The 288,358-nt window shown below is 42.7% G+C and overlaps 2 protein-coding genes and 1 non-coding gene across 6 annotated transcripts; 1 reads left to right on the forward strand and 2 right to left on the reverse strand.

The window, feature by feature from the left end:
* The first annotated feature begins 14,446 nt into the window (after positions 1-14,446).
* On the forward strand, positions 14,447-54,357 carry LOC126281166 (uncharacterized). 4 transcript variants are annotated; one of them, XM_049979840.1, is made up of 3 exons: positions 14,447-14,469; positions 15,341-15,447; positions 48,649-54,357. In XM_049979840.1, exon 3 carries the CDS (start codon positions 48,669-48,671, stop codon positions 49,392-49,394), a length of 726 nt encoding a protein of 241 aa, XP_049835797.1. In that variant the 5' UTR covers positions 14,447-14,469; positions 15,341-15,447; positions 48,649-48,668; the 3' UTR covers positions 49,395-54,357. The 4 variants fall into 4 exon arrangements, with proteins under 4 accessions (XP_049835797.1, XP_049835796.1, XP_049835799.1 ...); XM_049979839.1 differs by lacking the exon at positions 14,447-14,469 and adding an exon at positions 14,903-14,994; XM_049979841.1 differs by lacking the exon at positions 14,447-14,469 and adding an exon at positions 15,191-15,214.
* LOC126281165 (vascular endothelial growth factor A-like) lies at positions 43,641-144,153 on the reverse strand. Its single transcript, XM_049979838.1, has 7 exons — positions 143,898-144,153; positions 57,757-57,862; positions 48,577-48,603; positions 48,159-48,343; positions 47,192-47,302; positions 44,907-45,091; positions 43,641-44,100 (listed from the first exon to the last, which is right to left on the reverse strand). Exons 1-7 carry the CDS (start codon positions 144,078-144,080, stop codon positions 44,034-44,036), a joined length of 864 nt encoding a protein of 287 aa, XP_049835795.1. The 5' UTR covers positions 144,081-144,153; the 3' UTR covers positions 43,641-44,033.
* A 79,183-nt stretch (positions 144,154-223,336) lies between these two features.
* Trnaa-cgc (transfer RNA alanine (anticodon CGC)) lies at positions 223,337-223,421 on the reverse strand. Its single transcript has one exon. It is a non-coding gene; the product is annotated as a tRNA-Ala (tRNA).
* Between the last annotated feature and the right edge of the window lie 64,937 nt (positions 223,422-288,358).

A 288,358-nucleotide genomic window follows, 5' to 3' on the forward strand; every position in this document is an offset into this window, starting at 1 on the left:
TACGTGACTGGAACAGAAAAGGGAGGTAATGAAAGTGGCACGTAAAGTGCCTTCTGCCACACACTGTTGGGTGGCTTACGGAGTATAAATGTAGAGGTAGATGAAAATGTAGACATAATTGATTCCAGAACTGGAAATGGTTAACTTTGAAAACTTACAGCACTCACCCAAAGTGGGTGACTTTGTTTTAGTAGAGTTTGAGGCAAAAAAGAAAATATATTATGTAGGAAAAATTCTTTCAATTGTAGGAAAGTCATCCGAATGTGAAGTCACATTTCTTAGGAAAAGTTTGAAACTAGAGAACAAATTTATGATGCTTGTAGTTCCAAATATTTCGTTCATTGGCACAAAATACGTAAAAATGTTATTGCCTACTATAACACATAGCAAGACAAAAAGACAGCAATCTGCTGTTTCATTTGAATTCAACTTCGCTTCTTACAAACTTCGCTAGAATTCGATGCACTGTCTCAATGTACCCACAATTAAAAATTCATAGCTATATTGAGACACTTTAATGATTAATTTTTTTTAAAGGAAGGACAATACAATAAGATATTATTGTTCCACTTTGAACATACTTAAGCACAGTATACATGGTTACCATATGACATTAAACCAAAAAAGATTTTTTAAAAGTGTAATTTGGATTTCAGCTTTTGAATCTCACTGTTCCCACTCTTTCCCTAAATTGAAATTCTGTTGTGCAGCAGTGGGAGGTGACATTCTTGAGAAAGTTGGGGGTGTATAATGGGCATGTTTACTGCTGCCACACTTATGTTGTACTGGAAACCATGTTTCAGAGTATTGGATTGGTTCCTTCCTTCTCCTTGGTAAGGGTTATACGAGGAAGAGGCAAAGAAGCATTGAGAACACTACCTCAGAACTGTTCCTGTAAATGTTCGTATCCATCTTGACCAGTGATCATCAAACTTTTTTTTTTTTTTTACACAAGAGACAATCCCGAGATTGCGGGGCACCAACTTCAGCGACATATGTACCGATCTTATTATCGATTGATAACATACATACACATGTTTACAGCTCCTAAAGAACTAGCTGTACTAAGAGCGCAGGCCCCCAAGCACTGGGTGTCAAAAGTCTTCACCATATGGCTAAGCTGTTTTCAGGTCCCTGCCACTCTCAGCATCCTCAAGGTTGTGATACTGTACCTACCTGACAAAGTGTTATTTTGTCTGTATTAGCAGATGATTGATTTATTAATAAGAGAAACTGAACTTACATTTGAATTTAGACTTGAGGACAATATTATGGAAATGGAAGAAGAGATAGATGAAGATGAAATGGGAGATGTGATACTCCGTGAACTGTTTGACAGAGCACTGAAAGACCTAAGTCGAAACAAGGCCCTGGGACTAGAGAACATTCCATTAGAACTACTGACAGCCTTGGCAGAGCCAGTCCTGACAAAACTCTATCATCTGGTCATTCCAATCCCAAAGAAAGCAGGTGTTGACAGATGTGAAAATTACCGAACTATCAGTTTAATAAGTCACAGCTGCAAAATTCTAACGCGAACTCTTTACAGACGAATGGAAAAACTGGTAGAAGCTGACCTCGGGGAAGATCAGTTTGGATTCAGTAGAAGTGACGGAAGACGTGAGGCAATACTGACCCTGCAACTTAGCTTAGAAGAAAGATTAAGGAAAGGCAAACCTAAGTTTCTAGCATTTGTAGACTTAGAGAAAGCTTTTGACAATGTTGACTGGAATACTCTCTTCTGAAGGTCGCAGGGGTAAAATACAGGGAGCGAAAGGCTATTTACAATTTGTACAGAAATCAGATGGCAGTTATAAGAGTCAAGGGGCAGTGGTTGGGAAGGGAGTGAGACAGGGTTGTAGCATATCCCTGATGCTATTCAATCTGTATATTGAGCAAGCAGTAAAGGAAACTAAAGAAAAGTTCAGAATAGGTATTAAAATCCATGGAGAAGAAATAAAAATTTTGAGGTTCGCCGATGACATTGTAATTCTGTCAAAGACTTGGAAGAGCAGTTGAACGGAATGGACAGTGTCTTGAAAGGAGGGTATAAGATGAACATCAACAAAAACAAAACGAGGATAATGGAATGTAGTCGAATTAAGTTGGGTGATGCTGAGGGAATTAGATTAGGAAATGAGACACTTAAAGTAGTAAAGGAGTTTTGCTATTTGGGGAGCAAAATAACTGATGATGGTCGAAGTAGAGAGGATGTAAAATGTAGACTGGCAATGGCAAGGAAAGAGTTTCTGAAGAAGAAAATTTGTTAACATCGAGTATTGATTTAAGTGTCAGGAAGTCGTTTCTGAAAGTATTTGTATGGAAGTGAAACATGGACGATAAATAGTTTAGACAAGAAGAGAATGCTTTCGAAATTTGGTGCTACAAAGGAATGCTGAAGATTAGATGGGTAGATCACATAACTAATGATGAGGTATTGAATAGAATTGGGGATAAGAGGAATTTGTAGCACAAGTTGACTAGAAGAAGGGATCGGTTGGTAGGACATGCTCTGAGGCATCAAGGGATCACCAATTTAGTAATGGAAGGCAGTGTGGAGGGTAAAAATCGTAGACAGAGACCAAGAGATGAATACACTAAGCAGACTCAGAAGGATGTAGGCTGCAGTAGGTACTGGGAGATGAAGAAGCTTGAACAGGATAGAGTAGCATGGAGAGCTGCATCAAACCAGTCTCAGGACTGAAGACCACAAGAACAACAACATGCAATTTGGGACACACTCAAGATGTTTACTAAATATTTTGAAAGTCATCTTTCTTCTGTTCATTGTTTTACATTACAACAGCCTTAATTAGTTTAATTTTCCTTGCTACAGATAAATATATCAGTGGAAGGTGACTGTCTCTGTAATGTGCATTCCCAAATTCATGTTATTCCTGCATCAAAATTAATATCACAACTGCTGATCAGGATGAACCAAGAACACCCATGAGTTGTCAGTTAAATTTAAGAACAGCTTAAAATACTTCTGTCTCTGCAGAAACGTTTATTTGTTAGTGAGCAGAAATGTATACTCATAAGCCGTTATTTGGAGTTTCTGGATACAGCTGTTAGTTGCTAGACACACACTATTGGTCCAGGCATGACAGTGCATGCTAACAATATGTTCCATATAGCCACACGTGAAAATGTGATTTTTCATGGAGGCATATGTCAGGTTCTATTGATCACAGATATCAGGAGTTAAGTGTTTTGTGTAGCGATTGACCTAGTGACAAATTGTATACCTGTCAGAAGAAAGGACATACTGGATCTATCCTACAGTTCAGATTCTAAATTTAACCATTACACTCTTCCTCCAGCGCAGGTAAACTGAGCAAATCGTTGGTGGTTTTGCATAAGGTGTGGTCTAGGATGGGCCCTAGGTGGCAAATAATGGCGCTATTTGTTCATAGGCCGTCCCTGAGAAAATCTCGAAAAACTATGATTTTTGGCAATGAAGAGTACCAGTTGTGGATATAGCCACATTCTGTTCATGGCAATTTGTCGCCATTTTTATCATATGATCCTAAGATGATCTTGGGAGACCTTCAACACTCTCTTCTATATCTCTATCTGTTAACGAGCTACAGAGATTCAAACTTACTCAAGCTATGAAGAAAACCACAACAACCGGTTTTTAACTGTTTTTGCACATTGGGTCGCAATTATCTAAATAACTAACCATAGCAAATGGCACAAATTTTAACTACACATTCTTTAGATATTTGTGTAGAACCGACATTTTCCCATTTCGAAAATCTGTATCCGTTATCAAGTGATTTTTGGGTACAAAATGGATTGATTGTGGGGATGGCCACCTCTGTAATTTCTATGTGTGCGAGATCCTCAAAATTAGATTATGTTCCCAGGGAATTATGATCCAGAGGTTTAAAGTTATTGTCCTTATGCACATAATATCCGGTCTGAGGCGTAAATGTAGTTTTAACTGATATAGTGAACATATGGCAAGGGGTTTACGGTCACTGCAAGGGTTATGAGGTCACCAAACTATGTTTTTAGTAGGCATTTTTCACTAATAAAACTTTTTGACGCACTGTCTCGGTACAATGGGCACTTCACACCTTTACAGATTGTCTTGACCTGGAAATTACTCGATGGTGCCACCTGGCGATGTGAGTACCTTAACAACAAGTTATTTGGCCCATGAAATTCCTCATACTTGCAATTCAAACTCCACATAATTATTAATCATATTACAATTACATATCTCTGTAGAAATACAAATACAACAATATCTACGTAATTTACACATTAACAGGCATATTGTTTATATAATATACCACTTTTGCTGTAGTATTAAGATGTCTGAGGGATTTCCAGGCACGAATTCTTATGGCACTCTTCCACAATGCGTCTGAGAGTAAAGTAGGTCACGTCTCCCAAGGTTGGTACAGATCCTGTTAAGTATGTAGTCATGTATAGTATAGGTGACAATATAATAAAGACATGACACAGTGTACTGAAATAACAACACTGTATTTCCACACATAGTTCATGATTACGGGGCACATCCATATTGCAAGGAAACCTAGACTGTGCTGTCTTTCCATGCATCAGAATCAATGATTGTACTGTGTGAAGAGAAACAACTTGTCAGTGGCATACTTTGCATGTAGTTCCCACAGAGTTCCTCCCCAACCTGTCCCTTCCCACCCTTCCCCTTGTCCCCCCCCCCCCCCCCCTGCGCCCCCATAGTGAGGAGTATTGTGAGGAAGGATGTGAGGGATTCATTACACTGCATGTCCATGGAGTTTAAAATCATGTAGGTACATGGAGTTTAAATACATGTAGGTACAGGGCTGGGGCAGCAGCATGTGGGCAAAGAGAGATTGTCCCACACTGATTGGTGGCACCGGCATTTTGTGGAGATCAGGTTGTGATAAATCAACCCCATTTGTTGTTGTTACTGTTGTGATGGATAATGCAGTTCAAGGGATGATAATCATGAGGAAGCCATTGGCGAATGGATGTGATGAGATAGCTGCTGTATTAACATTGGCAGGACAGTATGTAATAATGAGTGAAGTGGCGTCTAATGGACTTGTTCCAAGTGTGGCATTCAGGGTGGTTGCCTTCGACAATGAGGTTGTCTATTAATCTGACACTCATGTTGTTGGGCTGGAAACAGCTAGTATCCAACATGACTATGAAATCGGTGGTGGGAACAGTAAGTGTGATTGCATTTTCATGTATATTGGCCACTTCAATGTGTCAATGGTGGACAGATCATATGGAAGCATCCATTCTCGTTTTAAGTAGCTTAATAATACTATGGTGGGTTTGCTGTTGAGGAGGATGTCAAAGGCTTGTGCACTACATTTTAACATCGTCTGCAGGCTTGTTTAAGGGGGCTGCAGAGGAAGTCGAATTCTATCATCACAGATTATGATGTTGTTGCAATGTGGACAGATTGCTGTGTGGCCTAAAATCTCGAGGGTACTTTGAGGTTGTGGAGGTGGGATTTTGCCATAAGTAATGTGTTCTTTAACTATTCTAATGAGAGCAGGAATTTCAGTAGAATCCATTGGAGGTGGTTGAAGCATGAAGTCGACGGGGCAAGCGAGAGGTTAGTCAAATAATTCGACAAGGAATGCATATAGTTCTTTCTTGTGTGTAGTATGTATGCCTAGAAGCAGCCACAGCAATGCTTCCATCCAGTAACTTACAGTGGCACATTGAAGCAGTCTTTAGTATGTGGTGCTACCATTTGACTACGCTGTTGCTTTGCTTGTGGTACACTGTAGTTCAGGAATGGTGGGTACCACAGAGGGCACATAGTGCAGAAAACAAAGTGAACTCGAAATGTCGATACTGTTCTGTGGTAATGGATACAGGGCATCTGAAGCGAGAAACTCAGGTGTCAAAATAGACTTAGCTGTAGTGTAATGTAGAGGAACAGCTTCAACCAAACATGTGATTTGGTCAGTGATAGGCAGTATTATCAGTAACCTTTGGATTTAGGAAGGAGTCCTATGTGGACATGTTGAAACCGTTCTTTTGGTATGGTAAATTGTCCAAGAGGTGCTTGTGCATATCATCCTACTTTGCTTCTCTGATATTTGTCCACATAAAACGATCGGTAACTAGTTCTGTCATTGGTCATATGCCAGGTTGTGCTAAGTTGTGCATTTAGTCGAAAATAAGTTTCTGAAATTGTTGTGGTACTTGAGGATGAGCTTGGTTCTGTGAGAGGTCAAATAATCCCTGCCGTGATGTACATCCATCAAGAATTGAGAAATGTAAGTGAAGTATCGGAAACAGCTTGAGGATAAGTCTTTTGATGGGTTATAGATGGAACCCACTAGTGGCGTGTAGTCTGTTTAGGAGATAAATGATCAGCCTCTCGCATTATTTTTAAACTGGCAGTTTCCTCATAGGCTGCAAGGCATTCATGATCGTATGCCAAGCATTTGCTCTGTGAGGCAGTGGGTTTCCAGGAAAATAATCTAAGGGGTGGTTGTGTGCCTACTGCCTCATGTTGAAGGACTGCACCAATTCAGTTATTCGTGTCCATGATAACAACTCTCTGAGAGGGAGTGCATGCGCCAGGTTGTCGCGTGAGTAAAGCACTCTAGTTTTTTGAAGGCTGTCTGCATGATGGCAGTCCACTGCAACTTCCATTTGCCATTGGGGTTTTTGTGTTTTAGTGCTTATGTTAATTGTGCTTTAACAGTAGCTACTTTCGTAACGTGGTGTCAGTAAAAATTTCTCGTCCCTTTGAAAATGGTGTAATTCTTGATATTCTCGGGGAGGAGATAGCAGATGGATTTATTCTGTTCATTGTGGCATTGGGTGCATACCAACAGCTGAAACCACATGACCCAGAAAAGTAACTTCGGTTTGTTCTAGTTAGCTTTTCTCGTCATTGATTATCACACCATTCATATTGAGGACATCGATAATTTGTTTGAGATGAGCCTTGTGTGTGTCATTATCTTGTGAGAAAACGAGGATGCCATCCAAGTATGCATAGTAGAAGGGTAGCTCCGGGAGGATGTTATCTGAGATCATTTCCACATGTTAGATGCGTTTTTAGGCCATACTGCATAAAAAAGATATTCAGACAAACTAGACAGTGGAATGACTGCCTTCTTCTGAACGTCATCTGCGTGCATTGTTATTTTGTGATAAGCCAGTTTACAGTCCAATATCCTAAATACAGACATGCCTGCAAGATAGTGAGTAAAGTTCTGTGTGTTAGATATTGGGTAACTGTGGACGACAGTGAATGCATTAAGAACTGTGTAATAGCCACAAAGGCGCAGACAAGCGTTTTTTTTAGACACTCACTTGATGGGTGAAGCACACGAGCTGTCTGAGGGTCGAACTATTCAAGCTTTTAAAAGATCATCACCACTGTTTCCACTTTGCAAAGTTTATCAGGTGGGAGCCAGCGTTGTCTGTGCTGAAACGGGTGCCCTGGCATCGTAATGAATCCTTGTACTGTACTGTTTGTGTCTGCACATTTGGAGAAAGTCGCTTGTGGAAGGTCTGTGAATGGCTGCCGATGCAGAATGGATAGGGTTGGATTGAGGTGCTCACATGTGGGAAGTGCATTACTGACCTTATTGCTGTGCAAAGGTAGTGTAGGCTGTGGCACTTGCTGCAAGATGGGCATGCCAAGGCTATGTGGCATCAGGGTGGTGGAGCCATTATCAATGGCTGCAGGTCGAGGAGACGAAGATATGCTACAGCAATCTCATCAGATCTTATTTGTATCACCTTTTGAAGTGTGTCATTGTCCATTTAAAGGTGGAGAGTATAATGTTTTGTTTCATATTCCTTTGGTTTTAAGAGTATGTACTTCTGGTAAACTTACCTGTCATGGAAACACTACAGTTAATATGATGTTACTCCTGGCGCAATAGCTCTCTCCTTACAAATTTTCTGCGAACTGTTCATATGCGTCACGAATTGGAGCAAAGCAATCAAAGTATTGCATTTGTGCTCTGGCAGTTCAATCGTCAAAATTACGTCAACATATCAGGGTATTAAGCCATTTGAGATTCGTCACGAGGCTGAAGCTTTCAACTCCGTCTCATTCAGTCTCCCAAATCTCCTCCAAACTTTGATAACTCTCTCTATACGCTTCTGCCAGGTACAGCTAGCCAATGAAAGAGCTTAAGTTCAATGGCACCTACCGAACTGTAGAATCTCTGACTCGAGTAAAGATCCTTGGTAACACCTGTTTATTGGTTCGTGTATCTGATGATTGCATCAAGGATGACACCAGTAAGTAAATTATCCCAACTTTCAACATCCGCATGAGCACGGTGGTTAACAGGTACGGGTGGCGCCACCAAACTTCACATGATACCAGCACTAGTGGAGATACCCAGCAGAACATGGTTGCCAGTTGTCGTCTCGGCAGGATGGGGAGGTCGCTGTTCTGGGCAGGGACTATCAAGTTGCGGTCAGTTGTCTCAGCAGGTGTTGTAAGCAGGGTACATTGAGACTGATGGTACTGGCTGTATGCGGTGGCATTGTTATCATCACATTTGATACATTGTGTTGCATAACAGCGAAACTTCTGATCGCCAATTTAAGTTCATGATCAAATGTCTCCCACTCTTTGATGATCTTTGCAATTTGAACTTGAGTTGGGAGTTTGGCTACCTACAATGTCCATGTACATGATTAGGCATTAACTGCATAGTTGACACCATAGTTGAGAGAGGATGTTGTTCATTAAATGTTCATTGTGTATTACATGTTTTAATTGGAGGTCCATTGTCCTGGAGAGACAATATAGTAGTTTTGATCTTCCTGTCGAATATTTTTCCGCCTTTGGCGCCAGGACGATGTCACTATAAACACCTCTGCATGTCACTTGTGACGTTGTGGGCAGAAAGGATGCTATCCACTATGGCAAACCATACAAAGAGCTGAGCCAAATGTAATCGTGGAAGCTTTAGTTGAATGCCAATGGCTAAGGGTTGAAATCAGTGGTTCATTAAATCTGTTGCCATGGAAGCATGTATGGTGATAATGCAGTTGAATGTCACATTGCCTTATGCAGCGAGATTGATAGCATGAGTGAATTGCGATTGCATGGGCAGCTGAAGTGGCACCAATTTGAGACTTGGTTCACACAGCTTGGTAGAACTATCACTCATGGTAGGTAATCCAGTGTATGAGAGAACACGCGGTAAATGTTCAGTATGCCCCACATGCGAAGTGGTTGTGGTGTCAAAATTGCACAATAAGTCCTCAGTAGGACGCCATTGTCGGCACCGACGTCGTTTGCTGATTTCCTTCACTGATAAGTGTCACTATTACTTTTTACTAAAACACTTTGTTGTAAATTTCGTTATAGAGCACCATATGATATAGTGTTGTACTAGTGGGCGAACATTGCAAATAGCGACACACATAGCTGGCCATTGGCTGCATTGTTGTTGTTCGGTATCCAGTTGAAGGCATATTTGCCATAATTTGCGATCATCATAGGTCACCGTTGTACTCCTGTATGGTACAGAGGACATGCAACAGATATATGACGTGGCATAGCGAAATAATGACACTTTATTTTCACAAATATTACAGGATAACAGGACACATCTGCATTACAAGACAGCATAGACCACAATGCCTTCTCACACAACAGAGTCCAAGATTGTGCTCTGTGAAGAGAAATCACTTGTCAGGGGTGTTATTTTACATGTAGTTAAAACAAGTGTACTCTGTGTCCTGTGAGGCAGAGCATATTCCCACAGTTTCTTGTTGGCATGGAGAAAGCACTGAAGCTCTGGTACCTCCACGCTTTGTGGAGACTGAACCAGGTTTGTAGCTGTCCTGAGTGGGGGAGTCTGGAGTAGAATCTGTTGATCTAGACATGTCATAATCGCAGCTGCTAGTTGTTTCAGATTTTCTTACATTTTATTAGAAGATTATTCTTTCTTCTCAGGTTAGATTGTGGAATGCAGCTCAGGGTAGGTAGGCAGAACACTGGGGTGGACTTCATTGTGCAAGTAACTTCCGCTCCCGGGATTGGAATGACTCCTTACCCTCTCCCTTAAAACCCACATCCTTTCGTCTTTCCCTCTCCTTCCTGAAGAAGCAACCATCGGTTGCGAAAGCTAATAATTCTGTGTGTGTGTTTTGTGTGTTTTGTTCTTGTGCCTGTCTGCCGGCGTTTTCCCGCTTGGTAAGTCTTGGAATCTTTGTTTTTAATATAACAACCATTATTGTTTGATTTAGTTGTGTATCTACCACCTTCATGTGACTGCTGTTTATCCAGACTGCAATACACTGCCGCTAAATAGACAAGGCTGAAGGTGAATGATTATACAATAAACTTTTCCAGAATATTGTTTCTTGACCTCAATTTACCTGCAGTCTCCTTTAAATGTTGTTTACATGAGTGTTCTGTAAAATGTAACTCCATAGCACTGTAGATATTTGTAATGGACCAGGTGGCTATCATCGAAAAATATTTCCAGTTCTCAGTTGGCTAGTATATTACTCAGACGAAAGCAAATTAATTCAGTCTCCATTTATGATTCGTCTCATTTTACACACTTAAGTCTTTTGTTAATATATCTCTGATGAACTTGGTTTGTTTGTGCTCTGTTCTATTTGTGCTGTGTAGCGTTACCCAGTTGTCAGCATAACCAAACTTCAATGACTGAGTGGCTGCGATATCTGTGACGTACAAGCTAAATAACAGTAAAGGTAGGACTGAGTCTTGATGTAGGCCACTGTTGAAGATCCTTTAGTCACTAATGGTGCTGCTTATAATTACCTGAAATTGCGTGTCAGCCGGCATAAACTGCAGACAGCTCAATAAATACAGCAGAAATCTTTGGGTGCTTCTGGAAGCCAGCTTCTGTGTAAGTTGTCAATAAAAGTTCTTGCTCCACAGAGCTTTGGTTTGAATGGAATGGTATTTTTCACAGAAATCTTTCCAAGTAACTCAGTGTGTGTTCTGTTATGCTCTCAGAATGGTATAACTCTGAGATTTGTTGTGGGTATTACCTGGTTTTAAGATACCAATGATCTTCATCTGTTTCATTAATCGTGGAAAGGATCCTTTTTTCAGAATCTTGGGGAAAATTTGGGCTAGCCATGTTTTAGCATATTTACCACAGTGCTGGAGCTTCACTTGATGTAATGTATTGCAAAGCCATTGAAATATGTTCAGGAGTGAAGAGGAGAGAATATGGGCTATGATTGGACATTCTGCCATTATAATTCTCATTTAAACTTGTGTGGTGTGAGGTCGGAAAATAAATGGTTTAGATGTTTGCAGCAGCTGTATTCGGTGTTATGAGGTTGTTGCTGCTTGTTATTTGATTTGCTCCCCAACAAGTTGCGTAACAGGGAAAGGAATTTTCTGCTTGATTGTTTGAAGTGTAGTTTTTTAACAGTGTCCAGCCATTACTGGCTGTGCATGGTGTCTAGACTATGCAGCAGTTTGTCTGCTGTTTATTGCTCGCCAGTGGAGAGGAAGTCCTCATACAGTTTATCACTGCCTATATATGAATGCATTCCTTCCAATAATTTCTGAAAGTAAACTTTCTTGATGTGCACCCACAAATATTCCATAGTTGTTGCTGAAGGCAGGAATCCATAAGAACATATTATCAAGGTTTCTAGAGAAGTCAGATGACTTTGCTTTTTGAAATTCCCAGCGGTGGCAGGGAATGTAATTTACTGATGGATCTGCAAGCCTGCTTCCAGTATTACAAGGTGGTACTGACTGTGTGGGAAGTCAGACAGGACTCACTGCATTTATTGCTATACTGTAGGTTTAGGTGAAAAAGTTGTACGTTTTATATCAAGTTGTGTAAAGTGTGAACTCGGGTTGGTGGAAAGCGATTTTGTATTAACCTTATATCATGTATACTTAAGTGTTGTTCATATATGTCAAAGTATCTAAATGTGTCAAAGTGTATAAACCAACTGTCAAAACTTTAGTGGCCTTCAGAGTCCGTTTTATATAAGTAGCGAAACCTGCTGTAACAGGGGAAAAGAGGGAAGTAGCTGAAAAATCAACCTGAAAAGCTCGAAAAGGCGAATATGGTCTCTTTAAAAGACTGACGTGAAAGAGGGTAACCAGCTGCCTCAATCCTTATTCCGCCTTCCTTACCAAAGTTTTGGTATACCAAGATATTCCCAGTTTTTTGTACTGAAAGAAAATAGCAGAGAGACAGTGATGGTGGAACTTCCTTATTTCCCACTATTCTTAGCTGGTGCTGTGTTCTTAAATTCTACTTCCCCAAAACTCGCTGTATCAGAAACCATATCTTTTGTACATCTATAAACGATTTTTTACCTACCACTACCATTCTTGTTATTGTGGTCAAAATAATAATAATAATAATAGTTACTGTTAATACTCCTATTAGCACTGTTAGTGGCAACAGCGGCAGTGGGGTACAAATATAACCAGTACTAACTCTATTAGTTCATAGTCAACACTATTTACTCACACTGCCACTACAGGCACTTAAATCATTGTAAAACATCAGTCTAACATAACAGTGGCGACACTCCATCTTGTTTTTGTTACCCCAGCGAGAGCAGTGTCCGAAGCAGCCAGCAAGCGACAATTCTGACTATGACATCAAATAGTGCGAAAAGTAACGTTTATACTGATTTATAACATACTTCTTACAATAGGGAATGTATGCAGTCCCATAAAAATCGACAATAATTACAAGATTACACCATATTTGTAATTATTTAGTGTCCTGAGAACCCTCGGAGATACAAAATGGTACATTACAGTACAGTTTATTTACGATTATCTTCTAACTTACATAAATTTACTGAGTACTGCCTTTTTCCTTTAAAAACAAAAAATTGCTAAAACTTCAGAAGACGCCATTTATGTATGCAACAATGTGGAGTTTTATTTACTACACTGTCAACCAAATCAGTGAATGTGGAATGTAGGAAACCTATATGGAATTTAATATCTATATTGTTTAACGTAACAAATAAGCCACCATGCCTGTAGCTTAAGGGTAACCACATAGTTTTGATAAGAAGTCGTCAGAAGCAACAAAACTTTTTCCCAACACAGAAGAAACAAATCCCACACTTGTTACTAAATCTGAGCCACAAACAGCAAGAACCTTCAACACATTTGCTTTTGAAGCAAGAGTAATTATATTTACGAAAATAATCGTGTATTAGGAAGTCGATTGAAATATAAATAATGGTCGAATCATAATGACTCCATAAACAAATTTAAATGCCAAGGAAAATACCTATGATAAGAACAGCAGGAATAAACGCTTCTCGTGCATGAAATGTGTGTGTTTACATTTTCTTGATTTCAGCGCAGTAAGTTGCAATGCACACATATCTGAAAATATTTCATCATGAATAAGTTGTAGCTTTTGTCATTGAATCTGTGTGTTTGGCTATTTTTACATGTACTTTGAGAGTATTCTTGTTTCTTGATAATATTTCAACACACGGAACGTGAAGATATATTAACTATTTTGTTAATCAAGTACAAAATAATTAAGAACAAACATTATGCCTGCAACTCATATTACTTTCTGCGCTAGTGTCATTCCAGCTGTCAAATAGTAACAACATTCGTACGAGAGAATGTTGTGACTATACGCATTAGACTGTGGTAATACTATTTGTCTTATTAAAACTGCTATTTCATAGGCACCTTTCATGTATGTGAGAAACTCTGGTCCAATGAAAAAGAGAAGAGAACACGAACCTCCTTAAGTTTTTGGCCACAACGCACACCTGCTCTCCATAAGGGTTGTATAGAATTTTATATGGAAGGGGTCATTAATAGCACCCGAAAATCGGATAGTACCGAAAGAGGAAGAGAGACGTACCCTGAGGGTTTGCGCCATAAGGAGGCTCAACAGTTTTGCTAATTACGTACTTTTCATGAACGACAGTCACAGTATTCTTTTAGTTTCCCTCTATTAACCTAAAATTTAACCTTTTGTTGTCAAATTGCGCTATTTGTTTATTCTCTTTGCCACAAATTGTAGTGCACAGATTCCATTTTTTACTATTTCTCATCTTTGTATTGCAGAACATTTCCCAATTAGATTGCATGGTGTCCAGTTACCAGGTGCATCTCAGGAATCAACAAGCAATAATTCGTTGTATCATTGTTATTTCAAGGCGTTCTACGCAGCCATGTGTATTGTGTTGATATAACTTACAGTATGTTATTCTGGTAGGTTTCATTACCCCCCATAGGGGGGGAAAATCTTTACGAATATTAATTTTTTATAATATGCTCTTGTTCAAATACAAATCATTTTACTTCGACCTATGTAGAGAAATATTGTCACCAGTATTTTCGTGGTATAACGCTCGTTAACATCGATTTTTATCTACGGCCTTTCGCATCGCCGAATATAAAGTTATGTTGTCGGCATATAATGCTTCGCTCAAGGCAAGGCCATAGGGGAAATGATTCAATATATTATACACAGTACAGGAGCCTATAAGGTATAAAACAACTTCTATTTTAAGAATAACTAAACATCTTTTACCAACATATTAATCCGGCCAACATCTCTTTCCCTTAAATTTGAGTGATCTGGTTTGAGATTGAGGCGTTGGTATTGCTCGTAAGAAATTATAAATGTTTCTTTATGTTAAGTTCACACATTCAGCTATACAGAATCGGCCATAACACTGGACTATTTTCAAATTTATTTAACAACTTCTCAGAATGAAAATGCTTAGTGTGTAATTGAGTAGCTGGTTCGTTCGAAGTGTTGCGGGGGTTGTCATCCCAAGTATGTTACGTGATATAACGTGTTTTATTTCGAAAAGTGCAAAGTTTCATCTAATTATAGTGATCTAGTTCCTCATCAAACTGATTTCTTCCACATTGTCTTCGGTAACTATATCGACTACTGACAGTGTACGCAAAAAAAAAAAAAAATGAATCTCTGTAGCGCGGTAAATAAATCTCTGGTTGGCGGTAAAGTAAGTTATAGTGGGCGGGAAGAAGTTCCTGTTGTGAAGGTAAAGTTGTGTGCGTTTTGCAATTATTTATACATTGTTTTAGTTGATTGTACACTCTAGATGTGAGACTTGAACCTAGTTTTATAATCTTTTTAAATACAGACATGCATGTATACGGACAAATGTTAATTTTGTGGAAAGAGTTATGACAGACTTCACGTGTCATTCTCGTTCAGGTCAAATTGTGTAAGACCTTGTAGCAAGAGTAAACACATATGAGGTGTTTTCATATTAAACGTACAAGCTAGGAGTAGTGGAACAACTAATGTAAACGGTCGTAAGAAATAGTATTAAAGAATTGGTTGTGGTAAGCAGATTGCTTCATGTTGCACTATCTTTATTGCAGGCCGTTACCAGAAGACACCAGTGCCATCAAACACTGTAGACTACGATGATCGTTAGTAACAAGAAGCTGAGTAGTGTGATGTATTAGGAGTATTTTCGAATCTAGAGGTAAATTTAATTGCTCATGTATTGTTGTTTTGTGTTACTATCCAAACACATCGAAGACAGTTGTAGAGAACAGTAAGAGAGTCAGGTTTACTTTTTGGAACCATCAGTTGCTACGAAAGTTACGACGTCTGTTAGTTTCACAGACACGACAATATTTGCAACATTCTGGCATTGTTGCACGTATTTTAATGACCAGGGAAGTGAGAATAATGTCGACAACATTTTGGGAGGAAGGAAAATAGTCCGCCTTAAGTTGTTAGGTATAATTTTGTTATTCTACATTGTCTGATATACAAGGTGTTAGTTTTATTTACAAACTAGTGTGGTGAAATGTTTATGTAAGGCAGCGCACTGTGTTTTTGTGAATATATAGAAAAAACACGCAGCTCATGAATCTACAAAATATCTCCTCCCCCCTCCCCAATGCATGTCTTGGCAACCTTGTTTCGGATATGTAGTTACAGGCGTTACCGTCAGCATAAGCTGATTTGCATATTATGTTATCAACTAATTTTTCAAACATTTTTTTCTGTCGTGTGAATGTACGTCAGTATCTCATATTTTATTTCTTCTTTTTACATATAATTCCTCTCTCACTGTTATGTTTTTATATTAGTGTCTGTTCGTGAATATCGAAATTCTTTGCTGTTTTTCATCCTGTTGGCAAGATTCACGGTACAGCTTTTGTCAGTAATGATGCTATTAATTATCTGTGTCCTGTACTTGAATAAGATTAGGGCCTAACATGATAGCTACAGATATTTGTTTACAGGACAGCTCCTATAGCAACAGTCATTCTGAGAACTTGTTGCTCTGCTATCTCTGATGCTACTAGTGGGGGATGTAAATACCACCGTTGGATGAGAATGACAATTGCTGTGTTAATGTAGGATTTATTTGCTTTGTGTAATTTGTGTATCTACGATATCTGTTCTCAGCAGTATGTAACAAGTTAGGAATGAAAATGTGCAGCGAAGTCTCAACATTGCTATGATCTTGCGAATTATATGAATATATTTACTATGGTTCAAGTAGCAGTTGGCTGCAGCAACAGACACTGCTTGTTTACTAGTGAGCCGGTGACTACATTGCCTCGTTGCAAGCCTTACTGTTAATAGCTTTGTTATTCTCAATCATTTCTAAAGAACTCTTATATTTTATATGATAATGGTTATTTTGGATGGGTCAATGGAAGCGCCTGCTCCCACCTGTTGGCTTTGACCCGTGACGTAATCCAATTGTGATGTGTGACGTCTCAACGGCGTGGCGTTTAGTTTGTGAGTGTGGCGGGTCTATAGGTATTGTTTTGATGCGGTAGGTGGTGCTCTCTTGGGTTGCGTGTTATGGGGGTTTAGTTGACGCGTTCAGTATTTGTGTTGACTATGCGTTTGCAGGAATAGTTTCCAGTGAGTTAACGATTTAGTTTTTGTTGTGTCCAAGTTATTGTAGTGTTGTTTGCTGTTTGTCTTGTGTGATTTGTTTATGCATTTGTTAGGTGTGGATATGACTGACAAGTGTTTGTGTGCGTAGATGGGGGGACTGTGCTTTGTCCCTCATAAAGTTTCTCCAGCTTTTTGGGCTGTTGGCCAAAGGGGTGAAGTGCTCTGTCTGTCCAGAGGAAATATGATTGACGAAATTTCTGGCATCTCAGACCAGGAACGGCTACATGTAGAGGTGCTGTAGGAATAACCTATGGCAATCTAGAAGGCGAGCTTCCTGGTTCGAGAAGTCTTAAGTTGAGCATTCGAGAAATTGTGATAATGACTTGTCATTTTTGCTATTCTCCCACAGTTTCTGTGTGTATGGGATTGGTTTGAGTGAGAGGGCTGTGCTTGTCATTTTGTCGTGAAGTGTGTTCGGAGTATATTAAGTACAGGGGTAAATTGGGTGGGTCTGGGGTGGTGGTGGAGGTTGACAAGTCACAGTTTGGGAGGAAGTAGTATGGGAGGGGTAAGTTTGTGGTTGGTGTATGGGGTGGGGGGGGGGGGTTCAGAATGTTATTTAGGGTTTCGGAGGGCCAGACAAAAAGGGAATTAGTGGGATTAATTGAGGATTTCATAGAAGTGGGGAATACCATAATTGGAGGTACATTTTCGTCTTATAGGGGGTTGTGTGACTGGGGGTGCAATCATTTAGCAGTTGATCACAATGTTGAGTTTAAAAATTGTGAGACCTGGGCCTGTATGAATTCAATAGAGGGTCTTTTTGAGGCCGTTAAGTCAGTTATTGGGAGGAGAAGAGGCACTCTTCTAAACTTCAGTCTCATTTAGACGAGTTCTGTTTGCAGAAGAGTGTTTCTGAGGGCTGTTGTATTTTTAGTTTTTTTTTTTTAAGGGCAGTTAGTAGTATTTATAGGCCGAAGGTGTCGGGGGGGGGGGGGTGTGGCTGTAGCTCGGAGGGGGTGGGGGGGGTGGGTTAGTTGTTGGCGAGGTAGGTGGGTGGGGGGGGTGTTGGTTGTTTTGAGATTTTGTTGTGGTGGATCTCTTTTATTGCAGTTGTTGTTGAGTTGTAGTGAGTGATTGATATTTTTTTGGTTTTTATTTGTTTATGGGTCTTTGATTTTGGGGAACGGGTTGTGGGTGGGCCGAGATTTTTTGACATACATAGGTCAAGGGAAGTGTTTGATTCCAATGTGTGGTTGTAGCAATGGGTAGTGTCATGAACCGCTGTTGAGCTTCATAGGTCAGAAAGTGTGTTTGATTCCTGTGTGTGGGTCGTAGGTATTGGTGTTTTGGTATTGTGAGTTGCTGTTGACATATATAGGTCAAGGGAAATTTTTGACTCCAATTTGGTCTTTCTAGGTTGTTTTTTTAAGCAATAATTGTGGCGTTGCTGATCGTTTCAGAGTTTCATAATGTGGTATCAATAATTGCTGTTGGGCTATATAGGTCAACAAGGGAAGTGACTGATTCCAGAGGATATGGTGTGTAGTGGAATTTGGGAAGGTTGTGTGGTCATTTTATTTTGTCGTTTTGTGTCTTTTGGTACAGTGGCATGTGTTTTTATTAAGTTTGTCCCCACCCAAAAAACCCCGTTAGTTTCATTATATTTTTGGAGGAAGATGTGTGTGATGGTTTTTTGATCTATTTTCGTGTATGTTGTCATGTTTACGTAATGACGTCATAAGCGCAATATGGGAGTTGTTGTGAATGGTGGTTTCCGCCATATTGGTGACATCATGGGTCAAAGCAGACAGGTGGAATCGGCCGCTTGCAGTGGACACTTGCAGTGCCTTGATTATTGAATATTCTATTGAGATAGTGTAAATTGATGTGAGGCCAGTTTTTTTTTTTTTAACAGTTGCGTGAAAGAAATTCTATTTCTTTACCAGTTTCAGGCACCTAGTGCCCTTCAGAAAATCAGAATCAACACATTATTATCAAGTGTCATATGGACGACAGTACATGTACAGATATGGTATTATCTTTTACACTAATCTTCTGAAGGACACTAGGTGCATGAAATTGTTAAAGAAATAAAATTTATTTGTTGCAAGTGATTACAAATTTTTGACAAATATTTTTACAATTCTTGAAGGAAGGTAGGTAAAGTGCTGCTTTTTGATGGTAATTTTGTGTTTACTGCTTTTGTGTTGTGTAACTTGAATGTAAGACTAATGATTTCTTCACCCATCACATTGACGTACATCCTATCAAGGAGAAACTTCAGGCATGTGGAAAGCATCAGTACACATTAACAAAATACAAGTAAATCACAATAAATATAAGCTCTTCCTGTGTGTTGCTTCTTGATATTTATTCTTATCGCAGGCAAATGTATCAGTTACAATTAAAGAAAGTTGCTTCTTTTAAAAAGCCTCAGCCATCTCAAGTCGTCAAATGTCCTTTGGTAGCTAAAATTTACTTGATGGCAGGTATTTTTCAGAGGAAATAATTAGTTACATCTGTAAAAACACAGCCCAGTTTGCAGTATGTTGTTATTAATTTATTCATTGGAACCACGAAATCATTTTAGTAGTTTTTACGTGTGATAAATAAACAGTATTTGATAAATCAGGATTAAGTTCCTACTTATGAGTTCCAGAAGTTCAGAGACAACACCAAGCAAGAACAGTTTCAACTTTACCTTAAATATTTAATTTCTACATGAATTTGAAGTCAGAAGATATACAGTAAAAAGATGATTCAAAAAAAGTTTACTAAATGGCATTGCACATCAGGCATACAACAAGGATCAGTAATCACATACAAACTGGGTATTGCAAACGCCATGGGATGCTGCTACAGTTAAGAGAGTGTTGCTAAGCAAACACACATGGAGATCGTCGCCATTCATGGCTTGGAAATGTTGGAAGTAGCATGGCTAACTACACATGCTGCAAAATGGCGGAGAAGCTTTCTATGTATGGCGCGACCCACTGCAGTGGATGGAAGCCATGTGATTGTATCATGCAAAATTGTCAATAGAAATATTTCATGCCATTAATTATTTGGCACCCTGCATTACCAAGTGTACAAAACTGGCTCTTCCACATGCAAAACCCAAATTCTGGTCACCAGTGAACAACACACAGTTGTGCGGAAGAAAGCATTCTTCCAAGGGTGCTGCATATGCCGTCAACAAGTACATGAGGTGTATCGCATGCCACTTCTGTCCCCCAACCCTTTGTCTGGCGCATTGTACACAACAAAGGACTGCATCCATTTCATTTCCAGTGCATCCAGGCATTATAACTGGAAGACTAAAAGTGCTGTAGGGTTTGTGTGGTGGTTTCTGCAGGAATTTCTTCCAGACAGAAGTTTCACAGGGGGTATACTTCACACTAATGAGGCTGCATTCTCACTCAAGGGTGTGATGACCAATCACAACCTGCTACATGTTCTCATTTCTCAAAATGCTAATTTACCCTTAAATTTTGGGCTGGCGTCTTCGGAGACTGTGTAATTGGGTCATATGTTCTCCTGAACTGACTCTATGGTCCCACATATCTTGTATTCCTGTGCTAGGTTCTGTCGAACGTACTGAATGTTGTTCCCATGCCTATTTGTTACTGCATTCGATTTCAGCACCCCCTGCCCCCCTCCCCCTCATGCATTGCAGCAGGCAAATGTGGGCACATCTGCAGGCAACCTATCCTGGCCACTTGCTTGATCAGTGGATCAGTCACATGGCCACCTTGATGGTTTTGTCCTTGGGGGGGGGGGGAGGGGAGGAATCTGAAGGGCCTTATGTATGAAACACTTGTTACATCACCAGAGGACCTAGTGGGCAGGATTGTTGCAGCAGTGGTATGTCTTAGAGATGCACCAGGTATCTTTCAGAGGGTGTGCTGTCCCTTGGAGTGTCAATGTCTGGTGTGTTTCGATGCATTTAGACAAAACTTCAAGCATTGCCTGTAGTGGACATCCATTTGTAACATGTAACTAAATAACTGCAATGCCATTTAGTAGTGCCAGGTGGCCTCTGCAACGTCCCATTTTCTATGTGCTTACTGATTCTTGTTATATATCTGATGTGCCATGTCAGTTTGCAAACATTTTTTTGAATCACTCTGTATAACAGCTCCAGTATGGTGTCTTCTTTTCCATGAGTTTGTATGTACGTACACATATGTTAAGTTACCTCATTTCATATGCATGTAGTTCATAGTTATGTTCAAACATATGATCTTTTTTTAAGACGCCCTTTTTTAAAAATAAGTATTTCATATATGATACAAACAAGACAGGCAGTATTTGTAGACTTTGGGTATACAGGAATCTCTTCATGCACCTTTCTTTATCACTCTTATGGTAGCTTTATCCTGACTTGTTTCAGTTACACTTGTGCTTATGTTGAGTGACTGGAGTAAATATTGTCTTTGAATTTATTAGATTTTAAGAAATCAGTATTCAAGTCACCACATATAATTACATTTTCCTTTTGAGTGTTTATCTCTTCCAAAAGTTGCTCTGTTTGATAATACAAAATGGTCTTTTCTCCATCTGGTGACCTGTACAAGCAAATAATAATTTTATTTTGCTTTCATAATTGAGCTATAATGTGTTCTATATCACATATGTACGACGTGCTTGATTAAGCGAAGCTATCAAATACTGGATTTTCATACCCTGATTCCTCCTGCCTTCCCTGCTTTATGGACTTCTTGGTGTTTGATTCTTGGCTGGTTGGTTCACTGGATGTGGGATTCTGCTATGCTACTGTGAGATGTTTCTAATTTTCACTTTCTTACTGTCCTTTATCACCCATCTATCAGTTAATTACTACTTTATTCCTTTAATTATTGCCATATAACTAAGAAAAGCTTTCAACCCTTGTATGTAAATAATGAGATAATTTGTGGAGAGAGTTTCTAATGAGGTATCGTTTTCAATTTTCATTTGATCTGTTTGGGATTACCAATTTCTTGCTGTGTTACAGTGATGTGTGTTTGAATGACTGTGCTCAAGAATATGTAACTCCACTGTGGACTGTAAACAAATAAGCAGTCAACATGAAAATTATTCTTTCCATGTACTGTGGTAATGAGGATCACAATTCAGCTGAAATGTTTCTCTGCGATTAGCAACAAAACCCATTAAGTAGTAAATGTGCTGGGACAAGAATTTGAAAATCATTAAAAATGTTACTGCGAGATGGGTCTCTCTACTTACACAGTACACTTACTGCTTGCTTCTGTTGAATACACATTTCATTTCTTTTAGGTGCACTGCCCCAGAAGATAATTCCACAAAGCAACTGGGAATGAAAATATACAAAATAAGGAGAAACTGGCACCTTTAGGTTAAGACAATGAGAAATGCCTCTAAGGGCAAAACATGGTGAACTGAGTTCTGTGATTAGATTGTGTGTTGACTTCATTTTAACTTACTGTCTCAGTTAATCTCTCTGTCTGGTGCTGGGAAATCTTTTTTGCTTGTTTGAAGTTCCATAGTATGTACCTTTGTGAGATGAAGAATTAAACTGTCAGCTGTGAATCAGTTGCTGCCTTGTCCAGCTATTGAGGTGTCTCTCGAAGTTAATATAGAACCCTTGATTATTATGCTTATGTCGTCAACGGACAGTCACAATTTTGAACTGTCATTTGAAGTAATGGGAATATAATTTAAGTAAGTTAAGAAAAAGATGAAACTCAGTTTGGGCTTGTTCCCCCATTCTGGGGTTAGTCATTTTTGTGACTCAATCTAGGACACTCTGCTTTGTGTCGTAAGGTGAGACTCTGAACACACAGGTGGGTTCTCTACAATGCTATTAACATTTCATTTTGCCATCAGTGCAATGAAAGGCTGTGGAAAGATTGCAAAATATAAATCAGTTGGATAACTTATTTTATCTGGAAACTCTTTGTGTATTTAAAAAAAAATAGTGTCATTACAAACGTTATAAAATATCATTAATGTATGTACTGTGTGGTTCCAAATATTGTATTCTATGAATAGTTCATGATATCTTACTTTGTCACTCTGAGGCTTTTAGGTTTGTTGCTGTTATTTTCCAGCATTTATTTTGTTTTGGTTGTTGTTTGTTCAGAATACATTATGTTACCTGCAACTGTATGAGTGGTTGTTATTATCAAACACGAAAAGTGAACTTTTTTATGTTAGCGATACACTAATGGGAATTGCAGTAGTGTTAAGGATACAGTTTTGGTGTGCAGTAAGTTGTTACATAATTTATCATGTACTCATATTTGTTGGTTGGCTTGCAGTTGCTTTTAAATATTGAAAATGCTTGTTTTAGAGTAAAGATACTAAGAAACTGACTGATAACAGCAATATTGTCACTGAAACTAGTTTGCGAAATACAATGAAATAAATAAAAACAAAAGTGTTTTGTATCAAAACGGATCCAAATCTCATATAGTTTGGATAATTTAGCTTTGCTAACACTTTATTCATTGGGTCTTTCATTGCTTTCTTTGTTGAGGACTCTGTATGAAAGCTATGCCGAGAGGCAGTTGACTAGTTCTGTTCAGTTAAATGATTCAGTATTCCTTCATAGACCACTTTCTCAACCATTTTTGAAAACAGGAGTGCATAGGTCTGCAGTAAGAGGTTCTTTGCTTATCTTTAGTTATGTAAATGAATGTTACTTCACGTTATTTATATCTATCAAAAATATGCAGTGAATCGTTGATTCATTACAAATTTGGCTAAAAGGTAATACTTCTCATGTTGGCACAATTTTAATGTTTTGTTGAGACACCATCATAAGTAAAGTTGCGACTTTTTACCAACCAGGTAAATGTATTAATCCCCTTAGGAGTTGCATTGAAAAAACTGATGTCTATTCATGTTACTATATTCCTAGGTTTTTCTAGAACTTGGACTATCTTCTCAGAGGTAATCCAACCTGCTGACTTTTACAGTTTATTCATAAAATTTATGGAAATTGCAGCATTGTATGGGTGGACAGTGTCATTTTATAACTTCAAAGATAAAAATTTGATATGTCAACATTGGATGACCATCCCACTTCTGTACAATAGATTGTTTGTGTTGATCGAAAGAAGTCTGTGGTAGTCGATAACTCATTCTTTGATGTGATTGTGTTATCATTGGAATTGAATTTAAAACTGGTGTAACAGTTCTTCCATAAGAATGTAACATGTTGACGGCCTCTGCTGCACAAATTCTTTGTTCTGCTCCATTCCCTTGTTGTGGTTTAACCAACAGTGTGTGTGTGTGTGTGTGTGTGTGTGTGTGTGTGTGTGTGTGTGTGTGTGTGTGTGTGTGTGTGTGTGTGTGTGTGTGTTTCCTATTTGATGGCAAGCTACATGTGCTAGGAATCTGGCATTGTTGTCGCTATTTGTTTCTTACTTTTACAGCATGAGAGGTCTCTCGGATATTTCCTCCAGAAGGCTTATTTCTGTGGGACTATCAGTCCTTTCCAAAGGAATCACCTTTTGCCTCACTCCCAAATTCAGCCATACAGGACTATTTAAAGACCTTCTCTCCTTCTCCCGGTCCCTACAGTGGAAACACTTTTACGCCACCAACCTGACCAATTAGACTCAACCAAAGGCCAATATTGAACCTTGCCTAACTCGGTTCACTCCTCCATCCCCTGTTAACTTTCCCAGAATTTCGTAACCTTGAGCCTTGGCTCACCATCATTCCCCAAAGCCCCAACATGCAAACTAACCTTACAACCGCAGAAAGAGCCACAGTCCATCATCTAAAAACTTGTCCCGACCTTATAATCCTACCTACAGACGAAGTCTACCACCTTTGTTGTGAACTGCAAGGATTACGTGGCAGAAGGACTCCAGGTGTCAGATACTTCCACCTACAAACCATGCCACAGCGATCCCATTCCAGTAATACGGCAGGATCTCCAGTCACTACTCAAATCCTTAGACCCATCCCAGAACCTCTCCCCATAGTATGTCTCTCTACTTACCCCTACCACTCCCCGCACTCCCACCTTCTACATGCTTCCTATAGTCTATAAATCCAACCACCCAGGACGCCCCAATGTGGCCGGTTACTGTGCCCGCACTGAGAGAATCTCCGCGCTCTTAGACCAACTACTTCAACCTATTATCCTGAACCTATCCTCCTATATAAAAGATACCAACCATTTCTTCGACTGACTCTCCACATTTCCTGTCCCTGTACACTAACATACCTAATGCCCAGGGCCTTATTGCTATCGAACACTACCTTTCTAGACACCCTATGGTTTCCAAACCAACATCCTTCTTCCTAGTCTCCATGACCAACTGTATCCTCACCCACAGTTACTTCTCCTTTGAAGGCATTACCTACAACAAATTCGCAGTATGGCTATGAGCACTTGCTTGGCACCATCCTATGCTAACCTATTCATGGGCCATCTAGATGAATGCTTCCTAAAATCCCAGACCTCACATGAGTCAGATTCATTGATGACATCTTTGCTATCTGGATTGAAGGTGAGGACACCTTATTCATATTCCTGCAGAACCTCGACAACTTCTCCCCCATTTGCTTCACCTGGTCCTACTCAACCCAACAAACCACCTTCCTAGATGTTGACCTCCAACTCAAAGATGGCTACATCAGTACCTCCATCCATATCAGACCTACTAATCACCAGCAATTCCTCCACTTCAACAGCTGCCGCCCATTCCATGCCGAGAAGTCCCTTCCATACAGCCTAGTGAGCTGTGGTCATTGCATCTGCAGTAATGAGCAGTCCCTCTCAAAATATACCGAGGGTCTCACTGAAGCCTTCACTGACTGTAATTATCCTCCCATCCTTGTACAAAAACAAATCTCCCGTGTCTTATCTTTCCAGTCTCCCACCACATCCCAAAGTTTCACAGTCCGGCCACAGAGGAACATTCCCCTCGTAAATCCGTACCATCTGGGACTGGAGCAACCGAATTACATTCTCTGCCAGGGTTTTGATTACCTCTCATTGTGCCCTGAAATGAGAAATGTCCTGCCCACTATCCTTCCCACCCCTCCTACTGTGGTATTCCGCCGTCCACCAAACCTACACAATATACTCGTCCATCCTTACACAACTCCTGCTCCCAATCCCTCACTTCATGGCTCATACCCCTGTAATAGACCTAGATGCAAGACCTGTCCCATACATCCTCCTACCATCACCTACTCCAGTCCAGTCACTAACATCGCCTATCCCATCAAAGGCAGAGCTACCTGTGAAACCAGTCATGTGATTTACAAGCTAAGCTGCAACCACTGTACTGCATTCTATGTAGGCATGACAACCAACAAGCTGTCTGATTGTATGAACGGCCACCGACAAAACAAGTGGACCGCCCTGTTGCTGAACACACTGCCAAACATGATATCCCTCATCTCAATGATTGCTCCACAGCCTGTGCCATATGGATCCTTCCCACCAACACCAGCTTTTCTGAATTATGCAGGTGGGAACTTTCCCTGCAATACCTCCTACATTCCCGTAACCGTCCTGGCCTGGCCTCAACCTTCGTTAGTCACTGTCCTCACCCATCCAGCCCCCTCCCTGTTCCCATTCCAGCACTACACAGCCATCATTTCACTGTCACACCCAGTCTTTTTATTTCTCTCATTTCCGCTACTTACCCCCTCCCACCTTTACATATGTATGTCTGCTTGTGTCTGTATATATGTGTGTGTGTGCGCGTGCGCGCCTGTCCCTTTTTCCCCCTGAGATAAGTCTTTCCGCTCCCGGGATTGGAATGACTCCTTACCATCTCCCTTAAAACACACATCCTTTCGTCTTTCCCTCTCCTTTCCTCTTTCCTGATGAAGCAACTGTGGGTTGCGAAAGCTTGAAATTTGTGTTTGTTATTGTTTCTATCAACGTACCAACACTTTTGTTTGGTAAGTTACAGAACCTTTGTTTTTAGATACATATTTCCCATGTGGAATGTTTCCATATATATAATAGAAAGAAACTTCCACATGGGAAAAATATATTAAAAACAAAGATTCGAAGACTTACCAAGCGATGATAGACAGGCACAATAAAATACACACACACACACACACACACAAAATTTCGAGCTTTCGCAACCGGCGGCTGCTTCGTCAGGAAAGAGGGAAGGAAAAGGAAAGATGAAAGGATGTGGGTTTTAAGGGAGAGGGTAAGGAGTCATTCCAATCCCGGGAGCGGAAAGACTTGGGGGGGAAAAAGGATAGATATATATACGCGCGCGCGCGCGATTTTATCCAGGTCCCATCTCCTTGATTGCCAACATTTTTCCAATTACTGCAGATCACAGCCAACAAATTATGGCCAGTCAACACCTGTTTCTGGAAATGTTTTATAGTTTAAAATATGGCTTTAAAATCTGCCCTACCATTCTTTAAACAATCTGAAAACCTCTGACATCTCGAGGCCTCATTTACTTATACAGCTTTCATTCATGATACTTTAACAAATTGTTGTTGTACCACACTGCTTCCCTTTTGCATCCCTTTCCCTATTCCATTTTCTATTACCATTTTTGCTTCTCTTCCTTCTCCTGCTGCAGTGGAGCTTCACACTCTCAGGAAAAATAGTGGTTATGGTCTTTCCATTGCTTTCAGCTACAACACTGCAAGCCCATGTTGGCTAATTTTACACTGGCAGGTCAGTTAATCATATAAGCTGTTTTCCCTGCAACTACTGAGAAGGCTGCTGCCACTCTTCAAGAACCACAGGTTAGCCTGGCTTCTGGATAGATTCTTCTCTATTGTTTTTGCAAGTGGGCAGCTCGAGCTTTGTAAGAGCCATGGTTTGTGGGGGTGCACAAGCACATTGTGTTTCAAAAGAAAGTTTATATTTGAAGAGCTCTCTGTGCATGTACCAGGAAATCAGAGGGGGGGGGGGGGGGGGGTTGGCTGTGTTCATCGCTTGCTTGGCCAATGGGAATTCAGTCGACATAGAGCAGACAACTGTGCGTTCCGCGTGTGAAAATTTTACAAAAATGTTGATGCAGCAACTGTGGCACAGAGGAAATATTGCAGTGATTGTGGATTGCACAATATAAATCGTGCTCCATGGTTCCCCTTATCTGGAAATGGATCAGAACATTCAAGGAGAGTGTGAATTGTTCTGTTCTTGGTGATCCTGACTCTACATTCTAAGAGTTCATGTTCTTTAAATATGCATAGGTCATCACTGCATTGACTTCTGCAAAAAGACCTCAAAACTGGACCCTTACAAAATCCAATTTCTGCAAGAATTAAAGCATCAGAATGCCAGACATAGGGCACAGTTTGTTAATTAAGTGATTGAGTGCCCTTCATCTGTTTTCTGATGCGGCTAATTTTCGTATGAACAGTCATTTTCGTAAGCAAAATGGCCACTACTGCAGTGAGTGAATCCTAAACAGAAGCTGAGAAACCCCTTTATTTGCCAAAAGCTACTGTATGCGTTGCGACATTGGCTCAAGGAATTATTGGCCCATTTGTTTTCAAGACAAGATCAGTCGTGCATTTACAGTGAATTAGGAATGTTATGTTGCGATGTTGGGCAAATTTTTGCTGCCTGAATTGCAAAATTTTCCTTATTACAACCAAAGAACATGGTTTCAGTAAGATAGAGCCACAGCACACACATCCACAGATCTAAAGTGTATGTCAATAATCAGACTTCATAGAGCAATTGAAAGAAATTATCCGTAGTGAAGTGGCAAGCATCCAGTGTTTACACGTCGATTTGTCATGCAAAATTTTGTTCATTGTTTAAATGAATCTTTAATTGTAAGAAGTAAATTCTTTAACTGTATATTTTCTGACACATCAAGGAGAAACTTCCTTTTGAGACACCTTTTATAAATATGAAAGCCATTGACTACAGCACTTCACTACATGAAAATCAACATGGTGCGTGCTTGGTTTAATTATAGCATTCAGTCACAGCATTGCACAGGGCACATGACATTACACAAATGTGTTTCTGGTAGTACTACAGGGCACTCTGTATATTTCTTTCAATAAGGAAAATACTTATAGAATAAAAACATTTAGGAATAAAGGAGACTGTTCACCAAATAACAAAAGTCATCGACAGGTGCACACACGAAATAGAATGAAGACTTGTCTCCTTTGTTTGTGTAGCCCTAAAACTAACTTAAGTTGAAAAGATACTGGAGAAAGAAACCAGTGTTTCTGCAGGTAGCAGTCATAGTTTTAAGTATTCCATCTATCATGTGACAACAGTGGAGCTCACATGCCATCATATATCCTGTTGGAAGCAAACCTAGCTAGCACCATTTTCATGATTGCAAAATATATTGCCATATTTGATCGTTTTCACTTTTATGCTTCTGTACCGTGAAAATACTCACATTAATTGATGCTGTATGTGGAACATCTCTTCAGACTGACTTATCTTCATACAGTTTGTCGTGTAAAAGTATTGGGGAATGTAATATTACGTAACAAAACTGTAACGAGAATAGAATGCATATGTAGGTTTTCTTGTCTGATGATGTATCTAGGTCATCGGTTCTTTTAGAATTAAATGGTCAGTTGAGTGTCAAATGTGAACTTAACCCCAGAGAGAAAAAAATTAGAGATCTAGTTTCAATATTAAATAATTATTGGTGGAAAATATTAGAAACTAGCCCTAGCCCTCACATTTATAGCATTTTTGCACGAGAAAAAGGCAAATGTGAAAGTTCACTTCTCTTCATAGAAACTTGAATTGAGTCATATCTTAACTGTGGGTTGTATGTGTTCTGAGGCTTACTTGGTGCTTCCAAGGTTCTTGGGTGTACTGCCAGATCCAGTTGCCAAAAGTCCACAATATTTTAGACAACTATTTAATCATCTTCAGGTTGTGCTGATGAAATGAAGTGTCTCCTGCAGGCTCGTGGCTTTTATACCTGCCAGTTCAGACTTCAGGCCACATCATCCCAGCACCCTGCTTTATTGTTGGGTGCATGCGGTTGTGACACAGTAGTGGGGAGAGTCTCAGTTACTTTTGCCCACCATCCCTGTTGCAACTCAAGTGTTTCTTTGATGGAGCTTAGTGTTGGCTCCCATACCTTTCTCAGTTGGAAGCCAGTGTCCATGTTGATGAAATATCGTCAGTCACACAAATTTCAATTGCTTCCTTGAAGATGCTGTCAAAAAATTTATCAGCAGTAGCCAGGACTGCGTGCAGATAATTCATTTTATGTCCATTTTCAGTGCTGTGTTCTGCTATTGCAGACTAGTTGGACTGCAGTAAGCAGGTGTGCTGCTCATGTTTTACATGTTGATATTCGGTTGTGTGGATTGTTTGTCCAGTACAAGATTTTCTGCGTTCACACAGAACTTCTTACACCCCTGCTCATACGCAATGGTGGAGTCTTTGTTGCTGCTTCACTATGGTATTATCGTAGGTTGGCAAGTGGATGCTGAAGCAATCAGTAAGCATGTAACAGTATGCTTACTGTTATATTCCAAAATGCTATGAGATTTTTCTGGGGATCATACCTTGCGTTCTGTTGGTGACAGAATATTGGGGCCAAGTGTTTTGGATAGCACTTTGGCCAAGGACCATTAGTATTCCTAACTGACAATGTCTTAGTGCCAATATCCTACAGTACAGGTTCAAACTTCGAATATTACACAGTGCCTCCAGCTTAAGCAAATGGGATGGTTCGTTTTGCATTTCATGTGGTCTATGGTGAGTCTAATGGAGGCACCATTAGTTCATTGGCCACACCTTAGAAAACCCAAAAAAGCGTTTTTTCCATCTTTTTTATTTTTTTTGCCAAAACTGAGCTAGCAATTCCAAGATGTCTCTGTACAGTAAATGGCTGAAACTTTGTGATACATTCCTAATATTGAACATCCTTGAAAATTTTCTTGATATCTTTATCTGTTTCAGAGGTACAGAGATTCAACTTTATCCTACATGTACACGTAAAATACGCATGTAAAAAACTCTGTGCGGGCCTGGGGGTTAGAATAGGCCTGAGGTATTCCTGCCTTTTGTAAGAGGTGACTAAAAGGAGTCTCACACCTTTCGGCCTTTGTATGATGGTCCTCTGTAGGGTTTGACCTCCATTTTTCAAAATATTCCTGAATCAATCATCATGACTGAATGTCAATCTTTCAGTGAGATCTTTGGCCCACTTCCAGTCGCGCTCATCCTCAATCTCCTGGGCGAGGACACCTTCCTGGGTGCGTTTTCCACCACGCACTATGCAGTGTCACTTTCTGTGCCGGCGATGACCATGGACTTCTTTATATCCAGCATGGTAATCACTCTGTTGTGGTGGGGCACCATGTACCCTTTTGGCTATAACCCTCTGACAACACAGGGATTGCTCTGTTGATGCCTGCGGTGCTAACTCTCCACATATGCCAAGGAGTGCATGCTCGTCACCCTGGGGCATCGGGACTCCCAACAATACCATCCTGCCAGGTGGCCTTTGCTGTGGCTGGGTGGCTCCTGTGGGGAGGGTCCCTGGTTGGAGTGGGTGGCATCAGGGTGGATGACATGCCATGAAGCATAGTAAGTCATCTCTTGCTGGTGGTCTGCCGCCAGCAGTTTCTAAGTGGGCAAAGTCTAAATTTAATGCTAAGGACAGCAGTGAAGTTTATTCGCTCCGGTACCTCATATGTAAGAGAGTTGATGAGAATTTTTCATGTCCATGAAGCCTCAGTTTTTTCTGTGTAGCATTTGGAGGACGGCTGGGGAGGTGGAGGGCTTGTCCAAAGTGCACTCTGGGTCACTTTTGATGAAAACAGCATCCTCTGCGTAGTCACAGCATTACTTGCTTGCGGCAAGTTGGGGATTTTTTTTTTTGAAGTTAGTAGCGCTATTAGACTTTTTTTATTTACAGTGTTACATTTACACGTACACAATCATGATTTCGGCTTCAAAGTGTCATTATCAAGTGTTTTAAGTGTTAAACAGTGCCTGGGATGGCATACTGTCATATTTAAAATACACTATTAGACACATTGTCTAAGGGTCGATATTTCTCAGTGATGAAACAAAGCAGTAGTCTTTACCAGAAATATTGACCCTTAGACAGTGTGTCTAATAGTGTATTTTAAATACGACAGTATACCATCTTAGGCACTGTTTAATGCTTAAAACACTTGATAATGGTGCTTTGAAGCTGAAATCATAATTCTGTAAGTATAAATGTAGCACTGAAAATAAACAACAGTTTAATGGTGGCACTGTCTTTAAAGAAATATATTACAACTGTGGCCCTGCATTATGAAAAATTGACTAAAGTTGGGGGATGTTTCTGTTAACCATGACGCCTCATAAGAGCTTAAATAGTCTTCCCGCTGTACTTCCAGCCCCACCTGTCGAGACTGTGGACATCTATAGCATGGCAACTGTGGAGAGCATTATTCACCTACCTCGCCAGACTACAAGAAGAGAGGAAAATTATGGAATATAAGAGCCTGGCCCAACTGACTTACACTGAGGCTAAGAGGAAATTTGAGCACCTACATCCTGGGGCTATGACCACCTCATATTCCTATGCTACGAGATCAGTTTTCGCTCCATCAGTTCCTCGAATTTCTGTCACCTCTCAGAACTGGGAGACTACACCTGCCCCCTTGATGGTGGGGGCCACTTCCCTCCCTGTTGCTTCCGTACCACCTACTTCAGGAGCAACACACTCCCAAGCATCAGGGATTTCAGTCCACACTTCCAAGCCAGAGAAGCATAAGGCTCCTTTGGCTCCTCTCAGTAGGAAGGGGTCCCTTGGGACATTCCCTTCCCAGGTTTCTGCTAGTAGGAAAGATGACACCCGCCAGCGGCTGAAGAGCTCAAAAGCAGCTGGTCGTAAGGGCTTCACGCTCATTCTCTGTCCCGAAGACTGATCCAGTGAAGTCCTCCCAGCCAGGGAAACACAAGGAACAGCATGAGAAATCAAAAAAGAAGACCCCCTAAGAACAAGGAACTTGCAGTGGCACCCACACCACCGCGACCTACAAGCTCTGCATCTGAGGATGGGGTGGAGATTCTGGCGTCCGCTGAGGACCTAGATCTCGCTGACCCTCAGACACAATGTATATAGACTGCTCAGGCAAAAAGTCAGTGGCGGTTGGTAACCCTGAGGTGTAAATTGCCTCATTCAATGTTCCATGCCTTCCCAGTCTCATGATGTCATTCTCCAGTGGAATTATGTCGGTTTTTTCCACCACTTGGCTGAGCTGCGGCAACTGTTAAGCTTTACACCTGCTATCTGCATTGCCCTCCAGGAAACGTGGTTCCCGGCAATGCAGACCCCTACCCTCTGTGGCTATAAGGGATATTACAAGAACCATAGTGACTATAATCGAGTGTCAGATGGAGTTTGCGTTTATTTCCTAAACTCAGTCTGTAGTGAACCTATGCCCTTCAGACCCCTCTTGAAGCTGTGGCTGTCAGAATACAGACGATGCAGGAAGTAACTGTCCGCAACATATATCTTCCTCTAGATGGTGCAGTACTCCTGAATGTATTACCTGCACTGGTTGATCAACTCCCTCAATCTTTCCTACTTTTGGGAGAATTTAATGTCCGTAACCCCTTGTGGGTTGACACCATGTTTACTGGCCGAGGCAAAGATGTCGAAACTTTACTGTCTCAGATTGACCTCTGCCTCTTAAATACTGGGGTTGCCACATACTTCAGTGTGGCTTGAGGTATTTACTTGGCCATTGATTTATCAATTTGCAGCCCAGGACTTCTCCCATCTATCCACTGGAGAGCACATGACGACCTGTGCGGTAGTGACCACTGCCCCAGCATTAGGCCCTCGGCCACTTCCTATATGGGCTTTAAACAAGGCAAACTGGGAAACTTTCACCTCTGATATCGCCGTTGACATTGATGTGATGGTTGAGCAGCTAACAACCACAACCATTTCTGTGGCAGGAAACATGATCCCTTGCTCTTTTGGGTGTCCCCGGTGAACGACAGTCCCTTGGTGGTCACTGGAAGTCACTGAGGCAATTACAGTGTATCGGCGAGCTCTACTGTGGCATAAGCAACACCCTTCCTTAGAGCATCTGATAGCCTTAAAGCAGCTTTGTGTCCGCATACGCCAGCTTATGAAACGACAGAAACAGGAGTGTTGGGAGAGGTACGTGTCAACCATTGGGTGCCATATGTCACCTTTCTAAGCTTGAACGAAGATCAGACGTCTTTTTGGGTACCAGGCCCCAACAGGTGTCCCTGGCGTTACCATCAATGGTGTGCTATGTACCGAATCAAACACGATTGCCTAGCACTTCACTGATCACTATGCTCTAGCCTTTGCGTCGGAGAACTACCCCCTAGCCTTTCGCACCCACAAATGGTGCTTGGAAAGGAACGTCCTCTCATATGCTACACTGAACCCTATAAAGCCACATTTACAAAGTAGGAGCTCCTCAGCGCACTTTCACGTTACCCTGACACAGCTCCTGGGCCGGATCGGATCCACAGTCAAATGATCAAACATCTCTCGTCTGACTCAAGTGCCATCTCCCTGTCATCTTCAACCATATCTAATGCGATGGCATCTTTCCATCGTTCTGGTGCTCAAACTCGGCAAAAATCTGCTTGATGTGGATAGCTGTCGGCTCATCAGCTTCAGCAAGGTTGGTTGTAAGCTGCTGGAACGTATGGTGTGTTGGCGACTGGGTTGGGTCCTGGAGTCACGTGGGCTACTGGCTCCATGTCAGGGCAGCTTCCGCCAGGGTCGCTCTACCAATGATAATATTGTGTCCCTCAAGTCTGCCATCTGAACAGACTTTTCCAGACACAAAGTGTATGACATGACATGACCTGGCCACATCATATCCTTACTACATTATATGGGTGGGGTCTCCGAGGCATGCTGCCGATTTTTATCCAGAATTTCCTGTCACTCCGTACCTTACGTGTCGAAGTTTGTGCTTCCCATAGAACCCCCCATATCCAGGAGAATGGGGTCCTGCGGGGCTCTGTATTTTGTGTATCACTATTTTTAGTGGCTATTAATGGTCTAGCACCAGCTGTAGGGCCGGCCGTCTCACCCTCTTGTATGCAGACGACTTCTGCATTCTGTATTGCTCCACCAGCACTGGTGTTGCTGAGTGGCACCTACAGGGAGCCCTCAACAAGGCGCAGTCATGGGCTCTTGCCCACGGCTTTCAGTTTTCGGCTACTAAGTCGTGTGTCAAACACTTCTGTCAGCGTGTACCGTTCATCTGGAACCAGAACTTTACCCTCATGACGATCCACTCACTGTAGTGGAGACATATTGATTCTTGGGACTGGTTTTCAATGCCCAGTTGACTTGGCTACCTAACCTTTGTCAGCTTAAGTGGAAGTGCTGGCAGCACCTCGATGTTCTCCGCTGCCCGAGCAACACCAACAGGGGTGCAGATCTTTCTACTCTGCAGCAACTCTACAAAGTCCATGTTCAATCTCACCTTGACTATGCATGTACTTGACCTAGTGCACCACTGTGGCGTTTGCCTAGCGACGGGATCTTTTAGAACGAGCCCGGTGACCAGTGTCCTGATGGAGGCCGGAGTCCCTCCATTGCAGATCAGACGTGCACAACTGTTTGCCAGTTACATTACATACATTTGTAGTTTTCCTAAGCATCCAAATTACCATTTCCTTTTTTTCACCTGTGGCAATTCATCTCCTGGATCTGTGGCCCAGGTCAGGGCTAATGAGTGTGGTTCGCATGTGGTCCCTTGTGTCAGAACTGGAGACCTTCCACCTCCCATCGAGGTCCGTCTGTGTGCATCTCCGTGCTTAACACGTATGCCGCAGATTCATTTGGACCTTTCACATGACCCTAAGGACTCAGTTACTCCTGCTGCTCTCTGCTATCGATTCTTGACATGTTCTGGGACTCTGAAGCTGTTTACACCAACGGCTCGATGGCTGATGGTCATGTTGGCTTTGCCTATGACTGCAGAGGCCATTTTGAACAGCATTTTTTGCCCAGTGGCTGCAGTGTATTCCCTGCAGAGTTTGTACCCTTCAGTAAATAAATTCATACCCCAGGCAATCGTCTCTTTTGTGTACTGGCTCCTTGAGCAGCCTACAAGCTATCGACCATTGCTACCTTCACCGTCCTTCGGCAGCATCCATCCAGGAGTCCATGTATGCCTTGGACTGGTCCTCTCATTCAGGGGTGTTTTTTGTGGACCCCAGGACATGTCAGCATCCCAGGCAACGAATTTGCCGACAGGCTGGCCAAACAGGCTACCTGGAAACCACTTCTGGAGATGGGCATCTTTGAACATGACCTGTGTATCGTTAAGGAGACTACAAATGTGTGGAAGTCTTCCATGCAGGTCTCTCGCAGGGAATCAGTTGTCCTCTGCCGACTCTGCATTCGCCACGCTTGGGCAATCCACAGTTACCTCCTGCGCCATTAAGACCCACCTGAGTGTCAGTGTGGCACCCGATTGACAGTGGACCATATTCTGGTGCACTGTCCCACTTTGACTGCCAAGCGACGAGATTACTGGACTTGTTGCCACTAATTTTATCTGGTAACACCTCATTGTCTGATTTACAGTAGTTTTATGATTTATCATTTGATCTAAGTTTTAGCGCATGTCCTTTGTCCCTCTGTTTCCTCCACCCTAGTGCTTTTAGGGAGGAAGTATTAATGTGTTGCAGAGTAGCCAGCTTCATTTTTATTCTCATAGTCAGCCAGCCATGGTAATCTGCTTTGTTGTTTTAATCTCTCCATCCTGTTTCTTGTGTTTCTGTCGTTTTCTTGTCCCTTTTTGTCCATTTACATGTTTGTTGCCCTTCATCGTTATTTTTCCTTTCATTCTGTTTTAGAGTTGTCAGTTTTGTTTTTATTCGGAACAAGGGACTGATGACCTCTTAGTTTGGTCCCCCCCCCCTTTTAATCCAATCTCTCTCTTTCTCTCTCTCTCTCTCTCTCTCTCTCTCTCTCTCTCTCTCTCTCTCTCTGTGTGTGTGTGTGTGTGTGTGTGTGTGTGTGTGTGTGTGTGTGTGTGTGTGTGTGTGTGTGTTGTTGTTATTTAGTGTTTGATATACCATTAGTTATTTTGCATTTTGCTGCCCAAGTAAAAATTTATTTACTTCTTTCAACATCCCATTTCCGAATCCTTTTTCTCCAGCATCACTTGATTTAATAAGACTGCAGTTGATCCCCATTCTGTTAAACTGATTGTCCAAGTATGTGGCATACAGATTCACCAGGGATGTAGTCAACGCCCTCCTTAAGGACGCAATGTTTCTTAAAGTATCTGCTGGCATTTCTGAGATTCAAACCTGTGACCATTTGTAGTGACATTCTTTGTATCTGTTGATAACCCATGTTAAGTGTTATTGATGTCTGGAAATGGCGGCACGTCTCTATATGCAAATGGTAAGCTCAGTGCCAAGAAAATTGTTGTAAGAAACTTTGTGGCCTTGGATCAGAATTGGCTGCTTTGGGGCTGCCAGACTAACTAAATTGTTGTTTCTGTACCGTTCCCCAAATGTAAATTTTGAAAACTTCATCAACAAATTGGGAAGTTGTTTGTGTCATCTAGTTTACCTAGAAGCAAAAACTACCTTATGTGTAGACTTCAACATCCATATAGGGGAAGATAGTGACAAAGAGAAAGCTTTTATGAACTTAGGAAGCAGCTATGGACTATTTACCTACAAATAGCAGATGTCTGTCTTGATACAGTTGTTACAAACCTAAACAGTTGGTACTACAAAATAAGGCTGGTTGATCCTCTGCTTGCAGATCACAGTGCAGAAATCAGGAACCTAAGGAAAAACTCAGTAAGTACTTGACAAATTCCCAGCTGGCATTCAAATTATGTCTTCAGAAGTAGGGTTATTACAAAGAAAAATTTAGATGATTTCAGAACCATGGTGTCAACAGACTGACATCAAATATGTGAAGAATTGGCACCAAATGACACATTTAGTCTTATGTTCCAGACTCAAAGCCAAATTTGGTGAAATATTCCCCCTAAAACCTAAGAGATATCTAAATGCCAAATCAAAATACACACAGACAACTGTCTAAGTAAAGAGCTGGTATATGTGTAGATTTGCTGAAATAAAATTCATTGTAAAACTACTAAATGACAAACTTCCTGGCAGATTAAAACTGGGTGCCGGACCGAGACCATCTGAACTACCCAATCACGACTCTTGCCCCATCCTCACAGCTGTACTTCTACCAGTACCTCGTCTCCTACTAAATGATTGTTAAAGCCACTGAAGATATTGGCATCAGTGACAGGCTATACTGTTATCTATATAGCCCAAAAGAATGTACAAGAAAGTATAGAAGGGAAGCAAATCCAGTTTTATAGAAGAAGCCCACAGTCCTTGCAAGACAACATGGCATCTTATTAGTAAAAATAGGCGAAAGCCCACCTCTTTCTCAAATTCTTGTAGGTCAGCTGAATTTAATGAATATTTTATCAACAGTAGGTGAAATTCGTGACTTTAGAACAGAGCCTGCAGTTGCTGTGAAATTTGGAAATGGATGCAGCACAGTAATGTGGAAGACTGTATCCAGAAGACTACAAACACAGGGAGCCGTGATATTTATGCGTGTCCTATAGTGTTTTGGAAGCTATAGTCTGAGAAATTGATCAACTGCTGTCAGTAGTAATAAATAAAAGGCTGCATGCTGGGAATTTTCACATTTCCTGTAAGTACACTGCACAGTACCAATTTACAAAAAAGTAATCCACATGAAGTGCCAAGCCACAGGCCTATTCCATAAGACCAGTGCTAGTTGGGTGATGGAGTCATAATGCTAGATCAGCTATTGAGTTACTTTGAAGGAAATAACCTATTTTATGATATGCAGCACAGCTTTCAGAATGGAATTCAGCTACAATGGCAGTGCTTGACTTAGTTACAAACATAAGTCAGAGTTTTGGAGACAACTTATCTATAGCAGTGGTACTCTGTGTCCCTAGTAAGGCATTTGATTGTATCCCACAATGCCCTGCTCAGCAAGCTAAAATCATATAGGGTGTATACGACTCAGGACAACTGGGAGAGCCAGGAAAAACCAGGGATATTTTTAGAATTCCGGGAATTTTTCATTGTTTGAGTTTTCAGTTAAATTTTTGTAATTTGGAGTGGTAAGAACCGAACTCTTACAAAGGATATTACTGTATCCCACCTCTGCAGAATAATGCTTCAACAATAAGACATAAACCAGAGAAAAAAACGAAAATAACTTAAATTGCAAAGGAAATGCGCCAATTGAAAATGTGTCAAAGGCTTTAGGAAGTTTATGCAGTGCTTCATAACAACAAATTGCCTTCAGTGAGCGTGAAGTCGCAACTGTTTACATTTGATTTGTTTTAGCAGTTGCGCGTGCGCAGTTGAATCATGTTTGAGTAGTAGATTCTACCGCTTCTGGCTACAGGAATGTGGCTGTTGGACGTGCAAGCAGTCACAGCAAGCAGCTAGATGTTACCGGGAAAAGGGGTGGGGGGCACCAAATTCATATTCTTGAGGGGGGGAAAAAAAACTTTTTTCATAAAGGGCCTAGCATCCAGCACACGTTTGTCTATCGATTATTCATACGATTGGGAAACGCTTCCCTGTTGGTTTTTGAACACTTTTGAAAAATTTTAAGTTGCTTTCTGAATGAATCATAAGTTGATTTTAGAATGCATGCATGCATGCATGCATGCATGCATGCATAGTGTATGTGATGTGTGTCAGAAGAATCCTCGTGCATCGGGGGGGGGGACTTTCCGCAGATGAAAGAGGGCGGGGCAATATGAGCTGAGGGAGTAAAGCCGAACAGATGAATGCCAATTGCTGTCTGATTATGAGGTTGATTGGATTTGCGAATGATCAGCATTGTTATAATTACTAGCGAAATCGATAGATTCAGACTACTAGAATGGAAATAAACGACTGACAAGAATAACAGGTGAGACAGATTATGTATTATCTTCTCGGTGAATCCAAGAAAATGAAATTTTGACAAATTTTTGGCGAGATCGCTACACTAGTAAGGACCAGTTGTACAGTCCCCAGCTAGCAGACATGCAAGTTCTATTCTGGAAGTAACGGAAAACATGTTGTTCGAACACATAATAATGCATAACCGGAAAATAATCGCTGGATAACTACACCTGTGATTCCGACAGGGTTAGTGAAGTTAATTGGCGAACAAATTTTGACAGTGGCAGCAATAGCTACAGAATTGGTGATGACAAGATTGATAGAATGGGCACATCACACAAATTATGAAAGAATAAGACTATTCCAAAATTATATAAAAATTTCGTAATACTAATTTTTGATGTCATGCTTGAGAAGCTGGTGCGTATAAAGCTTTTTGTTTGTAGTAGGCCTAATAGGCATTTGATATTGGTACTTCGTGGATTATATTCTGTCATGTTATAAAAATGGCCATTTGTGCCAAAACAGTCTCGTTTATTTGGTGTGTTACAAATTTGCTGCCATATTAGAAAGGCCCATTTTGTTTTATCTAGCAGACAGTGACAAAATAGATGTAATCAGATCAAGAAACCACACCACTCTTGGGTACTATTTGTATTAACAGCTTTTGCAGTATTAGATAGCAACAGTTCAATTTTTCATGTAGCAAAACGTTTGGCGAACTTTGATGAGGTAATAGATTCTTTTGCAGAAAGGAAAGCATGCCATGTAAAGTTGTAGCAAGATTAGAGAGAAAAAATGCTAGGAGCTAAGGTTTCTAGGAATGTGTAATTTCTTGCTTATCTCTTGCCAGTATTGGTTTTGTATATCCTATATTTATGTCGCAAAACAGCAAGTTAGTAACTAATAGGCAATAAGGAGTTCAGATTTTCTGAAGAGTTGTTGTTCTCTCGATTACAAATAATCCCATCTGCTATTAATTGCGAGATTTTTTTAAAGAGGGGCAGGCTATCAAACCGGCCGACTTAAAGCAGGAGAGGCATCACAGGATATTTCATTTTCCACTCGCATGAATATGGTTTGGACGTGTCGTAGAGAAATGGCTTTATGAAGAGGTGTGGCACTGCACTTTGGCATACTTAAGACCAAATAATATGTCTTACATTTCCTCGAATACATAATGTTTTATGTTTCAGAAAAAATGTGCGCTACAAGATGAACATATTTTGAATATTCGAATTTTTTAATTATTGACTCTGTTCACAAATGTGCAGAGCAGTATGAGTTGTTGTGGGTAGTCTCCACATGACCTGTGTTTACATTCAGTGATTTTGCTGTTTCCCCCTTCGTTTATTGTCACATCAAATGAAAACAAAATGGATATCTGTGGCCGGGAGCTATCAAGTGTATTAAAACACATTCACATAATTACGGAAGGCTAAAATATGTCATTAGTTTCAGATTTGATTTTATTTCCACCTTTGACAAACAAGCGTTAATTGCCTTGCGGAACAATGAAGTTATTTTTGTCTGTTTGCTAAAGAAATTTGACTTTTGTTAATCTTTTCCGCAGAGGCAGTCAATGTATTTGAAACGAAATGTTTAATTCCACAGTACTGGTGCTCCAAGAAAATTTACATCCTGAAAACCACACTGAAAAGCTTAGTATCAGGTCGAGGTCTACTTCATTGGGAATCTGGACATAAGAATGTGCACTTTAAGTATGCACTTTTATTGTGCACATTTTAATATTGTTCATAAAGTGCTCTTGCAGTATCCTCTGATGTCTTGTTCCTTTTACGACAATGTATGATCTTTCGATGTTTTACACGTACTTACATGCTGGCTTCCTACGTCATGATAGCTACCCAAGTGCGGTGTTGCCTGTTATCTGCACTTTGTGGCAACTGCTGAAATGAACCTATTTGTAGCAGGTCACGGGAAAATATTGCGAATAGTGGTTTGAAAAGCTTTACTTTCAAAGTAATGTGCCATGAATTTATTAAATCACAGAGTGTTTGACTCTGATGACGCAACATTTTGAAGAATTTCTAAACCTTGAAGATCAGACATTGTCATTATTAAAAATTTTACTGGCACATGTGTGTGATATATCTTAAACTGTAACACGCGTAAAAAAGATAAAAAGTATATGTGAAAGCTTTCCTTCTCTTGCAGCTTGAGAACAATATTATGTGTGAAAACTTCTAAAGTGCCGGGAAATTGTACGCCCGTGTATAAAACCATAACCATTCAAAGGATTGATTAGGGAAAATATACTGTCACCTGGGAGAAAGTGTATTTTTAACCAGGAAATCCAGAAAAATTTTTCCTTGCCCATGTATACACCCTGATATGCTATTGACAGAGCTGTTCTACGAACTCTCTAATCCTACGTAAAAAACAGATGACTGTCAGTGCAAGGAGCAGAATCAGATGACATGAAGCTAAAACATGGTGTGCAACAGTGATCTGTAATAGGATCTATGTTCTTAATTTTCATTAATGGCATGGGCAGTTTACATATGACAACTTTGGTTTCCAAAGGGGAGAATGACTTCAAGCTGTTCAACAAGCAGAAGTCTTATCCAGTGAGGCCAAGGCCCGGTCCATCATGAACAATATGAAAATTAATGAGGATGATACGCACTGGGTATGACAGCAGCTTCTGGGCTTTTTCCATTGATACAATGTTAACCTGGCAACAGCACACCAAACTTGTATGTTCCAAACAAACAGGTCATAGACCGTTTGAGGAAACTGAAAGAAATGCTGTTCCACACCAGTACCTAGCAACAGTCGACTATGCAATATTTCACAGTCTAATCAGCTATGGGCTGTTATGTGGGCTGCAAGAATGTTTTTTATTACAAAAAAGCCATTCGAATCATTACCTCAAGCAAATATACAAACCAATTTTTTGCCAGATGTGGAGTTGCAACTTTTTAGCCAATATATTTTCAACTGCATTGTTCACACAGAGACAAATGAGACATACAGAAAGAAGTGCAATTAATTAGTACAGCAATTGCTATAAAGACGGTATATACAGACCAAGATGTCAATTAACTGACACATAACAGCTTCCCAATGGTGGCCCTAAAATTATTTAATGCACTCCCTAAAGATACAGTCACTACCAGTCGAACTATTTAGGAGCAACCTTTGTACAGCAGGGAAGAATACTTCTCTGGCGAAGAATGTATTTTTCTTATGCCCTCCCTCTCACTCCTTGCATTGAGAGAGAACTGTCCTTTCACTGTAGCAGTAGCACCCAGAAATTTATGTTGACGCCCTCCCCAGTTGAGACCCAGCAATTAATTTTTCTCCTTCAGCATATGCTTCTTTGGCATTGGGCCATTGACTTCTGTTTACAATTTATGTTGCTGCCTACGCAAGAAACCGAACATGTCACAGGGCATTTGCTTACACTACAGAAACTAGCCACAACAAAACTGAAACAAATTGCCGTATACTTTGTCAATTCATATTCAGTTACAGATAAGCATCAGTTTCCACTTTCAGAGAAACTTACCTCTTAATCATTCCGTTGCAGTTAACATCTTTACTAAATGCAGTGCTATGCAAAAAGGAACATTGCTATTAAAAATATTTGCACAAGGAAAAAAAAATTAAGAACACTAGTAAAGTTTCCTCTTTCAGTTAACTATAACTTTGCATGTAGCAGCTTGCCCAGGTTTCCGTTGTTTTTTTCCCATTCAATCCCAGAAATTTGGAGTTCTTAAAAATTGGTGTTGTTCTCCATTGACAAGAAGCTAACATGCTTGCAGAAATGCAATTATCAACAAATAAGTTTTGATTTGTCACTGCAGGTTCTATGAAGAACACGCAAAGTTACAGTGGAATGAATGTTATGTTTAGTAGTTCTGTATAGGAACAAGGTGTATTAGAACTTTATTCTACAGTGATCACCTACAGTATTTTATTTCAACATTATTATAACCTCTAGTTTAATACATTAACAAGTATTTACAAAATAAATACATATGAAATTACATTACATATTTTTGTGAGTTAACTCACATTACACGCACTTAAGTTATGTACAGCTGAAATTTAACCTTGCAGTGTATAGAGTAGCATTTGCTAATGTCACAGTTCAACATTTCTCTCCTCTGTAACTGTATTCTATGTTTCTCACAGTTCTTATTCATTAGAACAAGAAGGAATAATTTGTACAGTCAGTCTAAGCTGCAAATGAGGATTTGTCTCTTTGGTCTGGTTTGTAAAATTTTATGATATTGTTAATTCATGCTTACTGCAACAGTCTCCCCTGGTCTTTTAATTACACTGGAATGTTTTCCTATTGATTATCACCAAATGACACTTGAACCAGGGAACTCAACTCCAGGTGTTCGCCATCGGTTTGATGGTTGGCAGCTGCAAAAAAATTAAGAAAATTGGATTGAAAATTCAGAATAGTTGCTGCAGTACATTGATACAGGATTAACTATCAGTTTCTCTGGAACATTGATATTTCTGACCAGTCTGTTTATTAGCTGGCTTATCTTGAGATTGCTGGAATTGTTTTGTTTAGAGGATGCTGTTAACCAGTTTTCACTGTTTTGTGCTCTGACAACTAAGGTAATTTTACGAAATACAGTAGATTGTTACCATAGAGGAAGCATTGAACAGCCCACACATTTAAAGGACATTTCAAAGTGGAAAAAGCAGTTCAGTTCTAGGGCCCAACTCAATTGAGCCAAGAGATGACAGTTTATGTGGTCATGTAAGAGCTTATCCAAGAGCTTGGTCTACTTTTAAATACTTTAAATTCACTTGTCTGCCACACACTACCTTTGTGGTAATTAACAATTCTACATGATGCAGAGGAATTTTTGTAAAAAGCTTTGGGACAGCAGAGTAAATACTTGACAGAACACATTGAGCTTCCCTTTTGTACCGTGTACATATCATATATCATTTCCCTTCTCCAGAATTGTGTATTGATTAATTATTGCCTTTGTAGAACATATGGTCATAGTCAATCAGAATATAAAAGAACATTTTATACCAGCTAATCTTACTCCAGAGATGAAATGATGGACATATTAAATTTTCTGAAGAGGAAGGTAGAGATTATGAAACAAACCTACCAAGATTAAAGTTTCTCTGCCCACCCTTATCACAGTTCCTGTGAAAACTGATCTAGGTGTAATCATTTTAATAAAGAAGTGGTGCTTTACCTGCAGGAGTCAGGATCAAAAAAGAATCCTGTGGTACATTCCCTAGTGTTTCTACATTTGCACGAGCATTCATGTGGATCCCACAGTTTGATATTCTGCTGATTTGTACATTTTTCTTCCTCATCTGTATTTTGGCATGTACAGGCACATTCATTGGGTACATATTTCTGTAATTTGTTGCAGTCCTAGAAGCACAGGAAGATACAGTAAATAGTTTTTCACATCAACTTTAGTTAATAACAGGCAGGTCATTACATACATGCAAGAAGTGTAAGTGGATGTAATATAGTCTGTCTGTAAACTAAAAAGCCAGCAATTGTTTCTGTGTCTCTCTACCTTATTGCACTGAGGTGATGGAAGTCTAGGGATAGCGGTACACACATTTACAGATGGCAGTAGTATCACATACGTAAGGTCGAAAAGGGCAGTGCATTGGTTGAGCTATCATTTGTACTTAGGTGATTCATGTGAAAAGATGTTCAGATGTGAATCTGGGTGCATTAGGGAAATTACCAGAATGTGGAGTAGTAATTGGAACTAGACACATGGGACATTTCATTTTGGAAATCGTTAGAGAATTGAGTATTCTGAGAGCTACATTGTCTAGTGTGTGCTGAGAATACCAAATCTCAGGCATTACCTCTCACCATGGACTTCACTTAGCAACAGAGAACAGCATTTGCGTAGAGTTGTCAGTGCTAAAAGACAAGCAACAATGTGGGACATATCCAGTATGACAGTGCAGGAAATTCAGTGTTAGTGGGCTATGGCAGCAGATGACCAATGCGAGTGCCTTTGCTGACAGCACGACATAGCTTGCAGCACCTCATCTGGGCTCATGACCGTATCAGTTGGATGCTGGAAAACAGTCACCTAGTTGGATAAGTCCCAATTTCACTTAAAAAGAGCTGGTGGCACACATTCAAAAAAGCCATGGACCAAGCTTGTTAACAAGGCAATGTGCAAGCTAGCTGTGTTTACATGAAATGGACTGGTCTTCTGTTCCAGCTGGCCAAATCAGTGACTGGAAATGGTTATGTTTGGTTACTTGGAGACCATTTGCAGCCATTCAATGAAATTTTTGTGGTTACAGTGTGCTATGTCACCAGGTGTCAATTGAACATTCTGGACAGTTTGCGTGAATGAATCTCGTTGAAGATTTATGGTACATAATCTAGAGGCCAGTTTGAGCACAAAATTCTGTACCAGCAATACTTTCACAGTTACACAGCTATAGAGGCAGCCTGGCTAAATATTTCTGCAGGAGACTTGTTCAGTCCATGCCACATAGATTGCTGTGTGTTGCCTAGCAAAAAGAGGTGTGACATATTAGGAGGTATCCCATGACTTTTGTCCAGGCAGTGTCACAAAAGTTTTAGTATGATGCACATGCAAACATGCTCATGTAATTAATAATGCTGTATAGTGTTAATGCATTTAGTAGAAAATAATCATTACTTAACAGACAGAACAGAACAGAATTTACTTAAACTACCACACATTGCTTTGCTTTGCTGTGCTGCCGAAACTTATGCTTAGGCATCCTGTAAGGCATTGTTTTATTTGCCAGGAAACATGGTGACGTGCTCTTCCGTTCACAAACAAAATATGATGAAGGTTGAATGTGGAATTTGGAATTTATTTTATATGAAATTGTCCATACCTAACCCTACGGTTGAAGTAACCACATCCATTCATTAAATCTCAGCACATTGTGGGATGTCACTTGTAAAAAACAAAAAAACAAAAAAAACTCCTCCTCCCCCCCCCCCATCCCATCACTCGCGCGCGCGCTCACACACACACACACACACACACACACACAGAGAGACAGAACATATTTGATCTTGCTTCAGCAGCTGTAGTAGTTTTTTACATATTCTTGCTTCATGTCTGTTAGTATTTCACATGGTTTAAGAATTCTGTCACTGAATAGAAGCGGTGATCATTAATGGGAGAGAGGAGGTGGAGGAAATCTTTTCCAGCCATTTTCCTTCTGTGACAGTAAAAAGATTATGATAGAAGTGGAAGAGTAGCTTTAAATACTTTTGTTCCTAGGTATGTAATTTTAAGCGTAACTGAAGCAGATCTTAGAGTTGTTCTACCAGTAGAAGGGTAATACTCCCCATCACTACAGCTCTCCCTCTCTCCATAAGTGTCTACCATTATTTCTTTTTATCTCATTCTGGAGCTCTATTTATACCAAGACAGATTAGAATCCTTTAAAGTCACTTATTTTACAGATTTTAAACAACAGAATGAACTGGATTTTATTTTATTCGTACCTCCTCTTTAATTATACAGCTGCACTTGCATTTAAGGTGCCGTTCCACAGAAACAACTTCCTTACGTTGCTGCTGTAGAAGGTCTCCACCTCTGTATTCTGTAATGTAGACCTGCAATGATAGGATATTTATATAGATTTTTGTTTGTCACTAATTACATGTTTGCTGTAAAAACACACAGTTTGTGGGGCAACAGCTGTACATCAGAATCAGCGTATAACAGTTTATTTAAGAAAACAACTAAAAATTACGGTATTCTGTCTGCTGCTGTGGAGTTCAAACGATACTGTCTTTCAGGATTGGTGTTTACTTACTTGCTGACTTCAGGTATGACCTTTCTTGTTTTGCTTAAGCTAGGCAACAAGTAAGGCACAGTCCAAGTGACCATTGCTGTAGATTGCATCCCATCTATTTTTATAAATGTATTTATTCCACATGTGTTGTACTATTACTACTACTGTTGTGTACAGATAAGTTAGAATCTGAAGAAACCTTGACCCTTTTTTTTTTTTTTTATATGCTTTGGGGAAGTTTGACCCACGTCAATTTCTTTTGGTATTATTCAAAATGAGGTGGGTGGGCATTACAGACCTGTGATCATCTGATTTGTAATCGTTAACAAATACTCTAGGTAGGTGGTATATTAAGCAAGTTCCATTTCATTGCCCTCCAGCAGCCTATAGTTATTTTTGAAGTTTTCATTAAAAGTCCTCATTTACACTAATTTTATCTGTTAAAAAGGCAGGCCATTTCACTGGACAACTAAATGTACAAAATTTTACAGCCTGGGCTATGTATTTTCCTTTTCTGCAGCAACATTTAATGGAGGAGTGTAAATTTTACTTGTTTATGTATGTAATATCTAACACCTTTGTTAGATATTTTTGGTTTTATTTATTCACCATTATCTCACTACGGAAATTATTCAGTTACCGTAACCAGATGTAACTTTTTTTTGTATATATACCTGAAAATTTACTATTTCACTGTCCGTTGGTTGACAGCTGAGTAAGCTGTGTCCGCAACACCCTCCACATCTTTCGATCCGTGTGCATGATGGGTAAGCCACCTCAAGTGGATTGTCATTCGGATATAGTCGCACTGTCTGGAGCTCGGGTTTGCAGACTGCTAGTTTAGCATGCTGGATTGCCTCTGTAAAAGGAAAATCAGTTTCTTAGCCTGAATTAAATAAAAAAAACATGACTTGTATGATCTCTAATACTATAGTGATAAAACATTATTAATCACTTATGATATTCTGACTACCCACATTCGTGTGATTTTTGTTAAGCAGTCAATATTAATACTTGTATAGATAACTGTTGCTTCATTGTTTATTATTAATACATAATTCTAGTAAAATTTGAAAAATGAAAATAACTTACTTCGTTCATCAGTTTCACCAAATCGACCTGAAACCAAAGAAACATATTTATTTACATGACTCTTTGTTACAGATTTCTTCAAAAAAAATAAAATGGAGCTAACTAAGACGTTTCCTGATCAAGACAAGTTGACTGCAGAACAGTGTGCAAATATTTATTGTGATCTTGTCGATCATCACCGTGAGCATCTGGTGCGCCATCTATCAGATGATGTGGTATTGGACTGGTTTGGAAGAACCATTGCAGGAAAGGAAATGCTGCTGAATTTCTTTCAACAAGAGACTCATATGGAACACAAACTGGTATCAGTTGAACCAGCAGGTTATGTTAAAATTCAGAGAAGGCCAGCAATTCGAAAGCTGAGAAAACAATGTGTACCCGATCTTAAAGAAACAATATTCACAGATGAATGCTCTAAAGTAGAAGATAAGTTTCCAGAAAGTGAGCCTAAGCTTCCGTTTTACCATACAGGTAAGAAATTCCCCAGGATACCTGTACAGGTATGCAAAGAAACATACAGATCTGCTTTGCCTCTTAGTAGGTATGAAAGAGGACAAGGAGATGAAGAGAACTATTTTCTTGAAGCTAGTGGTACAATAGAATTTGCTATTACAAAACAGTCACCTACATCACCAAAAAATCTTAAGCTAATTGCTGACTCGTCCAAGTGGGAGCGGAACTTTAAATTGCATCTTTCTTGCATACTCCCAAAAAACGAAGGTCTTGATCCTGTCAGAAACTTGGAAATTTTTCAAATAATTTATAGCAGCACAAGTCGTTGCAGGAAGAATCTCTTTCAGGCATTTAGCCAAGCATAAAAATGCATGGGACAGAAAGATTTCAGTACTGTGATAACTTTGTAAAATAGACTCCATAATTTGCTGGTTGTCCATTATGTAGCTGTTTGAACCATGATGCTGTATATTATTTGTTCTGTTTTCAATGTGGGGAAATACTGAGAGAATCCTTTTTAGTTATTGGAGGAAGAAAGATACTCCGTATTGGTACTGATATGTTCTACACTAATTTCACACCCTTTTGTATTTATGTACAGTTGAAGGTGCAGTTTAATGGCTCTTTCATATGTGTGGTTACCATTTACTTGGTATGAGAATTTAATTGCTACAGTACATGTAGTAGTAAATGTAACTTCAAAAAAATGTGGTGCTACTGTAAGGAAAAAAAATTGCTCATCACCAGAGATTGAAGATGTTTCAGTTCACATAATGTACTTTTGACAGTTTGTTCAGTGGAAAAGCAAGTATTAATTCAAAAGGTGGAATGAACTAGTGTTTTTCAGTTCATCTCTTGCAATCATGTGTCACTTCTGTTTTCCATGATTACATGATAGACATTTGACATTACTTCTGTGATTATGTATTATATATATATTTTTTTTACTCTGTTAGCAGAATATATATTCTTTTTTATGTGAGCAGTGGTATTGCATTAGTATTTGTTAGACGTGTAAGTACTGAAGGTTTAAAGTACAAATAATTTTTAGATAATTTATACATATATGTATTATTTCTTTTCAAGTGACAGAAGCATTGTAGTTTGGCTTATGAAGTCACATGTCTTATTTTTTGACATAACGGCAGTATAAGTACTTTTAAGTTAATTTTTGTTCCTGTAAATTTAAGCCATGTTACTTTCTGTTCTTTTATATGTAAGCCATTTAAAAATTTTATGCAAATGGAATCTCATGTTAATTAAAAGCAATATTTACAAAACAAGAAGTTCAATCCACCCAGTGCCTGTATTGTGTAAGTGGATGCTCAGGGAGGGAGAAAAAAGGTTCTTCACCCAATGCTTGAGATATAACACCTGACTGTCTCTTTAATATTCTCAAGTAATTGAGAGGGGTATAAGGCAAGGACAACAAATTAAATGTGATATCACTGATAATACGAAAAACCTACTTGAAGGTTACACAGGAGTAACTATTCAAGTCCAGTTTACAAGATCCTGAGAAAATTTAAACTTTATAATAAGAAATTTATAATCCCGAAAGTTGTTTACTTTGTGTGTTGTCATGGTGTAATAGCCGCTTACAATAAACAGTACACAGTAATACATAGAATTTGTAAAATAAAAATGAGCTAGCTCCAGTCATAAACAAATTTAAAAGCCTAGAAATCACTTTTTCTGAACATTACCACCACTATATCACTTTTATACTGGATACGCAGGATATATTCAATAAAGCAATCTTATCTTGACATGATGGTAGGTCTACTTCCAATAATACTGTATGACAGTGAAAAAGAACTAGAACAATAATGCAATACACAGATTTAATTTTGCATTGTAAAGTCCTTAAATCTCTGAAATTAATTTGAAGGCCTAGAAACCATAGTTAGGGTTTTGTTATAATGAGCCGGTTTTTTTTCTGAATTATTCAATTTTGTATGGCACATAAGTTGCTGTTTAATGGTGTACAACAGTAGTATTAATTAATACTGTAAATAGGCCAAAAAGTCTAGTTGAGTGTTACAGTGTCTGTAAACTTATGAAACATCAGTCATCATCATTGTGCTTTCACTGACATAAAACGAAATATTGTTAAGCTTCTCAAACATAAAATGCTTCAAAATTTGCAAGTCATCGTATTTGCTTTAGGAATGCCCAAGAAGCTGTAGGTCATATTTTGCAGCTAGGAACGTACTTCGATTCTTGCAGTTCAGGACCATCAGTGATCTTTTAGGTTTCACATGGACCAAAGTATGACTCTCCATTACGAGAAACTTTGGGGTAGTTCTCTCACTAACAGGACATTTCTATTTTTAATTTTCACTCACAAACTGTCCCCATTGCAGAAAAATTCTTTCTTGCATGGTTCTGGAAGTCTCCTTGCATTTCACATATTGTCTTTGTATTTACTAGGCTCATCCTTTTGACACATTCAAGATAAGAATGACTCTTCACTGGAAAAAGTTTACAAGAATATGGTCAAATCTTTCTTTAGCCTCCAACAAAGACATGAAACAAACTGAAGTTCTAGTTCTGTCTTTAGCAATAATTGCAGAATATACTGATATCTCATACATTGCTGGATATGACTTTAGTAGGTTAATGCCATAGCATAGAATAAACTTGATCTGGACCTTTCTTTGAAATGGTTTGATTATAGGTATCCTCTGTAGCAAGGCAATGTATATTAAATGAGTAAAATAACAGCTGCCATTGATATTAAACCTTATTTGTTGAGATATTGGGGAATTTTCTGATAATTGCTCATAATTGCAACTGTGTTTTTAATTTCTCTACACTTCAGTGTGCTTGATTTATATGCCACAGGACAATGGGAATTTTTTTTTGTTAACTTTGGGTGTTTTCATACTTCAGTTTTCAATTAATGTTTTGTAATTTTTACTGGTATGAACTGATATTTGAACCAAAAAAATTTATTGTAGCTGGCTGCTACAGAAATGAAACACAAATGAGAGAATAACACCAAAATAAAACAAGTTGCAAAGAAAATGTGCAATTTACAACAACAGTGTGCACGCAAGTGTCTGCCAACAGCAAGATGACACTTTCAGGATCACTCCGCTTAGAAATATTTCACATGCAAAAGACCACCAATGCCTTATTCAAAATTTAACTGGCATGTGTGTGTTAGATATATCTTAAAGGGTAGCACAGACTAAAAGATATTCCAATGTTTTACACGAAAGCTTGCCGTCTTTTGTAGCAATACTGTGTGTATATTACTTTAAACCATGAACATTCCTTATTTGTGTGTTCACACTTCATGTGTCCCATGCTCTGTGGTGAAATCATGTAACGTGAGCTATGACTGACTGATGAAAGTGGGTTGCAATCTTTATTTCAGTGTTTCGGAAGCTACTGTGCTGTATGTGGTAGAATTCTTATTTATACCTTTGTAATATGAAAATATGCACTGTACATGTTACCACCGAAGAAAGAAAAAAAAAACAACTTTTTTGCTGGATATTGTTTCCTAAAGTGGCAGGAAGCTTTCCTATTTTGAGGGAAAGTATATTGTCACTTAACATGGTAAGAATGTGCTGTCACCCAGGATAAAGTGTATTATTTTACATGGGAAAAATCTGAGAATTTTTCCCTACCCCTTGTAAACACCCTACAAAATTTGTTAGCCTCTCTCTTGCACTGTTCATTTTAAACAGATAGGCATTTCCTCCTAGTAATCAGATCCTTCAGAGAAATCTCAATGTGACTGCTAGCTATGTGTGAATCAACTTCAGCAACAGTGGCTTAGGTTTTATTGCAAATGCTGCAGGTGTCAGTTCTTTAGTAGGTGAAAGCTATGTTACATTTTGTCATAGAAATTAAATACTATGTCCACAGGATTTGGATTGTCCAGGAATTTAAGTACATCTGCTGTAACTTGTTGGCCTTTGAGTGATTTTACATGCTTCTGAGCTTTGGCTGTTTTTTCATCTAAAGGTTTGTGTGGTCTGTTACCGTGTTTACCCCTGGTCTCAAAGTGTGCTTTCTCTGTAGTGGCTGGGTAATGTTTCAAAGTGATGAGAGGTTGATTCGTAATGCTATGGATGGACAGAAGTGGTGCATGACAAACTGGTATTTGAATTGTCTTTCCATCTGTTATTAACGAAACTTTATAATTGTAGAAGTCCCAATTTTGTGTTTCATCACAGTTCTTTCTTCATCTCCTGTGCAGTATCAGTGTGTATATGCCCTTGGACAACTGGTAAACACCCAGGAATTTCAGAATTCTGAGAAGCTTTTATTGTTTTAGTTTTCAGTTAAAATTTAAGTTAGTAACACCAAAATTAAACTTTAGTTGCCAAGAAAAATGTGCCGTTTACAATAATAAAAAAAAAGCGCACACACAACTGTCTGCTTACAGCAAATATATCAAAGACTGTGCAATACTTTGTAACAATAAACTACGTACAATGCATCTTTCTTGTCATTTCTATGAGTGTGGTGTTACAACTGTTTACATTCTTAACAGGCTGCAGACAAACTGTTGCGAATGGTAATTTGAGAAGGGTTACTTTCAAAAGTAAATTTCCTTTTGTGCAAGATGAATTATATCATGTGTGATGAATTTCTTAAATCACAGCGCATTAAAAACTTACTGCTGAGGACCGGGCACATGAAAAATTTGGGGCCCAGGAGACCAGCCTTTTATGCCATTCTTTAAAATTTTACAGGTACATGTGTGTTTGATATACCTGAAAGGATAACACTCACTAGAGAGACAGTTTTTCAAATTTATTTTAGTTCTTTCATAGACTACAAATCATGCAATTTCACATGTAATTGGCTTTTCTGTGAAAGTCGAAGTGCTCCATAGAACATGTATTCAGCCAGTAACTCACGAAATGTTCGTTGCATAACAGTGAAATTATAAACCTGTGCTTCTCAAAAAAAAAATCTGTTGCTGCAATTCATGCTGTGCACTTATTATCACATACTCAGAAAAAAACAGCAAAATAAATTAAAAAATTTGGCAAACAATAGTAGATATGAAAGATTAGATTTTCTTGTAGCTATACTGTATGTATGTATGTATGTTAATTTAAACCATTAAATTTTTATGTTTGTGCTATTTAACAATGTATTGCTACTGGCTGACTACATCACACATCCTATGTCCTGAATATTTGCTGTTGAGTTTTACAGTTCCAAGGAAAAGTGCATTATCATTTAACACAAAACTGGGGGGGGGGGGGGAGATAATGCTCTTCAACTGGGGTATAGAGTACTTTTATCAATGTATTTACACCCAAGAAACAGTATTTTTAACCAGGATTTTTCCCCCCTTTTGTCCACATGTACACCCTGGATATAAGTGGTTAGACCAGATGTATATTTTGTCATAAGATGTTATTTCATTAAATTCTTTCTGTGCTAGTGCTCTTTGCAAAACATTTCAAGCATGGATACTTACAGCCCTAAGCAGTATTATGACTCACTTCAAATGCATTTTGAAACATCTGAAAGTCGTCAGTGAAACTTTCTGGTTTTGTGAATTGTTCAAAGTTATGCAGTAGAACTTTCATCGCGACTGCTGCTTGACATTATCCAACTATCTTAACATGCACCTACAGCACAAACAATAATTAGCAGCTGAATTTGTGGACTATCACCCTTCCAAAGAAGTAATGTGACATTGGAAGAATGAGCTAAGTACACAACAACTTTGCGACTGAAATACGTGGACATCAGTCATTCCTCTGAAGTTAAAATTCCGTCGTCTGGGAGTAGTTCATTTCTACTACAAGATGGCAGTGAAAGGTAAAATTTGATCAGGATGTACTTCGATCATGTTGAGAGTCTGGTACCAACAGAGGAAGTTGGACAGTCTACAGAGATAGTTATTTTCTGTGCTGTTGCTCAGTCTGATTACAGAAGTTATTCAGACTGCTTATACAGCCACTGCTGAATTCCTTGTCTGTACAGGCAGGTGTCTAAAATTTATTGTTTTTGCTTCCTTACAGCTGCAATAGCCTAAAAGTTGTGGAGTGTGCAAGTAAAATAATCTTAATTGACTTCCTTACACAGGCTGAGACTTCTGATTTTATGATTGTAAGCACATAACTCCTATAACTCCTTTGTCTCATTCTTCACCCCCACAACTTTACCATTTCCTAAAACAAATTGAAAACATAAATAAGCAAGCCACTGCACATACTGTCCATTATTTTCTCACCCTTATCTCTTGGCCACTTGAATGGAATGCCTCTCCCAGCATAATATGCATCACAAATATGATCCCTGGAACAAGTAATGGTTTCATTAAATCGTTTTAATAGAATGTTGGGTAGTTCTTTAGACAAGGCTTTGGCTGAGTTAGCTAAATGTTCTGTCCCTGACATCAAGTCAAAAAGATGTTAAGTCTGTAATCATAGTTTTTTTTCCCTCTCCTTTCTCTTAGGCACTCTCACACCATTCTTATTGCTTACTAGGTTGTGGCAAGGGAGCAAGTTTCAAAGTGAGCACAGAATTTTCATTTTAACTATACATGCTTGTTTTTTTCTTAAAAATCATGTCAAAACTACAGTTTTGTAAACTCACTGATGTGTTCAGAATGTTTCCCTGCTACCTCTATCTTCTATATCAGCTGCTTCTGCCTCGATAGTTTTAACAGTAATATACATTATCTCTCATTGCGTGAGAATCTTTATTCTTTTGCCGAGTTTCAGCTACTTCACTATTTTTTAATAATTTATTAAATCATTTGTACAGTTTTCCATCTCTGTGTTTCCCTTTTGGGGAGATGTCTAGTCAGACAAAAATCATTGTTGCTCAGTGGTATGAAGACACCTCAACAGAATAGACACATACGGAGAGCTGCGCCAACCAGTCTTTGGAAAGAGAAGATAAAGGCAGCATTGCTCTAAGAATAGTTTTATGCCAGAAGCTTTGTGTTCAGGAAATAGTTTGTCACTGGAAATGTACATCAGTAGTGATGGTGGTGTAGATTCCTGATTGTCATGTAGCTACTGTCCACACATCAAACATTATTTACCTGTTGCTGGTTTTGTGGTTTTAGGTTGGGTAGTCCATTGTCATTACCAGTTGCATTGCACCGACGTTGACCTGCAAGTCATAGCTCATGGAATCAGCAGCAGGACCCTCAACTAATACAAATACCTAGCTATAACAATCTGAGAGTATATAAACTTGAATAATGATTTAGGCTCATGACAAGTAAAGCAGGTAGCAGACTTCCGTTCATTGGTAGACTACTAAAAAACATGCAGCCACGCTACAAAGGAGGCTGTTTTGAATACACTTCTAACCATTCCTAGAATATTGCTGAAGTGTGTGGGACCCATATCAAATGAAAGGAACAGGAGATTCTCAGTGTAAACAAAGAAGAGCAGTACAAGTGGCCACACACTTGTTTGAGCTGTGGGTGGATGCTGATTTACCTCAAACGGCAAATTGTTGAAGATGCCAACTATCTCATAACAGATTACCTATAAAATTTCAAGAACCTGTTCATGGGAGGAGTCTAGGAATATGCTACCACCTCCCATTTAATAATGTTGGGGGGATGACACACAGACAAGATTAGTCTAAAAAATTGCTTCAAATGGCTCTGAGCACTATGGTACTCGACCTCAGATGTTATCAGTCCCCCATCACTTAGAACTACTTAAACCCAACTAACCTAAGTACATCACGCACATCCATGTCTGAGGCAGGGTTTGAACCTGTAACCGCAGCAGTCGCGTGGTTCCGGACTGAAGCACCTAGAACCGCTCTGTCACTGTGGCCGGCAAGATTGGTCTAATTGTCAAAGTGACATTAATACTTCTCTTTATGGTCCACACATTCACCTTGAAATTGCAGAATGAGATTATGAAGTAGTAAATGAGGAGGAGTGACCTATTTTAGTCACTCAAAGTTGAAAAGTGGAACAGTAAGAGGACGTACTGGAGGAAGAGACTTTCAGACACCTCTTGTCAGTTAAGTAACATGTGACCTATATACATGTATCTGTTCAGAAATTGCCCTTTTAGTATGTGTACAATCGTCTTTAGCGTTTTCAGGCATAGGAAATAGTCCTGGCAGTAAACAAGCTTCAGTTAAGGTTAGTATCTAGAAAAAATTGTGCATTGAAAGTGTTATGTACAAATGTTTTAAACATTGTGATTGAAATAATACTTGAAGCATACAGTAGTTCCTATACAAACTGATGCAAAAATTTGAAAGGAAATATAGTTTATAATGTTTACCGTCAATGCAATATGCTGGAATGGCGTACATACTGGTGGCCTGTTTTTTTTTTTTTTTTTTTTTTTTTTTTTTTTGTCAGGGGCAGTATCAAGTAAGTTCTCTTGTCTACTTATTTATGTAACACTGTGGAACAACTTTGAATGGAGGGAAATGTTACTACCTGATTCTAATTATTATTTAGACTATTGATTCTAAAGACATTTAGATGCAAATATCCATGAAGACTGCGTACTAGGACCTGATATTTGCTGTAAATGCAGGTGGGTAAGTTAATACGATTGGATCAAGTATGTGAGCCTGTTAAATGCACACCAACAAGGCTATAGGTACGAAATAAGGACAACAGAAGTTAGAAGAGGAAACAATATTATATATAATATAGCAGTGTTCAGCTGTAGTAAAATAAAAAAAAAATCATATAAAATTTGCCACTGAAAAGCGTTAATCACTTTAAATATTTTGTGTTTTACTCACTTGCAAGAAAGTCATCTTGTGAAACAGAGTTCCTGTCGACGAAATGCTCGAGGAAGTCTGTGATGTTTTCAATTTCGCTCAGTCTCATGATGATGTCTAATGGTATCTGTAATAAAAGAAGCCCAAAATTGGTGTGATATCCTTTTAATTTCAGACAGTATGAAGTAGGACCTGGGGGGGAGGGGGAGGGGGGGGGGGGAGACACAGAAATGATGCTATAAACAGGTAGCCTTCTATTACAGTGAAGTAGCAAGTTCATCATGTTTACTTATATCAGTCATGCAGGAGCAGATTTCTGTGTCAAACAATGGGATGAAGTGGTAAACTAAGTGTAACATGTCTTGATTCAATCATTTTTTATTTCGCAATGCTGTTTCAAGAGCACATGCAGAGTGTGTCAGTTCTCCACTTTAATGCAGTCTCTCAAGATGCCATTGCCTACAGGTGCAAAAATGCTTAAGGATTCTTTTCTCTAGTACAAGATCATACCTTCCTAGAACCATCTCCTCCATTAGTTGCCACCTGTTATTTGACCTGTGTTTTCTGCAGTTGGACACATGCAAGAGTTATACAACTTTATCGGTAAAACAATGCTCAGAGTTTGGGCTATTGATGTTATGTTAGGAATCACTTATGTGTCTGAAAGTGACCACTATAATATTTTATCCCTGCTACAAATGATTGCATGGGTTGGATGTGAGTTTTTGTACCAGGAATCCCCGCATTTCCTTTTTCTGTCACTGATCTTCAAGCCAAAACCAATCCATGTATCTAAATTATGACAAGATTAGTTGAATATCTTTAAGAATATATACTTTTTGAAAGAGCTAATTGAAGCATCAGCTTTCCACACATGTACCCTGCTGCAAGGATTCTAAACATGCACTGCTGAAGAGCTATTGACAGTAATATTTCAAAACAGGTACGATGCATCATAAACAACTCGTTAAGTTTCAAGACACTACAGAAATATTACATTACTAAATTTAGCAGGGCACCCATTGTATTGTTTTATTGGACATCAGTGTTTGATGGTTCAGTAACTTTAATGTGATACACACTTGCTCTTTCACAAAGCCAGTATTATATAGAGTGAGCTGCCTTCTGGAAATGAGGATTAATTTGATCTGAGCACTAGTTTTAAGGCTGAGATGTGCAGAAATATTGAAGCTTGGTCTTTGTTTCTCTGTAAAGCTGGTGCTGGTGCATTAAGGCTCTTTCACGAAGTTTGTAATTTAACATTTGTGTATTATCTTGAAACCGATAGGGTTTTTGAGAAGCAATGTAACTGTTTAGAAATTAAGTTCCTAAGGATTTTGGTGTACCCTAATATGCAAAGTTTAATTCTGGCAATAGCTGTCTTAACCTCACTGTCCTCAGGTTTTACGAATGCATGTTTAGAAGTCTGAGAGACAGTGCACATGTGGAAAGTTGATCTTTAATCAATTCTTGGGAATAATTGCATGTGGTGTAAAATATTTTTGAATGTTCCTGTCATAGTTGTTGTAACTGGTATTTAAAATGAGTGTTGGTGGTTAAGAGATTAATCACAGAGTTCACGAGTCCCTTTGTCAATGGGGTTCATATGGAGCAAGTGAGTGATGTCCGCCGCAAATCTGATCAGATTATGAAAGCATGTAAGAGTTAAAACTGCATTAAATTCACTATTGTTGACACAGCTGAGAAGTAATTTAAATAAAAGTCACAATACACAAGGGGTGTCAGGCTCATCTGTGACAAGAAAGACACCACCCATATATGACCTCATGCCAACCGGGTTAAGTGTGTAGATAGTGACAGAATGAAGAAAGCTTTCTAACTAGGAGAGACATAATAGTACAAGTGAGAAAGCTGAAAACTTAATGGACACTTTGTGGTCTCAACAATAAAACACAAGGTGAGAGATAATGTTTAGCAGAAGCCAGGGAGTGACCATTGAGCTTCTGCAAGTGATGGGACTGTCCCTCTCACAACTGTCTTGCCCCCGCTCTGTTAGTGGCACAGGGAATGTTCGGAGTAGTAAGTGGTTGGGGGGTCTAAATAATTCTGGGCCTTGTAATAATCTATTAATGATACAACCATTGATCAGGGCACCTCACAAGTGACACAGAAAACGTGTTGCACTCAAAATCGTAAAGATTATTTGACAAAATTATAAACAAAATATTGCTTTATGAGAGGACACAGGATATTTTGTAGCAAATGCGTTCTTGGTAAGAATTTTCTGCACACTGTAAATGTTGCCTCACATTAAAGTGATAAAACAGAATCAGTCAACAGACCTGTAACTGTAATAATAACTATACAATTGTGAATAACAGTGATACAAAAAAAGCTCTGGAATACTATTTCCAAAATAAAGCAGTGTGAACACTGATATCTCCAAAAGCATAATTTTGTGGTCCAAAGTAAATGTAGTAGCAGTAAATTTCAAGTAGTTCAGAGGAGAACTTTACTTGCTGGGATATGGGGGCAACAAAAAGGGTGTAATAGCTACAGTAATACTAGACCATAGACTAAATGTAAGGAATGCAACCACCTGGGGTTGTTTAACATTGTACACACTATGACCGAAGTGTATTTTAAGACAGCCAAACTTGAACTTGCAGCAGCTCTGCCCTTAAGCCAATCATACACAGAACAGCACTGGATGACACACTGAAGCAACATCACAGCCCATGTGCACAATTGATGTTCCTGTCAGACACCACTGGGATACCTTAGTGTGCTACCATGCAGGGATCCACACCATGGGTTGATTTCGTGTGTGCATAACCAGTCCAGCCTTGAAAGGAACCATGACGCTGGACACGGTCTGCCCATTCAGGGCATAAACCAGTCTCGGCATGTTGATAAGACATTGCCACTAGCTTAGGCCTGGCCACTGCACCACGTTGTCCCAATGCCAGACACTCAACTTGCAGCTCCATCTGTGCTGTCCAACCACCCTACCTGCTTCCTTCCTCACTTGCTCTCCACAACGACTGCCTTCCTCCAGCTGCTCTACAGGCAAACACCAGACTTCATGGACAGCCCCTGCTGTTTGCAAGAGGACTCCATGCTGCCATGTGATGTGGTATTGTGAAAGATGTGCACAATGTGCTGATGCTAACTGCCCAAGACCCAGCTGCTCTGTCTGGCTCATCTGCTGGTCAATCCAAGATTCATCCAGATTGTGTGCTGGTCAACTCCCACCAGCCCAGGCTGCCTTAGCTCGACCTGCAGTGAGCCGCAACACCACCTCCTGCATACTCTAGGCGACTGCAGTACCGCAAATCATTTGACACTCCTAGCAAGCAGGTGGTATGTCACACAGTAAGCATTAAAGAGAGGAGCAACAGCCACTATTCACTGAAGTGCTACCCATGACATGGAAAATAGGATGTAGCAGGAGAAGGGAATAACCACATGTAAAAGCAATTACAATAGGAAAGGAAGGATCATTGAGGCAGCTGGTAAATGTGGTAGGATTGAGGTCCCAGAGACCTAACATACTATTGGGAACATCCCAACCTAGCCATCCTGCTATGAAAGAAGTTTGTATCTTAGAATAGCAACCACATTTGAGAGAAACAGCTTGTTCAACTGCCCGAGTCATCAACTAATATTAGAGACAGTGACTCGAGAAGCCCATGTTTAGCATGTAGCGCCAGGAGGAGGGGCATTCCACCAGGGAACAACCTGCTGTTTAAGTCTTTGCATCCGCAATATGGCAGTGGCTTATTCCAGAAAATAAAATGGGTTAATCTGGATGGGTAGTGTGCTTGCATAGCCAAAGAGGGTAAGGTGATGAACACTTGCAGTACTCTGAATTAGAGTCCTCCTCCAGCTCAAATTTGACTTGCCATTGGATTTATATTAATCCCAGTTACAGCTAGTGTCAGAATTTCTCTTTTCTCATGTATATAGGGCTGCAGCATTATGAATGGTGTCAGTTCTTTCAGTCATGTTCAAAATAATACACCTCACACATTAAAAAACACTGACTGTTTCTTCTAAATGGCTAGAGATGCATATATTGCCCTACCCTTTGTTTTGGAGCTGTTAGTGTAAATGGCTAACACCTCTGAAGAACGGAGAGGAATACACACTTAGGGCCACTGAAATTAGATCCTTCAAACGATAGGTTGTAATTTGCAGTCTTTGTACTGGCAGAGGAAGGGGAGGTAAACATGAGGGGGCACATTGCAAGAGATTAGGCAGTGGTCCCAGCAGAATACCCCGGGGCCCATTCCAAATGTTAATCCCACCCAAGGGCAAGTGTCAGGGGTTCACTCCTCCATGTATGCAAAGTAAATTTGATAGATTGGATGATTATGGCGTTCTCAGAGCACGAGTTGCTACTATCTGAACTTGAGGTGTAAGATCCTCAATTTGAAAATGAAGCTGTCTATGATCTAGTCCAGAAGACATGAGTGGCTAATCAGACTCCAAAATGAACTGGGTGCAACAACTTTTAAGGTGGAAATGCCAGTAAGCTGTACACTTTGCTACCATAGGCTCTTTGGGATAAGGGTGTGGAGGAAAGTAGCAGGACTCACATCCAAGGAAGTGATCAGAAATTCATGTCTCTTGGCTGAAACCCATGGAAATGGGTGCAAGTGGAGACCTTTCAGATGGCATTCAACTGCAGCTATAGACTGGGAACTATAGCAAATGCAAATATCGCTGACAGTGGGGAGTTGACCAATGGTCTCATTGATGGCAATGAGGAAGAGTGTAACTCTCAGCACAGAGCTCTGGGATCAGAGTGATGCACCAACTCTAACCTGACTATGGAGCCATGAAAGCCCCTAAAGGACAGTAAGTAAAATGTAATGGCATCAAGCTGTGTGGTATTCCTTATAAAGATTAAAAAATGCAGTGAGGTGTTGACATTCAGAAAAATCCTGTTGGATTGTTGTTTCCAACGTAATTAGATGGCCTGTGAACCCTTCCCTTAGGCAGACCTATAAGGGGACAGAAGGCCCCATGATTTGAAAACCCAGCACTAAATTTGCAGATCAAGTTGATGAGGCAGTTTCGTTGGTAGTAGTTGATAGATATAGGGTTTTTGCCTGGCACAAGGATTGGGATGATAGTACTGTCTAGCCATTGTGAAGGAAAAACACATTCTAGCCAAATACAGTTGTAGCCCCTTAGTAGAGTCATTCCTTGCTTAACATTCTAATGTTGGATAATTTGATTATGAATTGAAAAAGGGTGATCTTAAAGGTTGTCAGGTAAGGAGGGGATGGAGACAGTCACAAATTGGATCATAGGAATCTATGTAAATACCACCTTCAAGGAAGAGAACTGACACAGTTGCCTTTGGTTTCCCAGAAGCCTGCAGAACTTGGCTCACACCTGGAATGAGGACGCAAATGTTCCCAAGAAGACGACAATGCTCCTAGCATTGGTTGTTAATGTAGGTGATAGTGAGCCTTAGCACAAAACCATTTAAGAAAGAAGAGCATGCTCTTGAACAGTGTTAGATTGTCAGTGTCTTTGGTCCATAATGATTCCGGTCTGTGGTGGATGATGTCTAGAAAGGGCAGTAGCTTGCATGGGTGATCTCATCGGAAACATCTCTCACAACCTCGATAATGCAATCTGACAGATAAGGAGTGAAGGTGACAGCAGAGCATACAACTGCCAATTGGTTCTTCAGAGAGTCCAACATACCAATTAGTTTTAGAGTGACAAGGAAGTAACGGGATCACTAGAAAGTGATCATCTTGAAGATCACTGTGTAGAGATTGTTGTAATTAAGCCATTACATTAGGGGAAGAGATGGTTGATAGCTGAAGAAGTGTCATGGGTAGCACTGATGTAGGAAGGAGTACAGTCATTGATAGATAGATAGATAGATAGATAGAGAGAGAGAGAGAGAGAGAGAGAGAGAGAGAGGGGGGGGGGGGGGGGGGGGAGAGGTAAGCTGGTCACTCAGAAGGCTCCTGTAGCCACCTGAAAGTAAGAGTGTGCCGAACCTGAAAGTAATATAATGAATGCTGGAGTCATTTGCATTCTCTTGGCTATTTGCTTCCAGTGTGATATGAAGGGGAATTCACTCGCTGATCACACTCACAGGTAATCTGTTTATAGATCCCTCCAAAATCTCTCTTTGGGCCAACACACTGAGAGGTAGAGCCTTTCACCTCCATGTTAAAGTTTATTTGCACAACTACCTTGAGGGAGTAAATTGGCCAGGTACTGCCAATGACCTGGGTGCAGTAATAGCAAAGGTTGATACCACATAAACTGGATACAAGCGTTTGTATTTTTTTCCGAGATTGAAAATATGAGGACATGTAACCTTCATTTCTCGATTTTGTATTCCTCTGTTAGGGTACTATACTACAGCTCGGGTATTGGAGGACAGTCATTCCCATGCTTGAGACCCACAGGTTGTAAAACATATCCTGAATTTTCATGAAATGGCCGGCCACAGTCTCCACAAATCTGGCCATATGTACACCATATCCCCTAAATTGTGGCATTTAAAATACTGTGTAGGAGGGTGGGGGAAATGCGGCTTAACATCAAGGTGGTAACACAAGATTGTGCCTTTTTCTGGAACTGAATCCCTTCAAAATGGAATATGAAGGTGTTGGTGTCTATACTGTTGTCTGACTGGCCTCTTAAATACGATATACAAAGTAGATTTCTCGCCCCTCTAAGTGTTTGCATAGTTCATCTGCCTGCAGCATTAAGCCCTGGTGCAAAATTAATTCATGTTGAGGTTGTTAACAATGGGGTGTGATGGCAATAGGAACATCAAGCTATTTACAAACGAATAATGTCCAGGACTGAGCTTGCCATCTTCATTAAGATGGAGCCACTTTACAATTTTATGGGGGAAGAGTGTTTACTAAATATGTTTTCAATATACTCCACAGAGACCATTTGTTCAGTAGAGTAAGGATCCCAGAACTGAGGGGAGTATCTGTCCACAAGTTACTTGGTTTTGTTTTCCAGCCATGACATAAGTTGTCTGCCAGGGTCTTGCGTCCACCAGCTGATAACCGTGGTAGTTTGATAGCATCAGAGATCTCCCATGACGCTGATTACTCTGAATAAGGGCTTTCTCCTTGGGCGCCACCCAGCCAAATCGAAGACCAGCTGCTGTTATGGCCTATTTTCAGGGTCAGCCCCAAAATGGACAGGTATCTACTCCTTGACATGCATGTGCAAGTGAAAGGGGAAACTTGTTGGGCAGCAACAGTGTGATCTCCTCATAGCCAACATGGCTACCACCAAATTTGTACTGGTGATATCCCCTCCCCCCACATGGGCTTGTTACTGTATTTGAAAATGGATAACATTCCCACGTGGCCTACTCAGTCCTTATAAAAATTTTGAAAAGATGCGAGGGTCAAACTCAATTGTGAGGACTAAACATAAATTAACAGAAATATGTGTTGGAAATTTAGGAAACAAAAGTGGGACACACCAGAATCTACATCCTACAAGCATGCTAGACAGGGAAGGAATAGCTGCAGTGGGTTGGGGTCACAGATTTACTTGTAAAAGAGTTGTGAATATTTTACACCAAAGACCCAACAAGGATATAAGTAGGTGCCAAGAACTTGGCTGACAGTGCTGCACAACTAATGGTTGGTAACTCTCAGAAAATTATTTAGTACAAGTACTATTGAAAATAATTTACTTGTGGTGCAGCACAGTTAGCAGTAGGTTACAAGGAAAGTGGAGTTCTATAAATTTGGCAAAGTGATGGGTTCAGTTTTAGGATGGTCAAACAGGGGAAGATGGTCAGTGTAATGCAAGGCAGATAGAAACTACTTCGAGAAAGAAACTGACAGTTTACCTTGGAAATCTTAAAACTGCCAAAGAAGAATGTACTGATATGTTCTGTATCCTTAGCGGTTTTTTGTATGGACGTTCTTATCAAGGATAGGAATAATGCATGTGACCAATTTTTTAAAATGAATCCTGTTAAGAGATGTGTAGCATTTCCCAGTAAAACACACACACACACACACACACACACACACACACACACACACACACACCGTAAGTAGCTTAGTGTATGTTACCATTTGTACACATGATTGAAATTTATTTTTTAAATGAAATAAACAGCAGAGCTTCAGTGCGCTGATGAATAGCGTTTCATGATTGATCGGAAGTTTGGAATCATTTAAATGTTCATCTCATTTGAGATGTGGTGCTACAGACGAATGTTGAAAATAGGTGTAATGATAAGGCAAGGAATGTGGAGGTTCTGTGAAGAATCTAGAAAGAAAGGAATGTAAGAAAAACACTGACAAGGAGAAGGGACAGGATGAGAGGACATATGTTAAGACAGCGGGGAATGACTTCCATAGCACTAGAGGGAGCTGTGGAGGTAGAGAGAAATTGGAATATATCCAGTAAATAAGTGAGTTTGAAGATTAAATTTCCTTCTCCATATTCCTACAACGACCAAAAAGTAAAACATGAACAGTCATAAAATTGGCATTGAGTCAGAAAATAAAGCAATGTCAATGGTTGGCTCCAGTAAGCACAGAGCTCCACTTAACAAATGACGGTGAGTGAAATGAGTTAAACTAAAAGGCTCATAGTTGCACAGTCATCTCTTAAGTTCAGAAAGCTTGTCAGCTCATTAGTGCTGATAAATTCTTTCCGAAGTAGAGCAGTCATAGAAATAGAAGCCCCTGGTTTGAACGCAATGTCATCACTGACGATGTTAGAACGCTTACATACTCAGTGTGAGCACTAGATTTTCGAAGCAAAGGCGAAAGAGATCTTTGTGGTAGATAGCAGGCTCTGGGTATATCTGCTTCAGTGCAGAAACACATTTCAGTGGTGATGTGAAGGAAAATGTAGCAGATAGTCACACAGGAGCTTGGTATTATGGCAACTTAAAAAAAGTAAGTAACGGCACTGCTACTAGTATGTTGTTAACAGTGGCGATGCTGAGACGATGAATTTCGCCACTAGAATAAGAAGTCTCGCAACTTTTCTATTTTAGCGATGTAATTAATTAGTGCGCAGGAACTGCTATTTATTCAACAGCTGTTTAGTTCCTTGAGATAATGCAGCTATTTTTGCCAATGTGTGACATGCATAGGTGGGATGACCTGTTCGCTGCACTCGGTTGTTGCAGTGATGTCACGCCGAGCTGATGTAACACGCTCTGCTTTGTTATAGCACTCCTATCTGCTTCAAGGACTCAGACTCCCTACTGCGGGATGGTTTAAAGCCGCCTGACTTCCTGAACGTGACACACGACGAAAACAACTGATTCCTAACTGTTTACTGTCTTAACTAGGGTGCTTGATATAAGGAACCAGCGCTACGAAAACAGCAAGATGTGCTCTAGAATGTGCAGTTGTAATATGTCTAATGACTGCTTATAGCTATTTGTGTATATAGGACACTTTGAAATTGTTTTAAGAGTTCTGTTTGTAATAACCAATGTCTGGATACACTCAGTGCTATTATTTGGTCTCATCGAAATTTGTCTCTCTGAAATTGTAATTGTAAGGTTATATAGTAGTAATGTTTCTGGAAACACACTAACTATTGTTTCGCGATATTTCAGCAGTGGCCAAAAACACCCATTAGTTCTGCCTGTAATTAAACTCAGGGCTACGCGTTTTCACTGCATACTGCCTCGGAGTACATTTCACTTTACCTCCATTTTCTTGTACGTCTAGCAATGGTCCAAACTTCACGCCTTGGAAAACCTGCTTAAAGTAACAACACCTTTTAAATGCGGACTTCAGGTGTTCGGTAGCTTCTGGAAAGCTGTCAGCATCGGAAGTATTCTTGGGCCCAGCGTCCTAACGAATGTACTGCATTGATGGCAGTTGATGAACGCATGTTCTGTGGGCTTTCTGCGGCATGCACTGAGGCGACGGCTCCGCATTTGAAGACTGCGAGCACGGTAAGAATTACTGCTTACATATCTCTGTGTGCACCGTAATTACATTAATTTTTCTTTGTGGTCCCTGCAAGAGAGGCGGGCAGCTCTCGTATATACCTAGATTCGTCATTTAACACTGGATTTTCATACTTAGTAAGTAGGCATTTGCGGGATAGTTGGTGTCCAGTTTCAACTATTCGGCAGTTTAGGTTTATCAGCATTTCGGTGACTCCTATGGATCATGCGGACCTTTCACCTCTTGTGTTGCCCTTCAAAACCCCGTGTTTTCTCAGTGGGATTTTGTAATCCCAAACGCTTAAGCAATATTCTAGGGATGTCACACAAGTCTGCTCTAAACAGCCTCCTGTGTAGAATGGTTATGTTTTCCTAGTAGTCTACCAATGAACCAAAGTCTGTCCCTGATCTATGACGAGCCTGCGTGACTATTCCATTTCGTATCCCCCCCCATAAGTCTTTTTTCCCCAGGTATTTGTACGAGTTGAATGCCCTATTGTTGAAAGCTCAGTTGTGCGGAACGTTGGAGAATTATGTCAGACTGATTTGAGAATCCAGCGTCTAACCCAACAATCTTACCACGAATTATCACAGTGCATTTTTCGGGACTATTTGTATAGAATGATTAGGATTACATATCCCAACGATAAAGTAAGAGGCTAAGCACAATTTCAGATAAAGCAAAGAAGGGAAGAAACAAATCAACTGCACGCGTTTCAAAGGAACTATCTGGGCAGTCACCTTGACATTATCCCCGGATGGGAGTTAGAACTCCTCTGCTATGCACCTCGAGATTCTAAGGTGCACTCCACCTAGCTCTGTGGGGACTAATTCGTTCAGCGTTTAATAACTGAGGATTTATATCTGCTGAAGCACACAATATCACTGTTGACAATGGTCGTTAGAGCTGCTCGATTTACTACGAATAAAATTAAATTCAAATCGAATGAAGTACTAAAGCCAAATTACGCAAATAAACTGTATTTACCTGTACGTGTACACATGCAAAAAAACTTTTTATGTACGACGACAGTAGTAATACAGCAGTTTACCGTGAAGGAAACAATAGTGGTCAAATAGGTCAAATATTACACGCCATGTCATATTTATTAATTTAGGCACCTTTGTGACTAAGCATCTGAGAGATTTTTTATTTTTTAATGATAAATAATCTATCACAGTTACTGTCACGTCTTTAAATTCATTTATTACGTGACAGATTTCCAGACGTAACTTTAAATAGTCGACTTTTATCTAACCACCATCCATTATTCTACATTGACAGTCGTCAGTAGTGAAGCATAAAGTGCATTTGATACGTACTATTGAGACGTGTATTGCTTTTTACAAGGTGTATAAACGGGGACAAGGTATATAGTAATCTAATTATCCGCAATGTTGTACAATTTCGTCACTTCCCGATCTCTGCCGTTTACAAAAAATTTATTTCTTGCGTTAAAGTCTGCCGCATACGTATCTGAATTTACCCTATTTCGAATGTCTGTGAGACTATAAGTGTACATGTTAAAAAAACATACAAACATAACTTCAACACCAAGGAGGACTACCGGAACTAAAATGAGCATTATGCCACAAATGATTAGTTAAGACGTACGCGGCATCAATGACTGCTAATTCAGTTTGCGGCGATCAGAACCTTACAATTTCGTAACATGATATCGGATGACACGGTTGTGGTATTAAGGGCACCTCCATACATTTTCCGATATGAGTTGCACAAGAAAGAATTACACGTTTTACACCACAGAAACTCTTCTCGTCACATGGCAAATAGAACTGCTTACAGGATGGGCGATACTCTGGGCCGTAGAGCTCCCCTAGAGAGCGTTTGCTGTTTAATATTTCTGTATATAGAAAGGAGTGGGGTATGTTGTACCTGACACCCGCCATACAAATCACACATTTTGCGTCTGTCCGGCGTGATGCTCACCAGTGCCGGCCGCCGGATTGCTATCATCCCAGTAGCGAACTCGTTTGCGGTTGTCACTGTCAAGCAAAAAAATGGGGACTCGCCTGGAACACATTTTGTCCACTTGCCGCTTACAGCCTGAGGCGTTCGCTCTTTCTGTGCCTATGTACCATTAGTCCAGTTTTCAGGGACGGCGTTGTGCGGCTGACACGGATAGCGGTGCACGAGTTGCAGTCCTCAAGACAACACTACGAACATTATTGAACGGACCGTTATTACCACATGAACAATATGGTCATCCCCAATACTGTAGTATGTAATGTGGTCCAATAACCATTCGGCGCCGACTACACTCTTATTTATTCGTTACGCTCACTCATCGCTGTCTTAGTATAGCCTGTATGAATCGAAAGCTAAAGTATACAAGAAACCTCATTTACCACAGTACGATCATTCTACCGCTTTCGACTTCACGGACATGCTAGAACCATTATTTCTAGGTTTTTCACGAACGTTAGCTTGTTGAACTGAGTCTCTTATCCTTTGCTAACGGCGCAGGTTTTGGCGATGCCTGTATGTTCACCCTAGGAGGATGCCACAGGACAGTTGCTGTCGAGAAAGGTGTGCTTTCTATGTAAGTGATAACACCTAATTGAAAGTATTTACATCTTCTCTGCACGTACAAAAATGCTCGCTAACTCTCTTGTACGGCCCAGGACTATGCAGCACCATACATCATTTCGAGCTGATTTTGAAGTCCTGCTAAACATGTGCACATTCATTTTTGTTTCCATGGTCAGTAAGACATCCAGGACAGCAATTTGGAGGTGATGGATTAGGCCATGTGAGACACATTAAGAAGATTCTTGCTAATAGCGAAAAGAACAGGTACTGAGAACGCAGAGTAATTGGCTATTTGGATGCTAACTAGCGGCAGCTCTAAAGAGGGAATTTGTATTTGTTGTGATTCATTATTCTTCGGCTTTGAGTGACGTCGAGCGACAAGAATCGGGGAGCTATGGATTCGAAGAAAACAGCAGCCTTTAGCTTTGTTATGGTGCGTGAGTTTATGAATATCACAGAAACATTGTAGATGCTGACAGCTTAATGGGCCATTTGTTGTTTGTTAGTGAAACTTCTCTACTATTTAAAGATATTGCACAAATTAATAGACACACACAGGAAAACTTGTGCGGAACCACCCTTAGCACAGCAAACAGCCTGAACGGTCCTACGCATGAATGCGTCCAGGATATAGAATTTTAGTACTCAATAAAAGATACTAAAGCAATGTGACGGTTCCTCTGCTTTACCCATACAGATCACACTTGTTAGGTACTTCTCAGATCCGGCGAAAATGGAGGAGTGGGAGGGGGGACGATGATGAGGTTGCTTCATTCACACACTAAACTAAACAGTAACACACAAATCCATACGCAAGTATGGAGCTGTCACTTGGAATTTTCGCTCCTCAGCTGGGAGCAATATCTGTGTCAATGAGTAAAAATGGTCGCTTAAAGCGATTTTATAAAATTTTCAGTAAACTTTTGTTCTAGTGAACCACAGAAGCTACTGTAAACCAGTCTTTGACAATTCATATTATTACCAAAGCACCAAGTTTTCGTTCAGCTTTTGTTCCCATAGTTTTGTTTCTACGCTGCTAGTCTTCGTAGGTAACTACGTCACATGGTTGAGAGCTGTGTACGAGTAGACCAGTGGTTCCCAATACTTCTGACACCATTACAGCAGAGTCCAAGTTCAGACAAGCGTTACCTAATATCTCAATGGTGTAAACCGAGAGCTCACTGAAGTTCACTTTCTGATGAAAGCTGGTTCTGCTTTGGCGCAGCAGGTGATGGCCGTGTGTTGGTTAGGAGGAGGCCACGTGAGGTGGGTACGTCTATCTATTGATTCGGCCTGTTGTGTTCACATTCGTTAGCACTATTCCAGGGGGTGTTTTACAACAAGATTACTCTCGCCCACATACTGCTGTGGTAAACCAACATGCTTTACAGAATGCCGACATATTGCCTTGGCCTGCTGGATCACCAGATTTGTCTCCAGTCGAGCACATATGGATCATCATTGGACGCCACAACTCCCACAAAGAGCATTAACCGTCCATGTATTGACCGACTAAGTGCAGCACTCATTGAACTCCATCGCACAAACTGGCTTCCAGCACTTGTACAACACAATGCATGTACGTCTTCATTCTTGCATTCAACATCCTGGCTGTTAGACCCGTTATTAATGTACCAGTACTTCACATTTGCCATGGCTTATCTTGCACTTGCATTAACCAATGATCTTGGTAGTGGCTAGCACTCTGGACTCGCATTCGGGAGAACGACTGTTCAATCCCGCGTCCGGCCGTCCTGATTTAGATTTTCCGTGATTTCCCCAAATCACTCCAAGCAAATGCCGGGATGGTTCCTTTGAAAGGGCACGGCCGTCTTCCTTCCCTAATCCTATGAGACCGATGACCTCGCTGTCTGGTCTCCTCCTAAAACAACCAACCCCCTAGTGATCCTTTAATGTTAATCACTTAAATATGTTACCTAGACAAATGTAGTCCCGAAATATCAGTACTCAAACATGATGTATATATCTCAATTTTACTGTCATATGCATAGTAGAAACAATGAAATTTCTATGTTGTGGGTGGGCTATGGAGAAATAGATCGTTCAAACTTTCATTTCACAAGTTGTGCCATTGTATCGCACTTGAGTGGTAGTGTCTTGGGGAAAAGAAAGTAACTGTAACTTAAGCAAATCGTTACAATTTTACGAAATAGTGACATTACTAAAGATTTTTTTAGAAGTAGTTTCGTGACAAACACAACTGAACCGTATTTTTTTTATGCCTCTCAATATTTAATTTTACTCCTCAGGGACTACTTACCCCGATGGGAACCACTGCTGTAGACACTTTCGCCCACCTTAGGTAATCCAAGGTATTTGAGTTTCTTCCACGTCTGCAGTCATTCCTTCACATTCTCCTGATTTGCACGATGGAAGATGATAGTAGTTGTACCGTAAATAGCTCACGTCTGCAGTTCTTGTTTCACTATTGCCGTTGACATGTATTCGCTATACGCAGATCAAGCTGAGGTGCCACTTTAATGGCAGCAGTCGGCCTATAGTATGCTATGTGTTTTCACCACCATTAAGGCCATCATACGAAGTTGTCCAGTGAATTCTAGGATTTTCGAGACATAGGTATTATAGCTCTAGATTACCCGTAGTAGTCATTGATGGAACAACTAATGAGCCACCGATAGTTCTCAGTAATTCGAAATGCGCAAGAGCCAATATGACTCTTAATCATATGCACTGGCGGCTCGTAACACACCTTGAGAATTTACAACAGGGAGGCATGGTGAACTGTTATGAGGGTAAGTAAAGCGAACAGATAACGAAAATAACACGTTGACATTAACGTGTTCATAAACCAAAGAGTACCCTTTTATCATTCAGACGAATCTATAAATTCGACATTTTTTAAATTTAGTATTATCGAAATTAACCCACTAGCTCCACATTAGTAGGTAGTATATGGGAACAGCGAAATTTGTGTGTTCTCTCTTTTTCCACTTCATGCGTTGTCCGTTAAGAAACATTAGCATTAGAGAAATTCGGATTGTCATGTTCAGTAGCTCTTTCCAAATGCGACATCGGAGAGAATGGTTGTTTAGGGTCGGAAGCTGTTCCACCATTACGGTGGATGGCACGAGTCTCTGGAGGGGGGGGGGGGGGCTATTTAATATCCTCCTCCCTGTCCACTATTCCTCTCAGAACCACCGGTCCTGGCAAATTCCTTGCCACAGCCACGAGTTTTAAACGGTAATTTTCTGCGCTTGCAAGATGAGCAACTTCCCTTGGAAATCTTATGTAACACGGACAGTCGAGAGAAAAAGCATAACTAAAGCGAGGGGATCAGGTACAGGGAACATGACAGAAGCAATTTTTCACGATGGTTCGCTGACGCAGTCCTCTTGCAACACATCGTCTCCTTTGGCACCTGCAGCTACAACCAAGGCCACATAGACTCGTACAAGTGAGTTCCAATAAGACATTTCCAACAGTATAATGTGGCGACGGAAAGGCAATAACCGCTTTAAACAGACTGTAAAAACTAGCGTATTTTCGTGGATTATGTTTTCTGTAGTAACCCGGAGCAAAATGTCCTTAGACAAGAAAAAAAGAGACTCAAATCTACAGGAGCTTCAAAGACAATACTTTCTGAAACCTAGGTTTAATAAGGAGATTTAACTTACAAACATGGAGACACAAACCTGTGGCTTCCAGTTTTGTCCATTTTTTCAATCTGTATATCCTTAGAAAAATCCATACAGCTCATCCGGCTATGAGTTTTGTGGCACCTGCTCACTGATATGGGAAAGTTGTTTCTTTTTCAAATGAATGAAAAATTGGAAATACCTAAGGATATTAAAATGGGCAATTCTCTTCGAAATCTTTGATACAACATGCTACATTCGCCGATGGCCTTAAGACGACAAAATTTTTCTGAAGAAAAAGTTTACTGCATACATAAAATAATAACATGACCCTTATTAGGGAAGAACGTGAGTCAAATCAACATCTGTCTGTCCTGACAGTTTTTTATGATTTCCCTAAAGCACTTTTAGCGAACGGCAGAATGATTCCTTTAAGAAGTGAACAGCCGATTGTTTCCCCCTCCTATCACTGCTCATCTGTGACAGTCCTCAACGTGTAACGATATCGACATATACCGGAGATGGAGTGAACGGCATTTAAGCTAGTTTCTACACGCAACAGTTATCACTTTCTGCATTGGCCATCAGCTAAACCCAGCACATAATATTCTGGTAGGAACCCAGGTCTGGAAACCTATCGTTTCCGTTCTACTACAGTTTCAATTTAGATGTGTAACGCTTACGCGTCTGCTGAGGGAGGAAGGCAAGTCTGGTAGACAGTGGGGTGCCACTTCCATGTACGTCAGGAAATATGGCTTCAGCTTGATGGTGCATCACTTCTCACATGCGGTCGGAGACATCTATACAGAGAAAGATAGATTGGACGAGGTGGTCCAACCTAGGGATGGGCTATGATCGCACTCGAGAAACGCGCGACGCGAAGGCAATTTCTCGAGAATTTCTCGGGTACGCTCGATAAATTGACAGTACTGCGCTCTCTGAGAAATTGCGCTAACCTTCAGTACACGAAGCACTGAGCCGCAGCGGTCGTACTCGTCGTACGTACGTGCTCGGAAAACTTTGAAATTCTATGATTGATATCAACTGTACTACCGTTATTAATTTTTACTGAAGTATTAGTATATGTCTCATAAGACAAAAATCATAGAATTGTTGTTTAATACAAAGCACAGAATTCGCATAAAACAGAAGCTTTATTCTTACAAAATAAATTACCTTGTACATTCTGCATATATGGTTACACGTAAAAGAGAGGTACTATAGCCTTTTATATACAGAAACTGCGTACATGAGTTTACTTACAGAAGAAACAAAGTAAACAAAAGTTGTTCAGCAGAAGGCATTTTTACATCGCATTGCTACACTGCCGTCGATTTTTGTTTAGAAATATGATTTTATTAACCAACTGGCCTTTTAGTCTGCTTCTTTGTTTGTTTATAAGTAGTCCAGTTTTCGAAAATATTCTTTCACTGGGAACAGAAGTTGCAGGTATTGCAAGATATTTTTTTGCCACGACAGATAGACCTGGGTAACTGTTTTCATTTTTTTCCCCAGTAGTGTAAAGGATTATCCGTGCGTTGTAGGTACGGTTCTTCCAAATATCGTTGTACCTCCAGGTCCATGCTATCACAACCGCTTTTCATTAGATTTTTATTGGAAACCTCTTCATCGAAAGAAGCCCATAAGGAACTACTGGCGTTTTGTACGACATGGTACTCGTGGCTAGTGTCGTTAGCAGCCGAATGAGTAGATCGTACGGTCTCTACCACGTTTGTGCACTGTGCAATGAGGCTTGCAACGGTGTGTTTTGAATGAATGGGATTCGTAAATGGTAACGTTTTGAATCTTGGGTCGAGAACTGTGGCAACGGCATTTACTTTGTTTGCTTCTATTAAGCCTAGCCGGGCTATTAGTGAGTTGCGCAGACGTTGCTATATTTGCGCTGTCGTGGTAGCCAACTTCCCATTACATACGGTTATGATTAGCTGTCTGGTTATTGGAATAGCTTTCGAAAGAGAGGTGTAGTCTTCAGTTGAGATTTCACTTGTTACCACTTCAAATGGCTCTAGTACACATAAACATTCTTTCAAAATTCGCCACTCGTCAGCTGTGAGGTTTCTCTACACCTGAATACAAAGTTGATAAACAGGCTGCAATGCATTCCTTTTGCTGCACTAGACGTTGTAGCATATAAAACGTACTGTTCCATCGGGTTTCGGTTTCCTGAATCAATTTATGAACAGGTTTTTTCATTAGATCCTGAATCTCATGGAGTTTTTCATTAGCATTGCAACTTGTTTTAAAATAACTAACAAGTTTTCTGGCCTTTTTCCGCATAATGCAGAGCTCACTGTTGCTGTTCAAAGAACTTTTCACAACTAAATTGATAGTATGCTAAAGGAGGCACATGCTGCAAGTAGAATCTTCCACGGCCAAGTTTACAGCCTCTTTCTGTTCATGGTAATCGTCCTCAAACATGAGGCGCAACTTTTTTCGATTTGGTATCGAGTATTGTGGGTCCAACAGTGAAACAAAACATCGAAAACCAGTGTCCTCGACGATTGAAAGCGGTTGAAAATCGTCTGTTATCATGGCCACTAGTGCTTCATCTAGCTGTTGTTGCCGTTTACTTCCCTCTATGAAGAGAAACGTAAGATTTAGATCAGTGCTCCTGCGAGAGGCTACGTTATGCTCGACAACTACTCCAATAAAATTACATGTCGTATCGTGCAAAAGCTAGGATAGTATAGGTTTGTTTTTGGGGTATGTTGTAGTTTTTAAGCGTGGCGGACCGCTTCGGACACTATCCGAACTTTTGCACGGAATTCACGTTTTGTACCACACGTACCTGGATATTTTGTCTGTCTCGCACTATTAGAATAATGAGCATCTGTATCCACGGACGTCGCTGTTTTATTGATCGATAAATTGTGCAGTTTAAGATGTCTAATCATGCCCGTTGTATTTTTTTTATACATTACGGAGATTTTTACGACAAATGTTGCAAGTAACGTTATCTCCATCCTCCGTAAAGTACTGCCAGCACCATGACGTTCGTTTTCGAGTGTCCATATTGATTTGAATAACAACTTTACTCGAATGAAACCTGAGACATACTATACGAGCACAGTGAGCAGCGAGCGTGTTTGTGTAGCGGCGGCATTCAATTCATAAAGCAGCGGCGCGGCGTATGTTGTGGCAGCCAACTGGCGCGCAGCGGCACACGCCGCCGAACCATTTCTCGTGAGCTTCTCGAGAATTGCTTGAGAACTATAGGCTCGAGAAATTCTCGGTGTGCTCGAGTCGCCGCGCCTCGCCATCCCATCACTGGTCTAACCGCGTGGGCGCCGCGATCGTCGGATTCAACTTGTAGCGACTACTTCTTGTGGGCTCATATGCCAAGTTTAATTTGCGAGATTTCTGAAGAGACAGAGGAAATCTGCTGGCACAAGTTGTAACCGCTGCACTAGAAACTGGAGAGAGACGAGGTGGGATAGAGAGTGTGTGCCAGAACATGATTCGTAGCTATAATGTTTGTAACAAAGTTGGTGGTCGCAGCATCGAGCCGCTGTTGTAATGAAGCAGTACAGTACGCTGTGTTTTTTTTTTGTTTTGGTATAATGTAAACACGTAATGTTTCAGTGTTAATACAGACAAATATAAACTGATGTTCCGTTATATTTCCTTTCAGATTGTTACCTAGCAATTTTACTGTCACGCTTAATTCAATTCCTCAAGCTGAAGCGGACGGGTTAAACATCTGAATTGAAACAGTCGTAGAACGGAAACAGTACGCTTTCGGATAGGGATTCTTATTCAAACTGTTACGTAGTCACTCGCCTCTACAAGTCGTAAAAGTTTGCGTCGGAGATTTCCGAGCAGCCCATGTACAAGTAAACGATACACTTTCTGTTAAGCACCATCATGCTAATTAGAAGTTTCCAGGACGTTTATGGAAAAAGTGATTACAATTAATGAAAATAAAATTTAGGGGTGCGGGATGTGTAACCAGGCGAATGGAAGGTAGATGATTGAAGGAAGCTCTTTGCAGGATTCTAAGAAATAAGAGTGAGACAACGATCTAGTGGGAGGAGAATAGATGACCTTAGTAAATTTGCAGGAGCAACATGGAGCCGTAATGCATGTAAAAGTCTAGGGAAGCATTTATCCAACCGTTGATATAAAAATTATTATGATGATCACGACGACTGTCTCCTACTATCTGATGTGGTATCAGATTCTGAGGTGCGTTTCCAGTTACAGTCCTGGAAATGGAAAAAAGAACACATTGACACCGGTGTGTCAGACCCACCATACTTGCTCCGGACACTGCGAGAGGGCTGTACAAGCAATGATCAAACGCACGGCACAGCGGACATACCGCGGTGTTGGCCGTCGAATGGCGCTAGCTGCGCAGCATTTGTGCACCGCCGCCGTCAGTGTCAGCCTGTTTGCCGTGGCATACGGAGCTCCATCGCAGTCTTTGACACTGGTAGCATGCCGCGACAGCGTGGACGTGAACCGTATGTGCAGTTGACGGACTTCGAGCGAGGGCGTATAGTGGGCATGCGGGAGGCCGGGTGGACGTACCGCCGAATTTCTCAACACGTGGGGCGTGAGGTCTCCACAGTACATCGATGTTGTCGCCAGTGGTCGGCGGAAGGTGCACGTGCCGTCGACCTGGGACCGGACCGCAGCGACGCACGGATGCACGCCAAGACCGTAGGATCCTACGCAGTGCCGTAGGGGACCGCACCGCCACTTCCCTGCAAATTAGGGACACTGTTGCTCCTGGGGTATCGGCGAGGACCATTCGCAACCGTCTCCATGAAGCTGGGCTACGGTCCCGCACACCGTTAGGCCGTCTTCCGCTCACGCCCCAACATCGTGTAGCCCGCCTCCAGTGGTGTCGCGACAGGCGTGAATGGAGGGACGAATGGAGACGTGTCGTCTTCAGCGATGAGAGTCGCTTCTGCCTTGGTGCCAATGATGGTCGTATGCGTGTTTGGCGCAGTGCAGGTGAGCGCCACAATCAGGACTGCATACGACCGTGGCACACAGGGCCAACACCCGGCATCATGGTGTGGGGAGCGATCTCCTACACTGACCGTATACCTCTGGTGATCGTCCAGGGGACACTGAATAGTGCACAGTACATCCAAACCGTCATCGAACCCATCGTTCTACCATTCCTAGACCGGCAAGGGAACTTGCTGTTCCAACAGGACAATGCACGTCCGCATGTATCCCGTGCCACCCAACGTGCTCTAGAAGATGTAAGTCAACTACCCTGGCCAGCAAGATCTCCGGATCTGTCCCCCATTGAGCATGTTTGGGACTGGATGAAGCGTCGTCTCACGCGGTCTGCACGTCCAGCACGAACGCTGGTCCAACTGAGGCGCCAGGTGGAAATGGCATGGCAAGCCGTTCCACAGGACTACATCCAGCATCTCTACGATCGTCTCCATGGGAGAATAGCAGCCTGCACTGCTGCGAAAGATGGATATACACTGTACTAGTGCCGACATTGTGCATGCTCTGTTGCCTGTGTCTATGTGCCTGTGGTTGTCAATGTGATCATGTGATGTATCTGACCCCAGGAATGTGTCAATAAAGTTTCCCCTTCCTGGGACAATAAATTCACGTTGTTCTTATTTCAATTTCCAGGAGTGTATATGGTCAAATAATCAATCCGTTACCCGGCAGTAACGCGCTTCCCGTTGGCTGTCAAAGTATATTTACGAATAATTATGGCGGTGTCAGTGGTACGATGCCTATCGTAATGCATATATGGCATCGTGGCGACAGCGGAAGGAAGTAATTCCATTTGAAGCTCAGAGTAGTTGCAGCAGGTGTGTCAGCCGTTGGTGAAGACGTATGTATACGGCAACGAGGTTGTGTGACGTAAGAATCAACTGATTAACTGAAATATTCCGCTGAAATCCATCCACCTAAAATACTGATTTATATGCTTTCCTAGTAGTTAGTCGACGACGAGACATTGTTATCTGATGCTGTGTCCAGCGTAGTCTACCTCACAGAAGGTAGTATAACAAGGTCTTTTAAGTTCTTTATTACAATCAGAGCATAGCGTTTAGGAAATTACGTCTGTAAGTGCAAAGGGAGAAAAGTAAGTTGAATGAGCTGATGCGGGAAATGATCAACCATAAAAAAGATGGCCATGACTTTCGGACGAATGAGATACTATGGAAAGGTAGTTTAAATGCTTCAAACAGAACTGGAACATGTTCTGTAAGTGCCATGTTCGCTATTTGTATGTTAAAACACTGTTCCCGGTGGAACATTTACCTGCGTCTTTTCTTAGGAAAACTTCGAGAGTGTTCAAAATGTCAGGTTATATTTTGGTTAGAATACCACCTTGAAGCTGTTTCTGCTTTTAGAATTCGTTTATTACTTCAATTCATGTTAAAAATTTTCCCAATGAGTAAATTCCATCGCTGGCGTGCGATTCTGGAAGATATTCTAAATGCCAATCAACGACTACCACAGTTTCTTTATTCTGTGAATACATCAAGCAGCTGGAAATCCTTTCAATGTATGAACAGATGACAGACAGCGAGTGGAAAATGTGGTGTATAGGTTGAAGTCCACAATAATTAATATTTCTGATCCATCAATTGCATGTGATTTGTTTTGCAAGGACATCGATAAAAATTAACTTAAATATTTATTGTTGTTGTTCTCACTCCGAAGACTAGATTGACACAGCTTTCCAAGCTAGTCTATACTGTGCACCCCTCTTCATGCACTGAATGACTACTGCTCCCCACATCAGTTTGAACCTCTTTGATGGCTGAGAATGAATCCTATCAAGAGATCCCTTCTTTAAGTTTAATTGTGCCATAAATTTGTTTTCTTGAGTTCGGTTCAGTACCATCTTATTATTAACTCGATCCACCCGTCAAATCTTCAGCATTCTTCTGGATCATCAAATTTTAAAAGGTTCTTTTCCGTTGTGTGGATTGCTTATCCTCCACGTTCCATTTCCGTACTAGGCCACATAAAATCCATACAAATACCTTGAGAAAATACTTCTTAACACAAACTTGTATTAGACTTTATTAAATTCTGCTTTTTCAGAAATGATCTTACAGCCAATCTGCATTTTATGTTACCTCAGCTTCGGCAGTCAGATCGGAAAACTCATCTGCTACTTTTAGTGTTTCATTTCCTAATGTAAATCTCTCGGCATCACCTCATTTAATTCGATTACATTCTGTTATCCTTGTATCGCTTTTGTTAATGTTCATCTTATATCCTCATTTCCATTCCATTCAACTGCTCTCCCCAATTCTTTGCTGTCTCTGACAACATTACAATGCCAGCGGCAAATCTCAAAGTTTTTATTTATTCTGCTGAACTTTAATTCCTAATCCAAATTTTTCTTTGGTTTCCTTCACTGTAAAGATTGAATAACGTCGGGGATAGGCTACAACCCTGCCTCACTATTCTCAACCACTGCTACCCCTTCACTCCCATCAACTCATAGCTGTCATCTTGTTTTTGTAGAACTTTAATGCAACTTTGCACTCCCTGCATTAGCGTGTACATTAGTCAAAATTATTAAAAACTTTCTCTAAATATACTAATGCTATAAATTTAGGTTCATCATTCTTCATTCTATCTTCTAATGCTAGTCGTAGGATCGGTATTGTCTTGCTACATTTATCTAGAATCCAAATCTATTTTACGCCAAACTGATCTTCGCCGATACGAACTTCTACCAGTACTTCCATTCTTCTGGAAAAAAATTGGATGAAGTAATTGCAGTCCTAACTTATTGAACTGATGGTTATGCACACCTATGAGCACCTACCTTCTTTAGAAAAGGGACTATTATTTTTGAAGTCTGAAGTTACTGTGCCTGTCTCTTATCTAGCATAGCAGATGGTATAGTTTTGTCATGCGGGCCCTTCAAAAGATCTCAATAATTCTTAGCGAATGTAGCGAATGTCGTCTAACTTCAATTTTCAGCACTTTGTCAACTTCTCTCAACATCATATCTCTTATTTTTCAAATACTTCCTCTTTCCATTGTATAATATGGTCTTCAAGTTACTTTCCCTTGCATAGCCCTTCTAAATATTTTTTCCGTCTTTCAGCTTTCCCTTCCTTGCTTAATACTGGGTTTCCGTCTGAGCACTTATTATTCATACAGCTGCTTCTCTCTTCTCCAAAAAGTCTCGCTAAGTCTCCTATAGGTGGAATCAATCTTTCCCGCAGTCCTGCATGCTATTGCAGCTTTTCATCTCTCCACTACCCATTCCTGCTTAGCCATTATGCACTTTGTTTGTCTCATTTTTAGGCGTGTGAATACCCTTTCGCATGCTTCGTTTACTGCATTTATATGTTTTCTCCATTCGTCAGCTAAATTATATTCTGTGTTATCCAACGATTACTACTGGTCAATGCCTCTTGATCCTCTGCTGCCTTCACTATAGCTTTCAGTGCTATCCATTTGTTTTCTGTTTTATTGATATCCCCTGTTCCAGTAAATCGTTGCCTAATGCTTCCTCCGATACTCTCGGCAGTTTCTGGCCCTTTCAGTTTATCCACGTCCCATCTCCTTAACTTCCTACCTACATCTACTTCACTACTCTGCAATTCTCACTTAGTGCCTCACAGAGGATCCTCGAACGACTTTCAGACTATTTCCCTAACGTTCTACTTGGTAACAGCACGTGGGAAAAATGAGCACTTTAATCTCTCTGTAGGAGCTCTGGTTTATTTTATTACGATGCTTATTTCTCCCAATGTAAGCTGGCGGCAGTAAAATATCACGTTCACGGGAAAGCTGGTGGCTAAAATTTTGCGAAAAGATCTCGCTGCAAAGAGAGAATAATTTGTTTTAATGATTGCCACTCCAACTTGCGTCTTATATCCGTGACACTCACTCCCCTGTATCGCAATAACACAAAACGAGCTGCCCTTCTTTGGATTTTTCTTTGCCCTCCGTTAGTACTCTCTGGTAAGGAGCCATACCGCACAGCTTTTCCTTTTTTCAGTTTTAATCCTCGGTTTATAATTAATAAACTGTGGTTAGAGTTTTCATCTCCCCAAGGAAATGTTTCACAGTTTAAAATCTGGTTTCGAAATCTGTGTCTTATGTAACCAATCTGAACCCTTCAGTGCCTCATGGTCTCTATCACGTATACAACTTTCTTACTTGATCCTTTAACAAGTGGTAGCGATGATTAACTTATGCTCTGTGCAAAATTTTACCAGGCGGCTTCATGCCTTTACCCTAGTCCATGTTCCACTGTTTGTTTCTCTTCCTTTTCTGTATAGTCAAATTCAATCGCCCACAACAAATTTTTGTCTCCCTTAACTATACCAATAATTTCATTTATCTGATCATAAAACTCTTCCAATCTCTTCATCGACTGCGAAGCTCGTTGATATATAAGCATGTACTGTTTGATGGGTGCTGGCTTCATCTCTCTCCAGACCATGATAATGCGCTGACTATGTTGTTCAAAGTATATTACCCAAATTCCTATTATTCATCATTAGATCTACTTCTGCATTACCTCTGCCCGAGTTTGTATTTATAAGCCTATACTCACCCGACTGAAAGTCTCGTCACTGCACTTACTAATTCATGCTGTTTGTGATTTCAACATTTCCCTTTTCCTTCTTCAGACATTTTTACCCTTTCATTAGACTGCCTTTGAGTTTCTGGCTAGAATTTATGCTCCTTTTTAAAAAAGTCTGTCCCAGTTCCTGAGTGGGCTGCGCGGCTACCTGCCATGTGGAGGATCCGGGTTCGATTCTAAGTACTGCCAGGGGTTTTTCCTTGATTGAAGGACTGTAACGGGGAGCACTCAGCATCGCTGCGCCAGTTGAGCAACTACTTGAGTGAGTAGTAGCGGCACCAGGTCCGCTAAACCGATAGCGGTCGGAAGAGGGTGAGCCGACTCCACCCCTCCACAACGCATTTAAATGACGCCATTGGCAGGCGATGAGACAGCGGCCGGGAGTCCCGATTAGCCCGTCTGTGGCCAGAATGGCGATCTTATGTCTTAAGAATGGCTCTGATCTTAATTTTTCTATCTGCTTCTAGTGAGCATTCATGAAATGCAGTACTCACCTTTAACAAAGCCGTCTCGTATTTATTCTTTCAAAGCTCTTTCTTGTGATAAGTATATGGCGTCGCCTTCTAAAGAAGTCTGTCGGGCAGTACCATTTCTGCATTTTCTAATTGCATTTTCAGTTGTGAGACTGCTTTCAAGGGATCATCTTCAAATGGGACGACGGCCACGTTTCAGTTCGGCTATCGACTTCGTAACTTTTGAAAAGGAAGGATGATTCTAAGCTTGCCATAAAGCGTCAAAACAGAATTTTTATAACGACACAGATTTATTCTTAATTCGTTTGATCGAAAAAAATTACAAAACATGGTTACTTTACAAGATGACTATTCCAATGACAAAGATGATAGTGGTCATATCATAACCTAATGAAAACAAAATTTCGTTCATAAAAACGCCGTCTCTCTGCCGCCTAAGCAGAGGGACCCCTCCTCACAATTTCAAGTTAGTAACTCACAAGGGAACCTCCCCATCGCACCCTCCTCAGATTTAGTTATAAGTTGGCACAGTAGATAGGCCTTGAAAATCTGAACACAGATCAATCGACAAAACAGGAAGAAGTTGTGTGGAACTATGAAAAAAATAAGCAAAACATACAAACTGAGTAGTCCATGCGCAAGATGGGCAACATCAAGGATAGTGTGAACTAAGGAGCGCCGTGGTTAGCGTGAGCAGCTGCGGGACGCGAGGTCCTTGGTTCAAGTCTTCCCTCGAGTAAAAAGTTTACTTTCTTTATTTTCGCAAAGTTATGATCTGTCCGTTCGTTCATTGACGTCTCTGTTCGCTGTATATAAGTTTAGTGTCTGTGTTTTGCGACCGCACCGCAAAATCGTGCGATTGTTATTGAAGTCGCGAGCTATATTTGCTGGATTCATATTGCTCGTGGAATACGTCTCACGTATTTAATGAACTCTCGTCCAAAGTGGCGAACAGTCAACTGCCAGCCAGGGAGCCTCGTTAGCAGAAATACTCTCTCTTCCGTGCGCTGTAATCGACTAACGTCGTGTGTTTCGATGTTTTTTTTAGGTGTAGCGTCCCCATATTACGGCGCAGTTACCTCGCATCGGACGGACAGATAATTGTCCGCAAATAAAAAATTAAGCTTTTCACTTGAGGGAAGATTTGAACCAAGGACCTCTCGTTCCGCAGCTGCTCACGCTAACCACGGCGCTCCTCTGTTCACACTATCCTTGATGTTGCCTATCTTGCGCATGGACTACTCAGTTTGTATATTTTGCTTATTTTTTTCAAAATTCCACACAAATTCTTCCTGTTTTCTCGATTGATCTGCGTTCAGTTTTTCAAGGCCTATCCACTGTGCCAACTTATAACTAAATCTGAGGGGGGGTGCGATGGGGAGGTTCCCTTGTCAGGTATTTCTCTCTTCCTATCTTCCAAATGTTGCTTTTTAAAAATGAGAAATTATTATAGCGCTAGCAGCATGTGAGAAAACACACACACACACAGCTGGTAGCACGGAAACCTAGGAAGGCGATAGGGTGGGCCATAATCGAGGAACAGCCTTGACTCAGCTGTTTGGATCGGTGCTCATTAGCATGCAGCGCGCGCGCCCTTGACGGCGCAGGTGAGTCGGTAGTGGACGCGAGCCGCGTTCCTCTGGCGGCCTTTGAAATGCGTCAGTGCCTTAGCACGGCCTATAGGTATCTTTAACTTTTCGCACGTTCTAGCATTAATATTCCTTTGGCAAGCAGCTGCCACTTACGCCCAGAGTAATTAATTTCGACGCAAGAGCTAGTAGTCGTTTGTAAATTCTCCGTCCCAACGACCTACACATCGTACACTATGGAATTACAAACGTTCATAGAAAACGTCACTAATCAGTCAATACACACCACATAAAAATGTCTTTGAATAACACACGACTGTAAATTAACCTAGCGCAAACTAATTTATTATTCGTTCGAAAGAAAGGCAACTTTATAGAAATCTAACAGGTCGAATATGTGGACAAAGGCCGATGAATGAACTTAACCTCTTAAATTCATCATTTACTTACTTTCAATATTTTCACTTACGTCTTTTCGTTCGGGAAAATTCTGGAGAGCTCCACTTTCCTCCTCAGTTCCAGATCAGTTTCTTCTCCTCAAACGAGACTCTTCTACCACTTCACCAAATTTCTTTCCTCTCCAAAATCTTCCGCAGGTGTTACTTCTCTCGACGGCTAGACCAACATTATCCTATTCTCACCGACTGCTGCTGTATCACTACAAACATATTCGTTTCTTTCGTCTGAATGGGAGGTTGACGTTAACGGTAAATTTAAATCGTAGACACAATAGCAACTAGTTAATCGCCGGCCGGGGTGGCCGAGCGGTTCTAGGCGCTTCAGTCTGGAACCGCGCGACCGCTACGGTCGCAGGTTCGAATTCTGCCTCGGGCATGGATGTGTGTGATGTCCTTAGGTTAGTTAGGTTTAAGTAGTTCTAAGTTCTAGGGGACTGATGACCTCAGATGTTGAGTCCCATTGTGCTCAGAGCCATCTGAAACTTTTTTTTTTAATTCCGTCAGTAACTACGCAAAGTAACAAAATCAATCTCTCTACCCCCCCCCCCCCCCCCTCCCCTCGAGTCCATCGAAGAAGTTAACCTCACTGCCTTGTGTTTTTGGCCCCTACTACAGCATCATTCCTTTTTAAAAAAATTAAAAGGTCTTAGTGTCCGAGACATGGTGAAGCCTATGATTCTCTGACGAGATGTAGCAAAAAATCCTATACACACCTTAAATTACTGCAGGTATTCTCGTTTGATCAAAATCCATGCTGCAGTTGATTGACGGTAATTGTCTGAGACGAAACACTGTGAATTTATTATTTTTGACTGTCAGTTATTGCCGTTTTCCTATTTCCGACTCCTATTACCTCGCGAGCCCCCTTCTTGGTGTTTTCTTGCAGTCATCTCATAAGTGACTGCTTCAGCACGCAATCTTCTAGCTGGATGCTCTCAGCTCCTATTCCCTGCAGAAGCCGTTCCTGTTTGTCTTTTGGTATAGAATTAAAATTCCAGTACCAGTAATCTTCCGCAACCAATACAACAATGTTTCTGTCCCAAAAATAGTAGCTGTTTTACAAAGAAAGTTTTTCTAATTGCTCTAAGACGTTCCTAAAGTTTTCAAACCTGTTCCGTGCACGGTAAAAATGTGCCCTTTTCCGCTGATAGCAGTAAATTTCATTATGTTGTAAGATGCTAAGAACGAAAGAATATCGAAAATATCGTTATGTAGTCTTGTATATCAAAGGATCAGAAATTTCGTACCCGGAACTGTTACTTAGGAAGTGTCAAAGCAGGTGTCCGGCTGAAAAATGGCCTCCACGTGTCCGACAAGAGGAGAATTGGCTATGCGTAGCACGTGCCTGCACCCAGGGACTAATGCTTTTATGTCACGGCTTCGGCAACGTTCAGATGCCGGGTAACCTTCCGTCTTGACCGGAGAACTTGACACCTGCGAACGGTAACAGCGCTGGGCGGCGGCCTGTTTGGTTGCTCACACGCTTTATTGGTAAGCCTTGTGATACACTCTAGTAAAGAAGTTCTTAATCGCTTGCATTAGTTGTCAGAGGATATAGTTTTAAGCTGGGAGCACAGTGGGGACTATTCGCAAGGGGTAGCCGCGCGGTCTAGGGCGCCTTGCTACGCGGCTGCCCCATTGGAGGTTCGGAGTGTGTGTGTTTGTCTGTGTGTTTTGCCCTTAGCGTAGTGTGTAAGCCTAGGAACCGATGACGTCAACACTAGGAACTTACTAGAAAGTTTCAATTTACAATGGGAACTAATATTAGTGAATTAGTAACAAATACTAATACAGTAGTCCAAGGAAAAAGTGGAAGACCAGCGTCATGTATAGGAGAGAAACTTTTTTTTCGTTTTAGGGTTTTTACTTTATAGAAGCAAGCTGCCTTTCTATGCATTTTTGAAATACTCCACATATCAATCCATTTGTTACGGAATTTTAAGACACTGGAATTGCTTCTGGAATAGAACAGGCGAATTTCTTCGAATGGATAAAAATGGCTCTGTGCACTATGGGACTCGACATCTGTGGTCATCAGTCCCCTAGAACTTAGGACTACTTAAACCTAACTAATCTAAAGTCATAACCCACACCCATGACCGAGGCAGGATTCGAACCTGCGACCGTAGCGGTCGCGCGGTTCCAGATTGAAGCGCCTAGAAACGCTCGGCCACACCGGCCGGCTCGAATGGATATTGCGAGAGCAGAAGAAAGAACGTCGCCCGTTAAGTTTTTTATTAGACCTTTATCAATGGAGGTAAGTTAACTGGTTATATTGTGAAAAGAGCCTGCATTCCACCGCAGTGACAAAGGGAAGTCTGAAGCTTGAAAATGGGACACTGTTTGTTAACTGAAATGCAGCTATTTCTTTTAGACTGATTCAATACAGTGAGTTAAAAGACTGATGCTCTCGAGAGGGAAGTGCTTACAAGCAATTATGAACATTGTGACGTTATGATCTGATGGTTACCGTCCGCTGGACGTATATAGTAAATGAATGCTGAAAAATATCATGCAGTAAAACATTATAAAATATTAACGTCTTACTAGTTTGTCAACTGATTAGTTTCCGATTTAAGTCCTAAGACTGTTCAATGTGCGCGTGTGTGTTTAACGTGGCTGGAATGTGCTACTTCGTCCTCAGCATTTTATTTTTATATCCAGTGGGCAATTACACTTAATTTGATGAAAATAGGAGGAAATTCTATACAGAAGCTTCCCTACTCTGAATGACGAAAGAAGATGGAACACAAAAAGTGGATTGTATTCAGGAGCAGAAAACTGTTGTACTCGTTGTACAACAAATAATGAAGCTTTGTGTTTAATAGCTACTGAATGTGGGATATAATGAGATATAAAATAAGGGAGAGGGGGCAGTCAATTCAAGCGTCTGTGTTCCATGCACGATGCAGATAGCTTCCCATGGACAGCCTACCCCCCCCCCCCCCCCCCCTGCAGAACCAGAAACAACCCTTTCATTGTGCCTGCCTGGTCTAACAAGGACCTCAGTAGTCTTGTGTGTATGGCGATGCTGCAAAGCCAGCCTCTCCCTATAACTGCAGAGGATTGTGGGGAGGAGGCGGGAGGGCAGAAGAGGGGAGGCGATCGTCCAGGAGAACGGTAGAAAATGTGACATGAGGATTTCATTATTCCAGCTTACAATGTGCGGCTGGAGATTTCTGCTGATAGGGTTAGGTCGGTTTGCCGTACCGTACCAGTGCTGTGTGATGGACGAAAGCTCTCGCTGTATGCTACCGCGCAAGCAGTGCCCCCAACCTCATGTCTTTTCGTTATCAGAATGGAATTTATTGGCGGATGTATAGTAGCAGCTGTGATGCGGGTCCTTAACGCCCTCGGCAGCAAGCTCTTAGAAAAGTGACAACATTACGCTAGCTAATCCGGCAGGCGTGTCATTCTTGCAAGAACAAGGTGGCAGGATCTCTATCAAGCTCAGGGATGGTATCGATACCATTGAAATTTTTAAGTTATACAGGTTGCGCAAGCCGGCCGCTGAGGCCGAGCGGTTCTAGGCGTTTCAGTTCTGAACCGCGCTGCTGCTACGGTCGCAGGTTCGAATCCTGCCTCGGGCATGGATGTGTGTGATGTCCTTAGGTTACTTAGGTTCAGTAGTTCTAAGGTCAAGGGGACTAAGGACCTCAGAAGTTAAGTCCCATAGTGCTTAGGGCTATTTGAACAGGTTGCGCAAAAACAACTGTGTAGTTACCTGAATGAATTATTCAGTCTTCAGTCGAGTGTGCGTTGTTTTGAAGCTTCCTTGCAGATTAGAGCTGCGCACCGGATCTGGATACGAACCCTGAACCTACCCTTAAAGGCTGAGCTTACGTGGCATGATGCGTATTACACCTTCAGTATTCCATCTCCTAGGCTGGTACTAAGCCATTCCTTCGGAATGCTCTTTCTTCCAGAAAGTTCTTCTCCCGCGAGAAATCCAGCAAAGCCTCCCTGAAGTTAGTCGTGTGTTTTTTGTTCGAATGGATGAACTGGAACATTGTGGTGCCGTAAGAAAATTGTTTACTGTGGGCTTTATTTGGTTTCAAAACCATATCCAGCTGAAGGTACTCCTTGATCCCGTAGAGCTATCGAACTCCAGGGATGTTGATTGTTACTTTCCATTCGCTGTTGTAAATAGTACCGAACATTTTTGTGTGATTAAGATGGGACGATTCAGTCTGCCAGTCGACGTACGATAGGATGACCGAGAATTCGTCACTCCATACATGTATGCGTGCAGACCTGTGAACATGGCTGTAATCGTGCAACGTGGAGCGTGCATAGAGTACTCATCACAAAATGACAACTGGTGCGCGAAACTGCTGAATCGAACACCCTGGAGCATGTTTACGATAACCTGAATGACCCAACCCACGTTACGATCATAAAACTAAACCCTCCACACACTGCAGGTTTATACGTCTCATTGGGCCATCGGTGCATTCAAGACTTATAAGTTCGACTCGTCGAACTATGCTGTACGTCCATAGCCAGCTATTGTCCAGTTTTTTTTTTTTTTTTTTTTTTTTTTTTACCCCTTACAAATGGGCCGCTTTCTGTTTGTATTGTGAATGACAATTTGCGACGTACTCAGATATAAACTGCGTCTAATTCCCTTCGCAATGTTCGCTTTCAAACTGGTTCAGGTGGACATGCATTCAGTGATTGCGGCAATTCCTGTCAGGTTTGAAGTCTATTGTCAATCACCACCGTCTCCGGTCGTTGCTATTTAGGATCTTCCTACTATCACTGTTTATACATCGTGTTACACGGGTAGGTGTGGGAAATTATTTCTTGTAGGGGCGCTCGACATTGCGCGTTAATATAACAACATATCGGTCAAATTCAATCACGATGTGTTCCTGGGAACGTCCGAAGCAACACCTTCTTTCTGCCATCCTGTCACGTCTATACAACCCACCGCACTGGCACATACACACCAGTTCACTGCAGCGACTTAAACGTCAGCAGTGGTGGAGCACGTGAAAGCCTGGTTATACACCGTCTACATTGTTCCAAAGCCACCAGCGTTCTCTTAATTCGAAACACCACTGAATAATTTAAAAAAAAACAGTCTTTTTATTGGCTTAAAAGTTGCTTTGAACCTTCTAAAATATGAGGCAAGAAGTCTAATCCCTTTAAAAAAAATTCGCCCTTCGAATTTTGTGCTGCTGCTCTGGCGTCTCGAATGACGCGAAACGGCCTTCCTGCGCCAACTTGATACACTCCGTAGCGTGTAAGCGTAGTTAGTAGCTTTTCACAAGAATAATACGTCAACTTGTCGTCAGGAAGTGTCAGTGTACGAAATAAAAATAATTGTCTATGTGCTTTATTGATTTCTTTAGTTTGTGATCTTATAATATACAGTTTTGTCTTTCAAGTAAGAATGAGTGGTAAGAAAGTACATTCGTCGACCGCAGTGGCCGAGCGGTTCTAGGTGCTGCAGTCTGGAGCCGCGCGACCGCTACTGTCGCAGGTTCGAATCCTCCTCGGACATGGATGTGTGTGATGTACTTAGGTTAGTTAGGTTTAAATAGTTCTAAGTTATAGGGGACTGATGACCTCAAAAGTTAAGTCCCATAGTGCTCAGAGCCATTAGAACTATTAGAAAGTACATTCAGGCAGAAAATTAAGAAAACATCGTATCCAACGCGGTGTGGAAGCAATATGTCGTCTCAGCGTCCAAAGACTAGATATGAGGCTGAGAGCAGTTCGGAAGTGCCTCTGCTACGAAACAAAGGCAGTGACCAGGATTTTGTCTGAATTACGGATGGAGCCAAAGAAGTATAAATTTTCTTGCTGTTTTCTCTGTTATTTCTCAACACACTCAATGTAAAATGTGCAATGCAGACATCACGATGCAAGAACAAGGTACGGTACTCTCCGCTTAGGATTCACAATAATTAATGCTTGTACAAACTGCTCAAAAGTTTATATAACCATAAGTTTATACCAAACGCATACGAAATGAACAATCTAATGGTCCTAGCAATACGCCTGCTTCGAGTGAGGCTGAATGAAACTAAAATTTTAAGCGTTTATGGAATTGCCACGACCGATATTTCAATCGTTCTGTGATAAACTAGGGAATATGATATCAATCGCAACGGCAACAGTACGATGGGCCAGTTCTGGGGCAGCAGATTAATGGTTAGTTTTTGTAAAACAATTTTTTCGCTTGTTCTTGTCTAACACATTTGAAAACTTCAAACGCGATTTTTCTCGGAATTTGATCTTTTAAAACGGCACGCAGCATGAACAATTTTCGACCATTTTACTTTAAAATTTAAACCACAACTTTGAAATAACTATTCAAAGTGGACCAACGTGGGGTATTCTAGATTAGTTAATTTAAACAATAGTTACTAACAGATGACTGCCCTATTTTTGGTGAAAATTGAGCGGTTTTATTCAGACGCTCGCCAGCTACACAAATATCAATATTTCTAAATCCTCTACGTGGTTCACTAGCTATCCTCATGTACATTACATAGATTTTTTTGTTCTTGCGAATTTAATTTGGCATCAGTTGGGATTGCGCGTGCCGTAGACTGCCTCAGATTCAATATGCCTCGGGAGCACTGCTGCAGTGTCGCCGTTTTGTAATATTTTCCGACCTTTTTTATAAGATACTTAAATACAGGCTCAATAATTACCACAAGTATTATTTCTCTATCACTTTTCCTTGCTAAAAGAATCAAGAAAACGCTTTTTAAGACCTTTACAGTGGTGAGATCCCGTAACTGCTTCGCCGCAACAAGACCACGTAACCAAACGAGCAAGAGAAATACACTACTGGTGCTACAGACGCGAAATTTAACAGACAGGAAGAAGATGCTGTGATATGCAAATGATTAGCTTTTCAGAGCATTCACACAAGGTTGGCGCCGGTGGCGACAGCTACATCGTGCTGACATGAGGAAAGTTTCAAACCGATTTGTCATACACAAACAGCAGTTGATCGGAGTTGCCTGGTGAAACGTTGTTGCGATGCCTCGTGTAAGGTGGAGAAATGCGTACCATCACGTTTCCGACTTTGATAAAAGTCGAATTGTAGCCTATCGCGATTGCGGTTTATCATATTGCGACATTGCTGCTCGCGTTGGTCGAGATCCAGTGACTGTTAGCAGAATACGGAATCGGCGGGTCCAGGAAGGTAATACAGAACGCCGTGCTGGATCCCAACGGCCTCTTATCACTACCGGTCGAGATGACAGGCATCTTATCCGCGTGGCTGTAACGGATCGTGCAGCCACGTCTCGATCCCTGAGTCAACAGATGGGGACGTTTGCAAGACAACCACCATCTGCACAAACAGTTCGACGACGTTTACAACAGCATGGACTATCCGCTCTGAGACCATGGCTGCGGTTACCCTTGATGCTGCATCACAGACAGGAGCGCCTGCGATGGTGTACTCAACGACGAACCTGGGTGCACGAATGGCAAAATGTCATTTTTCGGATGAATCCAGGTTCTGTTTACAGTATCATTATGGTCGCATCCGTGTTTGGCGACATCGTGGTGAACGCACATTGGAAGCGTGTATTCGTCATCGCCATACTGGCGTATCACCCGGCGTGATGGTATGGGGTGCCCTTGGTTACACGTTTCGGTCACCTCTTGTTCGCATTGACGGCACTTTGTACAGTGGACGTTACATTTCAGATGTGTCACGACCCGTGGCTCTACACTTCATTCGATCACTGTGAATCCCTACTTTCCAGCAGAATAATGCACGACCACATGTTGCAGGTCCTGTACGGGCCTTTCTGGATACAGAAAATGTTCGACTGCTGCCCTGGCCAGCACATTCTCCAGATCTCTCACCAACTGAAAACTTTTGGTCAATGGTGGCCGAGCAACTGGCTAGTCACAATACGCCAGTCACTACTGTTGATGAACTGTGGTAACGTGTTGAAGCTGCATGGGCAGCTGTACCTGTACACACCATCCAAGCTCTGTTTGACTCAATGCCCAGGCGTATCAAGGCCGTTATTACGGCCAGAGGTGGTTGTTCTGGGTACAGATTTCTCAGGATCTATGCACCCAAATCGCGTGAAAATGTAATCACATGTCAGTTCTAGTATATTATATTTGTCCAATGAATGCCCGTTTATCATCTGCATTTCTTCTTGGTGTAGCAATTTTAATGGCCAGTACTGTATCTCCAGCCCAAAATTCTAAGCGGGAATGATGGAACACTCTTGTTTCCTGTAAGCGAAGCTGTGTGGTCAACGCCCAGCGCGGTGCGCCGGAAGGCTTCGACCGCAGGAAGCACGCAAGCACGCCCCGCCGCGCCGCGCCGCCAGCGCGGGCCCGCTCGTGACTCAGCGCTGCGACGGAGAGTGCTGCCGCCGCGTCGCCTGCGACCTTCCGGGCCGGCCCAGACCGGTGACCCCGTTAACGTCCGGTTGCCAACCGGCAGCGCAAACCAGGCTTCGCGGAACATCTGACGCGACGGCGAGTGTCCGCCTTCCAGCAGCTCGCACCGTGCTCCGGCTTCAGGTGACTTTCATTACTGACAATTTTCGCGTCGTTCAAAGCCGGAACAAGCAACGGGAGAGGGCATACTAAGAGACGAAGACTCACCAGTGGGCGTTTTCATTAACACTTTGGCGCCAACACTGTTGTGAGAGTTGTCAGCTGTACCTCGTTCGCGAAAGTCAGGGTACGAGGGGGTATTTTTTTTTACGTGAAAGCCTTGTTACAGTAACTACACTCCTGGACATTGAAATAAGAACAACGTGAATTTATTGTCCCAGGAAGGGGAAACTTTATTGACACATTCCTGGGGTTAGATACATCACATGATCACACTGACAGAACCACAGGCACATAGACACAGGCAACAGAGCATGCACAATGTCGGCACTAGTACAGTGTATATCCACCTTTCGCAGCAATGCAGGCTGCTATTCTCCCATGGAGACGATCGTAGAGATGCTGGATGTAGTCCTGTGGAACAGCTTGCCATGCCATTTCCACCTGGCGCCTCAGTTGGACCAGCGTTCGTGCTGGACGTGCAGACCGCGTGAGACGACGCTTCATCCAGTCCCAAACATGCTCAATGGGGGACAGATCCGGAGATCTTGCTGGCCAGGGTAGTTGACTTACACCTTCTAGAGCACGTTGGGTGGCATGGGATACACGCGGACGTGCATTGTCCTGTTGGAACAGCAAGTTCCCTTGCCGGTCTAGGAATGGTAGAACGATAGGTTCGATGACGGTTTGGATGTACCGTGCACTATTCAGTGTCCCCTCGACGATCACCAGAGGTGTACGGCCAGTGTAGGAGATCGCTCCCCACACCATGATGCCGGGTGTTGGCCCTGTGTGCCTCGGTCGTATGCAGTCCTGATTGTGGCGCTCACCTGCACGGCGCCAAACACGCATACGACCATCATTGGCACCAAGGCAGAAGCGACTCTCATCGCTGAAGACGACACGTCTCCATTCGTCCCTCCATTCACGCCTGTCGCGACACCACTGGAGGCGGGCTGCATGATGTTGGGGCGTGAGCGGAAGACGGCCTAACGGTGTGCGGGACCGTAGCCCAGCTTCATGGAGACGGTTGCGAATGGTCCTCGCCGATACCCCAGGAGCAACAGTGTCCCTAATTTGCTGGGAAGTGGTGGTGCGGTCCCCTACGGCACTGCGTAGGATCCTACGGTCTTGGCGTGCATCCGTGCGTCGCTGCGGTCCGGTCCCAGGTCGACGGGCACGTGCACCTTCCGCCGACCACTGGCGACAACATCGATGTACTGTGGAGACCTCATGCCCCACGTGTTGAGCAATTCGGCGGTACGTCCACCCTGCCTCCCGCATGCCCACAACACGCCCTCGCTCAAAGTCCGTCAACTGCACATACGGTTCACGTCGACGCTGTCGCGGCATGCTTCAAGTGTTAAAGACTGCGATGGAGCTCCGTATGCCACGGCAAACTGGCTGACACCGACGGTGGCGGCGCCCAAATGCTGCGCAGCTAGCGCCATTCGACGGCCAACACCGCGGTTCCTCGTGTGTCCGCTGTGCCGTGCGTGTGATCATTGCTTGTACAGCCCTCTCACAGTGTCCGGAGCAAGTATGGTGGGTCTGTTCTTTTTTCCATTTCCAGGAGTGTATTTGAAACGGCAATACAAACTAAATGAGCAGCGATAGAAATACACCGTTTGTTGCAATATGCTTGGGACAACAGTACATTTTCAGGTAGACAAACTTTCGAAATTACAGTAGTTACAATTGTCAACAACAGATGGCGCTGCGGTCTGGGAAACTCTATAGTACAATATTTTCCACATATCCACCATGCGTAGCAATAATATGGCGTAGTCTCTGAATGAAATTACCCGAAACCTTTGACAACGTGTCTGGCGGAATGGCTTCACATGTAGATGAAATGTCCTGCTTCAGCTGTTCAATTGTTCCTGGATTCTGGCGGTACACCTGGTCTTCCAAGTGTCCCTACAGAAAGAAGTCACAGGGGTTCATGTCTGGCGAATACGGAGGCCAATCTACCCCGCCTCCTGTATGTTTCGGATAGCCCAAAGCAATCACACGATCATCGAAATATTCATTCAGGAAATTTAAGACGTCGGCCGTGCGATGTGGCCGGGCACCATCTTGCATAAACCACGAGGTGTTCGCAGTGTCGTCTAAGGCAGTTTGTACCGCCACAAATTCACGAATAATGTCCATATAGCGTGATGCAGTAATCGTTTCGGATCTGAAAAATGGGCCAATGATTCCTTTGGAAGAATGCAGGGACGATGGGACTGCAACATGGGGCTTTTCTGTTCCCCATATGCGCCAGTTCTGTTTATTGACGAAGCTGTCCAGGTAAAAATAAGCTTCGTTAGTAAACCAAATGCTGCCCACTTGCATATCGCCGTCATCAATCCTGTGCACTATATCGTTAGCGAATGTCTCTCATGCAGCAATGGTAGTGGCGCTGAGGGGTTGCCGCGTTTGAATTTTGTATGGATAGAGGTGTAAACTCTGGCGCATGAGACGATACGTGGACGTTGGCGTCATTTGGTCCGCAGCTGCAACACGGCGAACGGAAACCCGAGGCCGCTGTTGGATCACCTGCTGCACTAGCTCCGTGTTGCCCTCTGTGGTTGCCGTACGCGGTCGCCCTACCTTTCCAGCACGTTCATCCGTCACGTTCCCAGTCCGTTGAAATTTTTCAAACAGATCCTTTATTGTATCGCTTTTCGTTCCTTTGGTTACATTAAACCTCCGTTGAAAACTTTGTCTTGTTGCAACAACACTGTGTTCTAGGCGGTGGAGTTCCAACACCAGAAAAATCCTCTGTTCTAAGGAATAAACGATGTTGTCCACAGCACACGCTTACAGCAGAAAGACGACGTACAGAATGGCGCACCCACAGACAGCGTTGTCTTCTATATCTTTCACATCACTTGCAGCGCCATCTGTTGTTGAAAATTGTAACTACTGTAATTTCGAAAGTTTGGCCGCCTGAAAATGTACTGTTGTCCCAAGCATATTGCAACAAACGGTATATTTCTATCGCTGCTCGTTTAGTTTTTATTGCCGTTTCAAATATACCGGTCATTTTTTAAACACCCTGTACATGCGCCTTATGACTCCCTATGTTGCCAGGTGTCGTGAGGTCAGAACTTCTTGGTGGCCGTTTCAAGGGAGTTTTGCTGCTGATTAACCACGATCGTATACACCGTCATGGAAACTGTTCATTTAGGAACTCGCGCACTCCAAGAGCGTGGTGAGGTGGCGCTCCGTCACATGCGTTCCGTGATGTCCCTTTCCTCAAGCTGAGGTACGAACCATGTTTGTAACATTAGTTTGCACCATTCACAATCCCTTCAGACGAGTATGGTCCAAACAGATGGTGTCATCGCTGCCCATATCATTATGTGGGGGCAGGTTCCTTTGTAACTAGACATTGTAATAAGGATTCTTTGGCCCAGACGACAGTATTTCTAGCACGTGAGCTGCGATAAATGGCACATTCATCTGAAAACATAACGATGGTACGGTTCACTGTATTTGTGAACTTGTGTTAAAGCACGCATGCTAAAATGCGCTCTTCGCAGTCTGTATCCGATAACTCGCTTACGAACGTCGATCGAAAAGATATGACCTACGGTCTTTTTCCATGTGATCTCGCATTATTGTCCTGGGCATACTGAGTTCCAAAGCACATTTACGTTTCGACTTCACAGGAGATTGTTCGATCGAAGCAGATAACTGCAGCACATGTTTCTTCTCGAGTCGTCTTTTACTCCGTGGTCTGTATTTAACACTGCCAGAACTAAAAGCGCGTCTTTCCCAATCCAGATGCGTTGTGTTTTGCCGTGTAACCTTATTACATCTTTCCTGGAATGGTTTATTAATCTGTCTCATTGTCAGCCCCATGTGTTTGAAAAAAAGTTATTTACATTTTACAGTACACTGAACAAGGAAAAAGCCTTCGTTATGAGTAAATAACAACTTAAATAGACACGCACACGCACTTTTCACTAAGCACTCGTGAATAGTCTATGGCCGATCACTTCAATCATAGCTACAAATTGAAACTAGACTGCGAAAACATGTATTCCAACAACTGATAAGAAGTAACATAGCTCCCAACCTGCATAATCGTTAGACTGCGAAAACATGTATTCCAACAACTGATAAGAAGTAACATAGCTCCCAACCTGCATAATCGTAACTGATACTAAATAGGGTTACAGGGTTACAGCCCACCCAGTACATTTATCTGCTCGAGAAAACAGGGTGTCAAAGTCTTTGCATCAAATGCGTATGTGTGATACAAAGCGGGGAACAACTTCGTTTTAGGAACAAAATGTTTGCTGACTCTTCCTGGCGACGCTGGGTGTCTCTTTGGTGAATTCGTTGGTCCTCGGACGACGAGACCTCCCGAATTAGCAGGATTCACTAAGAAGGTGTGCTGCGTATTACTTATTCCAGGAAACTGCTAGTGTTTTTTTCTCCAACAAGAGAACAATAAGAACGAGCGTGTCTAAGCGGATCAAGATGTCTTAGAAGCGAATCAGGAACTTCAATTTTGCTACCTACCGCCTTTCACATGGTGCAGACAACCGGATGTAGGCAACACATATTGCTTACGAATGCCACAGAGAGCATATTCTCTGTCGCCTTTCAGGGGCATGACCGGCGGTAAACTAAGTATTAGCAAACTTCTGTCTCTAACAAAAGCTGTCCCCTATGACGCGATCTATTACCCCTACACGTTCGACGCAAAGATTTGAAACAGCCTATAAATAAGAACACAAACATAATTTCTAAAGCAGTAAATATCGCCTGTTTGCTTCACCCTTTGCATGTCATTTGCTTTCTAAGAATGAGAGATCCTCGAATACCATTTTTCTCGTTTGAGTTCTTCACAGTTAAAACAATGCTCAATATTTTTTTATCTATTTAAGTTGCTATTTACTCATAACGAAGGCTTTTTCTTTGTCTAGGGTACTGTAAAATGTAAATAACTTTTTCTTTCAGATACTTCGGCTGTCCTGTGTAAGTACATTAGTACGAGAATTACCTGTCTGCTGTGCAGTCAGTCACGAAAACACAGTAAACAACGAAATCACAAAATCCTTTACTATAATAGGAGACAGTCCGGTTCAAATGGCTCTGAGCACTATGGGACTTAACATCTGTGGTCATCAGTCCCCTAGAACTTAGAACTACTTAAACCTAACTAACCTAAGGAGATCACACACAACCATGCCCGAGGCAGGATCCGAACCTGCGACCGTAGCGGTCACGCGGTTCCAGACTGAAGCGCCCAAAATCGCACGGCTACACCGGCCGGCGGAGACAGTCCGGCTAGAAATAGTTAATTTTCGATGTTACCAGACGATGCCACAGTTCCTCCTCCTATACATCCTCAGGCTGAAGCATAATTAATATTTAGAAGCTCCACACTCGGCACAGTCGGTTGGTCATTGACATCACTGCCCCACTCGCAACCATGACACGCAGTTGGTCGGCTGAGGACTACATTCTGAGAAATCTTCACAGATAACACAGCGCACGTGTATTGTGCAACTACGTTAGGCACAAATTGTGCCTCATGGTGGATGACGCAAGTAGACTGCCAGCCACTATGACTGCACAAAAAAAACCCTTAACTTCCAACCCAAAATAGCTACGACAAGGGGTCGATCTCCAGACAGAACTGCAACATTACAGTACCACCATTGAAACAGGGTGTGTGTATAATTAGGAATTTTGTTTTTAAATAAAAAAGCGAACATCGGAAATATTAAAAATAGAGAAGGAATAATTGCAAGAAAATTTCTGGAAGTGAAATTCATAGTCGATCAGTTCCGGCTAAGAAGCAACCAGGAGATCAAACTCCACACAAACATTTACTGTGACATTAGAACAGGACGGTTAAAATTTAATCATATAGCCGGCAGCGGTGGTCTCGCGGTTCTAGGCGCTCAGTCCAGAACCGCGCGACTGCTACGGTCGCAGGTTCGAATCCTGCCTCGGGCATGGATGTGTGTGATGTCCTTAGGCTTTAGTAGTTCTAAGTTCTAGGGGACTTATGACCAAAGATGTTAAGTCCCATAGTGTTCAGAGTAATTTGAACCATTTTTTTATCATATAAAAAATGTCAAACCAGTTATACATCGTGGATAAATACTGTAGCTGAATTTTTTGACAGTAGGAATAATCAAAAGATAAACACCATGAACTGGAATGGAGTGTTAAAAACGAGCTAAAACTGTTGGATGTTGCACTAGAAGATACTCATCACAAAGAAATTTTCAGTCTGTAATTCAACAGCAGTAAGTTGATCGGAAGTACAAACCCATAAAAATGTAAGAAACTTTGAGCGAAAAAGTGATCATAGCAAAATAATGTTGGACGATTATCACAGAGAAGATCAACCGACGTTTGTCAGAGGTTGGTACTGGCATGGAACAATGTTCCTCTCATTGGTCAACCTCTTCACGCCAAGTGTGGATGGAGGCCACTTATTTGGTTGGATACAGCAAAATTTTTTAAGTGGAAGTAGCAGACTTTCTCACGCTGTTCGGGTGGTATCATTATATGTCCGTACATAAAAGGCAATAACGTCTATTCCCTGTCGATGGCAGGGACGACACGGCGGCACGCCGGCTCTAGCCAACAAAAGCACGGAGTGAGCCAGGGCTCTACTTCTGCGATACTGCTCGACTCCCCGGGGACATTCGGCCCTCCTATTGAGACTCCCTGACCGCCTTCTGCCGACCAACAGGAACTAGAGACCACACCAGGAGTGCATTTTCCCAGTGAGAAACACACAAATCTTTTCTCCCGATAAAACTTGCCCACTATCATCAGTACAATAACCACGAAGAAGCAGAACTACATGTGACACTCATGTCATAAATCTTTCAGTGTGATTAGTGCTAACTGTTAGAAAGGAAGGAAGATGAGAATTTAAGATCACGTAGACAACAGGTGTTTTAAAAGTAGCGCACAAAATTGGATTGGACAATCGTGGGAATAGAAATCGGCAGTTTCCTTTTCAAATTAATTATACTGCGTTTTGCCTTAAGCTATTTTGCGTGACAATGAATATCCTATTCCAGATGGGGTATTTGAACTTCGACTCCCAACTGCGAATCCAGTGCATTAGCTATTGCAGCACTTCACTCTGTAAACAACGAATAAGCAAGGAGGAAAAAAATCTAGTGGAGTATTAACGATCCCTTTGCAAAAAAAATGGCTCTGAGCACTATGGGACTCAACTGCTGTGGTCATTAGTCCCCTAGAACTTAGAACTACTTAAACCTAACTAACCTAAGGACGTCACACACATCCATGCCCGAGGCAGGATTCGAACCTGCGACCGTAGCAGTCGCACGGTTCCGGACTGCGCGCCTAGAACCGCGAGACCACCGCGGCCGGCAATCCCTTTGCAGTTTGTTTGAAGGTGGAATGTCTGTTGTACACTATTTGATCGAAAGTATCTGCACACCTTTTAGTGGACATGTGCACCCATTTGCCTTTTGATGCCTTGACCTCGTCTGTCTATACTTTCAGTGAGGCACCGGAATATCTGTGGAGGAATGGAAATTCCTTTTTCTTCAAGAGCTGAAATCGGAGAAAGTAGTGATGTTGGAAGCTGGCGCCTGGAGCGAAGTCGATGTTAGAACTTGTTTCAAAGGTGTTTGGTGCAGGTGAGGACTGTAGGCAGTCCAGTCCACGTCGGGAACGTTCCTCCACAAACCATTGCCTCGCATTCTTTATGCTAGTGTGCAGTGTCACGCTGACAAGAAAAATCATCGCCTCGGAACTGTTACTCTACTGTACAGAGGAAACAGTGTGTAAAATGGATTGCCACACTTAGTGTGCTCTTAAGTGCAATACGGGGACTGCACTCTAACGACGAGAATCACCACCGTACCACAACACTACTTCCTCTTTCGTACTTCATGTTGGTATTACACACTATGGCAGATAACGCTCTCGAGTCCGCCTCCGAATCTAAACTGTTCCATCAGATTGAATCACCCATTTCCAGTCATCCACTGTCCAATGGCGTCACGCTTCACGCCATCTCAAACATCGCTTAGCATTGATTATGGAAACGTGTAGCCTGTAAGTATCTGCTCGATCATTGTACCTCATTCTTTAACTCTGTAACTACAGTCATTATGCTACTTGGATCGCTGGTAGCACTTTGGAACTGACGAATGATCCCTTCCACGCGTTTCATGCGATTCTTTTTCCAATGACGTTCAGCCATGATCGATGGTTTCGTCCGTCAGTCTGCCAGCTATAGGTTTGGCTGCTGCTGTTCCTTCGCGTTTCCACTTGACAATCACATCTCCGACAGTAGACCTAGGCAGCTTTAGACGGGTTCAAAAGGTCCTTGATGGGTTTGTTACTCAGGTGACATCCAACGGCTAGTCCAATTCTATGTCACTGAGCTGTCCTGACCGAATCACTCTCCCCTCTACTGACAGTGCAGCACTTCCTGTCTCCTTTTATACTGGAGGGTCCGGTTCCTTTCCGGGTGACACCTGGTGGTCAGTTCCGCATTACATACGGGTGTGCGGATGCTTTTGATCAGATGAGGTATAAAGGACGACGAGTAACTTTTCAAGGTGAATTTCTCGTACGCTTTAATTTTAATGTATGCGACGGTGTTTCCGTAGTTTGGCGAAAATGGTTGCTAACAATTCCGTGAGAATCGATCAATGTGAATGAAAGTTAGGAGGCAGTTGAGCTTGCACAGTGAAACCGGCAGCTACCTTGACGGCACCAGTGATTCAGAGTGCGTGTAGTATGTAATTTGCATCCGTAGAGAAACGTGAAACCTGGGCTTTCTAGAGTTCTCAGAAACGTTCTCGCGAAACGGAAATCTATAACTGCAAGTGTGCGCTGCGAGTGGTTCGTTGCGCAATGAGAGACGCCGGGAGGTCGGCAGTGCTCGTCGGCGCCGGGGCCGCGAACCGGCTGCGCCGCCTTGGTCGAGTGCCAGCTTGTTGCACCTTACTCCAAAGCCAGTGGGCGCCGCTCCGTTACTGACGGCGAGGTCGCGGCAGTACGCCCGCGCCAAAACGAGAAAGCGGCCCTCCGAGTCGTGCGTCGCAGTTCTTCTTCGAACATTCTGCGACGGTGTTACGAAACACTGCGGGCGAAGGAACCTGTTACCTAGACAGTGACAGGTGCGAACCACGACACCTTACGGCTGATGAAACTGCTCGCCGTGCATTAACATCGTCCCTGTGTCTCGTTCCCTTCATTTGTTTCCTGCAAACTAGTGGAGAAAAGAAAGGAACATGCACTCTTATTTCAATATTTTGCGTGGATTCTAAGCCTTCTAAATAGACAGGAAAAGAATCTGGAATCCAAGGAATGTGATCCCACGAACGCAATATGTTACCATTTTTTTTTCGAGAGGAGAGCAGGTCGTGGTTGTTTAAGAGTGACAGACAACGGAGCTTTCACATTGCCTAAGCGATTGCAGGTGATAAGATGTAGTAATCATATGGTAAAGTGTTAAAGTGACTTTGTATGGGGTGGTTGGTTGGTTGATTGATTGTGGGAGAGGACCAAATAGCGACATCATCAGTCCCTTGATGTAAGGTGGAAAGCAAGAGGGGAACAACACAAATAGTACAGTCGAGTCAAGGGGATGGGAAACAGGCAGACAGAGTGGTAAAAAGAACGTCGGGGCAGCATAACGAAGAAAGAATGGAGGGAGGGGGAGGGGACAGCTACAGCAGGAGCGCCCCAGAAATGCTACTACGCTCGTTGGGACACCAGCACCGCCACCGAACCTTCCCGATTCCCACATCATACCATGATCACGACACAGCAGTGACAACACCAGGGGAAGAAGAAAAGAAAAAGAAAAAAAGAAACAAAACGGCAAAAAAGGCCAGATAGGCGGTACGGAGAAGTTTGCTGTTGTGGAAGCAAGGCTAAGGCCTCTATAACCAACAACAAGACTAACCTAGGGACTCCAGTTCCAGAGGGAAATTCAAGCACTTAAGCGTGGGAGGACAAAGCACTTTCGCGAAGACAAATGTAAGCATGCGAGGTCATCCACTAACACCCAGGACAAGGAAGGTGAGAGGGCATATTTCGTGCGAAGGGCCAAAAGGTGGAGGCATTCTAGCAAACTACTGATCACTGTGAGGGGGGTGGGGGGGGGGGGGCAGAACTACAAACGGGAGTGGGCAGCTCATTGTGGAGTAAAAAACCATGAGTCAATCGAATACGGGCGATACGAAGACGTCAGAGGATGGTAAGATTCCCAGCGGGAGAGTCGAAAGAATGCAACGTGGTGCGAGTCTCCTCGATTGCACAAAGTTTATTAAACAGAGCGGTAGCTCCACAAGATTCGGAGCAAAAAGGAATTTGACGTTAAGTCGTAAATCAGCTCTAGGACGGGTCACGGAGAACGGAGGGGTAGCTGCCCCCCTCCCACACTAAGCCACACGACCACAAAGTTCATTACTCAGGATACCCAAGTGTCCGGGAACCTAAAGGAAATCAACCGAACAAGCAGCATCGCCAAGATCGGCGAGAAGTTCTTGGATAGACCAAGGGATGTTTTTACAGTAAAAATTCAGTTCTCAGTACCAGAATTAACTGTAAACTTCCGTTTCAGGTACATCAAAAGCTTATTGCGTAAACCTTATTTGGCGGACCAAACATTTGCTTTTTTAACCGTTTCTTTCTGTCTGCCAAGTCATTATCTTCAACTACTGTAAAAAGGATGCTTTCACTGTTTGTCTGGCTTTACTGATAATTTTCAATGTTTTCGTTTTGCAATACTTGCTTTACATTATTTTCTCTTTATTGTAACTTTTTTCAGGAAGGAAGGTTAGTGTTAATTTTAGCGTCGACAGAACAGTCATTAAAGACAACTGATTTTAAGGACTGATGTCGACATTGGTCTATTAAGTTGTTCTACGTACTGTAGAGGTTCATCTGCAATACAGGCAAACTGTGCAACTTCACCAGCAAACACAAGGTGGTTGTGCTGTGTTCCATTAACTTTTATTCATTTTTCATTTTTTCAAGTGATGAAACCGGAAATTGTCTCTAGGCTTCTGAGAATACTCTACACAATGTGGAACATCCTGATCTGAATCGTCTACTATCCTGATCACGTGTGATGGAAGCTGGAGCATTGACGTGTATGATATCAAATATATTAGTATGTACTGAATGTGTGCCTTGTTTCGAAAGGGGGTTAGTTCAGATGTTGAAAACCAGCCCACAGCATTCTCAAAACCAATTAATTCTAGGCAAAGAGGTAATTTATTCTCATCGCTAACAATTTGCAAATGTTCAACCGTGTCGTGTTCACTTCCAAGGCAGGCTGGTTCTAATGCTTAACTAAAAGCGAATGTTTTTCGTATGCAGTTGATAATTTTAGTCTTTTACCTAGCAAAGTGGAGGATGTTAGGCCTGTAGCTTTTTTTATACCTTGTCTGTCTTTATTCCGAAACGCGTTATTCCAATTTGGAATATCTTTGCAGTTTGATATTTCTGACTTATTCGAAGAATCCAGTGCTTGTCTCTTTCCTGACAAAACCCACATTTTACTACAGCGAAGTTAATTCCTTATTCCAACTCCAGACAGTGCTGTATAGAGTTAAGTAGTAACAGTAAAACCTTCTCAGCAAGTTATCTCAGATGTTGTAACCACCTTATTCAGCTTTCTTGCTTCCTATGGAAATGTAAACCTTGCAATAACTTCGAAACAATACAGTCTGCCATTCACAAAGTGTTGTGTAGAGTAACTGCGTAGTTTCTTTCATTGTTTCACAGCCAGCGGCCATCAAGTACCAGCGGGACATCAATCAAATGAGCAGTCACCCGTTGTGGATAAATGGCGCCGTACAACTGAGTTTCAACTCATAAACTGTTTATACCTTAGTTTTCTATTGCCCTTCCTCACCAGAACGAAATAATGTTCTGCTTACACCCGACGGAAACAGTAAGCATTATGCCACCTGAACACACTTCTTCGTACAGGAGTGACAAATTTATACGGGGTTGACTGCGGTGCTGGAAAAATAAACTTAATTCCCTGTTGAACTTTTTCACTAATTATTATCTTACTCGGTCCAAGTTCTGGAACCGAAGAAGTGGTCTTGCCTGGACAGGAGTAACGGTAGTAAACTTGTTCCCATTAACGTCGTTAAAAATTACATCGACGTGGAGCAGCAATACATAGAAAAAATGTATTTCTATTAAGCAAAAGAATAAGCTGCGTTTAGAAATGTATGTAACACAATCGGCCCTTACACGTCTGAGAAATTTTAGAACGGATCAATGGATACTACGAGGCACGTTTTTAAGGTAAGTATCGTTATAAAACAAAAATATTACGAAAGCTATTTTTACTTGAAAGCCTGGACCTTAATCAACTTTTCAGTATAATTACCACCTATATGAAACCCCTTATCACTTCGTACGTATGATTAGCTTCTAATACCAATCCATACTAGAAATCTGCCGGTTGATATTTTAACGAGTACTGCACTGACGTTTTGACATCATCTTCCTCGTACCACTTTTTAGCAGGGTACCTCTTTAAGTGTAAGAACAAAATGATTACCACTAGAAGCTACGTGAGGGCCCTACGGATGAGTTCGAATGGCCACGTGGTGTATGCCGTCGTCATGCAGCAAAACTAACCCTCTACTCAGCATTTTATTCTGGATTGCACGGCGCAATGTTTAAGATCCCAAAACTGTCTATATTTAGTGTGCTACTCTGAGGCGAAAAACAGAGACTAAATACCCTACCCATCCCAAAGCACAATGCACATGATTGTACTGGCTGAAATTGTTTGCTGGAACTTCAGTTTCTTGGGGTATGTTAAATTCCTCTTTTCCAAGGACTGCAGTTTTGATTTCGGTGTAACGTGAACAACCCAAGTTTCATCAGTCACAATTTAGTTTATAAACTTGCACCATTCGAGACAGTACTTCCGCAGGAAATTCATTGTACTGGTTAACAACTGATTTTTTGAAAATCAATCAACATTTTTAGAACCCAGCTTACGCACAATTTCCGATCATGTAAGCGTCTGTCGCAATTCCGCACCACGGAAGAAACAGTATGCGATTTTTTATAGAATTTTTGCAGCAAATCATCAGTAATGAACGGTCGCCCGCTTTGTTTCTCATCGTGCACATTTGTGCCTTTACCTTTAAATCATAGGCACCATTTTTTAACCATACCAGCGCTCGTAGCGTTTTGTCCGTGTTCTTTACTAATCTGCCAATTAATTTCGGCAGCTTTTACGTCTCTTGCAGGGAAAAATCTAATTATACTGCGTATTCATAGTCGGCGGCATTTTCAGACGTCAGGGACATTCTAAACGCCTATAAATATATGTTTATCCAAGCGAAGCTATCGCAGTGGCAGTTTTGGAAACACTTCAACGTACTTTACGAACATGTGCAGTACTGCGACCAACAGCCATATTACAAAACGGTACTTCTATTGAAAATATGACTCGTAATTAACATTTTGTTGGAAATTCATAGACTGAAAAAAAACCTATCAAGATTTCCAGCAAAATCTTGCCTCGACAGTTTTTGAGAAACAAGGTAAGGGTTCAACATACCTCGTACGTTAGCATGGTGTTCAAATATTTTGCATCTTATTAATGAAGTAGAGAAAAATAAGTATGCTATTTTTAATGCTTATTCTCACAGGATGGCAACATAGTGAAAGAACTGGAAGCGAGGTGTAGCAAAGCTAATGCAGTGAGCGCTCAGCTACGATCTACTCTCTTCTGAAAGAAGGAAGTCAGTACCAAGACTAAGTTATCTGTGCACCGTTCAATCTTCCGACCAACTTTGTTGTGTGGGAGCGAAAGCTGGGTGGATTCAGGTTACCTTATCAACAAGGTTGAGGTTACGGATATGAAAGTAGCTAGGATGATTGCAGGTACTAGTAGATGGGAACAATGGCAGGAGGGTGTCCACAATGAGGAAATCAAAGAAAAACTGGGAATGAACTCTATAGGTGTAGCAGTCAGGATGAACAGGCTTAGATGGTGGGGTCATGTTACACGTATGGTAGAAGCAAGGTTACCAAAGAGACTCATGGGTTCAGCAGTAGAGGGTAGGAGGAGTCGGTGCAGACCAAGGAGAAGGTACTTGGATTCGGTTAAGAATGATTTTGAAGTAATAGGTTTAATATCAGAAAAGGCACCAATGTTAGCATTTAATAGGGGATCATGGAGGAATTTTAGAAGGGGGCTATGCTCCAGACTGAACGCTGAATGGCATAATCAGTCTTAAATGATGATGATAATGATTTTTATTGCTTCAGGTTTTCTGCATTTTATTCCCCGACTCTATTACAACGCACAGAACATTCGTACAACTGTGTTAATCTGTCCGGAAAGTCTTTCTTTGGGACGTTATTCAACTGGCGCGTCACATCGGCTTGAATGTCGCTTATGTAGTCAAAGCGTTGACCTTTCATGTGAATTTCTGCACTTTGTGGTTTTCATGACACCAAGTGTCGTGGCGCGAGAACATTTTCCAGAAAACCACTGTGTGTTTTTCATTTCAGTAAGTTCGCGGCAGGCGTTTTCGCATCGTCTTTTTTGTTTGGGTGTTAAGATGTGCGAGAAAAACTTTACACAAACTTTTCTCTTCTTCACGGCGTTCTCCAGAATGTCTAATCACAATTTAGAGATGGTGCTGCATTGCTATTTGTAACAATACTGACACACTACAGTCACATGTCTACTACTAAATACTGCTTGTTCACAGCTGACTCGTAGAACGCACATCTATTGTTTACAGTTGTTAGTCCAAGCTTCCACCGTAGTCACTGTGCTGACGTCGCTTAGACGCCGGAAATAAAATAAGTCTCGGAACTTTCTGGACGCACTGTATATACGTGCTCCAGCTTTCGTTACACTTCGTAAGAACAGTGGGAAATGAGAAATGAAAGAAGCGTCATTGGAGGAGCTTGCATTTTCAGCACTCTTAGAGGAAGTTTTCAGATCTTTAAAAAGGAAACGGTGCTACGGAACCTGTCTTAACCACATGTATTCAGCGGATGGCTTCGTGCTGTTTATCTTTAGTGCGGATGAACTTCAGCGACGTATGGAGGAGCAAGTTAGAAACTAGGTCTTAAAGATTCATCGCCAATGATCATCGTATTAACCGACATCCACTCCCTCCTCTAGACTTCCGCATGCATCATGGTCTTCGGGTGAACTCGTTCAAATAAATCTTATGTTAGCTAATGTTATCTACCAATTTTGCATTGTATCGTTATCTCAGACGTACGGTCAGTATATATCCCTCCTCCGATTGGTGTGTTACTTAAATCCATGACTCATCTTTTGTAGTTGTATATAGCTAGGCAAATCCCTCGGTTCACTGTTGTATCTGTCCGTTCGATTCGCAAGAAAGAGGTCCCATGTATGAGACAGGTTAAGTTCTATTTTCTCTACAGCCAAGTGCCAGGAGGCCGAGTAGTAGTCCGTGGCTTCATGCTTGAGAGGAGCGTGTTCTAATTCTAGTTGCGTCGTTCTCATTTAATTTTTGCGTATTTTTCCAAAATCCCATCAGGCGTATTCGGCGCCTTCAACAACGCCGTACCGTAACAACATTTAGCCGAAATCCTTGTCTAAATGAGCAGGTATTTCTACTCGTGAAGAAAAACTCTAAGGCGAATGAATCGGTGACAAATCGCTTGCATTCCACAAAATTGTGTGTACCATTTCAATACCATATTAATGTCCTGGATAGCACTAATATAGTTTTTATCAGAAACACACAAAAGCGGAAAAATAGGGGAGACTGGAGAATTTTGTGTACCAGATTTGAAACAATACTTTAGTACTGACCAGGAAAAGTAAGAAAATGCCTTCTTCTGACACTGACACGTAAAATTATTATTGTAACTGATATGCGGATTCTTGCTAAACTAATGGTACTCAAAGAGCCGTACTGTTCTCACTATGAGTAAAATATGTTATACTAAGTTTCGACAGCACTATTTCATTGAATCTGTGACATTGTGGGCCGTAGGTAGGTAGGTTTAAGGGATAAACAAAGAGGTCTTCAGTCTTTCAATCTAGTTGTAGCCGATCTGGAGTTAGTGATGTCAGCCACAAATTTGATCGTGTGTACGATTGGTAAAATCGAGGCACTGAAAGCAATATTGAAGCCAGCGACAAAGAACAATTTAAAGACAAACAGAGGACCAGTCTGCAGATCAGAGATAAGACGATCGTCTATGGCCAAAGATAACTCCGCTATGTATGAAACTAAATTCGTCACCGCTCACCCCTCCCCTCCCCCAGCCTCAACCAGTCCGAGTCGGGCAAGACAGTAAACTGATAAATAATTCCTGATAGCCGGGAGACGCGTAATAGTAAAAGTGAAAATGCTGAACACGCATTTTTTTGTTTTCCTTTAGGGCGCAAAAACAATCAAGATAATACGCACGCATGTCAGAACCGTAGAACACGTACACGAAAAAAGGGTTAAAAGCGACTACATGTTAAGCCCAACCGACGGAAGGAAAGACAGCTAAAAACAGGGACTTTCTCTCGGAGAAATGGCCATAAAATACACCATAAGGACAAAATTAAATGTCCTTCGCCATATTGCTACGACGGATAAAAAGACGGCGCGTCGTTAGATAAAACGGCCGATAACTCAGACGTTAGCCGTAAATTAGAACGTAAGTATTAAAAAAAAAACCGACATTCCGTAAGGGAATAGCGAACCGTCAAAGGTTGAGGAAATGGTGGTGTCAACCACTTAACAGATGGCGATGGCTAAACAGACAGCGCCACATAAGCAACCTAGCTAAAATGATCTCTTCGCGGCGGGAGATCTGTCAAGTTGCTGGGAGAGGTTTAATTGGCTCTGAGCACTATGGGAATTAACTCCTGAGGTCATCAGTACCCGAGGTTTAATTCCCCAGAGCTTGTTCCCACGAAGTGAACACCATTGATGATGCCACAGCAACACTACCTGCTGGCAGACGGCAACACAAAGATCATCGGAGGGAATGGAAGACCTAGCGGCCGAGGTACGAAGACTGCAGCCTTGGCAGCAGTGTCAGCGGCCAAGTTTCCCGTCAGACCGACGTGACCATGGACCCACATAAACATCACAATGGCTCCATCAAGAATGAGCAAGCGAGAACTTTCCTGGGCCCGTTGCACTAAGGGATGGACGGTGTACAGCACACAGAGGCTCCGGAGGGCACCGAGAGCCGGAGCAGATGACTGTAAAACCTGTGTTGCGGGATGTACCGTGTGGCCTGATACAGGGCGAAGAACTCCGCTGCAAGTACCGAGCAGTGTTCCGGAAGCCGATACCGAAAATCTTCGGTGCTAATGACGATGGCACACCCGACATCATGGCAGTTCGAGAGTCAGTGTACACAAAGGTACTATCGCGAAGTTCCGTGCGAAGGTCGAGAAACTTACGGCGATAGAGCGAGTCTGGAGTAGTGTCCTTAGGAAGCGAATGAAGGCCAAGGTGGACACGGGCCGTCGCACGAAGCCAAGATGGTGACGGGTTCACACCCAACAGGAAAGTTGCAGATAGTGTGAAGTTAAGCTGCCGGAGCAATAGTCGAAAGCGAACTCCAGGAGGTAACAGAAGAGGGACATGCTCCATATCGGCGATCAAACGAGTCATCGAAGGAGGCGGCATAGGATGGGTCGTCAGGCATGGCAAACAAACGGCATGCTTGTCTGCTCAGGAGAAAATCAGGAGGATATGACAGCGGTAGTTTTGCAGCTTCTGCATACAGACTCCACCGCGCTAGTGTAAAAGGCGCCAGTGGCCAAACGTATGCCACGATGTGATGTTGCTAACGCCACTGGAGTGACCCTAACATAAAATTTAACTACTGTGTACTTATCTTACAAACACTAGAAACAAACTGAGCAAATTCAGATCAATGTCGAACTCGAGCAATGAAACCAAAGCCGACTGCCGCTTCTTGTTTACAAAACGCCCGATCAGGCAGTCTCTTAGCTGCGGGGAGCCTTGAAAATAGCAATTGGACGCAAAATAGCGACCTTAAGTGACCTGAGCGTGAGTGTGTCTTTCGTTCCATCAGTAGGACACTGTAGTGTTCTGCGAAATATTTAACAGCTGGAACGTATACGGCCGAAATTGTGCCTTTGTTCCTAGAGAAAAGGACGCATGGCCCATTCTTTCCGTATCAATACAGACGGCGCTGAAATGTTTTCAAATATTTCGCCCTCCTTCTATACAAAACGGAGGAATTCTTCAATAGAGAAATAAGGGGCACTCAAAAACGAGACAGAAGGGAAAAATATGTTTATTATTTCAGAAGTATTGGCAATAAGTTGACACATTTATACCCCTGAAAGATAAGATGGCCAATTTGCCTACGGAAACATGATGCTACCCAGGCGTGCACCTCTTCGTCCGAAGAAAATCTAAAATCACGAATGTCTTTCTTCAGAGCCCCAAAAATACAGAAATCACATGTCCACGCGGAGATTTTGCAAAAGTGAAACACACCAAGTCCAAACAACCAGGAATGTTGACGGACAGTATAATTCCGTTGCAGGATAACGCCCGCCGACATGATGCCAATATTGTTTCGACTACACTGCAGAAGTTTCGCTGGGAAGCCCTTACACATCGTCCAGACAGATCAGGTTTCTCTCCATACGACTTCCATAATTTTGAAGTCCTGAAGAAAGACCCTTGTGGCCTTCGATTTGATTCGGACGAAGAGGTGCACTCCTGGGTATAGTCATCGTTCCCTAGCAACAGCAAGCATTTTTTCACGTAAGCACTGAGAGTCTCGCCGTACAGTGAGGTAAATGTCTTATCAGCTATAGTGATCACTTTTTAAATAATGAACAGCTTATGCACATTTTCATATTGGTCCTTATTTGACAGCCCTTTACAATTAGTTATTTATAAAGCAAAAAGCTCTTAAATGGCCGTTATGTAGTTAAATATTTTTTCTTTAAAAATTTGTGTTCTGTGTTTGCTGAATTGGCACCTTTCATATTATAGCGTTTATCTTGCTAACGCCTCACAGCACTTGGACGGACAGAACTCTACCAGATGGAGGTATTAGCCCATTCACCTACGTTCTCTTTTTCCCATTGCAGTGTGCAAGCACAGGCTGGCTCTTTCTTGCTTCATGTCTCCACTATAAAGTTAACCTGCTCGGTCGATAACAGGATACGAAAACAATGGCCCCCATTGAAGTCGGCGAGCGTGCCGACAGTTTTTTTACGAGGTCTCCGGGAAAGGTGATTACCCTGCTTTACGTGGAAAGGAAGCTCAGCCTGTAAAGCCATCGTCTCTGCGGTGCTGTTTTGCTCCTCTACATATGTGATGTTTGCTGCTACATACGTCCTGATGAAGTACGACAGAGTTTGGAACGCTACTCAGTGTGTTGAACCGACGAGGTGAAAGACGCGAGTCAGATACTAGATTAGTGATAAGTACCTTTCACTGCTACGTGAGGGGTCTCAGAGCGTGTTATCTTAACTATTGCTAGAACAACGTACGATTGTACAATGTTCTTTTCCAAGCTGTTAGCAGCAGCAATATATAACAATGACACCACAGTTTCACTGACAGCTGATCTTCAGTGCATCACTCCGCTACGCGTTACAAGTGACTTCTTTTTTTCCTCTGTCTCTTCTCTTTCCAGTCTGGTTACCTGCTGACATCTTGATAGAAGACATTAAGTGCATGTGTAGGACTCCGCGGCCATTGTAATCTTCAGTAGAGAGTAAGAATTCAGATAATAGACCGCGTCGTCATGTAGGTTTACAGACTAATATTTCAGCAATTGGTGGAAGTGGTATACATCAGTGCGGCGTACGCTTGCAAAAGGCGCCGAAATTTTGGTCCAGAAAAAAGCGTGGCCATGCAGTCACATACCCTAAATCGATTTGTTGAGTAGTACAAGATACGCGGCATGAAAATTATTTTACACGATTTTAGGGAGCTTGTGGTACCTATTTAATTGGCGTAAAACTGAAACGAAGGGACAAGGCAACATAACTTTCATTTCCGCTCTTTTCACCTTGACTATACGGCTTTCTGCGCAATTTCCATAGCCCGTATGTTGTCTGAATATTGCTTAGCTATTGCAGCGCGTCGTAACTGAATACCAGAAAAATAGCAGTCTTTGGCTTACGTAGGTGGAAGCGTTTCTGATATAGTACTGTGCTTCGGGTACCAATGACTGCAAGGTGATGAGAAAACAGTACTTTAAAACTATAATTTTATGAGTGTTGAAGATAGTCCAAAGATTGGGATGCAAATGTATTATTTCTATATGACAGTATGACGCGGACATAGCATACTACCAAGAATGTCCGTAAATTCTTTTTATTTATTACAAGGCAGGTGGGTCATTATTCTCACACCGGACAGCCATAATAATGTGACAGCTACCGAGAGAACTGGTGCGTGGGCTTAGACGCTGAGGTCTCATTCGGGTGGAGGTGAGAACCAAATCCAAATCTGGCCACCCACATATGAGTTCTGCATGGTTTTCGTAAATCGCTTAAGGCGAATGCAGGTATGGTTCCCCTGAGAAGGACACCCTCGATTCCTTTTCCTATACTTGTTTAATCGGAACTATCTGGCCTCTACGTCGACCGTTGATTAGAACCGGTATGTATATTTAAATCTTCATGGTCTCGCGGCATAGTAGTCCATCCATAACACTGCGGTGATACAGCCTTAATCAGACTGCCTTCAGCTAATATTTCGGCTGTAAGCAATTCAGACAACTCGGAATGAGGCGTTAAGTCTGACGGCAACGTCTCTGTGCGTGGATCTGTCTCATGGAAGCACCGCGGGGCTGTACCCGGCTGGCTTCCGGCATGGCTTAATGATTAATAAAGATAAGGTTTTTATGTATCTGAAAGATTATTTGCACATATCATGGTTATCTGTAATCTATTATAGTTTAAATTTTATGTTGAGCGTGAAGGTGTTATTTGAAGCGTCGGGGTGATGTGTACCTAACTAGTAAGTGAAATAATGGGGCAAAGTGGAAGCCTCCTCAAAGACGTTTTCAGGATGACGGTAAATCGCTACAGGCCACCTTATACATCGATATGGAGGTCCGTTTGCGCATGAGTACACGGAATGCGGCGAAGATGTGTTGCAGCGAAGCCCTCTGTAAAGGGTGTGTGTCAAATTCGGCTTGACAGGGGAACAGTACGATTGTCTACGAGATCTAACTATTGCCAGTGCCGGAGTCCATTTTTTTTAATGGAAGACCGACGAGAATGCGTTATCGTCCGCAATTTTTAATCTGTCCTCCCTTTGAGGCATGGGGTGATACTTTTGTACTATGGCTCCATGGCGATGAATTCTTGTACCATCAGAATTCCGTTCACGGGAACATCCAATTTCCATGGATCTGGAAAAGAACTTTTGCCTCTCTTTCTTGCTTTTCTTGGTTCACCGTAAAACCAACGGCACCCTGGGACATGGTGTCTTTCGCAAGCCGACACTTGCCAACCTATACCTGTGAGTGACAAACATCTGTCATCCTGAGCAGACAAATAGTGTCCTTAATAATTATCTTGTGATGTTGCAGTTCTTATGTCCGTGCTTGCTATGAAAATAGGAATTCCTCGGCCTGGTGTCCTTAATATTGGCACTTAGGGCACACTTATAAAAGGTTTTCAGAAATATTGGCTATGTATCACTGATAATCCGCAAGCGTCTGCAGTTCAAACAGAAGTTAAGTGTCCCATCTCGTGAAGTTGAAAAGGAGAAGTTCTAGCCCACAGCCTTCCTACAGTCCGTAGGGAGCCTGTCCTACAGCAAGTCTTACTGTTGTTACTAAATGACCAAAATGGGCACGTGGTGCTAGATGCAGATTGCATTTCTAATGGCTTTCAAGGAATAAGAATTAGATTTTCAGTGTTTAATTATTGACACGGTTTTGTTGGTGAGGACTGGAGCGAGGTGTACTCAGCCTCGGGAGGTCAGTTCAAGAGTGACCTGACCGTATAGTAGCGACTTCAGGTCACGAAAACTGACAACGGCAGGGAGAGTGGTGTGCTGACCGCAGGGTCCCGCCCCCCTCCCCCATGCCGCATCCACTGAAGCCGTTGGCAGAGGATGACACGGTTGTCGGTCGGTGCCGATGGGCCCGCTAGAGCTTGTGGACGGAGTTTACTTTTTTCTCATCGAATTAAACAATTTATAGTAATTAATTTATAATATACTCATTAACAGTTATAATCTTTCGCTAAAGGTTTAGCAATCGTTAAGTTATTAACACTGTATACGTCGCGAGGCAGCACAACTCATGGCGCACAAATTACCCAGTATCAGAAAATGAGAACACCTATCTCTTTTCAGCAAATTTTAGACAATTTTATCCTTTTCCGACCTTTTTCTCACTGACACTCCACTTGCACGCACACGCGCACAGAATAATGAAAGAAAAGAAGTTTACAGCTGACTATATTTTCGCTTTTCATGCAGTAGAACTTCAGCCTCAGGCATGCGTTTTAATTTATTACTTCTTTACCGCTAACTATTCGCAACTCATTTTGCAGACAGTATCCACATATACCACTGAATGTATGCGCAAAATTATACCGTTTTACGGCTCATAATCAAGGGATATGACGTCAAATGTATTTACAAATTTTAGTTCGATTTTTTACAGAATCGGTGTGGGGGTTACTGTACCTCTTAAATGTCAATGTTATTTTCGTGCCAGCACCGGCTCTGCTTAGGATTACTTGATTTTATGGAACGCAGGCACATAAAATTTCCTGACAGAGCGGTTTGAGTTTTTTCGGATGCACTCTTCGTAGCCTGCAGTTCAAGAACGTTGCACGGAACATCGGCACTACTGCCTCCTGGTCGATCACTGCATTCAGGAAGGCCACGCTGTGATTTTCAAAATCTGATGTTAGCCTTCTGGGATTCGGTTTTCAGGTATGCCACTGAAACATGTTCGAGGCGTGATTTAATTAATCGTGATAAAATGTGGAATCTGGCATTGGAAATAGTTAGCTCTCATGGACAGAGACACTGTTCCCCTGTGGACCAGAATTTGTTGCAACATCCTTTACAGAGGGCGTCACGGTAACATATCTATGATGCTCTATGGTGTTTCTTCGACAATGGCCCTGTGTGTACGACTGCACAATTTGCTCGCCCTTACGGTATGTATGAAGAACGGGATACTGTCAGCTCCGAAGATGGCTCAACGTTTCACAGACGAAATATCAGCTATCTTTTTTTATTGCGACATCCTAGGGAATATTCCGAAAGGGGTCTTGTGGCGCGGTATAATATGTTCAGGGTGGGAAGAGAAGTAACGGATAAACCATTGAAAGAAATACACTTTAATTTGCACATGACATGGTAATATTTGTTAACTGCGTACCACGTTTACGTTCCAGGCTACAAACTTTGCTCAGTGCTATGACCACCTGCATCCAGGATAGCCTGGAAAGGTATCATTTCACAATTTTCGTAACATTTTTGGATGGTGGACCATGGAATGTTCAGCTGTCGACCGCTGCTCGAATACCCCACATTGCGTCCAGCAATCTGACCCATGGCAACAGTAACTTCTTCAACAATTCGGCACAACTGTACATCGGCCTCTCGCAGGAGCAGATCCCAAATCACCAAATTTGGACTTGCAACTGATGTTCTTCAATCTCTGTGTGGAAAGAGGATCTCCATAATCCTTTAATGCGTCGATACTCGCGAAAAGCAGTAGCGCTATGCAGCTGGTTTTATAAAACAGCTTTGCGAGTGAAGCCCTCTCATCTTGTAGAACCCCACGTTGACTGTCTGCATCTGTTATGCACACTGACGCTTGTGTTTCAACCTTACGTCGCCGTACCAGTACTGGTGACTAACGGCCAGGCATGACATGACCCTAACACTACTAACAACCCAAATCCCGCAGTGCATTGTCTGAACACCATTCCCATGAAGTTGGGTACCCGTACGGTAAATAGTTTTCCATCTACGCTGGCTCAAGTAGCGAAAGTTTAATTATAACTTTTTATGAGCCACTGAAGGGCGTCGGAAGGTAGCTTGCTATTGCCTGACGATTGGGGACGAGTTTCACGGAAAAAGAAAGTATCGTCCTATGTTTACGTGTTGCCGTCTCAGGTGTCTGTTGAAAGTGTACAGTGAAATCAAGAGTGGACGAGAAGGCACTGAATTGTACCCAATAACGCGGACATCGTAGGCTTTCCCGATGCATAAAGCAAGATATCAGGCAATAAGTGAGGCATAGCTGTTGTGGTACGGAGCATTCATCGCATTAAGTTGCGAATTTGTCCACGAAAGACGAACGTAATATTTGTGTTGTTGACCACGCAACACAATGTCTTGTGATTTTAGCGCGATTAAAAGATAAATCACGTTCCCCGTTGTTTAACTATGGTGGTTACGGGGCATTCACCTGGTCTTTCCACTGGCTACCTGCGATTATCACGGAAATTACCACTAAAGCTATGGACTGCGTCGCAGGCTTTGACTCAATGTCTCACCTCTCTTTCACCGGATATGGTATTTCCTATTCTGGGTGATAGAATCCTGAAAACAGTGGTTAGAGAACGATGATCGACAGCAATTGAAATCGTGGCCACACATGTTGCTTCATAAGGTGTCTAGTGTTAAAATAAGTAACCTAAGATGCGATTTGCAAAGGAATTCTGTATGAAATCCTAACTCTGGCGTTAGAAATTCTGTGTAGTTGTTCAAAAGAAGTCGATCCAAATGATTAATGAGTCACTAAAACTGAATCACTAATCGATGTAGGACACACTTCATGTGTCGCCTGGTTAACCACAATGCCTTCGAAAGATGTTAGCGGTACCAAATGTCCTACGTTTGTCAGGGACAGCTCGTATGCAAAGATGCGGTCCATTATCTCACTCAGGTGGAAGAAGGTATTTGTCTAATTTCTTCTGTGTATCCTCTCTTTGCCAAACGCTGAGCTTTGCCAATGAATCTGTCAACTATTACGGATTGCTGGAGCAGAAAATTTTTAGATGATAGTTTTCTATGCATGTAAAAAGGCTTTTATTTGGCTTTTATTAGATGGGCGTTAGTCGATTGCGACCGCATCGCTCCACTGCACAGCCTAATTGGCCGAAATTTAAGTATAGTTAGTTTTTGTAGTACGCATTTACCAAAATGAAACTCCTGTAGTACCTTACAGAGTTTGTCAGTCCCTAGTATAGGATTCTGAGGCTGTCTGTTTGGGCTCCCCGTGGCACCAACTTATAGCGCTTGACATATTCGAAGCTTTTCATGTTTCCCTAATAATCTGATAACTGTTCGATATATCTTAGTTTGTTGTCCAGAAGAAGCCCTGGTGGGGTTGGATAGTTAAATACGAACAGTGCCAAGCTTATCGTATTCGTTAGTATGATGAGTCTTACCGGATATCTACCAAATTTTGTTCTAACCTCAGTCGATAAACGTCTTGGGTAGTACGATGATTGAAGAGGCCAAAATGGGCGAAAATATTACTCCTTCAGTCTGTTGCCAACTACGAGCCTGTAAATGAAGGCGTTCTTCACTGTAACCACCGCGATCCATCGCCTTCCGTTGCGTAAGCCGGTGGCGACGTGCCGGCAATACCAGAAGCGCGCCACAAAGCCTTTGACCGCAAACCTGAGTGTTCTTTCAGTGCGTATGAGTCAGCAGGAACTTCTTGGCGAGTCATCCGCCGCGATTTAGTAGGTTTAGCAGATTTTAATTCTTCGAACTCAAGGTCTCTCATTATGTCTCCGACAGACTCTAACTGGAATTAGCATCGTAAGCTGAGCGTGCCGAGAAGTAATGCCTGCAAATTTATGTGAAGACTTGTAGCATTTTAAATAAAACAAACGTTATTAACATTCTACATGTTTATTCTTCATGCCTACATATTTGGAGCCCTCTGCCGCTAGAAGGCACCGGATTGTAGCGTGTAACACGGCGTTGTGTACTCTTACTATGTCGATGCATGAAAAACAGTGAATCCAGAGTTCGTCAACATATGGCGCACACTGCCATTCAGCATGACAATGCCAAACCATACACGAGCGCCACGCCATCTGCGAGAATCCGAGACCCTGGGTTCACAGTCATCTATTATACCCCGACTTGGTCCCATACGAGTTCCATCTATTTCCGAAACTTGGAGAATACCGTTGAGGACTTCACTCTGATGGTGACGAAGCAGTGCCCAGGTTTTGCTCCGTCAACGAAGTCCAACATTCTACAGTAACCGTATCAAGAAACTTGTCTCTCATTGGGGGGGGGGGGGGGGGGGGGGGGTCTTTGGGGAAGGAGACCAGTCAGCGAGGTCATCGATCTCATCGGATTAGGGAAGGACGGGGAAGGAAGTCGGCCGTTCGTTTTCAAAGGAACCATCCCGGCATTTGCCTGGAGCGATTTAGGGAAATCACGGAAAACCTAAATCAGGATGGCCGGAGGCGGGATTGAACATTTCGTCCTCCCGAATGCGAGTCCAGTGTGTGTGTGTGTGTGTGTGTGTGTGTGTGTGTGTGTGTGTCATTGGAAGAAACGTGTTCGTCGCCAAGGTGACTATGTTGAGGAATAAACATGTAGATATGAAATAAAGACGTTGAATGTTAATAACGTTTGTTTTATTGATAAAGCCTCGATAGTTTTCGCATCACCAATTAATATTATTTTTATTATTAATGATATGCTATACAGTAGTTTCAGGAAAATCTGTCGCACGTGGCGGAGCGATTTTTTTGGTACACTTTTGTATTATTAATATGTTACCTGTATTATAAGTCACTCTTTTCGTTATTTTCTTGTGTTACTATTTTATATATTGGTCGAAATAGGTCACCAAGTGTGTAAAAAATATTCTTTACACTACATATTTTACGAAAATTTATTAGAATTTTGTATGAAATATGAACCAGAACAGTATACTGTGTTTAATGTAATGGGATGGTCTAACTAGGCATATAATAATATCTGCACTAACTTGCTAAAGCAGGGTATTGCTTTGTTAAGCTAAGAGAATCGGAGTAGCCGTGCTGATGGGTGGACACAGGAATGATACTGTGGGCGCAAATTTCGCAAACTTTAATACATTTTTGAGGGAATTCGTGGATAATACGATACAGAACTACTTTGTAAGTCATGAAACAGTTGGCAAGTGGTCACCGAATGGTGTCGATTTGGAGACTGTGGAAACGCGATTCAGTGTGATCCACCGTTAAGGAAATGGTGGACTGTTCCATCATTAACGGCGGTCAACAGTGATAATTTAAATTGCGTATCACGACTAAGAGAGGAAGAATGCCTATTACACTCCTGGAAATGGAAAAAAGAACACACTGACACCGGTGTGTCAGACCAACCATACTTGCTCCGGACACTGCGAGGGGCCGTACAAGCAATGATCACACGCACGGCACAGCGGACACACCAGGAACCGCGGTGTTGGCCGTCGAATGGCGCTAGCTGCGCAGCATTTGTGCACCGCCGCCGTCAGTGTCAGCCAGTTTGCCGTGGCATACGGAGCTCCATCGCAGTCTTTAACACTGGTAGCATGCCGTGACAGCGTGGACGTGAACCTTATGTGCAGTTGACGGAGTTTGAGCGAGGGCGTATAATGGGCATGCGGGAGGCCGGGTTGACGTACCGCCGAATTGCTCAACATGTGGGGCGTGAGGTCTCCACAGTACATCGATGTTGCCGCCAGTGGTCGGCGGAAGGTGCACGTGCCCGTCGACCTGGGACCGGACCGCCGCGACGCACGGATGCACGCCAAGACAGTATGATCCTACGCAGTGCCGTAGGGGACCGCACCGCCACTTCCCAGCAAATTAGGGACACTGTTGCTCCGGGGGTATCGGCGAGGACCATTCGCAACCGTCTCCATGAAGCTGGGCTACGGTCCCGCACACCATTAGGCCGTCTTCCGCTCACGCCCCAACATCGTGCAGCCCGCCTCCAGTGGTGTCGCGACAGGCGTGAATGGAGGGACGAATGAAGACGTGTCGTCTTCAGCGATGAGAGTCGCTTCTGCCTTGGTGCCAATGATGGCCGTATGCGTGTTTGGCGCCGTGCAGGTGAGCGCCACAATCAGGACTGCATACGACCGAGGCACACAGAACCAACACCCGGCATCATGGTGTGGGGAGCGATCTCCTACAGTGGCCGTACACTTCTGGTGATCGTCGAGGGGACACTGAATAGTGCACGGTACATCCAAACCGTCATCGAACCCATCGTTCTACCATTCCTAGACCGGCAAGGGAACTTGCTGTTCCAACAGGACAATGCACGTCCGCATGTATCCCGTGCCACCCAACGTGCTCTAGAAGATGTAAGTCAACTACCCTGGCCAGCAAGATCTCCGGATCTGTCCCCCATTGAGCATGTTTGGGACTGGATGAAGCGTCGTCTCACGCGGTCTGAACGTCCAGCACGAACGCTGGTCCAACTGAGGCGCCAGGTGGAAATGGCATGGCAAGCCGTTCCACAGGACTACATCCAGCATCTCTACGATCGTCTCCATGGGAGAATAGCAACTTGCATTGCTGTGAAAGGTGGATATACACTGTACTAGTGCCGACATTGTGCATGCTCTGTTGCCTGTGTCTATGTGCCTGTGGTTCTGTCAGTGTGATCATGTGATGTATCTGACCCCAGGAATGTGTCAATAAAGTTTCCCCTTCCTGGGGCAATGAATTCACGGTGTTCTTATTTCAATTTCCAGGAGTGTAGTTGTATGATCAGGTGGAAAGAGGAACTGAGATCAGCTGCATTCAGTAGTATGACTATATAAACTTATCTTCATAACTGTGGTACGAGAGAACGCAAGAGCAAACGATTGATGATTACGAACACAAGAACAGCAGACTACCGTTACAAACAAAATTGTAAGGGGGTTGGGTTAGGTTGTTTGGAGGAGGAGACCAGATAGAGGGGTCATCGGTCTCATAGGAGTAGGGAAGGAAGTCGGCCGTGCCCTCTCAAATGAACCATCCCGCCATTTGCCTGGAACAATTTAGGGAAATCACGGACAGCCTAAATCAGGATGGTCGGACAAGAGATTGAACTGTCGTCCTCCCGGATGCGAGCCCAGTATGCCAACCACTGCACCACCTCGCTCGGAGAAATTTTAAAGGAACTCCGCTGTATCTCTGGAGATGGTAATGACAGCACACCAACGGCATCACAGGAAATAACTAAGTGTATGAAATTCTCAAATTTTCAACTGAGATATTTTTTGCTAGAATCATAAAAGAGTTTGTACCAAATGTGAAACATAACAATTATACTGGGCTACCCAAGCACGACTCACGCCCCGTCCTCACAGCTTTACTTGTGCCAGTACCTCTTCTCCTACCTTTCAAACTTTACAGAAGCTCTGCTGCGAACCTTGCAGAACTAGCACTCTTGAAAAAAAGACCGAGTCTCGGTCCGGTACACAGTTTTAATCTGCCAGGAAGTTTCATATCAGCGGACACTCCGCTGCAGAGTGAAAATGTCATTCTGAAAACAATTATATACGGGTAAGATTTTACAGTGACTGTGTAGAAAGCGATGACATTTAAAATCTAGCAAATTGTTTTAACTTCTCACAATCTTAAGATGCTAAAGCAGTGGACCTGTGCAGGAGTAAATAATATCAAAGTTCAAGAATTAAAGAAACTTTTCTGAGAAGACTTTACAAAGTTAATCAAAGTAGATAAGTATAGAGAACATTAACCTAAGGGCCTCGTGATGACTGGGTGTTGTGTGATGTCCTTAGGTTAGTTAGGTTTAAGTAGTTCTAAGTTCTAGGGGACTGATGACCATAGCTGTTGAGTCCCATAGTGCTCAGAGCCATTTGAACCATTTTTTTTTAACCTAAGGCAAGGAAGACCAGGTCAAGAGAAATAAAGAGAAACCGAAAACAAAATAAAACTATAAGAAAAAATACCTGACTACAGAAACCAGAGGCCAGATCAAGAAATTACCAACCAAAAATACAAAAGCTAAAACAGAATAAAATAGGTAATAAGGATAAAATGTAAGAAAAGAACATAAAAAATCTACCTCATGCTCAAAGAAAGAGTGCTAACAGAGTTACGTAAGATAAGTTAAGGCGTCAAAATGGCATTAGGTCATCAGCGTGCCCGCCTCTCCCCATAAGGGACAGCGATGCAATATGCAAAAAGTCTCCCTTACCGCACGACCGTACAATGTTTAATTTTCAGCACTTTAAGCACGATCTTACAACGTTTAGGTTTCTGAAATTCAAAGACGCATTTTCTCCCTACATTATTCTCGAAGCAATCTCGAATTCACCAACAGAATCGTTTGGAAAACGAAGAAATCAATGAAACTGTCAACGGACGAAGAATGCCTTCGATTTGGGGTGATATAGTAGCCTGATATAGAAGGAATAATATATTGAGCGAATGTACTTCAGTCAACTGCAACAGGATAAGACAATATTCGTTACATGGACTAGATTTTTTTGACCACTGAGTTAATATGAAGATATGTAAGCCGAACAACAGGCAACCAATCCCAGCTGGGGTTTCCTCGACCGTGATGTTTCTCTCCTCGGCCGGGATTTGGAATGAAGGACACTTAATGAACAGCACCTTACTCTCTATTATCGCTCTATAAATACTACAAAATTAAACAAGCACCTAATTGTCCTACATAAATAGTGTCACAGTAGCACTATTGGCTGTAAGCATGCAGCCCTCCATCCCCTTTGGAGGTGGAATGAAACAAAAACTTTTCCTACATGATAAGCGCCAAAAGAATATAAAAAAAACAACTGGCAGTAAAGAAAATAACTCATATCGATAATATTTAATACAATTAACTTTGTTGTATATTACATTATTTCCATTGTCTTCTTTCTTGTTTTGGTCGACTGAGAATGTGTAAATGACATGCGTATACATTTATGTGGCAGGGTTGCTTCCTATGACATTCTCAATTTCTATGGAGTGATTGAAGAAAAGACTGAAAATTCAATGTACACTGCTCAAAAGAATTAGGGGAACATAACTTTGGGCGCCTATCTACTCCATTGAGCAATAATTACTGACTGGGTATGTTACCGAATTATATGTTTATCACAAATCACGTAGACAACAAACCATTAATACAGCCTCGATTGTTTACATATCAAGAATTGAAATGTGCGACAGGTGAGGAAAACAAAGTGGAAACAATCATTCATTCCGTATCCTGCGTACTTTTCACTGGATTTCGAGAGCTTCAATAACGCATGTACCCTCCGTGAGCGTTTATCGTATGTGCCACGCTCTTTGTTTAAGTCTACGGTGGTCAACCTGCGGTATCCATTCCCAATCTTCAATGAGAGCCCACGACCATTCTCATAGTGAAGTGTCAGCCGACTGTTAGGTAGTCCTGTGCATGAGTGCCTTTAGTTTCATTTTGACTTTCGAGTAGCGCTTGACACCGACACCCGAACAATAGCTTTTATGCGCTCTAACATCGACCTATCGGGAGTTGCAGACGACGTTAGCTACAACGGGGCTGGTTCCGATTCCTGCAGGAGTTTTGGCTGTTTCGGACCGAGGAAGCAGTGGGCGAACGCGCGATAAAATGTAGGAATGTCGTCCTTATTTCATGAGAATCTCGCAAACATAGCCTTACACCAAAAATTTTTGACTGGTGCGATGAAGCCCCATGTACATGAGAACAAATTTTTTCTGTTAATTGACTCGTGAGGAGTAAAAACAATTCCACAATTTAAAGACGACATTTTTCGAGGCGAAGGAGGATTGCCATCGGGCAGTATTTAAGTGATACCACCAAATGCACGCCGCTAGTGCAACCCTCCAGTGTTTGCTTTTATTGTCAGGTAAGGAATTTGATCAAAAAGCTTCAAAACTGCTCTTATTTCATCGTTGGGGACAAAGAAATCTCATCTCTTGAAAACTGCATCAAAATATATTCGCTGTACATCATTAACTCCTCCCCCCATGAACCATGGACCTTGCCGTTGGTGGGGAGGCTTGCGTGCCTCAGCGATACAGATGGCCGTACCGTAGGTACAACCACAACGGAGGGGTATCTGTTGAGAGGCCAGACAAACGTGTGGTTCCTGAAGAGGGACAGCAGCCTTTTCAGTAGTTGCAGGGGCAACAGTCTGGATGATTGACTGATCTGGCCTTGCAACATTAACCAAAACGGCCTTGCTGTGCTGGTACTGCGAACGGCTGAAAGCAAGGGTAAACTACAGCCGTAATTTTTCCCGAGGACATGCAGCTTTACTGTATGATTAAATGATGATGGCATCCTCTTGGGTAAAATATTCCGGAGGTAAAATAGTCCCCCATTCGGATCTCCGGGCGGGGACTACTCAGGAGGATGTCGTTATCAGGAGAAAGAAAACTGGCGTTCTACGGATCGGAGCGTGGAATGTCAGATCCCTTAATCGGGCAGGTAGGTTAGAAAATTTAAAAAGGGAAATGGATAGGTTAAAGTTAGATATAGTGGGAATTAGTGAAGTTCGGGGGCAGGAGGAACAAGACTTCTGGTCAGGTGACTACACGGTTATAAACACAAAATCAAATAGGGGTAATGCAGGAGTAGGTTTAATAATGAATAGGAAAATAGGAATGCGGGTAAGCTACTACAAACAGCATAGTGAACGCATTATTGTGGCCAAGATAGATACGAAGCCCACACCTACTACAGTAGTACAAGTTTATATGCCAACTAGCTCTGCAGGTGATGAAGAAATTGAAGAAATGTACGATGAAATAAAAGAATTTATTCAGATAGTGAAGGGAGACGAAAATTTAATAGTAATGGGTGACTGGAATTCGAGTGTAGGAAAAGGGAGAGAAGGAAACATAGTAGGTGAATATGGATTGGGGCTAAGAAATGAAAGAGGAAGCCGCCTAGTAGAATTTTGCACAGAGCACAACTTAATCATAGCTAACACTTGGTTTAAGAATCATGAAAGAAGGTTGTATACGTGGAAGAACCCTGGAGATACTAAAAGGTATCAGATAGATTATATAATGGTAAGACAGAGATTTAGGAACCAGGTTTTAAGTTGTAAGACATTTCCAGGGGCAGATGTGGACTCTGACCACAATCTATTGGTTATGACCTGTAGATTAAAACTGAAGAAACTGCAAAAATGTGGGAAATTAAGGAGATGGGACCTGGATAAACTGAAAGAACCAGAGGTCGTACAGAGTTTCAGAGAGAGCATAAGGGAACAATTGACAGGAATAGGGGAAAGAAATACAGTAGAAGAAGAATGGGTAGCTCTGAGGGATGTAGTAGTGAAGGCAGCAGAGGATAAAGTAGGTACAAAGACGAGGGCTGCTAGAAATCCTTGGGTAACAGAAGAAATATTGAATTTAATTGATGAAAGGAGAAAATATAAAAATGCAGTAAATGAAGCAGGCAAAAAGGAATACAAACGTCTCAAAAATGAGATCGACAGGAAGTGCAAAATCGCTAAGCAGGGATGGCTAGAGGACAAATGTAAGGATGTAGAAGCTTATCTCACTAGGGGTAAGATAGATACTGCCTACAGGAAAATTAAAGAGACCTTTGGAGAGAAGAGAACCACGTGTATGAATATCAAGAGCTCAGATGGCAGCCCAGTTCTAAGCAAAGAAGGGAAGGCAGAAAGGTGGAAGGAGTATATAGAAGGCTTATACAAGGGCGATGTACTTGAGGACAATATTATGGAAATAGAAGAGGATGTAGATGAAGACGAAATGGGAGATACGATACTGCGTGAAGAGTTTGACAGAGCACTGAAAGACCTGAGTCGAAACAAGGCCCCCGGAGTAGACAACATTCCATTAGAACTACTGACGGCCTTGGGAGAGCCAGTCATGACAAGACTCTACCAGCTGGTGAGCAAGATGTATGAGACAGGCGAAATACCCTCAGACTTCAAGAAGAATATAATAATTCCAATCCCAAAGAAAGCAGGTGCTGACAGATGTGAAAATTACCGAACTATCAGTTTAATAAGCCACGGCAGCAAAATACTAACGCGAATTCTTTACAGACGAATGGAAAAACTGGTAGATGCAGACCTCGGGGAGGATCAGTTTGGATTCCGTCGAAATGTTGGAACACGTGAGGCAATACTGACCTTACGACTTATCTTAGAAGAAAGATTAAGAAAAGGCAAACCTACGTTTCTAGCATTTGTAGACTTAGAGAAAGCTTTTGACAATGTTGACTGGAATACTCTTTTTCAAATTCTAAAGGTGGCAGGGGTGAAATACAGGGAGCGAAAGGCTATTTATAATTTGTACAGAAACCAGATGGCAGTAATAAGAGTCGAGGGGCATGAAAGGGAAGCAGTGGTTGGGAAAGGAGTGAGACAGGGTTGTAGCCTCTCCCCGATGTTATTCAATCTGTATATTGAGCAAGCAGTAAAGGAAACAAAAGAAAAATTTGGAGTAGGTATTAAAATTCATGGAGACGAAGTAAAAACTTTGAGGTTCGCCGATGACATTGTAATTCTGTCAGAGACGGCAAAGGACTTGGAAGAGCAGTTGAACGGAATGGACAGTGTCTTGAAAGGAGGATATAAGATGAACATTAACAAAAGCAAAACGAGGATAATGGAATGTAGTCAAATTAAATCGGGTGATGCTGAAGGAATTAGATTAGGAAATCAGACACTTAAAGTAGTAAAGGAGTTTTGCTATTTAGGAAGTAAAATAACTGATGATGGTCGAAGTAGAGAGGATATAAAATGTAGACTGGCAATGGCAAGGAAAGCGTTTCTGAAGAAGAGAAATTTGATAACATCGAATATAGATTTATGTATCAGGAAGTCGTTTCTGAAAGTATTTGTTTGGAGTGTAGCCATGTATGGAAGTGAAACATGGACGATAACTAGTTTGGACAAGAAGACAATAGAAGCTTTCGAAATGTGGTGCTACAGAAGAATACTGAAGATAAGGTGGATAGATCACGTAACTAATGAGGAGGTATTGAATAGGATTGGGGAGAAGAGAAGTTTGTGGCACAACTTGACTAGAAGAAGGGATCGGTTGGTAGGACATGTTTTGAGGCATCAAGGGATCACAAATTTAGCATTGGAGGGCAGCGTGGAGGGTAAAAATCGTAGAGGGAGACCGAGAGATGAGTACACTAAGCAGATTCAGAAGGATGTAGGTTGCAGTAGGTACTGGGAGATGAAGCAGCTTGCACAGGATAGAGTAGCATGGAGAGCTGCATCAAACCAGTCTCAGGACTGAAGACAATAACAACAATAACAACAACAACATCATTAACTATTACAACATTTGGCGAAATGATTCTTTGTACATTGTTTGCTGCCAAACTGTGCTTGAACCTTTTATGAACGTAAACAAACTTCGTTCTTGTATAGATTAAAACCGCCGTGTAATAAAATGCGGCGTTTATAATGTGTGCAAGATGCCGAGAAAATTACAGCTTCCCTGTTTTTACGATGAATATCAGCCCAGCGTGCTTAAATCATGGACTGTAAAATAATAGAAGTATCTAATTTTATATACGAAGTTTTTATGTAGGCCTTACAATCCCATCCTGGAAATGTATTAGCAATCCCTTACTTTCCTTTGCTCTTTTATTCCGTGAGCGTTATGGCTGGCTCTGAGCACTATGGGACTTAACATCTGTGGTCATCAGTCCCCTTGAACTTAGAACTAATTAAACCTAACTAACCTAAGGACATCACACACATCCATGCCCGAGGCAGGATTCGAACCTGCGACCGTAGCAGTCGCGCGGTTCCGGACTGAGCGCCTGAACCGCTACACCACCGCAGCCAGCTGCCCGTTATGAATATCTCAATATAATGTATGTATCGACCGTTACACTGGTTTATTTGCAACACATTAACGTAAAATATGGAAATAAAAGGCCTTTCCGCTTACAGACTCGACTCTACAACCCTCTGAATACCGTTGTTTCCATTGAGCTAAATGTCGCCTTGAAACCAGGCTAATATAAATGACTCATGCATCGTCCGAGCCGCGCCTATAAACTTTTTCTAAACTTTATTTTTCTAAACGCGTGGCCATCTGGAGCTCCCACTTCTGTCGCTTTCATTTCTGGCCAAGTCATAAATTTGGACGAAACAGGTGATAAGTAGGCGAGGTCTTCTTATTAGTGAATTCCGCTACTTAGTATGGGGATAAAAGGTGTCGTTAATCTTTATCAGTATACATTTGCCCCATTCTTAAGGCAGTAAAAGGAGAATCGTGTCATCGTTTTTAACTAAATGATATTGCTAACAAACCGAGTAAATTGCATTTTCGTATCTCATGAAAAGATCTGCGCGTAAGAAAGATTCGTTGGAGGTCAATTTCGCTGAAACCACGAACAATTAATGAAGAAAAGAGTATATAGTAAAGTGAACTAGATGGTAGTAACAAAATGTTTGAGAATCTCTGAGTCGTACTAAAAAATCTATTTAAACAAATTTATTGAATATCCGTAGATTAATTTGTATAGTGTTAGGTTAATAATGTAGAAGTGTCGTTCCCAGATTCTTCGTCATTTACCTATTACTCAAAGTCGCTCCGGGATCCCGATACCTTGCTAAATCTGAAATTCTTCCATAAGTGGTTGCGTACACACGCACGCAGTTACACAAGCATACGTTTATGGACTAACCAAACGACAGAATCCGAGGTAAACTGGAAGGTTATAACCTAACCTTTTGTCGGCGACGAGGTAAACGCAGACGGAGCACAAGCTCGGATTGGGGAAGAAAATCGGCCGTGCCCTTTGAAAGGAGTCATCGCAGAATTTGCCTTAAGCGGTTTAGAGATATCACTCATGGTTCGGAAGAGGGGGTTTGAACCTCCACTCTGAGCATGAGTCCGTTGTACCATTGACCCACCTCGCTCGGTACAATCAGAGTGCACTGTAAGGCAAAGTAAAATACTATGAAACATTTTTTTGCGTATGCTTGGTTGCAGTATGTCAGTATCAGATGTGGATGTCGTCAGGAACAGTACGTATCTGCAGAGCCCTTCAAAAATTCTGTGACTTTTCGTTGTTGAAGCAAACCTGTGAACACAGACTGGTGAGCAAGCTTCACAACTTCATGTAAGAACTCCAGTAATTCTGTGTCTCTTGGCACAGACAGATAAAAAGGTGATTGGTGTCTTCGTTTCAAGATCAAAATAGGGTCACCGTTCAAGCAGTTAAAGAAGCCATCCACGTAAGGGCCGGAATATGAAAGATAGGCTATTTCATGGACAGGAACAGTCATGTGAATTGGTGCACAGTTGTTCCCTTTGTATCTTGTAACCGGCTGTTATTCTCGTTACTAGTGTTTTATCACGCCTCCAAACAGTTTCCTTTTATAATCTTTACTTGTTGATAAAATTCTCGGGCTTCCAGCCGCATCAGCTGCTTTAAAATGCACGAGCTTTCGACCGAGTACTCTTCAGGCAATTGTCAAGTGGGGACAAATCATTTCACTCCTTGGAAAACTTGTCGATTTTAAAGCACTAAGTGACTGAAGCCCGACAGAATATAATCAATATTTATCTCAGCGAAACTAAGCATTCTTATACTTGCATGTTATTTCAGTCCAAGTTATGCGCCCTACGGCAGTACTTTCTTTGGACAGATGTCCACAACTGCATCACCTGTGATACCATCGCATGCATCCACTGAAGCGAAATTAACACACTTGTCTTGTTTTGAATCGATTTCCAACGATTCAGCAACCCTGTATGTAATATACTTGAACCAATGGACGAGGAAAATTGCACTGCTTCACAATTGCTAAGGAACAAGTTACACTTGCCAAGGAAGAATTGTCAGTTGTAACGAAACGACCGACAATTGCGACGGAACACATGATCAGTGATAGTAAAAGAAAACTTAACTGTAGCGAAGCCTGTGCTCGAACGCTCTGTATGCATTCGACACTTCATGCAGTACGATGTCTGACGAATGTTGTTGCGGAACTGATCAGTGCGACATTCCGTGTGGTACGGAACATGTCTACAAGACACCATTTGTACACTTAACGATCGCCAACGACTGGTTGGATTACTCTAAACCAGTCGAAATGTCACTGCGGTGGCTGCAGGAATGTGTTTGTCCAGGAGTGTCATCTCGTGATTAAGAAATGCGGCTGGAGGTGCAAACGCTAGGTGAAAGCATGCCGGTGCCGTAGACGGACCACCACACCTCAACAGAATCGATTCGTAGCCCTAGTGGCGAAAACGAACAGACATCTCACTCCTAGGCAGATCGTTGCATTCCTTGCAAGCGCTACCGGTACACTTGCCATGACTATTACGTGAAATTTAATCAGGTTGGTTTGTATCGTTGGAAGCCTGTTAAATGCATCTCGCAACCACACAATCTTTGGGGAAGAGTGTAGGGAGCATGTTGGTTGGAGTCAGCAGAAATGGCACAGAGTGATTTTCACTAAGATAAGTGATTCTGACCACCAGTTACTGTGAAGAGAAGAGAAAACTCGTTACACACTACAGAAGACTTATGAACTAACCCATATGGCGAAGCTTTATGGTGTGGGCAGGCATTATCCACAATGGCCGCCGCGTATCTTTGCGCGAGCTACCGTTACAGCACAGCAGTACTGCATGGAGATTATTCCGGGTCATATCCGTCTGTTTAGGAGTGCGGTAGGTCCCGACTTTTTTGCAACGCCCGCCTACAGAGGACCGCTGAGGGGTGTGACTCGCTGGAAAATGAAGACATTGAACTATGGCATGACCTGCGTACGTCCCGGACATAAACCCTACAGACTACAGCGCATGCCTGGAATGCCCTTGACAGACCTGCTTCTCAACAACCACCACCTCCCCGAGCCGTGCAAGAACTGAAAACAGCTTTGGGAGGGAAGCGGGACAACATCTCCCAAGGACTCTTTAATAGTTTTGTAGTCAGCATGAATAACAGGTGCAAAATGGGCATTAATACCTGCGAGGGCACAGGGACAGGGTGGTATGACATCTGTTAAGACATCAAGAAATAACTCCCATGTACTAGAGGGAGCTGTAGAGTGTAAAAACTGTAGGGGAAGATAGATATTGGAATACTTCCGGCAAATAATTGAGGACGTAGGTTGCAAGTGTTACTCTGAGATGTAGAGGCTGACAATGGAGAGGAATTTGTGGCGGGTCGCATCAAATCAGTCAGCAGACTGATGACTCAAAAAAAAAAAGAGGCATATTCCTTACTGAGAGTCCGATATCGATATTTATATTGGGAGTCTGACCCGTGTCAAACCCGAATTTTGTTAGAGTGTCTTATCCTGTTTTATCACGCTTTGTGATCTGTACCATTTTCGGTATAAATATATTACTCCACCTCGATTATGTATGCATTGTGTTTTAGATCTTCCATCATTTCCTGTGATTATTGGAAATTTGTGATAAGTTCCTATGGGACCAAACTGCTGAGATCATCGGTCCCTAGGCTTAAACGCTATTTAATCTAAAACTAAATTATGTTGTGGATAAACACACACACACACACACACACACACACACACACACACACACACACACACTGGTGTCCAGACTGTGCGATGCAAAATTTGTTAGTAGTGTCAGTATCATGACCTGCTGTTAGGCGCCGGTACTGCTATGGCGACGTAGGGCTTCGATACAAGCATCGGTGTGCATTACAGTTGAAGACCGTCAACGTGTGTCTAGACAAGGTGAGCAGGGCTTTACTCGTAAAGCTGTATTATCGAAATAACTATATCGCTGCTACTCTTTGCGAGCTTTGACCCATTAAAGGAATACCGACACGTCCTCTTTCCGCATTGTGTTTGAAGAACATGATTCGGAAGTTCGAAGGAACTGGCGATTTGGGAATAGTTCCTGGGAGAGACTGACTGCCAATTGCGCCACAAACTGTTGAAGTTACTGTTGCCATGTCTGAGAATGCTGGACGCAATGTGTGATCTGAAAGGAGAGCACGAATTGTGCCATGACATGACTATTCCATAGACCACCGGTCGGAAAGTGCTGCTTGAGACTGTAAAATGGTATCTCTACTTTGGTTCTAGGCTGTTGTGTATGCAGATGGTCGTTACACTGAGCAACATTTGTAACCTGGAACGTAAACATGGTACACAATTAACAAATGTTAGCCTTTAATGTGCACATTAGAATGTGTTCCTTTCAATGGTTTATTCGTTAGTTCCCTTCCGCGAATGCTGACAGTAACCCCACGAAGTTTCATTGTCCTACGATGACTCGTTTTTCACGGGGTGCCTGTCAGGTAGCGAAACTTTAATTAAACAACCCTTTGCTTCTTCATCTCGATGACGCTTAATTTGGAATTCAGAATTGTTAGAACAGATTTTAAGGTCATTTTGGGAGTGCGGGAGGCCGTATTGCTTTAAATCATCATCTGCAGCTTTCATAAGTCATTTTTCCTGTTGCGTTATGGCGAAACACACAGATCCAGTTATGACAAAGTGATGAACTAGCTTTCGCTTTCAAGAGAACACTAACGTTCCCTGGCAGCACACACAATATTAATAAAATGAAGTAACATTTAATTGTACTATGTACGCCGCTATGAAGCAATTCGAATGTACTGTAATTGTTTAACAAAAAATGTTATTTAATTTTGTGTAAAGGACGTTGGTTATTATTGTAATAATATTCTCGATGTATTTACGATTGTAATATTTCTATACTCATAATGTAATTACGAAATATGTTAATATCTGCGATGAAAAAATGTAAAATATAGCCACAGATGAAAATAATGTCGTAAGATTACAGAGAGATATTCAAAATCAGCAGTAGTATAAAAAGCGCTACATAATGTGTATTCTTTGTCGTCTTCCTCTAGAGCTGAGAGAGAGAGGAACCTGTGACGTAGCATTATATGAATGAGTAGACTTCGTTTGTCTGTATCTATCTTTAGCCGCCATTAGAGGAGAAATTGTACAGGTGTGTAATTTAAATTATTGTTATGGTCTAAATACATTATAATTTATCAAAATTGTGTATTACTAATGTAAATTAGCTTGCCCATGTCATCTATAATATTTCTTTAAAGAATTTTCAGCACTTTTAGCGATTATCGTTGGTGTTGCTCGGCTGTGCCGCGACCGAACGATTTGCAGCGGTGGCACACTTAAAAAATTGTTCCGCTAGAAAATTAACCAAACCCGTAAATCGGGAGCAGGTAAAATTAGCATTGAATTACGAAATATTTTTCTTTTTCAGCGATCCTGAGGCTGACTGAATTTATTACTGGTTTTACATTTGTGCATTCATAGGCGGATAATTAACGTTGAAGTTGTTAATCTGTTGATTCTTTCCATTTCTAAAGCAAATAGCTTAATCGTATAGTGAAGTGTGTTTTGTCAATGATAATTAAACGTTCAGTTCGGCTTGGCAATATTTAACCATTTTATGCTAACAGAGAGAGTCTTGTGTTCCATAGCTAACGCCGGGAAAGAACTCAGTAAATATTTAAAAACCCACTGCATCTAGAAAATGTGTGCCAAGGCCGAATTACGTAAAAAAATTTAAATAAGTTTTAAATAAATGTTATTAATCAGTAAGTTTGAATTTATCAGCATGAGAGGGTTGCTAAGGTTCACGTAATTTTAAATGTGCTTAATTCTGTCTAAATGAATTTTTATTACCACACGTAAATAAGGGGTTCTACAACAAAGTTCATACTGAAAGAGTAAATAACAAATATTTAAAGCCATTTCTTCCTCCACATTTTTTCATCCATTCATTCATTGTTACATAATAAAAAATATTTCATATCTTTATTTTTTTTCGTCAAAACACCTGTCACTACAAGACAGATTAAGGCAATGCAGGCTGAACATACTGCCGAAGCAGTATTTCTACATTCGGTGTGTTCCCCTAAAGTTTCCCCAAGTTTGAATTTTGCTCGTAAATGGTTACTAGTACACCGAAATACCGGTATGTCCCTCCTTGCATCTGTGGCCAAGCGGCTGTGAGTCGAATAGTTTCCCTAGATGATGGGCTTACTTCTATTATGTGTCCAAGAGTTTGCGGTTTGGCAATGGATGACCTGAGAAAGCAGCTTATATGTACAACTTTGTTTTAAACTTGCGAAAACCGCTGCAGAAACACACAAATGTTGAAGCAAGCTTTGGTGACAACGTTTTAGGTCAGAACTTAAGAACATATTCTGTGAGAAATATTTAACACGAGAAGGATTGCGGGGAAATATGTGATACGACTGCTTCACTGTCATCAGTAGCAACAACGTGTGAAAGTCTGCAGAGAAATTAAAACGACTGCTTCGAGGCGATTCAAATTTACTTTCAAAGGTTGCTACTGCGAATATGGCTGAAGGGAATGTCATCAGACCGAAAGTTGATATGAACAACGCAGTGCTTTACTAGATACAATGGTCAGTTATAATTGGACTTGCAGTTTAATGTGGAATCCGAACCATGGTGCAACTTCGGCATTTTTCACGTCAACAAACACTGCTAGAGGAAAAAAGTATTAAATGCCATTAAAACCCTAGGTCTAACTGAGGATCCAACCAATACCTTTGAAGATATGGTCTAGCATTTTACTACTGAGCCACACGCAGCAATAGCTACAATGAAAAATTCCTTCGAGCCGCAGTCAGGAATAGCGTTAAGCCGCCGCCTCCTGTACCTCTCTCCCGTAATATGTATATACGAGCTGCGTCTGGAAAGTTCCGTGACCACAGCACTTCGAGCGATTCCGCAAGTAGGTTTGCTAACCGTTTCAAACAGCTTTACGACCTATGTTAAAAGTTTGTTGTAGCTAGGAGTGATTCCTTTGAAGGCCAGTGAAGGTATTTTGTTTGTAACTCTTCTTTCCTTTATTGTCTGAGACCGGTCACCGTACTTTCAACATGCAATTAGTATATCGTGGTGTTTTAGAACGTTTGCAGGGGAAAATGAGGAGAGAACGTCCGCAAAAGTGGCTGACGAACGACTGGGTACTCAACCAAGACAATGCCCGACGAAAACAACCTACAGTATTCAGGAATTTTTGCTAAAAGCAAAATAGTAGTAGTTATACACTCACTGAACTCGCCAGACTTAGCTGTGTGCGACTTCCTTCCCCTTCTACAGGATAAACATCGAGTAAAAGGGGTGACGATTTAGTACGGTGGAAGAGATTCAAGCGAAACTGCAGATGGTACTAAGCAGCCTAATAAAAAAGACTTCTGTGGTGCATTTCAAAAGTGACAGAAAAGTTGAGAACGGTGTATTCACTGCCGTGGGGACCACATTTGAAGGAGATGCTGCAGAATAAGAACTAAATAAGACATAATAATTTCAACTAATGTATCACGGGAACTTTTCGATACCACACCCAGAAAATCTCGTATGATGCTATTAAACGGAAACGTGAGGGTAAGACTAGAATTTAACATCTCGTGAACGTCGGTATCTTAAGGACAGAGGAAACGAAGCAACAACGTGCTGTTTATGAAACCATCCTCTGATGCTGTAGGAAAACCAGGATATTCTTACAGGGGTACTATGTTAGCTCCTGGCATCAACGGTCAGTAACGTAGATTTGAAAAGGGCCCGGCTCATGGTGTTCTGCATCTTTTGTTGAAAGGGTCGGTCAGCAGCAGTTGAGATTAGCAGCTGCGGCCGAGGGCCAAATACCTGCTGTCCTGGGGAAAACTTGTATTCGTGTTTACCCCGGCTGCTCTCATTGTCTGCTTCCAGCGCCCCTGGCTGCAACGCTAATGATCTGAAAGCAGAAGTCGGTCTCTTAGCGGCACGAGAAGAAATCTTCGCAACAGCTTTGAATTTAGGCTTTAATATCTCCGTAAAAACTGAGGAGAACGGATGCGGGCGATTCTTTCTGTTGTGTCTGTTGAGCTTGAGAAGACAGTAGCAGATTTTCCTATCACACGCTTGTCCAAATCCGAGCTTGTACTACTTGCTAAGTGATTTCGTTATGGGAGTCAGGTTAGCTCCCCTTGCTTCTTTCGGTTCGACAAGTGTGACCAAAATAAAAGACAACTTACATAGAATTCTCGTCGAATTATCTTTGAAATATAATAATCGTCCGCGCTAATACAATCAATATGTAGTTAATAAGTCCCCTAGCGGGAAAATTGTGGAGTAGTTTTTGTTTCTTCCATTCTATATCGTTTTTCGGTGCTGAATCCGAATCTGTGGTTTGTTAACAAAATTCCGTGACGCTACCTTGAAAAATGCGAATGTGAAAATATTTATTGGCGTTTTTTTTTCTTATAACTCAAACTATCATCTTTTCGTATATGACTCCCTATTGATAATGGAAGTACGTAAAATTATCTACAAATTTCACTATTTAGGTTTTTCCCGACGAACCGTTGTCACTCAGGCGCTCGTTGAAAACTGGGGGCCAACAAACCGCTGCTGCTTCGCCTGTCTCGTTCCAGTTCAGAGGAACGATTTAAAAACAGCGAATTTCGACTGACGATAGGAGGTACAAACACCTGACGCCCATATTTCAGAAGTGCAGTGTAAATGGCAAGTGCCGATCATTGTACGCATGCTCCTGAACTGGTAGATATTTGAACGAAGGCTTCGATGTTGCAACCGAGGCGGATAATCGTGTATTCCGAGGCCGCGTTTCAAGGTTATTGTATAACGGCTACCCATGCTTACATTACTTTCACCTTCCCCTTTGCTGCTTCAATGGGAGGACGTGACGTCGACAAAGGAGTTCACTGCTACAGAAAAAGGAAGCCACATATACGCCCAGGCCACTGGACGTGTTGAAAACGTAAGTTTGATAACGTTTGATCAAATGTGAACGAAATTCTCATGGAGCAGTGAAAATTCACGCGTGTTTGCGTTTAAGAACACAAACGATGCTGGCCCCTTAGCTCTGTTTGATTAAATTACGTTGAATGTGAAATGTAAAGTACAGAGAAAAGGTGAAGAGAATGAAGGATTGATTCCTTAATCCCGTCATTCTGACCTGAGATTTTCCAAATTCTCTTAAGCAATATGATTATTATTGTGGTTATTATTTTCTTTTTGGCGTTTGATAGTTCGACGTTTATTGTTCTGATCTTTCACTTTTAAAAGTCTGAAACATATGGCATTCGATGTTCCTGCGTCGTTGACATACGTTCATTGAAATTAAAAACTTAAATACACACTGCCCGAATTAAACTGATCTCGCAGCCACTTTGTTGGGTCAAAGCAATACCTTGTATGTATAAAATTACTGAGACATATACTCTTTACGAAGTTTAATAGTAAAGAAACCACGGCACCTCCAAAACACAGTGACCAAATCTCGAAGGAAGCATTTCGTCAAAATTTTACACAACGCTATACTAGATTTCTGCAGACTAACCAAGCTTTGAATTTGTGGAAAGGGAGTCTGAGGCTTCCGTTTAGACATGTCAGATGAATTGTGTAGAGAATAAGCACTCAGTTCTAATCGCATCTCCTTTTTTCACTAGTAGATGTTCGACCGCCGGATATTTTGGGGTTTAGGATGAGTGTGTGCAGTTGATATCAAGACTCCAATGAGGTTGATAGAGAGTTTATGTAAGCAAAATAATCTACAGAACAAGTTATTGCCATACAGATCTCTTAAGCAAGTCGGTGAAGGAGGCGAAAGCATCCTACTGCGTTTCTCAACCGCTGTCTCGCGAACACGAGTAAGGTGCGTTCCTATATGGCCAAAGCATTTCTTGGAGTAATAAATTTGTAGCTTATAGTTGTTCGATTATAAAAAAAATCTACAGTGAGTGTGTGTGTGTGTGTGATTTTTGTATTGCGGAAAAAAAAACACATTTAGGGATCGCGAAAGTTTGAAACGTACTTTGGTATACCTCACAGGAAAAAAAAAGTTGAGAAACGCGACCCCAGAGCAAAAAAAATGGTTCAAATGGCTCTGAGCACTATGGGACTTAACATCTGTGGTCATCAGTCCCCTAGCAGCAGTCGCGCGGTTCCTGACTGCGCGCCTAGAACCGCGAGACCACCGCGGCCGACAACCCCAGAGCAAATAGTCGGATCAGACCTTTGTGGAAACCTAAGTGAACATTATTTTTTCCATTCTACACTACACACAAAGCTAGCCAAATATGAAGACTATAGGAACCTATGTGTTTCATTGGAATTTTCAAATATAAACGGTTCCTTTCAAATACCTGGTGCAACATTCATGTATATTTACTGTTCTAGACGACGTATTTGGGTCTGTATCGATTTATGACAAACAACGGAAGGAAGTCCCGACGAAGACCGGATCCTGCGGCTTCGAAATACGTAACCCAGTGCTGGTAGCACGCAACTCTTAATCCGAACTTGGTTATCGCTACTGCAGCTTTGCCGGTGTAGTCTGGCGGGAACTACTGACATTTCTACGCAGAAGGAACGCCTAACCGTAGCAAAATAAAAAATAGAATACAGGATATAATCAAAGAACTTACCGTTGTGATGAAAACACTTCACGGTCCAACACAGAACTTCAGCGTGCATGGCAATACAACGCGCACAGACATGCACACAGAACGTTTACGTATGAATTGTCACGTATTTTATGCGAGGAAGATCCACGAGGCGCTACAGTAGTAACAACAGCCTGGTCGGCAATGAAAAACATTAGAACCTCTTATCACGATTTTAGTTTACTCCTTGTTATAATTGGAATAATTCCTTCAACAGAGCAGACCCTATGCACATCACTGCCAAAATAAAGACTTTGTCGACAGAAATAAAACGTCAACAGTAACAAACTGTCTGCTAATCCGAACTAGTCAGATTCCTGCAAATTTATTTCGAGACAGTCCTATCCTGTTAATATTTGTTCTGGTTCGTCGGTGTGGAATGTTGCAAATAAACTTAACGTAATAAAAAATTATCCCGTGAAACACACAAAAAAACATACTGTAAATTCAACACATCGAAACCTAGCACTAATTCCACACGAATGCGTTATATGTAGTTCGGAGCCCTAGACAGCCACAGAGGGCGTCGAAATTTGGGCAGAAATTATTTAAAATTGCCTTGTAAAGTTACGTTACTCTAACTACTGCAATACAGCGAGCGCCACTACTGCCAGCTAAATAAAAGATTCAAACTACGGAAGGCGCTACTACTGATAGGCATAGTTAGCAAATGAAAGATTTTACTAGAGAACAAACACTGTATTTACCTTAATAGTCATAATATATATATAGCAGTTCATGACATCCATTCTTACATCCCTTGGTACTGGTAGCTGAGTTGTCAGTGTCTGCCTCTCGTATCTAAGTTCAGCTGTTAAAAACCACAACACATTTTCCTTCTAACTCAAGAACTATCTTTCACCTTGTCAGATTTCGTGACCGAACTTACATTAGTGGCACAGACGCAAAAATAAAGTTGTCGAGAAAATTACCATTGTACCTACAGACAGTACTGGCCACGATTAATATTTTGGATTATTGTTTCTCGTGGTGTTTCTATACTGTCCTTTTTTATAATTACATCTTACTTCTTATCACTGAATTAACTTATGTATTATAACGGTGGTACTTTTATCTGATCAGCATAATATTACAATTTAGAGCTTAGTTTTCCGCAGTACGTGTGTACTGCTAAAACTGATCTTTTTTTGTGGGTCAGAGGGAATGGGTGGCGAGGGGGTGGGGGCAGGCCAGAAGCCAACGTACCTTGCAGAGCCGGTACCGTGCAGCACAGCACTACCCCTGCAGTGCGAAAAGTAGCTTTTGTACCTATTTTTGGCTGTAACTAATATTTACATTTTTAACACATTTAATACAACGTTGGGATAGTGAAGTTTTCTAAGTTAATTACCGAAACACTCATTCATTCAAATTAAGTGATGCTTTGTAGCACACTTCTGTTTTTTTTGTGCTCTTGACCAGTTTTGGAAATAATGACGTTTTTCTTTTACTCATACGATGTGATTACTACATTCGATAAGCCAAAACAGTGCCAAATCAAAACCTAGGTTTTCCGGACCGTAGTGAGTTTGCAGAAGACTCGCGAATAGGCAGCTATTTTGGGCTCTAGTCGCGCCCTGGCATGTAGTTTCCCATTTTTTAAAAACTGTTACACATACTCACAATGTATTAAGTAGCAGATGTTTTCACTTTCTAGCAATTGTAATTCACTTGCCATTATTGACGAAGTTAAGCGTGTTCTTTGTATTTTCTTCTCACTGAAGTTAATGCGGAACAAGAACTGTTTCACTGACTGACACCATGACTTTTCGACTAAGCCTTTAACGCCCGTGGAGGAAATAAAAAAACAAATCTCATCAATCTGTCCGTTTATGAAAGAACGGTTCATGAAACTGCTTCGAGAAATGGATGTGCCTCAGCTGTCACTACTTTCTCCCGGCAAGTTCAACATACGCATTGGAAACAAATTATGGTGGTAAGAGCTATGTAGCGTTTCCATAAGGTGCATCTACATAAAACGCACCACAATACTCGACTGAGATTTGTGTTCGTAATAGAGCGTCTCTAAACTTGCGTTGCAGTTTTAGTTTTTAAAGCGACAGGTTAGGTAAATATGCCAAAGTGATTTCTTCATTTGTGTGGCCATAGTGTCCGAAAACTAGCCTTCAGTTGGCAACACTACAGATACACAACACACAGATATAGTTTTAACCACGAGAACGTAAACAAACACTACTGATGCAACATTTTGCCGTGTTTAATGAAATTTGGTAGTGGTGGCACCAACGCAACATTAAATCAAAAACAACCTTGACTACCTCGAAAGTGTGCGAACAGACGAAGTTGAAATATGACAAAAATGCTACCACTGACGGTGTTTTAAGTCAGTAAAAAGAACGCCTATCGTAATAAGTGCATTTTTTAAAAAGAATTGCATATATGGACTTTAAATACCCTTCGATAAATGTCAGCTTACTTTGACATGTTACGCTATAGATCAATCTATTAGCACAGCCTTCACTTCGAAGCCACATTTGTCGGATCCGCCAATTCACAACAGAATTATCAGCTTTCATCCTATCCCAGACATTGAGTTAACGCTGCAAACCTATCCGTCGCCACAACTAAGATTTCACAGAGAGAGAGAGAGAGAGAGAGAGAGAGAGAGAGAGAGAGAGAGAGGCGGAGGGGGGGGGGGGGAGGGGGAGGAGCGAGGCAAACTGCTTGAACTCTTTGATTTTATCCATACTGGATGAGTGGTCGTGGTTGTGAATGACAATGTTAAAACATATGACAATGTTTTTTAACATTGCTTGAACTCTATATAATCATGTAGGAACGAGAAACCGCAGCGAAGCTCTCCGTTGCGGCCGGCCACCATCAAGACTCACGGCAATGTAAACAGGTGCAGGTGTCAGCGTGAAGGACGTAGCTGAGAAGCGTGAACGCCTACCACGATCGTAGCCACAGCTGTCAAAGCGCTGCGTTCGACTGCAGCAATCGAGTGGAAACGGAGCAGAAAATATACCGATAGGCGCGGGTCTTAGCACTCGCATACCTGCATTGGCGGGTGTTCTGGCGCCTGGGTGCTCGTCGTCGACGTGGTGGTGATGCGCGGTATCTTGATGCCCCGCCGCCTGCTGTAGCCCTGCCTGGCGAACTCAGCCGCGCCCACCACCTGCAGCAGCAGTAGCAGCGCCGTCGCCGCGCAGAACGCTCCCCTGCATGCAGCTGCCACCATCCTCACCGGCCGACTGTCGTAGAGCTACTGAACACCTGCCGCGGCGCACCGGCAGACAAGTAGAACGGCTCGAGGCGAAGCTGCTGCCACCTGGCGTGAAGGGACTCGCAGTTTGCGTCACGTCCAGTATCTTCGGGCTTCCCCGAAAAGATTGACGGGCTCCGCTCTCGACTCCAGTGGACGGAAGTCGTCGAGACGCAGGAGACGTCGTCCCCGCGGATTTCTCGGGAATTGTGAGACACGCAGAGCTGTATTAGGATGACCAGAATGTCAGCCGAGGAGTACGTCAGAATTGTGGCATATCACCTACTCTTTTTGATATGTGCATATATGAGGTAATTAGATAATGGAGGTCATGAGTTTGTCAACATTAACAATACCAATTCCCACACCTCCCACCCTACTGCAGGCGTACCCAAAGGGGTTGTCCTCTCTCCCCTTCCTTATATTCTCTACACTGCCGATATGCTACAAACACAACATGTTCACCTCCATCAATAAGCTGACGACGCCGCTTTCCTAACCTTCTACTCTACACTCCAGTAATCCCACTGATTCCTCCAGATATATCTTAAACTATTTACCTGCTGGTGTAAGCAGTGACTTCTCAACCGAAACCCTTGCAAAACTCAAGCAATAATTATTGGACCAACCGCTTAGAGCTTTCTCTCCCATGAGGACTACCTCACCAGCTATACATCCGCATCTTGGTCTAGTGGCTAGCGTTGCTGCCTCTGGATCACGGGGTCCTGGGTCCGATTCCCGGCAGGGTTGGAGATTTTCTCTGTCTGGGGATTGGCTGTTTGTGTTGTCCTCATCATTTCATCACCCTCATCATTCGTGACAGTGGCTAGATTGGACTGTGTAAAAAAAATTGGGTAGTGTAAAACTTGGGACTTTGTGTAGGTGCTGATGACCGCGCAGTTGAGCGCTCCACAAACAAAACATCATCGTCATCACCAGTTACGATGATCTTACCCTACTAAGAAGCACTAAAATATGTTGTACTAGCATTTGACTGACAACTATCATGAAAACCCCACATGCTAACTATCCAACAGCAAGTCTACAATAAATCACTACACTACTGGCCATTAAAATTGCGCCGGCCGCGGTGGTCTCGCGGTTCTAGGCGCTCAGTCCGGAGCCGCGTGACTGCTAGGTCGCAGGTTCGAATCCTGCCTCGGGCATGGATGTGTGTGATGTCCTTAGGTTAGTTAGGTTTAAGTAGTTCTAAGTTCTAGGGGACTGATGACCACAGATGTTAAGTCCCATGTTGCACAGAGCCATTTGAACCATTAAAATTGCTACACCAAGAAGAAGTGCAGATGATAAACAAGTATTCATTGGACAAATATATTATACTAGAAATTACATGTGATTACATTTTCACGAAATTTGGGTGCATAGATGGTGAGACATCAGTACCCAGAGCAACCACCTCTGGCCGTAATAATGGCCTTGATACTCCTGGGCATTGAGCCAAACAGAGCTTGGATGGCGTGTTCAGATACAGCTGCCCATGGAGTTTCAACACGATACCACACTTCATCAAGAGCAGTGATTGGCGTATCGTGACGAGCCACTTGCTCGGCCACCATTGACCAGAGGTTTTCAGTTGGTGAGCCTGCCGATGTGGCCGTGCGGTTCTAGGCACTTCAGTCTGGAACCGCGTGACCGCTCCGGTCGCAGGTTCGAATCCTGCCTCGGGCATGGATGTGTGTGATGTCCTTAGGTTAGTTAGGTTTAAGTAGTTCTAAGTTCTAGGGGACCTATGACCTTAGATGTTAAGTCCCATAGTGCTCAGAACCATTTGAACCATTTTCAGTTGGTGAGAGATTGGAGAATGTGCTGGCCAGGGCAGCAGTCGAACATTTTCTGAATCCAGAAAGGCCCGTACAGGACGTGCAACATGCGGTCGTGCATTATCCTGCTGAAATGTAGGGTTTCGCAGGGATCGAATGAAGGGTAGAGCCACGGGTCGTAACACATCTGAAATGTAACGTCCACTATTCAAAGTGCCGTCAACGCGAACAACAGGTGACCGAGACGTGTTGAAAGTCCCCTTAGAAAAATTATACAAGACTGTGCTTAAACTGACACACAATATTTTTAGCGCAACGGAATCTGACTTTCAATAATCCCTACAAAAGAATGGCCCTGACTAACATTAACCTATACCTTTCACAAATCACTTACCTCACACAAATCTTCGTTACTCGAACTACTGCAATACAGCGAGCGCCACTACTGCTAGCTAAATAAAAGATTCAAACTACGGAAGGCACTAATTACTGATAGGCATAATTAGCAAATGAAAGATTTTACTAGAGAACAAACAACGTATTTACCTTAATAGTCATAAAATATATAGCAATTCATGACATCTATTCTTACAAATGTACTGTTTCTGATGGACACACCTCCAGATTATCCACTCTCAAAAATCCGCCATCTCGCTTCCCCTCATCCACCACTGCTGGCGGCTCACCTCCAACTGCAAAACGCTACGCGCTGTTAACAGCCAACAGCCCAACACTACAATGGCAGACAACAATGCAAACTAGCCACAGACTGCACACAGCACAGCCAGTGATTTTCATACAGAGCACTACGTGGCGTTACCAATATAAAAACCTAAACAGCCTACTTACAGTGTAATTAATGGCACCCCATACCATCACGCCGGGTGATACCCGAGTATGGCGACGACGATTACACGCTTCCAATGTGCGTTCACCGCGATGTCGACAAACACGGATGCGACCATCATGATGCTGTAAACAGAACCTGGATTCATCCGAAAAAAAATGACGTTTTGCCATTCGTGCACCCAGGTTCGTCGTTGAGTACATCACCGCAGGCGCTCCTGTCTGTGATGCAGCGTCAAGGGTAACCGCACTCATGGATTCCGAGCTGATAGTCCATGCTGCTGCAAACGTCGTCGAACTGTTCGTGCAGATGGTTGTTGTCTTGCAAACGTCCCCATCTGTTGACTCAGGGATTGAGACATTGCTGCACGATCCGTTACAGCCATGCGATTAAGGTGCCTGTCATCTCGACTGCTAGTGATACGAGGCCGTTGGGATCTAGCACGGCGTTCCGTATTACCATCCTGAACCCACCGATTCCATATTCTGCTAACAGTCATGTCGCGATACGATAAACCGCAATCGCGGTAGGCTACAATCCGACCTTCTTCAAAGTCGCAAACGTGATGGGCCTTTCTCCTCCTTACACGAGGCACCATAACAACGTTTCACCGGGCAACGCGGGTCAACTGCTGTTTGTGTATGAGAAATCCGTTGGAAACTTTCCTCATGTCAGCACGTTGTTCGTGTCGCCACCGGCCCCAACCTTGTGTGAATGCTCTGGAAAGCTAATCATTTGCACATCACAGCGTCTACTTCCTGTCGGTTAAATTTCGCGTCTGTAGCACGTCATCATCGTGGGGTAGCAATTTTAATGACCAGTAGTGTAACTGGCTAACATGGAAATTGCGGCTCCCCACTCTCCTCTAGTCCTTCAAGCGTTGATTCGACGTATCCCTTCCTGCACCTATGTCAGATGCAAATCTGTTCCACCAAAGTTCTGTCAATACCTCCAAATCCTTGAACGCCATGCACGCTGCCTTACCTTCCTCCCATAAGGATATTTTATATCACGTCTAATTCCTACCTCCCTCACACACATTGAACACCTCCATACATCCCACACTATTCACAAACTCGACTCCAACAATCCTATTGCCACCCCTCTAATTTCGAATGCTGACACGTAGCTACCTCTATACTGACGCATTCAACCAATGCTACAACTACACTCTCCATTTCCTTTTACAACGAAAGGTCTTGCGGTAGCGTTCTCGCTTCCCGCGCACGGAGTCCTGGGTTCGATTCCCGGCGGGGTCAGGGATTTTCTCTGGCTCGAGATGACTGGGTGTTGTGTGTCTTTCATCATCATTTCACCCTCATTCACTCGGAAAGTAGCCGTAGTGGCGTTAAAGAACTTGTAGAGCTACGGCCGAACCGCCCCGCGAGGGCTCTCCCGGCCACCAATGCCATACGCTCATTATTATTAACCGATTCACTTTCCCAGATACTGAAATCCGAAATTTATCCATCCTCTCAACTATAACTCTTCCCCATCCATCCAACCCCACATTAGAACGGTCATCCGTCTGCAGCCTCTGTCAAATCTGATACGATATTCCAAGCTGTCAAGAAGAATTACGCAATGTTCCTTCGGGCAAGCACGCAGGAAAGACGACATAAGGAACTTTGCGTCCAGCCGACGGTCGTGCACGGGTAGCGAAATCGGTTAAGGTGACTGCTCGCGTAAAGCGGGAAATACTGGTTCGAGTCCCGGTCAGGCACAAATTTTTACTGTCATTCCCTATTAGAGCTGCGAATAATTTTAATGTACGAGGTGCATTCAAGTTCTAAGGCCTCCGATTTTTTTTCCCTCCGGACTGGAAAGAGATAGAAACATGCGCATTGTTTTAAAATGAGGCCGAGTTCATTGTCAATACGCCCCAGAGATGGCAGCACCGTACAAGATGGAATTTTACCGCCAGCGGCGAGAATGAGAACTGTTTAAAATACTTAAAATGGCGACGTTTTCCTTACTTGAACAGCGTGCAATCATTCGTTTTCTGAATTTGCGTGGTGTGAAACCAATTGAAATTCATCGACAGTTGAAGGAGACAAGCGGTTCTAGGCGCGCAGTCCGGAACCGTGCGACTGCTACGGTCGCAGGTTCGAATCCTGCCTCGGGCATGGATGTGTGTGATGTCTTTAGGTTAGTTAGGTTTAAGTAGTTCTAAGTTCTAGGGGACTGATGACCACAGCAGTTGAGTCCCATAGTGCTCAGAGCCATTTTTGAAGGAGACATGTAGTGATGGAGTTATGGATGTGTCGAAAGTGCGTTCGTGGGTGCGACAGTTTAATGAAGGCAGAACATCGTGTGACAACAAACCGAAACAACCTCGGGCTCGCACAAGCCGGTCTGACGACATGATCGAGAAAGTGGATAGAATTGTTTTGGGGGATTGCCAAATGACTGTTGAACAGATCACCTCCAGAGTTGGCATTTCTGTGGGTTCTGTGCACACAATCCTGCATGACGACCTGAAAATGCGAAAAGTGTCATCCAGCTGGGTACCATGAATGCTGACGGACGACCACATGGCTGCCAGTGTGACATGTTGCCAAGCAATGTTGACGCGCAACGACAGCATGAATGGGACTTTCTTTTCGTCGGTTGTGACAATGGATGAGACGTATATGAAGTTTTTCAATCCAGAAACAAAGCGCCAGTCAGCTCAATGGAGGCACAGAGATTCACCGCCACCAAAAAAATGATGGTGTCCATGTTCTGGGACAGCGAGGGCGTAATCGTTACCCATTGCGTTCCAAAGGGCACTACGGTAACAGGTGCATCCTACGAAAATGTTTTGAAGAACAAATTCCTTCCTGAACTGGAACAAAAACGTCCGGGAAGGGCTGCGCGTGTGCTGTTTCACCAAGACAACGCACCCGCACATCGAGCTAACGTTACGCAACAGTTTCTTCGTGATAACAACTTTGAAGTGATTTCTCATGCTCCCTACTCACCTGACCTGGCTCCTAGTGACTTTTGGCTTTTTCCAAGAATGAAAGACACTCTCCGTGGCCGCACATTCACCAGCCGTGCTGCTATAGCCTCAGCGATTTTCCAGTGGTCAAAACAGACTCCTAAAGAAGCCTTCGCCGCTGCCATGGAATCATGGCGTCAGCGTTGTGAAAAATGTGTAAGTCTGCAGGGCGATTACGTCGAGAAGTAACGCCAGTTTCATCGATTTCGGGTGAGTAGTTAATTAGAAAAAAAAATCGAAGGCCTTAGAACTTGAATGCACCTCGTATTTCATAACTGCTGTGGTCTCCATAGTGCCTGTTTTTATCGTATGTGCTAGCATATCCGAAGGAACATCGCACCGTTCTTCTTAACAACACAGGCATTGCAATATCGTATTTATCCGTCGATACCAGGCAGCGACTTTCAGTTAAGATGTCCTCCCCTGTACAGGAATTACATAATGTGTGTACGAGTACATGTTGTAACGCACGAATGACGACGTATGTAAGTTTGGGTCTGGCCGTGGCTCGAGCACGGAGACTCATCACTAAAAATGAAAACTGCAGTTTGTTAGGAACTGTAGATAGTAACAGTTTTTCACTAAGGCATATTTTATTGTTTTAAGAAGTAATCTGTCCACTAGCTATTTTTCATTTCCCATTTTTTGCTGCAGATCTGAAGAAGGTCATTGCTGACCGAAACCGGTATTTAACGACCAAATGTTTAGTGATCACTGACGGAAGTAAAAGAATTTGTTTTACATTAAAAGACCAGGATATCACCTGGGGAACGCGTGAAGAACGTTGATTATATATTACCATTTGCATGTTGTTGTTGTTGTGGTCTTCAGTGCTGAAACTGGTTTGATGCAGCTCTCCATGCTACTCTATCCTGTGCAAGCTTCTTCATCTCCCAGTACCTACTGCAACCTACATCCTTCTAAATCTGCTTAGTGTAGTCATCTCTTGGTCTCCCTCTACGATTTTTACCCTCCACGCTGCCCTCCAATACTAAATTGGTGATCCCTTGATGCCTCAGAACATGTCCTACCAACCGATCCCTTCTTCTGGTCAAGTTGTGCCACATACTTCTCTTCTCCCCAATCCGATTCTTCCTCATTAGTTATGTGATCTACCCATCTAATCTTCAGCATTCTTCAGTAGCACCACATTTCGAAAGCTTCTATTCTCTTCTTGTCCAAACTATTTATCGTCCATGATTCACTTCCATACATGGCTACACTCCATACAAATACTTTCAGAAATGACTTCCTGACACTTAAATCTATACTCGATGTTAACAAATTTCTCTTCTTCAGAAACGCCTTCCTTGCCATTGCCAGTCTACTTTTATATCCTCTCTACTTCGACCATCATCAGTTATTTTGCTCCCCAAATAGCAAAACTCCTTTACTACTTTAAGTGTCTCACTTCCTAATCTAATTCCCTCAGCATCACCCGACTTTATTCGACTACATTCCATTATCTTCGTTTTGCTTTTCTTGCTGGTCATCATATATCCTCCTTTCAAGACACTATCCATTCCGTTCAACTGTTCTTCCAAGTCCTTTGCTGTCTCTGACAGAATTACGATGTCATCGGCGAACCTCAAAGTTTTTATTTCTTCTCCATGGACTTTAACACCTACTCCAAATATTTCTTTTGTTTCCTTCACTGCTTGCTCAATATACAGATTGAATAACATCGGGGAGAGGCTACAACCCTGTCTCACTCCCTTCCCAACCACTGCTTCCCTTTCATGCCCCTCGACTCTTATAACCGCCATTTGGTTTCTGTACAAATTGTAAATAGCCTTTCGCTCCCTGTATTTTACCCCTGCCACCTTCAGAATTTGAAAGAGTGTATTCCAGTCAACATTGTCAAAAGCTTTCTCTAAGTCTACAAATGCTAGAAACGTAGGTTTGCCATTCCTTAATCTAGCTTCTAAGATAAGTCGTAGGGTCAGTTTTGCCTCACGAGTTCCAACATTTCTACGGAATCCAAACTGATCTTCCCCGAGGTCGGCTTCTACTAGTTTTTCCATTCGTCTGTAAAGAACTCGCGTTAGTATTTTGCAGCTGTGACTTATTAAACTGATAGTTCGGTAATTTTCACATCTGTAAACACCTGCTTTCTTTGGGATTTGAATTATTATATTCTTCTTGAAGTCTGAGGGTATTTCCCCTGTCTCATACATCTTGCTCACCAGATGGTAGAGTTTTGTCAGGACTGGCTCTCTCAAGGCCGTCAGTAGTTCCAATGGAATGTTGTCTACTCCAGGGGCCTTGTTTCGACTCAGGTCTTTAAGTGCTCTGTCAAACTCTTCACGCAGTATCGTATCTCCCATTTTATCTTCATCTACATCCTCTTCCATTTCCATAATATTGTCCTCAAGTACATCGCCCTTGTATAGACCCTCTATATACTCCTTCCACCTTTCTGCTTTCCCTTCTTTGGTTAGAACTGGGTTTCCATCTGAGCTCTTAATATTCATGCAAGTGGTCCTCTTTTCTCCAAAGGTCTCTTTAATTTTCCTGTAGGCAGTATCTATCTTACCCCTAGTGAGATAAGCCTCTACATCCTTACATTTGTCCTCTAGCCATCCCTGCTTAGCGATTTTGCACTTCCTGTCGATGTCATTTTTGAGACGTTTGTATTCCTTTTTGCCTGCTTCATTTACTGCATTTTTAAATTTTCTCCTTTCATCAATTAAATTCAATATTTCTTCTGTTACCCAAGGATTTCTACTAGCCCACGTCTTTTTACGTATTTGATCCTCTGCTGCCTTCACTACTTCATGCCTCAAAGCTACCCATTCTTCTTCTATTGTATTTCTTTCCCCCATTCCTGTCAATTGCTCCCTTATGCTCTCCTTGAAACTCCGTACAACCTCTGGTTCTTTTAGTTTATCCAGGTCCCATCTCTTTAAATTCCCCCCTTTTTACAGTTTCTTCAGTTTTAATCTACAGGTCATAACCAACAGATTGTGGTCAGAGTCCACATCTGCCCCTGGAAATGTCTTACAACTTAAAACCTGGTTCCTAAATCTCTGTCGTACCATTATATAATCTATCTGAAACCTGTCAGTATCTCCAGGATTCTTCCATGTATACAGCCTTCTTTTATGATTCTTGAACCAAGTGTTACCTACGATTAAGTTGTGCTCTGTGCAAAATTCTACCAGGCGGCTTCCTCTTTCATTTCTTTGCCCCAGTCCATATTCACCTACTACGTTTCCTTCTCTCCCTTTTCCTACTACCGAATTCCAGTCACCCATGACTATTAAATTTTCGTCACCCTTCACTATCTGAATAATTTCTTTTATTTGATCATACATTTCTTCAATTTCTTCGTCATCTGCAGAGCTAGTTGGCATATAAACTTGTACTACTGTAGTAGGTGTGGGCTTCGTATCTATCTTGGCCACAATAATGCGTTCACTATGTTGTTTGTAGTTGCTTACCCGCATTCCTATTTTCCTATTCATTATTAATCCTACTCCTGCATTACCCCTATATTTGCATAGATGGCGTAATTAGGGAATGGAGCAAAAAAAAAAAAAAATGGCTCTGAGCACTATGGGACATAACATCTATGGTCATCAGTCCCCTAGAACTTAGAACTACTTAAACCTAACTAACCTAAGGACATCACACAACACCCAGCCATCACGAGGCAGAGAAAATCCCTGACCCCGCCGGGAATCTAACCCGGGCGTGGGAAGCGAGAACGCTACCGCACGACCACGAGATGCGGGAGAATGGAGCAATTAAACCACATAAATAAATGCGCTTAAATTCAATACTATTTGCTTGTAATGTTTTCTAAGAAAACTGAGGACGACCTTTAAAGATCCGAGTACTATCTTCAACAGATCTACTCGAGATACGATTATACAACAAAAATCAGTGTACAGGAGGCCAAGGCTTTTAGGGGCAAATATCCAGACTGAACTACAGTAACTCTAGATAATAAACATATTGAATGAGTGTCTCAGTTCTAATACTTTGGCTGCGATATAACGTATGACAGTGATAGTAACATCGATCAGAAACTGAAAAGTACCACGACAATCTTCAGAACAATGTCTAGAAGAAAGAGGATGTATAAAGTTTCGTGTACGGTCAAGACTTGGCTGACGAATACAAAACATCTTGTTAATAATATACTCACATGAGAAATGACTTGCCTTGAAGTCCGTGAAGAATACACGAGACTGAACAGTTTTGATAATGACATTATTCGGAAAGAATAGCATATTTTTAAAATCGAAGAAGGAATAAAAAAAAATAAAGAAATATGGCTCTCACACCTGAACATAATGCCAAAAGTTTGTTCATTTAGAGGAAATGGCAGAAGAGACACTGCAGGCAGACAAAAGAAATTGAAAGAAGCTGACCAGAATATTAAAGTTGCAAATTTGATTGGCGTTGCGTCTGTTAGCAAGATGACTAAAATGTATAGTTATAGTTTATAGTTATTCCCTAAAAAAAGTTTGTATTTCGTATTTTTTTTCTATTAGGTTGGTGCATAAGTTAGTAGCGATTTTGTTTTGCTTGTTGGTATCCCGGTTACTATGGGTTTATTTATAGATTGTCATTTTTTAATTTTTAGTTCACTATTCGTATTTGAGTTTACACATTGGTATTTTGTCGTTTGGAAATAGTTAATGGAGGTGTGGACACTAGCAAATGGAGTTCCATGAAGAGAAATCGGAACATTTCCGACATATTGTTCTGTTTGAGTTCGACAGGGGGATGACACCAGCGGAGGTAGCCAGAAACATTTGCGCCGTGTATGACGATAATGTCACTGGACAGAGTACGGAAAGAAATTGGTTTGCCGGCGGGGTAGCCGAGCGGTTCTAGGCGCTTCAGTCTGGAACCGCGCGACCGCTACGGTCGCAGGTTCGAATCCTGCCTCGGGCATGGATGTGTGTGATGCCCTTAGGTTAGTTAGGTTTAAGTAGTTCTAAGTTCTAGGGGACTGATGACCTCCGTTGTTAAGTCCCATAGTGCTCAGAGCCATTTGAACCATTTTCTGAAAATGGTTTTCTCGTTTTAAGGAGGATCGTTTTGACATTGGCGACTCTCCACGTTCAGGACACCTTCGTGGTTCGATGAAGATCGTTTAAATGTGTTAATCCACAATGATTCACGTCAGTGTAGTCGACAAATGGCAAATGTGATGAACCGTGATCATTCTATTGTCGTGTAACATTGGATGCAGTGAGAAAGGTTCGAAATCTGGTGTATTGCTGCCGTATGCTCTAAGCCAAAATCACAAAACTCAGCGGCTGGCCATATGTGCATCAGTGATCGCTCGTCAACAATTGGCTCCTGAGCAACACCTATCATTCCTATCCTGTACCGTTACTGGTGACGAGAAATGGTGTCTTTATGGTAGGATAAGGGAAAGAAAGGAATGGTTGATTCCAAACAAAGCAGCAACTCCTCGTACTAAGACCTTCGCGCATCCACAAAGGATAACGTTATGCACCTTGTGGCACATCGACGGTGCGGTGCACTAGAATTCTCCCCCTACGTGTAACCATCATCGCTGACGTTTACTGGGGCTGAGCCGTCTTGCAAACGCAGTCCAAGAACAACGAGCAGGAAGACTGCGCGAAATAGTAACGCCGCTCGCATTCTGCTAGACTGACAAAAAATGGTATACAGGAGTTCGGTTGGGAACTCATTGCGCACCCATGCTATTCACCTCATCTTGCGGGCTCAGGTTTCTACCTTTTCGGCTCCTTATTGAACAACCTTCAAAGAACTCCATTTCCGGATGAAAATGCGCTCCGTAATAGCTAGACGAGTTCTTCGCGTCAAAATTACGTGTTTTCTGTAGTTCTAATACTTTGGCTGCGATATAACGTATGACACTGATAGTAACATCGAAACGGAAAAGTACCACGACAATCTTCAGAACAATGTCTAGGAGAAAGAGGAAGTATAAAGTTTGGTGTACGGTCAAGACTTGGCTGACGAATACAAAACATCTTGTTAATAATATACTCACATGAGAAATGACATGCCTTGAAGTCCGTGAAGAATGCACGAGACTGAACAGGTTTGACAATGACGTATTTTGGAAAGAACAGCAAATTTTTAAAATCGAATGCAGAGTAAAATAAAATAAAGAAAAATTGCTCTCACCTGAACATAATGCCAAATGTTTCTTCATTTACAGGAAATGGCATAAAAGACACTGCAGACAGACAAAAGAAATTGAAAGAAGAAGACCAGAATATTAAAGAGAAGCAAATCTGAATGACACTGCGTCTGCTAGCAAGATGACTAAAATGTATCGTTATAGTTTTTAGTTTTTCGCCAAAAAAGTATGTTTTTTGTTTTACATTTTAAACTTTTTTTCTGTTAGGTTGGTGCACAAGTTAGTAGCGTTTTTTTTGCTTGTTGGTATCCAGGTTAATATGGGTTCATTTATAGATTGTCATGTTTTATTTGTAGTTCACTGTTCCTATTTGAGTTTACATATTGGTATTTTGTCATATGAAAATAGTGAATGGAGGTGTGGACACTAGCAAATAGAGTGCCAAGTAGAGAAATCGGAACATTTCCGACATATTGTTCTGTTTGAGTTCAACAAGGGGGTGACAGCAGCCAGGGACGGAGCACGGGAAGAAAATGGTTTTCTCGTTTAGAGGAGGATCGTTTAAACGTATTAATCCACAGTGATCCGCGTCCGTGTAGTCGAGGAATGACAAATGTGATGAACTGTGATCATTCCATCATCGTGTGACATGGGATGCAGTGGGAAAGATTCAAAAATCGGGTGTATGGCTACCGCACGCTCTAAGCCAAAATCACAAAAATCAGCTGTTGACTATATGTCCATCTGTGCTCGCTCGTCAACAATTGGCTCCTGAGCAACACGAACCATTCCTATCATGTACCGATACTTGTGATGAGAAATGGTGTCTTTATGGTAAGATGAGAGAAAGGAAGGAATGGTTGAGTCCAAGCAAAGCAGCAACTCCTCGTACTAACACCTTCGCGCATACACAAAAGATAACTTTAGGCACCTGGTGGAACATCGACGGTGCGGTGCACTAAGAATTCTTCCCCTACGTGTAACCATCATCGCTGACGTTTATTGTCAACTGAGACGTCTTGCAGACGCAGTCCAAGAACAACGAGCAGGAAGACTGCGTGAAATGATGTTACCCACGATAACACCGCCCGCTTTCTGCTAGACTGACAAAAATTGGTTACTGGAGTTCGGTTGGGAACTCATTCCGCACCCATGCTATTCACCTGATCTTGCGGGCTCATGTTTCTACCTTTTCGGCTCGTTATCGAACAACCTTCAAAGAACTCCATTTCCGGATGAAAATGCGCTCCGAAATGGCTAGACGAGTTCTTCGCCTCAAAATTACGTGATTTCTATAGTTGTGGAATCGAACAGTGACCCCAGCGTTGGCACATTGTTGTAAATATTGAAGGAGAATATAAAATTGTTGACTAATGTCTCTGTTATGTGTATCCGTTGTGTTTATTAAACTTATGGAAAAACAGTACGACCTTATGAAGCAACCCAATACACTGAAGCGCCAAAGAAACTGGTATAGTCACGCGTATTCAAATACAGAGATATGTAAACAGGCAGAATACGTCGGTGCAATCGGCGACGCCTATATAAGACCACAGGTGTCTGGCGCTGTTCTAGATCGGTTACTGCTGCTACAATGGCAGGTTACCAAGATTTAAGTGAGTTTGAGCATGGTGTTGTAGTCGGCGCACGAGCCATGGGACACAGCATCTCCGAGGTAGCGATGAAGTGAGGATTTTCCCCTTATGACCATTTCATGAGTGTACTGTGAATATCAGGAATCCGGTAAAACATCAAATCTCCGGCATCGCTGCGGCCGGAAAAAGATCCTGCAAGAACGGGACCAACGACGACTGAAGAGAATCGTTAAACTTGTCAGAAGTGCAACCTTACCGTAAATTTCTACAGATTTCAATGCTGGGCGATCAAGTGGCAGCGAGCTAACCATTCAACGAAGCATCATCGATATGGGCTTTAGGAGACGAAGGCTGGATGTGTACGGGTATGGAGACAACCTCATGGATCCATGGACCCTGTATATCAGCAAGGGACTGTTAAAGCTGGTGGAGGCTCTATAATGATGTGGGACGTGTGTAGTTGGGGTGATGTGGGCCCCCAGATACGTCTAGATACGACTCTCACAGGTGACACATACGTAAGCATCCTGCTTGATCATCTGTGTCTATTCATGCCCGTTGTGCATTCCGACGGAATTGGACGGTTACAGCAGAACAATGCAACACCCCACACATCCAGAATTGCTACAGTGTGGCTCCAGGAACACTCTTATGAGTTTAAACACTTCCGCTGGCCACCAAACTCCCCAGACATGAACATTATTGAGCATATCTGGAATGCTTTGCAACGTGTTGTTCAGAAGCGATCTCCACCCCTCGTAATCTTACGGATTTATGGACAGCTCTGCAGGATTCGTGGTGTCAGTTCCCTCCAGTACTACTTCACTACTTCAGACTTTTTCTTTTTAATCTCTTTTTGTTCGTTTTTGTTCGTTGAATCTGATCGGGGCGGACGTCGTAAGACACCCTTTTAAGTTCGTTGTTGATCTATTAACTCAGTTTTTTTTATTACAGAGGGCAGCTAACCCTCTGACCGAACACGCTGAGGTACCGTGCCGGCTGACGTTAGTCGAGTCCATGCCATGTCGTGTTGCGGCGCTTCTGTGTGCTTACGGAGGCCTACGCAATATTATGCAGGCGTATTAGTTTCTTTGGCGCTTCAGTGTAGTTATACTGTTCCTATGGTAAATCTGCTACATCCACAATTTTTATACTAGTCTTCGTTCAGTTTTCCTCTGGTATCACATTTTATTCACTGTTAAAAATCCTTTCTTAATGCAGGAAAAGAGCGAGTAAGTTCTATCGTGATCGTAGCCTACTACTATCTGTAGTTGCTGCCTATTCTGCGCTATTACTAATTGAATGGAGTATGCGCTTTGAAATTCTGAAGGTAGCAGAGATAAAATACAGAGAGCGAAAGGTGATTTGTGACTTGTACAGAAGCCAGGCTGCAGTTATAAGAGTCGAAGGACATGAAAAGGAAATCAAAGAAAAACACAAATAGAAAAAGCAGTTTGACACTTTTGTAATCTATGCTCTATGTCCGCGGCATTGTAGTTCTGTCAGGGAAGGCAAAGAACTTGGAAGAGCAGTTGAACGAAATGGGTAGTGTCTTGAAATGATGCTATAAGATAAATGTCAATAAAAGTAAATGTAGGGTAATAGAATATAGTCGAGTTAAATGAGGCAATGCTGAGAGAACTAGATTAAGAAATGAGACCCTAAAGAATAATAGATGAGTTTTGGCATTTGGACAGAAAAATAACTAATGATGGCAGAAATTGAGAGAATATACAATGCAGACTGGCAATAGCAAGAAAATCGTTTCTGAAAAAGTGGAATTTGTCAACATCTTATGTAAATTTAAGTGTTTTAAGTAGTTTTTGAATGTATTTGAATGTAGTCTTGCCCAGAAGTGAAACGTGGACGATAAACACCTCAGACAGGAAGAGAATAAAAGGTTTTGAAATGTGGCGTTTTGGAGGATTAGTTATGATTAGATGGATAGATCTAACAACTAATGAGAAAGTATTGAATCGAATTAAGGAAAAACTGCGTCAAACCAATCTTCGAACTTAAGACAGCAACTACAAGATTACGCAACTATAGAACAACAATGCGCTGTTGTGTTACCAGCCATGCTTCTTATCCTGCTTGAATTATATATGACTATTCGCACCAAATGCAAATGATAGAAAATACGGTTATGGTACATTTACAGTCTTTACATTAATATACTGGGGAAGGATCCAAGTTTACTCCTTTTTCGCGCGCCGTCGGTTGCAGAGGGATTGCGAGATAACTTGTGTTTGCCACACACGCTACCTGTAGACTTCGTCGAATTAGGTGTTTATACCCGTAGGGAAAGTAGAAAACGTGATTGCCTTCATTTACCCTTTTCTAATTAGCAATGTGAGTGTATTTTGATACTTCAAAAAGGTATCATTTTTATCTTGATATTCTTCCTGTTCTGGATATGGCCCTATTCAGAAAAGGAAGGAAATGAACGACTCTGAAATACTTTTGGAGGTTTTGACGATGCATATTCGGATGTTCTTAGTGGGAATGAATGATTGTGTGAAGAAATGAATTTATGGTTCTGAGGACGATTCCAGTGACAGTGACTTTTTTAAACTGTAAAGAAGTGTAACTTGGCAATGCTGTCAAATGCAACTGCTTGGAGGTGATACAGGTGTCATTGCATTTCCAACGCCATGTGATTCTGTAGCCAGTGTGGTTAACCTGATCTTTGGTGACGACTTGGTTGCATCATTTTGCGAGGAGTTGTATATATATTATGATCAAACCTCAGCGAAACGTAAAATCGACCTAATTATTCTTTTGGGACAAACAAGAAAACAGCGGTGGAAAGGCTATTGGTCAACTGACCCTCTAATAAACACCCCAACATTTTCGTAGACTCGGAGTCGCAACAGATTTGAACAGATTTTGATATTCTGGCGCTTTAATGACAAAAAGTAATTGAACAATAGCTCTGGGTTACTCTTCAGAGTTTAATCTATGCAGGATTATTTCCTGGATAAATTCAGCACACTTTAAAACCAAATAAATAGTTGCCTTTGATTCAGGGGATGATTCTATGGAGAGGATGCCTAAGGTTTCGAACGTACAAACCTACAATGTTTCCAAATTGTGTGTTACTTGTTAGGATAGTTTGCGAAAGTGACACCGGCTATGGCTGTTATAGATTTATTACCAACTCAGTGCTTTACTAGGCAAAGCATTAGTAATGAAGAAAGATGACATACTTTTCTGTAGAAAAGCTGAAGGTGTTCAATGTGTATGGAAAGACAAGTTGGATGATAGGACATCCGTTAAGACGTCTGGGAATAACTTCTATAGTATTAAAGGGTGCTTTAGAGGGTAAAAACTGTATAGAAAGCAGATACTGGAATACATCCAGCAAATAATTGAGGAGTAGGTTGCAAGTCCTACTCTGGGATGACGAGATAAAAATTTTGGCACAGGAGAGGTATTCGTGAGCAGACCATTCAGCATTGCAAACATCAATGACGACGCCGATGTGCTACATAGGAAAGGTACCGGCAGCTACTTTCAAGCCATTATTTCCATTGAAGTCAATCAAAATATACGAAGGCGTGCTGAACAGTAATGCCTTCGAATTTTTTATGTGAAAATTCTTAAAGTTTTTTAAATAAAAAATATTAACTTTCTATATCTTTATTCTTCACATCTGCATATTTATTTCCTAATCAGTCGTTCCGGCAACGAATATATTTATCCCAACGAGGGATCAGTTTGTTGATACCACCACTGTCACTTTGTTGACGGAGCCACAACGCCACCTCTACTTGTATCGTTTCATCACTATTAACGTGAAGTCCTGGAAAGTGTTCTTTAACTTTTGGAAACATGAAGATTTGAAAGTCGGGACAGCGAGTCCAAGGCAATGGTTGTTATTGATGCCACCGCAATTATGTGGTGTCTCGCATTGTCTTGCTGACGGAGAGGGTGCTCCATGTGTGGACAGGTTCTTCGAATTCGTGCTTTTAGTTTTCTGAGGGTCTCGCAGTACCTTTCAGAGTTTATTGTGGTGCCCATCGGCACGAATTCCAATTGTAAAACACCTTGAACATCTCAGAACACTGTTAGCATGACTTTGCACTGATGAGATGCTATCGAACTTTTTAGCCGTCGATAATCCCTTGTGGCGGAACTCCATTGATGCTCTCTTATTTTCGGGGTGAAAATGGTGATCCCAGTTTTCATCACCTGTCACAATGTTGTTAAGGAACCAATCATTGTCAAGCTCCAATCGCAAAACAAATTTTTGACAGATGCCCAATTTGCTCTGTTCCATGTCAGGAGTGAGTATTCGCGGCACCCACCGTGCACAAAGTTCTCTGTACCGCAGTTCTGTAACGATGGCCTGTACACCTGAGAGCTGTGTCTTTGTTACCAGACTCCGATGAGTCTCGTCAGTTCCCGTGGGCGGCCCTCCACTCTGAGATCTGTCACACACGTTAACTCCACATTACTGATGTTGATACAATCATCACCATATGCAACTTTCACTCTTGTATGGATTTCAATTGGAGGCACGTTTTCTCCCGTTAGGAACTCGATTATAGCATGGTGTTTCTCATGCACCAACATAGTTGGGTTACACACCGCCATGTTACAAGCTAATAAACATGTATCACCAACGGCGCAGTGGGCCCAAAATTGCGGCCATTGGCAAGTTGGCCGTACTTTCCCCATACAGAGCTTTATTACAAGCTACAATTCGGGGCCCTCTAGCGGCAGAGGGTTGCAACTTTCAGCAGCGAAGAAGGAAAGTCAACCAAGCAATATTCATGTCATCCAGTACCTAAGCCTATACTGAGAACAGGGTAAAAAATTAGGAGCCATTACTTTTCAGAACACGCTCGTATTTGCTCATATGGTTTTGTGGAATCCACGTTTTATTTCATTATACTGCAAGCCTGTTGTCCTCAGAAATAATGCAAGGTACGCAGAAATTTCAATCTTGCTTCTGCAGTCTCTGCCTCTCGTTTAAATTTTTCATCCATCATTACATGTTTTGAATCGAAAACCAAATGTGCGACGGAGGCGGAATACGGAGGTTTCTGGGCCAGAATAATTAATTTTTCCAGGAGATCAGCCTGTACGAGGGGCGTTTGAAAAGTCCGTGCAAAGTCCGAGAGATGACACCACCGGCACGTATCGAAGTCATGTTTAGTTAGTAGCATCTTTGGAAAGAACGCACACCAAGTTTCAGCCCTATTGGTCTATTTCTTTGTGATTGGCATTCGTGTGAAACAAGGAAGTCGAGTGGTTGTAAAAAAATGGACGAAAAAGAATTTCATGTGGTGATTAAATATTACTTTATGAAAGGCAAAACGCCTCAGGAGACTAAAAAGAAGCTTGATAAACATTACGGTGACTCTGCACCTTCGATTAGAACTGTTTATAAGTAGTTGCAAAATTTTAGGAGTGGCCATATGGTCACAAGCGTTTCTGAACATTCTGGACGCCCTGTGGAGGTTACGACTGCAGTGGTTACAGGCTGCGAACGAACCTTTGCAGCCTGTAACCACGCAAGTAACGAGCAGCCCTTAGTGGCTCGCCATCACAGTTTTTTATCTTAAATTTCTTTGTGACTAATGCCCTTTTGGAATATTTATTTTTTCATAAATGACATATAAGTACTGCCAATGTTTCACGTTGATTCTGTACTTATACTCTGTATCAGACGTGTTTAGTCATAATTCTGTGACCATGTTATAGATCATTCTTTGATTTAAATTCTGAGGAAGACACTCCTAGCAGTGTCAAAACTCGGTTAATTCGTTAAAAATAGTGATCGAGGGCTGTTTTCTTTCAGTTATACGAAATGGAAGGTTAAACTGTACATTCTTTCGGATACAGTGTGTAAGAATCAAGGGCAGAAAATTAGAATTTACACGGGAAGGACAGTAAGCCGCAGTGGCATCTTCAAAGAAACCGTGCCAGCATTTTCCTTAAGTTGTTCTGGGAGGCAACAGAAAACGTATGTCGGTTTGGCAGCACGGCGATTGCGCTCTGGATGAAGGAACGGAGCTGTTTCGAGGCCAATATAGAGATCTTCAATGCAAATGAAGCTAAATTCCTTAACAAAGTATTCAGATCGCTTAGTTCAAGGTATAGTGCTACTCAGTACTTGGAAATGTTCCGAAGCTAGGTGAATTACCCTTTGGTTTATTGGTAGTCCATTCACATCCCGATGGCTGAAGTACATTACTGACGAATCGACATAATTATCTAGCAAGGGGCGGATTTAAAATCTCGTTATGTGTCTTATCAAGACAAAGATAAGTGATATCACTCATGGTGGTCTTTTTAGACTGAGTCTCGAGGCTATTGTGACAATTCTGGAGGAATAAGCTGTGTACCAGATCTCCCATTCATTTCTTAATCAACCATTATGACCTAAATACGTATTTTAACACACGTATGTGGTACTTACTTTATTTAAATTAACTGAAATGATAAGGAAATTGTTTTGAAGAATAGTACGAGTAAATGGTAGTAAAGGTTATTAGGACAGGATTATAAAACCATGATTTTCCTCGGCGCCAAACCGATACACCTCAGAAAATTAAAGTAGATAACCGCTATATTTATTCAGTAACTACAAAAGCTGCAAAATGGCATAAAATTCAGTACAGATTGGCGCGTCCTAAACTGACAGACGCCCAAAGCCATTAAGCATGACAGGTGCTCCCTTTGAAGATACAATTGCAATGGGAGAAACCACAGCAGCGCTTAGAGCCGAACACAGTGTGCCCCAGGATTCAGGCCCTGGCTGCTTCTGGACGACACCCCAGCAAGTTTGGCAACTCCAAATAAGTCGCTGCACCCGTGTCGTCAGACTGCTGAGTGTTAACAGCGTGGGAGTGGAACAGCCCACAAGAAGCCACAGCAGCCGGAGCTTGGGCACAGCCTCTAATCCAGAACATTCCCACATGGCATACACGCAGATACTTCAGCAAAATCAACTGGGAGCAGTTGAACTGAAAGCCCTATGGGACTAGCCGTCATCGTTGAAGAGATGAGCAGCACTGTGATGTCCAGTGTGTGTTGGACAGCGCAGTGGTTATGTCACCGCCGCCACTGGGCCCCAAATTTCCACCCTCCTCCTAGTCACCCCAGCACTCGGGCAATCAGTACTTTGCCACTGTAAGAGGTCGATGATGAAGCAATTGATTGCTAGCGCACTCGAGATGATCGATGGATTGCCCACGCGCTGCCTACGATGTGTAAGCTACAGTAGAATCGAGAGCAGAGTCGGCAGTAATAGTAGTAGTAGTAGTAGCTCGCAGTCGGGCGGTTGGGTCAGGTCGCTCGTGGAGAGCACTAGAGTATTACCAAGGCCGGTCGTGAAGAACGATGGCGGTGCCTGAGCGATGTAGTATAAGGTAAAAACATATTATTATTGTTCTTTATTGCTGCGCGCATATTTAATTGCTACAACTGATTTTTGTAATATTGTTATGTCAAAGTCCCATGTAAATGTTTTCAAAAAAAATCTTTCAATAATAATCTTTCTTATGAAGATAACTTTTGACAGTCATTCATCTGAATTTAAAGCTTTTACTTATTTCTCCTATCCATAGTCATGCCAATTATCATAAATAAAATAAGTTGTTTTTCATACATAACAAAATCTAGCGGCCAGCATTGCACTGGTCTGTGCGAGAAAAATTTATTATAGCAGCAGATATACAGGGTGGTCCATTGATCGTGACCGGGCCAAATATCTCACGAAATAAGGGTCAAACGGAAAAACTACAAAGAACGAAACTTGTCTAGCTTGAAGGGGCTATGGTTGGCCAGCTAGATGGCGCTGTCATAGGTCAAACGTATATAAATTGTGTTTCTGTAAATAGCAGCCCCTATTTTTTATTACATATTCGTGTAGTACGTAAAGAAATATGAATGTTTTAGTTGGGCTCTTTTTTCGCTTTGTGATAGATGGCGCTGTAATAGTCACAAACATATGGCTCACAATTTTAGACGAACAGTTGGTAACAGGTAGGTTTTTTAAATTAAAATACAGAGCGTAGGTACGTTTGAACATTTTATTTCGGTTGTTCCAATGTGATACATGTACCTTTGTGAACGCATGCTGTTACAGCGTGATTACCTGTAAATACCACATTGATGCAATAAATGCTCAAAATGATGTCCGTCAACCTCAATGTATTTTGCAATACGTGTAACGATATTCCTCTCAACAGCGAGTAGTTCGCCTTCTGTACTGTTCGCACATGCATTGACAATGCGCTGACGCATGTTGTCAGGCGTTGTCGGTGGATCACGACGGCAAATATCCTTCAGCTTTCCCCACAGAAAGAAATTCGGGGGCGTCAGATCAGTTGAACGTGCGGGCCATGGTATGGTGCTTCGACGACCAATCCACCTGTCATGAAATATTCTAGTCAATACCGCTTCAACCGCACGCGAGCTATGTGCCGGACATCCGTCATGTTGGAAGTACATCGTCATTCTTTCATGCAATGAAACAACTTGTAGTAACATCGGTAGAACATTATGTAGGAAATCAGCATACATTGCACCATTTAGAATGACATCGATAAAATGGGGGCCAACTATCCTTCTTCCCATAAAGCCACATTATACATTAATCCTCCAAGGTCGCTGATGTTCCACTTGTCTCAGCCATCGTGGATTTTCCGTTGCCCAGTAGTGCATATTATGCCAGTTTACGTTACCGCTGTTGGTGAATGACGCTTCGTCGCTAAATAGAACGCGTGCAAAAAATCCGTCATCGTCCCGTAATTTCTCTTGTGCCCAGTGGCAGAATTGTACACGAAGTTCAAAGTCGTCGCCATGCAAATCCTGGTGCATAGAAATATTTTACGGGTGCAATCAATGTTGATGTAGCATTCTCAACACCGACGTTTTTGAGATTCCCGATTCTCGCGCAATTTGTCTGCTACTGATGTGCTGATTAGTCTCAACAGCAGCTAAAACACCTACTTGGCATCATCATTTGTTGCAGGTCGTGGTTGACATTTCACATGTGGCTGAACACTTCCTGTTTCCTTAAATAACGTAACTATCCGGCGAACGGTCCGGACACTTGGATGATGTCGTCCAGGATACCGAGTAGCATACATAGCACACGCCCGTTGGGCGTTTTAATCACAATAGCCATACATCAACACGATATCGACCTTTTCCGCAATTGGTAAACGGTCCATTTTAACACGGGTAATGTATCACGGAGCAAATACCGTCCGCACTGGCGGAATGTTGGGTGATACCACGTGCTTATACGTTTGTGACTATTACAGCGCCGTCTATCACAAAGCGAAAAAATTGGTCCAACTAAAACATTCATATTTCTTTACGTACTACACGAATATGCAATTAAAAATGGGTGTTCCTATTTTAAAAAAAATCGCAGTTGATATCCGTTTAACCTATGGCAGCGCCATCTAGCGGGTCAACTATAGCGCCATCTGGCTTCCCCCTTCAAGCTAGACGAGTTTCGTTCTTTGTAGTTTTTTCGTTTGATGCTGATTTCGTGAGATATTTCGCCCGATCACTATTAATGGACCACCCTGTATACGCGTTATCCGGCAACATCATTGAGGTAAGAATTTTCAGTTTATTCAGAATGATTTTTCAGGGCCATGACGCAGCACTGCTGACGTCAAGATTTACCAGTTTAGATTCACAGTCAGTTAATTATTGAAAGGCTACATTACGAGATTTCTTTTGAAATGTTATATATGAGTTATATATTTATTGAGAGGTTAGTCAATTTATTATTGCGAGGTTACGGAATTTATCTGTTGTTCATGGAATTACGTCGCAGGCATCCACCCATCCGTGCCTTTGCTGAGGTAACAATAAAACACTTGCTCACCATGTACCATTGCGCGGCTACCCGCAGACTGACGTATTCACTGCAAAAAAAGTACATAAGTCCATCCACTCTATGGCCAGGAAACACGCGTCTCCAGCGACGCAGCAGCAGCGAAAGCTACAGCGCCATTCAGTGCTTCCATCGGCAAGATCGCAGAGGAGGCCGATCTACTGCGAGATACTGTGACTGTGTATTCTCCTCGCTCTTCATTCATACTAGCAGCTTCAAGGACCAGTGACTGCAAACAAACTGCAATAAAGAATTTGTCGTGTCAATAAACTGCCTTCTCCCGCTGTACCTGCAGCCATCTTCGCCAGAAAATCGCCGCCCACACCCAACTATCCTACAACCCCATTATAATTGAGGGCAGAACTGTATACTCCGTTACACAAAGCACACCACCGGAGATAACATCTGGATACCACTCATCTTCGTTATTTTTGCAGAGTCCAAGTAATTTCGTCCGCTATATCTTCACAAAATACACTCCTGGAAATGGAAAAAAGAACACATTGACACCGGTGTGTCAGACCCACCATACTTGCTCCGGACACTGCGAGAGGGCTGTACAAGCAATGATCACACGCACGGCACAGCGGACACACCAGGAACCGCGGTGTTGGCCGTCGAATGGCGCTAGCTGTGCAGCATTTGTGCACCGCCGCCGTCAGTGTCAGCCAGTTTGCCGTGGCATACGGAGCTCCATCGCAGTCTTTAACACTGGTAGCATGCCGCGACAGCGTGGACGTGAACCGTATGTGCAGTTGACGGACTTTGAGCGAGGGCGTATAGTGGGCATGCGGGAGGCCGGGTGGGCGTACCGCCGAATTGCTCAACACGTGGGGCGTGAGGTCTCCACAGTACATCGATGTTGTCGCCAGTGGTCGGCGGAAGGTGCACGTGCCCGTTGGCCTGGGACCGGACCGCAGCGACGCACGGATGACGGCCAAGACCGTAGGATCCTACGCAGTGCCGTAGGGGACCGCACCACCACTTCCCAGCAAATTAGGGACACTGTTGCTCCTGGGGTATCGGCGAGGACCATTCGCAACCGTCTCCATGAAGCTGGGCTACGGTCCCGCACACTGTTAGGCCGTCTTCCGCTCACGCCCCAACATCGTGCAGCCCCCAGTGGTGTCGCGACAGGCGTGAATGGAGGGACGAATGGAGACGTGTCGTCTTCAGCGATGAGAGTCGCTTGTGCCTTGGTGCCAATGATGGTCGTATGCGTGTTTGGCGCCGTGCAGGTGAGCGCCACAATCAGGACTGCATACTACCGAGGCACACAGGGCCAACACCCGGCATCATGGTGTGGGGAGCGATCTCCTACACTGGCCGTACACCTCTGGTGATCGTCGAGGGGACACTGAATAGTGCACGGTACATCCAAACCGTCATCGTCCCCATCGTTCTACCATTCCTAGACCGACAAGGAAACTTGCTGTTCCAACAGGACATTGCACGTCCGCATGTATCCCGTGCCACCCAACGTGCTCTAGAAGGTGGAAGTCAACTACCCTGGCCAGCAAGATCTCCGGATCTGTCCCCCATTGAGCATGTTTGGGACTGGATGAAGCGTCGTCTCACGCGGTCTGTAGGTCCAGCACGAACGCTGGTCCAATTGAGGCGCCAGGTGGAAATGGCATGGCAAGCCGTTCCACAGGACTACATCCAGCATCTCTACGATCGTCTCCATGGGAGAATAGCAGCCTGCATTGCTGCGAAAGGTGGATATACACTGTACTAGTGCCGACATTGTGCATGCTCTGCTGCCTGTGTCTATGTGCCTGTGGTTCTGTCAGTGTGGTCATGTGATGTATCTGACCCAAGGAATGTGTCAATAAAGTTTCCCCTTCTTGGGACAATGAATTCACGGTGTTCTTATTTCAATTTCCAGGAGTGTACATGCTGTACGTACCAAAATTGCTAAGCAATATTGTTTCATTTTCTGCTGTTACTTGATGGTTACTTTATTTAGTAATGGACATGTGCGCTTGGGAGGAAGGTCTAGCATTTTTCGCCCGGAGAAGGTGCACAGCCAGTGTGGCTTCAGGGTCGTGTTGTCGGCAGAGGGCAGTGAGAGAATCTCATTAGGAAAGCCAAACCTTCCAAGGAGACGGGCAGTTTTCACGGAAGTAAGGCTATGGCCTGTTTTGAGGTTTTCTGAGCAGAGCTGGCATCTGTCCTAGCTGAGGGTAGGGGTCGCTGTGCTTCGCTCAAAAATTTTTGTCATCCGTTTGAACTGAGTTGCGCAGCTCCTGTGCTTGGCGTGAAGAGGTCGGCCAATTGAGGAGACACTGCTGCAACCCAGTAGCAGCCTCGTGTTTGTTAATATGCGTTTTGTACACCAAGAATGAGAATTTGTGTAAGTGTTCGCATGTCTTTCATGAAATAAGGGTATTCTAGTCCGTCCCACTGGCAATGGCAATGGTTTTTCCCCTCTACATGGTATTTTCGTAAGTTAGGCAATTGTGGGCTGTGAACGAAAATTCTGGGCCATTTTGCTCCCTGCCACCTTGCTGTGCATTTCCCCTGCAGGCGACCATCTGGTGCTGATCAGCTCACTGCTGTTGGGGAAACCTAAGCTTCGCAATTTTGACATTCTGAGAGGCTCGTTACTTGCTTATTTTGCCACGCTACTTTTGTAATTATTTTTGGCTTCTTATTCTATCATTAACTCTGTTTTTGTTATCTACCCATATGATCAGGTCTTCTTGTGCTTTCTCCGTACAGCCTTCCATACATTTTGGTAACTCCCCACAGTGTTACCATCATTTTATAATTTGATTTGAGTTTTAGACATTCTTGTTATCTGGCAATTTTATTGTGATTTATGTCAGTCATTGGTGCAAACAAATATTTGTTAATATTTCTTGACTTTCATTTCAACTTTGTAAATTGCTGTAAAACTTTTCCATGGTCAGACGAGCCACTAACAATAAACGTAACAAGGTACACATCTAAGCTTGTTGTTCGTACTATGACGATGTTATCATTGTGTACAGTGCCCAAACTCAACGATAATTCTCTTATTACTCAGTGAATGTAACGAGTGTTGTACTCATTCACCTTGTTTGATTATAAATATGGTTAATGAGTAGGAAGAGTTGTGTCGATTTTCCATAGGATTTGTTTGCTGTCTGTTGTTTCAAGGCCATTAACTAACAACCACGCAGTATTCAGACGTAATAAGAAACAATATTGTCCACAAATGTTGATGTTAAGAAATTTTCATGTCAGTAGTGGGTCACTCCTGTTTCTGAGTAGGAAAGTGCTGACATCAGCATCAGCACTTTCTTATCTGCGGTGTCACATTACATCTGACACAACTGCCCTTGTTACATTTCAATGACATCAGGATTTTAGTATCTGGATTGCCTAAAATACCGAGAATTTAGTGAACTATGCTTGCTTTACTGAAAGAGTATATAGTATATTTCTTTATAAATAATTAAAAACCAGCGTTTGGTTATAAAATATAAATATCGAATTATGGATAAGTAGTTGCCAAACATGAGTTTTACCTTAAATACTGTCTCACAAACACGGAAAAACGCGAAGCAAGGTCAATTGCTGTTTTCTGCAAATAAGACATGTAATCAGCTACATCAACAACTAATTAAAGTACCACCACACACACATTCGAACAACACAATAATCTTATTAGGTAAGGAAGGAATAAGGTGTTTGATTTTGGAATGAAAAATGTTGCTTTATTACTCTATACCACTTAAACTATAGAACGACATGGACCGTTCATAAACACACACTCATGAAAGACACGACCAAAGACGGTAACAGCGAGAGATGTGACATGAATGTAAAAGTGATTGTGATAATATTACCGGTTACAAGATACTGTTGAACCTTCGCAGATTTTGAATCCGAATTTATGAAACTGTTCTGCTCCACTGTCGAACAAAATAGGATACGACTAAGCATCATGAAAGCCCCACCACTGGCAGTTGCGCGATTTTAGCCTTAATTAACATATTTCGACGAAATTCTAAAATGGATCAGCGTCTCGACCAGCTATACAGCAGCGGGGAGCTGATTCAGTTGATAATTAACACAAAGCCAACAGAATCTCGCTTTGTGTTGAAGAGAGTGATATGGAACCACTTAAATTAATCTGAATACACTTCGATAAGTACATGGGGTAAGACAGGAGAGCGAGTTTGGCAACAGAAAGATACCAATGCAGAACCTCGTAGGGCAACGACATTATGATTGTTAACCTGGGTGAGAGCAGCAATGGGAGCATTTAGAAATAAAAATAATGATTGAAGAAGCCAGATACTGACAAATTATGAGGAAAGACCATGAAGTCAGAGGCGACCTGGTGGCCGAGGTGGGCAACACCAAAAATTGAAGTGTGTCCTGTCACAGATATTAAAGTTGGCAAAGTTCTTATTTGTGTTTAGCAAAAAGTTTTTATGTAAGTTATTTTTATGAACTTGTGGTTGGGGATAAGTCATGGGTGAAATGGTGCTTAAGGATTCGAGCTAGATGTTCCTCACAAATCAAGTTCTTTAGTTGCATGTTTACCGGTCTAATGGCGTGATAATCCCTTATTCATTGAGTTCAATGCCTGTCTCGCAAATGTTTTGGATAATGAGGTGCAGCTACGGTCACTCGTCGGCGGGTCCTAACGACACATATTATTTCTTCTCTTTCAGTAGCATAAGGGACGTGTAAGGTAACAGTGTGTAATGTATCATTCCTGTAGAATTTTTTTTACGGAGGCTCACCTCATTTTCCTTCTGGCTTTCTGTCCTCTTATTGTGTGAAATAAGTTTTGTTACGACGTGGTAAAGCTTTCTTTGAGGAGACCGTTAGTTTCTGCTACTTATGTTACAGTTTGAAAAGGTGTGTGGCACTGCAGCCAGCCGTATTGTGACATGAGAGATGACTTTTGTGTGTGGTACAGGTAGGATTTACGGATTTTTTGTTTTGCGTGGTCATAGAACGCACTCCACGCGTTATTATGAGTTCTAGGCCAACAGCCAGATGCGAATTATACCCGGGGTACTTGCTGAGATGTTTTGACGATTTGCCTGACGCCGGATTTTGCCAATCGAACGCTGAGTGATCTTAACGATATTTATTTTGGGAATTGTATCTTCCTCTGTATTACTTTCGTAGCTGCACCAGCCTGTATTCCTGGCATGTGTTGTCTAATTTGGATTACACCACCCTCTTAAAACTTGCTATGCATAGAGCATATCTCACTTAAACTATCAGATGGACTGACTTTGATAGCACCAGTAGTTTTTTTTTAAATTTAAGTTTTTTTGGTGTAATGAGATTTGAGTAAGATAATGAGTGCCTGCCCGGTTGGCCGTGCGGTCTAACGCGCGGCTTTCCGGGTGGGAAGGCGCGCCTGGTCTCCGGCACGAATCCGCCCAGCGGATCTGTGGCGAGGTCCGGTGAACCGGCCAGTCTGTGGATGGTTTTTAGGCGGTTTTCCATCTGCCTCAGCGAATGCGGGCTGGTTCCCCTTATTTCGCCTCAGTTGCACTATGTCGGCGATTGCTGCGCCAACAAGTTCTCCACGTACGCGTACACCATCATTACTCTACCACCCAAACATAGGGGTTATACTCGTATGGTGTGAGACGTTCCCTGGGGTGTACATCGGGGGCCGAACGGCACAATAACCCTGGCTTCGGTGTGGAGCGGCGGAGGGCTGAAGTGGACTGCGGTAGTCGTCGTGGGGTTGTGGACCACTGCAGGTGCAGCGGTGACGGAGCCTCTCCGTCGTTTCTAGGTCCCCGGTTAACTTACAATACATACAATACAAGGTAGTGAGTAATGAGTCTGAGTCAGGATTTGCGCCTAACTTTTGCTGTGGAAACCGTGCTTTCTTTGCCTCGATTAATGATGTATTATAAATTAGCAATAAAACGTCAAGCTAAAGTTCTCTTTCATTATTTTTTTCTCACTTTTGGGGATTCACATTCACGTTCAGGTCACACATGGGAACGTTTAACATCAAGATTACCATGTGCCGCTGTAATGTTGGGTGCAGTTGGATAACTTTTTGATTGAATCTTGTGACTGGGGCATGATCCGATGGGCAGCGAGCAGACGCTCGAGTAGCAGATAAAGTGAAGGGGTCACTCCCCTCCCCTGGGCCACGCCTGCTGCTCTTAACACCATGGGGGTCAGCTGATTGCAGACAGACCTCGCCGGCGACACGCCAGCCACCCGAGGTAGGTGCCTGCTACCTTGAAGCACTGACGATTCCCCCGCCCCAGCAGAATGGCCGCAACTCGCAACGGGTTCTCTTCGCAGCAGGACTACTTATGACGCCACCTCCAGGTGAGCGACTGAAACTCGTTATTATCTGTGAACACAGATGGATCCGCAATGGTAGTCTCTCAAAAAATAGCTGGTCTACAAATAATTTGTTGTGACAGGACAACGATTTCTAATAGGCCGATATACTAACGTGATGAACATTATGTAAACGAGAGTCTTGTATTGGCTCGTTGTAATACGCACCTGTATCCACATAATAGCGTGACCAATGACGTGGTTAATAAGAACAATAATTGCAGTCTATGCCAACAGTTTCTTGCACTGTGACTTTGCTTCATTAAAAACGAAAAAGATGTTTGGGCAAATTAAAAATATTCATTACTCTAATCGGATGCCTTGAGAGAACGCAGTGCTTGGTCAGTTCATGAACTTTTGAACTGTGGAAGTCATGGACACGATATTAGTGAGTGGTGGCAGTGTGGCTCTTGCGAGGACACTTTTCATAGTGAAAATAGGCGTGGTCCACTGTAAATCGCAAACTGAGGGCCTTAATGAACAGTCATTAATGAGTCAAGGTCAAGTAACGGTGGAGTCAATTAAAAGACAGAAAGGTGTTGGTTTTTGAAGGAATGCCTTCGATCTCGTGTGGCCTGCGAGTGACTCTCTTGGGACTAGTGGGACAGACTGCATGGAAGCCTCGTATTTGCGCCCTTTTCCTTTTTCTCCATAATCGCGATCCATGTTTTTCACCTTATGAAGAGCCGTCAATCCTTATGAAGCTTTTCACCTCCTTCCTTTCCATTCCAGTTCTGTGATACGCATGTGAGAGGTATTGTGATAAGAAGAGTTCACGATATAAACTGCGTTATGCCTCAAATGACTGTGGTAGCTGTATTGATTTTGTCATGTTTTTCATTTCATGTTAAATCAGTTAAGTCTAATGATTTGTGTTATTATCCGTTTTTGTAAGTTTCGTTTCTTATAACGTCGTCCAAATGAGGATTATGTTTAGTGCACTCGCACTTGATAGTAATTTTACGTTAAACTCTCCCTAGTTTCGGTCTTTGTGACATCACATATTTATAGGGGAGCACGACTGACAGTGCTCATAGATGTTTGTACAGTGACAGATGTTAACGTGCGTAGACACACACTGTGATACTCGATCTCTTTATTTCATCTTCTGAACACACTCATGAATGACTGTGACTAAAACTATATAGAAATTACAATTAAGGTAAAACATATCAAATTTTCTGTAATTACCAATTTGGTTAATTTGTCTGCTATGCCATAATGAGAATGAAGCATAATTTATTGTGCCAGTAAAGATGTCCTTTACACTGATACATGCTAGTGCATGTAAGCACACAACACGTTGAAACATAATCCATTATTTAACCTTTTGTATGTAATCAGATTACTTATTTTTGAACCTACATACCGAAGTACATTTTCTTGTATAGGAACAATGGTTCTTCGTTTTGAACTGTCATATCAAGCACCTTATAGTGAGAATCATGATTTAATTTTTGTATTATAAAATTGTGAAATTAGTAGTGCCTATCTCGTTCGTGTACTGTGTATGACACCCTACCTAATGGCAGATGATCCACACGGACCTAATACATCACGGCATCCAGGACCGAGACGAGTAGCTCATACCATATGAATTGTTGTAAACGATCTTTGGTGACGTTCTGTGCTCGTGTTTATGTTTCGCTGAGAGGAGGCGACACCAAATGCCAGATTGAGACGCTTCAGATATGTTTGCAGAACCCTATGAAGTGCAGTGTTCAGTTTATTTCCAAGGGCGTTTTCATTCTCTCTCAGAATTTACCATCTGCATGAATAAATTTATCCAAAACCAGTACTGAGATTATTTCACACTATCAAAGTTGCTTCTTTGTAAACGATACTTCTAGATTGCGTGCGTAGCTTCAATGCCTGCTCTTGTGTGACGTACCGAGTGGTGTAGCGCAGTGATCAGCAGCACACTGTGCTTGCATTCTGGAGGACGACGGTTCAGACCCGCGTACTGCCATTCTGATTTAAATTTTCCGTCATTTACGTAAATCACTTAAGGCAAACGCCGGGATGGTCCCTTCCAAAGGGCACAGCTGAATCCTTCTCCATCCTTCCCTAATCCGAACTTGTGCTTCGCCTCTAATGACCTCGCTGTCGACGGGACGTTAAACACTAATCTCGTCCTCCTCCTAGTGTGACGCAAACTGTGTGCTACTGCCACACTGCGGGTTTTGCAGTCCGCCGCCTCCCTTCTCCCTCTACAGCGCCAGCCTTGCACCTCACAGAAAGAGTGCTGTGGTAACTTCTCATTAATAGAGGCGCCGTTGACGTAAGACGCAACGTAGATACGGGATACGTGTCGATACCTGGATCGTAGTCTACGTGGTCATTTTGCTCAACTGGCGCGACCCACGTCCCCAGAATTGCTTGTCGTCAGCCGTTATTAGAACACGTCAACCGATGATTCTAAATCTCGCAAATGCACAATCCAGAGGTGACGGCACAGAATTCCCGACCGCCAGCGTACGTAGTAGTGTTGGGGTTTATCTCAGTTTTTCTCGCAAACTAATATGGAGTGGGTGCATAAGACGCTGTGAAGCAGCGACAGTCTTGCTGGGTGAGTACAACAGGCTAGGCAGTACTTTTAGAGAGGAGGTGTCCACTAACAGTTAATGAGCTTCGTTTCCATCACTTGTCACAGTTAAGTCAACCACCAAATGGAACGAGAAATAATCCTATGCTACTCTTTACATTTACACATGAAAAGTATCAAGAAGAAGTTGGCGAAAGTCAACGTGTTTCCACTTCAAGTAACAGATAGTCAGATAGAAGCACCATAAGAAAGGGCTCTAGGGAATGAGACCCACAGAACCAGTTTTTAAGGATATGAAATACATTGACGGGAAAAAAAAAGAAACACAGCGAAGGAGTTGCGCGGCACAAATGAAAATCTATTCAAATTTCACACCAGTTGAATAAGAGTGGCGTTAGCAGCACCGCTATGAGGATGCAAATGTTTTTTGTAAATAATCGCTGCGGTGATTACTTTTGAGATTGGACGTGGTGAGTTGATGCTAGTCAAGAATGCTTTTCAGGTGACAAAGACGCCGTTATCAAGGCCTCACTGATTAAAGAACAGGTCGTGTAATAGAGCTACGAGAAGCTGGATGTTCCTTCTGCTATTTCGCAGAATGACTCTGTGGAAATGTATCCACTGTGCAATTCAATGTTCAACTGTTTGATAGTATTGATTTCGTCTGATACTGTAGCAATGTTGGCGTCTAAGTATGTTTTTGCTTTCGTAAACAACTTACGCTTTTCTTCCTGTCGCTGTGCAGTAATTGTTTCCATGACTTGTTTCTTTACTTTATTCTGTTCCTGTATGAATTTACGGTAACGCATTTCAATGTTTTGTAGGTGGTGATTAAAGCGTTCGTCAATTTGGTTGTTCTGTTGTTCAAATTTCTTGTCGACTTTCGCATCCAGACTGCGTGAAAGTTCTGCTGACATAAATTTAAACTCGTCCCGTAACTGTGTTGCGTTTTCTGAACATTGTTTAACAACTGCACTGATTTCATCTCTAAGTAATTTTGTGGCTGTATGTGTATTATGTAATTCTTGTGCAACAGATATAATTTCTTAATTTCTGTTCCCAGCACAAGCCTTAATTTCCTCACGTATTTGTTCTCTAGTATCATGACATTGGACGGCAACGGCAGTAATCTGTTCACTAAGTTGTTTGTTCGATTCATTACGTTGTCTGTAGTTGTTGTCTTGTTTTTCATTCGACTGTTTGAGATTTGTTGTAGGTAGTGATTAAAGCAATACTGCCACAACTTGATCCATGCCAAAATTAGCGACTCTATTCTCTGTGCTGTGTGATGGTGTATCTGCATTTGTCACGTTTTGTGTAACCATTTGGTTACTGTCTCATTCATGAAAAGGTTTGCTAATTGGATGTTGACTGTTGGTCACTACATCGGAATCAAATAAATCAGACGTATTTTGAGTACATAGTTCATCTTCGTTAGAACATTTATCTGTTCACTGTGTAAATTTTGCAAATCAGGTGTTTCAAACTGGGCACCGTTCATTGTAGCGGAACGTGCCGCGTCATAAATTGTCGTTAAATTTACTGTGGACATAATTGAATTTGTTTGCTCATCATTTAGATTAGAATCATTACTGATGGTCGGCATACACTGATTATCTGTAATTGGAAGATTACCATTATGATACTGAGTGTCGCTAGTATATCAGGCAAATTATTCAAGTCGGCTTTTTCACTCATTACGCATCGCGATGTACTGTTGGCAGTTTCTCGCGGCAATTTCACAAGTCAAAGGTAGGCACAAAATCAAACGAAGACAAAGCAAGAATGGAACAAATGCAGTAACAACAAAGATCAATAAATTGCCGATGAACTATGAAAGAAGGAGTGACAAATTAGTAAATATGCCCCGGAAGTTCAGCAACAAAAATCGGAACTGGACATATTTGCCACAGGGCGTTACCTGCGATCCTTATTGGTAGCAAATTGACTTATTTTCCGCTATTTTCATTATTTCAGACTGATCGGTTTCGGTCAGTGAAGGCCGTCTTCAGATCAGTTAAACAGTATAAAAATTAGATTATGACAACGAAACTGACTGTTCTGTTAAGACCGGTTACTCTTTAATTACGCGAAATGTTATACTAAATTTGTATTGCATTTAGATAGATTCCTTTTAGTTCTGTAATACTGTGAACACAAGATTAGACTCCAATTGCCATTTATTTTTGTATTGTGTAATATATCTGAAAATAGACGACGCAGCCCGAAACCGGTCGGCTTGAAATAACAAAAGCAGCAATCCATAGCCGGAAAATAAGTGTATTTCGGAGATTGTTGAGGGATATTTTATGAGTACTGGGACTGTGCGAAATATTGTGCCGTTGTTCATTAGATTGGCACCTCTGCATTTTGAAGCCTTCGGTTTTCGTCATTCAATTGTTTTTCTTCTCATTGGACTTTGATTGTGGCGAACAGGAGCATGTATGTTGTTAACAGCTCGTTTTGGCCGTTTCAAGGCTAATCAGTGCGGAGTGTCAAGTACAGGAAAAAACCCGACACGTTTTACTCTTCGAGTTTAATCGGTAATCGATAATAACTTGTGGTGTGTTTGGAGGGAAGAGTTTGCTGAGAGGACAGCACGAAATGGTTTTTTGTTTCTGAGAATAAAAAATTTGACTTTGTGAACCACATTCTCTTCTTGGTGGAAAGCACCTAGATCACTTGGCTCACAACAATCCTCGCCAAAAAAGGGAAAATTGGCACAAATTATGGAATGTGATCATACAAGCACTGTGCTCCATTTGCGTCCGTTAGGTATGGTGCAAAAACAGGATACGTGAGTTCCGCATATGTTAAGCGACACCAAAATAATCAGCCAGTAATCGTAATGCTCGTCTTTGCTGACCTGTTTAGCTTATCGTAAGCACCAGCTATTCTTTGGGAACATAGTTACAGGTGACGAGAAATGGAGTCTGTAGGTGAAATTCCAGAAGAGGAAAGAACGGCTGAGCCCACTGATAAAACCAACATTTCACACGAAAGATGAAACGCCCCCTAAAAGGTAAAAAAAAAGTTTTAAAAATATGTGCGTTTGACGGAACTAAACTGTCATTCTTCAACATGAACAGCTACAAAGAAATGAAACGATAAAAACTAATGCTTTTACTGAATAGTCAAGACGTTTCGCTGTTGTTAAAACATCGAATAAAACCGTGTTATGTGTCCATGATAGTGCACGACCGTTTCTGCCCAGAATCACCAGATTCGATGGCTGAGCTTGTATGGCAGCCACTGCCTCACCCTCTATATTCACCAGACGTAGCCCTTCCTGATTATGATCCTTCCAGATCAACAACATTCAGGGGCAATTTTTCATGATGAAGCTTCTCTAAGCAACTGAATAACAGATTTCTTCAATTTGAAGTCACAACGGTTCTACAGAAGAAGCATAGCACTCGTATCTTGACGTTGGCAGGAGGTGGATGAGAAAGATAGGGGTTTTTATTACTAAGTAATGTATCAGTCTTGTTATTGTCTAATGTAATTCAGTTCAGTGTATTTTATACTAATAAAAAAACTCATGGCACTGTAAAAACGGCATGAACTTATTGCATTGACCCAGTATTTTGGTGTAAGGCAACCGTGCTCTCCTCGGGGCTCGTTGCGGATTAATTACATTTCCTTTGATCATTTTATTCCCGTTTATTTTTGTGTCTGTATTGCTCTGAAAATGTATGTATAGCGTTGAAAATGATAGATGTGCACTATGTCTTGTCTGGAAACAAACTGTTCCATTTAGGCACGTGATTTAATGTTGGCAACAATAATGCCCATTTTACTCTTCGTTCTGTTTCGCCGCAGAATAATAAGAATTTCAAAATTCGAAAATTTTATTAAAACTCTGAAACCTGGTAGTCAAGGGAAGGCAGGATTCGGTTACGGTTGTGGACAGGGCCGTAATCAGTTACTGTTGGTAGCCTTTTACATTTACACACAGTTTATTTTGAACCAATAATAATTCCAGACTCAACAATAGTCTAAATAAAAATACCACACGTTATTAATGAAGGAATAAACAACTGTGTAAGTAATAGTGTTTTCAGTGAGTTACAATTTAGCAAATCACGATTAAATACAGATACGGCAGATAACGTTTTAAAAGCAAACCACTGTGATCTGGGCAAAAGGCCTTACACGCCAGTAACGGCAAAATATTAAAAAAAAATTAGAAACCTGCTGTAAAACAGAAAATACAATATCAAAGGTTAATTAAAAAAAACAAGCTGCTGATCATCAAATGGGTGAAAGAAAATGATGCTAAACCTCTGTAACACAACCCTTAACACCCACTGAACACGACACTGCTAGACTTATCTCAGAAGGCGACCAGAACTAATAACCAGACATATATAATCTTTAATGTAGGCATCGCGAGATATCACAATGGTGGAGGTTTCTCTACTTGGATTGAAACGCACTCATCTTAAAGCTTGCTGGAACCGGTTTACGACGAAGTCGTGCGCTCTCGTGACCACAGCCCTCCCATCCGGCAGTCCATGCATGCCGCCAGCGGTCCTGGCGTGTCTTAGCACTGCACGGACCTGACTCCTCCTGAGTCCCCAACCGAACTGGCTCACACGACCCAGAAAAACAACGACGTCGCCCCACTGATACGGCAACAGTTACTACATATCGATAAACGCCGCTGCTGCCACTAGCGGAAAGACTTGGGAAACCGAGTGGCGCCAATCAACACGAGAAGAAGACAAACAACCGAAACCATACCAACTAAACGATACCGCCTGGCCTCTAACAGAGGGCGGAAACCTACAAACAGCACCAACGCAAGCCGCACCACGGCTCATACTCATTGACTTTGCTACAAGCAAACTGTGGTCATGCTAGAGTCAGAGACAGAACCAGAAAATAAGCATTATGTCGCAAGTGGGTGAGGCCTGGGCACGCTACAATATCGTGCCGAGGGAGAGAGAGGACGAGCTCAGCAGAAAACAGCTCTGGACAGAAAACCAACGGAAACGTGACACGCATATTCGTTTGGCTCATAAGAGATGTCTTAAGAAACTGTATCTATTTCCTAAGAACCAGCATCAGAGAAACTACATAGCAGTTAAGAGCCTGTTAAGCGAATGTAGCAGATTAAGAACAACAAACGTGGTCGTTACGAACCGAGCATCGCGTCATAGCCTCACGTTAGCTCTCTATAAATATTCGCGCCGTCCAGCTCTCAAGGTGTTGATCATAGGGATCGATGGTGTTCACGGTAATAGCACTCGATTCCATGATTACGATACTTTAGCGAATCTGTGTCCTAGATACTCCAGAACAGTCTACGAACCAAGGCGGATATGTACCTGAGATGATGGTTTCCGCCTGATGAACTTCATTCTGTTTGCACCCTACCATTGCTGATGGAGAAGCTGACTGTCGGCCGGCAACATTACATCGCGGAGCGGAAAGTGGCTGCAGTGCGTCGTGACTTCACGTTCCTGTTCATCATTTAAGCGCCTCCGGGTACTGAAACCTACCTGGCTGGTAGGTAGGAGATAGGCCGACCACACGGCTTCCAACACCACATCGCTGATGTGTCATCAAGAGTCAACATAGAATTGAGAGTGGGATCAAGCACACTCCAGCAGCTAGTACGAAACATTCGCCGAGCCGACACCGCGCCGCGGCGCGAGGTCACTCACTCTTCTGCCTGGGCCTGCAGACGAGGAACTGACTCGGCAGCCTTCAGCGGGAACCCAACGCGCTGCTGAGTGAGGTGTCGGCTACAAGACTCGTGTGCGAAAAGACGACTGTAATCACACTTAATAGATAATTGAACTTTGACAATATTTTACTAGTGTCAGAGACGCTTCACAGGTACCCAACTGCTATCGTGACTTCGCGTAGAAATGTCTCCACTCCGCCCTTCTGCAGTTCTCAAGTTTGCATTCTGCACAACCCGGTTCTGTTTCGGGATTGTTTATTCCAGCTGTGTTTGTTTTACATTAACGGTGAAACACGGTGGAATGGATTGGTTTGCCGAGGAAGAGCTGGCCAATATACACCTTATGTATGGGCTCACAAAATGCAACGCATAATCACACAACGACGCTGTGCTGAACTCTTTCCACAACTACGGCATTCGCATCATAGCACTTGTAACTGAGATTTGTTATTGTATTTTAATTTGTACTTTTTGCTGATTGAATGTCACAGGATTTTCACTGCCGTGAAGGCATTTTCGGGGAAACAAAGGTAACTGGGACGACAGACCGAGAAAATGGTTGTTACGTCGCTACTCCGGCACCAGCCCGACCGACATAACTGCGCGCTTAAGCACGCCGCTTACGGGATTCTCGGAGGCACGCCGGCCCCGGACCAAATACGTCCGGCGGATTAACGACCAGGGCCTATTTGACGGTCAGCCTAGATGTGGTTTTTATGCTGTTTCCCCACATCCGACTACATCTAAATCTACATGGAAACTCTGCAAATCACATTTAAGTGCGTGCCTGGCAGAGGACTCATCGAACCACCTTCTACATCTACATCTACATCTACATGACTACTCTGCAATTCACATTTAAGTGCTTGGCAGAGGGTTCATCGAACCACAATCATACTATCTCTCTACTATTCCACTCCCGAACAGCGAGCGGGAAAAACGAACACCTAAACCTTTCTGTTCGAGCTCTGATTTCTCTTATTTTATTTTGATGATCATTCCTACCTATGTAGGTTGGGCTCAACAAAATATTTTCGCATTCGGTAGAGAAAGTTGGTGACTGAAATTTCGTAAAAAGCTCTCGCCGCGACGAAAAACGTCTATGCTGTAATGACTTCCATCCCAACTCGTGTATCATATCTGCCACACTCTCTCCTCTATAACGCGATAATACAAAACGAGCTGCCCTTCTTTGCACCCTCTCGATGTCCTCCGCCAATCCCACCTGGTAAGGATCCCACACCGCGCAGCAATATTCTAACAGAGGACGAACGAGTGTAGTGTAAGCTGTCTCTTTAGTGGACTTGTTGCATCTTCTAAGTGTCCTGCCAATGAAACGCAACCTTTGGCTCGCCTTCCCCACAAAATTTTCTATGTGGTCCTTCCAACTGAAGTTGTTCGTAATTTTAACACCCAGGTACTTAGTTGAATTGACAGCCTTGAGAATTGTACTATTTATCGAGTAATCGAATTCCAACGGATTTCTTTTCGAACTCATGTGGATCATCTCACACTTTTCGTTATTTAGCGTCAACTGCCACCTGACACACCATACAGAAATCTTTTCTAAATCGCTTTGCAGCTGATACTGGTCTTCGGATGACCTTACTAGACGGTAAATTACAGCATCATCTGCGAACAACCTAAGAGAACTGCTCAGATTGTCACCCAGGTCATTTATATAGATCAGGAACTGTAGAGGTCCCAGGACGCTTCCCTGGGGAACACCTGATATCACTTCAGTTTTACTCGATGATTTGCCGTCTATTACTACGAACTGCGACCTTCCTGACAGGAAATCACGAATCCACAATTCTCTATTATTCCAATCTCGTATAGTGCGCGGAAAGAACGAACACCTATATCTTTCCGTAAGAAGCTCTGATTTCCCTTATTTTATTGTGGTGATCGTTTCTCCCTACGTAAGTCGGTGTCAACAAAATATTTTCGCATTCGGAGGAGAAAGTTGGTGATTGTAATTTCGTGAGAAGATCCGGTCGCAACGGAAAACGCCTTTCTTTTAACCATGGCCAAACCAAATCCTGTATCATTCCTGTGACACTCTCTCTAATATTTCACGATAATACAAAACGTGCTGCCCTTCTTTGAACTTTTTCGATGTACTCCGTCAGTCCTATCTGGTAAGGATCCCACACCGCGCAGCAATATTCTAAAAGAGGACAGACAAGCATAGGGTAGGCAGTCTCCTTAGCAGATCTGTTGCGTTTTCTAAGTGTCCTGCCAATAAAACGAAGTCTTTGGGTAGCCTTCCCCACAACATTTTCTGTGTGTTCCTTACAATTTAAGTTGTTCCTCATTGTAATACCTAGGTATTTAGTTGAATTTACGGCTTTTAGATTAGACTGATCTAACGTGTAACCGAAGTTTAACGAATTACTTTTAGCATTCATGAGCATGGTCTCCCACTTTTCGTTTTTAGGGACAACTGCCAATTTTCTCACCATTCAGATATCTTTTCTAAATCGTTTTGCAATTTGTTTTGATCTTCTCATGATGTAATTACTCGATAACCGACAGTGTCATCTGCAAACAACGTAAGACGGCTGCTCAGATTGTCTCCCGAATCGTTTATGTAGCTAAGGGCCTGTAACACTACCTTGGGGAACGGCTGAAATCACTTCTGTTTTACTCGATGACTTTCCGTCAATTACTACGAACTGTGACATCTCTGACAGGAAATCACAAATCCAGTCACATAATCGAGACGATATTACATAAGCACGCAATTTCACTACAAGCCACTTGTGTGGTACAGTGTCAAAAGCCTTCCGGAAATCCAGAAATCAATCTGAAATCCCTTGTCAAGAGCACTCAGCACTTCATGCGGGTAAAGAGCTAGTTTTGTTTCACAAGATCGATGTTTTCTAAATCCATGTTGTCTGTGTCAATAGGCCCTTTTCTTCGAGATAATTCATAATGTTTGAACACAATATAGGTCCCAAAATCCTGCCACATATCGATGTTAACGATATGGGACTGTAATTTAATGGATTACTCTTACTAGCCTTCTCGAATATTGGTTGACGTGTGCAACTTTCCAGTCTTTGGGTACGGATCTTTCGTCGAGCGAACGGTTGTGTATAATTGTTAAATATGGAGTTAATACTTCAGCATATTCCGATCGGAACCTAATTGGTATACAGTCTGGAGCAGAAGACTTGCTTTTATGAAGTGATTTAAGTTGCTTTGCTACTCCGAGGATATTTACTTCTACGTTACTCATGCTGCCAATTGTTCTCGATTCGAATTCTGGAATATTTACTTCGTCTTCTTTTGTGAAGGCATTAAGTAAGGCTGTATTTAGTAACTCTGCTTTGGCAGCACTGTCTTCGATAGTATCTCCATTGCTATCGAGCAGAGAAGGCATTGGTTGTTTCTTGCCGCTAACATACTTCACATACGACCAGAATCCGTTGTGGAAATTGTTATAAGCATGTCGCATTGAAGTCCGCGCTAAAAAAAAAAAAAAAAAAAAAAAAAAATTAAAAAAAAATAAAAAAAAAAAATTGTCCGAAGATTTCGGCTTCACTCTGTATAGTGTACGACGTTTTCAGTTCTACAGTTTGGCCGAAAACTACAAGTGCCTGGCGGATCATTATACTGGGGATTGGTATTCTTAGTACGATCCTAGATTTCCTCGTTGCGCCTTCTGAAGTAAAGCTAACTCCTAACGAGTTATTTAGTGAATTTATATTCCATTTGTTGCAAGTTGTCATGGCAGGTGGTGGTGGTGGTGCAGGATAAATTCTATACAACCAAGTGACAGACATAATTTCACCAAGCGCAAAGCACATGTATGCGCGTATCGCAAATATCGCTTGCAACCGGTTTCTGTACATTCCTCGATCTGCGCGAACCGCCATCATTCGTGGATTGAACTATAATCGAAGTATGCAGTAAAAATACCTCAAACGTCTGATTAGTTTTACTTAAAAAACTATGTTTTAATTAGCTAAATTCTAAACTCCGTCCGCACAGGTCTCGGAAGATCCTTACAGTACTGACCGACCGCCGTGTCATCCTAAAAAAAAGTTCAAATGTGTGTGAAATTTTATAGGACTTAACTGCTAAGGTCATCAGTCCCTAAGCTTACACACTACTTAACCTAAATTATCCTAAGGACAAACACACACACCCATGCCCGAGGGAGGACTCGAACCTCCGCCTGGACCAGCCACACAGTCCATGACTGCAGCGCCTTAGACCTCTCGGTGTCATTCTCAGCCTGTAAGCGTTACGGGATGCGGAGATGAAGGGGCGACAGGTCAGCACACCGCCCTCCGGGCCGTTGTCAGTTTTCGTGATTGGAGCCGCTGATTCTGAATTAAGTAGTTCCTCAATTTGCCTCACAGAAGGCTGAGTACAACCTGCTTGCCAACAGCGCTCGACAGACCGGACGTTCACCCATCCAAGTGATATCAAAGCTCGACAGCGTTGAATTCGGTGATCTGACGTGAATCTGTGTTATCACTATGGCAAGGGCGATGGCATGTTTTAATTACTTTCAAAGCGCCGCTTGCAGGATGGGAAGGTGCGCCGGCCCCGGATCGAATCCGTCCGGCGGAATAAAGGTTCAAATGGCTCTGAGCACTATGGGACTTAACATTTGAGGTCATAAGTCCCCTAGAACTTAGAACTACGTAAACCTAAGGACATCACACACACCCATGACCGAGGCAGGATTCGAACCTGAGACCGTAGCGGCCGCGCGGTTCCAGACTGAAGCCCCTAGAACCGCTCGGCCACACCGGCCCCCCGGAATAAAGAACAGTCTGGATGTAGTTTGTAGGCGGTTTCCCACATCTCACTACGTGAATACCGAGTCGATTCCCGAGTCCCACCACACTTAACACGATTCACAAACATTTAGAATACTTACGCTCATTTTCACATGTATTACTCTAAACGCAGACAGTTAAGGTACACACATTCCGTCCCAGGGCATAACGGAGTGGTGGCCAAATCCGTTAATAACTATGCCGACCCTGTGCCGATACGGGACAAAAGCTCGAAAAACGAAGGAGAATCCTCCTTTTCAGTCGGATTCATATCGCAGTAACATTATATTTAATGTTTATTTTTTGCCATTTTCTTAGTGATTTTTCTTTTTGTATATTTTATCCCTTCTAGCCGCTTTCAAGCCGGTTAAAACAACAAATTATAAACACGATTTGCATGCGAATAGAACCAAAAGTTTGTGACGGACCCCGAATTTGATTTACATGCGCTGATTATTCGTAGAATTGACCGTCAGCCTAACTTAAACCAATGCAAAACTTTATTTTATTCATAAGACACGTGTACCTGTTTGATGCCGTGGCGGTGACGTCACAAACCATCAGAATAAAAGAAGCAGCCTCCGCCGAAGACGGGCAGTTGTGTGGATAGTGGAAGAGTGTTGAGTAAGTTAGGCAGGTGCGTCTAATTTTTGGATTTTATTAATTAGTATGTTGGCAACGCTGGCTAAACCAGGTGCAAGAAGTCTTCGTTTTTGAACTCGATAATGATAAACAATGCTACTCAAAGTTTTGTTTGCTGTTTATAAAACCAAGATCACCTGTGCTAAAATGGATCCGTGGACCTGTAGCGCTGGACAATCAATAACAACAGGATAAGTAAATCAATCGGAGTTTTGAATTTGACAGACTGCTGATAAGGGCACGCTTTTTGCAAATGCAACATAGATAGATTTCAAGAATTAGTGGCCTTTCAGTTTCCAATGTCTTTGAAGGGAACTACTACATTATATATTGCTGGCCGTGCAGTTTGGCGTTCATAAAACTTCCGCTAGACGTCCTTGTTCAGCTGGCGCAATGACGACGCACTTGCAGAAATATCCTGTTGTTTCTTCGATTGGTAAAGACGTGAACGAGGAAATGTTTGCTCACCAAACGTTTGCTCACCACGTCTTCGCACAGAAAACTGAGAGGAGACGCAGTGTACTCCCCATACCCATAGAGATTGTTGCCTGACAGTAAAGGATATCTGTACACACACACACACACACACACACACACACACACACACACACACACACACACACACATATCCATTTTTACGGTTCCGTAGCTCAGTCGGTAAAACTGTCTGTCTGTCCGTCCGATTGTTAAGACCCCTTTTTGTGTAGAATGGGTAGACCTGTGAAATTTAAATTTATGTTTCATACTAAGGTCTAGGGTTCCTTAGTAGTGTAAAACGTTTAAGCTTCTAAGTCAATGCAGTCAAAAGATACGTCCATTTATGTCACATATTTCTATACTTATTAACTCACTCATCAAAATTACAGGGTACTTCGCGTTGATCTAGAATCGTGAACTTTGGCAAGTAGCAAGGCTGAACACTAAAATAAAAAGAAAAAAAATCAGAAAATTGTTAATTTGTATTTATATCATAAGGAAAAAAATTGTCATTCGGTATCAGACCATCAGTCTATCAGTGTGTCCGTTAAGACCCATTTTTCTCAGAAATCTCCTTGACGTATCAAGTTGAAATTTATGTCACACACTAAGGTCTATCGTTTCTTGGCGGTGTAATAAATCTAAGCTTCTAAGTCAATTCAGTCAAAAGATACGGCCATTTATATCACTTATTTTAGTACTCGCAAACTCATTTATCAAAACCAATAGGGTAATTCCCGTAGGTCTAGGATCACGAAATGTGCGAAGAAGAGAGGTTTTACAGTACAAATAAAGGCAAAAATTCGAAAGTGAAACTCTTTACTTATAACACACGAAAAACATTATCATTTGTTCTCCGAATGTATATATGTCCCTTCATCTGTTAAACCCCTTTTTCTCAGAAACGGGTAGACGTGTCAAGTTGCAATTTATGTCACATACATATATCTTTACTCCTCTAGTGGTGTAAAAACGTTGCAGTCAAAAGATACGGCCATTTATGTCACATATTTTAATACTCACAAACTGTCTCACTGAAACCTATAGGGTACTTCCCCTTGATATAGGATCATGACATTTGGCAAGAAGAAATATTTCACAGTATAAGTAAAGAAAGAAATAAGGAAACTGTTATTTGTAATTATATGATACGAAAAACTATTTCTTTTTTCATTTGTTATAAGACTTTAAACTTGAAATTAAATCATTCCCGAAAGTCTTGGAGTCCTTGGGACCCATATGTTGTCAGTTCAGTGTCGATATCAGGCAAAAGTCGTCGACATCATGGATCCCCGGAGTGGATGAATTGTCTGTATACATAATTAAGTTTTTACACCCTCAGTGTGAGAGTTCTACTCGGACACGTCCATTTTTTATAATATTTTTGGATTTAATTGCAACCGGGCGTCCCTTGGAGAACGGTCACACTACTGACTCATCCTTTCAAACAAATGCATCTCTGAAATGGAAGGTAACCTTCCAGCTAAATTTCAGTCCGTATCCGGGTCAAAGATGACAATAATTTCTATCAACGCTGGAAGCTTACCTGCAATTAAAGCATCTAAGAAACCCATAGACACAGATGTCAACCAAACTCCAGTTGCTGAGACGTCCCTTGATAGTGTTTGCGAAACCTGGTATAGGCCATATCCACTGATCGTAGTGAAAGAAACAACTTGGAGATTATCACCGTTGAACTTAACTATTGTTAGTGCCTGTGTATATAAGCCTCCAGCTAGCAGATTTGATTTCGATGAACCTGAGAACTTTAGTAAAGGAAAAGTGAAGTTCGCAATTGAAGATTTCAGTAATCATAGTACTATATAGGATTGCAATGAGAACGATGAAAACTGAAATTGTTCTCCAACGGACAGACTCTTGTCAGCTGACATTAATTCATGACAACAAACAACCCATATCGTTCAACAGCGGTAGATGGAGCTGTAGCTACAATCCTGACCTTTTGTTTGTTGACGATAACAGTGTTGGACAACGTGCAAGTCCGTATGCACTCGTCCCAAACACCCAACATCGACTAATATCTCAAGCTACGTCGACAATAAGACGACAGGTAGTACCATTCCGTCGAAGGTTTAACTTCAGAGGGGCTCACTCGGAGAAATTCAAAGCCATATTGGATCAGAAGATAACTGATCCAGTCTCCACACCGTGCCCTGTGACCAATTTGCTGAAATAGTGCATAAATGCTCACGGATGTCTACAGCTAGCGGCTGCAAAATGGTTCAAATGGTCTGAGCACTATGGGGCTTAACGTCTGTGGTCATCAGCCCCCTAGAACTTAGAACTACTTAAACCTAACTAACGTAAGGACATCACACACATCCATGCCCGAGGCAGGATTCGAACCTGCGACCGTAGCAGTCGCGCGGTTCCAGACTGTAGCGCCTACAACCGTACGGCCACTTCGGCTGGCCCTAGCGGCTGCAGAACTAATTACATTCCGGTACGGAGATTTAATCCGAGCATAAAGCGACACCTAAAGAAGTACCTTTAACTTTTAGAGGAAGACATTTGGTGCGTGGAAACGATTCTAGCTGGCCAACGTCTAAACAGCTCAATCGCTGACGCCAAAAGAGGGAAGTGCTTAGAACTCGTGGAAGAACTAGATATGTCCAGAAGTAGTCAAAAATCATGAAGACTACTGAGGAAATTAAATAATGATCCTACTATTTGTATGCCAACGTTTCTGCTGGTCAGATAGCTGGTACCTTGCTAGAGAATGGTAAACCAGACTGTCGCATTCATAAGTCTTCAACTGAAATATGCACATTTCCGGAAGAGGAATTGAGAGATCTCAAGCAGAACTGGAGAAGGCAATATCACGTGCTAAAGATGACAAAGCTACTGGCTTAGACGATGCGAGAGTCGAGCAGGTAAAACATTTTGGTTCAAAACCGGATAATTGGCTCCTTAGCTTCTTCTACAACTGTCTCAGTAACTGTGTGATCTCAAAGTTATCGAGGAAGCCTTGCGTTGTCGCCATTTTCAAACCAGGGACTTACAGACCAGTCTGTCTTCTACGTCATATCTAGAAGATCTTTGAACGACTGATACATAATATCTTCTTAGAAGCAGTTGAAGCCCTCTGAATCTAACAGCAAGTTAGGTTTACATCGGGTAAGGAGTATTAAATCTAGCCCAGAGTACTGAAGACGGCTTTGGGACAAGAAAGGTCTCTGGGGAGCATTAACTGACATAACAGCAGTTTATGATAATCAACCATCAAATGTACTTTCCCAAAATTTATGGAACCACTAAAGATTTCCATCTCACACGAAGAATTGAAGACATTCTTCAAAATAGACGGATTTTCATGGAATTGCAAGATTACAGCAGTCGATGAAGAGACCAAACGAACAATTTACCACTGGACAATGTTTTGGCTCCTCTGTTTCTCAGCGATCAAACCCTGCCAGGTGCATCTGTGGCAATGATCTTGCACTCTGTTCCCAGAGTGAGACTATAAACAGATGGAACTAAATTTTAATGCTTCTTTATAGTCATTAGATAAATATTACTGTAAGAAACAGTGACAACCAAGTCCCAGCAAAACATAAGCGTGCACATTCCTTCTGAGGAACAGACAAAGTCTCAGGAAAATTCGATTGACTTGGAGAAGACTTCCACTCGAACATAGTTTCCAGTCAGTATATCTTGGGATAACTCTTGACGGTACATTGACTTTCAAGCAGCACTGTCTGAACGCAAGGGGAAAAAAAGGCAAGAAACAACAAATTCCGGAAACATCCTGGTCGGCTACAGCAGAAAAAAACAGTTAAAACTACATCTTTATCTTTATGTTTCTCTGCTGGTGAATATTTTATCCCCGACCGGTATAATTTTGTCCTTGTTAAACATGTGCTCTTAATGAGTCGGGTAGACTTAAACTTGCATCATGGGATACACTCTTCCATTTATGTGCACTTGTCTCTCCAGACATATGGTGTGAGATAGCTCCATGCAAAGAAAGACATAAACACCTATTATGTTTGAGACTTGAATTTCTCCCGTCGTAGGTAATGTTAAAATAACTTAATGGGAACACTGCCGTGTGACGTTGTCAACAAACATTGGTATTTCAACGAGAGACTACCTTGTCAATTTCAAGGCAAAACTGCAGCGAGAAAGAGCTGTGCGAGGAAATTTAAAACCTCGGTTTGCAGAACAATTCCCTTAAGATAAAACACACGCACACACACACACACACACACACACACACACACACAAACACACACACATTCTGCAAACATAAATGTGGCATGTAATATGGCGGCCTGACTATCAGGCCCAGTATGAAGATACCATGTAACATACTTAGAAGTAGTTCGAATTAGGTTTATAAAAGGAAATGTGGCAAGTTGCGCTGTTGACTCTGATAATAGTATTGGAATCAGTTTAGATGTAAAGAAGGATCTGTGATTTTGTTTGATTAAGTATCAACATGATTTTGACCTTGTCCACTGAACACTCCGTAATGTTTATAGCAAAAGAAGGCATAAGGCAAGTCATAATGTTGCGCAATATATCTCAAGCGCTTCTTTTGGGGAGCTTACTGAGACGTTATTGCTTCTTGGTCGCGAGGTAAGGCGTGACAGTTTACTTGCAGAAAGCGTCTCCACTCCTCATTGCATGAGTGCAGCATGGCCTAATACGGTAGCATAGCTGGACGCTCATCGGTCAAAACTTTGGAGATGGGAACTTCACTGTTGATTACAATAGAACTGCGCGGCGGCCATGGCCAAGAGTGGTTGTGTGCACGACGTCACATGTTGTTATTATTACTAATTGAGCAGAAGTTTGTGAACTGCTCAGAACAATCACCATTGACCATTATTCATTCGGTGATGTTAAACTATGATCGACACTATAGTTAGCAAGTCAATTTTGTGACATGTGACGCAAACAGTGACGTCGAATGTTGTGTAAAATTTCGAAATTGTACTTTGACCAGCGTTTCGGTAAGAATTACAATGCTGAATAAATTAATGGCATCCCTTAAAATGAATTTATGTTCTCTTTACTGGAAAATAGACGAGTGTCCTCCCAGACCAGTTTCAGCCATCATTTCATAAATGGAACCATCAGTGTGTGTGATCTTCTGCAAGAGGTACATCCAACTTTAGAAGCTGCAAGGTGAACTGTTAGAGTCCTGCAATGTGTGCCTGATGCTGTATACATCCACCTGCATGCTCTCACACGTACGACCAGGCTGTTACCAACATCCACCCTAGCATCCATTTCAGAACAGAGGCGTTGTAACTATAGCTGAAAATATTAAAGGACAATGGAATAGACTGGAGAGATCGTTTACTAAGGGGCAGTTTATACATGGATCAAAAACTAAAACTATCCTGAAGAATAGAAACATTGATTCTGCTAAAACTGACAGAGGAATTAAAAGTGATTGTCATATGTCCCATAAAATATTCCATATTTAGGTCTATGGAGAGTATTTAATATTAAGGAGGCAGTAGGAGATATTGCAGATTTAAAGATACACCATTAAAATTGCTACACCACGAAGATGACGTGCTACAGACGCGAAATTTAACCGACCGGAAGAAGATTCTGTGATATGCAAATGATTACCTTTTCAGAACATTCACACAAGGTTGGCGCCGATGGTGACACCTACAACGTGCTGACATGAGGAAAGTGTCCAACCGATTTCTCATACACAAACAGCAGTTGACCGGCGTTTCCTGGTGAAATGTTGTTGTGATGCCTCGTGTGAGGAGGAGAAATGCGTACCATCACGTTTCCGACTTTGATAAAGCTCGGATTGTAGCCTATCGCGATAGCGGTTTATTGTATCGCAACATTGCTGTTCGCGTTGGTCGAGATCCAATGACTGTTGGCAGAAAATGGAATCGGTGGGTTCGGGAGGGTAATACGGAACGCCGTGCTGGATTCCAACGGCCTCGTATCACTAGCGGCGAGATGACAGCCATCTTATCGGCATGGCTGTAACGGATAGTGGAGCCACGTCTCGGTCTCTCAGTCAACAGATGGGGACGTTTGCAAGACAACAACCATCTGCACGAACAGTTCGATGACGTTTGCAGCAGGATGGACTATCAGCTCGGAGACCATGGCTGTGGTTACCCTTGACGCTGCATCAAAGACAGGAGCGCCTGCGATGGTGTACTCAACGACGAACCTGCGTGCACGAATGCCAAAACGTCATTTTTTCGGATGAATCCAGGTTCTGTTTACAGCATCATGATGGTCGCATCCGTGTTTGTCGACATCGCGGTGAACGCACATCGGAAGCGTGTATTCGTCATCGTCATACTGGCGCATCACCCAGCGTGATGGTAATGGGTGCCATTCATTACACGTTTAGGTCATCTCTTGTTCGCATTGATGGCACTTTGAACAGTGGACATTACATTTCAGATGTGTTACGACCTGTGGCTCTACACTTCATTCGATCCCTGCGAAACCCTACATTTCAGCAGGGTAATGCACGACCGCATGTTGCAGGTCCTATAAGGGCCTTTATGGATACAGAAAATGTTCGACTGCTGCCCTGGCCAGCACATTCTCCAGATCTCTCACCATTTGAAAACGTCTAGTCAATGGTAGCCGAGCAACTGGCTCGTCACAATACGCCAGTCACTACTCTTGATGAACTGTGGTATCGTGTTGAAGCTGCATGGGCAACTGTACCTGTACACGCCATCCAAGCTCTATTTGACTCAACGCCCAGGCGTATGAAGGTCGTTATTAAGGCCAGAGGTGGTTGTTCTGGGTACTGATTTCTCAGGATCTATGCATCCAAATTGTGTGAAAATGTAATCACATGTCAGTTCTAGTATAATATATTTGTCTAATGAATACCTGTTTGTCATATGCATTTCTTCTTGGTGTAGAAATTGTAATGGCCAGTAGTGTAGGAAAGTGAATTATTAATGACGAGAAATGTGACAAACAGTACAAAAATCTCAAACAGTGAATGGAAGAATATCAATAGATTATCAGTTATAACTTCAAAAATATACTCACGTCTGTTAACATAGAAGCGTGTAACAAGAGAATGCGAAAATGTCATCTTGAATACAGATTGGAGATGATCATACTAGATGAAGATTAATAATCAGTTGCTACTTATTATGGTCTAAATTCTGTCGCAACATGTCACAAAACTGTATTCCTAAATCATTTCACATATAATTTCATTTTAATAATTCCCGATTGCCACTTAAAATGTTGGATCAAAAATTAATTAACTGACATAGCAGTTTAAATGTAAGAAAAGATTTGAAACAGCCAGATGCATAATTTTGCTATTTATAGCAAAAAATTTCGATTTTCTCAGAGTAAATGCATTGATTGTTATGAATGCAATTTGAAGTAGTATCTGAACTTCAAATTTTCCTGGTAACTTACAGTTGTTTTAAAGATTCGAACAGTCTGAAACTGCCAGAAGATCAGTTCCGCCCAAACTCTGATGCACAGTGAAAATTCATTCTGGATGTATCTAAACTCGTCTAAATATCAGAAGAGCATGGTTCATTTCATTTCATCGCTTGAAAAACTGCAAAAGCGTATGAAGCAAATAATAATTTTCGGTAACATTATTTCATAAAGTGTGACGTTGTTAGGAGAAGAGAGTAGAAAGAAGTAATATGTAGCACTGACATGTGGTGATGTCCCACATTTTTCGTTGGCTCTTGTCGTCATGATCAAACACCGAAATCGTTTGTCATTGATATGAGTATTGAAGTACAAACAGACTCCATTTCCTAAGCAAAGATTTAGAACTATTTCTCTTATGAACATTCACACATTCTGTACCAGCAGCAGAAGTCCAAGCTCATGATGCATGTGTCTTCACTATTGCAGGAGTTAAATTTCTCTCATTGTCATACCAGCCTCTCAGCAGAACAAACAGACATTTTTTAAATATCTTCTGAATATATCAGGAGATACGAAAGTTAGCTTATTGGAGGAGAAAACATTAAATGACAGCATATTATTTCCTTGAGTTATTGTTACCAAAGACAAGATACATACATTGCCATCAAGTACAAAACGCTTATCATCGATAGCTGAAAATTTTATCTGACACTGTTTAACAGTGGGCATTACTCGTTGCACTAAAGGGCTATAGATTCAGTAATATGTTCACCACTTACACCACTTCTTTTTGTTTAATAATATAATGCTGTCCGCAGCTCGTGGTCTCGCAGTAGCGTTCTCGCTTCCCGAGCACTGGGTCCCGGGTTCGGTTCCCGCCGAGATCAGTCATCCCCGAGAAGACTAGGTGTTGTTGTGTCGTCTTCATCATCATCATTCATTCCCATTATGGTCGGAGGAAGGCAACGGCAAACCACCTCCATTAGGACCTTGCCTAGTACGGCGGTGCGGGTCTCTCGCATCGTTACCCTACGCTCTGTCAAGAAGCATGGGACATCATTTCCACTATAATGCTAAATCTTTTATTTGTGGGAAGTATTAAAATGTGGAACCATATGGGTAAATCACTTCTGATAACCTTAAGTTGCCATATGGTAAATTCAATTGGCAGTATTATTAAAACACAAATTGTTTATCTTTTACAACAATCCATTTCAGTGTATGGCTGTACTAAAAGTTTATAAGAACGGCTGGTGAAATGTGTAAAATAGCCTTTATTACAGCTATCGATAAGCCAACGGCCTTGCCGCAGTGGCAACACCTGTTTCCGTTAGATCACCGAAGTTAAGCGCTGTCGAGCAGGGCTAGCACTTGGATGGGTGACCATCCGGTCTGCCGAGCGCTGTTGGCAAGCGGGGTGCACGCAGCCCTTGTGAGGCAAACTGAGGAGCTACTTAATTGAGAAATAGCGGCCCCGGCCTCGAAAACTGACATACTGCCGGGAGAGCGGTGTGCTGACCACATGCCCCTCCATATCTGCATCCAGTGACGCCTATGAGCTGAGGATGACACGGCGGCCGGTCAGCACCATTGGGCCTTAATGGCCTGTTCGGGAGGAGAGACAACTATAGATGTATAAAATACAAAATTAATTTTCTATAATCCACTAGCACAAAATATTCTTTAGATGATTTCTTACTTCTGAAATTAAGCCTAGCAACCAAAGCTGTAGATCAGTGCCAACCTACTCAAGGTATTACAAATGTTAATTCTCTTATTCGTCATAAATTCTGCTCTGCAAATTATTTCTGATATTTAAAAGTTTGAATAACTTATTATAATAATAATTATTTGCATTCATACACTACTCAGTATTATTATCTGTACGTGTTTTCATCCAAGTAGCTTCCCAAAAAGGTACGATTCCATAAATTTTACTTTGAGTAATATTGTGATTAGATATTGTTTATATTATGCAAAGTCTTTATTGGTAAAGGTAGAAATGGAATATTAAAGCTAAGTAGGGGAACTCGGGGCGGAGCAGGGTAGCTGTGCACGACGGGACTGTGTTGTTTTCTAGATTGGAGACTACTGCAGTCTACTGTAGTGACATGTAGCTATGTCTCCGAGTCGAAGGGAAGGTGTGACGCCCATTTTGATTTAGCTTGGCGTGCGACTTGTATGTGAACGGCTGTCCTTCACTTTTTCATTTATGTTTTTATAACTTTTGGCGAGTTTAGATGCAAGATAACTTGTTAATTCGTTATTTTACGCTCTTAAATGACAGCTAATTACTAAAGTGCATCCCATTTGATGTACACTAGTTATATAAAACGTTTAAATCTGTCAGTTATTATACTTCATAAAATGTTATGAAATGCACTCTTTGGGTGAAATGGGACGGAGCAGACTGGGACAGTGTCCCGTTCTGCACAGTCAATTTTTATTACAAGTAGATTTCAAACTATGTAATACTTTCTTTTCCATAGGTGTTCCAGATGGTGCCAACCTACATTAAAAGGCTGATAGACAGCGATGGGATTTTAGATCAATGGAAATGGCAGTGTTAGCCATTTTATCTTATGAAATGGAATTTTAAAAGCATCTAAGGACTTTTAAAATACCCAAAGCAACATTGCAAAGATACGTTCGTGAAGCTAAGAATAATCCAAAATAAAGACTTGACAAATCAGATGACAAATGTAAAAACGTGCTCAATGCAGAAAAAAAGACGAGCCAGTAGCATAGCTGAAGTCACTGGAGAGTAGACATTTTAGTTCAATGATGAAACATCTAATTCTCAATCTTTAGCCTGTCAGCTACCGAAAGAAATGGCTCACCACACAGATTTGAGGAAGAAACTTGTCGATTTGGCCAGGACTGGGTTTTGGGATTTGTCACTAGACATCTCATATTACCTATTCGCAAACCAAAAAACATATGTGGTGCACAACCGTTGGGATCCAATAAGGAAACAGACAGAGTAACTCGATATTAAGTACTGAAAATATCTGCACATTTTGCAAAATGACATTACAATATTTTCTTATTATTTACGACTTTTTTGATGATTCCATACTCCTTTTTCTTACTTTTTCAGAAACAAATTTATGTCTTAGTTTTAATAAGATCTTTCTAACAATTTATGCAATAATTTCACAAAAATTCCCTTATCCTACTCCGCGCCATGAGTGAGGCAGAACGGGAAATATGCAAGCATTTCTTTGGAAAAAAATGTAAAAAATACGTTATGTGTAGTTTTAAGCGACTTTCAAATAAGATATGTTAGGTTATACTACAAGGCGAATTTTTATACGAGAAGTGTTTTCTTCTGCTTCTTTATTTTACAAAACTTTTTAAACGTTAAGTATCCCATTCCGCCCTGACTTCCCGTACCTGTATTTGAAATCAGCGTCATTAAAATGTACTATTTGCTTCCCATGACGGGAATTTTTTGTGAGATTTAAGTACATTGATTCATGAAAGACTAATTTATGTATGCAAACATACAATGATCAATGTCCATCATTTATTTTATATACAAACACTTGTCTCAAAAATCGAATGTTTTATAACATATGCATTGAAACCACTAAGTGTTGCTGAGATATAATCTATAAAAAGTAACCACCAGACATTCTACCGAATTTTTTCTCTTACTTTGCATATGTTGCCACATAGTGGCTGATACATTTCTTATGCAAAAGGAACATAATGGTAGTAGAAGTGAAATAATCGTCAATCAGATGCCTATTCAAAAACACTAAGTCAATTGGCAGTCGAATGTACCCATCAAAACACCACTTATCAGAGATGCTTTCGAACTTCAAAGACAGTCTAATATGATATGCTGCATACAGTCACAGAGGGTTAATAATATTTACAACTGTGCTCAGTAACATTCAATAATATTCTTTGCTACTACTATTTAAGGTGGAGATGTAAGATGGTAATTTAATTAATGCATATCTGACAAGATTCTATATCTGTACTTCTTACAATATTATGCTAATTATGCTGTAAAACAGGTAATTTGTAAAAGAATATAAGTTATGATATGGTGTTACATTCAGTAAACTATCAAAACAGTTACGATTAGATTAATTGTAAGACGTCGTGGTCTCCTGGCCTTCATTGCTTACATATTCCGCCCTCACAATCATATTCCGCACATCAAGACGCTTCATTCGAACCCAAACTCGATAAGATAAAGTTAATGTTTTATGAATTCAAGTAACCGATATGCAATTAACAAGTAAGCACACCGTGGTTGAAATCTCGAGGCTGGCGTACACACATACATTCCAGACACGACGGTCACAGAAGCTTTTAGTTCAGGAGAGAAACCGCACAACGGAACGCCGGTCCCTTCGGAGGACGGCGCAGCCTATGTCGGCCGGCGATCGCCCGTGTAACGGACAGCGTGGCCCTGAGTGAAAGGGGGAACAACCCCGAGTTCAGCTTAAAAGCAAATTCCACTACATTGTGTGGGAGCAGCCAGCATACGCATTCTTTACACATAGCACACAGTTTCAGAGATTTTTATAGGGAGACAGCAAATGGCAAACGCCAATGCTACAGGTTTCTAGATTGGTCGCCTTAAACGAACGTCATTCTTCCGTTTTAGAAGAGCAATGCTAATTGGCAGACAATATTTCTGACGCCTTGATCTGAAGGAATAATGGAAGAGACCGAAAGATATACCCCTTCACGTCTGGCGTGGAGAGGCGCCGTTCTGTTGTCGCTCTTGGAGCGAGGAACAAGTCTCTCCTCAGTACTTCACTGGGGGAGCACCTCTGTCGAGAGCGAATCAAAGTGCTGCTCTACACTGAGTCCTTGCGATTAAGCGTTGTTCACTGTGTTGGCCGACACACTTATTGTGTGGTGTGAACGGACAGAGTTATAGTTAAACGCATGCGAGCGAATTTTGAGTGGCATCGCGGTGGACTGGTTATCTGACCGGAGTACCACGCCAGAGTCAATAGTTATACAAGGGGCGAATAGGAGTCCTTGACTTCATCAAGGCATAGGGAGAGTTTGATTGGCGAAGGTCAATGCAGACAGAACGAGAGTTATTTGTCAGCAGCGAGCGGCGCAGACAGCAGTCATCGCAGCTTACAGTATTGTGCGCTACAGCTATTGCGAGCCCCATATTTCCTCCACAACAGTACACTTCACTGTATTTCACATGCGACAGCCTCGACCGTACCTAGCAACATTCTAACGGATAATTATTCAAGTTGAGTAGGCGCGCCTCTCAGCCATTCTGTCAAGTCAACAAACATCTTAAACTTTGTATAGAAATTTCATAAGCGAATCCTATCCTTGAGAGGTAACTTCACATTCCGAAAAGAACCAGGATATAACTTGTTCAATTCATAACTAAAAGTGCCATTGTGATTTTTCATAATTTTTGCAAAATAAATAATAACTTTCGTTAGTTTCATGTTTTTCTTACACTAACTAGCACTACTCCAGTACCCAAGTATCCCACTAGTTACGTAAGAAATTTTGTGAGTTTTTGTGTCATTTCCTTACAGCGGACGACTCCAGAAGATATTTATTGCTGAAAGTTTTTCAGTCATTTTTCTTTAGATCGTTAGGAGCGTCTGACTTCTGTAGTAGTGTGGGGGTGGAAATTGCATCTTGCAGGAGCCACAGAGTAAAGGGTACATCTCAGATTAATCCGTTGCGCAAAATAACAGATCAACCCCACACCTCAGAAAATAATTGAGAAATTAGAAAGAGCAGGTCACAGAATATCAACTAGAGGAAAAGAAACATACCTCATGTATGTTATTTCTTCTTAGGCAAACTGTCTACTAGTGAAAACGCCCCATCTCGAAGTGTTACACAGGGATAATACTTATAGCAAGTATATATGTGCACGATCTGTGTAATATTAGAACGCATAAGTGAAGTATTACTTTTTTGTTGTGAAATAAACTGTGAAAAAACTGTTAATTTTTTTCCTTCTTATAGGCACCTTTAAACTGTGATTACAGTGTCCTGCGATATTATCAAAGTACGAGGGTCAGTCAAAAAGTAATGCCTCCTATTTTTTTTTTCTACGTTTAATTGTCAGGAAATTTAAATGCAATTACATAGGTTGAAAACCACAACATTGAGGATCATTTTGTCATTTTTCAATGTAATCTCCGCCCATCTCTACAGTTTTGGTCCATCTTTGAACAAGGGCATGTATCCCAGCACGGTAAAAATCACAGCTCTGCTTCCTAAGCCATTGACGCACGGGTGTTTTGACGGCCTCCTCAACTTCAAAATGAATCCCACGATGAGCTTCTTTTAGTGGCCCGAACTGATGGTGCCAGGTCAGGGCTGTATGGGGGATGAGGCAAAACTTCCCATCCCATTTTGACAATTTCGTCAGAGGTGTGACGACTGGTGTGTGGTCTTGCATTGTCATGCAAAAGAAGAACATCTGCCATTGATTTTGTTGGGAGAACTCGCTGAAGACGTGCTTTAAGTTTTTTGAGGGTTGTGACGTATTGAACAGAATTTATAGTGCATCCCTGCTCCAAAAAATCAACCAGAATCACACCCTCTGTATCCCAGAAAACTGTTGCCATAACTTTCCCTGCCGATCGCACAGTTTTGAATTTTTTCTTCCTCGGCGAGCTTGTGTGACGCCACTCCATTGACTGCCTCTTTGATTCGGGTTCAAAAAAATGCACCCATGTTTCGTCCCCGGTCACAATTTTTTTCAGAAACTCATCTCCCTCCAAACGGAAGCGCTGCAAGTGTTGGGAGGCTATTGTTTTCCTTGCCTCTTTATTCTGATCGGTTAACATTCTTGGAACCCACCGTGCACAAACTTTTGAGTACCCCAATTGTTTAATAATCGTGATCACACTGCCTTTACTAAGAGAAATAATGCGACACACTTCATCTGCAGTCACCCGACGGTCACCACGAATGATGTCATCAACTTGCTGAATGTTGTGTGGAGTCACTGCACTCACCGGCCTGCCGCTCCGCTTTTCGTCAGTCAACGGTGTTTGCCCTTCAGCTTCCTTACAACGACGAACCCATCGTCTAACAGTGCTGACATCCACTGTCACAACACCATACACCTTCTTCAGTCTTTCATGAATGCGTATGGGCGTTTCACCTTCTGCATTCAAGAATTCAATCACACAACGCTGTCTCAAACGAACATCGATGTCGGCCATCTTACAAACTTCTGCTGTGCTGCCACCTGTTGACACAGAAAGTTACTACTGCAGTGGATTGCAGAAGGTTTGAGGAATGGCGCCAAATTCAAATTTTTCACTGAACTTAATTTTTTTAAGTAGAAAAAAAATGGGAGGCATTACTTTTTGACCGAACCTCGTAGATAACACATTCAAGAATGTACAAACAATTGTTAACATTTTACGTTAGACGCAACATTACTCAAGATCGTATTGGAATAGTTCTTACATATATTCTGAATATGTTGTCTGGTGTTTCAGTCCATAGTTGATAAATTTCAAGTTCCTCCAGTTTGTGAAATAGACCCTTTTCTTAATATAACACAACTAATTTCCTAATGACATCATTTTCTATGGAGCTTCCCTTCTAAAGTGAATACTAAATGTCGACATATAATATTCTTTAGTCTGTATATGTTCACAAGATGTACTTCTTACGTTAACAAGGATTTTAGCTTCTAGTATATTGGCAATTCGGGAAGTAATTTTTAGTTGAAGTTTCACTTAACCTTCTCAAAATTCTCTCCCTAAGGTGGAAGGACTACACAGTTCTCTTTTGTTTTCTCCTTGTTCATTCTAGAGTGCTTTAGTCTTTACTTTTTAGTATTTTCTTGTAGTGTACATGATTGACTGAAGTTTTATACCGGTTGCTAACATCTGTCTTTAGCAACAAGGCCGATTCTGTACCAACACTTTGGAAAAAAATAAATCTCAAAATGACGTATGTTATTGTTCAGAAGCAAGATGTTTTAAGACTGTACAATGATACGAAACGTGGTAGATGTTTGTATCTCTAGTTTTATGAGAGAGTTTGAAACTCTGTGTTTCCTTGTGCTTCAGACTGCAGGGTTTATAAGTGAAATTTTCTCTTGTGTGCTTTTAAAAGTTTTGAGGAAACCATTCACGTCGAAATCTTTTCTTGTGACAAGAATTTGTGAAGTGAGAGAGATGGCAAAGATATGTAGATCACTCTGTCCTTCCATCTTCAGTTTCCATTGAGAGAATTGTCTCAAACTGATCCAAGAATGTGATTTTATACATACGGCTATTTCATTTATTTATTGCAAGCTGAACATAATTTGTTCAAACTCCGCTCTCTCTCTCTTTCTCTCTCCCACTTCGCCTCCCCCTCCCTCCTTCCCCACTTCCCCATCCCCGCTCCTCTCTCTCTCTCTCTCTTTCTCTCTCTCTCTCTCTCTCTCAAACACAACACACCACCCACACACACACACACACACACACACACACACACACACACATATATATATATATGTATATATATATATATATATATACTAGCGTTTTGGTCCTCCTTTGGAATGCAGTGATTCTGAGTGTCACTTATTCAACGAGACCTTGGTAGGTAGGTTTGCGGATGTGTGTGGCGCCAGATGTTTACACACAACTCACACAGTTATCGTAATTTTGTGAGCGCGGAACTAGGGCCCGATAGCAACCCAGATGTGTTCCATCGGGTATAACCAGGGAATCTGGTAACCGAGATATTCCTGTGTTGCCCGCATCTCGTGGTCGTGCGGTAGCGTTCTCGCTTCCCACGCCCGGGTTCCCGGGTTCGATTCCCGGCGGGGTCAGGGATTTTCTCTGCCTCGTGATGGCTGGATGTTGTGTGCTGTCTTTAGGTTAGTTAGGTTTAAGTAGTTCTAAGTTCTAGGGGACTGATGACCATAGATGTTAAGTCCCATAGTGCTCAGAGCCATTTGAACCGTATTCCTGTGTTTCACTATCATGTTCCGCAAACCGCTGTAGCACGATTCTCGCCTTGCAGCATGGACAGTCATTCTGCTGGAAGATTCCACCGCTGTTGGGGAAGACTTCAAGCATGAAGGGGTGCAGGCAGTCCGCCATAATGTTCACGTAGTCACAGCTATCATTGGGCCTTCGATCACTGATCAGCCTCCTGGAAGACCCTGTGAATATCTCCCACAGCATAATGCTTGTTCCTAGACTTGCTCTTTGTCAAAGTCGCTAATGTCATTGTCGTTGTTTTGCGGCTTATATCGCCGCTAGAATGATTCCCCATTCGACTCTGCTCTGCTTACGTACTTTCCTAGCTGCGTCACATGCCCCCCAACACCACCAGACTGCTTTCTATTTAGCGGTTGTCATTGATCAAAATGTTGTAGTTCATTAGAGCAAGTTATATATACACTGAGGTGACAAAAGTAATAGGACACCTCCTAACATCGTGTTGGACCACCTTTTTCCCGGCATAGTGCATGGATGAGCTGTGTGCGGCTCGCGTTCATGCCGTTTGTTCTTTGGCATTTTGTCACATTGCGTGTCGTCTTGTTTCTTCCTTTCTTACTGGCATCAGGAAGTTGCTGGCTTGCCTGCTCGAGTGGCAGCAGCAGCGCTTATCGATACTAGTACTGTCGTACTATCTTTGGTGTGACCGCTAGTATCCCCGGTTGGCGGTGGTGTTTGTGGCAGTCAGTCAGTGCTGCTGCTCCTTATATGACTTCCTCTCTGTGAGGAGGTTCGGGTGGAAGTTTGTGGCCTGTTGGCCTTTACTCCCCTGGGAATCTTGTAGGATCTTCTGTCTATACTTTTTGGATTGGATCTGGACTGGCAAGGAGTGCCGGTGGCCTATTTCTTGGTCTTGTCGATATGACGACTTTTCTTCTTCTTCTTGCTGGTTACAGAGGGCTCTGCCTCGGTTGGGATCCCGTGCATACGGATTCCATCTTTATCAATCTCTCCGTGGACCAGATTGATGATGACGCTGCGCATTTGCAGCTCTGTGAATATAGGGTAGGAATCGATCAAGTCGAAATCCTCCCTAGAAAGACCTGTAAGGCCTTCTGGATACCCAAGTGGGCGATGTGGGAGTGGAGGTTTGGGATGGTTAGGAGGAACGAAGGGATAAGGGTTTTCGTGGTGGGGGTATGTGCCATTGCGAAGCGACCCAGCGATCTTCTTTGTTACAGCGCTTGCGCTGTACATATCCGGGAGCGGGAGGAATGGAGCTTCTTCCCACTCTTCTTCTTGCGCTGCTACCTCGGTGACCTCCTTGTGCTGTGTCGCCTCCCCTTCGGCAGGCTCGTCGGTCTGCGTGGCCACCGTCGCGAACTCCCTCTCACGTGAAGGAGTCGTCTGGGTGGCGGTGTCTTCAGTTGTGGCGGGAACTTCTTTGGCTTTGGCTGAGCGAAGCTCCTGCGTCAGCACAGCAATCTGACGCCGAGCTTCGCCCAGTTCCGCCAGCATGGCCGCCCTCTCTTCCGCCATAGCAGATTTGAAGGCGGAAATCGCTTCTTGTACGGCGTCGTTGAGGCGCCTGGTGACTACGTCTTCAGTGCAAGTGACCACCTCTTCGTGTGTGGTGGTCACTTGCTTCTGCGTCATCTTCCCCGGCCCGCGCTAATTTCTTCTGTAGCTGCAGGAACGAGCATTGGCCGCATGTGCGCCGCCGCAATTGGCGCAGGTACAGGGGGCGTCCTTCTGCTTTTTGCAGTCGCGTGTGTCGTGTGCTTGCGCACACTTCAAGCACGCAACTGCTCCACTGCAGTGCTTGGCGACGTGGTCAAGCTTTTGGCAGCGAAAGCACTGCACTGCAGTCTTCCTCTTCTTCTTGCCGGGTGTCCCTGCTAACGTGAGCAGCAACTCCGCCAAGGCAGCAGCTTTGCGTCCCCTTCCGCGTCCCGTCATCACGAGTGGCAACAGCGACAATCAGCTATGCGTACCTCACCGCAGCGTGAGCGGGAAATCATGTGTCAGTCAGTTGGGACAGAGCTGCGAGCTAGTCTCCGTAGCACAGGTCAGGCATGGACCGCTGGCGGCGTGCGCGTACTGTCGGATTGTGAGGCACTAGCTGCGAGAGCGAAAATTTTCGTTGCGCACCGAACCTGGACAATGAAGTTGAGGGATCAGTTAACCTGTTATGAAACCTCAGCTATTGTGACATCTCTTCGTTGATTTGCACGTTGTTGCTCCCTGGGCTGTTCGGGCTAGCAGCAACATATGATGTGTTGGAGTCGGTGAAATCTTGTAGCCTTCTTCCTATATTGTGATTAATTATTAAATGACTGTTACTTGATAGTGAAGTGCACCAGCGGTATTTTCTGCCCTGTGGCCGTTAACGCTCCAGTTACCTGCACTGGTCGTTAGTGTAGTTTTCCGGCAGTGTGTCTTTCATCGTCGTGTTGATGCTGCCCTGCACGGCGTTTAGTTTGAGAGCCTTTTGTTTGGTTCATATTTTGCTTAGCGTGGTTATCGTTCCCTTGGCTGTTCTTAGTCGGCAATTTCTGAAGGGGTAGTGCTGTTCGTATCCTCGTCCTCGGTCGATATTTTCCATCGTTGGGCCGTTGGCCGGACGGAAGGGGATTGGTTAAATAGTTGGTCTGTCCTTGGGCCGTCCCTAGTTTAGGTTGCCATCCAATTATTTAACTTCACCTCTTGGTTGCCTGTGTCTCCTCACCTTACGTTTGAGCTACCTTCTCAGGCTGACCCTTGCAGCACTTCTGAGCACAATTTGTTCTGTATGCATTAGATTGTGATTTACATGTTAGTATCGTGCAAGGCCTTCAGCCGTCTGTTAATTCTGTTCTTTCAAATTTTTCAAAAAGGCCTTTAGCTGTGTTAAATTAAAATTTTGAACACTGATTTTATTTTATAAAATAAAATTTTCCTTAAAATTAGTTCTATCTGAAATTGTTTATAATCCAAGCCGTAAGCCGGTAGTTGATCGATGTGTTATGTGTGGCCTTCAGCCGAGGATTTACGTGAACCCCTTTTAATAAGGCCCTCAGCCGTGTGTATTCCTTAAAGGGATTTTTTTTATAAGAAGGAAGGGGTTTATTTTAAATTGTTTGCCTGACTTGTTGTTCAGGCCTTCAGCCGTAGTTTCATATTTGTTTGTGGCCTTCACCCGTGCAATAAGTCAATATTTCTTTCATTAGGCTTTCGGCCATTCTGTTGTAAGTTTAAAAGGAAATACCTTGGTTAGTAAAATTGTTTATTAATGTGTTTTAATTGTAGTCTTCCTTCAGACGTGTAGTGTAGGTGTTCAGCCGCTAATTGTTTCAATTGCATGTATTTTTTTAAATATATTTTCCCTCTATTTTTAATGGCTTTTGATTTCTAAGCCAGGCCTTCAGCCCGGAAAGCATCTCAAGTATTCTTTAACTAGGCCTTCAGCCATATTGTTAATTGTGTCCTTTGAAGCAATGTGTAAATAAGTGGTTCTTAGAAAAATAAAGTTGTGTGTTTGATTGTGCAGCTCACAGTAACTGTTTACGGCCACATCCACAACCGTAACCTTATCCTGGGCGCTCTCTGAGTACCTACCAAACAGGTTTCAATCCACTCAACAAGTCGTTGGAAATTCCCTGCAGAAATATCGAGCTTTGCTACCTCTTTAGCGTCCATAAAAGCGAGTGTTGCCGGTGCACGATTTAGTGTACTAACTAGCTTCTCTATTACATGCCGTAAATGATGGATGGGATTCATCTCGAGTGATCTGTGACGCCAAATCATTTGCTCGAAATGTTCAGAATCTACTTCAAACCAATCGTGAACAATTGTGGTGCAGTGATATGAGATCGTTATTTCAGAGCATGAAGTCCATGAATGGCTGCAAATACTCTCCAAGTACCCGAAAATAACCATTTTCAGTCAATGATCGATTCGGTTGGACCTGAGGATGCAGTTCATACCACGTAAACACAGGCCACACTCATTATGGAGCTACTACTACACTCCTGGAAATGGAAAAAGGAACACATTGACACCAGTGTGTCAGACCCACCATACTTGCTCCGGACACTGCGAGAGGGCTGTACAAGCAATGATCACACGCACGGCACAGCGGACACACCAGGAACCACGGTGTTGGCCGTCGAATGGCGCTAGCTGCGCAGCATTTGTGCACCACCGCCGTCAGTGTCAGCCAGTTTGCCGTGGCATACGGAGCTCCATCGCAGTCTTTAACACTGGTAGCATGCCGCGACAGCGTGGACGTGAACCGTATGTGCAGTTGACGGACTTTGAGCGAGGGCGTATAGTGGGCATGCGGGAGGCCGGGTGGACGTACCGGCGAATTGCTCAACACGTGGGGCGTGAGGTCTCCACAGTACATCGATGTTGTCGCCAGTGGTCGGCGGAAGGTGCACGTGCCCGTCGACCTGGGACCGGACCGCAGCGACGCACGGATGCACGCCAAGACCATAGGATCCTACGCAGTGCCGTAGGGGTCCGCACCGCCACTTCCCAGCAAATTAGGGACACTGTTGCTCCTGGGGTATCGGCGAGGACCATTCGCAACCGTCTCCATGAAGCTGGGCTACGGTTAGGCCGTCTTCCGCTCACGCCCCAACATCGTGCAGCCCGCCTCCAGTGGTGTCGCGACAGGCGTGAATGGAGGGACGAATGGAGACGTGTCGTCTTCAGCGATGAGAGTCGCTTCTGCCTTGGTGCCAATGATGGTCGTATGCGTGTTTGGCGCCGTGCAGGTGAGCGCCACAATCAGGACTGCATACGACCGAGGCACACATGGCCAACACCCGGCATCATGGTGTGGGGAGCGATCTCCTACACTGGTCGTACACCTCTGGTGATCGTCGAGGGGACACTGCATAGTGCACGGTACATCCAAACCGTCATCGAACCTATCGTTCTACCATTCCTAGACCGGCAAGGGAACTTGCTGTTCCAACAGGACAATGCACGTCCGCATGTATCCCGTGCCACCCAACGAGCTCTAGAAGGTGTAAGTCAACTACCCTGGCCAGCAAGATCTCCGGATCTGTCCCCCATTGAGCACGTTTGGGACTGGATGAAGCGTCGTCTCACGCGGTCTGCACGTCCAGCACGAACGCTGGTCCAGCTGAGGCGCCAGGTGGAAATGGCATGGCAAGCCATTCCACAGGACTACATCTCTACGATCGTCTCCATGGGAGAATAGCAGCCTGCATTGCTGCGAAAGGTGGATATACACTGTACTACTGCCGACATTGTGCATGCTCTGTTGCCTGTGTCTATGTGCCTGTGGTTCTGTCAGTGTGATCATGTGATGTATCTGACCCTAGGAATGTGTCAATAAAGTTTCCCCTTCCTGGGACAATGAATTCACGGTGTTCTTATTTCAATTTCCAGGAGTGTAGTTTGCACAGTGCCTTGTTGACAATTTGGGTCCATGCCTTCGTGGGGTCTGCGCTATACTCGAACCCTGCTATCAGTTCTTACCAACTGGAATTGGAACTCAGCTGACCAGATCACGGTTTTCCAGCGGTATAGGGTCCAACCTATACAGTCACGAACCCAGGAGAGGCACTGCAGGCGTTATCGTGCTGTTAGCAAAGGCACTCACGTCGGTCGCCTGCTGCCATGGTCCATTAATGCCAAATTTTCTCGCACTGTCCCAACGGATACGTTCGTCGTACGTCCCACATTGAATTTTGAGTTATTTGACGCAGGGTAGCTTGTCTTTTAGCACTGACATCTCTATGCAAACGCCACTTCTCTCGATCGTTAAGTGAAGGTTGTCGGCCACTGTTTTGTCCGTGGTGTGCAGTACCTGAAATTTGATATTCTCGGCACATTTTTGACACTTTGGATCGGGAATATTGAATTCCGTAACGGTTTTCGAAATGATATTTTTCATGCGCCTAGTTCCAACTACCATTCCGCATTCGAATTCTGTTGATTTTCGTCGTCGGAAACGTTTTCGCACATGAATCACCTGAGTACAAAGGAGAGCTTCGGCAATGCCCTTATCCATTGTGTATACGATACTACCTCCACCTGTATATGTGCATGTCATTATCCCACGTCTGTTTTCACCTCAGAATATAGAAAGACAGAGAGAGAGAGAATATAGAGAAAGAGATAATATAGAACGGTCACAATTATGTCTACTGACGCGATAGGTAACAAAAGTGCTGAAAACCTTCAACTGTGGGCATTTGAATCTCGAAGAAATGTGCATAGAGGGTTTTAGAGACGTATCTCAGGGCGTATACGGTAAATATATGCACCACCCTCTCCACCTGCTCAGCCTCCCTCCCCCCATCCAATTCGGTCCCATACGGATTGTGAAGATAAAAATATAAATAGTTCAAACAAAGATGTGCAAGCAATCACTCTCCCCCTACTCTATGTTTTTAAAGAATGTGAAGGAACGTTAATATATTATACAATAAGAAGGGACCCCTGCGACGCACTTTGAGGACTTTGGGAGACAGAAAGCAAAAAAGAAGAAGAAACTGAGAGGGAGAGACTAGGAGAGAGAAGGATAATGGATGTAAAGTGGGAGGGATGCAATAAAAGAGATACAGAGAAATGAAGAAAGAAAATGATACAGGAAACAAAATGATCTAAAGGAAACAAAGGGAGCAAGAGAGATAGAAAAAGAAGTATGGGATAATGAGATGGAGATATTCATAGAGAGAGAGGGAGAGATAATGAGAGCTAAAAACGAGAAAGAATGTAGAGAGGTCAAATGTGTGTGAATATGTGTGTGTGTGTGTGTGTGTGTGTGTGTGTGTGTGTGTGTGTGTGAGAGAGAGAGAGAGAGAGAGAGAGAGAGAGAGAGAGAGAGAGAGAGAGGAGGAGAGAGAGAGAGAGGGAGAGAAGAAGAAGATGATGATGATGGAGAAGGAGAAGGAGATGGAGAACAAGCCTGCCACAACGTTCTAGAGCTCCTTAACTCATCCACTGACCGAAGCTTCTTCACACTGCATAAGATGTGTCAGAAGTTTATCTACCGTAATTTGTTCAAACACGTCTCAAATTTCTTAACTTCACCCTCTGGTCTTCGTCTTCTAACCACGTGGCAATACTGGATTTCTCAAAAGATGCTCTGGCTAGGAGGAGTCCTTATCTCTAGAAATTAAGAGGCTCTGAAGGCAAAGAACGTTGACTGTAATCAATTTCCAGAAGATACTCCACATATACATTTATTTCTGGGTTAGAGGGTTGAACAGTTGCATTAGATGAAGTGAAAATTTTCGAAAATGTTGAGTAAATGAGGCATTTTTTTTGGAATACACTCATATTTTTTTGATTTCCGTTCCAATCAGCTGTTCATTTTAATTAAATGAAGCAAGTGTACCTGTATTCCTTGAGTATTATTTTGAACGATACCGATGCAGAAAGGAATGACGGAAATGGCGAAAGCAGAGCGACACTTGACTCGCGTTTTGGGAGACAATAGTTCTGATTTCTGTGTCTCGATCCAGATTTAGGATTTCCACCTGTTCCCTACACCGATTAAGGAAATATCAGGATGGTTCTTTTCAAAAGGACACAGCCGATTTTGTTCCACATCACTCACAATCCGAGGTCGCGCTTCGTCTATAATGACCTCGACGTTGACGGAACGTTAAAACACTTCACTTCCTTCCTTCCATTCCTACGAATGGCAAAAAGCATGTTTACATTGGAGGTGCACTATATCGCTATATTTCTGACAAGTAAATAATAAGTTAATGTGCAGTGCAGCTATAATGTAATCGATTATATTTTTTCACAACAGTCGACAGAGCTACATGTTGAAGAAAGGAACTGCTTTTCTTTTAGAACAGCTGAAGGAAGTTGTACGCTCTGGCCGTGACTCCTGTGAGAAGCAAGTTGAGTGTTACGGTGAAAGCAAACAGACCATTAAAGATTTCTCAGGCTTCTTCGTAACAGCGCTTTTCACTCAACTAAGCTATTCCCGAAACGGAAACAGTGACATTGCAGAATGCAACTCTCTCAGAACGACCAGATGGTGATCAGCATTGCTCGTGTCCGATAGTGCGAACGAAGTAGGGCTGTTACATTTTCCTGGCTGTTACACTGGCTGAACCCACCAAAAAGCCGTGGCCACATTTAGCATCTCACAACAACCTTCTTTCGAGCCATTAAAATCTCGTCATTGTGAAACTGGGCTATGCGACTAAAAACTCCTTGCGTGCTGCAATGTATGCGCAGTTCTCCGTGTTCAGGGTCTCTCTGTCCATTAGGTTCAAACTTATAGATTGTTAGTGAAGGTATGTTCCGTCTATGGAACTAAATGAAAGGTAGTTTTTGCCATATGCGTTTCCGTTCTTTGAGTTATGAAGCATCTTCAGTGGCCTGTAATGTATGTTTCTTTTTATACAAATAGTAAATGTATTACGCAGTACCTATAGTATGTTACTAAGTTACACAGTCTCATGTTTTTCTGTTGTTTATCAGATTAGAAACAACTTTTGTAGCCCAAATTTGGTGATGCTAAATTATCTGTTGGAGTTACTTGTGATTTCCAGTGTTGTTAGTCCACATGTGTGGTCCTGGATATATGTTCATTCGGTACCCATGCTCCAGCTGGCCGATTTCCGATTTTTTAAAAAGAATAGACAGGGAACGATACATAACAAAATACACACACACACACACACACACACACACACACACACAAACACACACACACATTCTCACATACACAGACAGTGACACCCACAACAAATGAAAAACATCAAACCACATACACAACACAAGTACAAGATAAACACACAGCGACAGTTGGCAACACTACACTCTCCAAACACACACATGTTGATGCTAAAATGAAAAGTGCGAGTCAAGTGTTATAATAAACGTCGGTGAAAAAATGCCGGAACTCGGCCAGCTGGAGCATGGGAACCGACTGATCACATCTCCAGAACCACACATAGGGACTAACAACTTAGGAAATCGTAAGTTAACACCAAAAGGTAATTTAAAATTACAAAATTTGTGCTACAAAAGTTGTTTATAATCTGAAAAACTTGACAAAATGCAACATAGGTACTTATTGTAACTGCTAGATAATACATTTATTTTATGTATAAATAGAAACATATACTACAGGCCACTGAATATGCTTCACAAATAAAAGAAGCGAAACTTGAATGGAACATAACAAATTGCCTTTCGTTTAGTTGCATGGACGGAAAATACCTCCATGAATTTTGAAGCAACTAAGGAATGGTAGAAAACGGAAAAAATGACGATTATACGCAGTGTTTTCAGATAAGGAAATTGAATATTTCTTGTCGTACAAAGTCATGAATGAGTAATAAGTGTGAAGGACATCCTCTTCTTGTAGATTGACAAGGCGGAGAGAATAGTTTGGGAACAGTTCTCTGACAACGATGTGTAATTCGTCAAATTCTCTTTGAATGCGTGACATCCGCATCTACGTCTACAGAATACTCCGCAAGCCACCACACGGTGCATGGCGGAAGGCACCACATACAACTACCAGTAGCTTCCTCTCCTGTTCCAGGATTTGGTAAAAACTGGTGGCTATAAGCTTCCGAACGAGCGCTAATTTCCCTCATCTTATCTTCGTGGTTCTTACGCGAAATGTACTTTGGTAGCAGTAGAATCGCTCTGCAGTCGGCCTCAAATGCTGTTTTTCTCTATTTCCGCAATAGTGCCTCGCGAAAAGAGCGTCGTCTCCCTCCAGGGATCCCCATTTGAGTTCACGATGCATTTCCGTAATGCACTCCTGGAAATGGAAAAAAGAACACATTGACACCGGTGTGTCAGACCCACCATACTTGCTCCGGACACTGCGAGAGGGCTGTACAAGCAATGATCACACGCACGGCACAGCGGACACACCAAGAACCGCGGTGTTGGCCGTCGAATGGCGCTAGCTGCGCAGCATTTGTGCACCGCCGCCGTCAGTGTCAGCCAGTTTGCCGTGGCATACGGAGCTCCATCGCAGTCTTTAACACTGGTAGCATGCCGCGACAGCGTGGACGTGAACCGTATGTGCAGTTGATGGACTTTGAGCGAGGGCGTATAGTGGGCATGCGGTAGGCCGGGTGGACGTACCGCCGAATTGCTCAACACGTGGGGCGTGAGGTCTCCACAGTACATCGATGTTGTCGCCAGTGGTCGGCGGAAGGTGCACGTGCCCGTCGACCTGGGACCGGACCGCAGCGACGCACGGATGCACGCCAAGACCGTAGGATCCTACGCAGTGCCGTAGGGGACCGCACCGCCACTTCCCAGCAAATTAGGGACACTGTTGCTCCTGGGGTATCGGCGAGGACAATTCGCAACCGTCTCAATGAAGCTGGGCTACGGTTCCGCACACCGTTAGGCCGTCTTCCGCTCACGCCCCAACATCGTGCAGCCCGCCTCCAGTGGTATCGCGACAGGCGTGAATGGAGGGACGAATGGAGACGTGTCGTCTTCAGCGATGAGAGTCGTTTCTGCCTTGGTGCCAATGATGGTCGTATGCGTGTTTGGCGCCGTGCAGGTGAGCGCCACAATCAGGACTGCATACGACCGAGGCACACAGGGCCAACACCCGGCATCATGGTGTGGGGAGCGATCTCCTACACTGGCCGTACAAATCTGGTGATCGTCGAGGGGATACTGAATAGTGCACGGTACATCCAAACCGTCATCGAACCCATCGTTCTACCATTCCTAGACCGGCAAGGGAACTTGCTGTTCCAACAGGACAATGCACGTCCGCATGTATCCCGTGCCACCCAACGTGCTCTAGAAGGTGTAAGTCAACTACCCTGGCCAGCAAGATCTCCGGATCTGTCCCCCATTGAGCATGTTTGGGACTGGATGAAGCGTCGTCTCACGCGGTCTGCACGTCCAGCACGAACGCTGGTCCAACTGAGGCGCCAGGTGGAAATGGCATGGCAAGCCGTTCCACAGGACTACATCCAGCATCTCTACGATCGTCTCCATGGGAGAATAGCAGCCTGCATTGCTGCGAAAGGTGGATATACACTGTACTAGTGCCGACATTGTGCATGCTCTGTTGCCTGTGTCTATGTGCCTGTGGTTCTGTCAGTGTGATCATGTGATGTATCTGACCCCAGGAATGTATCAATAAAGTTTCCCCTTCCTGGGACAATGAATTCACGGTGTTCTTATTTCAATTTCCAGGAGTGTACTTACATGATGATATAACCTACCGATAACAAGTCTAGCAGTATGCCTCCGAATTGCTTCGGTGTCTTCCTTTAATCCGACCTGGTGGGGATCCCTAACGTTCGAACACTGTTCAAGAATTGGTCATCCAGTGTTCCATACGTCGTCCTCAAAATTCTCCCAATAAAATGAAGTAGAGGAGTTGCCTTTCCTGTTAGTAATGCAACGTGCACTTTCCGTTTCATATTTCTTTGCAGCGTTGTGCGTAGTTACTTAATCGATGTCACTTGTCAAGCAGCACACAACTAAAGCTTTATTTGAACATTACAGAATTGTTTTTTCTATTCCTCCTCGTTACCATAACTTTGTTCTACATTTAGAGCAGTCTTCCATTCAAGTAGAAATTCTAAGTCATCTTGTACCCTCCTACAATGACTCATCGACAACACCTTCCAGCACACCACAACGTCATCAGAAAAACAGCCGTAAATTGCTGTTCAGCCTGTCTGCCAGATCATTTAGGTATGCAGTGAATAAGAGCGGTCCTGTTGTAGTTCCTTGGGGAACCCCTGACGATACCCTTGTCTCTGATAAACACTCGCCTTGTAGAACAAAGTAATGTGTTATATTACTTAAAAACTGTCACTTACGTATTTGGGAACCTAATCTGTATGCTCAGAGCTTCGTCAGCAATCTGCGTTAGGGCCTGTTTCAAACGCATTCCGAAAATCTAGGAATGTGGGATCTGTGTGTTGCCCTCCATTCATGGTTTGTAGGATACCATGTGAGTAAAGAGCAAGCTGTTTCGCACGAGCGCAACTTTCTAAATCCGCCCTGATTTGAAAACTGAAGTTTTTCTATCTCAAGGAAATTTCTTATATTCATACTCAGTATGTGTTCAAGAATTCTGTAGCAAAGCGATGTACATTGTTTCTTGTGTATGGATGTTCAGGACTTTTATCCGAGAGCAAGTTCTGTACTCAATGACCATAGTGGAGGGTGCACTCTTTTAATATCGCACATTTGATTTCCTCATTTCCAATCTACAATAGTCAGTGAATTTAGGAACAGAAAGAGATGCCGCCAACATCTTCGTTTCCTGTCGGCAACAATCAGTGAATTTTTCTAGAGAGAAACGACGTCTCTAGGCTTTCGTCGTGTGAAAATGAAGAGTTGTTGACAGATAAGTTTTGTGGTACTCTGGCGGACATCAACCAAGTAACTTGTTTGTGATCGTTGGTGGTCACCCACACATCTTTGGCTCGGACTTCATAAAGACTGCCGCGTCACACGTTATTGCACTTGACCAGGAAGTGACGTCCACACCCCGGTGTCTTTGTTTGGTGCTGACATCCGGCGCAGCTTAACGACACCTGATTGCAACAATGCGTATTTCCATTCCGTCTTCCGCCCCTCTCTTTCTCATACTCTACCCACGCGGCCCACGCGCTCACGCACGCATCTCCGCACGTACGCATTGATATAGCCACAGCTTTCTTGAGGCAAGGTCTCAATCTGTTCATCAGCTTTGTATGTCAACGGGTCTGCTGAAGGATGAAATTTTTTTCACAAAAACCGCATTTTGAGTGCTATTGTGTTTCCGGTACTCTGTTGCACGTTCCAAGACTAGTTTCAAGTGCCGAATCATAGAGAAACTATTTAAGGCATTTATTTAAAGCTGTCACATGGGGTTTGTCACAAGCTATTCTTCCTTCTGGAGTTACAAGTGCTGAGCATCAAGGTCTCATCCATGTAATTGATGCACAGTTTGTGTAGTAAGCAGACGGCACCTAAGTTTTTGTTTTGTGTCAACACAGCACGTTGTTCTCAATGGAGAGACGTCTACAGATGTTAAAGTAACATGTGGCGTGCCACAGGGGAGTGTTATGGGACCATTCATTTTCATAATATGTATAAATGACCTAGTAGGTAGTGTCGGAAGTTCCATGCGGCTTTTCGCGGATGATGCTGTAGTATACAGAGAAGTTGCAGCATTAGAAAATTGCAGCGAAATGCAGGAAGATCTGCAGCGGATAGGCAATTGGTGCAGGAAGTGGCAACTGACCCTTAACATAGACAAATGTAATGTATTGCGAGTACATAGAAAGAAGGATCCTTTAATGTATGATTACATGATAGCAGAACAAACACTGGTAGCAGTTACTTCTGAAAAATATCTGGGAGTATGCGTACGGAACGATTTGAAGTGGAATGATCATATAAAATTAATTGTTGGTTACGCGGGTGCCAGGTTGAGATTCATTGGGAAAGTCCTTAGAAAATGTAGTCCATCAACAAAGGAGGTGGCTTACAAAACACTCGTTTGACCTATACTTGAGTATTGCTCATCAGTGTTGGATCCGTACCAGGTCGGGTTGACAGAGGAGATAGAGAAGATCAAAAGAAGAGCGGCGCGTTGCGTCACAGGGGTATTTGGTAAGCATGATAGCGTTACGGAGATGTTTAGCAAACTCAGGTGGCAGACTCTGCAAGAGAGGAGCTCTTCATCGCCGTGTAATTTACTGTCCAGGTTTCGGGAGGGTGCATTTCTGGATGAGGTATCGATTATATTGCTTCCCACCTACTTATGCCTCCCGAGGAGATCACGAATGTAAAATTAGAGAGATTCGAGCGCGCACGGAGGCTTTCAGACAGTCGTTCTTCCCGCGAACCATACGCGACTGGAACAGGAAAGGGAGGTGATGACAGTGGCACGTAAAGTGCCCTCCGCCACACTCCGTTGGGTGGCTTACGGAGTATAAATGTAGATGTAGATGTAAAACATCTCTGTAGCCGAAGGAGATACGAGTGCATGCTGAAAAGTAATGCCTTCGAATTTTTATGCGAAAACTCTTAAAGCTTTATAAGTAAAACAAACGTTATAAACATCCAACATCTTACCTTTCATATATGGCTATTAACTTCTCAACGCAGTCACCTTGGCGACGAACACATTTCTCCCAAGGAGAGACCAGTTTCTTGATACCGAAACTGTAGAATGTTTGACTCTGTTGACGGAACCACAGCCTCACCTCTGTTTACACCGGTTCATCACTGTCGACATGAAGTCCTCGAATGTTTCCAGAATGATATTTTCACTCTGCAGCGGAGTGTGCGCTGATATGAAACTTCCTGGCAGATTAAAACTTTGCGCCCGACCGAGACTCGAACTCGGGACCTCTGCCTTTGGCGGGCAAGTGCTCTACCATCTGAGCTACCGAAGCACCACTCACTCCCGGTCCTCACAGTTTTACTTCTGCCAGTATCTCGTCTTCTACCTTCCAAACTTTACAGAAGCTCTCCTGCGAACCTTGCAGAACTAGAAGGTTCGCAGGAGAGCTTCTGTAAAGTTTGGAAGGTAGGAGACGAGATACTGGCAGAAGCAGAGCTGTGGGGACCGGGCGTGAGTCGTGCTTCCGTAGCTCAGATGGTAGAGCACTTGCCCGTGAAAGGCAAAGATCCCGAGTTTGAGTCTCGGTCGGGCACACAGTTTTAATCTGCCAGGAAGTTTCATATCCTCGAATGTGTTCTTCAGGTTGTGGAACCAGATGAATATCGGTTGGAGCCAAGTCGGGTCTGCATAGAGGATGATCGATGAAAATGGGCCGAAGACTTCGGCTTGTTGTAGATGTCGTGGCGCTCGTGTGCAGTCTGGCACTGTCATGCTCAAGGAGAAGGTAATCCTTGTGTGGAAGAAGACTTCGAATTCGTGCTTTCAGTTTTCTGAGAGGCTACAGCTCGCAGTTTCTCACAGAGCGACATAATTACCTTGCAAACCGTCATGTTAAGCGCTACAATTCGGAGCCCTCTAACGGCAGAGGAATGCAACTTCAGCGAAGGGAAAATCGACCGCATGACATGTATTACCTCAGACGATATTGGAACAGAATAAAAATTTCGGTGACATTACTTTTCAGCACGCCTTTGTAATTGGGTTTCAAAAATAATAGAAAAAAGTTAGAGGAGTAGTAAAATGAAGCATCTGCAGTAGTCGTTTTGGTGTTATTTTATGGTATGGTCGCAGAAACAACATCACTGTTACAGTAGTCTACAGTAGCCAGCTCATAGACGTTGGTCGCTAATGGCATTTGAGTTTGTAAATACTCGTACCTCAAGGAAGTAAGGGAGAGGATGCTGTTATGGGTGGCCGGTATCCACTTTCAAATGGTTCAAATGGCTCTGAGCACTATGGGACTTAACACCTATGGTCATCAGTCCCCTAGAACTTAGAACTACTTAAACCTAACTAACCTAAGGACATCACACAACGCCCAGTTATCACGAGGCAGAGAAAGGTATCAACTTTATAAAACACAAATGCACACGTGGATTAATACGGTTCCTTATTAACGTGAACTAGAAACATTTACTTAATTTGAAAAGAGTCCCTGATTGTGGTACAACCTCATCAGTAATAGTCCTGCTACGGTCACTAATATGGTCCCTTTGTACCGTCACAGCTTGTGATGAACTAAGCCCACTCTTTGAGTAAACTGACAGACGCCAAACTGGATGAGTGAGTGAGCGAGTGAGGCCCTCCGGTCAGTGGCGGCGGTCTAAATACACGGTGTCGAGAGGGCATTGACTCGGGACCTTTGCCTTTCGCGGGCAAGTGCTCTACCATCTGAGCTACCGAAGCACGACTCACGCCCGGTACTCACAGCTTTACTTCTGCCAGTCTCGGTCGGGCACACAGTTTTAATCTGCCAGGAAGTTTCATATCAGCGCACACTCCGCTGCAGAGTGAAAATCTCATTCTGGAAACATCCCCTAGGCTGTGGCTAAGCCATGTCTCCGCAATATCATTTCTTTCAGGAGTGTTATTTCTGCAAGGTCCGCAGGAGAGCTTCTGTAAAGTTTGGAAGGTAGGAGACGAGGTACTGGCAGAAGTAAAGCTGTGAGTACCGGTCGTGAGTCGTGCTTCGGTAGCTCAGATGGTAGAGCACTTGCCCGCGAAAGGCAAAGGTCCCGAGTTCGAGTCTCGGTCGGGCACACAGTTTTAATCTGCCAGGAAGTTTCAAACCCTGACTGTTTATCACAAGATGTAAGTACTGTAGTTTAGTTTGAAAAAAGTCACACTTTTCGAGGAGACACTTGAGTCCTGCATCTGACAACGCTCGAAGAAGAATACACAAATTGGCAATGTGTTTCTCTAGTGTACGACTTGTGACGACAATATCATCAAGGTAGTTTGAACAAAATGGCACTTTCTCAGTCAGCTCTTCCAAGTAACGTTGAAAAATGGCGGGTGCAGAAGCACTGCCAAAGGGCAACCGCGAATACTTGAACATTCCTAAGTGTGTCTTTGCAACAAACCCTTTCTGTGATTCTTCAACCAATGGAATTTGCAAGTAGGCATCACACAAATATATCTTAGAAAGTTAGCGTCCTGCACCAAGCGTGTTCATGAGTTCCTCAGAGCGAGATAACTGATAAGTGGCAACTACTGTCTGCGGGTTGACTGTGGACTTGAGGTCAAAGCAAATGCGAATACGACCAGAAGACTTAGACAGCAAAACGAAAGGACTTGCACATATCGGCTAGCTTGAATAGGAGCAATTAAACCATCATCCTGCAGTTCTTTCAATTCACTGGCTACTTTGTCTCTTAAAGCAATTGGAATGGGGCGAGTCTGGAAAATCTTAGGCTGTGCATTGTCTTCCAACGTAACATGCACTACAAAGTTATTAGCTTCTCCCATTCCTTCTGAAAATAGTTCAGGTAATTCTTTAACAAGCTAGCTACACTGTCTTTTGGTTCAAAAGCAGACAGAGAAAGTATGTTGTTATGGGTGCTAAGTCCAAATAAATCAAAGGCATCTAAACCGGATATGTTCTCATTGTCTCTTGATATCAGAACAGTAAAATTCACTATCCTAGTTTGAGATTCACAAGTGGCAGGGAAACTGCACTGTCCAGGCACTGGAATTTCCTGTCCGTTGTAAGCAGTGAGGTGGTTGCTAGATTTAGAAAGTTGTGGTGAGCCTAACTGTTTGTACATGGTGCGATAAAGCAGAGCTAGTGAGGCACCTGTGTCTCACTGAAAGTTCACACGATGGCCAGCAATTCATAATGCGGTAAATAGTTTATTAGAATGTCGTTGCACAACACTAGGGCGAGAAAGAGGCACAACCTTAATCTTACTTTTGTCAGAACCTGTTGTACGTTTTGAAAACACAGCGGTCACTGCATGTGCACGAGCCTGTTTTTTCTGGGAGTGGGCAAAATTGAAGTTAATGTGCAATTCTAAACAAACTGCTTGGACATGGCCTTTTTTCCCACATGTGTAACACGTTGCATTAGGTGATGGGCAACCCTGTCTTTTATGGCGAGCAAAACATCAAGGTCAAGACTTCGCTAAATTCGCAGGCCTGCTTACATATCTACATGGCTGTCCATGCGGCTGTGTACGCCTTCATTGTTGTCGTTGCTTGGGGCGGTCACAAACAAGGGGCGACTCGTCCCGACTAATCGGGTCTTGGTCAAACTTATCGGCCGCTAAGGCACCCAAGTCATATTGCTCTAAGATTTGCAGTACTTGTAGAAGTGATGGATCAGAGTAGTTGAAGACCTGTTCCCATATTCTAATATGTGTGACGCTGAATGTTATTGCATCACATATCATTAAATCACTGTAAAAGTTGCCACAAATACACTTAAATTTATACTTCCTAGTCATACCCGTTAATTCGGTGATCCACTGACAGTACGTCGGTTCCGGATTTCTCTACAAGTGAAAGAGTTGATATTTAGCTGCAGCTTCTTGGACTTGTTGGTAATAATATTGAGTTAATGCAGCAATTACTTGATCATAGACGAGTTTGTTGGGAGATGCAGTTGGGAATAGTTTTTCTATTAACCTGAAAACTGGGAACCCCACAATCGACAGGAGTATTGTAATTTTACTGTACCTTGAATGAGATGAACTTGACAATGTGCTTGGAACTGAGTCAGGTATTCAGCCTACTCCTCTTCTGTTTCCTTAAATCGCCGGAACGATGGTACATTGGTCGGCGGCCACTTCTTGGGCTGGTTGGGTGGTCAGTTGTGGTTGTGCAGCCGATGTAATTTGTGTAGCCAGTAGTCGTTGTACCATCGTCGATGAGGTAACGATCTGTTGGTTGTGAAACTGAAAAACTTGCATTAGATCCATCACATCGGCTGTCTGCGGCTAAGGCTCAGAGGTGGGGATGGAGGAGGCAGAGAATTCGTGGTTTACACAAATACTTTATATCAAAAAGCAAGCAAAGCCTCTGAAAAGAGAAATTTAATTGGTTTTGTGGCTTCCCTCCTGGAACACAACAGCATATTATCAAATAGAAACACTTGTACACGATCACCCCTGCAAACTAAAACACAAGAGAAGCAAGCAAAATCTGTGGACAAGTTGATTAACTTCGATCGCCACTGAATTATCCTGGTTCTCCACCGAAGAGTCTTGTATTGCAAGGAAGGAAGGGGGAGGACGTTGTTATGGATGGCTGGTATCTTCTTTCTACAACACAAATACACACATGGATTAATACGGTTCTTTATTACTTGAACTGGAAACGTTTACTTATCTTGAAAAGAGTACATGTTTGTGGTACAAGCTCATCAGCAATAGTCCCGCTATAGTCACTGGTCTGGTTGCCGTGGCCTGTGATGTACTAAGCCCACTTAGCACATAAACTGACAGACGCCAAACTGGATGAGTGAGTGAGCGAGTGACGCCCTCCAGTCAGCGGCGGCGGTCTAAATACATGCTGTCGAGAGGACGTTGGTGGCGCATTACTTGCAGGTGTGTCTCTGGCTTCTCTCGCGGTAGGTGTGCTTGATCCAGCGCCTACTAATCGATCGTCGCTTTAGTTTTGCCGACCAGTGTGTTGGCGACAGTTTATGTCAGCACAGAGTTCACCACCTCGGCGTCACTTAAGGCCTGAGGATGGTGCATGGAGTCATCAAAACTGGTTGCAACGCACTAAAATAACATCAGAACGACAGGTGAAGGTGTTTCAAATGGTTCAAATGGCTCTGAGCACTATGGGACTTAACATCTGATGTCATCAGTCCCTTAGAACATAGAAATACTTAAACCTAACTAACCTAAGGACATCACACACATCCATGCCCATGGCAGGGTTCGAACCTGCGACTGTAACAGTCACCTGGTTGCGGACCAAAGCGCCTAGAACCACTCGGCCACAACGGGCGGCGCAGGTGTTTCATTTCCTTTCATAGGTGAGCAGCTGAAAACCCACAGACTGTCAGAAGAATGGACATACAAAAACAATACCTGTCTGAAAAATGTTAAAAACTGAGTTCCTGAGAAATAGCCACTAAACAACGAAGTTCTTTGATTTTGAAGATGCTGCTGAAACATCCTTGTCATCGCAGGTGTTTGGGATCTTCAAAAGTAGTATGATCGAAATGTCTCTCACTCATCCATTTCAAATAGAAATTAAAAAGTGTTACTTTAAATGTCAGTATCTCAAGAGCAGCTATGTTTATCAGTTGCAAAACAGAAAGACCCGTTGACAATGTTGCTAATTCTTCTTCGAAACTTGCAGTAAACTTTGCAACACATGATCCCAAGTATAGAGTTGTGTGAGAAACGTAAGTCTGTATTCATAGGCATTTCCTAGAATTTAATTTTGATGTTGAGATGTGGTCGTCTATTGTGACTAAATGCAAGATTGTTTCTATGTCCATATGCGTTTGGCTTCTTTTTATTTGTGAAGTATCTTCAGTGTCGATTTGTAATGTTATTAATGAATATGTGCTGGCCTGGAGAAGTACTTACATAGTTTGTGCGTCTATGACAACTGATTTTCGGCGTTTTTCCAACACATGTCGTGTTAAACTTTACACTAACAGCTGTGTTTTTGTTTGACTTGTTTATTTTCTTATAAAAAGCTGAAAAGACATGAGAAATGGTTCTACTATTTAAAAAATTACTGCTGTATTTCTAGAATTTTTTTTATCACAAATAAAACGTAGTGACTCAATATTAATGGCACTTGAAGCAAGAACTTTCTTATTATATACACGAAGCCAGTAACTTTTTCTCGAAAGAACAGTTACTGTTAATGACCGTGCAGCTTTTCCCTGGAATGAATGATGACTAACTGAAAACCTCAGCTGCTGTTTATATGCCTCGATGGGGACAGCTGAAAATGTGCGCCCCTACCGGCACTCGAACCCGGGATCCCCTGCTTACATGGCAGACGCTCCATCCATCTGAGCCACCGACACACAGATGAATAGCGCGACTGCAGGGACTTATCTCTTGCTCACTACTAGTACGCGCATACCACAAGGAGCGCGTGCGTCGTTTACCGGCATGCCTCGATAACAAGTGTGCTCAGTCTCAGCTCTGTAGCTAACCTGTACGGCTCTATTCTGTGCTTTCAAAATGTTTAAGACTATCAACTCGCCCGCCACGTGTGAGGGTCGCTCAGTGATACGGATTTTGTCAGCAGGGAACCTGTGTGCTGAAGAAATTCATCGACAGATTTGCGAAGTGTACGGTGATACTGTTATGAGTGAAACCAAAGTGCGGAAGTGGGTACAAGTTTTCAAAGATGGCCGTGACAACGTCCATGATGAGGACCTCTCCTTCCTTGATTACTGGCGATTTGGTGGCTTCAGTTGAAGCGAGGATTCGTGAGATCAGGCGCTTCACAATCAGATCAGTGATTTACAACATTGTTTCTGAACACCTAAAGTTTAGTAAACTGTGCTCCCATTGGGTCCTGAAACTCCTAAAAGAGGACCACAAAAACCAAAGATTTGAGTGTGTGATGAAGTTCTTGACTCGTTATCACGGAGAAGGTGACCGTTTCTTGAGTCAGATCGTAACAGGAGACGGAACATGGGTTTCGCATATCACGCCTGAATCGATGCGACAGAGCATGGAATGGAGACACACACACTCACCTGTAAAGGTGAAGGCCAAACAGACTCTGCCCAGTGCAAAATCATGGCGTCAGTGTTTTGGGATAGGCATGGTGTTTTGTTGGTTGACTTCATGCAACGAGGAACCATTATCACTGCAGAAGCATACTGCCAAACCCTGAGAAAGCTACGCAGACCGATTCAAGACAAAAGACGCGGCATGCTGACAAAGTGAATTGTCCTTCTCCATGACAATGCAAGACCTCACACTGCAGGTCAGACCCGCGATTTATTGGACAGTTTTGGATGGGAAGTTTTAGACCACCCCACCCACCGTACAGTGCTGATCTTACGCTGAGCGACACCATCTGTTCCTCCACCTCAAACAACATCTCAGTGGCAACCGTTACAATAATTACGACGACTTTGAAATGGCAGTGAACGCTTGGTTATCTCAGCAGGTGGCAAGTTTTTATGAAGAGGCTATTTTAAAATTGGTTGAGAGGTACAATACATTTTTGAAGAAACTTGTCAACTATGTCGAAAAGTAGAGTGAAGTATGTACTTTCTGAAAATAAATTTAGTTTTCTGAAATAACCTTTCATTGTGTAATTATGTTCAAACGGACCTTACTTAAAAAACACGCGTCCTATTTCATATGGAACACATCATAAAAAAATTGCAAAGTTGGAAACACGGAAAGCCTGTTCCTGTAAACGTGAATGTATACTGAACCGACGCGCCAGGGCGCATTTATACGGTTCATCCGATCAATGACGAATATTTTTACCTGCATTTGTTATTGTGTAACGTTCGTGGACCGACTTCATTTGAATTTTTATCAACTATCAATGGTGAGTTGTGTACAGCATGTCGAGAAGCCTATCAGCGTTTACATTTGCTCGAGGGTGACATTCAGTCAGATCATACCCTCGCTGATGCTGTTATTTCATCTACTGTACATTAAATTCGATTACTTTTTGCCATCATCATTTCCATTCAACAAATATAAGGCAATATGGCCGAAGACACTCTGCATCGAGTGCAAACAACAGTAGCGAATCCCGAAATTGAATTTTGTGTGGCTTAGCACAACAAGGCGTGATTTGAGTCTGATGATGTCCGGTAAGATGTTGCACGAAATAGGAATGCCAGCGCGAAATCGCTCCATGCACTTAGCATTCTATCGAAAGATTGGATGACAACGGCAACACGATCGAGGTGTTTTGAGTCGCTCGTACATTTGAATCAGCACCAGCGGACTGGTTGACTGATGAAAAGCAATGCAATCGAGATACTTTTAAGCCAGTCAGTTCGAACACAGGTCCCACTTTTGAATCAGCGCCAGCTGGTTGGTTGACTAACTACACGCAACCTATATCATTGGAGATAGTGACATATTAAACAGTAAAACTGTTAAACCGGCTCCAAGAAAGAACATGCTAAGCTGTGTGATATGAAAATTTGCGGTTTTGTTTTGTTTTCGTAGTAATTTTTAACAGGAAACAGAAAAGTTAAAATTATAATCCTACCTGTTCGTAGATTAAAATCATGCGAAACGCTGTTATTAAAGCTACTATCCTCACAGATCCAGCAGCTTGGAGGGCCTGTCTCATACCTTGTTTACTAAAGATTCCAACCGATTTAATCCATTCGTTTTGACCTCTGCCAATCAAGGCTCGGAGGAGATGGACAGAAAAGGGGAGACGAAGTGGATGTAAAAAAGAGGAAAGAAGATATAGACAGAGAGATGTGGGTGGAGGGGACGGAGCCGGCCGTTGCGGCCAAGCGGTTCTAGGCGCTTCCGTCCAGAACCACGCTGCTGCTTCGGTCGCAGGTTGGAATCCTGCCTCGAGCAGGGATGTGTGTGATGTCCTTAGGTTAGTTAGGCTTAAGTAGTTCTAAGTCTAGGGGACTGATGACTTCAGCTGTTAAGTCTCATAGTGCTCAGAGCCATTTGAACCATTTGAGGGAGGGGACGGGTAAAACTAGTGTGGTATAAGAAATGTATAGGGAATGGGGAGAAGGTGCTGGACAGATATAGGTGGCAAGTGGAGAACATGTATAAATGGAGGTTAGAGGAAGAGAAGGATACAGAGAGGAGGTGGGAGAGAAGGACATTAGGATATCTAACAATTGCAAAGTATTTCTGGATTCGCTAGTTACTTACAATACTATACGAGAAAGAGCAGAAAAACAAGATACGGCGATGAGACAGAGAGTCTCAGTCGGAAAACCATTCGGAGTATCTTTGCAATTTTTGATCTCAGACAGGTCTTTAGTTTATTTGAAATTTAGTGTATTAATATCCACAACCACTACGAGCGAAACACTTTTTAAATATTTGTCTAAAACTACTTTTGATAACTGATAGCATCGGTATGGATTGTTTCCATAAGCAGTAAATAACGTGTGAATGTCAGCACCGATCTAAAGGCGAAAATACTCCTTCCCGCAGACCCTCAAGGTAACGACCTGTTTTTCCCCGCACACACATGAGACATGGGCCATAACATCGTGCTAAGAATGGGAACGCGTTTCTCTTTCTTGTTCAAATAGAGCGGAGACGAAATGGCTCTGAGTATGCTTGGAGTACACAAAAATTTCACTGGTCTGCGTGATGGGCTGCAAACCAGGGGCGAGAGGAGCGTTGGAGGTAATATCTGAAAACGAGTCCCGGGCGGAGTACAGTGAGAGGTCTCTCTCTCTCTCTCTCTGTCTCTCTCTCTCTCTCTGTCTCGATGCTTCAAATTTCTTTCGCGGGCCGCCGGTTGCTCTCCCTTGACCTAACAGTACTTAGCTTTTAGCAAATTCCGTGCGATGTTTCCAAACAGAGCAAATACTCTTCCACAGGTAACAAAGAATCTTAACGACTGATCAGCATGACAGATACTATTTCTAAACACGTGGTCTTGCGTTTATTGAAAGATGGTGTCGGCGCGCTTTTCTTCCTTGCCGTGTCAAAGGAAGTGGAACAAGACCGTCGCATTGACAGTCTGTGGCGCTGCAGACAGACGTCTTCGTGCTGTCCGTGTCGATTACTGGTCCTAATGCACGATAGCCCAATTTCTGGCTCAGGATAAGTGACGTAGCAGTACGGTGCTGCATTCTCGATCGAGCAATATGTCCGTCCACACAGAAACAACGAGGGGCGTTTGAAAAGTCCGTGCAAAGTCTGAGAGATGGCACCGCCGGCGCGTTTCAGGTCGTGCTACTGCATCTTTAGAAAGAACGCACACCAAGTTTCAGCCATATTGGTCTATTTCTTTGTGTTTTGCATTCGTGTGAATCAAGTAAGTCGAGTGATTGTCAAAAAATGGACGAAAAAGAATTTCATGTGGTGATTAAACATTACTTTATGAAAGGCAAAACGCCTCAGGAGACTAAAGAGAAGCTGGATAATATTATGGTGACTCTGCACCTTCGATTAGAACAGTTTATAAGTGGTTTCAAAATTTTCGCAGTGGCCATAGGGGCACAAGTGGTGCTGAACGTTCTGGACACCCTGTGGAGGTTACGACTCCAGAAATCATTGATAAAATCCATGATATGGAGATGGATGACAGAAGAGTTACGGTGCGTGAGATTGCTATTGCTGTGGGCATCTAGAATGAACGGGTACATAATATTTTGGATACACATTTGGACATGAGAAACCTATCAGCAAGATAGGTTCCACGACTGCTCACGCTTGACCAAAAACGGAATCGTGTGAAGTGTTGCAACGATGGTTTCTAACTGTTCAGGAAGAATCCGCAGGACTTTAAGTGTCGTTTCGTCACTGTGGATGAAACATGGATACATTACTATAGTACTGAGACCAAACAACAATCTAGAAAATGGGTTACCAAGGGAGAATCTGCACCAAAAAAGGCGAAGACTATTCCTTCGTCCAGAAAGGTTGAAAGGTGGCTACACTGAGTCACAGCGCCAGAGTTTGCGCCAAAGAGTATTATTCAGCCGCTGAGAAGTTGCTGAGAGTAGTAATAATTCTGAGGTAGGAGTGATCTGTGCTTATTGAGACGTCGATAGAGTACTAGTTGTTCTGTTGGGCAAGACACCTTATGTTATTCGATTGGGGATGTTGTAACGATCAGAGTGTATTTTTCGTCAATATATATGAAGGTAAAGAAAACTTTTTATTTAAAATGCCTTATGCCTCTTGGTCACAGGTTCAGTCAACAAAGCATCTGGCTTGTGTTCATGTATTAGAGTGTAATTCTGGTTTCTATGTGCAATCATTGCATTTCTGTTTTTTTTTTAATTACTTCATTGTAAATGGAGTTTAAAGCATCTTGTCGTGTTGAGGCACAACCGTGCCAGATGTGTACGTTGAATCACACTTCCACACACAGAACAGTTTCACTTGTGCTTTGTTGTTTTGTAGCTTTTATAGTTGCTGGGGACTTAATTAATTAAATAATTGTGCTAACGCAAATTTCCTTTCATTCTTTGTTGTAATTCTAACCAATCAGATTGCGTACTAAAATTATTCAGGGCCAACCGGTTACGAGAATGCGTAACCGGATAAACAGCGACTAAAATTAAAATTATTTGCATTCTATATAATTAAGCCCCCTTGCAAGGTTAAAGCGACTGTCTTTTATGATTCGCAAGGGATAGCTCTCATCGAACATCTGTAAAAGGGTAAAACTATTACAGATGCATATTATTCATCGTTATTGGACCGTTTGAAAACCGAACTGCAAGAAAAACGCTGGCGATTGGAGTGCAAAAAAGTCCTTTTCCACCATGACAATGCACCAGCACACACCTCAGCAGTTGTGTTCCCAAAATTAATGGAATTCACATCCTCCTTGTTCTCCAGACATGGCTCCCTCGGTCTACTATTTGTTTCCCAATTTGAAGAAATGGCTGGCGGGACAAATATTTTATTCAAATAAGGAGGTGATTGCAGCAAATAATAGCTATTTTGCAGACTTGGGCAATTCCTATTATTCGAGACGGATCAACAAATTAGAACAGCTTTGGGCGAAGTGTATAAGTCTACTAAAAGGGGACTATGTCGAAAAATAAAAATGGTTTACCCCAAACACGTAAGTAGTTTTTATTTTTGCACAGACTTTCCAAACGGCCCTGGTAGTAGCGCAAAGGTGCTGAGATCCTGCGTGGTGCTGAATTGCTCTCCTGAAACCCTAGACTCATTTTTCTCATGACAGCCGACTAACTCCAAATACAGTCTCGCGCAGCTATAAAGCGCAGTTTCGATAAGCCGCGATTCTGCAGCTGCCAAATTCTGAAAGTGCTGTACGACGTTTCTCCTTGCTCGAGACAAATGTGAAATTCTGGCACATTAGTAACCGGTGTAACCGCCACATTGTTGAATGCAAGCATGCAAACGTGCATGCATCGTATTTTACAGGTGCCGGATGTCAGTTTGTGGGATGGAGTTCAATACCTACTGCAAATGGTCGGTCAGTACAGGAACGGTTAGTGCTGTTTGTGGAACACGGTGGAGTTGTCCTCCGATCATGTCCCATATGCGTTCGATTGGAGTCAGATTTGGTGATCGACCAGGCCAATGTAATATGTCGACACTCTATAGAGCATGCTGGGTTACAACAGCGGTATATGGATGAGCGTTATCCTGCTGGAAAACACCCCCTGGAATACCGTTCACGAAGTGGCAGCACAACAAGTCGAATCACCAGATTGGCGTAAAAATTTGCAGTCACGGTGCCTGGGTTAACCACGAGAATGATCCTTGCGGTCGTACGAAATGCCGCCCCAGGCCGTTACTCCGTCTAGTTGGCTGCAGGCCCCTTACTGGCCTCCTTCTGTCCAACGCACGGTTATCATTGGCACGGAGGCACAACCAGAGTTCAGAAAATTCAACAGATCTCTACCCCGCCCTTCAATGAGTTCTCGCTTGACACCACTGAAGTTGCAATGACTGTAGTTTGGGTCAGTGGAATGCACGGTACTGCCCGTCTGGCTCGTGGCTGTCCTTGAAGTAACCGAATTATGATAATTCGCTGTGTCACTGTGGTGGCAACTGCTGCTCATATTGCTGCTCCAAATGCAACACGACGCAGCAGCGTCGTATCCAGAACACGGTGTTCTTCCCTCTCCGTAGTGTCACTTGGCAGTCCAGAGCCCGATCTTCTTGCAACCGTACATCCTCGTGACCACTGCTGCCAACAATCATATACAGTGGCTACACCTTTGCCAAGTCATTCTGCGAAATAGCAGAAGGAACATCCAGCTTCTCGTAGCCCTATTACATGACCTCACAAAACAAGAACATTCTAATGCAACTTCTGACTCAGAAACCTGTGTGTATTTTTCCTTGAATGCGGATTGCACATGGCATTACCCCTTGCACTGAAATGAATGCTAATCATTTGCACAGCCAAACATTAGGTCACTTCTTGCAATTTCACATTTATTTCATACCGTGTTCGTGCTGTTGCAATAGATACTTGTCATATAGAGATAATGCATGACTCTTTTTCACCTGCCTCCGTGTTCTTACGCTATGATGCGTTCCATCTAAAGCTGACGAGCTGAATTTACTACAGACGTTTGTTGCGGTCTGCCAGAAAGTCTCTTATGCAAGGAATCACAGAAAAAAAGTTTCCTCGAACTGTTATTCAGAGGCTTGCTGGTAGATTTTCACTAGCTCCTACTGAATCAGTGAACACACTGCTTTCTCCAGCTTATTTCTCACGTTATGATGACGATGGGAAAAGTAAGCCACATACAGAGCAAAACCGACAATCTTTCTTCCCGTGCATCTTCCGCAATTGGAATAAGGTGGAAGAAAATAATTCCCGTACACAGAACAACCTTCTCTAAACGTCCCAGGTGTGTCTTATGGAGTATGAATGCAAGTGCAGATACGGACTGTTTTTTTTTTTATTTTTTTTATTTTTTTTTACCTATTGAGTTTTAATAACCCTCTCCTACGGCACGGTGGTACGGGTTGTCAGTCTCCCAGTAACACATCGAATATCTGACATCAAACACAACTCTCCTGCATCGACATCTTTGGTGAGACACTCGTTCCTGTAATATATCGCGTATTGTATCTTAACTGTAAAACGATACTTAAACTCTACGGAATACGATATAACGCGAATTAGTCGCCAGAGAGATGCGATGGACATTGTCGGTTCGCCTTTCGCCTGCGGGAGTACTCGGCGCTCTTTGTATTGCGGTGTTAACGGCGTGAAATGACTATTCACTAAAACTGAACTGAGATAGACTTACTTCTGTTCGAGAGCTTGAATTAGACAGCCGATGTATGAGGCTTATATTCTTCTGTACCGACGAGGCATTGTTGGCAGCAGCCATTACACAGCTGTGAATTATGTAATTAATGGTATTTAATAATGAAAGAAATAACATCAAAGGAATAGTGCAAAAGCGCACTTATTGATCCAGAATGACAGAAAAAATTGCAAAATCAAAAATAATTAATGTGGAGTAATGAAATTTCTGGAATACGTTTGTCTACGTAACACATTTAAGAGATTAACATAACAGTGTCACAGGTTAATGTAAGTACGAGAAAGCCATTGCAAATCTGAAATGCTGGTACTTTAATAAGTGGTGTAACTGCCAGAATGCTCAATGCAAGCGTGCATGCATTGGGTTGTGCAGCTGCCGGATATCAATCTGTGGGATGGAGTTCCATGCCTGTTGAACTTGGTCGGTCAATCGGGGACGGTTAATGCTGTTTGTGGAACGCAACGGCGTTGTTGTCCGATCATGTCCAATAAGTGCTTGACTGGAGACAGATCTGGTGACCTACCAGGCCGAGGCAATACTTCAGCATCCTCAGAGCATGTTCGGCATGTGGGTGAGCGTTATCCTGTTGGAAAACACCCTCTAGAATGCCGTTCATGAAATGGCAGCACAACAGCTCGAATCACCAGATTGAAGTAAGAATTTGCAGCCAGGGAGCGTGGGTTAACCACGAGAATGCTGCTGCCATCGAACGAAATGGGGCCACATACCTTAACTCCCAGTACAGGTCCAATGTGTCTAGTACGCAGACAGGTTGGTTGCAGGTCCTCAATTGGCTTCTTTCTAACCAACACACGGCCATCACTGGCACCGAGGCGCAACCAGACTTCATCAGAAAACTCAGTATATTTGTACCTCACCCTCCAGTGAGCTCTCGCTAGACAACACTGAAGTCGCAAATAGCGGTAGTCTTGTGTCAGTGGCATGCAAGCCGCAGCGCGCCTGGCTCGTGGCTGCTGTTCAAGTAATCGTTTTGTGACAGGTCGTTGTGTTATTGTGATGCCAACTGCTGCTCAAACTGCTGCTGCAGATACACCCGACACATATCCCGAACACGATGGTCTTCCCTCTCAGTACGGCCAAGTGGGCATCCCCAGCCCGAGTTTCTTGCAATCGTACATTCTCGAGAGCATTGCTCCCAGCAATCATGTGCAGTGGCTACATTCCCGCCAAGTGTTTCTGTAATATCATAGAAGCAACATCTAGCTTCTCGTAGCTTGTTCAAACTCAGGAAGGTGTTGATAATGGCTCATCGCCGTAATGGAATTCTTGACTAACATCAACTTAGCACGTTCGATATCAAAAGTAAGAATCACTCACGACCGATACAGCGTGTATTTAAAGCAAACATGACTTGCAGCCTCATTACGGCAACTGGCGCGAAATGAGAATAGACATCATTTTTCACACGTAGAAACACGCCCACTAACTTTCGTTTATGTAGCACAGCTTGTTCTTGGAGTTGCGATTTTTTATTCCCCGTCAGTGTATTATGCAGATTTCCGCTAGCTTCCTCTAAAACAATAAACAGACTACTTCCTCCGACGAATGTCTCGCGTTATGACCACAGAGATAAAAATAGGACATATGCAGATGAGGGTCGACAACTTTGTTCCTGCGTATCGCCTGTGACTGAAATAAGATGTAGAAAAATAATTCCCGTACACCGTAAGACCTTCCCTAAGCATCTTACTGAATCTTGCGGAGTACAGATGTAGGTACACATAAGGGCTACGTTTTTAAAAATCCCCTTACTGAGCGTTACAAATCTTCTGCTAGGGCATGATGATGTGGGTTGTGAGTCTCGTCAGTGATAACAACAAATATCTGACATCAAATACTGCCTTCCTGCAACGACAACATGCATCGGTGATGAGACAAAAATTCCTCTAATTCTAAATTACTTTCAGCACCGCCGGCCGCTGTGGTCAAGCGGTTCTAGGTGCTTCAGTTCGAAACCGCGCTGCTGCTACGGTCGCAGGTTTGAATCCTGCCTCGGGCACGGATGAGTGTGATGTCCTTAGGTTAGTTAGGTTTAAGTAGTTCTAAGTCTAGGGGACTGATGACCTCAGATGTTAAGTCCCATTGTGCTTAGAGCCATTTGAACTTTCAAGATCGTCGTCCTGTTTCGTAACAGTAAATGTTTGAATCAAGATGTATTATTGATGTTATTATAACTGAATGCACGGATGCAATTACGGCATATGTCAGATAAGCCACGTTTCCATACTTCCGAATAAAACACAAAAAAACGGTCCAGAAATTGTAAAACTTCATTCATCTGTCTTGTCTTTTCCTAATCTTTACTTAGGCCACCAGCACATCGTAACAACTTCTTACATAATTAAACAAAGATTTACTATGACATTTGTTCATTTTTTTAAAAAATGGACTTGTCTCTGGTATTACACCAATAACTATCAGCAATTTACAGATTACTGAATATGATGAGGAATGTAAGAATTTAAAAAAATTGGATAAGTTAATAAAAGTCACACGTGTGGAAGGTTCATTTCGCTTCTCTTTCTGATGAACTGTATGTAGCATCCGTAACAGTTCTGCCATAGACCTACTTATTATAGAATTCCGTGTCCGTGGTTAGGACATATAGGGTGTTCGAAAATCAATATATGGATTTCAAAGCTTTGCACCATCTATTACATCCAACTTACAATTATAAATAATACATCAAATGAAAGAGCAACTCAAACTGTTTTGATACAAGTATTCAACGTGAACATCATTTGCACATATCGAGTCAAAAGGCGAGCTCTTTCCAACCCCTGATCAGTGTGTCTGCAGTAATAGTTTAACAATGTTGTTTCTGAAGTCGGGTGCATCAGCTGGTAGCGGAGGCACATACACATGATCCCTTACTGCAAACGGTAAAGACATTGTTGTAAGCGTATCTTTAAAAGTCTCCACAGAAACGTCACTGGAATTGCTAATTCATCTCTATCCTTCCGAACGGATTCCCCGGGGTATGCTTGAATCACTCTCACTCGTACAACTTGTTCTTCAGTCTCTCTTGGTCGTTCCCTACTCTTCCCTTTGCGCACAGGCACACAAACGAAAGTATGTGAGTTTCTCTTTAGTTTGGTGTATTATTTATTACTGCAAGTTGAATGTAATAAATACTGCAAAGCCTTAACACCCGTATATTCATTTTGGAACACCCTGTACTTCTTACCAAGCTTAATGACAGCTTTATATTTCTCTGGCTGCCCTGGTAGAGGCACTGCATGAAGTTTTCCCTCAGGAAAAGTCAATGTAGTTGATGCTTTCTGAAAGACTAAATCGCGATAGATAAGTTGTGATAATGATGCACTGCAGCGAACTACGTGCTTGTGTGCAGTGGGATACTCAATGAACATGTACTTTGAAAGAGTAAACGTCTCATTATCAACACAGTTTCTGTAAGACCGAAAGTGCATTTTTAGATAGAACAAAAATTCTAAAAGTAAATCTTGTGTAACATCAACCGCAATGAACTTCTTTGTTGTATCCCAGAATCTAACTGCAATTTGGAGCAGCGACAAATCAAGCTCTGGACATGTCTCGTTCTTGCACCAAACACTCGACGCCGTCAAGTCCATCCCCTAAGTAATTCTGAACTGGTCTTCATTGTTCTGGCATCACACGACAGAGTAATCTGAAAAGTATGCAGTGATGTTGAAACCTGATTTTCGACAATTATTGCTCCAATGCCTTCAATTATTATTGTTGGATCTGAATAATACTTATAAATACTTTAAAAATGCTCTAAGATTGCTTAAAATATTTGTGAATTTCTTTATTGTTTCACAATAAAATGAATATTTTTGAGCAACCTTACAGCATTTTAGAAGTCTATTTTATAATTACTGTCCTCTATAAGAATTTTCAATCCAATTTAGATACTAGATTCTTTCGAACCCGCTTCATTCCATGTCAGAAAAACAATTGGTCTCACAGCTGAAAGAATACCAACGAAGGTCTGAGAAGAGACGTTTAAGTGCCGTGCAGCTCAGCTATGGAAACAGGAGGTAAGATAAAGCTGCCATTAACTGTAAGGTTGTTTTGAACGTCACAATTCTTTACCAAATATTCATCTGCAGGAGGTGGTGCTCTCCTCCATTGTTTGGACTGACTTATCCAAACATTATTTGACAGCACTACAGTTTAACGTGGACTTGATTCGTGATAGAACTTAGGATTTTCATTTAAACGAAGTGAAGGAAGTGATAAATGGCACAAAAGTCCGACCCCAAGACGTGTAAATCCCTAGTATGACTCTTCACCACGTAGCCATCAAGCCACATTATTCATTAGGAAGGAATTCTTGAATTGTAAATGTGTTACCTCTTACCCGAAAGAAAAATAAGAAATTCGTGGTGATCTTCGTGAATTTAAAAAAAAACGCTTATGATTCTATTGAAATTCTGATATAATTTGGCTTGGATACCGGGAGCCATACAAGGACTGTTATCTGATAGACTCTGACTTTCAAAATGAAATTTATTGAAATTTATGGAAGAGATTTCAGATGCTTTTGATGTCAAGACGGAAGTCAGGCAAGGAGATGGTTCTCCTCCTGCAGTTTTCTAATGTGGTGATGAAAAGGAATGAGCATCAAAGTTGGCTATACAATTTTAAAGTGATTCCTTGGCCTTTTCAGACAATCTCACAACTATTGTCTGATTCCTAGACGCAGCTATAGAACAAATGAATGAACTTAATACACAAGTAATAATGGTAGGAACCCACAATTTATTTCTTTAGAGACAACGGAATTTATAATGAATATCGAGTCAGTAATCAATGAACTAGAGGCGGATTATTGGAAAATCAAATAGAGGGAGGAATTTAAATACCTAAAAGACGAATACATCCCAACACCTCCAAGAAAGAAGCCTACGCTTCACGAAGCAGGAAAATGGAAACGGCGTGCCAATTAGTAAAAAATGTCTAAAAATGCCTACGAGAAGAAATTAATGTCGATTGAAGACAAGACCCGACACTGCTGCTCGGTAATGGGACCGGAGGCTTTATGTACCGCAAAATGTGTTGCTATGAATTGAAATGATCTAACAGAGGATCTGGAAATGATATTACGACAGATTCCGAAGAAAATACGAGGTTCAGGCAAGAAAAATTGTGAGTTAAGAAGATGACACTACCATGAACTCAAATGCGGGAAAATTTATAGACACAATTCTTAGGGGTAATTTTCTATGGCCACATTGTTATACAAGGTGTTCAAAAAATTGTCGAATGCTTCTAGAAGTGGTAGTACTCACCCAAACAATAAACATGGGGCATACTTTCCTTGATGAACACGTGTTTGTACGAAGGCTTCGCGACACTTGGTTGCGGATATTAGTACAGTCGTTGCATTGGCGCTCTGTCAAATGAGTTGGCAGGGTATTATGATGTCTTAGTCACAGTACTATACTAGCTATCAGATGGTCTGCAGTCAGTTGTGTGATTTGAGTCGTGTTGTAGGCTACGTTAGTTTTAGTCGTGTTTGTGCACCTTATTGTACAGCACTGGCAAACCTGGGTACGTATCGTATGTTTTGCCTTCTTCCAAACGCGAATTTTCTTGTGTGTTTACTGTTACTGTTAATGCGCTGTTTGTACCCACAAATGGTGTAGTACATTTAAATTTTCTCTCTTACACCACTCATTAGGAGTGGAAGCCTACTATTCCACAAGGTCAATGGGAGATACGGTATTCTGCCATAGTTTAGCAAATGGACGTAGCCTGTGAGCTCGTGCTCTCTATATACGAAGTGCAGAGGCCCTCTGATAAGCTGTTCGGCAGACTTTTTGAGCTTCTGAGGGACGCGTGTGCCCTTACACCTCGGAAGACTGACAGGGGAAAGCTATGGACAGTGCACGCACCTGACATGTAAGAGCGCGTGCTACGTTCGGTGGAAGAAACCCCTGGGACCAGTGTGCAACATTTAGCAGCAGCAGATGGCGTGTCACACTCACTTATCTGGGGGGGGGGGGGGGGGGAAGGGTACTTCATTAACAATTGATATACCCATATCATGTACAGCGCGTTCAGGCCCCAAAGCCATGGGATCATCGTGGTAGACGGCGGTTCTGTCAATGGCTGTTGCAGAAGTGGGCTGCAGATCCACTGCTCATATCTAACATATTTTTACCGGTGAGGGAGATTTCACAAGAAATGGTGTTGTGAATTTCCGTAACTAGCATGTATGGGCAGACGTAAATCCACAAGCAATTCAGGAAAGAGGACATCAACATCGATTCGCAATCACGTATGGGCAGGCGTGCTTGGCGATAGATTAGTAGGGCCATACGTGCTACCACAAAGGTTAACTGGGCCGTATTATCTGGACTTTCTCGTTAATGTATTGCCTGCCTTGCTGTAGGCTGTGCCACGGCAACAACGAATAAACGAATACAAATGTGATTAATGCTTGACGACGTAGAACACAGTTTCGTCACAAAGTGCGCTAACATCTGACGCAGAGACTCCAGTACCGCTGGACTTCTCGTTCCCCAGACGTCAATCCCCTAGACTTTCGGTTCTGGGGAAACTTTAAGAAATTGGCCTACGCCACGCCAGTCAACGATGTGCGAAAAGTGTAGGGTCGCCTCTTCAAAGCGTGCCAGCAGGTACAACTACAACCTGGTGTACTTCAAAGGACTCGTCATTCTTTACGCCGGAGGGTAGAGGGGTGCATTGTCATGAATGGACGCCACGTTGAGCACCTCCTGTAAACACGTGTTTATCGCAGAAAGCTTGCATTTCCGGATCCATGTTTATTCGACTTGTTTTTCTTATTTCCTTGAGTACTGCTGCCTCTCAGTGTATGAGACACTCTTTCGAGCACTCTGTATATTCATACCCGGTTGAGAAATTGTATCTTCCACTAACTCCTCAACAAGAAAGCCAAAAAAATGTGGTTCAGTGAGACACAAAGGTATGAAAGAGCCATGGATAACACAGAAGGACGTCCAGAAACGATTTTTGCTCAAGGAAAAACTCCAAGGGTACCTTGGTTCCAAATGGAAATTTAAATTGAAACTAGCAAAAAAGTGGACTGAAGCATGAAAAGAACAGCGTAAGAAGTGTCTGCGGGAATACTAGTCATGACGCAAAGAAAAGAAAAACCAGAAGTGAAACAACGTGGTCTGCAGATGGCCGAAATGGTATCAAGAATTATTATTATTATTATTATTATTATTATTATTATTATTACCAATAGTGTCAGAAGCGTCACATATATTGCAACAACTATTTCATAGTCATGCAGTATACGGTTTAAGCTCAGAATTGAGCCATTTCCTTTACACTGAATTGTGGGGAAACAAGATTTCCCAAGAACACTACGTAGGGCACTGAAGAAAGAAGTTCCCATTTTCACGTACGTACAGTTTGTATCTTTGAACTAAGTTATCATTCTATTGATTTGGCGAAGCATTTCAGTGATGAATTTTCGAGCATAAATTCAGTAATTGCAGTCACGAGGAAACATCCAGGAAGCCAAAGAGGCAGTCCTCATCGCGCAAGCGTGAGCGAGCGGCATGCATTTCTCCGACGCTCAAGCGGCGCAGCTCACCGAACAAGCGGAGCTGCTCGAGGCTCAGATGCGGCAGAGGTGCGCCATGCAGTAGAGGAGGACGCCGAATGGCGGCGGGCTGCCACTGTTCAGCAACCAGCCTGACGAAGTTGTGCCAAGTCACTGACGACATGGCGCAGCAGAGGGTGTAATGGCAACGGATGCGTTGCCGCACTAAATTCCTTGTTACAGGGACGAAGCCACTGCAGCAGACCCAGGAGAATCCACACGAGCCCAGCCACAGCAACTGGAACACGCAGCGACATAGGAGGAGCAGCAGCAGGTGGCCCGGAGACGACGTCGGCGCCAGCAGCAGCAGCGCTCACCTCCTCGACAGGACTGATCATTCTATGACAATCTGGCATTGCTCCTGTGGCACTGATGCGTCATACCCAACCACTAACATAATCTTACCTTGCACGATCTGTCGCAGATAGCAAGAAACCGCTACTGCCCCTACTACCCAACCTGACACTGTCGCAGAGGTTTTATTCCCCTTGGCACTTTTTTCCCTGTGCCCTTAAAATCGCTCTTCTTTCAAACTTGATTCTGTCAAGCTTTTACGACCGCTTCTATCACCTAGATGCGCCCGTATTAATGGGTAATCTTACGCAGATGTACAGATAACATCGCAGTTCCTCGTTCCTGCGATCTCCTCGATTCTAATTAGTAACAAAGCAGAGGTGACAGTAGACCTTTTGAGTTGGTCACCATGCTAATGCGAGCGTGTTGGGGCTCCCACTTTTCTATCCTTCTTTTTTTTTTTTAAAAAAAAAGACACCTACCGTGATGCAGCAGTAGCATGTAGCTACCTAATGAACTACGTGACTGCCCTGCGAGTTGAAGCTGGCCAGGGAACTCTGATAGACAGAAATCACGTCTGCAGCATCCCAAGTGTGTAGCCAGTGAACACACTACTACACTCCTGGAAATGGAAAAAACAACACATTGACACCGGTGTGTCAGACCCACCATACTTGCTCCGGACACTGCGAGAGGGCTGTACAAGCAATGATCACACGCACGGCACAGCGGACACACCAGGAACCACAGTGTTGGCCGTCGAATGGCGCTAGCTGCGCAGCATTTGTGCACCAGTTTGCCGTGGCATACGGAGCTCCATCGCAGTCTTTAACACTGGTAGCATGGCGCGACAGCGTGGACGTGAACCGTATGTGCAGTTGACGGACTTTGAGCGAAGGCGTATAGTGGGCATGCGGGAGGCCGGGTGGACGTACCGCGGAATTGCTCAACACGTGGGGCGTGAGGTCTCCACAGTACATCGATGTTGTCGCCAGTGGTCGGCGGAAGGTGCACGTGCCCGTCGACCTGGGACCGGACCGCAGCGACGCACGGATGCACGCCAAGACCGTAGGATCCTACGCAGTGCCGTAGGGGACCGCACCGCCACTTCCCAGCAAATTAGGGACACTGTTGCTCCTGGGGTATCGGCGAGGACCATTCGCAACCGTCTCCATGAAGCTGGGCTACGGTCCCGCACACCGTTAGGCCGTCTTCCGCTCACGCCTCAACATCGTGCAGCCCGCCTCCAGTGGTGTCGCGACAGGCGTGAATGGAGGGACGAATGGAGACGTGTCGTCTTCAGCGATGAGAGTCGCTTCTGCCTTGGTGCCAATGATGGTCGTATGAGTGTTTGGCGCCGTGCAGGTGAGCGCCACAATCAGGACTGCATACGACCGAGGCACACAGGGCCAACACCCGGCATCATGGTGTGGGGAGCGATCTCCTACACTGGCCGTACACCTCTGGTGATCGTCGAGGGGACCCTGAATAGTGCACGGTACATCCAAACCGTCATCGAACCCATCGTTCTACCATTCCTAGACCCGCAAGGGAACTTGCTGTTCCAACAGGACAATGCACGTCCGCATGTATCCCGTGCCACCCAACGTGCTCTAGAAGGTGTAAGTCAACTACCCTGGCCAGCAAGATCTCCGGATCTGTCCCCCATTGAGTATGTTTGGGACTGGATGAAGCGTCGTCTCACGCGTCTGTACGTCCAGCACGAACGCTGGTCCAACTGAGGCGCCAGGTGGAAATGGCATGGCAAGCCGTTCCACAGGACTACATCCAGCATCTCTACGATCGTCTCCATGGGAGAATAGCAGCCTGCATTGCTGCGAAAGGTGGATATACACTGTACTAGTGCCGACATTGTGCATGCTCTGTTGCCTGTGTCTATGTGCCTGTGGTTCTGTCAGTGTGATCATGTGATGTATCTGACCCCAGGAATGTGTCAATAAAGTTTCCCCTTCCTGGGACAATGAATTCACGGTGTTCTTATTTCAATTTCCAGAAGTGTGTTTGCCTTCACGAGTCCATTGTAGGTCGTCCTTTTTGTGTGGGTGATGCTCACAAGCTGTGTGGTAGAACAGAATTCATTTAGCAGTTCTGCAGCGTTGTACTCTACCTTTTACATCTGAAACACTTGCTTCACATCCGATGCGGCTGTAACTTACGGATGCGACAGACATGGAAACGAACGTTCTTGGTGCGTGTGAAAACAATGCAATCTTCTCAGGCTTTTTGTAGTAACAGCATTGTGGCGAGTATATGATTAACGAGTGGAGGGCAAGGTTTATTTGAGCGACGCGGTTGAGCTGATCTTTCTTTATTTAAATTTCGTAAGAATAGTAGAACGTACTTCGGAGGTTATGGCGCACTTCCTTCCTAGCAGCGAGGCCGTAAGTGCACCACACGAAGTCCGCTGTAATAAGCTCATCGGACAAAAAATTAAGTCATGCTAATGCCCTCCCACAGACGAACCGTTAAACTTTTACATATGGTGCTGCGATCGAATTACGTTCTCAGCAGCACGCGTACTGCCTCTACGTGAGCACAAGGCAGTATCGATCAGTGAGACTCTTGTGTTTCAAGCGGATATTACTCGTAAACATGAATAAATGTAAGGACGTGACAGTGGCAAAAAGCAGCAATTGCGTTTGGTCGTGTCCGTGGCTATACGGCGTGTAAAGTTGCGGGATTTGTTGGTGTTTCGCGGTGGACTGTTCAACGTAGTACAACCAGTGGTGTAACACACATGGCCACGAAACGCGACGTCAGAATTATAGTCGGAAAAATACCCTGTCTCTGAGGGACTGGAGGCTTTTTCACCGCTTGAGAATCAAAATCACTACCAAACTCGACAGGAATTGCTGCAGGCAGCTAATGAGTGTCCATCTCTACTTGTAAGCGAGAGAACACTATGAGGGGAATTACATGCAAGGAACATTTGAAATCGGTCATCTCGCAAGAGGCCATTGTTCGCACAGGCACATAAAGACAATAGCGAAGCAAAGTTCATCGGTCTCGAAGAACATGTGACTAGTTTTCTGAACACTCCCTCACCCTATTACATCTCGACCGGCCTGCAAAATCGCCTGGCTTCAATCTCATAGAAAATATGTTGGACACGGAACAGTGGGTAGAACGTCGATGCAATTCTGTGGAACTGTGAGATCAAATCCTCAATAATTAGCTTAACCTGTATGTGATGTATTTGAACAACCTTGTGGGCTCACTTAGAAACCGAATGCTGGCAATTATCAAGTCCAGGGATGGAATTACACGGTATTAAATCATGCTTGTAATGATCTCTTGGAGTGATTCATTTTTTTCCGTCTGTCTGCTCTCTCATCTGCCTTTAATAACAGAATACCTTTTGTGCCCTTGATGTGATAGACTTTGTTCTTCAATTCTTCTAAGTTTATAATGATCTCTTGGAGTGATTCATTTTTTTTCCGTCTGTCTGCTCTCTCATCTGCCTTTAATAACAGAATACCTTTTGTGCCCTTGATGTGATAGACTTTGTTCTTCAATTCTTCTAAGTTTATTTTATCTTTTCCTTATGAAGGTTGTGTTCTCTAGAAATCGTTTCATCTTTCCTGTCGCCATTAATCTTCAGCGTCCTTGCAGGTCACTTTGATTTCATTCGCAAGTAACATACATTGCTGTGTTCCCTTCTTTTCCTTAATGTTTTTAAACTTCTTACATTCGTTCCTCTTCCTGAAGTAAACCTCCTGTAGTGGTATTCATTATCATAGTATTATGCAGGTTCATACTACTTTGGTTGGGAATCATTACATAGCTGTGAACTGAGATCGTTATTGGTCCTGGTTACACCTTATAAATCAGTATATGATTATAGAATCTCTGTGTAACCATGATGATACCCGCATCTTCAGTGCCCCTTAGCTTTTTGAAATAGACCTCTTTCTCTAGAGAATTTTGAATAGTATATCTACTATTAAAAGCTGATATTTACTGCAAAAATCTATGGGTCTTTCTCCTCTTTCACTCTTATCGCTGACGCTTTCTTCTCACGTAGCTTTACCTTCTGCTCCATCCCGTGCTATACCTTTATAACCCGCCATGTGTGTCTGCTTTTTATCCCCTTTGACATAATGAGTTAGCCATTCATTTCATAGTCATAATATATATAGCAGTTCATGACATCCAGTCTTACAAATTTCAAAACTCCGCCATCTCTCTCCCCACATCCACCACTGCTGGCGGCTCACCTCCAACTGCGCAACGATACGCGCTGTTAACATCCAGCTGCCCAACACTACAATAGCCAACAACAATGCAAACCAGTCACAGTCTGCACACAGCACAGCCAGTGATTTTCATACAGAGCGCTACGTGGCGGTGGCGTTACCAAAATAAGAACCTAAACAGCCTACTTACACGGACACAAATACGATGGCACTGCCACTCCGAAAGACAGGATAAATTGCGTTGTCGGGAAATAGATAAACTTGTGATCACGGTACACGTTTCTTTAACCCCTGTAATAACTAAGAGTATAGTAATTTAAGTAATGTGTTTCACTGTACGTCCGGTTGGCGCTGCATAGCGCATTATCTAGTACATTTCAATGTTCTTGATTGGGTTTCAGCAATCAGAAGGCGGCATCCCGTCGCAATAGCCGTTTCTCACAAATAGACTTCGATCACAATTTTTACAACTTAAAACACGAGCCTTTCAGTTAGTTATTTACTTGTATATTAATAGCGCTACCAGACTCAGAATACATGCTACCAAACAACTACTCCGTCATGACGTCACTGAAAATCAAATATGAAGAGTATAACAAATTAATTTTCGTCGTTTAGATAAATACCACGCGGGAAGATATATATTCTTGAACTCGATGTGCTAGAATCGATGGATTATTTTCGTTATTCTTATATGTGAAACTAAGGAAGTTGCTTAGTGTCCTACTTACTTCACACTCCGTCTCTCTAGATGCCTGTAAAATCGCCATGTTTGTAGCTTTAGGTTAATTATGAATAATAATCGTACTGTTGAGTTAAAATGAAATACTATTTATTAAATATATGCCTTTTATATCACTAATTGTCTCTGCTAGCTTATGAGATGTTTAAGCAAATTAATTCCTCTGGAAAGCGAAGGCTTGGTGATGTGGCGATTTCGCACCATCAGTATGCTATGATATGCACATTTGCAACATTTCTCTTAGAAGTTGCGCTCTGATTTTTTGTGTTATTGATATCCGATTATTCTTGCAGCGCACTGCGACGGGAAAAATAAGTCTAGAACGCGAAGAATCAGCTTCGGCGGAGAATGTTGTTTAAATCATATCCTAACTGCAAAACTAAACATGATCATTTCCACTCCCACTGCAGCCTCTGTGACTCATCCTACCTCAGAACAATTGGTATTCTGAGGCACAATGCACTCTAGCATTCCATCTTTATTTTGATGAGATTTACGGGATAAGAATCAGAAAGGGCATGTTTTTAATGCTCGCGGCCGTTTCGAGCCTAAGGCACTTGTTCAAAAAAAAAAAATAATAATAATAATCTTCCGTTATCCTTATCTGGCACTCTTGCCACCAAGGAAATATTGTTGGCGGGTACGCGGAACCGAACGATTGCCCTCCGCGTATGAATCAGAACGCTTTATTACGGAAGTACACAAGAAATGATTCCTTGGTACTTGTTTCTCTTTGCATATCTATGTTCTTTTCATCACTCTAGCACTTTACCACGAGATAGACACACCATCAGTACACTGAAACGAAGCACAAGACGACTATAGCTGGAATCCATTTGTGTGAGCTGTATCTTCTTCAGTACGGCTGCGTTTTGTTAACTGTTTCGGGAAACTGTCGTTCAGACACGTGCTAGAGCGCAACGCAGGCTCTGATTACAGATTATTCTATATTTTTCTTCGCCACAATATAATCGTAACATGCTTGTGTACAATACACTTGTGGCGTACGCTTTTTCGACCACATCACACCTGCCTACAAACAGTTACCATGGCTATGCGCCGATAAGCATAGAGACTATCCTACTCTATATTTGCTTTATCGTCTTCCTCTTATGTCTTCAACTCTTATGCTACTATCGAAACAGCACAGCAGAAATACTTGTTCACAACAAAGTAAAATTCTCTCTGTACCATCACATAACGCTGTCATGTTTTCTAAATCGGCGATTCCCAACCTGTGGGCACCGACACGCTAGCAGTACGTGGGCATTATAGCACTGGGTCGTGAGCACTGGTCGAGACTAGAAGACAAGATAAAAATTATCAGGAGCTTCAGAAGGTTTCACTCGTCAGTCGTGTAGGTCAGCGAGTTGAAATAGGAGTTGAAATGCTGTGTCTCTAGCCTACAGCACTCACAGGGGACTGGTTGAAAACTTGGAAATTTGTTGTTAAGTTCCTATGACGCCAAACTGCTGTGGTCATCGGTCCCTAGGCTTACATGCTACTTAAACTAACTTACGCTAAGGACAACACACACACCCATGCCCAGGGAGGACTCGAACCTCCGACAGGGGGAGCCGCACGAACCGTGGCAAGGCTCCCAAAACCGCACGGCTGCCTCGCGCGGCAAGGGAATGGTTCAAAACCTACCCTGTTTCTTTTCTTTCTTTTTTTTTTTACACACACACACACACACACACACACATACACATACACACACACACACACACACACACACACACACACACACACACACAGAGAGAGAGAGAGAGAGAGAGAGAGAGAGAGAGAGAGAGAGAGAGAGAGAGGCAGACAGAGGGAGAGAGAGAGAATAGATCGAAAGAAGTTTGCTAAGAAGGACTGCCAGTACTTTCTTTAATGTTGAAAATTACCAATATCGTGTGCCAGCGGCGGCTGGAAGTGTACACCTCTACAGACTGCACTAAAAAGGGTGGCGTAGGCTTTGGCCGGTCGCTCATGGGGTAAACACATAAGATGCCAGGATCCGATCGTAAACTATCGACTTGGTAGTTTCTCGGACACAACTGGTCACAAGAACAACTCGCCTGAGTTCGGTCATTTAATATCCTGAAGCAAGAAATAGTAAGGACGGTTGGTGCTGAACGTCCCGTCCATGTCCAAGATTATGAGGGACAGAGCTTTGCTCGTTTTGATTTCTACTGGAGGGGAAGAAGCGGCCGTGGCCCTATTTAAGCAGCCATCCCGCCATTTGCATGGAGTGTCATGGGTGATGGCAGAAAACCGATTTCTGCAAGAGCGACCCTAGAATTGAACTCGGGTCTCTCGAATGAGAGTTGAGAACGTTAGCCACTACGCCACTTCGTTTAGTCCGGTGGAGACACTGATGAACACCTATTTACTAATAAACTGATTTTCGGTGGACTGTCTATGTGAATGAAACTTTCCAACTTTACTTTTTTTAAAAAAAAATAAGTACAGGAATACATTCATTATAGATAGTGGTTTGAGGCTACAGCTAACCAGTTTTAATCAAGATATTCGTTATCTCGTGGGGATCAACAGTGTGAAAAGTCCCACTGAGTTCTTTTTAACTTTCATCACTAGATTTTGGGCTTTCATCTAATCGTGACAGCTAAGTAAACATAATAAAATTCTTTTCTTTATAAAAATATATAATTTCACTCCTTCTTGTGCATAGTGATTTACTAATTAAGCATAGTGACACACACACGCAACACACACACACACACACACACACACACACACACACACAACACATTCACACACACACGTATACTGGGTGTTCAAAAAAGTGTCGAATATTTTGAGAGGTGATAGTACTCATCGAAACAAGAAAAATAAGTCCAGTAAACATGGGTCTGGAAACACATACTTTCCGAGATAAACACGTGTTTATCGGAAGGGCTGCGCGACGCTTGGTTGCGGATATTAGGACAGTCGTTGCATTGGCGCTCACAGTACTCTATCTACCATTAGGTGGTCTACAGACAGTCGACAGTTCGAGTCGAGTTCTAGGCTACGTTAGTTTTCGTCATGTTTGCATACTTTATTGTACAGTACTGTCAACCCTGCATACGTATCATGATCTTTTACCTTCTTCCGAAGGCGGATTCTCTTATGGGTTCTGTTACTGCGCTGTTTATACGTACATATGATGTAGTACATTTGTATTTTCTTTCTTCCACCATCTGTATGGAATGTAAGTCTACTACTCGACAAGTGAAGTGACGGATATGATACCCTGTTATGGTTTATCAAATGCATGAAGCCTGCGCGCCCGTGCCTTCTACGCTGAAAAATATTCACAACGCAGAGTGCCCTCTGATAAGGTGTTTGGCAGACTTTTCCAGTGTCTGAGAGACACAGGTACCCTTGTACATCAGAAGACTGACAGTGGAAAGCCCTCCACAATCCGCACGCCTGAAGTGGAGGACTATATACTACGTTCGGTGGAAAAAACCCTTGGGAGCACCTGCAAATATTAGCAGCAGCAGAAGGCTTACCTCAGTCTGGGTGGTACTTCATGAACAGTTGCTTCACCCACATCACCTACAGCGCATTCAGGCGTTAAGGCCATAGGATCATCATGGCAGATGGCGGTTCTGTCAATGGCTGTTGCAGAAGTGGGCCGCAGATCCACTGTTCATATCAAAGACATTTTATCGATGACGAAGGGGGTTCACAAGAGATGGTATTGTGATCTTCCATAGCCAGCATGTATGAGCAGATGTAAACCCACAAGCAATTCAGGAAAGAGCGCGTCAACACTAATTCGAAATCAACGTATGGGCAGGCGTATTTGGCGATAGATTAATAGGGTCATACCTGCTATCACAAAGGTTAACTGGGGCGCATTATCTGAATTTTCTCATTAATGTATTGCCTACATTGCTGGAGGCTGTGCCATTGCAGCAACGAATACAAATGTGGTTCATGTATAGTGGCGCACCAGCACAATTGAGTCACCATCGACGCGAAGATCTGACGCAGACATTTCAGGACCGCTAGATTGATTGGGGGGGGCGGGGGGGGGGGGGGGGAGGGGAGGGGAGGCGGCCCTCACCTTCTCCATGCCAGACCTAAAAACCCCTAGACTTTAGGTTATGGGGACACTTTAAGGAATTGGTCTACGCCACACCAGTCAACGATATGCGGACAGTACATGGTCGTGTCTTGAATGCGTGCCAGCAAGTACAACAAGAACTGGGTATACTTCAGATAAACGTCTGCGACATGTTTTATTAGATTCACCAGATCAATAACAACAAAATAAATGGAAATAGTGCTTTACTTTAAGCTCGTACAGTTTTACAATGGCTTCATACACTCCTGGAAATGGAAAAAAGAACACATTGACACCGGTGTGTCAGACCCACCATACTTGCCCCGGACACTGCGAGAGGGCTGTACAAGCAATGATCACGCACACGGCACAGCGGACACACCAGGAACCGCGGTGTTGGCCGTCGAATGGCGCTAGCTGCGCAGCATTTGTGCACCGCCGCCGTCAGTGCCAGCCAGTTTGCCGTGGCATACGGAGCTCCATCGCAGTCTTTAACACTGGTAGCATGCCGCGACAGCGTGGACGTGAACCGTATGTGCAGTTGACGGACTTTGAGCGAGGGCGTATAGAGGGCATGCGGGAGGCCGGGTGGGCGTACCGCCGAATTGCTCAACACGTGGGGCGTGAGGTCTCCACAGTACATCGATGTTGTCGCCAGTGGTCGGCGGAAGGTGCACGTGCCCGTCGACCTGGGACCGGACCGCAGAGACGCACGGATGCACGCCAAGACTGTAGGATCCTACGCAGTGCCGTAGGGGACCGCACCGCCACTTCCCAGCAAATTAGGGACACTGTTGCTCCTGGGGTATCGGCGAGGACCATACGCAAACGCCTCCATGAAGCTGAGCTACGGTCCCGCACACCTTTAGGCCGTCTTCCGCTCACGCCCCAACATCGTGCAGCCCGCCTCCAGTGGTGTCGCGACAGGCGTGAATGGAGGGACGAATGGAGATGTGTCGTCTTCAGCGATGAGAGTCACTTCTGCCTTGGTGCCAATGATGGTCGTATGAGTGTTTGGCGCCGTGCAGGTGAGCACCACAATCAGGACTGCATACGACCGAGGCACACAGGGCCAACACCCGGCATCATGGTGTGGGGAGCGATCTCCTACGCTGGCCGTACACCTCTAGTGATCGTCGAGGGGACCCTGAATAGTACGCGGTACATCCAAACCGTCATCGAACCCGTCGTTCTACCATTCCTAGACCCGCAAGGGAACTTGCTGTTCCAACAGGACAATGCACGTCCGCATGTATCCCGTGCCACCCAACGTGCTCTAGAAGATGTAAGTCAACTACCCTGGCCAGCAAGATCTCCGGATCTGTCCCCAATTGAGCATGTTTGGGACTGGATGAAGCGTCGTCTCACGCGGTCTGCACGTCCAGCACGAACGCTGGTCCAACTGAGGCGCCAGGTGGAAATGGCATGGCAAGCCGTTCCACAGGACTACATCCAGCATCTCTACGATCGTCTCCATGGGAGAATAGCAGCCTGCATTGCTGCGAAAGGTGGATATACACTGTACTAGTGCCGACATTGTGCATGCTCTGTTGCCTGTGTCTATGTGCCTGTGGTTCTGTCAGTGTGATCATGTGATGTATCTGACCCCAGGAATGTGTCAATAAAGTTTCCCCTTCCTGGGACAATGAATTGACGGTGTTCTTATTTCAATTTCCAGGAGTGTATTAGCGAAGTTGCTAAATTTCAGGCAAAATCTTGTATTAGCCGTGACTCCGTAACTAAACATTTGCCGACCTATGTTTATATGAGCTTTTTTCTTTAGTTTTATTTGTAGAATAACATAAAAATATTTGCATATCTTCGTAAATCACTCTGTATGTCTGAATGTGTGTAAATGTTTATATTTTTTATTTGTATATTTAGTTAAGTTTGTTTTTACAAAATATGTGGTCCACACAGCTAAAAAGGTTGCGAAACGCAACTCTAAATAATTTTCTGTATCATGAACCCACCTTTGGAATAATCTTCTTCAAAATATTAGAGAAATAAAATTCCTGCTAAACAATAGCTGATGTTCCACCTTCTGTCACAACAGCTGTCTCTTTCATACCATGCAGTTCACTCTTGTCAGTCTCCCTCCACCACAACATTTCCTTACGTCCAGTTGGAGTATTTCCCCATTTCAGCAGGTTCATTCCTAACGGACACTGTCACTACCATTTCAATCAGCTGCTCTTGTTTACCCATTCCGCTTCTGATAATACTAAACATGGTTGTCTATCCCGCCTGGATAGGCGGTGCGTGGGTGTGCCCCTATGAACTGCTTCTGTAATATAGGCCGAGAGTGAAGGAAGTCAGTAGGAGCAGGAGAGGTGAAGCACTTCGGTGCTGCATGTAACTTTAACACTTTTAATAGAGTCAAAAACACAAGTAAATATCAAATGCATACATAACTTAGGCTAGGATGAGCACGTAGGCGTGGAGCCGTAGTCCATGACCAATCCTGTGAAGTTAGGATGACTGTTTTGTATAATCTCAAAACTAACAAACACTCGTTGCTGTCCAAACTTTAACTGAACGTAACTAATACAAAGTCTCAGTAGCAAGCTAGCCCACTCGGTAGTAGAAGCGATATTCCAGGCCGTCTGCTCTTGATGAAATGGGGAAAAAACAAGACGGCACTCGCTGGTCCCCCACAGCGTCGGCCAGAGGGCGCTGTGGTCGGCGTAGTTAGTCTTCTCTCGTAGTGACAACTTACGAGAGCGTGCACCTACTTTGTGGCATCGTAGCAATCGACGCCACACGTGGACTGAAATGTGCTAAGCTAATGTATATCATTTTAAACACCCTTCACTTTTATTATTATTATTGCCATTAGTGTCATTATTATTATCATAATTACTGTTATTATTAGTAATATTTTGTAGTATCTGGTATGTGTTGTTCTTGGTCACTTGGTAAGATAGGGCATTAAGGCCCTAATCCGGCCAGGCTAAATAAGTGATAAACAAATAAGTAAACAATAATGACATGTTCTTATACCTTCTCTTGTAAGCCAAAGCGCTATGTCCACTGGCCACGGAGAGCGAATGCCGCCTAATGGCTTTGAGGGCACGTGACGCTGTAAGGAAATTATATAAACGGAGCAGAGACGAATGGGAAATGGTTTTAGCGGAGACACAGTCCACAAATGGTAAAACCCACCGACGTAATCCACTCTGCAAAGGGAAGGTTGCTGTGACCCATCGCCTGATGACGAGCTTCTCCGAAATGGTGAACTGGTTGGCTGTGCTCGTGCTATTGTCATGAGCATCTATGGAAAGCGGCTAAAGGATCGTGAAACCGGGTGTAGGTGTTGGTCGTCTACGTCTCGCGCAAAACGTGGAGCCGGAGACTTGCCCGCTCTGTAAAGCGGCATAGCTGGCGATTTGTAGTAGATCCGGCGACAGATGGCGATGCTGGTGCAGGCACAAGTGTGCACACCGCTCAGCGAACATAGTTGAACCTGGGTGACTCCGCAGCAGACGTCCACTGTGGCCGAGCGGTTCTAGGAACCACGCGGCTACTACCATGCCTCGGGCATGGATGTGTGTGATCTCCTTAGGTTAGTTTTATGTAGTTGTGAGTCTAGGGGACTGCTGACCTCAGATGTTAAGTCCCGCAGTTCTCAGAGCCATTTGAAAGATTTGAACTCAGCAGCAGACGACCCCTGCAGGCACCGACGTTGACCCAACCACACTGCGATTCCAGTGAACGCGACGTCACTGAAACTGGATCGTGGATCAATCGAAAATGTGTCGCCGTATCGGATGAATCACGTTTCCTTTTACAACATTGCGCCATTTCATTATCATGCAGGCTAACGACTACTCGAAATAAGCAGGGTGTCCACACTGAGATTCCAACATTTTAATATCCTACATCTTTCTCATTTCAGTCGGTGGACCTGTGAATCCTGAAGGGGCAGACAGAGCAACTCAACAAGTTTGTGGTGTGCAAATTTGATACGCCAAGTGGACGTAGTGGAGCTGCAATCAATTGTTTTAGCAAAATGGAGGATATGAAGGAGCGTGCACAAGTGGTCTGGTGGTATGCAGAGACAAAATCGGCGACCCAAGTGCAAATAAACTTCCGCCGAGTTTAGAACAAAGCGCCCCGTCGTTCAAGACTATAAAAAAGTGGTGTGATCAGTTTTTGGCTACTGGGAGTGTTGCGAATGGGCATGGTGGTGGTAAGCCTGGGATAAGCGAACATCAAACAAGTGCGGCGGTCATTCGAACAAAGTCCACAGAAGTCAGTGCGGGAGGCAGCACGAGAACGTCGTATGAAACGTTAAACAGTGCACAAAGTGCTTCATCAGCGATTACGTTTGTACGCATATAAAGTACAGGTTGTGCAAGAAATCAAGCCTGATGATGGACCAAAGCGAGAAGAATTTGCATGTGTCATATTAGATCGCATTGCCGCAGACGAGACATTTTTATCACGCGTGATGTTTACTGACGAGGCAACCTTTCACGTGTCAGGGGCTGTCAATCGTCACAATGTGCGCATCTGGGGTCCGAAAATCCACATGCACCTAGGGAACACATGCGCGACAGTCCGAAAGTTAATGTGTGGTGTGGTTTGATGATAAATCGCATTGTTGGCCGTTTTTCTTTCAGGAGCCGACTGTGGATGGAGCCATATACCTGGACATGTTGGAACAATTTGCCGTGCCACAGATAGCAGACCTGCAGCCAAATGTGATGTTTCGACTTCACGGTGAACCATCCCACTGGAGCCTTGATGTGCGGAAATTTTTAAAGGACACATTCTCGCAACGATGGATTGGCCGTGGAGGTCCAATTCCTTGGTCGCCACGTTCGCCCGACATAAACCCCCTCGATTTTTTCTTGTGGGGTTATGTGAAAGACCGGGTGCACGCTACACCAGTAAAGGTCCTGCAAGACTTGAAACAGCGCATAAGAATTGTCATAAACTCTGTCACAGAACAGATGCTCCGCAACACATGGCACGAAATCGATTATAGACTTGATATTCTTCGCGCTACCCGTGGCGCCCATGTTCAAGTGTACTGAACCAACCACCTGTGTATGAAAACTTGATGAGCTGCTGTATGATTTCCCTGTATTTGTTCGTCAATAAATTGCTTTTCCTCTCAGATTTTATGAGTTCAAATGTTGGAGTCTCATTGTGGACACCCTGTAAGCACTATGAGACGGCAGCAGGTACGTCGGTGGTAGTAATCGAGGCACCGCGACAGGTATTGACTATGTGAACATTACTACGGATCACCTGAACACCTTCATGCTTGATCGCCGGCCGCGGTGGTAACTTCCAGGAGCATAACTGCCCTGTGATAAGGCCAGAATCACACGAGGGCGTGCTGAATAGTAATGCCTCCGAATTTTTCATATGAAAACTTTTAATTTTATTTACATAAAACAAACGTTATTAACTTCGTATATCTTAACATCCCCATCCGATCTCTGGATCCCTACCAGCAGTATCGCGGAGCACTACGTAAAACTTTAGAATTTAGCCAAGGACATAGGTAAAACTTCTGTCTACAAATCGTCAACTTGTTTCGTCCCTTATCCAGCTAAGTGCTGACGATGGAAGAGTCATTCCCCGGCAGTACGCCACCACCTTGAGAAGGCTGTTTGCACGCACGACAGAAATGAGACATGTTGCAATAAAACGACCTGGAGAAGTACCGGCAGCGCCGTGTTTCCACGTACAGCGGTGTTCCACATGAGCAGGATTTCCTGCCCTGACTCGAGGGCACTGTCCCCAGGTTCTTTACTCACCTAATGGGTGCGGCTTAGCCAGAGTGACTCAGCAGTTTCGTCTGTTCGCTCCCTTCAGCTTGTGAACTGACACATTTTTTGCTTCTTCTAAACCCGCGGGTTCTCTCCTGACCTCTTTCCTTGACGTAAGTCATAGCGACGTAGACTTTATTGGCTCTTGTCCGTAGAACTAAGGAACAACTTACTGGTTTTAGCAGCGTCTGGCGTGTAACTACACCTATGCTCTGCGAATCGCTCTAAAATTGTGATAGACAGTACTGTCCACTTGACTATATACAAAGTGACTCGCGTAATAATTGCGACTGAAGATGTGGAAACGATGTTTTCGGCGGCTGATACTAGGCAATAACAGCAAATGATTTCGTTGCACGTTTAATGCTCTTAACTCTTGTACGAACTGAGATATTGAACCAGCTAAGTTTTAAAAAAATACAACGACATATGTATTTAAGCACGCTTTTTGTACTTTTGTTAAGAGCATTAGGAAGAGAGACGAGTAAAGTGAGATAACGCTTGGTAACTGGAAGACCTATGTGGGAACATGGTAACGAGTAGACGGCATTCCCTCACAATTATTGACATTCTTGGAAAGTCACCCGTCACACAATTATTCCTCCTCGTGTGCAAGATATGAGAGATAGGTGACGGACCCCCTCCCCCCCCCCCCCCCCCCCGACTTCAAGAAAAATTTAATAATAAGGTTTTAGTTCCAGAGAAATGTAGAAACATGCGAGACAATTCTGACTCTACGACTTAGTTTAGAAGATAGGTTAAGGGAAGGCAAACATGTGTTTATAGCATTTGTAGACTTCAAGAAATCCGCTATCTGTAGTGTCTGAGTTTTTCGGTAAATCATGCAGTGTCCTTCAGACAGGCACGTATGTGTGAAAGAGCAGACACTGTTAGAGTCGACAGCTGTATGAAGTGGAAGAAACATCTTCTGAATTGTGAATACGACTAGACTGCAGCTGTACTATTTATTAATGAGAAACGAAAATTTGGTCCAGACCGGGACTCGAATCCCGATTTAGCGCTTTATGCGAGTTGTCGCATTAATCACTTCGGCTATTCGCTGCAGGGTCGACCCAAATCTCCGTATTATGTTTTTGAGTGGCCGCGTGTTGTACTCACACAGTTGCTGTGATTCCTGCAGGGGGTGAGACTTTATTATTATTATTGAAACTTCCTGACAGATTAAAACTGTATAGCGGACCGAGACTCGAACTCGGTCCCGAGTTCGAGTCTCGGTCCGGCACACAGTTTTAATCTGCCGGGAAGTTTCATATCAGCGCACACTCCGCTGCAGAATGAAAATCTCATTCTTTATTATTACTCTCAGTTGATCCATTGTAGAATTGGGACAGCAGCCCACCAAATATTTACCAAGAAACTTGACGCCAAACAGCCGTATGTTTTAAGAAGTTATTTTACTTAGAGAACCAGTGTTGGCGTTTCGGTAACGTCATCTTCAGGCCCCTCTGCACTTCACAATCAAATATATCGATACTTGCATACTGGAGCCATCAACATCTGGATTCCCGTGAAATCGTCTTTGGAGTTGAGACCTGGTAGTCAGGGAGACGCAGGATAAGGCAACGATTGTGGACGGGGCCGTTGGCTACAGTAATCACATGCACTTTATTTGAGGAAATAATTTTCAACAATCATTGTAAAGGAATTTACCACACTGACGGCTGAAAGCCTTATTATGAAAGAATAGCTAATTATTTGTCGGCTGAAGGCCACAAGCAATGTTACACACAATCAACGGCTGAAGGCCTGATTAAGAAAAAAATTCAAAACTATTCGTCGGCGGAAGGCCACAAGCAATTTCGGAAAACTCAACGGCTGAAGACCTGAATTAAAAGTGAGGACGGGAATTTCACGTTAAAAATACTAAAACTTTTTTAAAACAATCTTAACAAACTGTAGCAAGCTATAGTGACAGGTGAAGAAGGCCTTATCAAGACAGAATTGAAAATTATTTGTCTGCTGAAAGCCACAAGCAATGTTACAAACAATTAACGGCTGAAGGCCTGAATTACAAGTGAGGAAGGCAAATGCACGTTAAAACATTAAGGTAAATTTTAAACAATTGTAACAACTTGAGCAAGTAAGATGGAGTGATCCACAGACAGTGCTCCACGGATCGACCTGAGGAAGGTCACTACAACTGCGCAAGCGGTAAGACTGGCAGCCAAGAGTAATGTTTGCCTAAGGAGGGAAACTCAAACTAGAGACGGTTTAAATACCGGTAAACCCTCTTACCAAATCCACCTAACGCCAGTTAACCAGTACAATGATGGATTAATCCAGGCTAAGGCGAAGTGACAGATAGCACTGCGTCTCCAGAATCTGGTGTTTTAAACACCAAAAAGTAGACAAGCATCACGCAAATAATAGTGAGAACTCAAATAGTGGAGGTTTCACTACTGGGTAGGGTTCACTCAACTTCAAACATCCTGGGTTCGGTCGTCGGCTACAGCCCCTCGATTCGACAGTGCCTGCACGCCGTCAGCAGTCCAGCCCTGCCCTCACTCTGCGGACCTCTTCGCTGCTCCATCCGAAGCCGAACTGCCAGACACACGTCGACCCGGAAATACCAGCGGTCGCACCAAAGATAGTACCACAGTGCTGGCTATCGATAACCGCTGCTGCTGCCACTCGTGGACAAACAATCTAACAAACTCAGCGGCGCCATTAACACAAGAAGGAAACGAGACGCCACTACCGCTATTAAAAGACGCCAAGTTATGAACGGCAATAACGCGAGCCGCACACGGCTCAGGAGTGTTCACTTCGAAGACTTGACTAGCATTCCGGTGATCAAGCGCAGTGTTACCAAGCAGAGACCAGTTCAGTACCGCTGCTTGATGCCCTGGACAGGGTAGGAAAAGAGGTAATTAATTCTGTGGTTTCCTGAAAGTACCTCAAACTTGTGTAAGGGTTGACAAAATAAATAAAGACATTACAGAAGCTGTGTATGACACTATCAAAGTTTCTGTAATGATGCCGTGTTTATGTTGACCACCAGTGTTACAGGATGACAACTCCTGTCTTGAAATTGACGTGTGCAGGGATCTGTGCGGTGTGATATTTAGTACCAAAGTAGTGCAGAGCCAAGAATGCTTACTCAGCCACAGCATTGTTTATTAATCGCTGGTTGCATGCAGGAGGCCGGTGACTATGGACCAGGTGCTGGTCCTAGCCGGAAGCAGTGAGTGAGTCCACTGAGGCAGCGGCTGGCGACAATAGCAGCCTCGCTGATCCAAGCGTTGGACTCTGCCCCACACCCAAGAGAGCTGGCAGAGGCAAACAGTAGCCCTGATTCGAACCCACGAGTCTCTCAGGCTGGCTGGAGTGTCATACTATGGTACCCACCGAGAGATCTCGCTTCGACAGTGCCAATTCGAAGTTTGGAACCATCAGGGCTAACTGGCAGCTCACAGGTCAGGGGTTTCGCGTAGTCGATGGTGCTGCTTGATGAAAGTGTAACTGAATAAAATCTTTACCGTTTCCAAGTCACGCCGTTTTAAATAAACCTTTCGACCTTTCGATCTCCGCCATCATCGCTGGGAGTAAAAGACTACTGACAGCTGGGGCTGGCATGGTTTTCCGCTTATATAGGTCTCAGTCTGCTTTCCTGCAATATTATGGGGCAACGGGCAGCAAGAGGCACATCTAATTACACTCAATATTTCTCAATATCTTGAAAACTACAGAAGTTCACAGTGACTAAACATTTTCACAAGGAACCTCTGAATTAACGACATTTAAACACTTCAAGCGATTTCAACAAACGATCTCTCAGATAATAGAACTGTTGATAGATATCGTCCCTGAAAGCCAATCATCTGTATCTGTTTCCTTTATTGACTTATGACGTCTTTCATATCTTTTTTATTGTACAAATGTTCGTCACAACATCATATTCTCCACAATTACACAGCAAATGAATAAAACATGAATACCTCACATAAGTCGTTTTTCTGTACTTATTTAATAAACAGTTTACAGTTAAACAATATTTAACGACAATTCTTTGTTATTTTTTGCACATGCACAAGAGTACTAGCTTATTTATTTATGAACAAACGTCTGTTTGTAATCTTTGTGAATGATCTGAATGTGACTGAATATTTATAATATTTCTTTCTTTACGTTTTGTTGTAATATACACTCCTGGAAATGGAAAACAGAACACATTGACACCGGTGTGACAGACCCACCATACTTGCTCCGGACACTGCGAGAGGGCTGTACAAGCAATGATCACACGCACGGCACACCGGACACACCAGGAACCGCGGTGTTGGCCGTCGAATGGCGCCATCTCCGCAGCATTTGTGCACCGCCGCCGTCAGTGTCAGCCAGTTTGCCGTGGCATACGGAGCTCCATCGCAGTCTTTAACACTGGTAGCATGCCGCGACAGCGTGGACGTGAACCGTATGTGCAGTTGACGGACTTTGAGCGAGGGCGTATAGTGGGCATGCGGGAGGCCGGGTGGACGTACCGCCGAATTGCTCAACACGTGGGGCGTGAGGTCTCCACAGTACATCGATGTTGTCGCCAGTGGTCGGCACAAGGTGCACGTGCCCGTCGACCTGGGACCGGACCGCAGCGACGCACGGATGCACGCCAAGACCGTAGGATCCTACGCAGTGCCGTAGGGGACCGCACCGCCACTTCCCAGCAAATTAGGGACACTGTTGCTCCTGGGGTATAGGCGAGGACCATTCGCAACCGTCTCCATGAAGCTGGGTTACGGTCCCGCACACCGTTAGGCCGTCTTCCGCTCACGCCCCAACATCGTGCAGCCCGCCTCCAGTGGTGTCGCGACAGGCGTGAATGGAGGGACGAATGGAGACGTGTCGTCTTCAGCGATGAGAGTCGCTTCTGCCTTGGTGCCAATGATGGTCGTATGCGTGTTTGGCGCCGTGCAGGTGAGCGCCACAATCAGGACTGCATACGACCGAGGCACACAGGGCCAACACCCGGCATCATGGTGTGGGGAGCGATCTCCTACACTGGCCGTACACCTCTGGTGATCGTCGAGGGGACACTGAATAGTGCACGGTACATCCAAACCGTCATCGAACCCATCGTTCTACCATTCCTAGACCGCCAAGGGAACTTGCTGTTCCAACAGGACAATGCACGTCCGCATGTATCCCGTGCCACCCAACGTGCTCTAGAAGGTGTAATTCAACTACCCTGGCCAGCAAGATCTCCTCCGGATCTGTCCCCCATTGAGCATGTTTGGGACTGGATGAAGCGTCGTCTCACGCGGTCTGCACGTCCAGCACGAACGCTGGTCCAACTGAGGCGCCAGGTGGAAATGGCATGGCAAGCCGTTCCACAGGACTACATCCAGCATCTCTACGATCGTCTCCATGGGAGAATAGCAGCCTGCATTGCTGCGAAAGGTGGATATACACTGTACTAGTGCCGACATTGTGCATGCTCTGTTGCCTGTGTCTATGTGCCTGTGGTTCTGTCAGTGTGATCATGTGATGTATCTGACCCCAGGAATGTGTCAATAAAGTTTCCCCTTCCTGGGACAATGAATTCACGGTGTTCTTATCTCAGTTTCCAGGAGTGTATTTGTTTAGCCTGGGAAGCAGTGAAGTCAAATCATGTCTGTAGAATTTAAGAACGATGCATTTTTGGTGGGGACAGCCTTCAGCCAACGGAGAAGCAGACTTATTATATTTTAACTAAAGTTCAGTCTTGATCACAACACTTATGTCTCAATAACATAGATGACCGGTTTCGGTTATTTTTACATAACCATCTTCAGACCCATGGCTTCCTTGGAGGATGGTAGGCAGAGCTCTCCTCAGTTGACTTCGTAGCAACTGAGGAGAGCTCCGCCTACTATCCTCCAAGGAAGCCATGGGTCTGAAGATGGTTATGTAAAAATAACGGGTCACCTGTGTTATTGAGACATAAGTGTTGTGATCAAGACTGAACTTTAGTTAAAATATAGTAATGGAACACTACGAAAGTAGAGACTGGGCTTTTCGAACGAAGAGTTCGAGTGAGTGATTCTGGACTCTTGGATGTTCATTTTGAAAGAAGGCAGACCTGCCTGTAGTAATATGTGATATTCTTTCAGGTTGTTGATAGACTGGACGGTGAACGGCGACTACAATACTCTTAAGTTTTGAAGGGACTTTACGTTTCGAGATGTCTGAATTCATTCGAGAATAAAACTTTTTCCGCTTGTACTAGGAATTGAGGATGAGTTACTTTTCTTTATATCACATATGTTAATTTGTGAATCATCATTTTAAACTATGAACTGTTTTGAGTTGGTGAATATTTCGTGTATTGTGATTAGGAAATGGACTTAGTTTTTGTGCATCTTGAATGACTGTTTAGCTTGGGGATTTTCCTACGTTCTCCTAACCTTTCAACATTTCTGTCTTTGATAATGGTATTTTCTATCTGTATTTTAACTCAATATCATAGGATCCCTTCCCGTTTATTTGAGATGTCCTTTCTTGGATAAACATTATTCAATGTAATTCTCTGTCATCTACATCAATTACCGACGTTAGAATAGAACCATTGCTATTAAATTATTCATTTTTTATTTTGTAGTTTATTAACACAGAAGTCTAGCAAATGCACAGACTATTTGACTGCAGGCTCACAGCTACATGTTATTTATTCGCAGCGACTTATCTGCGGCACGTGGAAGAAGATGTGTGTGCCTTGAGCCCGTGACGACATCGAGCTATTCTTTTCTTTTTTTTTTGAAAAAAAAACAGAGCCTTGCATAGACTAAGTGTATTACGTGCAAATAACCACAAATAAAGACGACACTAGTTTGCTTGTGTGAGATGCTGTTTAAAAGCCATGTATAGCCCAAGTATCTTAAGTACAAGTAACAGTAAGTAAAGGCGAAACTAGTTTGCTCCTGTGAGATGCTCTTTAAGAGAGCAACTCAGCAGTAGGAAACCTTTAGGTACTGTCACAAGGAATGTTGGAAATACACTAAAAAGAAATAGATTCTGGGGTATGTATCCATAATAGTGGATCTCCTACAAATACTACTGACAGCGTGTTTCTGTAGATGCCTGGATGAAGAGGGTCCACTCATCTCGAACCCGTGTTGCCCCCAAAGCTGGCATTGATTTGGGTAAAATTTTGGATGTAGTACAAAGTAATAGTGTCTCAATACTGCCACCAAGGTGCAACGAGAGAAAATCTAGCATTAAAGGCAATGAAAAATTGTGTCAAGAAAAGCATCCAGTAGCTTGTTCTAAAAATTATTGTGGCTCAAGCGGAGCCAGGGAGGAGTTGTGAGCTCTCCTAATCTGAGGACCATTATGATGTTAGGTATAATAAACACTTTGGTGAAGAGGACTCTTCTTTCAAAACGCTAATAGATAAAATAAACATAAAATACTCCAACGTAAAAGTTGCAATGTGTTGATCACATCTAAAACAGGCACGGTGGTAAATTTTGTCGCTTGCCGAGGAGATGAAAAATGAGTGCGTGAAGATGAAAAATCTCTAGGAGGAAAGCTTAAGTTTACTCTTAATTAAATTGATTGTCAAAAAAAATGGTTCAAATGGCTCTGAGCACTATGGGACTAAACTTCTGAGGTCATCAGTCCCCTAGAACTTAGAACTACTTAAACCTAACTAACCTAAGGATATCACACACATCCATGCCCGAGGCAAGATTCGAACCTGCGACCGTAGCGGTCACGCGGTTCCAAACTGAAGTGCTTAGAACCGCACGGCCACATCGGCCGGCAATTGATTGTCTTCAGTTATTTTATGGGATTAGGAAAAATACAAACAATTTAGAGGCAGTGAGGCGTGTTGTCTGGACAATTTAGTTTCGCAGAATATCCACCGGCCAAACACCAATGCATAATCTGTGCCCGAATGTCGATAGGTGCAAGTACAACATAAGCAATGAAACCTGTTCACATAAGCAAGCACTCACTACGAGAACCTGTTGTGAATCCAGTTTACCCCCCCCCCCCCCCCTCCCCACCTTCCCACTCCCTCCCCACTATCCCACAAAGGTTTCTTGCAAATCATGATTTACTGAGTAAGTGTCTTCATGGGGAAAATGCGAGTGAGAGCCTACATAATTTAATTTGGATTAGATGCTCTAAAAGTACAATTTGTGGACTTAATGTACTGAATACAGGAGTCTATGATGCAGTTTTATATTTAAATAAGAGAAAAATGATAGAATTGAAGTACTGAAGAGAACCTAGTCACGTTTACCGCAAAAGCATTTTACACCATCGATCAGAGGAGGATGAAGAAACTCCACAGAGCACTGACTGATTTAGAAATACAGTCCAGACGGATAGAAAGAGAAAGGGGAGAAACTCAGAGGATAAGTTGTACCAACAAGAAGTATTTTAAAATGCGGGGAAGCATATTACAAGTTGAAATACTCGTATTAGAAATAAAGCTTTAAACGGCACTTTTTCTCTATTTTACATTTTTTTGTATTTTTTGAAGCCATTTCTCTAAATGTATATTAGGTAATGCTCTGAAATTTTCAGCAGCTCAAAACATGTTGCTGTCTCATTGGAACTAAAGAAATACTATATCTTTTGATTCAGTTCTGACTAATAGGACTGCACTTTCACAAAAAATTCTTTATTTTGATTGTGTAAAATTCATAATTTCGCAGACAGTGCAATTTTTACATAAATTAATGATTGTGGTTCAGCGATTCTCTTATGGCTCTGCAATAACATTTTCAAATTCATGATTAGAATTTCATTTATGGCTTTTATAAACAGGCAATAAGAAAATTAGAAATCAACATGTGTGTAAAAATACTAATCCCAAGTCTTTTACTTCATTCTTTCCATTAAAATTCAGTTCTTTCCTTTGCACACGCAAAAGTTCAGGTCTCTACTTTACTAACTACGGTAGTAAAGTTTTTAAAAGAAATGTCTACATTTTCGGAAATATCCTCCCATAAAGTGAAATTATACAGGAAGAGTATCAAACGTTATATCACCATGCACTTCTTTGCGAGAATACTGGAATACTGCATCATACTATTTGGTAAAAGACGTTAGCTGTTTAAAGGCCTCAACAGTATTGAAAGTATAAAATACACCAAATGGTTCAAATGGCTCTGAGTGCTATAGGACTTAACTGCTGAGGTCATCAGTCCCCTAGAACTTACAACTACTTGAACCTAACTAACCTAAGGACATCACACACATCCATGCCCGAGGCAGGATTCGAACCTGCTGCTGTAACGGTCGCGCGGTTCCAGACTGTAGCGCCTAGAACCACTCGGCCACTCCGGCCGGCATAAAATATATCCTGTTGCGTTCTATAACTTCTGTAAAACTTTGTTTGTATAACTTTAATTATTATTTCCAATTTATGGTGTGTCCGTTCGTTGCAGTAACTGGCTGGAAGGTAAGAGGAATTTATGTAACGAGCTGAATTTTTTTTAATATTGTTGTTTAACATTACGCAACAGGAGGTCATATAGGGCACACAATTGCCTCGTGACGACAGTCTGAGATTTGTTGATATAGTAACTATTGAAATTCAGAACATTATGAAATGCTGTATTATATTGCCTAAATGTGTTTGGAAAATGCAGAAAAGACTACAGCTGTGCTTTTCTTGTTTTACTTTGCTGGCACTCAGCGAACTCGAAATGTGTCAACGTAGATTATCCTCGACCAGAATGAAGTCATCAAAAATAATATGCGGAGACCAACGTGTCTATAAATATACAAAATCCAGGAATACGAGATACGCTCCAGTCGCTGAATGACGTCTGTATTTGTGTGTGTACTGTCAACAGAGAAACTGGACGGGTAAACAGGTATGAGTGACGCGTATCCTCCCGATAGGCTGCAAGCGATTCACACATCAGACTGTGTGTCTGCTGAAAGGTTCGCTGTGTGTTCGCTTCTCTGGCGTTACAGAGCGAGAATGATTCACACGATTCCGGAACGTTGTTGCACAAGCGTCTGCGTTCCGCAGTCGCTCCCTGGTCGTCACCGGAGACTCTCCTTCCGATCTGTCCTAGTGTCAGGTTTTGCAAAAGATATCGTCTGCGGTGAACTGTATAGATTACTTCGTCTTCTTCTCTCTGCCTTGTATTAGGCAACTACTGATATTGTTTGTCTTTTCTTTGGGCTACCATTAAGTTGATAGATGTCCATCATTTTCGCAATACGATTATAGTCCCTCCCGTCTAAGCCGTTTTTCCATTTCTTTAATAGTCCAAAATGCTTTCATTACTGCTTTGTATTAGTACATCCACCCTCATTTCTTTTATAACCTTCTTGTCTTTTGTCACATGTTGTACTTCATGAAAATTTCATCCCCACTATCTGTAACTCTGTTTCTTCTATTTGTCTCGTATTTGACTGTCACACAGCATTATAGGAATGGACATGGGTTTATAGAATTACGTTGTTGTCTCCCTTTAAAATTTTAGTTTTAAAAACTTCTGTATATATACCAGTGATAAAAATTAAATCCAATTACTTGTATTTTCACCATTGACCTTACTTTCTCTGAAAGATAGGGAGCATAAAAAAGGAGTTAACTCCTTTCTATTGTCTTGATTAGCTATGACAATTTTGGACTTAATCGATTCTTATCTTTTGGACGTCGTGGCTTTAGTCGTGTTAATCAAGATACGTCACGCATCATCTACATGTAAAACAAAAACCACTGGTGGTATTTTACACCTGAGTCTATGCAATTCTTTTAATCTTCCTTTCTGGCAATGACTATTGTCTAAGTTTACTTCAGTCAGATGCACAGGGATACGTCTGCTCAGTAGGATGATACATAATGTTTCTCGGCTGACTATATCAAGCTCTATAGTGTTTCTTTTTGATACTGTCGATGTTTTTCAGTTGTTTGGCTGAGGGTGAATAGTTTGGCTGTGTGTGATTTTCCTGTGCGAAACGGAGTTTACTCTTACATTAATGTGCTTTCTCCTATTTTGCTTAATTTCTGGTTTATAATTTTTGAACATATCTTATGTACTGTTTTCGGTAACTAAATGCCCACTATTTTTAAAAATGGGTACAATAATGGTTGGTCCCCACTGCTCTGTCTCATACACTGAAGTGCCGAAGAAACTGGTATAGATAAGCATATGTATTCAAATACAGAGAGATGTAAACAGGCAGAATACGGCGCTGCACTCGGCAACGCCTATATAAGACAAGTGTATGGCGCAGTTTTAGATCGTTTACTGCTGCTACAATGGCAGGTTATCACAATTTAAGTTAGTTTGAGAGTGGTGTTGTAGTCAGCGCACGAGCGATGGGACACAGCATCTCCGAGGCAACGATAAAGAAGGGATTTTCCTGTACGACCATTTCACGAGTGTAAGGCGAAATTCATGAATCCGGTAAAACAACAAATCTCTGACATCGCTGCGATCGGAAAAAGATCCTGCAACAACGAGACCAACTACGACTGAAGAGAATCGTTCAAAATTACAGAAATGCAACCCTTCCGCAAACTGCAGCAGTGTCGCTCAACGAAACTTCATCGATATGGGCTTTCGGAGCCGAAGGCCCACTCGTGTATCTTGATGTCTGCACGACACAAAGCTTTACGCATCTTCTCGGCGTGTCAACACTGACTTTGGGTTGTTGGTGGCTGCAAACATGTTGCCTGGTCAGACGAATCTTGTTTCAAATTGTATCGAACTGATGGACTTTTACGGGTATGAAGGCGACCGCATGAATCCATGGACCCTGCATTTCAGCAGGGAACTGTTCAAGCTAGTGTAGGACCTATAATGGTGTGGAGCGTTATGGAGTTGGGGTGATATGGGACCCCTGATACGTCTAGACACAACTCTGATAGGTGACATGTACGTAGCATCCTGTCTGATCACCTGCATCCATTTATGTTCATAGTGCATTCCGACGGACTTGGACTATTCCAGCAGGACAATGCGACACCCCACACGTCCGGAGTTGCTACAGAGTGACTCCAGGAACATTCTTCTGAGTTATACACTTCCGCTAGCCATCTAACTCACCAGATATAAACATTATTGAACATACCTGGGATGCCTTGCAACGTGCTGTTCACAAGAGATCTGCATTTATGGACAGCATTGCAGGATTCATCGTGTCAGTTCCCTTTAGCACTACTTCAGATAGTACTCGAGTCCACGCCACGTCGTGTTGCGGCACTTCTACGTGCTCGCGGGTGTACCAGTTTCTTTGGTTCTTCAGTGTATATTATACAAGGTGAGTCAGCTGCGCTTACCACCTGGTTCTATGCAACTTGCAATGCCTTCAAATTCCACAAGCAAGATTTTCATATTCTCTCGATTCCTACGTGCAAGCTGCGAGACCTACAGAAGAAACAGCAGAACTTTATTCTAGGAAATTTGATATAGTTAAATTTCATGCTCGGGTACGTTTTCGCTGGAGGCCACGGTTAAAGCAATTCAACGCGCTCGAAGGTAATTTTTGTAAGTTTTCGAAAACTGCAGCCTCCAGAGAAAACATATCCTAGTTTAAAGTTTAACTACATTCAATTTCTTACAAAAAGACCCTGTTCATTTTTTGTATAGAACTAACAGTTTGTGCGTAGTGAGTGAGAGAAAACGAAAATCTTGCTGATGGTATTTGAAGGTGTTGCAGATTACGTGAACCCAACGGTATGGGCTGCTGAATCACCCTGTGTAGTGGCGTTAATTGTGGATACTTTGAAGAGATTGTTTGAAAATTACATTTAGTTTTTTTTTAGCTGACATATACATTCTAATTGATTATAGATATTCATGACACATACACTAATGTCTGAAGTTTGGAAAATTGAGTTAAAATATAAGAAAATAAGTAAAACAATTAAAAAATCAGTCTAGATTCTCACAATTAAACATGTTCACACAGAAAGTTACAATTTGGTTGTAAAGAAGTTATTGCAGTGCTTCCCTGTATTTTGTGAGATATCTTTTTATTTAATCATTGCCTCTATTCCGCGTGGTACTGAGTCTATCAAATGTCGGATGTCTTCTTTTGGCCTCTCTCAAACGTGAATTGACGATGACCTCTAATAGCTACCTCTTACTGGGATTGCGTCGTGAAACCTTAATTTTCAGCCTTGAACAGAAGTTATCTACAGGGTTTAGGTAGGGACTATTGACAGGCTAAATCAACATACTAACGCGATGCTCAGCTAACCATTTCTTATTAATTCTAGCGATGAAATGACACACTGTGTTCCTGAATGTTATTTTGTTTGTTGTTACCTTGAAAACTAAATCACGGGTACAGGGCAGCAACTTCAACACTAAGGCTTCCTCTTGTTTCTTTTTGGCGTTTATGTTTCCCTGTAACACTTACATGCGCCCAATGGCATGCATTGCCATGCAGTCCTTGACCGTGACACCTATGGGATACTTCATACTGACAGTGACGCACTCAGGCAAGTCTTAGCCTGGTCGACAACGAAAGAACTTAATTCCATCGCATCCAGAGATGGTGGGTAATCTTAAGCTCTTAACTGCAAATGACTCTACCCAGTTTTTTTATGAACGCACTAGACGTTAGTTCTCCCCCATAAGCCATGGACCTTGCCGTTGGTGGGGAGGTTTGCGTGCCTCAACGATACAGATAGCCGTACCGTAGGTGCAACCACAACGGAGGGGTATCTGTTGAGAGGCCAGACAAACGTGTGGTTCCTGAAGAGTGGCAGCAGTCTTTTCAGTAGTTGCAGGGGCAACAGTCTGGATGATTGACTGATATGGCCTTGTAACACTAACCAAAACGGCCTTGCTGTGCTAGTACTGCGAACGGCTGAAAGCAAGGGGAAACTACAGCCGTAAGTTTTCCCGAGGGCATGCAGCCTTACTGTATGATTAAATGATGATGGCGTCCTCTTGAGTAAAATATTCTGGAGGTAAAATAGTCCCCCATTCGGATCTCCGGGCGGGGACTACTCAAGAGGACGTCGTTATCAGGAGAAAGAAAACTGGCTTTCTACGGATCGGTGCGTGGGATGTCAGATCCCTTAATAGGGCAGATAGGTTAGAAAATTTAAAAAGGGTAATGGATAGGATAAAGTTAGATATAGTGGGAATTAGTGAAGTTCGGTTGCAGGAGGAACAGGGTTATAAATACAAAATCAAATAGGGATAATGCAGGAGTAGATTTAATAATGAATAGGAAAATAGGAATGCGGGTAAGCTACTACAAACAGCATAGTGAACGCATTATTGTGGCCAAGATAGACACGAAGCCCACGCCTACTACAGTAGTACAAGTTTATATGCCAACTAGCTCTGCAGATGATGAAGAAATTGATGAAATGTATGATGAGATAAAATAAATTATTCAGGTAGTGAAGGGAGACGAAAATTTAATAGTCATGGGTGACTGGAATTCTACAGTAGGAAAAGGAGGAAGAGAAGGATACGTAGTAGATGAATATGTAATTGGGGCTAAGAAATGAAAGAGGTAGCCGCCTGGTAGAATTTTGCACAGAGCACAACTTAATCATAGCCAACACTTGGTTCAAGAATCATAATAGAAGGTTGTATACATGGAAGAACCCTGGAGATACTAGAAGGTTTCAGGTAGATTATATAATGGTAAGACAGAGATTTAGGAACCAGGTTTTAAATTGTAAGACATTTCCAGGGGTAGATGTGGTCTCAGACCACAATCTATTGGTTATGAACTGTAGATTAAAACTGAAGAAACTGCAAAAAGGTGGGAATTTAAGGACATGGGACCTGGATAAACTGAGCGAACCAGAGGGAGTACAGAGTATCAGGGAGAGCATAAGGGAACAATTGACAGAAATGGGGGAAAGAAATAGAGTAAAAGAAGAATGGGTAGCTTTGAGAGATGAAATAGTGAAGGCAGCAGCGGATCAAGTAGGTACAAAGACGAGGGCTAGTAGAAATCCATGGGTAACAGAAGAGTTACTGAAATTAATTGATGAAAGGAGAAAATACAAAAATACAGTAAATGAAGCAGGCAAAAAGGAATACAAACGTCTCAGAAATGAGATCGGCAGAAAGTGCAAAATGGCTAAGCAGGGATGGCTTGAGGACAAATGTAAGGATGTAGAGGCTTATCTCACTGGGGGTAAGATAGATACTGCCTACAGGAAAATTAAAGAGACCTTTGGAGAAAAGAGAACCACTTGCGTGAATATCAAGAGCTGAGATGGAAACTCAGTCCTAACCAAAGAAGGGAAAGCAGAAAGGTGGAAGGAGTATATAGAGGGTCTATAAAAGGGCGATGTACTTGAGGACAATGTTCTGGAAATGGAAGAGGATGCAGATGAAGATGAAATGGGAGATATGATACTGCGTGAAGAGTTTGACAGAGCACTGAAAGACCTGAGTCGAAATAATGCCCGGGAGTAGACAACATTCCATTAGATCTACTGACAGCCTTGGGAGAGCCAGTCCTGACAAAACTCTACCATCTGGTGAGCAAGATGTATGAGACAGGTGAAATACCCTCAGACCTCAAGAACAATATAATATTTCCAATCTCAAAGAAAGCAGGTGTTAACTGATGTGAAAATTACCAAACCATCAGTTTAAAGGTCACAGCTGCAAAATACTAACGCGAATTCTTTACATACGAATGGAAAAACTGGTAGAAGCAGACCTCGGGGAAGATCAGTATGGATTTCGTAGATATGTTGGAACACGTGAGGCAATACTGACCCTACGACTTATCTGAGAAAATAGATTAAGGAAAGTCATACTTACGTTTCTAGCATTTGTAGACTTAGAGGAAGCTTTTGACAATGTTGACTGGAATACTCTCTCTCAAATTCTGAAGGTGGCAGGGGTAAAATACAGGGAGCGAAAGGCTATTTACAATTTATACAGAAACCAGATGCCAATGATAAGAGCCGAGGGGCATGAAAGGAAAGCAGTGGTTGGGAAGGGAGTGAGACAGGGTTGTAGCCTCTCCCTAATGTTATTCAATCTGTATATTGAGCAAGCAGTAAACAAAAGAAAAATTCGGAGTAGGAATTAAAATCCATGGAGAAGAAATAAAAACTTCGAGGTTCGCCGATGACATTGTATTTCTGTCAGAGACAGCAAAGGACAGGGAAGAGTAGCTGAACGGAATGGACAGTGTCTTGAAAGGAGGATATAAGATGAACATCAACAAAAGCAAAGCGAGGATAATGGAATGTAGTCGAGTTAAGTGGGGTGATGCTGAGGGAATTAGATTAGGAAATGACACACGTAAAGTAGTAAAGGAGTTTTGCTATTTGGGGAGCAAAATAACTGATGATAGTCGAAGTAGAGAGGATATAAAATGTAGACTGGCAATGGCAAGGAAAGCGTTTCTGAAGAAGAAAAATTTGTTAACTTCGTGTATTGATTCAAGTGTCAGGAAGTCGTTTCTGAAAGTATTTGTATGGAGTGTAGCCATGTATGAAAGTGAAACATGGACGATAAATAGCTTACACAAGAAGAGAATAGAAACTTTCGAAATGTGATGCTACAGAAGAATGCTAAAGATTAGATGGGTAGATCACATAACTAATGAGGAGGTATTGAATAGCATTGGGGAGGAGTTTGTGGCATAACTTGACTAGAAGAAGGGATCGGTTGGTAGGACATGTTCTGAGGCATCAAGGGATCACCAATTTAGTACTGGAGGGCAGCGTGGATGGTAAAAGTCGTAGAGGGAGACAAAGAGATGAATACACTAAGCATATTCAGAAGGATGTAAGTTGCAGTAGGTACTGGGAGATGAAGAAGCTTGCACAGGATAGAGCAGCATGGAGAGCTGAATCAAACCAGTCTCAGGAATGAAGACCACATTAACAGACGTTAGTTAATTTTTAAGCATTTTATCCCCGCTCTCACTAGCGTCCCAATCATTGTTTTTCCCCAGCTTTTTGCTAGGCCTGGCTCATTCAGCAGCCGTGCTTTGCACATCTGGACAAGCATCTTTTGAGTGTACTCAGTTTTATTATGACAATCCTACACTGCGGTTGGAGTCTTAATGTGGTTAACCATACGAACGCTGAGACTCTATCATTGTTCATCTACATTATGAAAATACAACCTTAGTGAGTACTTGTGATTGTTTCTTGTTGAATACCAATACTACGGTTCTACATTTCTATCATCTCAAAAAAATTTCGCACAGTTATTTGTATTCTTGGTAGCTAAATCTGAACATGCGTGTGACTCAAAACTTTCATATTACTATGCGCCTCGTGGAAACGCCTTATCATTCTTGACTTATTTAGTTGTTGCAGTTTTCATGACAATGTAAGTGATTGTTGAGTGTTGAATGTTTTCATTGCTACTGGCCTCTGGTCGTATTGCTGTGCAGCGTCGTCATACAGTATATATGCAGGGTGTAAAAAGACTACGTATACAAAATTTTAGAGTCTTCAGAGGAGGTGGAAAGAAGCTTTTAGGCGACAACAATATCATAGATGCGCCGTTTCCCCACTAGGGGTCTGTGAAGGCCTTGAGTTTAGAGATGTTCAGAAAAGACGTTTAGACTGCTGCTTGATGAGTACTGTTTTAGAGGTGTTGCTGAAAATGTACCTTTACAGTAAAGTGCAAGTGGCATTTGCTTGCTATACGAGAATACTGACAGATACCCCAGAAGAGCTGGTTGCCAGTTTGGTTGAAGCTGCAGCCATTGTTCGTGAAACATCTGGTCGTTTTGACCATGTTAGACATTAGCACGCAGATGCTAGTTGTGCATTAGGGACTCAACGTGAATTTGAGAGAAAAGAATTAATAAATAAATTTTAATGCGTATTCGGGCACTTAAACGGTACTTGATATGCATTCTATATTACAGGAGTGTTGAAAGTAAGAAATTCTCACACGGACCGGTTTCTGGGTGTGGCGTGATCGAAATTTCGTAAATAGGTGTGTGGCCTTCGTTTTACGTTTCATACCACTTATTAACGTACATAAAACACTCAGCATATTCTGGACACGTTAATTACTGATAGGACCTACTTTGCTGCTGGCTTGTATTTCAGTGATTCTGAAACAACTTATGTTACAATTATTTTATGAAGACTGTTGCAGCTCTTGTGTTATTCTTTTTTACAGGTTATATGCGTCATACATAGTTCGAAAACGAATTTAGCTCTAGTACAGATGACATTACAATGTTTAAATGTTTAAGTGTAATCGACCTTCTCATTATTTTTAAGTATCTTACGAAATGACTTACTATCCTGTGTTTTTTTATTTCACAAATTACCATCGGGAAGCGTACTGCTTGGACCTAAATATAAGCGAGATGACAACGAGGCCTCCCTGCCCCCAATACATTAGACCAATGTGTTATTGTCAGCTGGTTAAGATGTCTCTGTGGGGGACACCTTAACGCGTGGCCCCATATACTCTACTCGCATTCCCGAGGGCTACGGTTCAAAACCGCGTCCGGCCATCTAGATTTAGAGTTATTGTGATTTCGCTAAATCTCTCCAGGTAAATGCCGGGATTGTTCTTTTGAAAGTGCACGCCGATTTCCTTCGCAGTCCTTGACACCTTCCTTGTTTGCGCTCCGTCTCTAATGACTTCGATGCCGACCCAATATCCATTCCTTCTTTACACCATAATCCCGCGTTCGTGGAAATTGTAGGGAAGCGCTAGCGATCTTGGAAACCCACATTTGTAATGTACGCCCCGTTTATAGACATTTGAGTTTTTCATCAGTGTATTATAGGGAGAAAGATTCCGCAAGGATGACAAATATCGTATCAATGATACGATTCGCTGATGACATTGCTATCCTGAGTGAAAGTGAAGAAGAATTAAATGATCTGCTGAACGGAATGAACAGTCTAATGAGTACACAGTATGGTTTGAGAGTAAATCGGAGAAAGACGAAGGTAGTGAGAAGTAGTAGAAGTGAAAACGGCGAGAAACTTAACATCAGGATTGATGGTCACGAAGTCAATGAAGTTAAGGAATTCTGCTACCTAGGCAGTAAAATAACCAATGACGGACGGAGCAAGGAGGACATCAAAAACAGACTCGCTATGGCAAAATAGGCATTTCTGGCCAAGAGAAGTCTACTAATATCGAATACCGGCCTTAATTTGAGGAAGAAATTTCTGAGGATGTACGTCTGGAGTACAGCATTGTATGGAAGTGAAACATGGACTGTGGGAAAACCGGAACAGAAGAGAATCGAAGCATTTGAAATGTGGTGCTATAGACGAATGTTGAAAATTAAGTGGACTGATAAGGTAAGGAATGAGGAGGTTCTACGCCGAATCGGAGAGGATAGAAATATGTGGAAAACATTGATAAGGAGAAGGGACAGGATGATAGGACATCTGCTAAGACATGAGGGAATGACTTCCATGGTACTAGAGGGAGCTGTAGAGGGCAAAAACTGTAGAGGAAGACAGAGATTAGAATACGTCAAGCAAATAATTGAGGACGTAGGTTGCAAGTGCTACTCTGAGATGAAGAGGTTAGCACAGGAAAGGAATTCGTAGTGGGCCGCATTAAACCAGTCAGTAGACTGATGACCAAAAAAAACATAGTTGTCAAAAATGTTAGGCGACGTACATGCCAATTAAGTTTCGAATATTTCGTGTCTGGAAAAAAATTAAGCAACTTATTTTGAAACAGGCCTATCTGTAGAATATGAAAGCAATGATGTTGGCTCAGTCTCCAATGGAAGAATACTCTTAAGAACTTCTTGATAGATTAAAAGTGTGTCCTGGACCTGTACTCGATCCTGAATACTTATTTATTTTTTTCCAAATCTTTACGTTATTGCTATGGAATAATTTGTTGGTGGCGATACTATGAAAAGAGATGAGCTGTTTATATCAGTCGATAATCAGAGAAGTAACGTTGTTTTAAAATAATTTTGCATTATTTAACATCCAATCGACAGCGTGATGGCGTAGAGCGAAACTTTCCATAAAAATGAGACTGAAAGAATAGGTCGTTACGTAACATCTTTAATGTTGTCGGTCTGTTTTGACTGTTGCAGACAGAATAACGTCTTCCCTAGCAGTAAAGTAGGAGCACATGTAGAACATCAGTACACACAGGAAGTACAAGCGGACTTCAAACAGGATGTTACACATTACCATAGCAATCCAACCATTGTTTCATGGTGCACTGCGCTTAAAAAAATGGCTCTGAGCACTATGGGATTTAACTTCTGAGGTCATCAGTCCCCTAGAACTTAGAACTACTCCAACCTAACTAACCTAAGGACATCACACACATCCATACCCGAGGCAGGATTCAAACCTGCGACCTTAGCGGTATTTTTCAACATAGCCACCAAGTCTCTGCAAACAGAGCTCGGAAGGTTCTACAAATGGTTGTATTCCTCGACTGTAAAATCCTGCTCTTTGTCACGAAGGCATTCGGGAACTGATGTGTGAATGGGTCCTCATCTCTGGAAAACCTCTTTCCCTCCAGACGTTCTTTCAGATTATCGAAAAGATGGAATCCACATGGAGCAAGATCTGTACTTCTCCATCGGATCACCCAGGTCGATGCGAATTTCGTCAGATTGTTAGCATCACTTCACTACTGCTGGGTGAGACTCTGCATTTGTCCGCATACCGCCAGGATTTCAGGTGACTCTGTAATTTAAAACTTTCGTGCTCAAGAATCGCACTGTCCCACACACTACAACTTTTAAATATGTTTCCAGTTTCCACGCTATTTCAAACTGACATTGTGATGCACCTGTTATTCGTACCGCAGCTGAAATGTCTCTGTAGGACATCCGGAACACGTTCTCTCTACTGGCAATGCGCTTCTCTTGTTGCGTAATTGCTCTAGAGTGGGACGAGATGTGTAACTTACTTTCTGAAGTCCCTACGTAATAAAACACATAATGAGCAGAAAGTACCTCGGTCACAATTGGTTGTGACTTACATATACAACAGCAGAATACTTAACTGGAAAGTGCTGCATGCAAATGAAAACGTATATGTATTTCAGGCCAATGATGATGCTTTATTGCAATGAGGGGAAACGTGTCTGGCAAAACAAATATTGTCTTTACTCAACTGGTTACGGTCCTAACATAAAACATCATTTATACATCTGCTTTTACGTGTTTATGAAACGCACAATCAGTAGGATAAAGAGGTACTGAAAACCGAAATAAGGATTTTGGCTCCATTCTGAACGTTGTTTCCAGCCATTACGATACTACCATTTAAGCCCACGGTACGAAACTGGCCGCAATCTTGTATGAGACCAATTGGTCTTTCTCAATTGATGTTTAGAAACTCGTGATATTCGGAATCGCACAGCTGAGACGGTATTCCATAGGCACCCGATTATGAGGAACGGTGTCAAAATTCTTATGGAAATATGGAATCAATTCGAGATTCCCTGACGTGCAAATTGGGCTTCTTTGTGATGGAGATGAAATAAGGATGTAAGGTGGTGTATGGCACCTTTCAGTATCCAAACCTTAACTCAACAGACTATCCTATCCGTGACGATGACTGGAGAAAGAAGTGGTCTACTCACTCGAAAGACCTTTTGCGTGAGAAATTGCAGGTATGAATAGCATTTTGGAACGATTCAACTGTAAACTAGTACAGATGGAGAGAAATGATAAAATACAACGGTGTCCGATTTTACATTAATTTTCCTCCTTAATTTGTATATCGACTACCTCTGAATGGGTTCGTATAACGTTCTTGGTACCGCACTGGAATTGTTCCTCGTTTTCTTGACTACCTCGGTAACACGGCATATACCCGTACTTCATTATGCTTTTAACTGTTTATGTGTTCTTTCTCAAAAAAAACATATTACAATTTGAGTTTTCGAGATTGTCTGACACGAAGTCCTTGAAGTTTCTCTAAATTCTAATAACTGTGGGAAGGAACGTAAGTCATCACGAAGACGGGTCTTACGTTGTGCGATTGTGGCAGTTTGCTTTCTTCTTGCTTTTATGTGTAATAGTAGGGGAAAGCGTTGAACCTTGGAATATGTTTCCAAACTTTCGTCTCTAGACATCCCTGCAACAAAAGTTTAATATATTTTCTTACTTTGTTTTGCCATAATGACGTTAATTTTTTAGGTATGGTACTGCAGTTTCTTTCTGAATTTACAAAGGTTTCTCTGGAAAATAAAGGGTTTTCCAAATGTGATAACACTGGAATGTGGTTACGTACCTAGAAATAAGTACTCTATTGAAATTTAAAAGCATTGCAATGGAGAAAATGTTGTCAGTACTGTATTTAGTCTCCTGTCTGGTACATTATTACTCAATAAACGCCAATAATGAGTAAATGAAACCAAATTAAGCATAACTATTACGCAGAAGCCAGTTAAAATTAAATAAATTTTGAAACTGGAGCAACTGGAAACTAACACAAATTTCCATTTTCAATACAGGTAAAATTAAGAATTAAAGAAATTCAGTTAATTTGTAGATATAACATGTTCGGTTGTAAAACGTAAAGGTAAAGGTAAAGGTAAAAGATGGTGCAGACCGACTAGGTAAGGATTAACCATCCACACGTAACACAACTAATTTAAATGATTTTATTAATTCATTTAACCAGATTTGATAAGGGCCATCAGGCCCTCTCTTTTATCAAACCAAGGTTTCACACATGAAGTACATATTTTACATCATAGTTACCTAAAAATAACAATTTTAATATGACAAACAATATTTAAATTATCTAAGCGTCTGAAGCGTCAATGTAAGAAAATAATACTGACTATGAACTAATAAAGTTAATAATGGCAGCAGCTGTACTATTGCAGCTGCTCCCACTAATAGAGACAACAGTAATAACAATAACAATAACAATAATAATAATAATAATAATAATAATAATAATGACAATAATAACAATAATTAAAGTGGCAGATATAAAAAAATTACATGTGTACGACATAGATGTTTTATGATTCAGCCGGCCGGGGTGGTCGAGCGGTTCTAGGCGCTACATTCTGGAACCGCGCGACCGCCACAGTCGCAGGTTCGAATCCAGCCTCGGGCATGGATATGTGTGATGTCTTTAGGTTAGTTAGGTTTAAGTAGGTCTAAGTTCTAGGGGACTGATGACCTCAGATGTTAAGTCCTATAGTTCACAGAGCATTTTTTTATTTCTGATTCAGCTAGTTCTGGGGAAAGGAAATTTAAGGGGTCTGCAGCAGCTAAGGATATTGGGATATAACGGAGATCTTTTTAAAAACATAGTCTTTTATTTTCCATAAAATTCAGTGACGAATTAACTATATATTCCAATAATATGTTGAAATAAAAATATTTACAAGTGCAGCAACAAAAAAACTGTAGAAAAGGTGGTAACTGCTTATGGCTGTCTCCAGTCCGCATTCCTCCATACGATTCCAAAACCAGTCACTAGACTGAAATGCAGAGAAAAAAACATCATGTGTTCCTAGGTACACTATCGCTTAGGTTCAACACTCTCACCTACATCACAAGAAACTTGCCGACAACTTATTACAGCAACTTGTGTAAATGAAGTAAAGCTTTCATAGTCCGAAGATGTGTTTGAAAGTTATTGCTTTACTTACAGCGGCCCTACTGGAAGTGGTTTATCCTAACTTCGGCCTTGAGCTCTGAATTGAATTATTTGTAAGAGTGTAAAAGCATAGTTAAAGTCTGGAAAATTGTTTAATGGAGAAAATCTCTCTGCTTGCTTCAGAAAATAGTATTTAACTCAATAACGTCAACTTAAACTAAAAATTGGTTCCAGGGTGCAAAGAAATACAGCAGAGGAAAGAAAATACAGTACTAACCTGACTACAGCAGATGTTGAAAGTCACCACCATTCATCTCTTGGCACGTTTGAACTCTGTTCAGTAAGTCGCTGAAGGCGGATCGAATCTGGACTGCCGAAACTGCTACAGTCTCATCCGAAATGTCCTGCTGCAGTTCTAGAAGACCGTGAGGGCTGTTGCGGTACACCTTAAACATGAGGGCTCCCCACACAACGTAATCGCACACTGATAGATCAGGTGACGTCGGTGTCCAGATAAGACTGCGACCAGGCTGACCTCTGCTGATAACTGTCACGTGTCAAGATTATGTGGATGTTTTCCAAGGTTTTTCTGGATGTTTTCCAAGGTTTGGCAAGCGTACACGTGGTTGTACTCGTCACTGTTTGTGGTTATATGCAAACATTCACATCCAATCTTATCCGCTCGTCCGGGCCACTTTTGTTTGCCCACCCTGTAGAAGAGTTTAGAAGATCTACAGAAAAGACTTGGGTTTGTCTCAAGAAGCACGAGAGCGTCAGAGTCATCTTAAGACACCAGTGGCATGCGTTTCAAGAGAGGAGTTGGTACCACGGAATGGTGTCTTGTACAAGTTATGAAAGAGTACAGTATGTTCCTAGGAGAGTTAACCGTTAAAATACTCCCTACCACATAAAACTATCGAAATGACCGAGAGGGGGATAACAAAAGTTGGACTAAATTCGGAGCTCTGCCGACGGTCAGTCTTCCACATTGTCATTCGCGAATGGAACAAAGGAGAAATGATAATGCTACCAAACTTAACCTCCACCACATATCATGGATGTAAATGTACACACATAAAAAAATGTTTTGTATCACCTCGTTTCCGGGAGTTCCGGAACGTGTACAGAAAATTGGAACAGAGGTCAACATAAACGTCATTTCCGCCCTTTTTATTGCTCATGAAAACCACACATTGCACATTGCACAGCGAGACCTTCAGAGGTGGTGGTCCAGATTGCTGTACAAAACTGTACCTCTAATACCCAACAGCTCGTCTCCTTGCATTGATGCATGCCTGTATTCGTCGTGGCATACTATCCCCAAGTTCGTCAAGGCACCTTTGGTCCAGATTGTCCCACTCCTCAACGGCGATTAGGAGTAGATCCCTCAGTGGTTTGTGGGTCACGTCGTCCATAAGCAGCCCTTTTCAATCCACCCCAGGCATGTTCCACAGGGTTCGTGTCTGGAGAACATGCTGGGCCCTCTAGTCGAGCGATGCCGTTACCCTGAAGGAAGTCATTCACAAGATGTACACGATGGGGGTTGGAATTGTCGTTTAAATGGTTCAAATGGCTCTGAGCACTATGGGACTTAACTTCTGAGGTCATCAGTTCCCTAGAACTTACAACTACTTAAACCTAACTAACCTAAGGACATCACACACATCCATGCCCGAGGCAGGATTCGAAACTTCGACCGTAGCTGTCGCCCGGTTCCAGACTGTAGCGCCTAGAACCGCTCGGTCACACCGGCCGGCCGAATTGTCGTCCACGAAGAGGAATATCTCGCCAATATGCTGCCGATATGGGTACACTATATGTCGGAGGATGGCATTCACGTATAGTACAGCCGTTATGGCGCCTTCCATGATCACCAGCGGCGTACATCGATCCCACGTAACGCCACCCCAAAACAGCAGCGAGCCTCCACCTTGCTGCACTCGCTGGACAGTGTGTTTGAGGCGTTCAGTCTGACTGTCTTTTCTCCAAACACGTATCCGACGATTGTCTGGTTGAAGGCATATGCGACACTCATTGGTGAAGACAACGTGGTGCTAGTCCTGAGCGGTCCATTAGGCTTGTTGTTGGGCTCATCTGTACTGCGCTGCATGGTGTCGTGGTTGCAGAGATGGAATAGGGAGTGAAGTAGCGCATCATGTAGCCTATTGCGCACATTTTGAGTCGTAACACGACGTCCTGCGGCTGCACAAAAAGCGTTATTCAACATGGCGGCGTTGCTGTCAGGGATCCTCCGAGCGATAATTCGTAGGTAGCGCTCATCCACTGCAGTAGTAGCCCTTGGACGGCCTGAGCGAGGCATGTCATCGACAGCTCATCTCCTCCACGTCCGAATAACATCACTTTGGTTCACTCCGAGACGCCTGGACACTTTCTTCGTTGAGAGCTCTTCCTGGCACAAAGTAACAATGCGGACGCGATCGTACCGCGGTATTGACCGTCTAGGCATGGTTGAACTAGAGACAACACGAGCCTTATACCTCCTTCCTGGTGGAATGACCGGAACCGATCGGCTGTCTGACCCCCTCTGTCTAATAGGCGCTGTTCATCCATTGCTGTTTGCATGTGTGGGCGGTTTTAGTGAGATCTCTGAACACTCAAAGAGACTGTGTCTGTGATCCAATATCCACAGTCAACGTCTGTCTTCAGTAATTCTGGAAACCGAGGTGATGCAAAACTTTTTTTATGTGTGTAGAAGACTCCCGCAAGTATGAACGGGGTATGGCTGTTAACCAGTTATTCGGTAGGCTATGATTTCATTCTCTGAGGCTACTTAAACTAGTGAGTTAATACTAGGAGCTTCAGTCTCGTGAGATTTTATGGAGAATATTTACGACATTAGCATTGTAATAATAATAGTAATAATAGTTATAATAATAATAATAAGTATTATTATTATTAAACTGAGTGAAAACTCTTACAACAACTTATAGTCCCACCACTCAAGAAGCCGAAGTGAAATCGAACGAAACAGTCCTGTAGCGTTTGAATTGCACGAGTTTACAAAACATTAACTAAGAATTTTACAGAATTAATGCCGAAAATTGGCTAGAAACTACAAATGTGAATCAGATAGGTAGGAACAAATGTTATCTGTCTTTTGCAAGTAAATGTGAATTTTTATTGTGCTACATATATTTCAACTATTCGTCTAAGCATCTGCAGTGGTCTTCTAAACATTCATGCAACCATGAGCTTTAATTTACGATCGACACTAGTATTACGCAAAAATGGGTGTAACGGATGAGACTTCTGCAGTTGAGTGAAACCTTATGCGCTCAAAGCGCGGCATCGCGTGCGTTCATTACCTTGTCGGTGTTTAGGCAGCGTCAGGGCGGCAGCGGCCGGCGCAGCATCCATCCAGCTCGCCGTCTCGGAACTAACTCTGTCCTAACTTCTCCTTACTACAATTTACCGAAGTTGATTTAAAAACACTATCTGGCTGTGTTTTCATCTGCCCAATCAGGGTCTCAATGTTAACCTTAAGCTCCGCCTACAAAAATTCTGTCTATCCAATGAGAAACGTTATACTTTTCGTGGTAGGGCAATGTTTTTAAAGTTTGCAACGTAACAGAGACGCGAAAAAGTCTCACGCTAAAACCTGCAGCTGGTGTGGTCCTTTTAGCGTTATCGTAAGATCTATACTGTTCTTCTGGAGGGCTCTATCTTTTGACATGGGCTGGGGGGTGGGCCTAATATAACAGAGACGCGAAAAAGTCTCACGCTAAAACTTGCGGGTGGTGTCGTCCTAATGGTTAGCTGGCGACGTGGGTGTCCAGTCCGTCCCTTATCGTAGGGCCTTCTAGCTTAACACGGTTCTGCTCTCGGCTTCTGTTCTCGTTTCTTCCCTCGGAACTGCGCCTGTCTCACGGTGGGAAGGTATGACATGCATTTAGGCATTCTTGTGTTAGTCTGTGGTATTCCATTTGCTCACTCGTTACTCGTATTACTTTGGTTAATTTAATGTCACCATTTATTCGGAGCTATGTGACATACTACTGGAATTGCTTATCATGTCAGGGTTTTTATGGAAGGTGTTGGATTTGCCTGACACCTTACAGTCTATAAAGCAAGGAAAATTATCTTTTATTAAGAGATATGTAGTATCTCCTATTAAATTGTCTAATTCTATACAATTAAAGGGTTATGATTTATTGTAAATAGAAAACTTAAATCTGCCGTCAGACAACATTACGTATCTCCTAATAAGATAACCATAATTAAATAATTTTCTTAGTTTTATAGAAAACTGATTATGCCTTGTATGGAAATGTAAATTATGTTTGGTAATAATCAAATAAACATTTAACTGCAAAATACGGATAACATTTGTTGTTAAGCACATGATAGATGTGAATGTAATAAATACGTCCTAATAAATATTGTCAGTCATTGAGCGGAAAGAAGAAACTGAATGGTTGCGATGTTCGCTCTTCAGCAGTCGCGAGGCAACACTTGTAAAGGACGTAGGGGAACTACCGTTTGCTACTGCGCAAGAGCTCTGTCGTCAGCGCGGTAATTTATTAAGGCAGCTAGGGCATACGTTAAGTTTACGTTGGGTTCTCTTTAAGGAGGAACTGACAAAGTTGCAACTTGGTGGTGTACAGTATTTCAGCTAAAGAAGCTAACAGCACTGTCTTTTATCATAGCGTAATGAATTCCCCTGAAAAATGTGGAAAATGGATACCTCTTCACAGCCATACAATGAGCGTATCATTTAGTCGAAAGCTAAAAAGTATGTTTCTTCGACTGAGCTGATTACGCCTTGTTCACGTTGTTGACTTCATCCAGAAAAGACGGACGATCTGTAAATTTCACGTCTCGCTTAAGCCCAAAATTGAAGTGAGTACTGTGAAGTTTGTAGAGATATTTGCTGCTTTCTCTCTCTCTCTCTCTCTCTCTCTCTCTCTCTCTCTCTCTAGTTAGTATGTAGGATGTTTCGGAAGTAAATATTTCAGGAGGTGTTAGTATAGACGAATTCTAATAAAAGAGGCCATATGACGTGGGTCCAGTATTTATTGGTACTGTAAGACAACGCGGTAACACAACATGCCAATAAATCACAATCACATTTGAAAAATTTATTCATGTAAACTCAAGCACAGCTTTACAAGCAGACCTTTAAAACAGAACTGAAAATCTCTAAATGCACCTAACACGGAAATAGAAAAAAGAAAATGGTTCAAATGGTTCTGAGCAGTATGGGACTTAACTGCTGTGGTCATTAGTCTCCTAGAACTTAGAAGTACTTAAACCTAACTAACCTAAAGACATCACACACATCCATTCCCGAGGAAGGTTTCGAACCTGCGACCGTATCGGTCACGCGGTTCCAGACTGTAGCGCCTAGAACCGCTCGGCCTCCCCGGCCGACACAGAAATAGAAACTTATCCCCATTGGACACATGTTATACTGTATGTTTGCTTCGAATTAGTCTATTTTACCATTTCCGGAAATATTCTGCAGAAACACACTGTACTCTTGCTAAACTTACATATAAAGAACAGATGCCCTAAAACTTCCTGGCAGGTTAAATTGCGTGCCGGATTGAGACTCGAACTTGGGACCTATGGTACCACATGCAAGTGCTCTACTGACGTTTCCTTTTCTTTTTTTGAGAATGAAATGGTAATTGGAATGGTCAGTTTCGAGCAGGTGGAGACAGTGTGGGCAGGGGTAGAAACTCGAGGCTGGGCCACGATGCCTCCCCCTTCCCATCCCTGAACTGGTCCCCTCTGATGTCATTTTATTTTTTGGTGGGGGGGAGGGGGGCGGGGAAGACAGGTAACAGGTTAAACAAATAATCTTTGTTCGTACAAGCGTAAATACAACGTAAAAGCCGTCCTTCCTGCAGAAACAACATTAGACACAACACTCGAACTTCATTAACGAGATAAGGGGGCAATGAAAAAAAAAAATATGCTGAAGGTCTGATAGAGAGACAGAGAGGGAAGAAGGGTTGGGGGCACGGCAAGACATGCATGCAACCTCCTGCTTGACAGATGGGGCTTGGGGGCAGAGTGGGCAGGGATTGACACGCGAAGTCTGGCCACTGTGTCCCTGGCACCACTACCAGGCTTATGCAGAAGCGCACGAAGGAGAACTGCAACCAAAGGGGAGGGGACAATAAAGCTGGGGGAATGCCCAGCTTCTTCTGGAATAGTGCATAAAAGAAAGAGGTGGTTGCGCCTATACCGCTGTGGTATACGATATAGAAATGTAAGATGTGCAGTCTCAGACGTCAGCAGGGGGGTGGGGTGAGAGGCGGTTCGGGGGTGCCGTCCGCACGTGGCACCATCTAGCTGAGTAGGGCTGACGTATAATCGCGATAAGGTGACTGGCGAAGAAGGTAGCGCGGTCAGTACTCTATTGTGAGTGGTTTGTAAATACTGCCAGAAGTCTCGGCATAACTTATCGCCATCGTATACAGGTAAGTGACACCCATCCCTTGATCCATAAAACAGCACGATTTTTGGTGGTGGGGAAATGGGTTCCGCAGGATAGATAAAAGTCCACGTGTCAATCGAGCATGATGGAACGCGGAGGTACCAGGCAACGAAATGGCGACCCTGTTTCCAGACGTCATTGGTGAAAGCACAAGTCAGGTGTTGGGAATACTTATCCATGAGGTGGCAAGTTGTTTAAAGGGGAGTGTCCGACAGTCCTATTGCGTGAATACGTTGATTTATGGCGAATTTTCTGCATGCGACAAGGCACCATGTTGCCTGGACGTTGGAGGGAAGAAAAAGCTTGAGGACATGACGACAAACCATAGACTACTGCGTCGATGGATGTGTAAGTTCGACGTTGTTGCAGAAATGTTTGGTTCCAGGAAGGCGCGTACATGGTGAGTGCGGAGTGTGGGCATAACAGAAGTCAACAACGAAATCAGAAATGTGCGCCAGATGGCTTACTGGCACGAGCGGGGTATAAGAATGTCCAGCAAGGTGAGGACAAGGGAGACGCCCCATTCTACTGTTCGTGCATGGTGGCCATGTACAAAGATGCCACTTGAAGTCGCACATTAGCAAGGCCGAGCCATCCCGCTCGCGGAGGGAAGGTGAGCGTTTCATAACGGACCTTAAAGAAGTACCGGCCTTAAGAAAGTTTCCAAATGCGGCTTGGAGGCTGCATCCAATAGCTGATGGCCTGTACTATGTGGACCATGTTGAATGCCATATGTTGATTGAGGTATTCGACACGTGGTATTGAATAGAAACGGTACAGTAGATTTTCTCACAGTGCCGTGCGGATAATTGGAGAGAGGGCGAAAATTTTATGACAGCAGAGCGGTGCACAGTGGGGGCGAAAATGATACTAAGGACCGTTGGTTCTGTACGCACAGGATGAGTGCTAAGTCTTCGTGTGACAAACCGCGTCCAGTGGGTATCGCAAAGGATTTAGCCACATTGCCCGTTGCAGTTCCATATGTTGATATCAAATCGAGTACGATCTGTGTTTCAGTCTGCGAGTGGACTAAGAGGAGGAGGTCGTCCGCATATCCACGGCAACGGGAAGTCTGCTGTTGCAACGTGAGACCAGAAAGATGGATCGTCAGGCTCTCGATGAGCGGCTGCAGGGTAATGGCATAGACGATTGTCAAACGTGGGCAACTTTGTCTTGTGGAGCATTGTATGGTCACTGATCCCGCCACATGGCCATTGATCCGAATCAGCTGGCTCCAAATGATAGCAATAACGGGCAGGTGGTAAACCCATTCGGCCCATTACACAGAATAAAAAAAGATGCTTAAGCTTGACGAATGCGGTATCAGAATCAATGTCAACCACTGCAGCTCCGAGTCTTCCCACTGCTGCCAATGCGATTAAATCAAGACATTCGGCTGTGGCCGTTTGCATGCTAACGGGGCCACCCGGAGTTGTGTGTTCCAGGAAGAGAATGCAATGGATATCTCGCGGCAACGCGTTGCCAGGAGTTGTGCAAAAATTTTATAGGCTCTGTTAAGCAGAGTTAGGGAGCCATAATGTGCAGTCGTCGCCGCTGGTGTCAGTTTGAGAATGGGTGTAATAGTTCCCGTGACAAAGGCAGGCCGTCGTCAACTATTCATGAATCACTGTCTTCCACTGCGACGTCATTTGCGCAAGACAGGTGCGATGAGAGTCTATCGGCAATCCGTCGGCGCCACGTGAGTTATTCAAAGTGCCTTTCCTGATTGCATTTGGACCTTGTCGCATGTACCAGGATTCGTCAGCTCGTCTTCCTCGTCGCTGCAGAGGCCGCGCGTGACATGTGGTAACACAAGCTCCTCAGCACGGGTGTCGGTTGGCTCTTCCTGGCATATTATACGCTAGTGGTCTACAAAGGCACTGACGATTTCAGCCTGACAAGTGACGTGCTCGGTGCGACAGGTGTAGATCTCGTTGTCGTCGTTGTTTCCCATCATGTCCCTGTTCGGCCGAATCTTCGCATCTATTCCTCGTCACCGCCACCTGCAGCCTACAGCATGTCAGTGTCATGATTTGTGCCTTGATCCTATTGCGTTTCCTCTGGGTTTCAGGCTTGGGCGGTTGGGCTCCTAGGTCGTGGAGAACGGCTTAGAAATAAACGGAAGCGTGCCAACGCCAATCAGCTGCTTCCTTGCTGTACTGAATCATGGTACACGGAATGGCACGTTTGGTACATTCCAGCTGCAATGTCAGAGTTGTGCAAGTAACGTTCACAGATGGCCCCTGTCTATGTAACACGTTGAAGACATCTGGTATCGTGGTGGTTGGAGGTGTTTAACTTCCACGGTTCACTACTGCACCAAACCTCTCGTTGCAGGAGAAGAACTCTGCTGATGTTGGCATAGTGCTTCGAAAAGGTCAAGGGCCAAAGTTCTGCACCTTGGAGTGCAGGTGTTAGTTCTCGAGAGACGTAAATCCTGTCAAGGCAGCGCACAGAGTGACCCATCTGTTAAGTATGTCCAGGTCGGTCACCTTGCCGAACTTACAAAGCGTCATATGGCAACAGATCACGGTCGACAGGGTGCGGTTTTTGACAGTTGATGTTGTGGGGCAGGACACAATTAAAACCACTCCCAAGCAAATAATGGTCACAGCACCCAAGAAAGAAAAAGGCTATTTCTACTGAAGTGTGTTCTGTCATGGCTGCAGGTGGAGGCTGACAGGGCTTGAATGTTGATGATACGCACCCCCATGGTGATGATCGCCATGCCTCTGACAGACGAAGGTATGTGACATCAGATACCGGGATGCCCGCGCAAGCATACATCACACAGAGGTGGTTACCAGGGGAGGGATAAGTGGTAGAGCCCGCGATGTCTGGAAGAGTGGCCAAGCGTACTTCCTGTAATAGTGCGATATCGATACATATCATCCTTCACAGCACTTGAATTATCACTCGGGAGCTAAATTGTTAGTGTTGAACGTTGCTGTTTGCTACGTTTGGAGTCGAGTCCCTCCATGTAGGGAAACTTCATCAGCGGGCAGTGAGGAGTGGCGAGACTACGGCGAGCCATGCCGTACGCCACCTGATGCTTTGACTTTGGCGTAACTAGGTCTCCATCTGCGGTAAACCCGTCCCCAGCGTGTGGTTCGGGTCATCGTCGATATCGTGAGGACGCTGTCGTTGTGGCGTTCATATGCTCCACCTCGTCTGTAGGAGCGTAGTACCTCATGGAGGCAGTCGTGACAGTGGAGCCCATTGGTTCAGGGGCACATGGGCGAGCCGGCGGAGTAGGTTCCGGTGCAGCCAGATCCGGCGTCTAGCTGTCGTGACTCTTGTCGTCGTGCAGGTTCTCCAAGGCCTCGTCGGGCCGGACGGTCTCGTTTCGAAACTG

The sequence above is a fragment of the Schistocerca gregaria genome, chromosome 7, assembly GCF_023897955.1.
Source record: "Schistocerca gregaria isolate iqSchGreg1 chromosome 7, iqSchGreg1.2, whole genome shotgun sequence".
NCBI classification, from domain to species: Eukaryota; Metazoa; Arthropoda; class Insecta; order Orthoptera; family Acrididae; genus Schistocerca; species Schistocerca gregaria.

Bases quoted from the DNA above. Each gene is read 5' to 3' on its own strand.
- LOC126281166 (XM_049979840.1), top strand. From the start codon at position 48,669: ATGGAGCTAACTAAGACGTTTCCTGATCAAGACAAGTTGACTGCAGAA.
- LOC126281165 (XM_049979838.1), bottom strand. From the start codon at position 144,080: ATGGTGGCAGCTGCATGCAGGGGAGCGTTCTGCGCGGCGACGGCGCTG. The intron at 48,344-48,576 runs GTAAGTTATTTT...TTCCTTTTACAG, and splicing joins TGGTGAAACTGATGAACGAA to AGGCAATCCAGCATGCTAAA. The intron at 45,092-47,191 runs GTACGAATAAAA...CTGTGCTTCTAG, and splicing joins GCTGTATAATTAAAGAGGAG to GACTGCAACAAATTACAGAA.